We start from the raw sequence: 288,358 nt of genomic DNA on the forward strand, positions 1-288,358 counted from the left end.
GAGAGAGAGAGAGAGAGAGAGAGAGAGACAAAGAGCAAGCTGGGGAGGAACAGAGAGAGAGGGAGGCACAGAATCCAAAGCAGGATCCAGGCTCTGAGCTGTCAGCACAGAGCCCAACACAGGGCTTGAACCCACAAACTGTGAGATCATGACCTGAGTTGAAATCAGACACTTAACCGACGGAGCCACCCAGGTGTCCTATTTTTAAAATATTTTTAATATTTATTTATTTTTGAAAGAGAGAGAGACAGAGCACAAGTGGGGGAGGGGCAGAGAGAGAGAGAGACATGCAGAATCTGAAGCAGGCTCCATGCTCTGAGCTGTCAGCACAAAGCTGGACACGGGGCTCCAACTCACGAACTGTGAGATCATGACCTGAACCAAAGTCAGATGCTTAACCGACTGAGCCACCCAGGCGCCCCTAAAGTTTTAATGTGTTATTTTAATAAATATTTATTTTGGTAAACAAAGTCAATATCCTATGCTCCAACCCCATGGTTTTATGTTTTGTTTTTCTCTTAGTAAATCATGGATTAATATGCTCTGTCCACTTGCCCATCTGTTCACGTGCATGTAATCTACAACATTTGCCTCTCACTGCTTATAGGACCACAGAAAATATCAGGCCCAGGTCTCTCTTTTTGGGGAGTGTAGTAAAGAAGTATAGAAAGTAAGAGAGAGAGAGAGAGGGAGAGAGGAGAGGAAAGAAAAAGGTCTGAGAGAGAGAAGATGAGAATGAAAGATGCCTGGAAAGCTGACATCTGAGGAAACTGAGGCATGATATCTAATTGGTGGACTGTAGGAAACTTCTTTCCTTCACCCAGGGAACTCCTCTTTGTTCAAGAGAATTGTAAGAACTGGAAAGTATCTCCTTTGGCAATGTTAATATACCATATCATAAGTTAAATGAAAGAAAACTAGAAGAGACAGCTCACATTGTTAGAAGACTGTGGAGATGGTGACTTAGTGAGGATGGAATGTAAATGCTTTCATATTGTTAAAAGTTAGATCTAAAGAAAGACCCCACTGGTAAATCTAACAGTGTCGATGATTTTGCAGAGACAGCTTGTCTGGCCCTGGACCTTATATGGCATCGTGCTGTGGCTAGTTGGAGCAGGAAGCTCTTTTTCATTAGTGTCTTTACTCTCTACTCTGCTAATGTAAAGGTAAATCTATTTTTATCTTCTCAGCTATATCTATTGATATTCAATGACACACAGCTCACCTATCAGTACAACTAAAGATATTGCTGTTTTCAAGATTATTGTTTTTTTTTTTTTATCTACACTGAATAACGACATCATCACAATAATCATATGCTATTTTAATGATGGTGTGAATTTATTGGCAGTTTCCCCTTCAGGTGGGAGAACTCGAAGTGAAGCTCTCTGCCCAGAAGATAAAATAACAAGGTTTTCTCTCTATTGCTGTGTATGTAGGTGTTCTGAAGGTGACATGCTGAGAGAACCTGCTCTTTCCTAAAGCAAATGTTAGAAGTTTCAGGAAAAGCTCCCATGTCCTTAGAAATCTCAGCTTCTCTAATAAGGGAGGTGAGGGATGTAAAGAGAAGGGCATCAGCAGCCCCTTGGGAACAATGTGTTTCCTCATAGAGAGCTAGTCATTTGCACCAGGATTCTTTTCCTTCTTTTAATACTTATGACACACTCAGGTTTCCAAGAAATACAACATATGGCATACTTCATAAAAATACCCATTACTATTTCTGTACAGAGTTCTGTCTTAGGAACTCCTCTAGGAACTAGGATGACAATTTAGGAGGAAACCGAAAGGTCCTTTTTCTCCATTAATTCTAGAGCTGACCTAAGTTGTAAGGTCCTTTTAGCCTCACCAGCTTTCAAATTATTCAAAACTAGAGGTACTGCTGAATCCACTTAATCCTGTAAGAGAAAAATAATGACCTTGGAATATAGATACACCTAAGGCTAAGTTCTTCACATCTCCACAAGTTCTTCTGATGTTCAGCTTCACTAAGTGAGTATCCATGAAGGCAGAAGACAAAGGACATGTGACCCAGGAGTCAAGGGGGGTGGTTCTGCTCAAGTCTTCAGTAATATTTATTGAGTGCCTACAATGTCTCAGGCACTGTGTCAAGTATTTTATATGTACTAACTTATTTAATCCTCACCTATTCTGATATAGGTAGTATCATTATCATCACTTATGTAAGGTGAACAGAAAGACTCAGAGGGGATACACATAACTGGCCCAGAAACACACAGATAGTAAATGATAGAGCTGGGTTCAAATCCAGAGAGCCTGGCACCAGAGACTTTGTGCTCAACTGCGCATTTGAGATAAAAGTTATTAGTCCTCTAACGTGGAAAATATTTCTATCAAGTCTTATCTTTTATCTTAAAAACTAATGCAGGTTTTGCATGTAATCTTTTTGTTGTTGTTTTGATAAAAAAAAATACTTTATTTCTTACCTGACTTTTTGGTTAACAGATAAGATGCTATTGCATTTTTAAAAATCAATTTCCAAAATTTGCTAAATTGAAGAATGTGGACACTGCATATCAAACTTTCTGATTGTTGCACATAAGTACATGAAAATTAAAGGTGGAAAATGAAGATCACTGATAGAAGAACAAATGAATAAATGTTCGTATTCTGTGGTCTTTAACTCTGCATTCCTAGGAACTGGATCTGGTGTCATATAAGAAGCACAGCAAGGTCATTCTCCCCTGATTGAAATCTTTCTGTGTTTTCCTATTGCCTCAAATTTAAAGTCCCTACTATGAAAAATACAACCCTTCATAATCAACTCCTGGATAATTCTTCAGATTTATCTAACTCTAGTCATACCTCACTTCACCCCCAAACCCATACACTATGCTCTAGTTAGTTCCAATTGTTTGCTAAACTCCTGCTCATATCCAGAGAACTTTTTGTAGCTCTATGGTTTAATTACTCTTCATCGTTGAACTTCAATTTAGACACTATCTCTTTGGGGGCACCTGGATGACTCAGTTGATTAGGCATCTGACTCTTGATATTGGCTCAGGTTGTGATCTTACAGTGGTGAGATCTGCCCCAAGTCAGGCTCCATGTGGAGCCTGTTTGTGATTCTCTCTCTCTCTCTCTCTCTCTCTCTCTCTCTCTCTCTGCCCCTCCCCTGCTTGCACTCTGTCACTCTCAAAATAAATAAATAAACATAAAAAAACCACAACTTTATCTCTTTGGGACATCTTCCTTAATCCTCCAAGTCAAAAGTGAATGTCTTTCCTGTGTATTTCCATAGTATCCTATCCTTCCTTTATTAAATACAGACATTTGGTATTGAAACTTATTGATTATTGATCTGTATCCTCCATTATATTATAAGCTGTTTGAGAGAAAATACAATGTCTTATTCACCTTTATTTGATTGGCATTTAGCACGGTATCAGGCCCACATAGGATATTTCTTTTTTTAAAGTATTGAATATTGAATTAATCCCTTCACCTTTCCTGTTGATGAGGACAGGTGATACACATTAGCTCCTTTCACTAACCTAAAATTGACCACACTTGTATATTACATATTTCCAATGGCTCTCAATGAATTTATATGTTTCATCATACTTTTCTTTTTTATCCATTTTGTAAGGTCTCAACACTTTTTGTCATATTTTCTTCTGCTGAGGGTGGTCCTTGGTATAGACAAGTGCCCCTCTATAGAACCTAAGTGAGTAAGATAGTAGTGGAGAAAACCTCGGTAAGTTCAAGCAAGCCCATATTATTACTCCAAATTAATGCACTTGCACTTTATAAATTTGAAACTATATATTTGTTCCCAGCTTTAATTTAACCTAATTTCTCTAATTTCTCCTCTCATACACTTAGAATACTTAAATTTTATAAATATAGATCACTGATCTACTTATTTTGAGAATTATAAATAGTTGTTAGTTTTTTGTTTTGGGTTGGTTTTTTTGTTTGTTTTATTTTTTGTTTTTTTGTTTTGGCATTTCAGAATCATCTGGACTGTAACTTCCAACTGTCTTGATGGGAGGAGTAACATCTGTCTGCTGGTTCACTGTGATTAGTAATCCATTTTATATCTAGCATGAAACCAGTAGGGTTGGCTAAATATATTACTGGGAAAGGCAACTCTTCTCCTTTGGTATAATCTTTGCAAAAGTAATAGTGGGAGAAAATGCAGATTGTAAAGAAGAGATCAGTATCTTATCCCTTATAATTCTTGGTGTCAGAGTCACAGAAGGAGATAAATGGCATAGTCAAATTGAACAATTTGGGAAGAACTTAATAAAGGTACTGTTTACAAAACCATGTTCATAATCACAGAGTAGGGCTAGTGCAGCACTCTGGTGATATAACAGCAGGGCACCAAGAAGGAGAAAGGTGATCAGAACCTGCAGACAGACAGAGATGTGAGGAGAGATTCACATTACCACCAACAGATTCAACCTACTCATAGTGTAACCACAGAAAGTGAGTTTATTCACTCCTCTCTCTTCTAGTCCCCAGCCAGTGTTCCTGCAAGGCCACGTATGACTAGAACCCAGAGAACGAACAAGGAAGGCCATTGAGCTAATTCTTATAGACCTGCTTCCTGTGCAGAGAGTGGCAGAGAAGGCTGGAGAATAGATCTGGAAGGCCCAGCAGAAGTTCACCAACACAGTCTAGTTTCCAGCTGAGTGCCCAACCTACTACAGCTAAGTAACCTTTAAATTCATAAGAAGCCATCACAATGAGCTCTGGCTAAGCTGTCACTCACCCAGCTCTAGGACCTTTTACTGAATTCAATTTTTTTTTAGATTTGAGGTAGATGTATGGTTTCATTGGCTCCTACCATCATCTATAATTTTTATGTGGTTGCAGTTATAACTCCTCACCCTATTATGTAGTCCCATAAATATGTGATTTCCCCAAGGAAATGGGTTATTCTCTCAGTAGACCCTAACTTTAACATCTGGTCACTAGAGTGAAAGTTCCATGAGGGAAGGATTAATATTAGATATATTTTTACAGTTTAACCTCCTCTCTCAGTAAGGAGACAATAAATCTTTTTAAATGAAAATCAATATGAAATTGCTATACTCCATTTTTTCCATCTTTGACAATGAGAAGAATTCACCCTAATAAAATATCCTTGCATTTGTTCAAGTGTGGCCAAACCTCTTTCTACCTCTCTATTAAGGCCTCTGTATTAACACATATTTCTTATAAAATAGAATTGGAGATAAAGATTACATGCTGAGGACCTGTATTGGGGGGTTCAATCCCAGGGTGACAAGGGTGAGGAAAGGGAGAAGATAAATCAAATAAAGGGTATGTATTTCCAAATTACCTAAAGTTCTTCTAGAAAGCATAGCATGATGCAATCTTTTGGAACATGCATGAAATGTTGGTCAGAGCCTTGGGGCCTTTCCAACAGTTGCCTAGGGAAAGAAAGGGGAAGAAATTATCTTCAGACTTCTTGCTTTTGTCCCCTATCTTCTCAGTGACTCATGATTAACTGCAGGCATATTGACTTTTCCATAAACTTCCAGGTTGTGTCAATTAGACACTTTAGAAAACTGCTAGGGAACCAGGTCCCATGTCCTATAATATGATCCTTTATCTAAGTCCAGGGTGATGAGGAAGCCAGAGATTCCTTAGATCTGTATATGTTTGGCTTGGGCTCTTTCACTGCTAAAGGTTTCACTGTATTGGAGCCAAAGGAAGCCAACACAGAAACTGACCTTCATCCTGGGAGTAGCAAAGATGGGTGGTAGTGTTGGCAGATGAGGTAACATGGTTTTCTATTAGGCAAATGGTTCAAGGATCAGAGATGAGTTATTTATCAATTAACTGTAGAACAAACTTAATCTGGGGAACATCGTACATTATGCCATTCAGATCTACACACATACTCTCAGGATATTTGGCTGTACAGTAAAATAAAGGCACTGGTTAAATGCTTTACTTCTTCCTTGAAGGAGGAGGTACAAGTCCAATCTTTTAAAATGCTGAAGGAAGATACCAAATCTGAAAGGCATTTGTAATCACAACCTTATATCCCCTTCCTTGAAATTCTCTTCCCCTGGACAGGCTACCCTCCTAGAATCACTCGTTCTAATATCTATGTATAAATTTGGCCTATTTTGAACTGGAATAAGGATTAGTCAACAAAATCACTACCATTTTCAAGAATAAGCTCTAGAGATGAGGTATATTTTATCTTATTCTTGCAAGAGAAAAGTAACAAATGACAGCACATCTCTGTGATAGGTGCTCCAATGGCCAATACTCTAAATGGAATGGTACTACTAAAGTACTCTTTGTTCATTTCCCTACAGAATTCTTCCAAAGTTACAGGAAAACTCGACACTGAGCCCCATAACAATTATACTAACAGCTGTGTCCATGAAACAATTATCTTCTTGAACAATCACATCATAAAGGAAATAAGAAGCAATTTTGAGATTCACCTATTTCCTAAGATTCCTGACTTCATTATTTTTAAAAATTCTTTTTTTTATAAGCTCATTGAAATGTTTCATTCTTTATATTTTTGTATTTTATACATTGGTTTAATTGTTCTAGTTTTTCAGCATATGCAGTGTGCCATAAAAAATTTTCTAGGAAAAGAAGTACTCTTTTCTTTTTCTTTTCACTGTACTCTGTCTTGAAACCAATTCGATTTAATCCAAATGGAGGTAATTCCAAAACTCCATCAAAACTGTTACAATCATGACCTGTGTCTTCACTGATGGTCTCACCTCATCTTATCTGGAAATATCAGATGTAGGTAATGGGATTGATGGTTTCTTTCTTTTCAAAATATTTTTTTTTCACTTGACTCCTAGGACACAACACATTCCTGGTTTTATTTTTACTTCAAGAGCACTTATGTTCAGTATCATGGACAGTTCCTGCTCTTTGACAACTTTCTCATAGAGTGTTTCTTTTTGTCAACTCTTCTCTTTTGTCTTTCTCTTCACCCATATACTGAGGTTAACTCATTCAATCTCATTTTTAAAAAATAGGGAAGTGGGAGGAGTGCCTGAGTGGCTCAGTCAGCTATGCATCGGACTCTTGATCTCAGCTCAGGTCTTGATCTCAGGGGCATGAGTTCAGGCCCCACATTGGGCTTTGTGCTGGGTGTGAGGCCTACTTTAAAATTAAAAAAGAAAAAAAAAAAGTACTGTTCATAGTCTTACAACTTCTAAATTTATATCCCTAGTCTGGACTTTTTATCTTGAACTGCATACCCATATATACAATCGCCTTCCCACATTTCTACTTCATAAATAAAAGATGTCTCACACATTATCTGCCCTGGAAACAATTATTTTTTTTCTCCATCTAAAAGCCTTCCTTCCTCAGTTTTCCTCAATAAACTCCACTGTTCCTTCAGGTAGTCAGGCTAAAGAAATAACAACCCTCTTTAATTCTTTTTCTTCGAAACATAGTATTCAATCCATAAACAAATATGCATGTATTAAGCTTCAAACAATATCGTGGATCACCATTTCTTAACACAACACTATACTGATCCAGGGCATCACCCTGTCTTCCTTGGACTACAGCACTGAGCTTATAATCTTGCTGCAATAAAGTATATCCTCCATTCAGCAGTCAGTGATCCTTTTAAACCCAAATCAGATTTTTTGTCCTCCTGCTCTCAGCACTTCAATAGCTCCCATAATACTTAGAACAAATCCAAAGCCCCTAGCTACTCCTCAAGTCATTTCTTTCCACATCCCTCTCATGATGCTGGAGTCACACTGGCCTCTTTACTCTTTTAGTGCCTGTCTAGGAAACTCCTATACTTCAGGGCTTCACTCCTGTCAACGCTGTAAAGATCTTCCCTTACATGGCTATTTCCTCTCATAAATGAAATATCAATTTCTCAGATAGGAATTCCCTCAACACCCTATCATTATCCTCAGTCACTTTCTATTTCCTTTTCCTGCTCATTAGTCCTAATGGTTCAATATGTTCAAGAAAAATTATGATTACTTAACATTTAGTATTTTTTAGTGGTTTATTTTCTCTCCCTTTCACTGTAAGTTGTGAAAAGATAAACTGTTCCTGACACATAGAAGTGTTTGGTAAATATTTGTTAGATGGATAAATAATTTTCATTTGCTGAGTTCACTGATAGCATGGCATCCTGGGATACTGTTTGAAGAACTTGTTCATTGTCACTTTTGCTTGAGTTATGTCTTATCAAAGCAAAGTCTCACCAAAGAAATTCTAATAGTCATTGCTAGCTAGCATGGTGATCTTCCTTAACCCATTAAACCTCTTATAAAACAATAGTATGCCAAATTTCCTTTTACAAAAAAGGTAGAAACCCCTCTTTTTGTCATTGATACCATTCTTTATCAGAACAGAGAAACACGACTCATGCCACCTGCTTCTTTCCTAAGATGTTGGCAAATAAGTAAAAGTTGATTTTTTTTTCTTACTTTTCTTGTCTTACTAAATTTTCTACGTTACCTCTCTCTTCTATGGCCTTTAATTGATACAGAAGAAATTTAACTGACTACATTGTGCATTTTAAAAGTATTTCATGACAGTAAGATCAACCATGAATCAGCTTCTAACTAGAGAATTTTCTTATAGGTGTCCAAGTATTTTCTTACTGAACATTTGAAGCACATTACTAAGCACATTTTAAACCTAGTTGTTTTTGTCACACTTTATTAACACTACATGGCAGTTTCAGAAAATTTTCATTTTTGTCAAATATGTGTAAATCAATTCAAATCAATGCAGTAGAGAGATTTATTTAAAGAAATTGTACAGTGAATCTCCTTTAAAGACTTATTTTATTAAGTGAATCACCACTTCCTCAAACATCTCATTTTAAATTCCGGATTTTTATTTATTAGGTTTACTTATAATAGGTTTCCCTGCTTCTCCTATTTTAGCCAAAATAGAACATATATCATATATATATATATATATATATATATATATATACACACACACACACATATAGGACATATATATATATAGGACATATATATATATAGGGTATATATATATATATATATATATATAGGACATATATATATGTGTGTGTGTGTGTATATATATATATATATATAGAGAGAGAGAGAGAGAGAGAGAGAAGACTCAAGGCATGCATATATATACATATACATATATATGCATGCCTTGAGTCTTCTCTAAGAAACAAAGACATTTTTTACAGTTTTATTAGTGTATCATCTCAAATTGATTCCATAACTAGCACATCTCTGTGACTGAGTTCTCCTGAGAGGGTAATCCTTTGGTCATAAGTCCTCAATTATCATTATCTGACCTAATTAACCCCCTCCCACAAAATTAGGTCTTCTTAATTTTACTTTTACAATTTATTATGTTAAAGTTTAAGCATATACAAAAGCAAACTAACATTTTTATCTATAGCCCGTGGTTTCTCAGCCTTAGTGGTATTGACAATTTTTATTTAATAATACTTCATGTGTGGTTGGAAGGAGAGAAGACTATCCTGTGCATTTTAGCATGTTTAATAGGAACCATGGCTTCTATCTCTTGATGCCAGTAGTCTCTGTCCCCTATTCATGACAATTAGAAATATTTCCAGACTTTGCCAGATGTCCACTGGGGAACAGAGTGGGACAGGCAGGGGACAGGCATAGAGAACTGGAAGAGTATCCCAAGCAGTGGCAGTGCAGAACCTGAATTGGGGCTCAAACTCATGAACTGTGAGACCACGAAAACAAGAATCAGGCACTTAACTGACTGAACCACCCAGGTACCCCAATAATTTCTCTTTATCATTATATAGTCAGTCTCTTTTTCAAATCCAATTATGTCATAAATGCTATGATTTTCTTTGTGTATTCTTCGTGTTCTGTCTCCTTTCTCATATATGTGTGTGGGGGGGGGAAATGTGTGTACAAATAAAGTAAACATAATTAATTTTAAGACTTTTTAATGAATTATAATTGACATACAATATCTTATTAGTTTCAGGTGTATATCATAGTGATTCAATATTTTTATACATTGCAAATGATCCTTACAATAGGTCTAGTTACCATCTGTCACTGTACAGTTATTATAATACTCTTGACCATATTCTCTGTGCTGTAAATTATACTTTTAAGATGCTTTAAATCTTTAGATTTAACTTTCAACATTCTCTTGGTTTTCCTTGTCAGTTTTATATTGAAGAAATTGCTTAATTTGTTTTCCTGTAGAATTTCCCAAAGACTGGATTTGTTAAATGCATCACCAAAGTGTAGGTGATTCTGTTGTCCTCGGTATTTCCTGGTAGTTGGATCTAGAGGTGCGACCAAATTCAAGTTCAAAGTCGTATGATAAGATGATTTTCAGAGTTTTGTATCCCTCCAGCACAAGGTACGGGATGCTTGAGTGTATCTCTTTATGGAATGTTAGGGGTTATTGATGCTCAATGATCCTTTAGTTCATGAAGGGTGCAAAATGATGATGTTCTTTCTATTATTCCTCTATCAATATATTAGCTGGAAGAGTTCTATAAATAGAAACTTCCCTCATTTCTTATTGAACATTCAACTGCTCAGGGGCGGAGATTATACATAAAAGGCAGGATGAATAATCAATTTTTCTAGTTTATTGACTAGGTTTAAAAATAATAACTAAGTTGACTAGAATATTTCAATTGTGATATATTAGGTTTTTTATATTGTTATTTTTATGTAATCATAGATTTAAACATGTTTGATGTATTTCAATCTATTGTATTCATTACTGTCTTTTAATACTTAAAACTTTCCTTACTTTTTCCAGTAGGTTCTCTGTAAACTGACTCCAGAAATCTTTTGACATGACCCAAGAGTCTTTGAAAACTTCTTCTTTTTTTTAGAATATATGTATAAATGAGATCACATGGTAGTTGTCTTGTCTGTTTCTAATGCCTCAGTCATCTTTCCAAGAATACAAGAGCATAAATTCTTATTAAAACAAAAAGAATGGCTTGGTATGTATTCAATTTTCCTCATATCTGAAAGGCATATGATGTATAACATTTACAAGTCATTGTTTACTTTAAAAAAAAATCTCAAAATATGCTGATGAAAATTACTAGCTCTGTGAATTTACCAAACTACTTAATCTCTTCAAGCTTCTTTTCTTGTCTCCAAAATGAGCATATAATGTTGATTTTTTTTTTAAGATATCAAGATGCTTTAACTTACCAGTGGATTTTATCATTCCATGTATCAGGGTATTTTCCAGTGCATAGACGCAATAAATAATTTTAGCTAGTAGTATTATTCTCTTTTTCTAATTGATCCCCATCTGTAAGGAAAACCTATCTCTTTCCTCTCAAAACAATAAAAGGTATAATTATTTTGGTGGTAGACATTGTATTACCTGCCTGCCCCATAGTAATTTTTTTTCTGCAACACAGAAACCACAGATGTATGAGATTACTATGGAAAGGATGAAAAGCTGCAGTATACAGGAATGATATCTGATCATTCTTTTCTCTCTTGTTCCTAACATCACCTATTATCTTGTTTACTTTCCTTTTCTACTGCTGTGCACTGATAGTTTCAATGATTCTTTCATAATAACTTCCCAAACCCTCTTCCTGGTCAGTGTGCTGAATAATTCCTCCGTTTAGCACCTACTCCCTTGGCTTTATTTTCATCTCCTAGAGAAATGAAAATTTGTCTTGGACTCTAGCAGCCATCTGCCTGTCTGGATTATAAACCAGATGACTTGTCACAAGAATCTTTGGGGAGGAATAGAGTGGTTGTGATTTTTGAGTCTAAGACTATTATGCCAATTTAAATGGGTGAGACCACTTGCCCTGTATTCTTACTTATTCCATCAGTACGAGTACTCTGAATTTTTGCAGACTGCGAAAGACTCTCTGGTTGAGTGGCACCTTTAGGAAAACCAATATCTCAGTTCAGAGATTCCACTGCTGAGAAAGAACAAAAAAATAAAAAATAAAAAATAATAAAAAAAAGATTTTAAAAACCAAAACCAAAAGAAAACAAACCTAATACCTGTCTTTATGGGGACTCAGCACATGCCTTGTTCTCAGCTATGCACAAGCTAAACAGATTTAATTGCCTTTTCCTATGTCAAAAATCAGCCTGTCCAGAGGGACGCAATACGAGCAGCTTGTACAGGAACATTTTATGCTGTATCTGTTCCTGGAGCATTGGTGCTTGTGTTTCCAGGGCCGTCAGTTAAGCATATTTTTTTCCCCAGCACATATTCATTAAGACACAGTTGCCAACTTCATTGCCACTGCATTTTTTATTATATACATTAGTTCTGGTTGAAGGACAATTTAGGAATGTTTTTATGGGGAATAAAGAAGACCTCTGGCTTGAAAATTTTTCTATCATTTATTACATTATGCTAGCAAGACAAAATGACTTTGTGCTCCTAATGAACACTCTTATCTGCATGTAACTTAGTCTGATCCTTTGAATACCCTTTTTGAGTAATGTTCTATTACCACATTGTTCATACACACCTCAAATTATATTTATTGGCCTTGCATTGAAGACATATTACTAAATATTAGACAGTGGGGGTGGGAATATGCAGCAAGTGACCAAAGGGATTTTATGACAAAAGGAGATGTAGATCCACTAAAAAAGTCAGTCAAACTCTGTCCAGATGGTCATAGGGGTGGAAACAGGGAATGCTCAAGAAAGAGAAAAAGTGAAGGGGGGGGGGGGGCGGGGAGGAGAGATCATGTCTATGAATAAAACAGGTATTGTATGAGGATCCCTTTAAATATAGCTGATAGTCTTCCAGTCCTGCCTCCATGAACTCTGTCCTAATCCCAAGACAGCAGAGAAAAAGAAATACTGCTCAGTGATAGATTGTGACCTAAATTTGGTTACAGGACAGCATCCAACCTTAAAACAATGAATAATGATGCACATAAGTGATCATGTGTCAAAAATTACAGAGCACATGCACACATTTAAATTCCTTGAGTGGTGAATCACATGATATACTCAGAATTTGTTGGTTAATATATGGTAGTGACCAGGAACTTCCACAGAACTGTCACAGAAAGGTCAGAGGAAAAGGACAGCACTAGGATGTTTGGTTTTTGAGGATATATGAAAAATTCTGTAGCTCCTAGGACATTTTCTCTCATCTGAGTCATGCTATTGCAGAGCAGACTCCAAGACCGCTATAAGCATGAACGTGGCTTATTAGGGAGTGTTCTTGGCATCAATACATGTGAAAGAGAAGGAAAGGAAGCAGGAGAGGCAGAAAGAGGAATTCAGCTGTGATATAATACCAACAGACACCACAGCTGACCTTACGGTAGGTTCCAAACATAAGCTGATGCTTTATAGTTATATGGAGTTGGGTTGAGAGGTATGGCTGTTGATAATCCCCAACCAATGTGAGCAGTGAAGGGCTTGTGACCTTGGATAAGACAACTCTCTTCAGCTGAGGCATTGCCCTAAGGAGTCTGGCAGCTGTGGGGTTTAGTTCTGGACAGCACATCAAGCAGATGGGGAGATTCTGGGCACTGCATCACATCTTATGCAACAGTGGAAATGATGATAGTTTTCTCAAAGTGTTGTTATGATAATTAAATTTAATCAACCGACTTCAGGGCATATGGCATGGGCTCAGTAAATAATATTTAAATTCTTCTTTCTTAAAATATCAAGTAAAAGTTTTGAAATCTTTTGATATGTATAAAATGGGATTTTTGCTATCTTACATTTCTAGCCTCTTGGAGTAAGAACCAAATTTTCATTAATAATTTTTTCACCTAACCATTACAACAACTATAATATAGGTATTATGTGATTCCATTTTACAGGAACTTGAGACTCAGATTAGAAATATTTGCAAAAATTATTTGTACAAAATATTTGTAAAGAAATGTAGCACTAATCAGCTATAAAGAACCAAAGGTTTTATATAACAACTTTTTTTTTCTATACCAGAATGACAAGACTTGTGATCAGAAGATCTGGGTTAATCATGAACCTTCCCTTTATGAGCTTTATGATCTGGGCAAACTACACTTTTTGATTCTCATCCCTTATTTATAGGCATAACTTGCATTTTCAGGCTCTGTGAGCCATGTTAATGAAGGCTGCCTCCAACTACAGGTGAGGTATGAAGAGATACTTTAAAAACAAAGTAAAGAAACACGGGAAGTACATTCAGTGGTAAGGGAGTCTTCAAATAGTATCTGAAAATAGCTTACTATGATTAGAGCAAACAATGTCAGGACATGAGCTTCCAGAGAGAAGTAAGAATGAGTAGTAAAGAAATAGAGCCTTTTATGCCCTGATATGAAACTTAGACTTGAAGTTATAGACAATGATGACTCATTCAAGGTTGAGTAGAAGGGTAGCTATATGAATATTGAGTTTTGGGACTATCACTCTAGAAGCAGGTGGGTACTAAAAAAGAGGAGAAACACCTGGAGGTAGAAACTCTATTCAGAATACCAGGTTAGAAGTATTGAGAGATTAAGAGGGGAAAAATATGATAGTGTATATAAAGAGAAGCATTTAATTAAAGAAATATTAAAGAGATAAAATAAGTATGACTTAGTAAAACTCACCATTTATTGATTTACTTAACAAAATATTTTCTAGTACTCTCTCTGTAACAATAACTTTGTGAACACGTGAAGGTTTTTCCATGGTTGGGTAGAGGAAAATATATAAAACAATTTCTAATTGTTACTAATATTTTGAAGAAAACAAGAAGCACGAATACATTAAATTCTTATTCTGCTACTTTGCCATATTTATTGACTGCCTTAAAAAGAACCTCTGTGTATTCCCCCCTTTTTCCTCTTCTTTGACTTTCTCATTTACTTTGATATATTTTATCCAGAATTACTATGTGTATTAATTCTACTTTCAAAGTAATGCCATGGGCTAAAAGAAATTAATCCCATAATTTCTATGGCTTAATTTAATAAGATTTTAATTCTTATCCACATAATAATCCAATGTGGGTATTCCTGATTGATGAAGACATTCTACTTGGATTTTCCTCAAGATACTTCCACCCCTCTAGCTATATTCAGCTCTGGACTCTCAGAGTTCTATGCACTAGCCATAAACTGAGAAAATAATGGGAAGATTAGAATAGGGAGATTGTTATAGGGCATGATAGAAATAGCACACATCATTTCTACTTATACACCATTAGCTATAAATCAATCAGATAGCCATACCAAAATGCAGGTGGAGCTGAGAAAAGTAATTTAGACTTGTGGCAAAAGACTAAGGAGATAGGTTTGATAAAAAATTAATTTCTGGCATTTTTGCTTCTGGTCATGATAGATTAACCAGTACCTTAATTAACTAGTACCTCAAATTCACTAACTAGTACCTTAACTGTTCTTTGAGGGAGCCTAGGGAGCATGGTAAAAAGCAGGAGTTAGAATATCAAAGAAGTATCAGGATTATTTAGCTGCTGATAACTTAAGGGTGAGTCAGAGTTTGGAGTTTGAGTACAGCCAACCTGGATAAAAGAAAAATCACTCTTTAGCAGATCATAGCACAATCCATAAACTCTGTAGTTTATCTTTATGATTGCCAGATCCAATCACATTCAATAGAAAATAAATGACAAAATATAATCCAAAATCAAGAAAAAACATCATAAGCAAAATGAAAATCAAAACTAGAATGAGGTGTGTCTTCGTGGCTCTGTTGGTTAAGCTTCTGACTTTGGCTCAGGTCATGATCTCGCAGTCTGTGAGTTCAAGCCCCGCGTCAGGCTCTGTGCTGACAGCTCAGAACCTGGAGCCTGCTTCAGATTCTGTATCTCCCTCTCTCTCTGCTCCTCCTTTGCTAACTCTCTCTCCCTCTCTCTCTCAAAAACAAATAAATATTATGGCTATTATCAAAAAGACAAGAAATATATGTTCACAAGGATTTGGAGAAAAGGAAATTTTGTACACTCTTGGTGGGTGTGCAAACTGGTACAGCCATTGTGAAAAATACTATGGAGTTTGTCAAAACAATATAATTAAGAATTTTAAAATATCTTGAAGATGTGTCTTCATTAGAATGTTCATTGCAATGTTATTCACAATTGCTAAGATATGAAAACAATGTGTCTAGTGACAGAAAATGGATAAAGAAAAATGTGGTATATATAAGATGGAATATTATTCAGCCATAAGAAAGAAAGAAATCCTATCACTTGCAAAAACATGGATAAGCCTGGAGGATATTGTGCTGAATGAAATAAGCCAGACAAAGAAAGACAAATACTATATGGTCTCACTTACACGTGAAATCTAAAAAAGTTAAACTCAAAGAGGTAAAGAGTAGAATTGTGGTTGCCAAGGGCTAGAGGAAGAGGAAATAAGAACCTGATGGTCAAAGAGTACAAACTTTCAGTTTTAAGATAAATAAGTTCTGAGGAAAAATATTCAAAATTCTAGTGTCTAAAAACTTCCCCAAATTGATGACAAACAGCAAAGAAATATCCAAGAAGCTTACTACATCAGAAAGAAAACTTAATAAGTAAATTTCAAAGTGACTTTGAAGTTCTTTTGATTTTATTGATTTTGTTGATTTTTATTTGAGAGAGAGAGAGAATGAGAGCATGAGAGCAGGAGAGAGAGGCAGAAGGAGAGAGAGAGAGAGAGAGAGAGAGAGGTTCTCAAGCAGGCTCCATTCTCACCATGGAGCCCAATGCAGGGCTTGATCCTGAGACTCTGGGATCACGACCTGAGCTGAAACCAAGAGCCAGATGTTCAACCGACTGAGCCACGCAGGTGCCCCTCTTTTTGATTTTAGATTTTATATCAATAATTATATCATATTATATCAATAAGCAAAACAGTGTGTTAAAAATTTTCTTGAAAAGTTTTGTTTGATTATGTTTATTAATTTCATGTAGAGTTATGGTCTTGTGCTTGTGCTTGTACTTAATCTTAAAGTTTACTTTTATAATGTACTTTACTTAATTTTATTTTTGAATATAAAAAATACTGGAATGCTTCAAAAATTAGTCGATACCTGTACCAACTCATTCTTCTAGATTCTGTGTATCTTACAACACATGAATTTTAAAAAGTCAAGTTCTTCATACATTCAGGGAAAGAAGAGGCTAGAAATTCCATTTAAACTAAGATTTCCATTATTTTGTATTAAACAGACATTAGTAGGATAATAAATGGACATTAAAAAAGACAATAAAGGAATATCATAAGCAACTATATGCCCACATATTTTATAACCTAGATTAATGGACCAATTCTTTGAAAGACACAATCTACTAAAATTCACACCTACAGAAAACCTACAGCTAACATCATAATTAATAGTGAGAAATTGGATGTTTTCTAACTAAGGTCAGAAACAAAGCAAAGATGTCCCTTCTTACTACTCATTCAAAACTGTACAGTCAAAAATAACAAATCAATAACCGATAAACAATTAGAGTTGCAGAATACAAGATTAATATGCAAAAACCACCTGCTTTCTTATATACAACCAATAGCTGGAATTAAAATTTTTAAATACAATATCATTTACATTAATACCTCTAAGTTAAATATTTAGGTATAAATCTAACAAAATATGTACAAGATCTACATATCTCTGTAAAATTACAAAACTCTAATGTAAGAAATCAAATAACTAAATAATGGAGAGATAACCCATATGCAGTATGGGTAGAAAGACTCAGTATTTCCAAGATGTCAGTTCTACCCAACTTGATCTATAGAAAAGACCTAGAGTAATCAGCACAATATTGAAAGAGAAGAACAAAGTCAAATACTTACAATAAGGCTACAGTAATCAAGAAAGTGTAGTTTTGGTTAAAGAATAGACAAATAGACCAATAGAACAGAATAAAGAGCCCAGAAATAGGCCCACACAAATACAGTCAGTCAACTGATCTTTGGCAAAGAGCAAAGGCAATTCACTGGAGAAAAGACAATCTTTCCAGTAAATGGTGCTGGAACAATTCGTGAGCTTCAGGCAACATCATCATCATTGTTATTGTCATCATCTAGACATAGATCTTACACCTTTCACAAAAATTAACTCAAATGGATCATACACCTAAATATAAAACAGGAAAGTATAAAACCAGAAGATAACAGAGGTGACAATCTAGGGGGCCTTGAGTTTGGCATTTACTCTTTAGATACAAGACCACAAGAAAATCCATTAAAGAAAAACTTAAGAGGTTAGATAACATTAAATTTAAAAACTTATCCTTCATGAAAGATATTAAGAGGATGAAAAGACAAGCCACAGACTAGGAGAAAATATTTGCAAAATGCATATCTGATTTAAAAAAGTAAAGCTATGATCCAAAATATACAAAGTACTCAAAGCTCAACAATAAGAAAGCAAAAAGCTCAATTTCAAAGAGTGTGAAAGGTCTGAACAGACACCTCATTAAAGGGAATATGCAGGGGCGCCTGGGTGGCTCAGTCGGTTAAGCGGCCGACTTCGGCCCAGGTCATGATCTTGCGGTCCGTGAGTTCGAGCCCCGCGTCGGGCTCTCTGCTGACAGCTCAGACCCTGGAGTCTGTTTCAGATTCTGTGTCTCCCTCTCTCTGACCCTCCCCTGTTTATGCTCTGTCTCTCCCTGTCTCAAAAATAAATAAAAACGTTAAAAAAATTTAAAAATAAAATTAAAAAAATAAAAAAAAAGGGAATATGCAAATGGAAATTAAGCATATGAAAAAAATGATTAATATCATCTTATTAGGAATAACAAAACAACAATGAATTTTCATTACATACCTATTAGAAAGGACAAAATCCAAAATACAGACAGTATCAAATGCTAATGAGGATGTAGAACAATAGGAAGTTTCATTCATTGTTGGTGGGAATGTAAAATGGTACAGCCACTTTGGAAGACTGTTTGGCAGTTTCTTGCAAAACAAAAAATACCCACACTATTTGATCCAGAAGTTGTGCTCCTTGGTACTTACTCAAATGATTGAAAGTTGATTTCTACATAAATATCTATATGTGAATGTTTATAGAAACTTCATTTGTAATTACCAAAACTGGAAGCAATTAACATGTCCTTCAATAGCTGAATGGATAAAAAAAAACCTGTGGTAATGATGAAATATTACTCAGAAATAAAAAGAAATGAAAAACAATGAAAATACATAGCAGAACCTTCAATGAATAGTGCTTTTCAGAAGCCAGTCTGATCATTAAACATTTTCCAAAAATGTATAGAATGTACATAAAATGTATGACACAGATAGGGAACCCTATGTAAACTACAGACTCATGTTAATAACATATCAGTATTGCCTCATTAATTGTAACAAATGTATTATACTAACCCAAGAAGTTAAGAATAGGGGATATTGCACATGGGGAGAAGTGAGGGACTATATGGGAACTCAGTAATTTCTGCTTAGTTCTGTAAACATAAAACTGCTTGAAAATAAAGTCTATTAAATTAAAAAAAAAGAAGTTTGCATTTTTAGGAATTTTAGGTTTTTGTGTTCTGTGATGACTTTTTTAAGTTGTAAAGTGACCGTCTTCGTTAGTAAAATTAAAAACGCTGTTAGCACTATTTTACACATGTTGAAGATTATGCTTTTTTGTTTCTTGGGTTTTTTGTTTTGTTTTGTTTTAATTCTGAGTGTGTGCATGTTTAATTCAGTACTTAGGGACTAGGTCTTTAGAGACTTCTTTTCTGTAAAAGCAGGGATTCAGTACTTGTGAATATGATAATGTGACTTTCTTGAAATCAATCCACTTCTTTATTCTATGAAAAAGAAGACTATTTTACTTCTACAGTTTGGTGTATGGCTTGATGATGGTCTATCCATGTTTTTCCCCTAATGCTCTGAAAAGACACTCTTATGAGATGGCTACTGCAGGTGTATGAATGGAAACAGCCCAGAGTACAAACACAATTGGCAATTCCTTACTCATCTGCCATTGTATAGCTGATTTTTACACATGTGCCAAGATTTCTCAGGGCAGGCAGAAAGGGAGTACTTTGTCAATCACTCAGAAAATAGTACAGGATGCTTTGGGGCATTGATCTCTTTATCCTGCTGAGCTGTTGCTAACATCCCTTTTATGCTATTTTGCTAAATGCTTTGTTCCTGTCGATTCCCTCATACTAGAAATATGAACATGATTTTTTGCTTCCTAAAGACACTTGAAAAGGAAAGGAAAATAAATTACAATGTATAGAAAAAATACACACATTTTCAGAATCATAACCTACTTGAAACTGGTATGTTCCTTTGAAGAGATAAAATATGAATTTTCTTTAGCTTCTGACCTGGAAGAAAACTTGGAGGATAGATAAATAACTTCTCCTCTAGAGTAGGATACCTAATACAAAAGAAGTATAATTATATGAATTATTGAGATGAATTATTAAGATTATAATGATGATATTGTTATAATTTGTAAAACACTTATTTTATAACAAATAAGTGCTTTAGAGGACTTAGGTCACTTAAAAAATGATTCACTTACCCTTGAAATAATGCCCCATGATCATACACATCAGATAGTTGAACCTTTACGTATTTATGGAACCTGTCTGTGATCATAGGCTAATAAGGAATGAAGTCTGGATTTGAAATCAAGTTTACTTATTTTGAAGTCAAAGATAGCAAAATGGATGGCACATTAGCTAAAACAGATATATAAACAGACTGTATAACTTACCATAAAGAAATGTTTTTAATGGTCCTTCAGTACTTGCAGGCGTACCTCAGATGCTAGCATTTGACAAGGGTTAGAAATCTCTCTATTCCTAAGAATTTCCTGTCAAAATAGTCTGATCCTTTGCCTAAAAACTTCTATGTAGGCCATGGCCCACTTGGAAGATTTGTGTCATGAGACATAGTCTCCCCTCTCAGATTTCATGAGCTGATTTACACTCCTTTTGTGTATTTGCTCAAAACAAGAATAAGTTTCTTGCCACTAAACCAAAAAAGATTTCATCTGGTTTATCAAAACAGGATATGTCAAAATGAGGATATTAAATTACAACTGTAGAAAGGATTTCTCATCAGATTTTCTTATATAACCAAGAATTCCTTATCATCCATAGCTATACATTTATCCCAAGTCCAGATAGCTGATTCTCTGCAGTTGAACCAGTTAAGAAATCAGAGATTTGTTTGCTATAAAAAGAATTGAGTTGATACTCAAACTCTACATGTTTGAGAAGATGAGGAGTTTAGTACTTTGATTAGATGGTTCTAAAATAAATATGTATAATTCTTGCAAAACATTGAGCACTCAAAATAACAGCTTCCCTCATATACTCTTTAGTTTGAGCATATGACAAAAATCATTCTTCTGAAAACAAGAAAGGAAAGGGAAGTGATGTCAGGCATTGGCTAGATTGCCTAGATGTGAAGGATTAGCCTGGGACTGGTTTCTGAGTGATTAAAAGATATAACAAAGACTTCTCATGTAAGATGATGGATTGAACACACCTAGTGAAACTCTAGTGAAGTCATGATAAAGGAAAAAAATAATAACAAAAAATAAAAAGAGGATGGTACTATTTCAAAGAAATTTTATAAAATAAATCTCAAAGAAGAATATCTAAAGAAAGTTGGGGGGCACGTGGGTGGCTCAGTCAGTTAAACAACCAAATCTTTATTTTGACTCAGATCATATCTCATGGTTGTGAGACCAAGCCCCACATAGGGCTCCATGCTGAACCTAGAGCCTGCTTAAGATTCTCTCTCTCCCACTCCCTCTTCCCTTCCTCCACTTGCATGCATGCACTCTGTCTCTCTCTAAAGAAAAAAAATAACAAAAGACAAGAAAAATAAAAGGAAAAGAAAATTGAGGAAACACTATAAGAATATATAAAAAGAAAGCTTAGTCAAGGAATAAACTATGTGCTCTACAGCAGCACCCTAAAGAGGCACACAAACTAGACACTTCAAGTATTTCAGAGAAAGATAAAAGAGGTAGGGAAGCTTGGAGTAAGTAGATGGAAAAGTTATTCTCTACAATCCTTGTCAACTACTGATCACCTACAATAGAGTCATAAGCCATGTATCCACCAGCAAAAGAAATCGTTTTCTTCTCCAAAGAAAACAACACATAGAAAACTCTCTGAGAAGACAAGCATTAGCCAGCAGATGCTGACTGACCCCTAGGGCTGCAAGGTATCATGGATAGCACCCTCTGCAACAAGTCCAAGCCTTTGGGTCCACAACTGTGTTTACAGCCATGAGGAACACTAGTGGTGTTTGCCTCATTTTATGATATGGAGGTTTACCAAGGCATTTAAAAAAAGCCTGCAACTTAAATTCATTTATTCAGAAGTAACAATCAAATCCTAATATACATCAGGCACTATCCTAGGCACTGATGAAACAGTAATAAACAGAAAAGCAAAGAATTCCTCTGTCATGAAGCCCAAAGGGAGACATAGAAAATAAAGAAAAATTATGAAATGTCAGAACTTGATAAGAGTTTTGGAGGAAAACAAAGCAGAAAAGGAGAATAAAGGAAGGGAGAGGTTGCAATTTTCCATGGTGTTGTCATGAAAGTCCTCACTGAGAAGGCAATATTTGTGCAAAGACCAGCAGGAGACATGAAAGCCATCCAAGTGGAGATATTAAAAAAAGGGGGGGAGGGCAGTGAATAGTAAAGAAAAAAAGATCTGTGGTTGGAGCACACTTAAACGTTCAATGGAAAGCATGAAGGTATGTATGAGATGTCATGCATGTGGACATGAAGCATACAAGGATAAGGTGAGGCTAGATTGTGTAGGGTACACAAGTCATTGAAGAGACTGGCTTTATTAAAGTAAAGTGCACAAACCTGAAGGATACATATCAGTGAATATTGACAAATAAATGTCCTGTGCAACCATCAGTCAGCTCCAGATAAAAAACTTGCCTCTCACCTCAGAGAGTTTCCTGTGCTCCTTTCAAATCAGTTTCCCGAACAATGCAACCAATATTCTGATTCCAGTTTCTATCATTATAGATTAATTTTGTATGCTCTTGTACATTATGTAGATGCAATCCCCAAGCATGTATTTTCTATTGTCTCGCTTCTTTAGCTCAACATAAAATGAGAGGGATAATATGACTATATCAGTAGCTCCTTTCCTATTACTGCTGAGTAGTATTCCATTGTGGAAACATATTGTGGTTTGTTTATTGATGAATGTTTGGGTTGTATCTCTTTTGGGGCTAACAACATTCTGGTTCACAAATCTCTAATGCATGTCTTTCTCTTGAGTAAACACTGAGAAGTGGAATTATTGGGTCATAGTGTAGGTGTGTATTTAATTATACTGGAAATTATTCAAAACTTTGTATCAGTTTACATTCCCACAAACAATGCAGGGGTTCCAGTTGTTCCACATTCTCATCAGTGTTTAATATTGTCATTCTGCTCAATTTTAGCCATTTACCTGATAATGATGCCATACATCTCGTCATATAGTTAGCATTCAGAAATCTTTGTGAATTGTGTTTTCTGTGCTAGTTTCCTCCTATTTTAATTGAGATGTTTGAGTTTCCTTATTGATTTGTAGGGATTCTTTATGTACTTTGAGATAAGTCCCTCTTCAGATACATGTGTCGCAAATATTTTCTCCCAACCTGGGGCTTGTGTTTTCAATATCTTAGTAGACTCTTCAGACTTATTTTCATTTTGCTGAAGTTTTTGTGATAAATGGGTTTGAATCTGGTCAAGTCATTTTTTCTATTAAAATAATCAAATATTTGTTGATTTTCTAGTACTTAAAAATACTTAATTATTGTTTGATCACATTGTGGTGACAAAATATATTCTAGATTATTGCAATATTTTGACATATATTGAGATTTGTGTTTTGACCCAGATATTTTTAAGTGCAAGTAAAAATAAGAATTCTTCAGTTATTAGATGTATTATTCTATAAATGTCAATGATCTCAAATAGGTTCATAGAAGGGTTCAAACCTCCTAAGGTCAGAACAAGTCAGGAACTTTTACTCTCACCACTTCTATTCAATATTGTACTAGAATCTCTAGCCAGTATAATAAAAATTTTAAAAAAGGGTATTAAAAGTATATACAGACATACCCCAGAGATATTACAGGTTTGGTTCCATACCACTGCAATAAAATAAATACTGCAATAAAGTGAATCAAATGAACCTTTTGGTTTTCCACTGCACAAAAAAGTTATGATTACACTATACTATAGTCTATTAAGTGTGAAATAGCAATATATCTATAAAAAAGTATATAAACCTTAATTAAAAATGCTTTATTGCTAAAAAAATTTTAACCATGACTTGAACTTTCAGTGAGTCATAACCACTGATCACAAATCGCCATAACAAATATAGTAACAGTGAAAAAATTGGAATATTGCAATAATTACCAAAATGCGACACAGAGACATGAAGTCAGCAAATTTATGTTGGGAAAATGGTACCAATATACTTGCTCAATGCAGAGTAAAAAACTGCCAGAGGACAACATAGGAAGAAATCTTTGCAACTTTGGGCTAGGCAAAACTTTTTGGTGAGTCACCAAAGTCACATATCATAAAAGAAAAAGTGATAAACTGGACCTCATCAAAATTAAAAACTTCCTATCTTCCAAAGGCATTTAAAAAATAAAAATCTAGTCACAGACTGAGGGAAAATATTTGCAATATGACAAAGAATTTGTATATAAGATAGGTAAAGAACTTTCAATAATAAGATAAGAAATTCAATTTTAAAATAGGATAGTAATATGAATAAATACTTAACGAGAGAAGATATATAACTGACCAATGAGGCATGAATAAATGCTTAACATCACTAGGATTCAATGAAATGCAGATTAGATCCCCAATGAGATAGCACTATGCACGAACTAGAATGACAAAAATTAAACAACTAGCAACATAAATGATTGGTGAGCATATGGAACACTCAGAGTGCTCAGTATTTGCTGGGCTGGTAAATGTAAAACTGTACAAGCACTTTGGAAAATAAACTGTACAAGCACTTTGGAAAATCTTATAAATTTAAGAAAGCTGCTAAGTATTTACCTGACAGGAAAAAAATGTGTCCACACAAAAATATCTATGTAAATATTCATAAAACCCCAAATTGGAAACCATGAAACTCTCTCAACAGATAAATGGATACAGTAAACAAATCATGGTTTATACATACAACTGAATACAGTCAACAGTAAAAAGGAGGAACAGACTACTGGCCACCTTCAACAATATAGGATGAATCTCAAAGACATACCGGATGAAAGAAATCAGACACAAAAGAGTCCTACTGTATGATTCCAATGGTAGGAAATTAGAGATGAGCTGAGCTAATCTATAGAAATAGAAGCAGATCAGTGGTGACCTTGAGTCAGAGGTGAGGGTGATTAATTGTAGAACTTCAGGGGTGATAAAAATATACTACATCTTGATTGTGGTAGCACTTTTAAGGGTGTGTGCATTTGATTAAATTCATCAACAGTACCCTTAAATTAAAACATTTCATTACAAGTAAAATAAACTTTTAAAAAGTTGATTAAAAATAAAAGTCAAACAGTTTCCAACATTAATCACAGTCACAGACTATATAGAACATTGGAATAATCATCTGTTTTTCCACTTACGTAAATATATCAATAAGTCTGTTCCCCAGGTAGCTACTAAACTATTGAATCTGAACCACAGGTATCAGATTGATTTACAAAGGATGAGGTTGAGATCAAAATCAAATATTTACTTAGTGTTTTTCGCTAAAATCTCTGCCCTTCCAAGAAAACACATGCACCATACTTTTTCCTATATCAGAGTTTATAAAATTAGAAGAATTTTTAAAAATTTTTTGTGCAGCTGTGTTTATTTTATAATGAACTACTAAGAGAATAGCATCAAGGCCCTGGTTTGTTTCAGATACAAACGTCACTTTGAGGAAATGCCCAGTGGTAGACATAGCTGAAAATTCATGAAATTCAATGTCACTCATACTGAGTATTCTTAGAAACCCTAATTGTCTTCTTGAGACAGGATAATGTCTACATACTCTATTCTGTTTCCATCACTAGATCTTTAGTTGTGGAGAAATGTGGGTAGTATTGAGTCTCAAGGCAGATTACAAATTGCAGCTCTATTGTTACAGAGGAAGTTAGGAACAGGGATCTTGATTTTGAAAGTCTTGTACATATTTTACCATGAATTTGATTGATACATTTGTTTATTATTCATAATTAGCACTACTGACACTTATGACTGGTTTAAGAGAAAGAAGGGAATGGACAGTTTTGTGATTTATTGGTAATCGTGTTTGAAGAACAACTTTGGGTCTGAGTAAGTCATGGAAATTATATAAATGCAAGGAATGTAGCCTGTATTTCTGTGGTCTGCACCAAGGAAGAAAAGGTTCTTTGGAATCTTGTTTGGACCTGAGAATACATCCTGGGGCTGATCAGTAAAAATGCCAATGGGTAGTGTCCAATAATAGTAAACACACATAAAGCCAGAAGATTTAAATGTCGTTTATGTTTTGATTAATTAGTATCTAACCAGTGTTCTTTAAACATTTTAAGCTGCAACCCATAGAACAGAATGCATTTCACATGGCTGCCTTTTATGCACACCACATACAGACACATCTGAAGCAAACATTTCACAAAACTGGTCATTCTTAAAATGTGCAATATTTTCTATTCTATTCTAGCATATGCCCTGTTTTTATACCGATTTCCTTCTGTCCCAGTAAATAGATTTCACAGTCTGTTAAACTACAGTTTAAAAAACTGTGGGAAGAAAGAGAGAACTCTGAATCCTCTTCCTCTTCTTAGAAGGACATTAATCCAAATATAGGAGCCCCAAGCTCACGACCTCATCAAAATCTATTTACCTCTCAAAGGTGCCATCTCTAAATATATCACACGGGGGGGCTAGGGCTTTGATATATAAATTGGGGGGTGGGGCACAGACCCATTACAGTCCATAATAGCAAGTGATCTTATTTATCTTCATTCTAACAGGATAACTGAACCTCTGGGTAAATAGACTAATTATATCTACTAAAAGGAGGGTATTTACATAGGGAACGTTCTTTCTTAATCAAGCAATGTGTGGCTGTCCACTGCTTATAGTAAATAAACCTAGAATTTATGTATTCATAAGGTGTAGCTCCCTGGAAAATATCATCTAGGTTATGTCATTAAAAGACTAAACACTTTCTGCTTTCTGAGGTAATAGCAGGAGTACCTCACCTGGAGAACTTACAAATTCTGAGCCAAAGAGCATGTACTGATGTAAAAGTTCTCCATCTCTGAGATGACTCACGCTTCAAGCCTCTTGACTGCTTGTGTTTGTGAAATTATTATCAGAGTTTGATGTTCAGTAAGATCTCTGATTTTTACATTTTTGATTTGAGAATCTAATTCCTTGTAGTTCAAGACACTGTAACATATAATCTGGTATATGTATATTACATGCCAGGTTAATTCAGTGCAATGTAACCTATTCCTCACGTATTTTACTTAATAGTAAATCATCATAGTAATCATCTACTATTTATGCCTGACCAGCATTTCTTCTCCCTTTTCAGTAGTAACATTCTTGCAGTCACTGATGTTTGAAAGATACCAGGAGAATAGGCTCTATTTACTTTCCCAAGAAACCCTTTTGATGTTGCACTAGGTGTGGCCTCACCCATCAGTTTACAGAAGGTGAACTGTCTAAGCTTGCCCTGGGTTCACATTTCTCAAAAGTATCATCCTTGCAGGTCTGTTAGAAACAACAGATCTTTCTTTGGCTTTGAAAATAAACTTTAGTAACTTTTCTGGCTCTCCCTGAACTTTTGGTTACTCTTTACATGGCTTTTCCACTTCATGCCTGTCATTCTGCATTTTTATCCTCTACTTAAAGTCTTCTTGTTTCTTCTATTTGTCAGATTCAGCTGCCTCCTGGTTTCTTCTGCTGATTCAGTCCCCATGGTCCATTCTTCTGAACTTTCAGTCTCATGATCGTTCAGCTTATGTTCACTAACAGTTCCATTCTCTCTTTATTCTCTATTAAAATTCCTGAGAATGAAACTCTGGCCTAGATAGTCCCTATACACATTTGCCAGTTCATCATATATGCCGCTGGCTATCCTGGGGACAGGAAATGTGTTTGTCAAAACATGAACATCAACTCTGATGAAATAGATTTATGTACTAACTACTGCTCTACTCTGTAATACTGGGCACTTTAGAAAGGTTACTGAAACTCTCCAGTCCAAATTACTTTATCTGTAAAGTGGGTATAATAATTGACATTTTATTATAAGAATGTTGTGAGGATCAAATGAGATCGTGGACGTATATTGTGTTTGTTGACTACTGTTATTGTTGCTTTCTTTGTTATAATAGAGTAGCTAAGATGGGGCAGAGGCAAAACCGAAATATAACCAGAGTGTCCCAAGTTTGGTTGGGTGCCATGACCCTCCTAGGGTTGTCTAAGAGTTGACACTTGGAATGAGTAATGACTTATCAAATGAGGCTATGGTCTTTTCTGTCTCTATATTCAGTATACTTATAGAGTTAATAATAAACAGTATAGTGAGAAAATCTGTTTCATTATCTTCTGCAAGCATTTTACTAATTTATCATTCTAGCTATGCTGACTAGTGCACCACTACCAAAGGTATACATGTGTGTATGTGTGTGTATGCATGTATATGTATTTTAAATTTCAACTCTGCTTCTCCTCCATTTTAATTTTTTTTCCTGATTGAATGGCACAAAGTACAATAAAATATAATCTAAAAAGTAAAGTTTGCCAAAATTATACACAAGCTATTTTTCTTCTTCAAAATTATAAGAAAGATAACTTGGAACTTTACCATGTGGGAAGAATTTTTTTTTTTTTTGCATATGGGAAGAAACTTACTCTAAGAATATGATATTTCTATAGAATATAGTGAGTACATCTTTTAAGTAAATATGTTTTAGAAAACATTTATTAAATACTGCAACACTACTTAATAATCTTATCTTCTCTGGATTTTAAAAATCATGTGTATAAAAAAAGAAAAAAAAATCTGGCTATTGTATGAAATCACTAAATGGCAAAAAGACAACTTTTCTGCATAAAGAAGGATTTATTGCATCATTTATCTACTAATCTCATTTTTAGCACTTTTTATAGGAATAAATTATGGTCCTATACCAGTATCAATGTGTGATTTATTAAGTCAGTAGTGTGATCCAGGATCAAATTACTTACATGGCCCTATTTAAATATTAGTGATGGGTTAATTTCAAAAATTGATTAATGACCATAAAATGGTAGTGTTTTCTAATCATTTATCCAAGATTCACAATTATTTTTCTAAATTTGTCAGTATTTTAAGGTGATAAATCATTTGTAGTAATCAGCTCTGGTAAATATACTGTTTTAAAGAAAACTTTAAAAAATACCCTTTTTTTGTAATAATGGTTTCAGGAGTAGAATTTAGTGATTCATCACTTACATCTAACACCCACTGCTCATCCCAACAAGTGCCTTCCTTAATGCCCATCACCCATTTAGACCATCAAACACCCTTCCAGCAACCCTCAGTTTGTTCTCTGTATTTAAGACTCTCATGGTTTGCCTTCCTCCCTGTTTTTATCTCATTTTTCCTTCCCTTCCCCTATGCTCATCTGTTTTGTTTCTTAAATTCCACATATGAGTGAAACCATATGATATTTGTCTTTCTTTGACTGATTTATTTCACTTAGCATAATGCATTCTAGTTCCATCTACATTGTTACAAATGGCAAGATTTCATTCTTTCTGATCGCTGAGTAATATTCCATTGGTTATATATACCACATCTTTATCCATTCATCAGTCAATGGAAATTTGGGCCCTTTCCATCACTTAGCTATTGTTGATAGTGCTGCTATAAACATTGGGGTGCATGTGCCCCTTTGAATCAGCATTTTCGTATCCTTTGGATAAGTTCCTAGAAGTGCAGTTGTTGGGTCATAGGGTAGTTCCATTTTTAATTTTTTGAGGAACCTCCATACTGTTCTCCAGAGCAGCTGCACCAGTTTGCATTCCCACCAATAGTGCAAGACAGTCCCCGTTTCTCCACATCCTTGCCAACATCTATTGTTTCCTGAGTTGTTCATTTTAGCCAGTCTGACAGGTGTGAGATTTTCTTTGTGGTTTTGATTTGTATTTCTCTGATGATAGGTGATGTTGAGCATATTTTCACGTATCTGTTAGTCAGCTGAATGTCTTCTTTGGAAAATTGTTCATGTCTTTTGCCCATTTCTTCACTAGATTATTTGTGTTTTAGGTATTGAGTTTAATAAGTTCTTTATAGATTTTGGACACTAACCCCTTCTCAGATATGTCATTTGCAAATATCTTCTCCCATTACATCAGTTTCCTTTCACTCTTTTGATTGTTTCCTTCATGGTGTAGAAGATTTTTATCTTGATGAGGTCCCAGTTCATTTTTGTTTTTGGTTTCCTTTCCCTCGGGAAACATGTCTAGTAAGTTGGTAAAGCTGAGGTCAAAGAGGTTGCTGCCTGTTTTCTCCTGTAGGATTTTGATATTTTCCTGTCTTATATTTAGGTCTTTCATCCATTTTGAGTTTATTTTTGTTTATGGTGTAATAAAGTGATCCAAGTTCATTCTTCTGCATGCTGCTGTCCAGTTTTCCCAACAATATTTGCTGAAGAGACTATTTTTTCCATTGGATATTCTTTCCTACTTTGTTGAATATTAGTTGGTCCTATGTTTATGGGTCCATTTCTCAGTTTTCTATTCTGTTGTTTGATCTATGTGTCTGTTTTTGTGCCAGTACCATGCTGTCTTAATTACTAAAGTTTTTAATATAGCTTGACATCTGGGATTGTGATACCTCCAGCTTTGGTTTTGTTTTTCAACATTACTTTGGTTTTCCAGGGTCTTCTCTGGTTCCACACAAATTTTAGAATTGTTTGTTCTAGTTTGTGAACAATGCTGGTGTTATTCTGATAGGGATCATATTGAATGTGAAGATGCTTTGGATAGTATACATTTTAGCAATATTTGAAATATTTTAACAATATTTGTTCTTCCAATCCATGAGCATGGAATGTTTTCCATTTCTTTGTGTGTTCTTTAATTTCTCTCATAAGTGTTCTATAGTTTTCAGTGTACAGATCTTTTACCTATTTGGTTAGGTTTACTCCTAGGTGTTTTTTGGCTTTTGGTGCAATCGTAAGTGGGATCAATGTTTGATTTCTCTTTCTGCTGCTTCAATATTGGGGTATAGACATGGAACTGATTTCTGTACATTGATTTTCTATCCTGAGACTTCGCTGAATTCATGTAACAGTTCTAGCAGTTTTTTCATGGAGTCCTTTGGGTTTTCCATGTAGGGTGTCATGTCATCTGTGAAGAGTGAATGTTTGACTTCTTCCTTGATGATTTGGATGCTTCTTATTTCTTTTTGTTGTCCAGTTGTTGTGGCTGGGCCTTCTAGTACTAGTAGTGAACAACAGTGGTAAGAGTGGACTTTCCTGTCGTGTTCCTGACCTTAGGGGAAAGCTCTTAGTTTTTTCTCATTGAGAATGATATTAGCTGTGGGTCTTTCATATATGGCATTTATAATGTTGAGGTATATTCCCTCTCTTCCTACTCTCTTGAGGGTTTTTGTCAAGAAAAGATGATGTATTTTGTCAAATGCTTCTTCTGCCTTTATTGAGAGGATCATGTGGTTGTTATCCTTTCTTTTATTAATATGATGTATCACATTGATTGATTTTCAGATATTGAACTAGACCTATGGTCTAGGAATAAATCCCACTCGCTCATGGCAAATAATTGTTTTGATATATTGTTGGATTCAATTTGCTAGTATCTTGTTGAAAATTTTTGATTCTATGTTCATCAGGGAAATTGGTCTAATTCTCCTTTTTAGTGAGGTTTTTGGTTTTGGAATCAAGGTAATACTGGCTTCATAGAATAAGTTTGAAATTCTCCTTCCATTTGGAACAGTTTCAAAAGAACAAGTATTAACTCTTCTGAAATGTTTGGTAGAATTCTCCTGGAAAGCTATCCAGGCCTAGACTCTTGTTTGTTGGGAGATTTTTGATTACTGAATTGATTCCTTTACTGGTTATAGGTCTGCTCAAATTTTCTATTTCTTTCTGTTTCAGTTTTGATAGTTTATATGTTTCTAGGAATTTATCCATTTCTTCCAAATTGCCCAATTTGTTGGCATAATTGCTAACATTCTGTTATTTTTGTTTCTATCTCTGCAGTGTTGGTTGTGATCTCTCCTCTTTCATTCATGATTTTATTTATTTGTGTTTTATCCTTTTTTTCTTTTTTGATAAATCTGGATAGGAGTTTATTAATCTTGTTGATTCTTTCAAAGAACCAGCTCCTAGTTTTGTCAATATGCTGTACTATTTTTTTTTTAATATTTTTTTAAATTTCTATATCTTTGATTTCTGCTCTAATCTTTATTATTTCCATTCTCCTTCTGTTTTGGGGCTTTATTTGTTGTTCTTTATCCAGCTCCTTTAGGTGTAAGGTTATGTTCTATACTTGAGAGCTTTGTTCCTTCTTTAGGAAGGCCTGGATTGCTATATACTTTCTTCTTATGACCATCTTTGCTGTATCCCCAAATTTTTCAACTATCGTGTTTTTATTTTCATTGGCTTCCGTGTACTTTTTTATTTCCTCTTTAATTTCTTGGTTAACTCATTAATTATTTAGTAGGATGTTCATTAATCTTCAAGTATTTGTGGTCTTTCCGAATTTTTTCTTGTCACTAATTTCAAGTTTCATAACGTTGTAGTTTTAATATATGCATGACATGGTATCAATATTTTTGTACTTGTTGAGGGCTGATTTGTGACTCAGTATGTGATCTATTCTGGAGAAAGTTCCTTGTGCACTCAAGAAGAATGTTATTCTGCTGCTTCAGGATGAAATGTTCTGAATATATCTGTTAAGTCCATCCAGTCCAGTGTATCATTCAATACCATATTAGTACTACAAAGACTAGATTATTTGTTTTTGGCAACATTTTTCTTTATGTCTGATGATAAAAGAGAACATAAGTCCAAGACAGATAGTCACAAAATAAGTCCATTATGTAAAACTCCATTTGTTTAAAACAAGTTCAGAATATGTTGAAAATTATAAAGATTTACTATGTAAGAATTATTAAATTTTGTTTTATAAAGCCATTTCCAAATAAAAAGGAAATCTATGTAAAAAATGTAGAATTTTCTAAGGGTAAACTTAATATGTTTTTAATTTGTGAGCTGAAAAAATTGATAGCTATATTTCACTTTTTTCTTGTCTGCATAATCACTTTTTAAAATGTAGACCTATCTCAGTTGTCATTTTTTATTAGCATCTTACTTTTTATTAGTAACAGCTAAACACCTTGACTAATATATATGTTCTGCAATAAAAGTGAATAGCTATAAAAATATTCCACAATTTTCACTAGGTCAAAATATTTTCACACATATCTACTGAAATTGATCAGAGATGAAATCATATAATGTGAGTTATTATTAAGGTCATATATAGTGATAAAGAATATCTTAAATTTCCATCTGTAGTTATAGCTTAAAAAAAAGTTTCCTCTTACAATGTGTCTCAAACTTTCCCACAAGTACTTTCATCTCATATATCTTTATTGGTTTGGCAATATAGGCTAACCAATTCTAGCAAGGGTTTTCCCAAAGTTTGTATTTTATTTAAATGTTTATGCAACTTTTGCATTCTACTATCAATTATTCCCATGTCCATGTTATTTTATTTTATATATTTATTTATTTTGAGAGAATGAGAGAGAAAGGGACAGAGAGAATCCCAAGCAGGCTCCATGCTGTCAGCATAGAGCCCAATGTGGAGCTCCATCCCACGAACTGTGAGACCATGACCTGAGCCAAAACCAAAAGTCTGAGGCTTCACCAGCTAAGGCACCCAGGTGCTCCTCTCATGTCGATTTTAGTATGAATTTGACATACCCATCATTATAACCACTTGCTTGTATATAGCTTCAAGTCTCTTACTTCCCTTTTATTCTTTGTTCTTCCCTAGGAAATCCCAGTTCTGATAAAATCTAACTCTTGTTTCACTCCTGGCCTGCTCCTGTGCAGCTAAAAACAGCTGGAGAAGGAAGGCAGGCAGGCAGGCAGGCAGGAAGGAAGGAAGGAAGGAAGGATAAAAGGGGAGAGAAGTAAGGAAGAGGGAAAGAAGGAGGGAAGGAGAGAGAGAGATAAAGAGAGGGAAAGAAAGAAAGAAAGAAAGAAAGAAAGAAAGAAAGAACTTACTCATGATCATGCTGACTGATGGTATTTTAAATTTGTAATCCTAAATCTCAATTGGGCTACTACTGCAAACTATCCATTCATTCTTCCACTATGCTAGAAAATGATTTCACACATTCTTTTCCCTCATACTTCCAGTAAATCTCAGTGTTTGGTGTGGCCAAGAGTCCCGCAGTAAACATACCACCTGAGGCTGATTACATTGATTACTTGACCCCATTTTGCCCAGCACTGACCGTAATCCATATGGCAATGTTGTAGAAATTGGTGCTCCTTTTCCAAGACACTTTACCAGCATATGCCAGAATATTTTGAAATAGCTCTGCATATCTAGGATGAATGTGAGGTAAATGTACTTTTCAGAGTTGTGCAATGCATAATTTGCATAACCACAAGCAGCAGCTTAAACTATGCTAATATGCTAGGATCATTTCTTATGTAAGTCAAAATGTAAAAAGAAAATGGAAGGATCTCTGTAAGAAAAAATTTAACAAATCCCAAACCATAGAAGGAGAAAAACAATGCAAAGTCTCATAGGACAGGAGGAAAGAAAGGGAAGATGGAAAGATGTAAGTGGTTCTAAATTTCTTTTTTCCTGACTAAGGGCAGAGTGAAGGATTATAACATTGTAATGGGAAAACTGTGCAACTATGATTGATACCACATTTATAAACTGTAATAGAATATCATATTTGCAACTAAAAGAGTAAGGAAAGCAAGATCAGTCATTAACAAAAAGAACAACTATATTCATGGTTTTTAAAAAAATAAGTTTATTTATTTATTTTGAGAGAGAGAGAACGAGCAGGGGAAGGGCAGAGAGAGAGGGAGACAGAATAGCAAACAGGCTCTGCCCTATCAGCATGGAGCCAGACCAGGTGGGGGTGGGGGTGCGGGTTCTTGAACTCACCATTGGTGAGACCATAACCTAAGCCAAAATCAAAGTGGGTCACTTAACCAACTGAGCCACCCAGGCACCCCAGTATTAACACTTTTAAATAAGCAAGAGAAAAAAATGAAACTAATAGCAATTTGATTAAACCACAAAACATGGGAAATTGCAAAAACAGGAATCAACAATGTAAAATTAGTTTCAAAATACAGAGCTATCAATTTGGATTAAACACTAAAAGATAAACACTGTTTTGTAATAAAGACATGTGAAAAACAAGGTGATGAGTTAATATTTAATGACAGATGACTACAAAAATAACCCTGCTTCTCTAAGCATGCTATGTCCATGCCCTTTGCTGTATAACTTTGCAGCTCTTCCCGCCAAGTAGTGGAGTCTACTGTCACACCCCTTGAATCTGAACTATTTTTTTTATGTTTATTTATTCTTGATAGAGAGAGACAGGGCGTGAGTGGTGGAGGGGCAGTGAGAGAGGAAGACACAAATTCTGAGGCAGGCTCCAGGCTCTGCACTGTCAGCACAGATGCAGGGGTCGAACTCACAGACTGTGACACCTGAACGGAAGTCGGACGCTTAATGACTGAGCCACCCAGGCTCCTCAAATCTGAACTAATCTTGAGACTTGCTTTGGTCAACTGAAATTGAAAGAAGTGACAGTGTGCCAATCTTGCATGTTTCTGAACTATCTCTTGGAGCCCTGCCACCATCCTGAAAAATTCCAGGCTAGCTTGCCTGAGGTTGAGAGACCACATGGGAAGAAGTCCAGTTGTGTCATCTGAGGCCATTTTAGATGAAGCTATAACCAGCTACCTCCCAAACATTTAAGAAAGCCCATAATGCATGAGCACTTTTGTGTAGAGAAAACAAATGCACAAAAGAGATAGACTGCCTATTCTGTCTGTAGCTGACAGCAAACACCTGAGTAGCTCAGTCAATGCAGAACTACCCAGTAGTCTCACTAAAAAGAATACATATGTTATTATTTTAAGCCAGTTAGTTTTGGGTGTTTTGCCACTGTCTCTGGGTGGTTTGCATCAATAGCTAATTTATACTTACTGAAAATAAAGAAAAGTAAGAGTATAGTGTACAAATACTTTATAAAAGAGACAGGATTGGTAATATTAATATTGAATAAGGTAAAAAGTAAGTTTGAAAATAGTAAATAGGGTAAAGAATAATTTGCTGATCAAAGGCACAATTTAAGAAGATCTGTTAGTAAAAATACAGAAATGTCAAACACTACTTACTCTAATATTAAGCCAATACAAGTAGAAGTATATTTTAATTACAAAAATACCTATCAACTAATTGAAAATTAATAAACAGCTCCTAGGTAATACTTAGGTCAAACAGCAAATTAAATAAAAATCCTAAACCATCTATTAAGAAATTAAAAAAAGAGAATATTTGCAACAAATCTAAGCACTAAGCAAAAGCAATATTTAGAAGATAAAAGGATAAGAAAGATAATCTTAATTGCCATGATTACCAAAGAAGAACAAAAATTAATGTATTCAGTATCCTTCCTTTTAGAGAAGTAGAGGGAAAGAACTAAATAAGCCATAGGAAATCAGAAGGAATGAATTAACAAGATACTAAAATTAATGAAATGGAGAAAACAAAGTAAAATATCTGTATATGAGAATTTATATTGACAAAGTTAATTCAATACACTGTGAAAGCATGGCACAGTTAATAAATGGTGTCACATAGACTTTCTATCCAGAAGAAAAAACTAAATAGATCATTCTATTATCCAATACAGAAACTTCCAATTGAAATAAAGACAAAAAAAGAAAAAAAGAAAAAAAAAGGAGGGGGGTACCTTAGAAAGCTATGTATACAAGGTATGGTATGCTGCTTAGTAAGACTGAAAATATAAAATCCACAAAATGCGGACATATGATAATATAAGGATTTTAAAACTTTACATAATGAAATATATCAAAACTTCTATAGAAATGAAATGGGTTTAGAAGAATATTTGTAATTCAGATGATAAACAAAAGAGTTAATATCTTTATGCCACTAAATGATCAGAAATAAAGAAAAATAATCCAAGAGAAAAAAAATGGACAAAAGATGTGAATAGATAATTCATATCTAAGTCCAAATGGTTAACAGAAATATGACAAGATGTTCAAATTCACTAGTAGTCATGGAAATGAAAATTAAATAAACAATGAGAAATGATTTTACTCTCATTAGGCTGGCATCAAATTTGGAAAGAGCTTTAAATTTATTGCTGGCAGAGATGGGGGAAAGTTATTGTCTCATACATTGAGGGTGAAAAAATAAATTGTTTAGCCTTTTGGGGGATCAGTATTTCAACTTCCATAAAGTTAAAACTAGACTTACCATTTAATCTAGCAATTTGACTTCTGGGAATATATCCCAAGGGAACACAAACCATGTAAAGATACATATAGAAATATGCTTATTGAAACATTGATGGGGGGGATCATGAAAACCAAATAGATAACCATCAATTGTTGAATAAAATATGGCACAGTCACATCATGGACTATTATGGAGCTATTTAAAATAAGAACGAATTAAGCATATAAGAAAATTTTAAAAATGTTTCTGTTAGGGAGTTTTGAAGACAAAGGCACAAATTTTGAAAGGAGTAAATAATATAATTTGAATGGATAAATAAAATCTAATTTCAAAACACATACTAATCCATTTGAACACATAGGCTTGAATACCATTATACAGTTCTGAATGGTTTGTGTTAAGGAGAGTACAGACTGCCTAAAAAAAGACAAAAGTGTAGGAGGAGGGATGGGGAATAGACCAAGGTCAGTACAATTCCAGAGACCTTCTTGCCTATCACAAGTTAATATAAATAGCACTCTTGGAATTGTAAATGGTAGTTTACACAGTTTATATGAAATCTCTGATATACATTGACAGAAGTTCTATGTAGAGAAAAATTAATGAACCTCATATTTATGTGTGTTCAACAAACGATGCTCCCTAGGTTTGCCAATAGTTTGCTATGGTGTTATGGACTGAATGTTTATGCCCCCCCCCCCCAAATTCATATGTTGAAATCATTACGCATAATGTGATGGTATTTGGAGATGGGGACTTTTGAAGGTAATTATGGTTAAATGAGGTAATAATGGTAGGGTTATCAGTATGAGATTAATGTCTTTATGAGAAGAGATATCAAACAGCTTGATCATTCTCTCTTCACCCTGTGAGGACACAGCAAAGAGCTGACCATCTGCAAGCCAAGAAGAGAGCTCTCACCAGAATCTAACCATGTTAACATCCTGACCTCACATCGCCAGCCTCTAAAATTGTGAGAAAATAAATTTGTATAGTTTAATCCACTCAGTCTATGGCATTTTTGTTACGGTGGCTTAAGCACACTGATACACACAGACTAGAGAAGGTAGAAGGTAGTAATGAACACATTACATTTTCTTTCAAATTTCTGCTTTAAAATTTAAATATAATTTAGATATAATTAGTCATAATTCTTTGTGCAAAAATAAGTTCATAATTTTAATTTAACACTTCCTTCAAAGAGTTTATAAAGAGTTCAGGAAGAGCAACATGCAGACAAAAATTAACTGTGATATAATGTAATGAGTAATGAAATTCTAATAATCTACTATAGAAGCAGAAAATAAATATGGTTTTGAATGAGGATTTAAAAAAATTCTTCAAAGAATGTATACGTTATTAATAAACCTTAAGACATTAATATACTTCAAAAAAAAAAAAGAGAACTAAGGCATCAGAGAAAGAAGAGGATGCATAAATGTGTATAGATTGGCAGCATAAGTTCATTTTGGGAAAAGATGTATAGTTGATTGAACAAGGCTATGGATTCATGGATGGAAGTGGCCAAAAATGAAGTTGTAATGCTCACTGTGAAAGACCTCTTTCTTAGTATGTGCCCTCCAGAAGCAGAGCCAGAGACAAGGGTTTGAATGCAAGTAGTTTATTTGGAAGGGGCATCGGTAGGTAAATGAGGAAGTGACTCAGGGAAGGGAACACAGTCAATATATTTGCCTTATTAAGTTAGCTACCATACAGAGTAACAGGATACTGAGCTTAATCTCATGGGGAAACTGTGGAAAATTGCATAAAACAGCTCAGAATTATCACACCCAAAATGTGGGTAAGATTTGCAGTACTGTGTTAATTCACCAGCTCCCAAGTGGCATTATCTGAATGTTGTTCCTGGAAAGTATTGATTCTGCAGCTATACCAAACTGTTGTTATACCAGCAAAGCTGCCTTCTGTTATACCAGGGTAAGAAATTCTCAGACTCAGAGAAGCCAATATTAGGTAGTGTACTTTGAAATAGTTAAGGTCTGATGGATATGGCAAAGGATTTATAGCACCTGCTATGATTTGATGAATTCTATACTAAAGACTTGGGATGGATATCAGTGGCATCCCCTTTGGTTATACCTACAGGCTTGTAAAGTCATTAGATATGTGAGCCCAATAACATGGGATACTCCCAAGGATTAGTAAGATGTGTTATTTGAGTGACTGTTTAAATGGTGATGACATTTAACTAATGAGAGAGTTTGAAAGAAAAGACTTAGGAGTAAAGGTTTTAAGTCTGGCTTGAGATGCATTTACTGAGTTGGAAGTTCCTGTGGAATATTCTGATAAATATATCCATTAGACAATGAAAGTGTTTGGGGAACTGGATCTCAGAAAATATCTAGGAACTTCAGAAAGAAGAGATATTTATAGCCAGAGGGTTGTATGAGTAAGCGTATGCCTATTTGTCCACCTGGACGTACCTTGGATCAAAGATCTTCATTCTGGTTTCCAACAAATTAAAACTGATGTAATAGAAAGAAAACAAGACATAAAATAAAAGATCTGGATTTGAATCTACACCCTCATCAATAAACTGTAACAAGGGGTGGGGGAACTTCAAAAGAAAAACACTAGGCTTTTTGATAATAAAGGCCTACAGAGGAGAAAGAGGGAAGATGGCGGTGTAGGAGGACACTGGTCTCACCGCGCGTCCTGCTGATCACTTAGATTCCACCTACACCTGCCTAAAGAACCCAGAAAACCACAAGACTAGCAGAACGGAGTCTCCAGAGCCAAGCGCAGACGAGAGACCCATGGAAGAGGGTAGGAAGGGCGGCGAGGCAGTGCGCGCTCCACGGACTGGCAGGCAGGAGGGAGCCGGGGCAGAGGGGCGGCCGGCCGGCCAAGCAGAGCCCCCGAGTCTAGCTGGCAAAAGCGGAGGGGCTGGACGGACTGTGTTCCGACAGCAAGCGTGACTTAGCGTCTGGGAGGTCATAAGTTAACAGCTCTGCTCAGAAAGCAGGAAGGCTGGAGGACAAAGGGAGGGAGAGTTGCTGAGCCCCGGACGACAGAGCTCAGTTTGGCAGGGAACACAGGCGCTAGCCAGCACCATCTCCCTTGCCCATCCCAAAGCCAAAATCCCAAAGGGAACCAGTCCCTGCCAGGGAACTTGCTTGCTCCTCACAAACACCCAATGCGTAGCGAGCTAAGCCTGCCCCTCCTGCCCCTGTGCACCTTGCCTACCCACCCCAGCTAATACGCCAGATGCCCAGCACCACAAGCCTGGCAGTGTGCAAGTAGCCCAGATGGGCCACGCCACCCCACAGTGAATCCCGTCCCAAGGAGAGGGGAAGAGAAGGCACACAGCGGTCTGACTGTGGCCCCAGCGGAGGGCTGGGGGCAGACACCAGGTCGGACTGCCCTGCCCACCAACTCCAGTTATACACCACAGCACAGGGGAAGGGCCCTGCAGGTCCTCACCACTCCAGGGACTATCCAAAATGACCAAATGGAAGTATTCCCCTCAGAAGAATCTCCAGGAAATAACAACAGCTAATGAACTGATCAAAAAGGATTTAAATAATATAACGGAAAGGGAATTTAGAATAATAGTCATAAAATTAATCGCTGGGCTTGAAAACAGTATAGAGGACAGCAGAGAATCTCTTGCTACAGAGATCAAGGGACTAAGGAACAGTCACTAGGAGCTGAAAAGCGCTTTAAACGAAATGCAAAACAAAATGGAAACGACGATAGCTTGGATTGAAGAGGCAGAGGAGAGAATAGGTGAACTAGAAGATAAAGTTATGGAAAAAGAGTAGGCTGAGAGAAAGAGAGATAAAAAAATCCAGGAGTATGAGGGGAAAATTAGAGAACTAAGTGATACACTAAAAAGAAATAATATACGCATAATTGGTATCCCAGAGGAGGAAGAAAGAGGGAAAGGTGCTGAAGGGGTACTTGTTAAAATTATACCAGAGAACTTCCCTGATCTGGGGAAGGAAAAAGGCATTGAAATCCAAGAGGCACAGAGAACTCCCTTCAGACGTAACTTGAATTGATCTTCTGCATGACATATCATAGTGAAACTGGCAAAATACAAGGATAAAGAGAAAATTCTGAAAGCAGCAAGGGATAAACGTGCCCTCACATATAAAGGGAGACCTATAAGACTCGTGACTGATCTCTCTTTTGAAACTTGGCAGGCCAGAAAGGATTGGCACGATATCTTCAGTGGCTAAACAGAAAAAATATGCAGCCGAGAATCCTTTATCCAGCAAGTCTGTCATTTAGAATAGAAGAGAGAAAAAGGTCTTCCCAAACAAACAAAAACTGAAGGAATTTGTCACCACGAAACCAGCCCTACAAGAGATCCTAAGGGGGATCCTGTGAGACAAAGTACCAGAGACATCACTATAAGCATAAATCATACAGACATCACAATGACTCTAAACCCATATCTTTCTATAATAACACTGAATGTAAATGGATTAAATGCGCCAACCAAAAGACATAGGCTATCAGAATGGATAAAAAAACAAGACCCATCTATTTGCTGTCTACAAGAGACTCATTTTAGATCTGAGGACACCTTTAGATTGAGAGTGAGGGGATGGAGAACTATTTATCATGCTACTGGAAGCCAAAAGAAAGCTGGAGTAGCCATACTTACATCAGACAAACTAGACTTTAAATTAAAGGCTGTAACAAGAGGTGAAGAAGGGCATTATATAATAATTACAGGGTCTATCCATCAGGAAGAGCTAACAGTTATAAATGTCTATGCGCCGAATACCGGAGCCCCCAAATATATAAAACAATTACTCATAAACATAAGCAACCTTATTGATAAGAATGTGGTAATTGCAGGGGACTTTAACACCCCACTTACAGAAATGGATAGATCATCTAGACACATGGTCAATAAAGAAACAAGGGCCCTGAATGATACATTGGATCAGATGGACTTGACAGATATATTTAGAACTCTGCATCCCAAAGCAACAGAATATACTTTCTTCTCGAGTGCACATGGAACATTCTCCAAGATAGATCATATACTGGGTCACAAAACAGCCCTTCATAGTTTAGAAGAATTGAAATTATACCATGAATACTTTCAGACCACAATGCTATGAAACTTGAAATCAACGACAGGAAAAAGTCTGGAAAACCTCCAAAAGCATGGAGGTTAAAGAACACCCTACTAACGAATGAGTGGGTCAACCAGGCAATTAGAGAAGAAATTAAAAAATATATGGAAACAAACGAAAATGAAAATACAACAATCCAAATGCTTTGGGATGCAGTGAAGGCAGTCCTGAGAGGAAAATACATTGTAATCCAGGCCTATCTCAAGAAACAAGAAAAATCCCAAATACAAAATCTAACAGCACACCTAAAGGAAATAGAACCAGAACAGCAAAGGCAGCCTAAACCCAGCAGAAGAAGAGAAATAATAAAGATCAGAGCAGAAATAAACAATATAGAATCTAAAAAAACGGTAGAGCAGATCAACGAAACCAAGAGTTGGTTTTTTGAAAAAATAAACAAAATTGACAAACCTCTAGCCAGGCTTCTCAAAAAGAAAAGGGAGATGACCCAACTAGATAAAATCATGAATTAAAATGGGATTATTACAACCAATCCCTAGAGATACAAACAATTATCAGGGAATACTATGAAAAATTATATGCCAACAAATTGGACAACCTGGAAGAAATGGACAAATTCCTAAGCACCCACACTCTTCCAAAACTCAATCAGGAGGAAATAGAAAGCTTGAACAGACCCATAACCAGCGAAGAAATTGAATCGGTTATCAAAAATCTCCCAACAAATAAGAGTCCAGGACCAGATGGCTTCCCAGGGGAGTTCTACCAGATGTTTAAAGCAGAGATAATACCTATCCTTCTCAAGCTATTCCAAGAAATAGAAAGGGAAGGAAAACTTCCAGCCTCATTCTATGAAGCCAGTATTACTTTGATTCCTAAACCAGACAGAGACCCAGTAAAAAAAGAGAACTACAGGCCAATATCCCTGATGAATATGGATGCAAAAATTCTCAATAAGATACTAGCAAATCGAATTCAACGGCATATAAAAAGAATTATTCACCATGATCAAGTGGGATTCATTCCTGGGATGCAGGGCTGGTTCAACATTCGCAAATCAATCAACGTGATACATCACATTAACAAAAAAAAAGAGAAGAACCATATGATCCTGTCAATAGATGCAGAAAAGGCCTTTGACAAAATCCAGCACCCTTTCTTAATAAAAACCCTTGAGAAAGTCGGGATAGAAGGAACATACTTAAACATCATAAAAGCCATTTATGAAAAGCCCACAGCTAACATCATCCTCAATGGGCAAAAACTGAGAGCTTTTTCCCTGAGATCAGGAACACGACAGGGATGCCCACTCTCACCGCTGTTGTTTAACATAGTGCTGGAAGTGCTAGCATCAGCAATCAGACAACAAAAGGAAATCAAAGGCATCAAAATTGGCAAAGATGAAGTCAAGCTTTCACTTTTTGCAGATGACATGATATTATACATGGAAAATCCGATAGACTCCACCAAAAGTCTGCTAGAACTGATACATGAATTCAGCAAAGTTGCAGGATACAAAATCAATGTACAGAAATCAGTTGCATTCTTATACACTAACAATGAAGCAACAGAAAGACAAATAAAGAAACTGATCCCATTCATAATTTCACCAAGAAGCATAAAATACCTAGGAATAAATCTAACCAAAGATGTAAAAGATCTGTATGCTGAAAACTATAGAAAGCTTATGCAGGTAATTGAAGAAGATATAAAGAAATGGGAAGACATTCCTGCTCATGGATTGGAAGAATAAATATTGTCAAAATGTCAATACTACCCAAAGCTATCTACACATTCAATGCAATCCCAATCAAAATTGCACCAGCATTCTTTCTCGAAACTAGAACAAGCCATCCTAAAATTCATATGGAACCACAAAAGGCCCCAAATAGCCAAAGTAATTTTGAAGAAGACCAAAGCAGGAGGCATCACAATCCCAGACTTTAGCCTCTACTACAAAGCTGTCATCATCAAGACAGCATGGTATTGGCACAGAAACAGACACATAGACCAATGGAATAGAATAGAAACCCCAGAACTAGACCCACAAACGTATGGCCAACTCATCTTTGACAAAGCAGGAAAGAACATCCAATGGAAAAAAGACAGTCTCTTTAACAAATGGTGCTGGGAGAACTGGACAGCAACATGCAGAAGGTTGAAACTAGACCACTTTCTCACACCATTCACAAAAATAAACTCAAAATGGATAAAGGACCTGAATGTGAGACAGGAAACCATCAAAACCTTAGAGGAGAAAGCAGGAAAAGACCTCTCTGACCTCAACCGTAGCAATCTCTTACTCGACACATCCCCAAAAGCAAGGGAATTAAAAGCAAAAGTGAATTACTGGGACCTTATGAAGATAAAAAGCTTCTGCACAGCAAAGGAAACAATCAACAAAACTAAAAGGCAACCAACGGAATGGGAAAAAGATATTTGCAAATGACATATCGGACAAAGGGCTAGTATCCAAAATCTATAAAGAGCTCACCAAACTCCACACCCGAAAAACAAATAACCCAGTGAAGAAATGGGCAGAAAACATGAATAGACACTTCTCTAAAGAAGACATCCGGATGGCCAACAGGCACATGAAAAGATGTTCAACGTCGCTCCTTATCAGGGAAATACAAATCAAAACCACACTCAGATATCACCTCATGCCAGTCAGAGTGGCCAAAATGAACAAATCAGGAGAGTATAGATGCTGGAGAGGATGTGGAGAAACGGGAACCCTCTTGCACTGTTGGTGGGGATGCAAATTGGTGCAGCCGCTCTGGAAAGCAGTGTGGAGGTTCCTCAGAAAATTAAAAATAGACCTACCCTATGACTCAGCAATAGCACTGCTAGGAATTTACCCAAGGGATACAGGAGTACTGATGCATAGGGGCACTTGTACCCCAATGTTTATAGCAGCACTCTCAACAATAGCCAAATTATGGAAAGAGCCTAAATGTCCATCAACTGATGAATGGATAAAGAAATTGTGGTTTATATACACAATGGAATACTACGTGACAATGAGAAAGAATGAAATATGGCCTTTTGTAGCCACGTGGATGGAACTGGAGAGTGTGATGCTAAGTGAAATAAGCCATACAGAGAAAGACAGATACCATATGGTTTCACTCTTATGTGGATCCTGAGAAACTTAACAGAAACCCATCGGGGAGGGGAAGGAAAAAAAAAAAAAAAAAAAAAAAAGACGTTAGAGTGGGAGAGAGCCAAAGCATAAGAGACTGTTAAAAACTGAGAACAAACTGAGGGTTGATGGGTGGTGAGAGGGAGGGGAGGGTGGGTATTGGGTATTGAGGAGGGCACCTTTTGGGATGAGCACTGGGTGTTGTATGGAAACCAGGTTGACAATAAATTTCATATGTTAATAAAAAAAACAAAAAAACAAACAAACAAACAAAAAGTAAAAAAATAAAAAAATAAAAAATAAAGGCCTACAGAAGCAAGTTTTCTGGGTGGATGTACACGACTGTGTCACATTTTGGTAAAACAGGTCATATGGTGACATAAACAAAAAAATATGTAAAGTAATACTCTGGCAAATTTATATGGGCAGGAAAAAACAATTTTAAGTGTCAAGTTTGATGTCATGACTTGACCAAAATTGCTTAAATTTCCAGATTTACATTGCAAAAACTAATAAAAAACCAAGGAACTTTTATATTGCAGCTCCCAGACTTAGCAAATTTAGGTGATATAAAGCAACATTCTACTTTATGGTGCAGTATACATGTATTTTTGAGTGATATGGATTAGGTTTATATGTTTTACTTCTCAAAAGGAAATTATCCTTAAGAAATGTAGAGACAGTTTGCAGAGATTTGACATAGATGGAGCGCCCTGCACACCACAAATGAAAGAGTTCAGAGCTTTTAAATTGCACTATGTAAACGGAAAAGCCTGGTTAAATAACAGATCCATCCTTCTTCCTCTTTTCAAATAAATTGAATACAAATAAAATGCTGACTTAGTAAAAATGTCGAGAAAGCATGTTTCTTGGAGAAACATGGAATTTAATTATTATGTAAAACTTAAAGGGAAAATGTGACTATTAATGTTTTACATGAGTGAACAGGATGGTAATTTTGAGATAGTAATATATATTCAGAAATAAAAAAAAATAGGTAGCAATGCTATGATGGGTGACTTCCCATTGGGATGATTTGTCTATGTCTGTTTGATATGTAATAAGATAGGAACAGAAGCACCAACTCATTTACAAGAGGTTGTCCTACAACCATAGACAAAGAATTTGCTGAGGAAATGTATGCATTAAAAATGTAAGTTCAAAGATCCCCTTTTATATTAACTGGCATTCATCTCCTCTTAAATCCAATCTGCTCAACAGACTTCAACCACATTCTTACATGGCAACAATAAAGGACTGCAATTAAAAACATTTTAAATTTGACTTTGCAAACTGTTTAAAGCTTTTCCAGAGGAAATAATGTGTAGCTTTTACAACAGTCCATTCTTCATTCTCTCCTAAATTAGCTGCATAATATATGAGCAAATTTCCATGCCTAGTTAGAGCTCATTATTCAGTGAAGTCTCAGGGAATTAGGATTTTTTTAATCATTTTTCCCTTTGCCCTTTAAGCATCTTTCTAATTTAAATAGTCCCAAAGAACACTGATATCATTGTACCCATTAATTGTACTTGTTTTTGATGGAATGGCAAAGAAGCATGAATTTTTCACATTGGCCACTTATGTGTGTATACGTTTTTAAGCATATTTATTTTTGTAGAAAGATACATAGCTTGGCAATTGTAAACTTGCAAATAAAATATGTGAAGATTATGACTGAGAGAATTAAATGTAGAATAAATAGCCAACAAGATAGAAAAGAAAAGGGCTGGATAAAATGAAGCCTTAAATTGCCAATCTGTTACTTAAATATTTTAAGTTTCCTTTTCTGGGGTTATTACTTTCTTGATTTGAATGAAAGGGTTTTAAGCACTGTTTGCAGCTGCTGCTTCAATGCTGTTTGCAACCTCAATCCATGTCCGTGTCAAATCATAATGTGATACTGTCAAATTCATAAATAGAAGCCTTTTCTCTTGCTCATTTTTGTGTCCAGGGTATCCAGATGCAACCCCGCCAATTAAGGAATTCACATGAAGCATATCTGTTTGATCTAAATCTTAGTATCTGCGTATGATTTTGTGTTTCTTACTTGTTTGCAAGGTGATTTGTAGCAGGTCAAGAGCCAAAATTAAAATAATTGTGTTTAAGGTAAAACAATGGCTCTTTTAATTAGATCCAACTTGGATAATGAGGTTTTTTTTTTCTATCAGGAAAACATGATATATAGAGAGAGAGCTATTAAACTGAAGAATCTAGCATAGTAAAATAATGTAGAACTGGTTCAAATATGGGTAAAACCAAATTATTCTAAAAATATGTCTATGAATAACAATTAGTATCGAGCACAATGAGAAAAAAAATCTGAGTTTAAGATTATAATTGGCTTAGAATAACATCGAGGCTTTGGTATTTACCAATTAGGTAAATGTAGGATTTAATCTCTAGACACTTCAGTCATATTAGAAAAGTGGTAATATTACCTAACTCACCATGTTAATAAAGGATTTAAAGTAATTATATGTTAAAAGTAAAGGTTAGTGTATTTAATACCTTTCTCATACTAAAGGCTTCATTGAGAATTCAAATTAATTCATCATCTTGTTATATTGATAAAATGCAAAAAGCAGTTAACTGAATAAACCCTTTGGAGACACCATATCGTGTGAACATGTGACATTTGCTCTAGTCAGTGACCAATTTAGATTTTCAAATCCAACCTCCAAGGTACATATCAACTTAAAAAAAAATAAACTGATCATTGAGGTATACTGCAATCATATGACAATACTTTAATATCATTCCAAAATGCCAGGATCTAGCTTTAAGATTAATATGACGGGTCTCTGATTCCATCAGTTTTAAAATCATGAAAAACAAATGATGAGAAATCAGGCAGTAACATTGAAAAGAGGGTCAAAATGTGCTCTGTGTCTCTCCACCTTGCTACATACCATCTAATCTCTCTCTCTGCTACCTAATTCAAGAAACTGCCCATGGCCAGTCGTTTTCATTTCCAATTTAGGGTTTGTTCACCTATATTTCTCCTCTGAATTTTCAGAAGCATTGTTCCTCAAATTACCTTTTCTTTTCTATCACTACATTATTAGCAAGCAATGGTTGCCTTAGCAACTCTTTAATAGGTTGCAACTCTCAAAACCTATCTTTTCTGAAGAGAATCTTCTGACAGGCTTCCTAATAGAACCAATAGCTCTTCCTAATAAATATGCAAAAACATTATTTCTGATTAGAAAACTAACCATGTAACTTAAACATTTAAAGTGTTTTATTACACATTTAAGAGCTATCTATATATATTAATTGAAAAACTAAGAAACTGTTTTGCAAAATAATAATTGATCACAATAACATCTACCATTTACTAAGTATTACTTTATCATATTTTTTCAATATGCTAAGATGTATGATGTAGTACTTTTTAAGTTTCTGAGATGAGAGACTAAGTTCATAGGGGTTAGTTCAGTAGTATGGTGGTAAATATTTAACAATCAACATCCAGCTTTCTGGGGAAAAATAGATACATACACATTACATATATATATGTAATGTGTATATATATGTGTATGTGTGTGTGTATAATGTATATGCACACAATTTTATTATAAATATTACCAAAATAAAGCATATGTAGCACATAATTCAAAAAATAGTACTTTTATTTCACTATAATGTATTAAATTTTAAGTTTATGTCATTTAATTTTTAATACTGGCTGTGTTTAACAATTGGATTACAGCTCTTGGAATCTAGTACTAGTCTCCACCTTATCCCTAGTTAGTTTCTTGGATCAGGTCTGACTGCTACTAAGGAATGTGCTATTTAGATGCAATTGAGCTTTTTCAGGCAGAGATTCAAAGAAATATGGATACAGGGCTTGCCTCAGAAGTTCAAAGAAAGAATTCCCTGTTAGCACTGCCGACGCAAGTTTAAACCAACCTTCTTTGGCATATTTCTCTCTGCTTCTTACGTCCCTGGTAATTTACTGCTCAGAACCCAGCACTTATTTATTTAGTGATAAATATATCTTTAACATGTTCAATGTCAACTTGTTACCTAGTACCCATTTTCCTAGTTGGTCTGAAAGTTTGCCTCTTAGGCTTTGACCTCATAAACCACTTCCCTCTTCACTGAAACTCTGCACAGTTTGACATGATCCCTGGCCTCATTTGGGCTGTTTCCACCACCGTTCCTTGCCTCAGTTGCCAGCCTTCATGGATACCTTAGCAGAAAATGGTGCCTTCTGAAAGATCATTGATAAAAGGAAGCTAAAACATGGAACTCCTCCAACCCAAGGACTGGCACTGATAGACTGGCAGCCCACTGAGAAAAAGCTTCATGAATCAGGGCTCACTTCATGAGTCAGGGCACAGTGTGGAAGAAGTGAACTTATTTTTGACATTTCTTTATTACCTTTTCATTACTCTTCCTCCATGAATCCTCAGTTGAACTGGTTCACCCTTCCCATCTAATTTCCTCAGCTTGGACTACCCTTCCCTATTATTTGGTCCTCAGCTCACATAAACATATTCCATGAAAATTCCTCCTCTATCACCTCAATTAGTACCAACTGATTATTTATTTGCCCTCCACAGAATAATACTTATCCCTGCATTATAACAAACAATAATCCCTTTCAAGGGAAGTTTATGCCATGATTCTTATGTACAAGACATTAAAATCTGTGTTAGATAAATATAACTAGAAAATGCTTCTTGACCTGAGGATTCCTTTTGGAAATACAATGACTAGGGACATATAAACATTTAATGCAATCCCTGTCAAAAACAAGCAGCATTTTTTCACAGAGTTAGAACAAACAATCCTAAAATGTGTATACAACCACAAAAGACCCCAAATAGTCAAAGCAATCTCAAAAAAGAAAAACAAAGCTAGGGCATTACAATTTTAGACTTCAAGCTATATTACAAAGCTGTAGTCATCAAGACAGTATGGTATTGGCACAAAAACAGACACGTAGATCAATGGAACAGAATAGAAAACCCAGAAATGGACCCACAAATATATGGCCAACTAATCTTTGACGAAGCAAGAAAGAACATTCAGTGGAAAAAAGACAGTCTTTTCAACAAATATTGTTGAGAAAACTGGACAGCAACGTGACGAAGAATGAAACTGGGCCACTTTCTTACAACATAAATGAAAATAAATTCAAAATGGATGAAAGACCTAAATGTGAGACCAGAAACTACCAAAATCCTAGAGGAAAATACAGACAGCAACTTTTTGACATTGGCTGTAGCAACTTCTTACAGACACATCTTTGGAGGCAAGGGAAACAAAAGCAAAAATAAACTATTTGGACTTCATCCAAAGATAAAAACTCCTTCACAGCTAAGGAAACAATCAACAAAACTAAAAGGCAACTTACAGAATAGGAGAAGATACTTGCAAGTAACATATCTGATAAAGGGTTGGTATCTAAAATATATAAAGAACTCATCAAACTGAACATCCAAAAAACAAATAATCTAGTCAAGAAATGGGCAGAGGACATGAATAGACATTTTTACCAAAGAAGACATACAGATGGCCAACAGACACATGAAAAGATGCTCAACATCACTGATCATCAGGAAAATACAAATCAAAGCCACAATGAGATACCACTTGTCAGGATGACTAATACTAACAACACAGGAAATAATGGATATTGGTGAGGATGCAGAGAAAGAGGAACCCTCTTACATTGTTTGTGGGAATGCAAACTGGTATTGTTACTCTGGAAAACAGTATGGAGATTCCTCAAAAAATTAAAAATGGTACTACCCTGCAACCCAGCAATTGTACTACTAGGTATTTACCCAAAAAAACACAAAAATACTGATTCAAAGGAGCACACACACCCCTATATTTATAGCAACCATATCAACAATAGCCAAATTATGGAAACAGCCCAAATTTCCATTGACTGATGAATGGATGAAGAAGTAGTGCACACACACACACACACACACACACACAACTCAGCCATCAAAAAGAATGAAATCTTGCCATTTGCAACAATGTGGATGGAACAGAGTGTATTATGCTAAGTGAAATAAGTCACTCAGAGAAAGACAAATACCATATGATTTCACTCATATGTGTAACTTAAGAAACAAAATGGATTAACATACAAGAAGAAAAAAAAAAAGAGAGGGAAGCAAACTAAATGAGACTTTTAACTATAGAGAACAAACAGGGATTGTAGAGGAAAGGTAGGAGACAGATAGGCTAAATGGGTGATGGGAGTTAAGGAGGACACTTGCGATGAGCACTGGGTGTTATATGTAAGCGATGAATTACTGAATTCGCCTCCTGAAACCAATATTACACTATATGTTAACTAACACAATTTAAATAAAATTTTTTAAAATAACAAATAAATAAATATATAATTATTGGATTTTGAGTTCTTAAGGGCTCATTTCTAGCATAAACCACAGGGTTGAGAGACTATTTAGTTTTTATGACCACAGAGATAGGAGATGAAAACATTCTCTTGAAGGCAGAAGAAAGAAGAAAATTGGATACAGAAGCCTAAAGCGGCCCCACTAAATTCACTGTGGCTCCAGAAATTGAGGACAAGTTCTCAGAGTTAGCCAAGAGAGACTGTTCTAGAGAATCTATAGGTATTTCTTCATTTTAATTATAAGGCTTAACTGTAGTAGTAATTTTATCTAGAAGAAGTTAAAATTACATATTTTGCCACCAAGTAAAATGGGAAACCAAAATGAATATCAGGTTGACTAAAAGAAAATGAAAAAAATGCTCCATGTTTCACACTCCCTAAGTCTGCATAAAGCTTATTGTGCCCAACAAAATAATAAAGAAAAAAAAGTAAAATCCTGTAAAAAAAAAGCAGAACCTTAATTCTACTATCTAATTTTTTTGAAGTGATATTTTTAACCATTATATTTCTCTCATTAATGTGTCAGCAATAATACTTCCAAATGCTAGAAGCAGAAATGGGATAAGATATCTTATCTGGATTGAAATATTCCAAAGGGAATCTTGTTTGGGATTTAGCCAACATATATGGAGCAGTTACTACATGACATATACTAGGACAGATAATTTCCAAATGGCATTTAATCCTTCCTACAACCTCCTATTTTATAGATGAGAGAACAAAGTTACCTTATAAAAGAATCCTTTAACTCGTGTTGAGTCTGACCATGACAACTGGGAAAAATAACACAAATACTAGTGTCCTATTAAGGTAAGGAAGGACAGAATAAAATACCATCAATTCTTCGCTATCTTAGCCTAGTACAGAAAGTCATAATATTCACTAATAAGAACACAGCATCCACAGGGAATGATACCATTGTTGCTTCTATATGGGCAGTACATGTTTGTTGGTGGTAGTATTGTTAGTATTGTTTTCTAAAAGAGTTTGTAAATATTTTCCTTCTATTATTGTTTTGTTCATTTGTTTGTTTTGTTTTTACAGAAATAGAAGCACTGTGGGCATGGGTTGATGCAGGTGAATCTAAATAATTGCCTTGAAACTTGCGTAGCATTCCAATTCATCTCTAAATGCTCATGAAATTCAAAGCAGGAGAATCTAGCATCAGGCAACACTTAGGCTTTAGCCCTTTCTGGTTTTGTAATTGTTTGCTTTACTTTGCTTTATGAATTCTTTATGACTCAGAATATCAAGAATGCACCAACAGTTGCAGTAAATAAAAGATCCTCCACCATGTACAATCCATGGGGAGAACGCCATTGGAGACAAAGGGAGCAGTCTGACCTTTGCGGGTACATTCATTCCATGTGGGAAGTAAGGATTTCATTCGAGTGGTTCCAGTATCATCACAAAGCTCCTCATCTCTGAAATACCTGGCCCTCTCAAGGTAAAAAAAACAAAAACAAAAACAAAAACCTTTGATGTAATTATCAAGTGTCCATCTATCTAAAATATTTGTTTTTCTTTTGTATTTGGCTGATTCCATTACTTATAAAATATGAACCTTAAAATCTGGGTAATTTTATGTTCTTTGACTTTGGTCCAGTTTATCACAAGGAATGGCACACCTATAATTTCAACAAAGCTTCATCATCTGCTGTGGTCCTAAAAGCTCTAGATATATAGGAGTTTATACTCATGAGTATATATTTATACACAATAAAATAAATCTAGTATTTATGGAATATCTTCATATATTCTTGTATTATATCCTGAATATTTTTAAAGAGTTTAAAGAAATCTTAAAACCAATGAACCTACAAAACAAATCTTTATCATGTCACTAGGATGTCAAAACAAATATCTCTAGAATTGCACCTACCCAGAATAGTCTTAACAGGATTTAAATTTTTTTTAACTGTCTGCGGAGTTCTTTGGAGAATCATGAATTATAACTTAGTTTGTATTTGCAACAAGAAATGAATATATAAATGTACAACACACAGAAAATAAGTTATGCTCCTGGTATCTTAAGCCGTCAGAAAAAGACAGGGCAGATTTTTAAAGAATCCTTCATATCTTGTTTTCTTTGATTCGATAGTGTTCTTTTAAGAGATTGAAAAAGACTAGAATTCATTACAAGTCCTTAATTGCCAGTTTCTCCACAAAATAGATGTTTATGTGCAGGCTTCAGAATAGCTACCATTCATTTGAGAGAGATCTTGTACAGCCGAAGTTTAAATAAACAGCAATGTTTTACTAAGTTTGCAAAAGCGTAATTAGTCCTAGAGGCACAATATTTTTAAGCGTCAAACACTTGTTCTCCAGCTGTACTATTTGGATCTGTAGTTTCAGACACGGCTTACATCCATCTCATTGAAGTCCAAGCCTTTTCATGACTGACAAGCACTTTCACTGTGTGTGCTCACGGAAACAGAACAATACATCACCACTACTTTGATAGAGGCATCTGCTACATTTTTTTTTTAGTTCAGTAGTGCTTATAAACCACTTCAAAATGGATTCCATTAGGGACCAGTAGCATTAATTTGTGTTTGTTCTGTCATGCAATTATATTAGAGAAATGAAATAACTGATCAGGAAATTCACAGGTGGGCAGAAATGGTCGTTTAAATGTATCTTTCCTACAATACCGTGTTAGAGTCTACAGGGATCGTGGTATTCAATTCTCTTTTTTCAAACAATACCCTCGAGAAAATCACTTTGAAGTATTCGAAGATTTTTGGTTTTAAGTGGCAGATGTTTTTTTTTTTTTATTTTTTTCATGTATGTAATAAATAACACAGACAGCAATTACAAAATATGTTCACTTTAACAACTTTGTAGGTAATGCAACCTTCTTATTGTAGCTAGTTTATTCACTGCCTTGGTAGGGTTAATGAGACCCAAGTCACTGGCAATGGTACTAGATATCGATCACATCTAACTCCACAGACTCTGTTGTGTACCTTGGAATGTGTATATACTTATAACCACATTTAGTTGAAGCCATATAGACTGTGAATGCTCCCATAAATAATTAAAATATATATCATATCATTTGGTTCCAAATCCATCAGGGCTACTTAAAGAAAAAAAAACAGGGGCGCCTGGGTGGCTCAGTCGGTTGAGCATCCGACTTCGGCTCAAGTCATGATCTCGCGGTCGGTGGGTTCGAGCCCTGCGTCGGGCTCTGGGCTGATGGCTTGGAGCCTGGAGCCTGCTTCCGATTCTGTGTCTCCCTCTCTCTCTGCCCCTCCCCCATTCATGCTCTGTCTCTCTCTGTCCCAAAAATAAGTAAACGTTAAAAAAAAATTTAAAAAAAAAAAGAAAAAACATATAATAGATGATAAATAGATAAAACGATAACTATGTCCCTTTGTATATGGCAACAGACTTCTTGGGGAAGCCTTTCCTTTTGCTGTTGCTGACACTACTTCAACTCAGAATGCCCTTCACTCCTATTTCTACCATTGAAATCTTATCTATATTTAAAGCTAAACCAAGTGCTTTCCTCCATTAAGCTTTCCCTCTTTTACCTAAATGAAGGCAACTTACTTCCTCTCTTGACATTGAACTTTTGAAAACAAGGATCATGTCTTTTTACCTTTCATTCTCTTGTGACATAGTAGACTCAAAGACCATTTGTATGAGAAGTGATTTTAGCCTTACCCTCCACTAAGAAAAAAAAGGAAAGATGTTATAAAATCTCACATAGTCTTGAGTTACAGATCCCTTATCACACCTCTATTAAGACACTTTTCAAAATACTTTAGAGAACTCTGACTCTACAGAACAATCCCCTCCCTGATTCACGACAAAAATTTTAATTATAATAAAGCCCTAAAAAATATAAATACACAGCAACAAAGAGAATGGCAAAGAAAGCAAAAGTGGAGAGAAATCCAATGGACGAGTTGTGACTGAATAGGCAGTCAAAGAAGCGACATCTGGAAATACTGAAGCCTGAAATATGTGTAGTGGCAACTAGGGCCATAAAGATGGTCGTGGTTTAAAAGTATGAATCTGGGGACGCTTGTGTGGTGCAGTCAGTTAAGTGTCCAACACTTGATCTCAGATCAGATCATGATCTATCAGTTCATGGGATCGAGACCCACATTGGGTTCTGTGCCGACAGACTGGAGCCCGTTTGGGATTCTCTTTCTCTCTCCTCTCTGCTCCTTCTACACATGTGCGCTCGCTCTCTCTCTCTCTCTCTCTCTCATTAAAAAAAAGTTCTTATAAATTCATTAAAAAATTGAAAACACCAATTGAGGACTGAGCAAAAGACATAAACAACCAATTCACAAAAAAGAACTTACAAATGTCTAGTAACTATAAAAATGAAATTTTAAATATCAACAAAACATGTTTTTGTGACTTCATAATTGAATATTGTTAATGTCTATGCTATAATACTGTGAAGGCATTAAAAATTATATTGCTTAACTACATGTATTGGCATGGAAAGATGTTAGTGATCAATAGAAAACATGGGTTTCAACAGACTATGTATTGTGTAATTCCATACGTTGTAATATCTACGTATGTATGCATTCACAAAAACATATGTATATATGTGTGCATGTGTATGTGTATGTATGAGTACAGAATAAAAGGCTAGAAGATGTGATGACATCAAGTTATCTCTAGATGGGAAATCTACTTTTGAAATCAAACAATGTAAAACCTATTCTTATTTTTAAAAAAATTTAATACATATTATCACTCAGAATATCAAGCATGCTGAGCTCCATTCTATACTGAGCATTGTGACAAATGGTGTTGGTATGCAAAGTTTGACATGTTTTATGCCTTTAAGAGCAGCTACTCTAGTTAAAGGAGATGAGTAGATACATTTAAAACTACTAAACCAACGTAAACCATGCTAATAACAAGACAAGAAGTATAAATAATACATGCTCCCTGAATTCACAGGAAAGGTGACTGCTGTTGATTTTCAGTTAGAATCCTTAACATTTACTTATTCTTTTTACTGAAAAATGTTGAGTTTCCAATTTCTACCAGCTGTAGTTAAGTCCTAGAAATATGAAATGTAAGATAGACTCCCTGACCTCCAGGATCTCAAAACAAAGATGGGTACACAAAGGACAATACATCAAAATACACACAATCATACAAGTAAGCTCCAGAGTACCTTATCTGAGTGGCTATGCATTAAGAATGCTCAGTCCAGCCCTTCCCTTTAACTTTTTGAGAAGTATACTGTTCACAGTGTCTCACTACCGCTTCCTGCAAACACACACACACACACACACACACACACACACACACACCAAAGGCTGTGACTGGTACAATTTACTAATTTCTCACAGTAGCCTATGTACCCAACTTACTCTATATCAGCAAAAAGAGTGATAATTTGTTTTACATCAGTCCCATGCTTTGTTTGATTCTCAATTGGTCCAATACTCTGGAAGGGAAAATGGAGGCTATGGTATCCTATTCAAATAGCAGCCCAACATTATTGGGAAAGAAATGAAACAATCTCAAAATGTGACACTGAACTATGATTGGGCAAAAGAAGCTATTATCTTTAAACCAATGACATATCTTTATAATAATAAGTAGGGGTGACTTTACTATTCTAAGAAATGAGCTAAGACTTTTATAGCTTTATTTAATAATCTTTGCAAACATACTAAGAGATTATTCCCTTACTTTGCAAATAAGTAAATTGGAACTCATAGAGTTTAAATAAAACAACCAAAACACAATAATCAGATTAAGGTTAAAACCCACTTCTGTCTAGCATCAAAATGCATACTTAATTAAACCACATTAAGTTTTTTAGTATTTTTTTTCCAAAATGTCTTCTTTAACGATGTAAGTATTTGTAAGCACTTACTAATATTAGAAAATTAACTAGGTGTTGTGAAGATAAAGATAAATAAGTCAAAGTCTCTTTATTTAATAATTTCACCTTAACCATTTACTTTCAACATACTCTGTTATTTCCCTTCCCTATTGCTAGGCTAATATTACTAAATAAATGAGACAGAACTGTTTGTACAAAAATGAATGGAGAGATGAAGGGCACTCTGAGTTCGCCAGATAGAAGCATGGTATGAGTTTAAGATATTGTAATCATTATGAATTGATACCAAACTCCATGACTCATCTTGTTAAATACTTTTACTTTACTATTCAAATGTAATCTTCCATAATCCTTTTTTGCTCACTTTTTAAATTTGTTCATTTTTTATTCTTTATTTTTAAAATATTTATTCATTTAGAGAGAGATAAAGAGCAAGTGGGGCAGAGAGAGACGGAGACAGAGAATCCCAAGCAGGCTCCACACTGTTAGCACAGAGCCTGATGTGGGGCTGGAACTCACAAACCATGAGATCATGGCCTGAGCTGAAAGCAAGTGTTGGTTGCTTAACCAACTGAGGTACCCAGGTGCTCCAAATTTGTTCATTTTTTCAAAGAGAAATATAATACATGCATTACTAGTTCACTTACATTTAAATTAACATGAGATCATGGTTGAATGTGGAGAAACATCAGCCATACTACAGAAAGGGTTTGTACCCAAGGAGACAGAGCAGTTCAACGCAGAGCTGCACAGCCTCAATTCTAGACCCCATTTTGGCAGAAGGCATACTTTTCAAGCACACAAGGCTAAGGAGCAAGGAATCCATGTGACTCAGTTGCGATTTATTATGTTGCAACTTAATCTGTAGTTTTGGGAACTCTGGGAAAGTTTGTGAAAACCCCACATGGTAATAATGCACATAAAGATAAAAACAAAGCAAAACCACTCTAAAATAATGTTTGCATTTACTTTTTATTTGCTCTTACCTGAGAGATAGAAATATAGTAATTATGCTTTTTACACACAAGAAATCTCCAAATCTTTGCAGGCTTCCCGTTCTTCTCCATTTTACTGATGTCTAGGCATGTACTGTAAGCTTTCCTTAAATATTTTAATTTATATTTTATATGTACTTTTTATTTTGTATTACCTCAATTTTTTTAATTTTATATTTTAGTTAGTTAATATACCCTGCAATGTTTCAGGAGTAGAATTCAGAGATTCATCACTTTAAGCTTCACAACACCCAGGGCTCATCACAAGTGCCCTCCTTAGTACCCATCACCCATCTAGCCCCTTACATGTATTTTAGGTTAACATGACAAATTTTCAGTTTAGTTATAAACCTCTGATAAGGTGAAGCCATTTTATTTTGTCTAACATCACTGAATTTGGAATTAAAAAATTGGGATCAAGTAAAAATCTTAACACATTTAAAATGGGCTTATAACTGTTGGGGCGCCTGGGTGGCTCAGTCGGTTAAGCGTCCGACTTCGGCTCAGGTCACGATCTCGCGGTATGTGAGTTCGAGCCTTGCGTGGGGCTCTGTGCTGACTGCTCAGAGCCTGGAGCCTGTTTCAGATTCTGTGTCTCCCTCTCTCTCTCTGACCCTCCCCCGTTCATTCTCTGTCTCTCTCTGTCTCAAAAATAAATAAACGTTAAAAAAAAAAATTAAAATGGGCTTATAAAAAGCAAGGAGGGGGCGCCTGGGTGGCTCAGTCAGTTGAGCCTCTGACGTCAGCTCAGGTCATGATCTCGCAGTTCGTGAGTTCAAGCCCCGCATCGGGCTCTGTGCTGACAGCTCAGAGCCTGGAGACTGCTTCGGAGTCTGTCTCCCTCTCTCTCTGCCCCTCCCCCACTTGCGCTCTGTCTCTCTCTGTCTACCAAAGATGAATAAACGTTAATAAATAAATAAATAAATAAATAAAAGCAGAGAGTAGTAAAGGGCAAAGCTGTTAGATCAAATGGTTGGGAAGGGAAGGGACATCAACCAAATGCAGATAAAATGACTTAAGACCTATGGTATGAAGAAAACCCTAAGACAATGTGCAATGGAAGTATCAACAAAGAAATTCAATGATTCTGCACTGGGAGGAAAGCCCTATATGAGAAAGACCAGCCCTATATGAGAATGAACAAAACACCCAATGCAATGAAGATAACAGCGAATAGAAGGGGAGAAAACAAAACTAAACAAAACAAGCAAACACACACAAAGAAAACAGGATTGAATTTTGACTGAAAAATGGAGAAAGAGATGGGATAGAGAGTGAGACGTTTTGGGGGCTTTTTTTCTTCCAAGTTTTTATTTAAATTCCATATAGTTAACATACAGTGTAATTAAGTTTCAGGTGTAGAATTTAGTGATTCAGCACTTCCTTACAACACCAGGTGCTCATCGCAAGTGCCCTCCTTAATCCCATCACCTATTTCACCCATCCCCTCACCCACCTCCCCTCTGGTAACTGTCAGTTTGTTGTCTACAGTTAAGAGTCTGTTTCTTGGTTTGCCTCTCTTTTTTTCCCCCTTCATGTTCATTTGTTTTGTTTTTGAAATTGCACATATGAGTGAAATCATATGGTCTTTGTCTTTCTCTAACTTATTTTGCTTAGTATAATACTTTCTCCTAAGATATGTAAGTGAATCATTTTTAATTTCGGTTTAACCAAGGATGTGTTGACATGTTGAGGCTGTCATTTATGCAGTACTCAAGACGGTCCAAGTACATTCAATCTACTACAGAACACTGAAGGCTTCAGAAAGTCTTCTACTTAGGAAACTGAGTTCTGTTTGGCCCAGTGTTTTCCTCAAATTTAGATATACACAATACTTTGCTATCTATGACTCAAATAGGTAAATGCCAATCCATCATAAATGACGATGAAATATGGACGTATCCAGGTGAGACATTCTAGGATTTCAGTTAGACTAAAACACTCTGAAGGAAGTTATCAAATCCTTTTTGGTCACTAATATATATTAGTATTGCATGCATGCTTGGCATATAAAAAGGTGTTCAGTAAATTCTTATTAAATAAGTGAATTGAGGGGAGATGTAATAAATAAATGAAGGAATGAACATGGATTACTTTGGGATTTTTTTTTAAGTTTATTTATGTATTTTGAGAGACAGAGAGAGAGAGAGAATTCCATGCAAGCTCCATGCTGTCAGAATGGAGCCTGACATGGAGCTTGAATCATGAACCATGAGATCATGACCTGAGCCAAAATCAAGAGTTGGACGCTCAACTGACTTAGCCACCAAGGCACCCCTAAACATTGATTACTTTGAAATAACTATCGATAAGGACTCTGTCAATAGGTTCTTTTAGTAGGATTAAATGAGTTAATATGTGTTAAGTGTCTAGGACTATATCTAGAAATTAGTAACTGCTATAAGTGTTAGCTATAATTATTATTTATTCATAAAGATAGAAGTTAGGGACAATAGAGTTGGAAAACAGACTGGTTCTTAGAGTTGTGGAGTAGGGTTTAGAAAATAAACATTTTCTAAAGAGCAATGGAAAACTCATATGGATTCTAGAAGGCATTGGTATCCTGGTAAGAATCCACCAGAAACTGTATGCATGATAATAAGGCAGATTTCTCACAAATCTCAATTTAAGAATTGGTATCTATGATTGTAAGTGATATGTCCAATTTCAATTTTTTTAATGTTTATTTTTGAGAGAGAGAGAGAGAGAGAGAGAGAGAGAGAGAGAGAGAGAGAATGAGCAGGGGAGGGGCACAGAGAGAGGGAGACACAGAATCCGAAGCAGGCTCCAGGCCTTGAGCTGTTAACACAGAGCCTGACGTGGGGCTCGAACTCACCAACTATGAGATCATGACCTGAGCTGAGGTCAGACACCCTACTGACTGAGCCACCCAGGCACCCTGATACAACCAATTTCAATAGGCTAGGAACATACAGAATAGATCAAGTTTAAAAAGAACAGCACTGGCACAAGTATGGGGCTGTCCCTAGAGGACACAGAATTAGAATAAACTTACCTGCAAAGTCAGCATAGGAAGGATTAAAACACAACTGTATATTGTACCACTGAGACTTCCCTCTGCTCACCACTTTTGTAGCTGCCTATTTTTATGTATCCTGATGAGAATCCCTGGCCATCAAACACCTGAGGGTAGCAGAGAAGGCTTAAGTTTCTGTCCCCGTTGTCTACACATTTGTTGAAAAACTTGTGCAGCATCCAGATCTGCTGAGTTATTGAAGAAGAGGAGTGTTTTTATGCGCAAAAGTACAGTGTTTCAGTGTTGGTTTAGAGTATTCATTTGGAAGCAAGCTTACAATTTTAGTGAAATGTTCTCATAGTTCTTAGGTTTTATTGTTGTGCTGAGGTCCAGCATTTTTGTTTTCCTATCTGGTTGTCTTCGCCATTCATTTTTGGCCAACGTATTTGCTCAGAAGAGATTATTCCTGCCTTTACCACCTTTCTCTAGGCTTAAGAAAACAATGGCATTGCTGGGCATCTCTTCCAGTGATAGCCTTGGGAGTGCTATTTTTCAGCAGTAGAGGGAATGAACACAGCCTCAAAGAGTGTATTCACCATCTTTGAATTGTCCTATTCTTGCTGGTTCCCAACCATCCAATTCAGTGGAAATATCATTAATTGATTTTTAAAGCACTTTTCTGTTCTATTAAATGTTCTATTCTATTTTATTTTCTATTCTATTAAAGCACATTTTACTGTATTTTCCATTAAGAGATACATATTTCCTTTTGAGCTTATCTTTTAAAACATCCTTTTAAAAAATCATATCTATTGCCCTATTTTATGCAATGATGAGAAAGTGTCTTTTATACTTTTTGTAAACATACATTTTGTCAGTTAATTTGGTCAGGATATTTTCATGGTGACTATTTTTAAAGCTTATTTATTTTGAGAAAGAGAGAACATGAGCAGAGGAGGAAGAGAGAGAAAGAGAGAGTGAGAGAGAGATAGAATCCCAAGCAGGCTCCCTGCTGTCACTGTGGAGCCCAACATGGGGCTCAATTTCACAACCATGAGACCATGACCTGAGCCAAAATCAAGAGTCAACCTCAACTGACTGAGCCACCCAGGCACCCCTCAGGGTGACTATTTTTATTTTAATCACATAAGATAATGAACTGATACACTATTGCTGTTGCTTTTCTGCTCACTAAGTAGCAACGACAAGTATGTTGATTCCCACAAATAACAAATACCTTTTTTATCTTTACAAATAATATGTGGAAATGGTCTGATGGATGTGATAAAGCACATATAAATAAAATAATAATAAACATTTATTTCCTAATGCTATATTAAAAAATCCATAAACAAAAAGTTATCTCTTCTTAACAACCATAGCACAAAATATTTATCCATGACCCTAAAGTAAAAACAACCAAATAGAAACTAGAATATCCACTTTGGTGATTATCTTTTATTTTTGCTACTGAACTTAAAAATCTAAGTTTTTATTACATGTTAGTTTTATGTTATCATAAACAAATGACTCCAAAAATAGCACAATAATTAGAATTAAAAAGGCAAATATAATAGCACAAATTAAATGGAGAGCTGTATTGTAACTTCAGAGAGGTTGGTATGTTTCACTGGGACAGCTTTATTTTTTAACAGCACTATATTACCATTTGTTCATAAAAGATAATGCAAAGACTGCAAAGAGATATTTACACTGTAAAAAAACTTGATAAACTATTCATATCTACTATATATGAAGGATTCATAAAAAATTATAAATAATATTATTAAAGTAGAAAAAATAAATAGGTATTTGTTGTAAAAGGAAACATTAATAGACAATAAAAATCTTAAAAAGGATTCAATCTTGTAAGAAACACAAAAATAACAGTTATAACTGTGGTAAGATATCCTTCACATTTAGACTGGTAACCTATTTTGGCAAAATCAAGTATCTCTAAAACCGAAGGAAGGGGGGCACTGCTGATAAGAATATAATTCATTTAAACAACTTTTGAAAACATTTGGCATAATTTGTTACAATGGCATATGCTTTAAGCAGTGATTCCTCTTCCATTCATGTACTGTAGGAAATTTTTGAAATTTGAATTAGCAGACAATATTTAAGAGGCTTTTAATGCTGTTATTCAAAATAAAAAAATCCTACATTCAATCCAAATATCCATCAAAAGGAAATTCGATGGACAAATTGGGATAGTTTCATACAATAAAATAGTCCATGCAAATGAAAAATTAATGAACTATAGTTTTGTGCATCAGCTTGGATGAATTTTGGAAGGTGATAAGTGGAGTTCACAAAAAAAAGTCACAAAATGCTATGCTTATTGTGATATGATCTTGATGAAATTTAGAAACTTCCAATACTGAAAAATACATTAATGATATCCTACATATGAGATTAAAATCTATAAGCAAGCATATGATAAACTAAAAGTTCAGAATAAATTTATCTCTGTGAAGGAGGGAGATGCCTTAAAGAGGTATATATAGTGAGCTAAAACAATATTGGTTTGTACCTTAGGTAGAAAGTTAGAACCAAGTTGGCTTGTGTTCATTATTATGATTCATCATTTACATAAATTACATAAAGTTCATATAAGCCATATGCATGGCTATAAGTCTTATATACTTGTACCTATATATCAAGTATTACATAATAATCATTTATTGTTTTTAAAAAGGGAATATGACAGCTTGCTTTAGCAAATGGCTTGTTTATGTATGTTCTGAACATGGGAAAAAAATTAATCCCGTGTTCAAAATTCACATAACAATTAATCATCATATGAGATATTAAGAAGTGATGGACTTGCACTCACTGAAAGCTTTCAAAGATTGGAAAAGTTTTGGTTTTTTTTTGATTATTCTCCATGGACAATCAAGTCATAGAACTTGCCAAGCCCACAAATCCCTTCTATGAAGTTCCTGTAATATGTGCTTTCAGGCTGTTCCAATGTCATGTGATCTGGCCACCCTGGCACAACTCTGGACCACAGGAGGTGTCAGATTGGAGTGGGGGGGGTGGGAGGTGTCAAATTATATCTTATACAGAGGCCTATGAGGTGGTCACTAATAGCAGAATTGCCCAAATCAGTCATACCTTCTCTGTATTGGAGTCAATAAATCTCAATAATGGCCAACAAAACTATTACATTTTAGCTACTGACCAAACAACTGAGATCACCCAATTGCTAGAGTTGCTTTGGATCTGTATCAACATATCCAAAGCTATCCTTTTTCCAGTCTCTTAAGTCCCTCCTATATTACTTTTATTTTGTTTCCATAGGGGTGGCTATCCAGACAAGATTACTCTCTCCTAATATTCATACTCACATTTAGAAGAAATACTTATTATTTGAGATAGAAAGATTCTAAAAAGTGATCTTGCTATAACTGCGTCAATATTCACAATAATGCTTCATAATATATATAGAAGTATAATCCAGTTTCTTTCTCCAATATATGCATATATGTTGTCCATTTCATGTGTTTTGTGCATGTGTATTTATATATACTTTTAAATATAACACATTATTGTATTTTCTAAAAATTTTATTTAATATTTTACTTCAAAAGTAAACCTATACATGGCAAAAAGTTAAGCATTATATGTAAGATGAAAAGCAAACGTCTTTCATTCTCATCCTCATCTCTGACTCATTCTCCAAATATAACCACAGAGATTCTTATGTTTCCTTCCAAAAATAAATCTCTAAATATACGCACATTCCACAATTAGGCTTAAAATTAAAACTTCTACATGGACATTCTTACTATAACATATTGTTTTAGTAACTTTAAACTTTTCTAGGGAATCAATTAAAATGAATAATAAACCAAAATGAATATAGAAGACCTACCATAGCATAATTTAGAGTAAGTCTATACAATGAAATTAAGCATCCCCAAAAAATAAAATTGTTTTTGAAACAGCATATGGATTACTATGTTGTGATTTGATTTAAAAATAACTTAATATTATGAATTTCGGATACATAGAAAAGCTGAAACTAGGCCAGCAGAAAAATTTTTAAAGAAATATAAAATACTTTCTATGATACTACAATGGTAGATATATGTCATTATACATTTATCCACATCCATGGACTATACAATAGTGAGACCTAATATAAACTATGGGCTTTGGATGATAATATCTGTCAATGTAGGTTCATTCGGTTGTAACATATGTACCACTCCAATGGAGGAAGTTGATAATGAGGAAGTCTATGCATGTGTGCAGACAGGGGAACAGGGGACATGCAAGATCCCAGAACTTTGACATAATTCTAGAAGGAGGAGGAGGAAGTGTATGAAAGTTTTAGAATTCCATGCCAGTTCAACTGATTAGAGACTTAGAAGCAACATACAGTTGATTTGTAGGAACTGAAGACATACCATGTCTATACCTTCCTCTCAATTTTGTTGTGAACCTAAAACTGCTTTTTATTTTTTATTTTTTTTTAATTTTTTTAACGTTTATTTATTTTTGAGACAGAGAGAGACAGAGAATGAACAGGGGAGGGGCAGAGAGAGAGGGAGACACAGAATCTGAAACAGGCTCCAGGCTCTGAGCAGTCAGCACAGAGCCCGACGCGGGGCTCGAACTCACCGACCGTGAGATCATGACCTGAGCCGAAGTCGGACGCTTAATTGACCAAGCCACCCAGGTGCCCCTAAAACTGCTTTTTAGAAATCATCTTTGAAAAAATAGATCGAAAAAATAGGTAAGAATAATTTTTACTTTATATAAAGAGAATTCAGATGCTGACCTTGTAATTACATGAAAATTTCTAAAGCTTAAAAATGATATTTTACCTTCCATAGCAAGATATTTCTCCTACCATCATCTTTTTGCAACACATTACTTTTTTACTGTACAAAGGCAAATGTCTCAAATCTGAGAAAATATCCAAAAATTTAACAATAAAAATATTTAGCTAATAAAGTTTAATGTTTTTGAGAAAGGCCAAACTAATTCTAATTCTTTCATAAATATAATTGAAATGTAGGCAGACAGCTTTGGATCTAAAATATTATCAGAGAAAACAATTATGGCATTTACAGGTATCATTAAGTGGACTTACAAATTGATTTATCTGTGACATGAGTCTCATTTCAATCCTTAACGAAACCTATATTATATGTGTCTGATTTATCAGTAAATCAGTATATATCAGTATATATATACACACATACATAATTTTATTTTTTCTCTTTTGCTTTACGTTTCTGTTTCTCTTATGTTTTATGAAGCAAATGACCACTGGCCCACTCAGTTATATACTCATTCCCAGCCTAGCAGTATGGTTCATGGTGTACAAGGTTATAAAACAAGATAATACAGTCTTATCACTAAAAGTGTCAGAATGGGAGAATATAAAATCTCATTAGGTATACTGGCAAGTAGCCTCGTATTTATGAATCAAAGTTCTCAATTCCCACTAGAAGTAAGTAAAGGCATCTGTTACCACATTCTGTTCAAGTGAAGACATGTGTTCTGCACAGAATTCCAAAATCAACTGTAGTCTGTAACCCCGTGCTTTGGAAACTAATTTTTCTCTAAAATTTAAGTGTTATAGTATGCATGTTCATGTGATATCATCCATTATTTCAAACAAAGCCTAATTCAGAAGACTTATCTAATGATTTGTATGTTGACCCTCTGTGACTGTGTGCTGGGACTACTCACTTTCACTATGTCATTTATTTAATGGTAAGTATATGAGGTTTTGCTCAGTTTTATAATTTGTAAAATTAGAGAAACAGCCTATTTGATGGTACTGTTTTGTATATATGTATCAACTGCCCCCCATTCAAGCAGGCAATGGAATTGTTGCTTCATTATCTCAGGGAGGTATGTGACACAGAGGGCAGGGGAAGTATTAGCAAATAGTTCATTAGGATTTTTAAGAACCAGGACTTGAAAAACAGAAATGACAGAAAAAAAGGGACCAAGAACAACTCTAAGTAAGAGGAAAACTTTCTCTCAACTGAATAGTAAATGACTTTGCTGGGCTGCAGTTGGAGAGAGAGACCTGTGAGTCCTGGATGACTTCAAGGGGTTGGAATATCCTGAGTAAGTCTCCACACCTCATGGATAACCAGCATTACAAAAGATTTTTCTGCCCTAATTGTTGCATAAAAGTAGTAGGGAGACTCTTGTTCTGAAGAGGCCATGTGATTAGAGACAACAGATTTCTTAGCACTAACCTGTGAGACAGACAACTGATAACCAAAAGCCTGACGGTCTGTACTCTTCCAGAACTTTGACATAATTCTAGAAGGAGGAGATAGAAGTATGTGAATTCAACTGAATGAAGGCTTAGAAGCAACATACTATTGATTTGCAGGAATGGAATATTTGCCATGTTTACTGCATACTTGATACTATAGACAGTGCCTATTATATATTAGCTACTATTATTGTTAATATTAATAGTAGTATTATCCAAATTTTTAAAAATAAAATAAAAGGAGCTATGGTACTCTGAGAGGAAAACCCAAAGTTCTTAAGTTTCATGTACAGAAAAACATGGAAGAGTCACACCCCAAATCAATGAAAATTGCTTTACCATTGGAATTTCAACACTTTGTTCAACACGTAAGCTATCTATAGAAACAAAGAAGACTAATTATGACACACTGCTAACCCAACCTCCCTTCCACATTTCACAGCCTTGAAGCCATAATATTCCTGATCAGCTTGCTATGTTTACTCTGCTTAAGTGGAAATTTAAGATTCCAAATTATCCTGGATCTAACTCTGGGATAGAAAAAAGGGTATTAATGAAAGAATTGGTAAAATCCAAATAAAGTCTGAAGCTTAGTTCATAGTAATACACCAATGTTGGGTACTTAGTTTTGACAAATATACCACAGTAATGTAAAATGTGTACTGTGTTCAGGGTATACAGAAATCCTCTGTATAATCTTTGTGACTTTTCTGTGGATTAAAAATTATTGTAAAATTTAAAGTTTATTTTTTTAAATAAAAATCATTTAATTCCAACAACTCTTTTAAGGACAAAGTACAAGGTAAAGCCTGACATAGATTCCATCATTTAAAGCATTCTAATTTTCTCCTCTTTTTAAACTCCGCCTGAAAATGAATCGAGAAAATCTATAGTCAGCAAATATTTATTGAGTACCTACTCTGTACAGTGAGCTGGAGGATACATTAATGAATACATAGATCATTTACTAGCAGGAGCTATAAATACATACATAAATAATTATGATTCAGAGTTATGTTTGCCATTTTTACTAGAATTTATAGGTGAGAAAATATTTTCTCCAATATAGGATCAAGGGAAGTTTTAAGGATGAAGTATCATTTGAACTGGACCTTGAATGATCACTTGCTTTTGGATGTGTCCTGATTAGAGAAAGGATAAAAAGAAAGAATATAGTACATAAAGTCACTAGGGTATACAGAGTTTAGGGAACACAAAATATAATAGTGGCTATTTTTCCAGTTCTGCATGTCAGGAGCTTGGAAGTAGCTACCCTGTCCTAACAAGTAAAGAAATGCTCAACAGACTGAAAGATCAGCCACTCTTCTTGGATTCATAAGATAGGGAGGATGCAGTGGGAAATGCTGACCCCAAGATTAGAAAGATCTGACAGTTGAATAAAGAATCCCAGTTTACCATAACAGAAATTCACAGGCAGAAATGGCACTGGGAGGGAAAACCCGAACTTGAATTAACGAGTTGCTCAAGACTCAGTGCAGACAACTCTGAGATAAAACAAACAAACCAAAAAGCACATAAAACAACAGCAACAATAACAAAAACAGAGAGATCCAGACAGAAAGGAGTCCCACAATTTTGGGAGATTTACCTCCAAAAGCATAACCAGGTCCCCACAGTAAGTATATGAGAAAAATCCCCTCCTACTGTAGAGAGATGAAGGGGGAAAGGAACCATTTGGAAATGCACCAGAGCACTCTGTTCTCCTTAACAAAGCCTGCCCTCAGGAGAAATTAGCAACCAGAGCCTATCCTATAGGGGTATTATCAGAGTCTAACTAAGAAGAAGGCAGATACTGAACTCCAGCCAGCTCTAACTGTTCACATAGGAGAAAGGAAAAACCCAACTCCAGCCCACTCTAGCCACTTCTATCCCTATCTAAGGGTAGAAGGAAAAAAAAAAAAAAACCCTGAAAAAAAACTCTCATGAAGTTCATGTTCCAGAGGCATAGCTCACTAAAAGACAGAGACCTAATCATAGGAATATAGAACACACATGGGTGTATATAGCAGCTTTATTCACAATTGCCAATACTTAGGAGCAACCAAAATGTCTTTCACTAGGTGAATGGATAAACTCTGGTAATTCAGACAATGGAATACTACTCAGTGCTAAAAATAAATGAGCTATCAAGCTATGAAAAAAAATTGAGTAGCTTTAAATGCATATCACTAAGTGAAAGAAGCCAATCTGAAAAGGCTACATACTCACCTGGGCAGCTCAGTCGATTGAGTGTCCAACTTCGTCTCACATCATGATCTTATAGTTTGTGGGTTTGAGCCCCACATTGGGCTCTGTGCTGACAGCTTGGAGCCTGGAACCCACTTCAGGTTCTGTGTCTGCCTTTCTCTCTGCCCCATCCCTGTTTGCACTCTCTCCTTCTCGCTCTCAAAAATAAATAAATAAACATTAAAAAATTTTTTGAAAAGGCTACATATTGTACAATTCCAACTGTGTATATTCTGAAAAGGTTTATCTGTAAAGACAGTAGAGGTCGATCAATGATTGCCAGAGGATGGTGAAGGGTACATGAATACCAGTAGCACAGAGGATTTTTAGGGCTATGAAACTACTTGTATGATACCATCATAATGGATACGTGTCATTTTACATTTGCCCTGACTCATAAAATGTACAACACCAAGAGTGAACCCTAATGTAATTTATGGACTTTGAGTGGTAATGATGTATCCTGAAGGTTCATCAACTTTAACAAATGAACCACTCTGGTGTTGAATGTTGATAATAAGGATGCCGTGCATATGTGTGGGTAGAGGACATATAGGAAACCTCTGTACTTTCCCCTCAATTTTATTGTGAACCTTAAACGCTCTTAATTTTTTAAAAATATTTAATAGAATATAACTTTTTATTAGTGGAAACTAAAGGTAGGCTAGTTCTGGCATTTTGAAGAGCACACTGAAGATCAGTTTATTGTTTTGCTCAATTTTTCAGGATGTTGACTTAGGAAGTAATTTGCCAAGGAACTAATTACAAAATACTGCATTCTTCTAGAAACAGTGTCTTGTTTTAATATGAAATCAGAGAAGACTCCAATAAATTTCTCACTTAGTAGGATGAATTAGAACCTCTCAGGAGACAGCTCCCTGGGTATATAGCAAGGCAGCAGCTGGGAAATTTCAGGGTGAAAGCAGAACAGTTCATCAAAAGTAAATGTTGACATATACCAGACAGTGACATGGGAAAGTAGTTATTCCAAGGGACAGAAGGTAATAGATTTCCCTACAGGAAAACAGGGTGAGGATATGGAAATCAGGACAGGAATTGTGTGCAAAAGCATATAGTCACCATAAGGAAAACTAATAACTGAGTCCATGCTATTGTGCTCATATTTGAGACAGGACTCCAAATTTACAAAGAAAATGGATTGATGGGATAGTAATTAGCCTTTGTCTAGAGAGGATGAAGTAGAAACTGATATCATAAGTAGAAACAGACTCCAAAATCCCTTTCATATCCATAGACCACTCTATTCCCCCTGCCAGCATTAAAGCCTCTAATCCACCCTGTGACTGTTTCAGAAATCCATTGGATGGCAGGAGACACAATGCTATTGAGAAGGGCTGTTGAAGAACGAGAAACCCTCTACTGAAGACAAAGCTTTAATAGACATTACATACCAAGTACCAAGGAAAATAGAGTCTTGGACTGAGAGATGGTGGATGGTACCAAAAAGTAAAACCAACCCCAAGGATAGCCCAAAATATACATGTTAAATCTGTTTACAGACTGTTTGCAGTCTATTTACACAACAATGCCTGTGCATATCAGGAAATATACTAGATGCAGGAGAATTAGGTGTTCAGATTCCATTTTTTGTACTTCTTTTCCCACACTGGACAAGTTAAATTTTTCCCAAGGTATGTACAACCTAGGTTAAATGTATCTTCTTCTCCAATAAACTGATGGTTCAAATGGAAAGGCCATGATAAATCATTGAACTCTAGTCTGGTTCTGAGTCACATTAAATCCTATGACCCATGGGGGTGGCCACACATGCAAGAATTGCTGCCTCTGGAACAGTTAACAACATAGAGACAGGGTATTAGGAGTATCTCAGGTTGCATTTACCAACAACATGTTATAAGACAGACGCTGACAACTTAAGAGTAATGCAGAACACAAGTTTTCCAAATTGGAGAACATGGTTCTGTTTTTCAGACTTTTTCTAATATGACAAAACAATAATGCCTAGAGAATCTAACATAGAAAATAAAATATGCTATAGTTTATTTAGCATGACTGACCATATCAATGATATCTCCATGCCTTAAATCTGGCAGAATTATTCATATGCGAAAGACTTTATAGGTAATGCCTATGCTCATACAATTGTACTTCCTGTGTAAAGTTAATGGAGCTCGGATCTATTGAACCCAAAAGGAAGCTAGAAATGTTAACTGGTAATAATGTACCTAATAATATGCTTGCTGTTTTACATAAATTTATGCTCAGAAAATAGTAGCAAAATTACATATACCTTACAATAAGTTAGTGAATGCTAGCATATTTTAATTTAGATTCTCCATTAGAGATTGAGATAAATATGCTTATTGGCAAGTTATATTTATTTTCCAACAATTTCTCTAGAACTAAAGTCATACAAATAAGAAAAAGAGGAATGTTGATGAAACTATATTTTAAATGCGTATATTATAAGGATATAAAATATACAATAGTTTTCCAAGCAGGATGTGATTTAATCACCTCTTTAAAAGTCACCTTTTGTCTTCTTATAAATTGAATGTCCTCTCCTGACATTTTAATACACTCATACCTCTAGTCTCTTTGAATATTCTGCCTTCATTTCTTGGTCAGGTGTTCCCATCTTCAAAGCACTTATTCCATCATCATTAAATATGGAATTAAAAGAGGTTTTGGTTACTTTGATAATATTCAAACTGATCATTTCCAGTGAAATACACCTTAAAGTTTATAAGCGAGTCAGTAAATTAAAATAAATGACAAGACAAAGTTGAGATGATTAACATTTCTGCCTTAATTTTCCAGAAATCAACAAAATAAATTATTTTGATGAAGACATAAATAACTTGAATCACTTAGGTGTGGCCTAAAATTATATAAATAATGTGATTATTGTTTCTTAGGAAAAAAATAACTGATGTTTTTCTGCATGAACTATAATAAGGAAAAGTTGGTATTTTTCATTTGACATAGCAAAGGATACTTTAGCAGGACTGTATACATTTTTTCAGCTTGATTTTTGTGACAACCTATTAAATGGCCTGAGAATTTGTGAGGACCTTTTAACGTTATCTTCTTAGAAAAGATCTTTCTGGGAAGTAACCAAAGATAAAGCTTTCCATTTAGAGGAAATAGATTCTGTCATTACAATGCCATTCTAAATTAACTCAGTATACAATTTCAAAATAAAATATTTAAGAGGTTAAAAAGTAATACTTTACTTCATATATGTTTTACATGCTAAGAGATATATGCATTTTAAATGCTGCTATTTCAAATGAAAGTTTACATCAGATATAAAAGGAATCTCCCAAGAAGCATAAGAAATGTGAGGCAGACTATAAGGACTATGAACCAGGATACTCCCTTAAACTAGGAATAGGATCTTAGAGGTTTAGTTCAGAAAGTATCCATTCTGCATTCCTATTTCTCCATCATTTTGCAGTCTGACTTCTTCCCTCCCAAAGGAAAAAAAAATAATGATTGAATTTTAATTTTTAATTTCTTAGAGCTGATTCTCATTAGTTATGGAACTTGATGCTGTGATTTCAAATGTAAGGATAAGGGTATCTGTCCTGAAAAGACTACAGACTAATAAAGGAAGCTGAGACTTACAATTAGTTACAAGTCACTGTCATTTCTGGTGAACCAAATAAAATTTCCAAGATACTGCTTAATCTATAAGTATTACAAATTTGTATGATTCTACTTAAGATCATACCGAAATAGAATGATTAAAATGTCACAGGATAATAGAAGGAGAAGTAAAACAAACCAAACAAAACAGTTTTGGGCCCCCAAAATAATGTGAACATTTAGAGTAATAAAATTACAAATTAAACTATGAAAAATCTTAGAATTTTGAGGGATGGAAAGAAACTTAAATATGTTTCATAAGTTTAATAGAACATTTAAATAGCAACATTCTGGTAGTTTGAAATATTAATCTAGAAATTCTAGGGTATTCCTTAAATACATACACATATAAACGTGTATGTGTTTGCATGCATTAATTTGAACTCTTTTTTTCCCTTTAAAACCTTGTACCATATCCATTTAGAGATGCCAGTTTGGTGTTACTTAATCAGAATAAACTTGCTAATGACTATTAAAGATAAATTTAATAATATTTAAATTGTTTTTAAAATTTTAGTCCTTTTAAAAAAAAATGGATTCTAGCTCATTGAGGAAAATCCTCCTTAAAATATACCTCCACTACTGACATGAGAAGTGGTTACACAATTAATTAATTTTAACCAAGTTATAATGAGTAATGTTTATTGAAAAAAATTTTTTAATACTCGAAACTTTTTCTTCATCTGTCTGTCAACTCAAAAAAATGTAAGTAAAAGTAATTACTATGCAGGTCAAAGTGTATTATTTTTAATATATGAAATATAGTACTTAATTCTCAAACATATAGGAATTTTCTAGTTATCATTTTCTTATTTATTTCTGATATAGAACATATTTTGTCTGAATATAATCTTTTGAAATGTGGTAAGATTTGTTTGAAGGCCTTTCATATGGTCATTTAAAAATGACCATGTTTGCTTTAATAGATTATGTATTCCACAGATGTTGGGTAGATGCTCTATAAATATTCACTAGATCAAGTGTGTTAATTATGTTCTTCAAGTTTTCCATATCTTTGCTTTTTAATCTGTTGTTTAATCAACTACTAAAAGAGATGTTTGAAAAAAGCTCATACTATGTGGATTTGTCTATGCCATTTGAATTTGTCAGTTTTTGTCTACGTATTTTGAAATTTATTTATTTATTTTTTTAACGTTTATTTATTTTTGAGACAGAGAGAGACAGAGCGTGAACAGGGGAGGGGCAGAGAGAGAGCGAGACACAGAATTGGAAGCAGGCTCCAGGCTCTGAGCCATCAGCCTAGAGCCTGACGCGGGGCTCGAACTCACGGACCGCGAGATCGTGACCTGAGCCGAAGTCGGACGCTCAACCGACTGAGCCACCCAGGCACCCCTATGTATTTTGAAATTTAGAATAAGTATATTTTCCTGATGAATTGAACCCATTATCCTCATGATATAATCTGATTTCAATTAAATAATACCCTTTTCCTTAAAGTCTTCTTTATCTAATATAATACCCACCTTTCCCTTAGTTTTTGTATGGTGTATATTTCTTGATTCTCTACTTTCCACACCACAGAATGATTATGTTTTTAATGTGTATCTTATATTAAAAATTGTGTGTTTTAAAGGCCTGACAATCTTTTACTTCAACGGAAATAGTTTCCCCGCCTACGTGGAATGTAACAATGGTCTATTTGAGTTTAAATAAACATCTGACCATGTATTTACTCTATATCCCATCTGTTCATACTCTTTTTCTTTTTTCTACTTCCTAATTTATTAAAGAATGTTTCAATAATCATTTTCTTTTCCTCTATTAGATCTTTTTGTGATTGCTGTAGAAATTAAAACATGTCTCTTTTACCTCTAAAAAGTCAGAATTGACTGGTAGCTCTTTTTTCCTCCTCCCTGACTATGCAAGGAACATGTATCTCTTTACCTTAATTTACTTCCTTTCCAAACTATGCTCTTTCATTGTTATGTATTTTATTTCTCTACATGCATTAAACCTTGCAAGATACTGTAGCTATTGTTGCACACAGTCAATATTCATTCAGTTTAACCCACATATTTATCATTTTTATTGTTTTCCTTTTTTCTTTCTTTCTTGTTTCCTAAGCTTTCCACTGGGGTCTATTTCCTTCTGATTGAAAACACATATTGGGTGTGTATTGAGGGTGTGCTGTGATAAACTCTCAGTTTTGTTACTCAAGAACTGTCTTCATTTTACCTTCATTCTTGATGGGTATCTTTGCTGGTTGTGGACCTTTAAGTTTATATTTATTCATTTGCGGTGTGTAAAGGATAATTTTCCACTAGCTTCTGGTTTTATTGTTGATGTTCGATAATCAGTCTGTTGTTCTTTTTCTAACTGCATTTTATATTTTTGGTATTCTGAACTTTCACTATTACATGGATGGATGTGGATTTCATTGTACTTTCTCTGCTAGGAATTTCTTGGTCTTCTTATTTCTATAATCAATTCTGGGACTTTCTCAATCATACCTTTGCTTATTGCTTTTTCTTCATATTTCCTTCCTTCTTAGCTAAAACTCAAATCAGACTTATGCTTGATCTTGTTTGTCGTGAGATCCTCTCTTCTGTATATGACATCTTTATCTATGTCTGTTATTCATTGCAGATAGTTTTTTTCTGACACCAAGGCACTAGGCTCATCTTGTTTTGTTTGAGTTTCCTGCCCCAGGAATCTAGAATCGTCTTTTTCTTTAAGGATCTCCAGTTTCTCTTAATAGAGAATTGTATTTAGGGACAAGATCTGGACAGTATGTATAATTGTATCAAATAGTGATTAAGATAATTTTTATTTGAAATGGCCATATGTCATTAACAGCTACCATATTAGACAATGTAGTGCTAGATAATTATTCCTATAGTGTTCCTTAGTTAAAAAAGATTATGATTCCCAAATCCTATCACTACCAGTAACTGCAGCCCTCCATATATCAATGTTATACATCATCAACTGGCCCTCATCTCTTTTTCCCCAGGTAATTCCTTCTAGTACTATGACTTCAACTATCCTTTATCACTTTGAATATCTATTAATCTTAACAATTTTTCACTGTATTCATCTTATGTTTCACGGCCAGTGAGTGATCATAATCACTCCCTTGAGTCTTTTGTCCCTCTCTCCATTATACTATGAACACTTTATCCACCTCTCTGAAGTCGAATGTAGAAGGGGAAAAGATATTACCACAATGGCCAGTCTCACATTGAATACATGACCACAAACCGCAGTGCTGCCTGGAAAACATTACACCGATTGCTACTCCATTTACTCTATCATTCTGTTAAATAATGATTTACAACCTTTTCTCTTCTCTAATACTTCCTCTTCCATTTTCATTCCCAGGTAAGGACCTTGTTTCTAATTTCACTAAGAAATTTAAGCAATAAGAAGTTCTTCAGATACAAACTACCACATCGCCCACCTAGCGGCCTCTTCACATGTTTACTCTACCTCCTCAGCTGAGGCCAAGGACCAGACTCATATGAAAAGCCAATCCTTCTATTTTTGTCCCATCATCTGTCACTTTTCATAATTTCTCTCCTACATGCATGAGAGAGATGGTAGATAAAGGGAAATACTTAGCAAGACGGAGGCAGAGGCTGCTCATCCTTAGAGAAGAAACGATCCCCCAATACTAAAAAGAAAATGTGTTTTTTGAGGGTTAGAATAAAGTTTACCATAGTCATTCCACAGAGAACTTTGAAGATGTCATGTAACTTCAGAGAGAAATTCCTGAGTAGTGTCTATACCAGGGCTCCAGTTACTCAAGAATATCCTTATCTAAAATCGGCATGAACATTTTGAGGTTTTCTCCTTCAAATGTATTGTATGGTTTTAGAAAAAAGAACATCTCAGAAATAACAAGGAACTGAAAATTAGTAGGTTTTCTCCCATTTTCTAGTTATCTTCTAAATCTTTTGGATTCTTGCACAAACTTCAGTAGAATGAAGGACCACCCCAAATCCCAATTTGACATTCTCACCTCCTTTACAGGTAGACTTTCATGGTCAAATTTAATCTGATTTAGAAAAAAAATTAAACCAATGTGACATTTGTTGAACTCAGGTGTAGTGATTGAAAATTTATATTATACATGGTATATGGGACAATTTCCAGGATTGTTGAAAATTTTCGCACACCACATGATGACATCTCAGACAGAATAAAAACCCTAGAATCAGAGCTAACTGATTTAAAACAGCAGCTGTGACCTGACAGATATCTATTATGTAAAAAGTGAGTTGAACCCACAAAAATCACTGGTGATTTGATGAATATCAGTAGACTGTAAAGAGTGTGAGTTTGCAAAAATATGTCAAAATGCTTTAAAATCCTTGAGAAGACACAGAAAAACAACAGAAAAAAATTAAAAAGGAAAAGACTGTGAAAGCTTCCTTGTTAGAGTTTTTTTGACAATATTAATTTCTGTGCAATTCTCTATAATGCAAAGAGGGTAAAAATGATTTCCTCTCATAGTTCAGACTATAGATCTAAACAACATTAATCTTTTCCTAGCTTTACCAGGCGGCCACACAGTACTTAGTCTTGATTCATTCCAACGAAAAGATCACTGCTGTTTCCCTAATTCTGCACGTAACACCAAGTTTTGAATAAATAGTAGGGAAGGTTGTTTTGCCTATTGAAAAAAAAAGTCACTGATTACTTAAAAATAGGCATGCATTACGGTGCCTGGGTGGCTCAGTCGGTTAAGCATCCAGCTTCGACTCAGGTCATGATCTAGCAGGTCCTGAGTTTGAGCCCCGCATCGGGCTCTGTGTTGACAAGAGTGGAGCCAGGAACCTGCTTTGGATTCTGTACCTCCCTCTCTCTCTGCCCCTCCCCTGCTCAAGCTCACTGGCTCTCGTGCTCTATCTCTCTCTAAAATAAACAAACATTAAAAAACATAGGCATGTATTTTAGGAATGAAATGGCTGCCATAGCCTTAGAGTAAACTAAATGTTAATACAATGGCATTGCTGCAGCAATGGTGGCTCTCTGTGGCTAGGGAATAGTGACAACTGATGGAATATCTAATTTTCCCAGACTTTGTGGCTATTCATACTCACAGAGCTAACAACAGTAAGTACTTCATTGACTCTAGTTGAACAGCTGAGTATATTGAAATAGGTTCCAAAATTTTCTAAAAAGTATCTGTTATACTTCAAGTCACGTATTTCATTCATGGTACTGCCCCTGGAAACTTAAGCCTCAGAAAATGTATACCTCTGTTGCATTAAGACAAATATGTGATCAGGACAAGCTGAACGGCATGCTCTTCCTCTAGCTCAATCAGGCTGCACTTCCTCTTGCTCCCAACTTCTCCCACATGCTAAAACTGTTTTTTTTTTTTTAAAGTAGGAGGAGGGAGAACAAAGAAGAGGAAGAAGTGATGGTCCTAACAATGAGGTCAATCATATACACATAGATCAATTTCAGTGGAACCAGCCTAAGCCTTGCCACCTGAAGTCTTATTAAACAGTTCGAAGTCATAACCACTTGTCAAGCATTTGAGAGACCATGTGAGACCACCTTCCTATAAACCTCCTAAAACTCTGCTGCTCAAAGTGTCATCCCGTGGTCAGCAGCATTAGCATTGCTGGGATATTGCTAGAAATGCAGAATCTAGAAGAATGTTCCAGAGGTACTACATCACAATGTGAATATTAATAAGATCTTTAGTTAATTCACATGTACATTAGAGTTTGAGAAGCAATCCCCTAAAATCTGCCTTTCAGAGGAAAGAGAACCTTCATACCATCCTAAATATTGAAGTCCTTCAATCATCTATGGAACTGAGTGCTTGGTGCTCAAGTGACTTGGAATAAGAGAATAAGTTACATAGAACACCACCTAATGCAATGAGGGAATGTCAACATTTGCCAGGGTACAACTAGGCTATGCCACGGCAATAGACAAAGTCGGAAATGTCAATGGCTTAATATAATTGAAGTTCCGTTTTTGGATTTTTGTTCTTTCTCACACATGCTGCAACTCAATATATGTCTGATGGTCTTCCTGCACTTCATGGAGTTGTCATGTGGAATAGGTGGTCTCCAAGGTCACTGTGGCAGGAAAAGAGCAAGATGAAAGTAGTTCATCAACTCTTCATTGTCCTAGTCTAGAAATGACCGGTTTAGAATCCATTGCCCAGAACTGATTAAAGAGTATAGCACATGAATATTTAGTGAGTTTTGCCAATCTCTCCCTATGTGTTCTCATAATTATCATTTTTAGATTTTGGTTCACACTTTTATAATCTATTGCAGCTCAGTTTCATTAGACACCACATGTTTGTGGTGTTCTGTTTATTCTTCCTCTCAATGGCTATTGAATCCCTGTTAGAATATGTTATTGTCACTTATCTACTTATTGGATTTCAGGTCCCACTTCTGGGTACCTTAAGTAAGGGATTGCCAATGAAACATAAATGTGCAAATAGTCTCAACTCTTGTGAGCTGGCAGATATAAGGCATCAAGGCACCAGTCCTTAGTTGTTACCGGGCAGAAATATCTCAGTTCCTCTTAGGCCCTTTGCCTCAAAGGAAACCTGAATTCAGCCCATATTTCAGCCTTTCCTTAATTCTTTATGTACCACAGGAACTAGGAACACAAATACATTAATGTGAATCCCTCACCACCACTCCAGAGAATTTGAGATCTCCGTAGATGAAGCTACCTGCTGAATCTTCTAATGTTGATTCTCAGGGTTCTTGGATGCTATCCTCTCAGGCTCTTCTCCCACGGGGGAAAACCTGAGCCTGCTCTTTCTACCAGCAATGACACAGAGACTGGCCTCACTAGCACTGCCCACCCTTAATACTTGCTGCCAGCTGCCCAGCAACATAAAAGTACTCTAGAATACAGGGGATCCAGGAGTCATCTAAAAAGAATTGTCCAACATCTGTCCTTGTGGCAGACTAAGAGGCATATACAACTTTAAATTGTGTATAAAATCTCAAAAATAGTTACAATGTCATTATATTCACTCAGTGTTACATCTGAATTTTTAAAAATACATAGAAAATGAACAAAATTTGTTTATATTTCAATGACAACTATTAAATATGCTTAATTTGCATATATTATACTGTGTAAAGATCATTGAAGCTACAACCTGAAAAATGAGAGAATAGGAAAGAAATCTTGGAAGTGGCTCAAACTAACAAAAATGCCTTTGCAGAAAGCAGTGAGGCCAACAGTCAAGCATTTCATTCATTAATTGCTTCATCATAGATTATTCTTCATTCTATATTAAATAACTACTTATAAATCTCCTGCTTTTCTCCCCATGCAATCTTAATCCCTGAGAAGGTGATGATGAATATTATAATCATCTTACTATATTATACAACAGTAAGATGACTTATTCTGAGAAGAAATACAAAATGAGGTTTAAGTCAGGAAAGATAGAGCACCATTTCCGAGTTTGGTGAATGCCAGGTTGAAAGGTTTAACTATGATTTGAACTCTTAATTGGTGTTTATTAGATCATTTTCATTTGATTATCTATATGAATGACAGTGGAGAATTAAGGGGGGACATTGATAAAGAAGGGTATGAGGAGATTAAAACCAAAAAGGAAAAAATGAGTCCATTTTTTATGTGTGTAACTGCAGAGGATGTTATAAAAATGAGAGAACAAAATCCTAAACATGAAAAAATATAATGAACTCTTAATAGTGATTTCAGATAAAAATATATTCCTAAAGTTACATCTTTCTAGAACTGTTATAAACAGGCAAATAAATAAATCATCTCATGTTTAACAAATAAGTATCTTTCAAAATACAGATTTTATTTTTAACTTGGCAAAGCAGTTTTGCAGCTGTCAATGAATAACTCAGGACAAGCCTCAGCAACAAAAGAGCCATTACTCAGAAAAGAGAAATTCCAGAAGAATAATAGAAGGCTTACTATGGAAAAATAATAATTTCACTGCATTTGAATACATATTTAGATTTCTCAGCTGCATCTTTTGTCTGTATAAATGAAATGACTGGTTGGAAGATTCCCATAAAGAGTTTATATAGGCAAATAAATAAATAAATAAATAAATAAATAAGAACACCTTTACCGCTGTTCTTAATGAGAAAAGGAAGTCCACAAGATCAACTATCTTTTCTAATCATCTATTTTTATATGTTTACTTATTTTTGGGAGACAGAGAGAGACAGAGAATGAGGAGGGGCGGAATAGAGAGATGGGGGAGACACATGATCCAAAACAGGCTCCAGGCTCTGAACTGTCAGCACAGAGCCTGACACAGGGCTTGAACTCACGAACTGTGAGATCATGACCTGAGACAAAGTCAGACGCTTAACCGACTGAGCCACCCAGGCACCCCTCTTTTGTAATCATCTAAAATCTATGGCAAGTGATACTTTCCAATATTGTACTCACATCTGATCCTTATAATTTGTTAAGTTGCAAAAATCTTTGGGGAGTTTAACCATATTTTTCCCCTTTATTCTAGGAAAGACTCTACAGCAAAGTTGTTAATGTCATAGACTCTGCACCCAGGTTGCCTGGGTTCAAATTCTAGTGCCATTGTTACTACCTTTATGATCTAGTTCTCTGTGCCTCAGTTTGTCATCTATAAAATGGGGATGTTACTCATAGTCCACAGGTCTTGTTGCAAAAGAAATATAAATATACTAAGCATAGTGCCCGGCAGTGTTAGACATTACTACAACTGACCAGTTCATACATGGTCCTACTCTGAAGAGATTACTGATGATCATTAAAATGATAATAACTGAAGACAGAAATTTAAATGTAAAAGAGACAAAGAGAAGGGGAGATGGTGCAAAGACAGAAAATGTCAAAAAGAGAAGGGAATATGAAAGTGGACTTTATGTATATGTGGGTGGAATAAGGAAAACAGAGAAAGGAGATAATGTCCTTCCTAGGAAAGAAAAAAATGATGGTAACCTCAATGATATATCACACTCATCCTATTCTCCAGTTCTTTCCATGAGAATTTATACAGGCAGATCATGAGTACCTAGCGCTTTAGATACAAAACTCTAATGAAGCCAAAATTCAATACAGTTATTGAACTAAATGTATAATACAATTAATGGTGTGAGTGACAGCTAATACTCAAAGTATAAGATAAATCATTCCTTTCCCCAGCAGTCAGGTGGGCTATTTAATCATGATTACTAGACATAGGATTTGCCAACAATCAATATAAAGGAAAGCTATTGTTTCTGAGCTGTGTCACACATCTTGAAGGATTGTTCATTTATTTTCTTCGTTCATCCTATTCGAGTAGTGGTTAGAAATCAATCCATGCCATAAAAGTCCACAGGGGGAAAGTGGATCATGAGGTCTATAGCTAGAGGTCATCAGTGACAGCCAAGGCATCCAAAGAAAAATCATAGAGATACTACTGAAAGTTGGAAGAAGAAATTCAGATAAATTTGACGATTTCACTTTTAAGCTTTCAGTGTGATAAGTCTGCTCTAGATATTTTTGCTAATACTGAGATTTATCAACAATGGCAAAAAATGATTAGAAGCTTCAGTTCATGATCTCTTAATTCCTTTGACCAAGTTCAAGTATTAATCAATAATTCAGGGTAATTCTAAATTAAGTCCTGCGTGACTTTTCAATGTTTTAAGGGGAGTAATGTCTATTTACTACCTCAATCTCTGTGATTTCTAGTTCTCAAAGAAAGAAAAAGCATTCAAGTATCCATCCTTCTTAATATTAGCATAAATCTTGTTCTTCAGGGAAATCTTATCTCCTGGTTCATTGTAAAAAAAAAAAACAAATACACCTAAATACATAGCGCAGATATATGCAAACTTTCAAAACTGCAAAAAGAACAAAATTGAATAACAATAGTGTAAGTGATCTTAGAGCTATTGCTAGAATCACCAGCAGAGCCACTGACATAAAGATCAGGCTGATTTAAACCAGTGAACACTTGAAGAAGAGAACATCAACAAGGTGCTTCAAATGGTAATGCTTTGAGTTTGAAAGCATAAAAAGTGGCTCTTAGAAAAAATGATGACACTCTGGTATATTTTGTAAAATTGATCCTTTTTATGATGTTGCTGCAAAAGTCAAAGTTGCATTTAAGATATCAGGTGATGCTATCATACTATTTTGTCCAAATGTTTACAAAAATATTCAGCAATTCTATATTTAAGGATTAATTATTACCTTTAATTGTAGCCCAAATTTTGCTATATCATTAGTTTTATTTGCCAGGATAAAGCTTCAATCACAGCCCCACCGCAGCATCCCTATGAATTTTTGGCCTTATTTTAGGAGATGCAGTTCTGTCTATTATTTTACGCTAAGTGTCTTTATGTGTGTGTATGTATGTTTTGTATATATATTTAACATAAATATATATGTTTAATAACAATATATAATGTATATCTATAAAGCCGTTCTGGTGATAGTCCTGACTTCACTCCCTGATAACTTGTTACATTTAATTCTGAACACAAGAGGATTTTTCTGCAAGATGCTAAAGGGATTCAAAAATTCAGCCAACTAGAGATTATTTAGTCTTCACCTTTCCAGACAGTACAGTAATAATTTGAAATAGGAAAACAAAAAGAAAGCCCATGCATAAAATATCAGAACAAAGAACTGTCCTGTATTAAAGAAATGTGTGTTTCTAAAACATGATTTTCTTCCCTAAGTCTCCTAATGTATGATGAATGCCAAGAACGAATAAAAGTACCTTTATTACCTGATATGCCAAAGATAACATGAATTTGGGAGTTACCAGAAAAAGTAGAGCAATTCTTGAGGTCTAGAGTATTAACTTTAGAGCTTTTAAACAGTAACTATTCAAGCATATTTGTGGAAATTACATACATATGGGGGCCTAAATCCATATTACTCATGCTCAAGTGTGAGTCCAAGACTACTGAGTCTTTCTGGGTGAGCACCTATGTCTAGAATAAAGTGTTTTAATAATAGTCCACTTTCCACTTATGTTCTAGCATTTTTTTTGTATCTAGAACTTCTTGCTTTTGATCTCAAATAACAATACATACTATGAAATTTGTTTTAAAAAATCTGTTATTTTGATATTATTTAAAGTTGCTCCCCTGTGCATCAACATCTCATTTTTTTTTTTCTTAGAAGAGCCTCCTCATGTTAGTATCCCATGTTTGGACAGTGAATGCAGAGTACTGCTATATTTGTGAGCCCATGTTTCCATCTAACACTGTTGTCCAGCAGCAACAAAGATAAAATGGCCAGAAAGGTGCTCAAAACATCTAACAGCTTAAGGCCATACAGTCAATGATGCCACCTTTCTAGAGAATTTCCTTTTCGTCTTCAGGCTTGGCTTAAATGCCTTAATAATTTATTACAACTCTCAAAGAGATTGAGAGTTAATAAACGCTTAAGATGGCCTGACCAGACTGTGCTAAGCACTTTGCAAACTATGCAGCTACAGGAGAGAAACAAATAGACAATTGACCTCGGTAAGTTGTAAGGCAAGATGATTAATAGAAAATAAATTATATCCATGCTTTCTGCCCACTGTAAGAATTAGTTTCAATGCAGACCTAGTAATTTGATATAGTTTTCTTTCTAAAAATAGCAGCAGGGGCAAAAAATAAAGAATAAAAGAAAACAGAACACAGAGACAGGGACAGATAGACATAAAAATGAAAAGAGAACTCCGTTAGGTACACTTGTGGCATACACAACTGTAGGTAAATGTGGATGAACAACTACATCGTATTCTTATATCAGTCAAAACCTTTGGCAGGTAACAGAAACCAGTGCTGGCTAAAGGCTTTTAGAGGATGTATATGGCATAGAACATAGAATTAAAAGAAAGGATTTTTAAAAACCAGCTTAAATAATTTAGGAAAAGCAGCAACAGGAATCTGGAATCAAGAACTAGTAAGAAATTTCTTTAGGATACCACCGACAGGATCAATCAACGCCAACCATATTTATTCTTTTTGGTTCTCATCTTAAGGAATCAAATTTTAAAGAGAGAAAATCTAGCTGTCTTGGACTGTGGGTCTTTCGGCTAAAAAAGAGCAAGCCTCTTGATTAATGGTCCCATTGCTTTGGGGGATGTTCCTATACAATGGTTAAGTCCTCCAAAGCAAAATCACTGTCCTTTTATCAGTTGGAACAACGATAGATGTTGAAAATGTAAGTCAACAAATGTTCATAACATACATATAAATTGAAACAGGCAGAAAAAAATGAAAAACACCTTGATAATTTCAGAAATCTTGTCTGAACTAAAACAGAATAATTTTCTTGGCAGAGAAAGGGAAAGAAGGTGGAGGAAATAATTTCACTAATTCCTTAGAGTGAACAAATTAGAAAATCATTTTCAAACAAGTCCTATTAACTTAGTAAAGTCAGATGGTAAAGGACCTTCTCCAGGCATATTTATATTTTAGGACTTGGTATACATCACTGATTATTGCAAGAACAATTCTGATACCCAACACTGATAAACCAGATAAAGCAACTCACTTATAGCATCTTTCTATGGCTTAACTTCTTTCTGCCAGTCTGATCTATCTGTGGTTTGTTCAACTGTGATCATAGCAGCACTGTGACCTAAAGAAAGATGAAAGAGTTCTCCCATTATTCAACTACTATGGGCAGAACTAGGGCATGAACCCTTCTGTTTCTGTGTCCAAGTCCAATTGTTCCAGTGAAAGAAAAAGGCCTCCTCTATTACTCAGGTAGAAGAAGGTTACATGTCCATATCATAAAACTAATGGAGGAATTCTCTTGGCAATTTCCAGTGGCAAAGGAAGAGGCAATTGGAGGATGTACTTGACAACCAGGATAGGAAACCTGCATGAGAGTCCTGGCACAGCATCTCTGGGTTTTGCTTTCTGAGTACCAGCAACTGCATTCTGTTCACTGCATGTCAACTTTACAGTTTGTGAGACATCGGAGACATTACAGAGTAGAAAGTATTGTTGAGAGGGTAGTTTGATCATATTAAATTGCTTTGCAAGTATAAGGAAAACTTCAGTTTTCTATAAGACACACTATTTCCCCACTTGTATTTAAAATTTTAAGATCATTTGAATACATTAAGCAACACTATAGTGATTACCATTTCCAGAGACCAACAATTTACCCTTAGCAAAGTACTCTTAGTGCTGAACCAGATTTCTATCTTTACACTAATAAGAGAACACTGGTGCCACGCAGAGAGGGTATAAGGAAATAGCACATTATTCCCAATTGAACAGAAGCTCTAAATGTTAGAACTCAAAAGGGGCTTGTTTTATTGTTAAAAGAAATATCAAGTTTCTTGTCATCAAAGACAAGATTTTGAAAGATTTGTTAAGATTTTTGAAATAAAGACCACATTTTAAAATTAATATAGGGCACCGATTTACAGAAGGCATTGGTTTTAGTCACAGGACCCCAGCTTACTGATCATCAGGAAACAATATTCAGGAGAGATTAGTCTCTGGATGGATATGTGTAGGCTTGAAGCCCAGCTCTGCCCATTCATACTCATTGTGACTCTGAACCTGCCACTTGATTTCCCTAAGTCTCAGTTTCCTCATCTATAAAATGGGAACATAGAGGGGATATGTGTGTGACAAAACATTTTATGACTATAAAATGCTTAGCACATTGTCTGAAACATATTAAGCATTCACAAAATATTAGTTATTATTTTTTACATTGATAAAGCTGTCTTGGGGTGATCATTTTATCCATAAATCTGTCTTCATTGCTAGAACACTATCGGGGTTGAATAAAATAACATATGCAGGGGTGCCTGGGTGGCTCAGTCAGTTAAGCATCTGACTCTTGATTTTGGCTCAGGTCATGATCTCATAGGTTCTTGAGTTTGATCCCTGCGTCAGGCTCTGCCCTGACAGTGTGGGAACCTGCTTGGGATTCTCTCTCTCTCTCTCTCTGCCCCACCCCTGCATGTGTGTATTCTCTCAAGCTCTCTCTCTCTTTCAAAAATAAACATTTTAAAAACAAAACACATGCGAACTCTCTTATAAAATATGAAAGCATTAAAAGATAGCATTTTGTGATTATAATAGTGAAGTCTTAAAAGAAACAAAGAGATTGACCCTTTACCTAAATTACCTCCATCACAACAAAGACAGAAAATGTTACAGCAACAGAAAAAAACAAACAAACAAAAAAAAAAAGGAATACATACCAAAAAGGTATAAAATGGGATTCACTATATTTGTTGCCTACCAAATCTAACTCTTATCAATTGAATAGTGTGACCCATAAAATGAATCATATCCTTTTCAAAAAGAGTTGCTCAGGACAAATCTAAGGAGTACAGATCTCTCTTCAGAGTTTGGGAGCAAACTCAGATAAAAGCTCATTACCTGCAACAACCGAAATGATCAAAAATCAAATTAGACTTTTTTTCAGAAAAGCCTGAAGTCATGGGACTATACATGCACTATGCATATTACATTACAATGATCCATAGCATAATGATGTAAACAGCGTCCTTTGAATCCAAGTTAGAATGGGATTTGTCTCAAACAAAACAAGTTTGTATAATGTAATTATTTACCTTCAATAAATACAGCATCCTAACAGAAGGGCTGTCCTCTAGATGGAAGATAGAAAGTGGATGCCAAAAGATAAGGATCATTTGGTGTCAATCCAGCAATAATACATCATGACTGTGTGCCTGGTCTCTGGTCAGTTGTTGATTCAATCTTCTTAGGCCTGATGGAACAAGTTCTTTATATCATCTCATTCTTTTAACTCTGGTTCTTTCAAACTAGCTGAGTATATTTCTCCATCACAAGTGACCAGTAGAGTTTTTATTTTTCAAATATTGCTTAAGTGTTAAGTACATCTATTGGTATTCTTTAATTTTTTTAATGTTTATTTATTTTTGAGAGAGAGAGAGAGAGAGAGTGCAAGCAGGGGAGGGGCAGAGAGAGACAGGGAGACACAGAATCTGAAGCAGGCTCCAGGCTCTGAGCTGTCAGCACAGAGCCCGACGTGGGGCTCAAGCTCAAGGACCATGAGATCATGACCCGAGCCAAAGCTGATGCTTAACCAACTGAGCCACGCGGGCACTCCTATTGGCATTCTTATTTACTGATGTCATATGAATGTGTAAGTAGCTTTAGTCAGTTTGTCAGTGATAGATGGACTCTGTGAGAATCAAATCACATCCATTTTGTCATGACTAACAGATAGCTTACACCTGTAAATACTACCTGAAACAGCTGGGTTGCCACTCTGTATGTTTCTTTGCAGCAGTACCTTGGTTCCACTAACTTCCTCATTTTATAGATGAAGAAAATGAAACCAATGCATCTAAAGACAGTTAGTAGTAGTAGAGTTAGAAATCAAACAATTCTCTCAGGCTGGTTGTGTTCAACCATACCATAATATAAATAGGAAAGAAGAAAGAAAGAAAGAAAGAAAGAAAGAAAGAAAGAAAGAAAGAAAGAAAGAAAGAAAGAAAAAAGAAAGGAGAGAAAGAGAGAAAGAAGAAAGAAAGGAGAGAAAGAGAGAGAGGGAGGTAAGGTAAGGGAGGGAGTGAAGGAAGGAAGAAAGAGAGAGAGGGAGGGAGGGAAAGGGAGGAAGGGAGGGAGCAGAGGAAGGGAAGGAAGGAAGGAAGGAGAAAGATAGAAAGAAAGAACGAAAGAAAGAAAGAAAAGGAGAGGAGAGGAAAAAATAATCGGAGCTTAAACAATTGGAATAAAACTTTTCCCCATGTCTTACTAAGACAAAGAGCAAACAGCTAAAATTTCCATGGTCAGAATACTTAGAATCTTTAATCCCTCTCAGCTTTTATTTCAATGCTTTTGCATGATTCTGTGCTGGAATACCATTTACTTTTTTAATACTTTACACAAACAACTATAAACAAATGAACTTGAATACTCACTTTTTGGAAATTTTGGAAATTTTGAACATTGAGAAAGATGCAAGAACACTAACATTTATCTTTCTTTTCTTAAATGTCTGTACAAGCAGCAAGGCTTTTGAGAATATTCAGGCAAGATAGGAATAATAAGCTGTCAAAAAAAAAAAAAACACTGAAAAAGAGAAAAGGATGAAAGTATGGAAAAATATCCTAATATCTATGCTTTACTTTTATAGGCACATGTGGCAATCTAGATGGCCCTAAGGTGACCCCCCAATAGCCCATGCCTTCATATAATCCCCTCCCTGCAAGTACAGATGGATTTGCAACACATTTCCAATCCATAAAATATAGCAAATGTGACAGGAGGTCACTCTCATCATTATATATGTATATGTATATGATATACATATTTATTTATAACACATATCAGTACAAAACATAATCATAAAATATGCTATATACAAATTACATTATAAATTACAAATATTTATTAGCTGCACCACAGAAACTGTGAAATAATAATTGTCTTGTTTTAAGCTACTAACTTTGTGGTAATATTTTACACAGCAATGGAAAACTAACACAGCTTTAGTCTATTACAATTTAGCATGGTAATTCTAATAAATTTTCCCCAGGGTGTCAGGATAGAGCCCAATACTCCCAAAACAAAATCCCTAGATCTATCAATATTAACTATTCAATTTTAGGCAAGTTATTTAAACTTGCTAAAGCTCAGTATTCTCATGTATAAAAATGGCGATGGTAAGAACTACCTTTCAGGTTTGGTGTGAAGAGTAGAAATAACAAAGATAAAATGCATGGCACATAATAGACATTCCAGAAAAAGTAGCTCAAGGAATAGTGGAAACCTGGCCTGTTGCTTTGAACCATGGAAAGACAGAACGTATCTTACTCCACAGGTTTACTTCTCAAGAGGATGCCGTTGTTCTAGATCTGGTGGTGAACACTGAGATCTACCATGTATGTCCCCTCTCTCAGGTCCATGATTTTACTAATTACATGGGCAAGATTCAGCTTGAGGTGAGATGCAGGATTTGGGCTAAGAAACAGATCAAGTATCTGTAGGCTACAAAGATTTAAGCACATATTCTGAGTTTATTCATATCTTACCCTAGCCCACAAGCTAACTAGTCACTGATAGAAAAAGAAAATTGTATAGCCAGTAAATACTTTCTCCCACAAGTAAGAAAAAAATTACAATCACTTAAGGGCTTAAAGTTCTTAATTTAGTTAGGCAAAATCACTTAGCAGATCTCAGCACTAATTATAAAAACTAGGTTGTGGGAAACTTTAATCAAAGGAGAGTAAGACTGAACAAATACTTTGATTTGACTATTTGTAACTTTTCTCAGTTCTTCGTATATGTTTCCATCTGGTTTAGTTCAAGAGTTTTTAAGCACTAGAGTGGGCACTCATGACTGGCAAAAGTCAAAAGAGGATTACTCTACAATAATAAATGTCATCAAGAATATGATATTACCTGGAGAACATTTCTTCATATGGGACTAATAAAACCACAATTCTTTATCCACTGGAAATGCACAGTTATAAAACGCAGGGTGGTACAAATATCAAAATTATGATTTGGGGATAGGGGAATGAAAATAATTTTTTAATAGCCACATAAGAAAACAGAAGCAGAATCTTAGTATACTGTAATTTCATATATACATACATACACACACACACACCACCGCATATTACTGGAGGACAGACCTTACATTGTGCTGCTCTAAATGCACACTAAAACACTATCAACAAAGGAAAACAGTCTCTGGGGACAAAAGACATTATGAGCTCTATGTGCTATTCCCTTTGTGCACTCTTAGTAACTCATAAAGCTAGATAGCATCTGGGATAACCAGAAAGAACCTGATATCCATGCATTTAGTTTTACCTCAGAAAGCAAAAATATTATTGCAAAGAACTGTTCATGAGCTAACATTGATGCAGATATCCACCTCCCAGATCTTAAAGGCCTCCATCCCACTATGAGAACAATGAAAATATTCTTGGGTGCTCTTCTTGTTGAGATATTTTGAGGGTCAAGTGCTTTGTATATATTCAACAGAAAAAATTATTTTGCAACTGTCCTGAAAGTTAATGAGATTAGTGAGTATGAGGAATTCAAAATATATATCAATAGAGTCAATGGTATATTTATTTTATTGGATAACTCTGAAGTTCACATTTCTGGCTATAGTTCCATAATTTAAATGACAGAGCCACACATTTCAATGTACTTCATAATTAAAACTGGAAAAACCCACCAAACAAAAAGATGTAAGAATGGATTTTATAAGCACATTAAATATCATTACACACATGAAGAACTTTAGAATAAAATCAAGAATTACATTTATCTTTCATAGCTTAGAAAAAAAAGGATACTACAATATTAGCTGTCTTTGGGACACCTGGGTAGTTCAGTTGGTTAAGTGTCGGACTCTTGGTTTCAGCTCAGGTCATGATCTCACGGTTTATGAGTTTAAGCCCTACATCAGACTCCGCACTGTCGGTGCTTGGGATTCTCTCTCCCTCTCTTTCTGCACCTCCCCCACTCACACTCATTCTCTCTCTCTGTCTTTCAAAATAAATAAACATAAATATATTAGCTACTTTTGACAGATGCTAAACATTTCTGAAATTAATGTTTAGACATATACATTTAATTTATATACTGCTGTTCATATTTACAAAAAATAAAGCCTTCTTTGTTTCATTGTAGCAAATTCACAAGTACTTCAATGAACTTTGGAAAACAACTGTTAATGATTCCTTAAAGCTATCTGTGTTTTTAGTCAGCATCTTGGATTTCTCTCAAGTATAATTCTCACAACATTCTCCAAAACTATCAGTCAGTCAGTGAGAGGTTTAACAACAACAACAAAAAGACATTCTGCTACTGAATCACACCCATGTTTATGTCAAAACAAGGATTTCTTATGTCAGAGACTCAAAATGCCCAGAGTACATGCTCATTAAGAAAAGAACATTATCATTCCTTCAATGGTGCAAAAAAGCTTATCTTTTATGCTAGCCATATCACTCCTCTTTCAGCAACTTTTATATTAAACAATAATCTATGTCCTGGACACTGCTTTATAACCTCACTTCTCTTTCCAAAGATAACTGTGATCCAACCACAGGATCCTATTTAAGAGTTCCTGAACATAGCCTGCACTTGTTTGCCTCTGGCTTTCATCTCTGCTTTTCTTGAGCCAAGAATGATTTCTAAATACCCTCTTCTCTTGCATCCCTATCTAGCCTTCATAAATGCTGCTCATTCTTCAAAACATAGCAAAAATGGTATTTCCCTTCTGAAGACCTCAGTCACCACAAGCAGGAATTAATCACACCTTCCTTGGGGCTTCCTAGCATCGTGTTTATATGTAACTTCTGACACCTGTCACTTCATGCATTTTGTTATGGTAATTTTCAAACACATTTTTCTTCCCCACTGGATTGTAAAATCATTTAGGTCAGGGATAACACCTTAGTAAACATTGGCTGAATTTAATTTAATTCCTAATGTTCTGCATGAAATGCACACAAAAAATTAAAATACTTGGTTGGCTCTTATTATTAAAATATATTCCTCCTCAATTTCATCGTTATTCCCAGCAGTAAATGAACCCTGAGGTACTATTCATAAAAATGGGTGCTTAATAAATATTTTCTGATGAGCTTTTCTTTAATTTGAAATTGCCTACAAGGGACACAAAAGCTCTAAAATAAATTTGTTGTGTTTCTTTTTTTTTTTTCTGGAGTCCAGATAGAAAGTCACAGTAAATTGTTTCCTTTATTACCACTCAATTAAATTGTTAAGCAAATTAAACTTTTTATAACCACATCTAGGCCAGTGGTTATAAACTTTTTGGCAAATAGAGATCTTTCTTCAGTAGCAAAACTATCAAGAATCTGCACTTTATTGTTTTGCCTGCTGCTGTATCCCCACCACTTAGAATAATGCCCAGCTCATTTGTGTTCTAGTTTACTCCCACTAGTCCTCTATTCCAGCATTTCTTACACCCCAGGGAAATCTTCAGTTAAATGACACTACCATTTTGTCACTGTCCTTCACCTCCACACTCTTCATGTTCTCATTACCCTTGACACTCAGCTTAGCTTCTATGGCTTATTGTATTTGTCCCTTCCATACATCCTCAACTCACTCCATTTTACTAAGCAGGCTAAATCCCAACGATGATTAAACCCAACTCTTCATATTCTACCCCTGCCTCTGAGCAGGTGAAAGTATCTAGAGAAAATTACTCCTCTGTACCGGGTTCCTTCATCCGAAATTAGTTGTATGAGTCACTAGTGGAGCCATAAAGCCACACTGAGCCATCTTGCTGTATTATTATCAATAGATGAGCTGTTTTCATATTTCACTGTGATTTTGTATCTGCTCCCCTCAAATTTTCCAAATAACCTCATCTTTAATCTTACCCTCTGCATGCCCCTCTGTTACACTGGATGAACTGTCTGTACTCCTAACAACTGCCTATAACACATGAAAAATTAGATGAAGAAAGGCTTCGGAACTTGTCCATGTGAAGAGGCTAGCATTTAAGCTTGGGCATTCTGATGCTCATAAATTCTCCGAAGAGATGCTGGTTTGCTTGGATGGCAGAATGACCCATGGCATTAGAATAAAAAATTAGTTAGACAAGCTTGGGTTCAACCTATGAAAATACCATTTACTAGTTGCCCGACTTTTGTCATAATATGTAAGTTCTAAGGCCAACATTTTCTCATATGTAAAATGGGGCTAATAATATCTGGTTACAAATAATTATTAGGACATTATTGAACACTGACTAGGTACTCCATAAGTGTTGGTATTTTCCTTTGCCATTTATATAGAGTCTGAGTCTTACTCTCATACTGCTCTATATTTCCCACAGAGTAAAACACACTGCAGAAATTCCATAACTACAACAGAAACCCAAAAATATAGAAACATTGACTAAAACATATATTTGTGTTCATTCCATTGCACTTTGAAATTTTAAATTTTATTGGGAACTACTATCTTAACCCCAATGTGAAATATGATCATAAACTGTAAACCATTTTATATTAATTATATTAATTATATTTTGTATTAATTTTATAGGACAAGATAGGTCAGGAATAGTGCACTAAGTCCCCCATTATGGGAATCCTGAAATGTCTTCCCATCATTGCCTGTCATTGCTCCAAATGTCAACACCAGCTTATGATAGTGTGTGTGCCTGGCCTTTATTTCACTGTTCTCACTTAACTATATAGTCATACAGTTTGCAAAGCAAGCTATTCCTACCTTCCCAGCTAGTAATTACTACGAATGGCTCCTTCAAATCACGGCAAGGATAAAAGATAGGCACAAAGGCCCCCCACAGTGACACTTGAAAAGTTGGCCACTTAGATATGTTGTCAATGAGGAGATTTTGAAACCATCTTTCAAATCCTGATTCCTAGTGTTACCATATTGTGACAGGCAACTTCAAAAGAGAGAATAAATCTTCCAAGCTACTATTCTTTCTGCAAGTTGCAGATTTATTTCCTTCTCAAATTACAGCCTTCACTCTTGCTTAATTTTCATTGTCCTAATAATTCATCACAGTAGGTTTCATCTCAATGTGACAGCAAAAAATAGAACCTTTGCTGGTGCTCAACAAATTCATATTTGAGGAAAGAATTTATTCAGAATAAATGTTAATAAAATGCAAGCCCAGACTGCTAGATAATGTTAAGATACAGCTATATATAGATAATCAAAGGAGGCTGCTTCAGATAAAATCCTATATTATCTATGATTAGTATTTAATTTTTCAATTCCAGATTATTTACCATTACTAAAATGGCTATGATTGAAGCTGACCTCAGTCCCTCTTACTTCACTAAGAGCACAAATAAAAATAAAATTGAAAATGCCAAATATTCATCATCCTATTGATGCAAGTTGAACATTAATGGTTAAATAACACTCAGTGATACTGTCTGGTTTTTTTGTTGGTTTTTTTTTTTTTTTTTAATTTAGCACATCCATTCTGTACTCTAGTACATACTGGTAAGTGAGGGAGTGAAAACTAGGAGCTACAAAAGAAAATTTGAAATGCTAATTTGAATTCAGCTTTCATTGATACATTTTCCTCTACCCCAGATAAATAAGCTTCATGTCCATTGGAAAGTGAAGTAAAACAAAGTGAAAAAAGCCAAGGAAGAAAAGTAAGACCCACATTTCACTTCCTTTGGCATCTGTCAGACCTTCTAAGGACATGTCTTTCTATATACCTGCCAAGTGCAGACATGTCCCCCAAATAATCTTTGTTATATTAGAGTGAAGAGACCCTGAAAGCTGTGTATTTATTATTTTAATTGATGATCATTATACATATCACATATAAGTTGTGATTTCCATTTGTCTAATGAAGGAGTAGTAAACTCAAATAACTTCAGGTGCCAGAATCAGAACAATGGGCACCATTAGGAATAGAAGACAGCATGATCTTTGAAAAGGTATTCAAAATTTAAAAAATACATACATTAAACACTCCAATAGATAAATCTTCTTTAGTTACCAGTTTTTGATCGCCTGTCTACATTATTCTAGTTTTATTGTCTACCACGAACTTATAAACTGAGCATCACAATTTAGGAGCAATTATAAATGGCAAAGAGTGTAAATGTCAACTATAGTTGTTGGGATTTTCTAGTGGTCATTTCTTAAGATTGAATAAGCCTTAAATGCACAAACAAAGGTAGAGTTGCCAAATGGTAATGAAGACACAGCTCAGTGGGGACATAAGGTATTCCTCAACTTAAGTAGAATAATGGCATTCTCATACCAGCCCCTGAATAATAGGTGTGTCACTGAGTTCCAAACGATTACTTCTATGACCTCAGGAGTTCCTGGAGCTCAAAGCCTCATTAAGACGGATGCTCCAGGAAAACCAGTGAGTCCTCCAGAACTACTAAACAAATCCTAACTTAGCTCATTTTGGATGAACACAATATACCAGACATGGGCATTCAGATATTGAAACTTGCTTACAGAGGACACAGCAGTTCAGGCAGGCCAGCTTTAACATTTCTGGCACCAAGTAAAATTCATGATTTTCATCATTTCAGAGTGATCTCTCAGCATAATGTCAACTCATATACTTCCAAGTTCTTTTCCAAGATGTTGAAATCTGCCTAACTTGTTCACTGATTTGTGCAAGTCTCCTTACTGTGCTCGTTCATAAATTTTCAAACATCTGGGAAGAGGCTGTAGATCTTGGCACAGCAAATTATGTTCTCATAACTGGTTAGGTGAGGTTAAAGAAGTAATTTCTTCTCAAGGACTATGAGATGATAAAATGAATTTTGAAAGAATAATCCTTGTTTGAGTACCTGAATGGTTCAATCGGTTAAACATCTCACTTTTGATTTCGGCTCAGGTCGTGATCTCACAGTATGTGGGTTCAAGCCCCACTGTCAGGCTCTGTGCCGACAGTGCAAAGACTGCTGGGGATTCTCCTCCTCTCTCGCTGCCCCTTCCCCATGTGCTCTCTCTCTCTCTCTCTCTCCCTTTCTCTCTCAAAACAAACAAAAAACTTAAAAAGAAAAAAATAATCCTTGGCTAGAATTTTATTTCAATTCTCTGTGATGTTTGTTTGTTTGTTTGTTTGTTTGTTTTACCATGTAAACAGGTGCCTAATTTACCCATGTGAGTTTGTCATGTTCAGTCATGACACATAGAGCTTTTATTAATTTAGGACTGCTTCCTAGGTCTATAGAAGGGCAAATCTCACCCAAAACACCCTTTCTTAAAGTATACACCTCAAAACAACAACAACAATAACTAATCTCTGTGTTTACGATGAACATAATCAGAAATAAATATCCATGTACCTATTAGATTACTTCATCATTTTAGCCAGTTCAACTTAACAACAATGGAGTGGAATAGAATCAGTTTGTTGAAAATACATATGCCCTAAGATTTTAGATAAGAATTAATGATGCAAACCTTTCTTCCTAAAAGGAAAAAAACATCAAGAAAACATAAGATTCTAAATATGCAAACAAGACAGAAAGATAGACTTTTGAAACTATCCTAAATCATTCAGTTAAAATTCCCTAATGCCATCCATGTATCATAGGAAGATATTTGGTCTTTTCCAAATACTCTTGGAATTTCATAGTGAGAACTGTAATAGGAGTGTCTTTATTTTCTGGTATTCGGATGAGGTAACTCTTTGCAGAGGTGCTAGATAACTTCAGGATAGAACCTGGTCACCAGAGAGACCAAGCCTGATTAACAGCCTGGAACTTTCATCCTTATCCCTAACCTCTAGGTTGATAAGATGAGACTAAAAGTTGCATCTATCAAGGTGCTGGGAGGGTGGTTTACCCTAAAGGGGCATGAAAGCTCTGTGTACTGGCATGTTCCCCCCATATAGTGCTTAGGTATCTCTTTTATTTGGCTGTCCCTGGGTTGTATCCTTTAAAATAAAGCAGAAAATGTAAGTAAAGTGTTTTTCTGGGTTCCTTAGGCCATGAGTGAGGGCTGTGGGAACCCCCAATCTCTAACCCATCAGTTAGAAGCAGTGGGAGCCTAGGACTTGTAATTGGCATCTGAAGTGGGGCACTCTTCTAGCATTGAGCTCTCTAAGAATTGGGATCTAAGGCTAACTCCAGGTAGGTATTATCAGAATTGAATTGAATCATTTGACACCCAGTTGGTTCAGAGAGTTGGAGAAGTAGTGTTGGAAAAGACACCTGTATTTGGTATCAAGAGGAAAAAGAAAACCTCTCATCTTATATATCAGAAGTAGTTTGAGTAAAAAAAGGAGGTCAATGAAGTGTTTCAATTTTTAGTGCCAACTGCTTTTTACTTGCTTCCATAAAATAAACCTCTTCCTTCTCACTGAAAGCAAAGCCCATCACCACCACCCCATATCTCTCCGCCATGTTGCTCTACCAACCAACAACTATCTTGCTTCGAGATAGTTTGGCATAGTTTATTGACCGAGATAGTTTGGCATAGTTTATTACACTACTTTATTACACTACTTTTTCAGAAAAAAACATACCTGTGGAATTATATATTCTAACAGTCTTATAATAAACATGGGAAAAATAAACCAGTATGACCTCCCTTATACTATTGTATTGAAGGCTTTCTTATTTCTTAACCCTAATCTCTTTTTTAAGGGACTCTTTCATTGTCCCTTAGTTTTATTGCTATTCTTTTTCCTTTCATTGTTCATGTTCTTATTGTTTTTAATAATTAAGACCTCTAATTGTTTAGACAGTGATTGTCAAGAGTAAATGAAAAGGGTTTTAAAGAAAGTAATCAAACTGAAAGGGAAAGCCATCTAAAATTTGCCTAGTGTTGAACTGAATAAGAGATAAAGTACTTCACACACTTTGTAAAATGACATCAAAATTCTAGATGTAGACTTACAGTTTTGATGCTAAAAACCTGAAGATGATCTATTTGAACTCATTTTCCCACTCTCCACTCAAAACCTCTCGCTGGTTTCTGCATTGTGCTCTGTTCACTTCATCTCTAAAACCCCTTAAGAGTAACCATCAATTCATACAAACTTTGAGGATGCTTGCCTTCCACTCTGGTCCTCAGTAATCTAGGTCTTGGTGGTCTAAGAGTGTATATTGGAAAATATCCCATTTCCATCTACTCATACATGCACTCCTCAAATCTGTCAAAGTCATTAAAAATGAGAGAAGGCTAAGAAACTCACACCTGTGACAGCTTTAGTTAATAAACTTATACTAAGATTTGTTCATCAATTGTTACATATGTTACATACTAATGTATGTAATGTACCACATTAATGTTAGACGTTAATAATAAGTAACTAGTGGGAGGTATATGGGAACTCTGCACTATCCTAACAATTTTTCTGTAAATCTAAAGTTATTCCAAAGTAAAAAATTTTATCAACAATTTTTATACATGATATTTGCTTTCAAGAACTAATAATAAGGAATGGAGACATTGGAAGGAAATATTTTTGGGTTGCCCACAGAAAGGTAGTCCCATCATGGTTATGACTGTGGAGGACATAATATTATATAGCCAATAAGGTATTTAAAAATTTGACAAAGATGTTCATCTGATTTGGTTTCTGTCAGGCCTCTAATTATTCCTAGTGGTAGACATTGATTTAAGTTCTGAATTGTTCTTATGTCATTTGCTCAAGAATTAAAGTTTAAAAGATGAATTGTAATGCTTCCTCTTCCCAAGCTATAATTTCAATTAAGAGAATGGAAACTTCATATGCCATCATTAATTTCAGGTGTTTACATCATATCTTTAAGAATACTCTTGAGGTTTTCTGGTCATAAACACTGGGGAAAAAATGACTCTCCACCTATATCCATTCACTTGAATTGTCATAAGCAAAGAAAGTCCTCAAGTACAAAACTAGAAGAGGAAAATAATGCATTTGGGAACCTATCATTCCCCCCTCCATTCACTTCCCTAAATTGGATCTGGTATTAACAAATTCAGTGATATGATGCTTCTTATAAAAGGAATAGGAGATTTCTACAATTCAAAAAGGTTTTTTACTGCAATTTGAGTAGCTTGTAAATTATGCTACAACTTTAGTCTCTAAATTTATGTTACCGTAGCTTCTTTCTCTTTAATAGTTGCATGTTTCCTGTTTCACTTTTAGTTCCAAGCCATACTAGAATTTATTCTTGGTCTCTGTAATGGTAAATTGGATGTTAGCTGTATGAAATGCACTGATTGTGGTTATCTATTGCTATATAACAAACTACTCTAAAATTTAACAGCTTAAATCAAATAACATTTATTATCTTGCAGTTGTTGTGGGTCAGCAATTCAATAACAGTGCAGCTGGATGGCTCTGACTCAGTCAGAGTCTCTAGTGAGACTGTAATCAAATATTCAGCCAGGGCTGCATTCTATCTCAAGGTTTGACTGGGGAAGGATATACTTCCAAGCTCACTCACACTGCTATTGTCAGGGCTCAGAAGATCCTTTTCCATACTTACTTATATGTGACTCTTCATAGTGCTACTTCACAATAAGGGAGCTCGCTTCCCAAAAGTGAGTGATCAGGGGGGTGGGGGGTGGAGAGAAAATGAGACAGAGACAGAGAGTCAGAGAAAGCTCAAGACAGAATCATAATATTTTATAACATAATCTTGGAAGTGACAACCCATCATTTCTGCAATATTCTCTTTATTAGAAGTCAGTAAGTTCAGCCCATACCCAAGAGGAAGGCATTACAGAAGGATGTGAATATCAGGAGACAGGGATGATTAGGAATCATCTCAGAAGCTGTCTACCACAAGTGACAACTAGTATCTTTCCTTTTTTTCTGAAAAAGTTATAAAAGCAATAAGGAGATCACACATGAAACAGAACCAGACAAAACACTGTAGCTTCCACTTTCCATGAGACTGAAAGATATTTAATCCAACCATAAGGGCTACCAAAATCAGGGGTCATCTTCTAAAAACTACAAGACAAAATAGAAGTAAAGGAAATAGTAGGGAATGTAGAGATTGAAGCAGTAATTAGGATGACTATGTAATTTATTCCTCATGCCAGGAAAAAAAAAAGTGGTGTAATTTCACTCATTGTGAGAAATTCATATTTGAAGCATAGGAGAAACCATTACTCATTTTCTTTATTGGCAAAATTATCTAAATTTGATAACTAGCATTTTCTTTCTTTTTTTTTTCTTTAACAAACCTGGTATTTCTTTTTTTTAACCTATTTTTAATGTTTTTTTAATTAGTTTTTGAGAGAGAAGGAGAGAGAGAAGGAGGGAGGGAGGGAGAGAGAGAGAGAGAGAGAGAAAGAGAGCATGAGTGGGGAAAGGGCAGAGAAGAGGGAGACACAGAATCCAAAGCAGGCTCCAAGCTCTGGCTGTCAGCCCCTACATGGGGCTCAAACTCATGAACTATGAGATCATGAGATGAGTTGAAATTGGACACTTAAATGACTAAGCCACCCAGGTGCCCCAATAACTAGCATTTTCATTCATTACTGGTGAAGGTTCAAATTGGCACAATCTATAGAGTGGAGGATACATAGTATTTGAATATATATCAAATTATGAATCTATGTACTTTCTGATTCAGTAATTCCACTTCTGGAAATTTACTTCATGGATATCTGACACATATCACATTATTTATTGCAGCATTATTTGTAAAGCAAAAGTTTGGAAACCATATAAATATTCATTAATAGATAGCTAGTTAAATAAAGATAGGTACCAAAAATGAAATCCTATGAAGCTGTTAAATAAGAAAAATATATGTATATAAGGATGATGTTTCTGTATACTGATGTGGGAAGACCCCCAAGATATATTTTTAAGTGAGAAAAGCAAAGTCCAGATCGATATTTATAGTAAGTTATATTTGTGTAAGAAACAGGGATGCATTGGTTTTCTATTTTTACCATAAAATATTAACACAAACTGAGCAGGTTAACACAACACAGATTTATTACTTACTCATCTCAAATCTGGCATGGGTCTCTCTAGGCTAAAAATCAAAGTCAGCAGGCTCTGTTCCTCTCTGGAGGCTCACAAGGAGAGTCTGTTTTCTTGCTCATTCAGGTTGTTGGTAGAATTCAATTGCTTGCACATAAAGGACTGTTTCTTTGCCGACTGCCATCTGACAGCCATTCCCAGATTCTAGAAGCTGTTGGCTTCCTAGGCTCATGGCCCACTGACTCCATAATCAAAGCCAGCAAGGGCAGGTCAAGTCCCGGTTACGCTTTGAATCTCTGCCACCTCGTCTTCCCTGGGTGCATCCCTTTGGTAGCTCTTCAGCCTTCCTCCTCTGTTTCTGAGGGTCCATGTCATTACGCTGGGCCCACCAGAATAATCCAGGATATTCTCCCTATTTTAAAGTTTGTGGCCTTAATTCTATCTTCAAAGTCTCCTTGGCCTAGCCATGTAAGGTAATATACTCATAGAGTCCAGGAATTAGCATGTGGTCATCTTTGGTGGGAGCATAAGAAATATTCATTCAGATTTGTTTGTTATACACACAACTAAATTATGGAAAGATATTTAGGAAACTAAGAAAAATGGTAACATGGAGGGAGCAGATGGGAACTGGGCAGATGGGATAAAAAGAGAAATATGACGAGTGAATTATACTACATATCTTTTCACATATGCTTAGAACCATGTGACTATATCACCCATTTAGAATTTAAAAAAAAATGGATATCTAATAAAATGGCGAAAACTGTGTAACCATACATTTATTCAAGAGTTTTCATCTTCTCTTCCTGTCTGTGTAATTAAATTCTCATGCTGGGCCCACAATGCTGAGAATTCTGATTTATAGTTTGCTTGAGAGATACTGTCAAGAACATCAGTATGATCTGCATTGTTCCTTCCTATGATATCACAAAGGGACAGCACCCTCTTTTCACACAGTGTATCTTATTTTCCTTTTAAATTGATTTTTTTGTAGTTTATTCCACCTGGTTTTCTTTCTAAAAAATTCCACAGATCTGTTTTCTTTGGTCATCCAGAAAATATTCTGCCAGTAAACTTTGTTAGTGGATTTAATTTATCGACCTCTTAAATTCAGGTAGAATGTGAGCAGTCTTAAGGATTAATGCTCATTTTACAATTTGTGTTTGATCCAAACCTCCTTAAATTGACTTCCTTTTCAATGTTACATTGTGATTTAGATTCCTCTTGATTGCTATATCCATAACCACCTGGGTTCAAACATTTTTGTTGCCATAAAACAGATTCTGAAACTCTCTTTTCAGCCTATTGTACAGGGAAGTATTTTAAAATGCACTATCTTCTTCAAAGAGCCCAAATGCGTTTTAATTTGATTCTTACAATCTTTCTACTGACCAATTCCATCATCGTTCAGTTTGATCAATTCCAGTAATCTCTTATGTAGAAATGTGGAAATGCCTTGTGTCTGCCCTCCACTTCATCAAGTGAGTTTTCGAGACTGGAGGCTGAGATGATCTTAAGAGTCACAAAACTGAAGCATCTGCATACACGAATCACTTTACAATTTCACCATGCAAGATGAATGGATCATATTTACTGTGAATTTGGTAGTTATTTTATTACACTATTGAATTGAGTGAAAATGGAATAGTTCTATCTCACTTTTATGCTGCCATTCCCAGAACACCCTGACAAATGCTTTGCTACATCTTAAAGATCTGAACACCTAACACAATTTACAATAACTAAGTAGCAACCGAACACGCACGCGTGCGCACGCACACACACACACACACACCTTCAAGTAGAAACTGTGCCTAATAGGGCTTTTAACAAAGTTATCAGTTTTGTAGTTAAGCCACTAAAGACAAAACACAGACAACAGTATGCATAAATTGAAAGGCTGTTACACAACACACTTGAAAATGTTATATTTACATGGCAAGCAGCTTATTATATTTACATGAACATCTGGTGCAGGTTCACTAAAATCTTAAAAACAGATGGACATGGAGAAAGAACTAGTAATTAACAAAGCTATATGTTGATTAAATCAGCATGTGGTTAATTCTAATGATTGCTGATCTTTATTAAGGATGGTGAGACTTTTCAAAAATCAAATCTCTTTAACTGACATACCAATTGACCGAGGAAGCAGTGATAAGTACTCTGGTCATTAACATGCTATTTCAGTATTGTTACCACAAAACTGACTGCACATGGCACAGTCAAAGAAGTAAAACTCAAAAGCTAAGATTCAATTGCACCTGCAGCCCTCTGGTTCTTATTATATCTACAGAGGAGAGCTGAGCAGCAACATTATTATCATTTGGGAATAATCACATACAGAGACGTATATTATTCGAATATCGTTTCCACATTCTGAATCATTTCAGCCGACTCAGTGCCTCCCGCTGCCCTCCATCCATCCTGAAGTCACATTGTGTACTTCTCTGAGCTCTCCAAATAGCAGCCTCTGGTTGCCAAGCGACCACAGATTTCTACAAGTGCCTCTGCCATGTGTACTTAAACTGCGGTTGGCCTTTTTTTTTTCTTTAACTTTTCAAAGTTTAGAAAAATAAATATCTGAAAGCCAGGCAGAGCTGTGTATGTTTTGAAGGAGGGTACTGAGAAGTCAGAAACCACAAAGAACAAAACCCCTTTGGAGATGTTGTGTCCATACCTCTCTCTTTTAAAAACGCCTTTAAATATATATTATGCTAACAAATTAACTAATTCATCAAATAAGTGAAAATAAAGCTGCCTCTTTTTCCTAAGATAGTAGACATTTTATGTCTGACACCAAATGAGTGGATAGCTGTTCCTGCAGTTTTCTATCAAACATTACAGAGCTTCAGCATGGATGTATAGAATATCAGTTCTGACAGCCCATTTATAATCTACAAGCTCTAGTTATGGTCCTTTTCTCCGATGGAGTTTTTCTAGGTTGAATAGCCTTGGTGTCCAGGGACAGTTATTGAAAACTTTCTCACTAGTTGCTTTTAACACCAATTTGCAAAGAGAGGATAAATTTTAGAGAACAGATCAGTCATTGCTATGTCAGAGAATGGGTCTTGTAGAAAGCTTTAAAGAAAAGACTGAGACCTTAGACAACATTAAAAATAAACAATATATCTCACTAAAAATTAAGTTTATCTCATTTAAAATCAAACTTATACACATATTTTACCCTTTGTAAATTTTTACATTTTCAGGTCAAAATAGACCATTTTGTTGTCATTTTATTGGGTTCTTATTTTCATCCTGACAGGGTTCAGGATGTACTATCCCAAAAGATGCCCCTTGGTATATTGACTATGCTAAATGGATGGAATTTGAGGAAACAGCAGAAACAGGAAAGTCACTCGAGTGACCCTCCCTTCACCCTTCTGCCCAGAAACAGGTTAAACTCCAGAGGTTAAAGCTCCAGATATCTCATGTAAGAGATATCTTCCCTATACCCAGAGGAAAGGGGCATCCTTATCTCTGAGGACAAAGGGACATGGAGAAGAATCCAAACATGACTTCCTAAGTAACTTCCTAAGTTACTACTAACTTTCCCCAGTTTACTACACTGACCTCTTACCCCTTGATCTATCTTATTTCTTCCCTATTGTCTCCTTTTCATCAAACAGAGCATAAAACACTCAAGTTTCACCATTTCATTGGGTCTTCATTTCCTTTTGAACTCCCAAGTTATGTAAAACTTATATTAAATAAATGTGTATGTTTTTCTTCTGCTAATCTGTCTTTGTCATTTTAATTTTCAGACCCACCCAGGATCCTAAGAGAGTTGAGAAGACTTTTTTCCACCCCTATATCACTGAGTTAATTGTTTTCCTGAAGTGTGAGCAAAGACTATTGTGACTGACAGTTATCACTTAGAGATTTAGATTCTTAAATACAGTGTGTTTGTTTGTTTTTTTTTAAGAAGCTAAACCTAACTGGAACACCTGTGAATTTCAGAAGAGAAATGTATCTTTATCAGCTATGGTATGAATGGTTCTTATTGTATAACCCAAGACGAGGAGGACTCTGGAGCTGAAAGGCCTATGTCAGAGTCTTGGCTCTATCACATACCAGCTGAGTGACCTTCAACAAATCCTTTTCTTTGTTATGACTTTATTTTCTCATCTGTAAAATGGATATTAGTACCTACTTCATGGATGTCGTAAAGACTAAACGACAATAAATGTAAAGTGTTACTACCTGACATATACAAGTGATATATATATCAACAATAATTATTCAACTAGCCTCCTTTGACTCTGCCCCTGAATTTACTTAGCAGACTCAAGTATCCATTATTAATAATTTATCTCTCTTTGATCTGTCTTCCATTGGGACCCTTATAAGACATTGCCACTGCTGGAAGACCAAAATGCCAAAATGTAGAATAATTAGGAATGATTCAGGGTATAAGGTTGTTGGGAAAACGCCCAGGCTACTTAACATTGAGCTGTTAGTGATAGCATAACTGAAAATGGAGGCAATGTCACCATTTCAGGTATAAGGTGGGTCTGCTGTTTCCAACCCACTGCTTGCCTCAGGATCATGGATGAACCTTGTATAAACCACTAAGTGAAAAAATATTCCATGAGAAACAAAAGAATAATTTGCTTCATCTTGTAAAACTTCATTAAATGAGTTAAATCATGAGGATGAGAAGGTAGAAAAAAAGAAGAGATACAAATTGATGAGTAGATCTACCTCTTAGACTATTTTCAGCATGCTTCTCACAATTTTATACTTATGGTTTGATTTGCATATGTGGTGAAATGATTACTACAACACATTTAGCTAACATCCATGTTCTCATATATACAATGAAAAGAGAAGAAAGGAAAAAAGGAAAAACAAAGAAAAAAAAAGGAAAAACAAATGTTTCCTTGTGATGAAGAAGAACTCTTAGGATTTACTTTCTTAACAGCTTTCCTATATTTCGTATATTAGCGGTAACTATAGGATTTACTTTCTTTGTTATGATGATCTGTGATCAATGATTACAACTTGCTGAAGGCTCAGATGATGATTAGCATTTCTTAGCAAAAATTTTAAATTAAAAAAAATATATATATATGTATTCTTAGACAAAATACTATTGCACACTTAATAGACTAGAGTATAGTGTAAAGATAATTTTTATATTCACTAACATCCATGTTCTTAGGATTTACTTTCTTAACAGCTTTCCTATATTTTGTAGAGTAGCGGTAACTATAATGTCATCATGCTGTACATTACATCCCTAGTACTGATGTATCTTATAACTGGAAGTTTGTCCCTCTTAACCACCTTCCTCTAATTTCCCTTTCCACTCTCCACTGGTAACCACAAGTATGATCTCTTTTTCTATAGGACTGCTTTATAAGAAAGAAGAAAGAAAGAAAGAAAGAAAGAAAGAAAGAAAGAAAGAAAGAAAGAAAGAAAGAAAGAAAGAAAGAAAGAAAGAAAAAGAAAAAAGTTTAGATTCCACATATAAGTGAAATAATACAGTATTTGTCTTTGTCTCTCTGATTTTCTTCAGGTAGCATAGTGCTTTCAAGATCCATCCATGTCACCGTGTAAGGAAGGTTTTCCTTTGTGTGTGTGTGTGTGTGTGTGTGTGTGTGTGTGTGTGTGTGTGTGTGTTGTTTGTTTTTGTGGCTGAATCATATTCCATGATACAGTTATATCTTGGAGATATCACAGATTCAGCTCCATATCATTACAATAATGTAAGTCAAATGTAGATTTTGGTTTCCCAGTGAATATAAAAATTATACTATACTATAGTCTATTAAGTGTGCAATAGTATTGTGTCTAAGAATACATATATATATATTTTTTTTCTATTTAAAACTTTTGCTAAGAAATGCTAATCATCATCTGAGCTTTCAGCAAGTTGTAATCATTGATCACAGATCATCCTAACAAAGAAAAAGTTTGAAATGTGTAAGAATTACCAGAATGTGACACAGAGACATGGAGTAAATGCTATCAGACAAATGATACAATAGGCTTATTTGATGCAAGGTTGCCACAAAACAATTTGTTTTTAAAAAATGCAGCATCTGGAAAATGTAATAAAGCAAAGCACAATAAAATGAGGCATTATGGGTATATATATATATATACATGTGTATATGTATATGTGTGTATGCCTATACACACACACTTGTATATATAAATTGACATACATACACAAAACATAACACTTTATCCACTTATCCATGATGTACACTTAGGTTGCTCCATGTCTTGGATACTGTAAATAATGCTGTTATGAACATAGGGGTGCAGATATTTTTTCTAGTTAGTATTTTCATTGTCTTTGGCTATATTTCCAGAAGTGGAATTGCTGAGTCATATGGTAATTCTGTTTTTAATTTTTGAGGATACTTCATATGGTTTTCTACAGTAACCGTACCCATCTACAATCCAACAGGGCACAAGGGTTTCCTTTTTTCTGCATCTACACCGGCATTTGTTATCTCTTGTCTTTTAAGTGATGGCCATTCAGGCATGGCATGAGGTGATATCTCACTGTGTTGTTGTGCTTTTTTTGTTTTATTTTGTTTTTTGTTTTTTTTGTTTTTTGTTTTGTTTTGTTTTGTTTGTATTTCTCTAATGAGTAGTGATGTTTTGGATCTTTTCATGTACCTGTTTGGTCTTTCATATATTTTCTTTGGAGAAATGTCTGTTCAGGTCCTTTGCCCATTCAATTTTTATTTTATTTTATTTTATTTTATTTATTTATTTATTTATTTATTTTGCTATTGAGTTATATGAGTTCTTAATATATTTTGGATATTAGCCCCTTATCAGATATATGTTTTGCAAATATTTTTTCTCATTTCATAGGTTTTCTCTTCATTTTGTTGATGTTTCTTTTGCCATGGAGATGTTTTTTAGTTTCATGTAATCCCACTTGTTTATTTTTATTTTTGTGGCTTGTACTTTAGACATCATAGCTAAAAAATTATAACCAAGATTCATGTCAAGGAGGTTTTTTTTCCTTTTTTCTTCTAGGAGTTTCACGCACTCAGGTCTTACAATTAAGTCTTCAACCCATTTTTAGTTAATGTTTGTGAGTGGTGTAAAATATGGGTCTAGTTTCATTCTATGTCATGTGAGTATCCAATTATCCCAGCACCTAAATGGTGCTGAGAAAACTCTTTTCTCCACCAAGTATTCTTGGCTCCCTTGTCAAATATTATTTAGCCATGTGTGCCTGGGTTTATTTCTGGACTCCTAGTTCTGTTCCATTGGTCTATTTGTCTGTTTTTATTCCATACTGTTTTAGTAAGTATAGTTTTATAGCGTAGCTTGAAACCAGGAAATATGACACCACCTGCCCTCCTGCTTTGTTCTGCTTTCACAGGATTTCTTTGGCTATTCAGGGTCTTTTATGGTTCTGTATACATTTTAGGAGTGTTTTTTTTTTTTTCTCTACTTTTATAAAAAATTCCCCTGGAATCTTGATAGGGATTGCATTGATCTATAGCTGGCTTTGGTAGCATTGACATTTTAACAATATGACTTCTTCCAATCCATGAACACGGGACACATTTTCATTTATTTGTGTCTTCTTCAATTTCCTTTCATCAATGTGTTGTAGTTTTCAGAGCAGAGATCTTTCATCTTCTCAGTTAAATTTATTCCTAAGTATGTTAGTTTCAATATTTATATTGAATATGAAGAACAAAGGATCAAGACTAGCCACAGCACTACTAAAGAAGAACAGTGTGAGGATCTTTCTGTGTAAGGTATAAAGATTTATTATAAAGCCATTATAAACCGTGGTGTCAGCACAGTGATAACAACTACTAGATTTAAAGGGCTAATGGGGCGCCTGGGTGGCGCAGTCGGTTAAGCGTCCGACTTCAGCCAGGTCACGATCTCGCGGTCCGTGAGTTCGAGCCCTGCGTCAGGCTCTGGGCTGATGGCTCGGAGCCTGGAGCCTGTTTCCGATTCTGTGTCTCCCTCTCTCTGCCCCTCCCCCGTTCATACTCTGTCTCTCTCTGTCCCAAAAATAAATAAAAAACATTGAAAAAAAATTTAAAAATAAAAAATAAAGGGCTAACAGAAACAGACCCATGCACATATGGAAACTTGATAAATGTAGGGAAAAAGTACGAGAAAGAATGAAAGATAGTTTGTAACCAGAATTCCCAAATTTCATGTGAATGGTAAAAAATTTCATGTGAATGGTAAAAGAATGAATGTACAAATAAATAAACAAATATATGATAGTTAACATATAAGTGAAGCTGATCAAAATAAGCAAAATTAGATGATAAATTATCTTTTCTTGGCCACCTGAATATCAACTCAACAAACCAGGTAAACTAAATCTCCACTTGACTTTTTGCTGTGTAAACATAGTCTGAAAGACATTTAAAAGAAAGGAGGATGTTGTGAGTAATTGACCTTTTCTCTGGAAAGGAAGTAGTGGTATTTTCAAGCACTACAGTAACATCAAGCAGGTCACACAAAATGAAGGTCATTTTTTTATTGAAAAGGGGAAAAAACACCATGGAGAAATTCATTTTCTTGTCTAGATAATGAAAAGTCTTATATAGAAAACAAAATGCATAAAGCTTTTAAGGGGAACATTATGCTTTTTTCTTGAGCTTCGGTACTGTATCACATTATATTAGCATAGCATTTTGTAGAAAAAATGTATCTGTCATCATTGACATCTTGGGCTGTGAGCCTCTCCACCTTAACTTCAAGGTCACCTGGACTTCCAGGGGCAATTCCCTTGGATTAAGTTCAGCCACACTCTTTCAGTTTCAAGTATTATGAACCTCATCATCTGTTTTAAAAGGCAAAGCTGTATTCTGCAGCAGTCCATAGTAACACAGAATGATTTTTTTTTAAATCTCTTAAACATAGTCTTGTCAAGGAGTGAACACGCAAAACTGACCTTATCAGAGAGGCAAAATACAGCTCCAATTAAAATTGAACTGGGGAGGGGTTGTTGGAGGGTGATCTCAAACTTAAAATGTAAGCCACATAGATAAGGAAATGCTGCCACGTGCAACAGCATCTATATTCTCATTCAGTGATTACGGGGATCAACAAGACATTGTTAGAAATCATTTCAGTTAGCATGGATGCTACTGTCAAGATTAGATTAATTAAACTAATAAATGCCAAGCACGGATCAAAAACATCTAGTAACATGAAAGAAGTCAAAATATGAGAGAGGCAGTATTGCCGAGAAGTTTTTCAAAGACCCCACTGGCCTAGTAGGATTGAAAAACCTATGCTTTTGAAGAAAATAAAATAGATCAAATGCCAGATAAGTAAGTATAAGTCTGTAGGTTCAGAATTTGCCAGAAATGAGCACTGGGACCAAGAAGAACTTATCATGGCCAAAGCAGGAAGCAAAGCAGGAAGCAAAGCAGGAAGCAAAGCAGGAAGCAAAGGTGAATTCAGCAGCTTCACTCTGACATCCAATCTCACAACAAATCACATTGTGTCTCACTGGAAAGTGTTTTGTGCCTTCTTAATTGAATGCTATATGTTGGTAACTGACCATGTAATAAGAGCAATGACCTAAGGATTTGATGACAGGAAGGATTTAAATTATATCTGCATTAACAAAAGAATTTATGCTCTTTTATAGTGAAGAACGAACTATGAAAATATACCACGAAATCCCAAGGCATATTCTAATACCATGTTAATAAAAAAGAAAAACAAATAGAATTACACCTGCTGATTGGAATTAAAAAAGTGAAGAATGACAGAAGGAGGAATAGAGGCACAGAGGGAAGAGCAATAAAGAAAGAAGGGAAGGAAGAGTAAATTATTCTACAACTATTCTAACTAGTGGAATATGAGACATGTTCATTCAAGTAGAGATACAACCACAAAAGGAGCCGTCTATTTTATAAAAGTCAGTATAGGCCCAAGAAGCTGTCCAACTGTTTTTTTTTTTTTTATTTTTTAATTTTTTTTAATGTTTATTTATTTTTGAGACAGAGAGAGACAGAGCATGAATGCGGGAGGGTCAGAGAGAGAGGGAGACACAGAATCTGAAACAGGCTCCAGGCTCTGAGCTGTCAGCCCAGAGCCCGACGCGGGGCTCGAACTCACGGACCGCGAGATCATGACCTGAGCCGAAGTCGGCCGCTTAACCGACTGAGCCACCCAGGCGCCCCATCTGGTTTTAAATCCCAGTTTCTTCTGGAGGATCTTCAGGACAGCCCTACTCTCAAAAGTTTCCCTCTGAGAGATGCCTGGGGCTACTTGTGTCTTTGAGAATAAGCCATAGAATTACAGTTCTCTAGAGCCAGAAGGAAACTTCAAAACCATACATCTTTTGTCCAATGTCACAGATCATGGAAAGGCTGTTCATTTCTGGGCCAATATGTTATATATTGTTTATTTACAGAGTTATTTTAAAAGACAAGAGAACCATCACAAGCAGAACAAAATGGTCCTCATATATGATACAGCCACCTCTCCAGAAATCAGTTTTTCTTTTTATATCTATTATTGATTCCAACCTTGGGAAAACCTTCTTATTATCCTTCAAGCTTTGCTAAAAATGAGGTACTCAGGGTCAAGAAAAAAATTCCACCAGTAATGCTCAGACTTTGGGAATAAATGACCTCCAGGATGCAATTAGCACAATCCCTCACCTGGGAGATGGTAAGAACCAAGAGAAAAGAGAAAAGTACCTAGGTTCAAATGATGACTTTTAGAATAATTTTCTGTTCCGGCCACATTTTACTCTAATGACCATGCTAATCTAGTCTTGATTAGCGTGACCATGAAAATAATTATCATTTATATGCAATTTTTAATCTTAAAAGTCTTTGTTAAAATGTTCTTTCCTGCTACAGGACATGCAATATTGACTAGAGTAATGAATTCATTACGGTGTTTCTAACTTTTTTTCCCCCGAAGTCTATAAATGTATATCTTATAACATATCCAAGTGCTAATATTAGCACATAGACTTTGTATTGAATCTTTAATGTGTCTTTCTGGTAATTAATATTTTAAGAATTAAAGTTATATGGAATTTTGCTGTGATATGTGAGGAGACATTTCTGTAATGCATTTATCGTAAACTTTTTACATAGAAAATTATACTCTTCCTGTTCTTTGTTATCTCTTCACGTAGATCATTCTTTTGTGTCAAGAAAGCAAAATTTACCTAGACTTAAGTACTCACTGACTATTTTGTTTGAATATAGAAACAAAAAATGTGTTTGTCCTAACCAAACAATAACACTGAATAGACCTGCTTCTATTTCCTAAGCAAATGGACACATTTGTGTCTTTTAATGCCTTAGAATTATATTACCAATAGATGCATTTGAAATACAGAAACTATAAGCAGATTTTAATGTTACAAAATATATGCAACAACAACAAAAATGATAGTGATTCAAACAGAGCAACATGATATCATTTTAAAAGTGTTATATTCCAACAGTTCTTCTTTGTGAAAACTTAAAAATAAAACTGCCAGTCAACTGGCAGACACCTTCCAATCTAAATGAGGAAGATGCAAGGTAACTTCCACATTTGCAAACATAACATTTCTTCTCAACTATAACTATCAGAAGTTTATAAGAAACAAAGTATTACCATGATAAGAATGTGTCTAAAGGAAGTAGTCATAATTTTTATCTAAAAAGTACAGCGTTATAAAATTATATGAGAATTGGGATACAAGAAACTAAGCTTCTAGGTGTTCTAAAAATTTTTTGTCTATTATTTTTATTTTGTCAATTTATTATTTTATAACAGAAACAAAATATGACTCTTATAGAATACTAGGCTAAGGTACACAATGCTTTGAGATGCTAAGAATATCGGTTGTCTGTTCTTTTGTGTTTTTATTACTCTTAGAGCATATAGGTTAAACTGCGATTACCAAAGTGGAGCAGATTCACTATATTATAAGAAATATAGTTTCTAGTATTACATTCAGGAGATTTTGGTTTAATAGGTCTGGAGTGGCATCTGGGAAGCTATTTGAACAAGCATTCTAGGTACTTTGGTATAAGAGATCTACTGACCTGTATGTAGGATTCATAGGGTAGTTAAATAATGATGAAACTCAAAATAAGCTGACATGGGAAGTTAGCCTTTACTCTGTTATCTCTTACCTACTTTCGTCTAGGGATATCACAGTGACCCTGTAAACCTCAACTTTCTTATCTGTAGCAGGAGTGTATTTTGAGAATCAAATGAGACACAGATAATACAAAGGCAAGGTAAGTAGGAAATTATGATACAAATCCTAATTCCTAGCATACAGTAGGTTAAAATTAGTGACTATGTTGGTAGGGGAGATGCTATGTTATATATGCCAACAAAAGTATTGAGGGGTTCATTTGTTTGCGGATCTCTTATGCAAGGGGCACTATGTGCTCATTAGAAGCTCAAAATCTGGTGTCAAACACACTGTATCATACCTCAACTCTACTACTTTCTATTTTGCAGTATTGGAAGTATTGCTTAATCTCTCTATGCCTTAGTTTTTTCATCTATAAATTTAAGATGCTAATATATAACTCTATGAGATCATCGTGAAGAAAAATTAAGGCAACACATATAAAATACTTATTATGTTTTTTGAAATATATGAGAAGTAAAATATTATTACTATTTTTTAAAGAACTGTATTTTTCTATGTTTATTTATTCTTGAGAGAGAGAGACTGAGCACAAGTGTGTGCACGCAAACAGGAAGGGCAGAGAGAGAGAGAGGGAGATAGAGGATACCAAGAGGGCTGCATGCTGACAGCAGAGAGCCTGATGCAAGGCTCGAACTCACGAACCATGAGATCATGACCTGAGCCAAAGTCAGACATTTAACCAACTGAGCCACCCAGGCATCTCATAAAATATTGTTACTACCAATATTATTATTTTATTATGTATCAAATACTATAATAGATGCTGATAAGCAAAAAAAGGAATATTTTTCTGGACCTATAATCAAATGCATCCATAAAGTTACAACTTTAATAGTGTTCAAGTAGAAGGCTACAGAGAGCCAGGAGATTTCAAACAAAGGATACCTAACCTAGTCTGAGGTCTGTGAGGCAGTAATGGGGGTTTTCTTAAGTTCTGATATTTTCAAAGGATAACAAGGAGTTGCCTACAGGTAGGATATAAGCGGATCAAAAGAGTGTTGCAAGTAAGAGAAGACAGTCGATACAGGGCCATGAGCAGTGGCAAAAACTGGTGATTACGCAGTGCCAAGGCAAAGTCACATAATCAGCTACAGAAACAAAACGAAGGTTGATGTACCATAAAACTAGAAGCCAGCAGAGGAAGAAACATGCAAGCTCTTGAGGGCCTCTGAGTAGTATGCAATCATATCTCACTGATGAAAGAGGTGACTTCATCAGTTTAGAATTATAATGAATTAAATATGAAGAATAGATGTGGGAAGTAGAAATAAAATATGGAGAGACAACATGTCAAAATCACCATACATCCGAAACCATACCTATAAAACAAATGAAATTATTGGAATGAAAAGAAACATAATGGGAGACTCTAACATACCTCTCTTAACGAGCACACAAAAAAATTAGGAGCGTAGAGAAGATCTGGTATAAAGGGTAACTAGTAAATTTGATCTAATTGATACATAGAGAAAAAAAATACACTGAAAAAGAAAAAAAATGCATATTATTTCAAATATGCAAAAAAACCCAAACATTGACAAAATTTACCATATGCAAGGTACTTAAGAAAGCCTTAATAAAATTCTAAAGATTCTCTGATTCTGTGGCTGTAAGCCAGAAGTCTATAACCAAAAGATAGCTAGACAGTCCCTATTTTCAAATTAAACAATACCAAATAACATGACTCAAAGAAGTCATAAGAAAATTTAACAATATTTTGATTAAAAATAATAAAATATGGCATATAGAAATTTGACAGATATGATAAATCTATGTGTGTAAGAGTATTTATAGCCTAAAATGTACATATTTGAAAAGAAGAAAGGCTTAAAATCAGTTATCCAAGGAGCCATTGTAAGTAGAAAATAAGAGTAAATTAAGCCCAAATAAAATAGAATAAAGGGAATAAAAAGAAAATAGAGGAAATTAATAAAAAGTAAAAATACATTATGAAATAGAGATCGGTCAAAACTTGGTTGAGGGACCCTGGTTGGGTGTCCAACTCTTGATCTCGGTTCAAGTCATTATCACCAGGGTTCGTGGGATCAAGCCCCATCTTAGGCTCTGTGCTGACAATGTGGAGTCTGATTGGGATTCCGTCTCTCCCTTTCTCTGCTCCTGTTCATGCTCTTTCTCTTTCTCTCTCAAAATAAATAAACTTAAAAAAAAAAAAAGTTGGTTGACTGAAAGATAATCAACCACATATACTCAGAAAGTTTAATCAAGAGAAAAGAGAGAAGAAATAAATTACCAATTTCAAAAGTTAAAGGTCTATCACTATAGATTGTACAGTTACTAAAAGTTAATAGGATATTTTGCATAATTTTTATAAGCATAAAAATGTTAATAAAATGGACACATTTCTTAAAAAATATAACTCACAAAACTAAAATAAGATTTAAAAAGTATGAATAATCATGTATTCATTTTATCTCTCTCTCTCTCTCTCTACATATATATATATATATATATATATATATATATATATATATATGGATAGGTATTTTCTGTATGTAAAAATGGAAGAGAGAGAGAAAAGGAGAAAGGAAGAAAGAAAAGTGCTAAGATTCCCATGACTCAACAAATTAGTTACAGATACAGGGAGCTAAATTGTCATCTTTTCTCTTTGAATATATGTCCAATAGTAATCTAGACCAAGTAGATCCAGTAACAAGAGGACCTGCTGTCTTTTAATGAAAGTCCTTAATAAATGTATTAAGGCAATTAATGGGTTTTTTCATTGAAATAACTTTAGATCTTTCAAAGAGAGAATCTGTACAAAAAAACTGGTTATACAAGAGATATATGCAAGAGCTGAGAAATGAATCAAGGACAGTAAGACAACACAGAGATTAGCAATATCAGGAAAGAGCTACACCCTTAACACCAAAAGGACAAGGAAGGAGATGGTAATGTCAGAACACAGAGCCAGCCTGGGCAGCTAGTGCTGGAGGTGTGGAGGAAACAAACCAGCTTCCTGAATAAGTAAGAGAGAGGGGAATAAATATCTGGTTTCTCCCCTCATCACACACCCCTAGCCTTCTGCCACAGCTTCCCTGGAAATCAAAGGGAAATGAAATTGGTAAATGTTGGGTCTTATAATCTAAAGGAAAGCAGTGGAAGGGTGCAGCACGAATCTGAAAGCAAACAGGGAGTTTACCAGCATAGCAATCTAATTAGATCCAAATGATTAAAGACCTAACGCAACACATTCTGTAAAGTCTGGAAGCTAGATTTCTGTAAATACATATATTATTGGTAGACTTTCAGGTAGAAGGGAATAAGAAATACTTCCTTAGAATCATTAATAAATTGACAGAAAATATAATGTGCGCATAAGTTTTGGTCCCCACTCTGGGTCTGCCAAGCTATAGGCCTTGTTTGTAATTTTTGTAATTTTTTATCTATAAAATGTAGATAGTAATATTTGCCTTCAATTTTTTATCTATAAAATGTAGATAGTAATATTTGCCTTACTGAACAGAAACAAATAATAAAAGAGATATGAATAAAAGTGATTAGTACAATGTTTTAGGTGATAACACACAGTAATGGTGTCTTATTATTGGAAATTAGAAAGAAAAAAAAAACATAAAAATGGTACCTTAAAAATAGCTTTATAAAAATCTTGCTTTAACTTCTTTTTCCTATATTTATCAGTTTAATTTTATTACTATAATCTTTAAATCTAGATTCTATCTAATGTAAGATGTCATTTTTTATGCACTTGTAAGAAAAAAACTCAACTATGACACACAATATTTCACCATCTTTCTCACTGAATTGCATGTCACTAGAAGTTAAGCAGTTTTTGTTTAAAGTCAGCAGGAAGTTCCTGACAAAGTATAATAGGAGACCATATCAACATAGCCCTGTACAATGCATGAATTGATCATACCAGCCTCGTTCTGTTTTGAAATTTTTCATCTGCTCCATGGGATTGTCGATTATTCCTGCCTTCAAACTTTGCTTAATATATGGTAGATGATCTTTTTGCATGTATCCCACTAAAAAATGTAACACAGCCTCATCTATTTACGAATCAACTAAAACTGAAAAGCTTCTCTACAGCATAGGAAACCATTAATGGAAGGCAACCTACCGAATGGGGAAAATATTTATAAACCATATATCCGATAAGGGGTTAATATCCAAGACATGTAAAGAACTCATACAACTCAACACAAAAAAAATAATCCAACTAAAAATGGGCAGGTGATCTGAATAGACATGTTTCCAAGAAGACATATGACTGGCCAAAAGGATTACATAAAGAGGTGTCTAACATTAATCATCAGGGAAATGAAAATGAAACTACAGTGAGATATCACCTCATACCTATTAACAGCAACAAAAAAAAAAGCCTAAAAAAAAGAGCAAAACAATACAAAACAAACATACAAGAAATAACAAGTATTGGCAAGTATGTGGGAAAAAAGAGAACTCTTGTGCAGTGTTGGTGGGAATGTAAATTGTTATACTTACTGTGGAAACAGCATGGAGGCTCCTCAAAAATTACAAAAAGAACTCCCATATGATCCAGCCATTCCACTTCTGGGTATTTATCTGTGGGAAATGAAATCATTCTCTCAAAGATGTATCTGCCTCTCATGTTCACTGTAGCATTATTTATAATAGCCAACACATAAAGACAATCTAAGTTTCCATTCATGGGAGACTCGATAAAGAAATTGTAGTATAGATACAATGGAATATTATTCACCCATTAAAAAAAGTAAATCCTATCATTTTTGATAACACAGATGGAACTGAAGGGCATAATGCTAGGTGAAATAAGTCAGACAGTTTCACTGTCAGGTGGGTATGATCTCATTTATATGTGGAATCTGAAAAACAAATAAACACACCTATAGGTACAGAAAAGAGATCAGTAGTTGCCAGAGTCAGGGGTGGAGGGTGGACAACATGGGTAAAGGCACTTAAAAGATATAAACTTCCAAACAGAAGTCTTGAGGGTATAATGTACAAATAGTGACTATAGTTAATAATACTGTATTGTATATTCAAAAATGGTTAAGAGAGTAGAACTTAAAAGTTCTCATCACGGACAAAAGTAAATCATAACTATTTATGGTAATGAATGTTAACCAAACTTGTGGTAATCATATTGCAATATATACACATACGAAATCATTATGTTATACACCTAAAATTGATACGTTATTTCAATTTAAAAAAATTAAATTAAAAATAAAAGGAGGTGTATTGGGACACACAAAAATTTTTCCCCTAGGTATTTGAAAGCATTTATGTGTCAATTTGCAAGAAAATGTAGAACTGTGGTCATTTCTCTAAAGACAAATAGTTCTTTCAACCATACGGAATTAATGTCACATGGTTCTCTTCCCGGAACTTTCAGTATACAAAATAACCTTTGTTAAAATACTGAGCCATAGAGCAAACTTCTTAAAGCTATCTGAAATGTCAACTAAACTCCAAACAAGTTATTGTGAGAAACATACAAGCCCTACTTATGTAATGACAGTATGACAAATACCATCAAGTTAACACACCGTGCCACGGCTGTCATCTGATCAACAGCAGCTGTAAAATATCAGTGATTGTAAGATGCATCCTAATTTTAGATGTGATTCTCAGAATCTATAAAACATGATTATATTTACTCAGGTCCCAAGTCAAATCACGAGGAAGTGAAAAGGACAGAAATTAAAGGAAAGGAGAGTCAAATACAGACTTTGCTATGAAAAAAGGCAACATTTAACACATCGAAAATAATAGTACCTACTTAAGGATTTATCAAAACCCAGAACATATTTTCAACACTTAACTATTAGACGCTTATAATTTATAGGTTACCAGAGAAATAGGTCTTTTTACTTAAAAAAAATTTATAAGCATAAGTTTTATAGATTTTTTTCTAAAATCAGCAAATCATTTTTGTTAAAAGTTTGGTTGAGAAACTGATTTTACAGCATAGCTGGGATGAATAAGAGTTAAAATGTTTTATTTTAGGGGAATCATCTAAGTCATTATAAACTGAAGAAAAGGAAACACAACACATGATCACTATTTGCTCAGGAATAGTGAACAGGCGTGAAGATTCCAAAATTGAATGTAATGTGGGCGTGAAAAAAATATCATTATCAAAGCAAAGAATAGCTAAGTTGTGTGATACAAATATGATGACTCATGGAATTAGTAATATGTTGCTAACAGCACCTAATATAGCATCGAATTACATTTTTTTATATCCTTTATAGTCCTAGTTAAACCATTCAACACCCCTGAGAAATGAATCAATATGTTTATCTCTAGCTTATAGAGGAAGAAAAGTTTCAATAATTAGCTATTTTCAGGGGACCACAGAGAGAGTGGTGGAGATAAAATTAACAAAGAAGGTTGTGGCTTCTATCTGAGCTTGGTTCATCCTGACTCTAGGGTGACATTAACCAAAAGCAGTTACAGTTCCATGTTAGCCAGCTGTAGCCACAGTCTGACAGACAGTAATGGGGGAAGATCTATTAAATCAACCTGAAGGAAAGAATGAACATTCGGGCTATGATTCACAAGGCAAAGTAAAACCTCAATGGGGTTCCAGAGGGAAGGGATGTTAACAGAGGCCTTGGCCTTTGATACGGATTGTTGTATCTAAAGCCAGAATCAAAACTGTAAGGAAACACCATAGCATCTGGGAGCATAAGAATCTAATGAGGATAAAGATTTAATTCTTCCTGAATTTCCAGATGTGGCTAAGAAGCTATTAACTTTCTAATCACTAAGCAGTCAGGATTGAATAGGACTAATAAGGAAGCTTTTATAGACTATTGCTTTCACTCATATTGGAACTGATTGCACCAGAGGGAAAATGCATCTTTCCCCTCCTTAGAATATGCTAAAATATCAAGATCTGAATCCCCTCCATTTTCCAAAATCTTCCTCCGTTTGCTTCACTCTGTCCACTTCTAAACTTCTCCAGTCATACAAGAGATCACACATAAATTAGAAGTAGGCCTCCTTATGGATTAACACTTAAAATATATATGCTTATTTAACTTAGGACCATTTGCATCTCAATTTATTATGGTGATTAATAAAGCAGCCTGTTGTAACCAAAGCCTTTTGAGAAAACAAAAGTGAACACAGATAAGATGTATCTCTGGAGGACTATACAGACTAATGGAGAAATTGCATCTATAAATATGTAATCATAATAAAAGTAGAATAGGGTAAGTGCTAACTAGAATTTGACATACTGTACTGTGGCAATCAGAGAGGGAATTATTAACTGCTGTTGGAGAGATCAGTGTTAGTGACAGCTTTTCTAAGGAGATAGTATTTAAGTCTCTTTTGAAGGATTTCAATAAATAATGTAGGGGAGATAACTTCAAACTGAGAGACTGCATGAATAAAGGCAAAAAACTTGAAAATTTCATGTTGTTTTTGGAAAAGCGAGAGGAGTGAGTTTTTCAAAGGGAGTGTAGGTTACAAGGAAAAATAATATGCTTCAACTTGTTTGAGCTTCTGATGTGTTGGCTGTTGACTTCAATTGGCTGTGTTGTATATTCTGCTTACTTGTCTTTAAATGTAGACTGTGGTCGAGTTTATTTGTCATTTGCAAAAATCTATTGTTTTGTGTGGCGATGTTTTTTCTAATGTTGTTCACAATATGTTTCATTGTACATTCTCTCCTACAGTGTGACACTGCCACAATTCAAACAAGTGGTGGAGTTTTATTTCTCTCCCACTGACTGGGCTAAACTTATGACTTGCTTGTAACCAACAGAACATAGAGGAAGTGATGCCGTGTGGCCTCTCACGCTAGGTCAGAAAAGGCCATGTAGCTTCTGTCTGGTTCTCTTACAACAATTGCTCTCAGAATACTCCCTCCTGGAACCTGGCTGGTATGCCATGAGAGGCCCAAGTGATACAGACACGTCGCATGTGCGTACTTCAGTGGACAGTACCACGTGATCCCAGCCTGGGTCCTCCTAGCCCAGGTGCCGCACATGGGACTGAAAAGCCATGTTGGAAATAGATCTTCTAGCCTCAGCTGTCTCAGTCTCCCTCTCAAGTGACCCCCAGATATGTCAGTCTACCCTGCTGAATTCTCATACATTGTGGGCCATAGCATAGCTTTTCCTGTAGCTTATCCTTTCTGCTTTAATGATCTGCAGAATTTGTGAGCATAATAAAAGGCTGTTTGGTGCCATGAAGTTTACAGTGCTTTATTATGAAGCAATAGTAACTGGAATACCTTCTTTCCTGAGTAAGGGAGTATTGCTAGCACATGGTTGTCCAGCTAGCCTCTATGTCACAGACTTACCTGCAACTTAATGGGGGCACATTATTATGTTCTAGATAATGACATATGAACAGAAATGGTGTGTACATTTCCAGGCCTATCTCATAACACCCTGCAGTGAACTGTTGCATACTCATGGGCAGTCCTAGGACTCAACATAAGCCTTCAAATGAGAATCATGCCCTTCAGGGGCACCTGGGTGGCTCAGCCAGCTAAGCATCTGACTCTCAATTTTGGCTCAGGTGATGTTCTAATGGTTCGTGAGTTCAAGCCCCATATGGGACTCTGCACTGTCAGCAGATTCTCTATCTCCTCTCCCTCTGCCCCTCCCCTGCTTGTGCTTGCGATCTTTCTCTCCCTCTCTCTCTCTCTCCCTCTCTCAGAAATAAACTTAAAAAGAATAATGCCCTTCAATACAGCAAAGAAATAAGATAGTAGGAATGAACCTACAATTTTGAATAGCCCTCTATGTAAACTATTACGAGAGTGAAATAATTATTATTTGTTATAGCAATGAAATATTACACTAACTGTGACACATGCAATAAAAGATTCCTTCATTTTCTTCTCTAAAATAGACAGTGAAAGGCAATGCAAGCTAGAACACTGAATTGTGAGATAATTTGTTTCAGGCAGCTTGTTTTGAATACTGCTTCTTATATACAAAGATGGCAACATGAGAAAAGGGATTGGACTTTAAATTTAAACTCCCAAGGAAAGGCTTGATTTGCCCTCAAACACTTTTGAAAATAGATGCAATAAAAAGATGGAGTAAGGACTTATTATTTTCAGTCGTATTAAGAACTTGCCGCCCACTTTCAATTTGAAGGTAATAAAGATGATTCTCATTGCTTTGTCAACCTAAGGGAAAGAAACAGAAGCAAAACCTCTAATTTTAATGAAACAAAGAGGCATTTATAAATCTGAAAACTATATATAAAAATTGAAAAAAGAGGACCATTAAATAGCAAAGAAAAGGAAAATCAATCCTGTGTTCAACTGGGCTTTAGTGCAGATGGAGTGGAAAGGATTTGTTTCAACGAGAAGCAATGCAGCTTAAAATCATAAAAGGAATCCCAAGAAACAGTATAGATGGATTCTATAGTATACTGCTTACTGGCTTCCATTTTGTGAAGTTCGTTAAGAGTTGGCACCTACTCCCCACCCCTGAAACTTGAACTAACCTTACAACTTAGTCTGGTCAATCAAATGTAGAGGAAGCAATGTGATGTGACACCCAGGAGTCAACAGGTTTAAGCACTTCTCCTCTTGCTGTTGGGACTCTGTCTTCCAGACTAGCCTGTGGAATAATGAGGGAGGACACAAGCATTGAGACGGTCTCAACTAAGCTGTCTGAATCCAGCCAGCCACCTGACTGCTGAAGCAACTGACTCCAGACACATGAATAAGCCCAGTCAATATCAGCTAAGCCTACCACAGATAATGAGAACTGTGTTCTGCTGACTCTAATCTTGAAATAAATAAATGGTTGTTTTAAGCCATCTAGTTTTGGGGTAGCTTGTTACACATAAAATAGTGAGAAATCTCAAAAAAGCTGACAAACCCTTGATATAATATAAATAAAAGACATGGCACCAAAAATGGAGTTCCCCTAGGAAGATACTGAAATAACCTGAAATTACTGGTAAATGGAACTGAAAGGGAGAACGGGCTGTAGTTAGTTCTTTGAAATACAAAATAACTAAAGGACAATAGAATGTGTCATAGTCAGCGCAGGCTACTAAAACAAAATACCATAGAATGTATGGCTTAAACAACACACATTTATTTCTCATAGTTCTGGAGGCTATAAAGTCCAAGATCAAGATACTGTCATGTCCAACGTCTGGCAGGAGTGCTCCTCCTGGTTTACAGATGGTCACCTCTTGCTCACATGGTAGAGCAAAAGAGGTCTCTAGTGTCTTCCTCTTCTTCTAAGAGCACAAATACCACCATGGAGAATCCATCCTCTTGGTCTCATATAAACCTAATTACCTACCAAGGGACCCATCTCCAAATACCATCACACCAGGGGTTAGGGATTAAAATTATGAAGACACAAACATTTAGTCTAGAATTGAATGATGGTATTAGCCCCAAGATGTTAGTGTTACTAACATTTATATCTGCCTTCAAAATAGAGTTCAATGAACAACCCATGAAATATCTACCAAAGTAGTCATCAGACCATACAAGGCAGTGGAGTATAAGTTTGCACAGTGGTTTTGGAGGCCAATTTTATCAATTTTACTTTTAAAATATATCCAGCAGGGGCACCTGGGTGGCTCCGTCAGTTGAGTGATCACCTTTGGTTCAGGTCATGATCTCGAGTTTCATGAGTTCAAGCCCCAGGTCAGGCTCTGGACTGACAGCTCAGAGCCTGGAGCCTGTTTTGGATTATGTGTCTCCCTCTCTCTGCCCCTCCCCCTCTCATGTTCTCTTTCTCACAAATAAACGTTAAAGAAAATATTATTAAAATATATCCAGCAGATATATACACACATGTTCATAAGAATATATCTATAAGATAGGCCCAGAAATTTATTAATAATAGCAAGAAGAAAGAGAAGGAGGAGGAAGAGGAGGAGGAAAAGGAGGAAGAAGAAGAGGAGGAGGAGGGAGAAGAAGAGGAAGGAGAGGAGGGGAAGGAAGGGAAGGGAAGGAAAGGTCAATTAAAAAATGTGTTAAGAAAGATGCGTAGAACATAAAAAGATGTCTGTATTTCTGCATTTCCAAAAGTTTACAAAATTAATAATATACAGAATAGAATATATTCTGTAATAATGCAATCCAATAAAAAATAGCTTTAAATTTTATGTGCATATAATTTCTGAATTTCCTGAAGAATTTCAAGGACTGTTGATTTAATAATAATTGAAAAGAGGAGAGGGGGGAAAAAAGGAAAACATATCACATTAGAAGTACAGAAATATTTTACTAATTGAAACAGTATCAATTTAACCATACAATTAAGCATCATTTTCTTTTTCAATATTATGACAAAAATGAGTCAATGAACCCAATCCAGGTTCCATGGATTGCTCTGAATCACCTTGGGCCATCAGAAATTACACATGGAGGCATGTATATTTTTCATAAACTCTGCTCAAAAAATTAACTTTTTTGTAAATTTGGAATTAATATTTTAATTTCAAGGTCTGTAAAGAAAAATAGGGCTTATGTAAAACAACATTTCGCTAATCTTATAGTTGTAGGTTTTAAAATTATGTTTAATGTGGTAGAAATTTAAACCTTTTCTCTTAAAATTTAACATTTATGGGGCACCTGGGTGGTTCAGTCAGTTGAGCGTCCAACTTCAGCTCAGGTCATGATCTCATGGTTTATGAGTTTGGGCCCTGCATCAGGCTCTGTGCTGACAGTTCAGAGCCTGGAGCCTGCTTCAGATTCTGTGTCTCCCTCTCTCTCTGCCCCTCCCCGACTTGTGCTCTGTCTTTCTCTGCCTCTCAAAAATAAAGAAAAATAAAAAAAAAATTTTAACACTTATGTATATATAGATAGAAAACAGTTGGAAGTCTATATGCCCAACTATTAACAGTGGCTACTCTGGAAGAGTAAGAGTGGGAGGGGAAAAAAGCTAGGTATTCATTAAATTCACTTTTTAAATATACTTTTAAAATTTATACTATGATATATATTTAATAAGTAGTATGTTTTCTATTGTTTAAGTATGCTTTTACAATATACTTGGAATATTTTATATATAATTTTTATGTAAGCTTAAACAATTGATAGAAGAGAATTATTCTTTATATATGGAAGGGAGAAAGGATAATGCAGTTTGGAACACAGGATGAGGTCAGAGATAATGGCAAGCATAAACATTCCTAAAAACCTAAAATGGGAATTAAAAAATGACAAAATGATTGTGATATGGAAACTTTTTTTTTTTTTGACATGGAAACTCTTAAGACCTTTACCAAATCAAATGATTCCTCATTTATGTCTTAAAAAACTTTTAAAAATAAAACAAAATCAGCTATCTAGAGATGCATTGTAAGAAACTTGAGGAATAACATATATGGAGAAAAAAAAACAACACAAAGAACAGGCAATGTCTCTCTGCCCTCATAGGATCATGTAATGGTGGAGTCAAAAAGTTTGTAAATTTCCCATATCCAAGAAGAATATTTTTACAATTATTTTACCCTCCTCTAATTCCTCTGGCTAGGAAAACTAAAGCAAATGAGTATTTCTCCTAAAGTCTCCTTCCTCTCTATAGTTTTGCCCTTTCCTCACCCCCAAGGTCCTCAGAATCCTCTCCGTTGCGTCACTATGGCAAAAAAAAAAAAAAAAAAAAAGAAAAAACAGGAAGGATGCACTATGAGTTATATGTGGAAATGATTCATATCTAATTGACCATGCCTCAGTTACAAGCCCACACCTGCTATAAGAGGGTGGGAAAATACAGTCTAGTTACAAGTCTAAGAAGAGAACACAGCCATCAGCGAGCAATGAGAGGTTCCATCACAATGGCCAAGTAGAATATGAACCAAGAATTCTGATATAGGGGCTAGAGCCAGAATTTCCCTTCCTAAATTTCTAAATCCTGTAAGATGACTAGGATGGAAATGAGAGAAAATGTCAAATTGTATGATACCCTCTCTATTAATTTTACCTTCTAGAGAATCATCTGCCATAATTTTTTTAATGTCTTGGATTTGCAAATTACAAGTAACATAGAAATATAGTCATAAGACTTTTCTATAAACAGTTTCTTAAAGGATGGATATAATTATGTTGTAGATCACAGATGATCTGCATATATAGTGATTCATAAAGTGCTACTCTCATTGCAAAGAACAACAGAGCTTAGAAATTCTCATCCCTAGGTACTAGCATTTTAAAAGTCTCTCACAGTGAATAGACACAGGCACTTTACTAATAATACCATTACTAGTACAATAGTAGGCACTATACTAATAATAAAGGACTAGGAATAAAACTTCTAGAATTTAGCATATAATATATTGATCAAAAGCATTTTGGCTTAAAATTAGGTTGTAAAATAAGAATAAAAGGAGGGCAATAATTATAGGAAGGGTTATTCTTTACTGGGGCTAGGATAAGTAGCTATTCCTCTCCTATAAGCTTTTAAGTGTTGTTTTTCCCAAACATTGCAGCAAAAGAAAAATAAAAGCTGAGAATTAGTGTGTCTTCTTTTACCTGGAATGTGGACACGGGAGATCTACTGTTCAGGCCAGCAAAAGTATTTTAAAACACATGGAACAATGACTAACAAGGAAGAAATGTAAGAGTTGAGTCTTATTCTAACTAGAAAATAAGAGTAAACAATAGGCTTCAAAACCAGTCTTTGTTGAAAAAGAAAGTTTTCTAAGTTAATTTGTGGTTTAGTCTGGGCTACTACAACAAAATACCATAGACTAGGTGGCTTAAACACAACAGAAATTTATTCCTACAGTTCTAGAGACTGGGAAGTCCAAGACCAAGTTACCAGCAGATTTCATGTCCAATGAGAGCCTATTTCTTGTTTTATAAATGGCCATCTTTTCACTGTGTTTTGATATGGTGAAAAGGGTGAAGGAGCTCTCTTCCGTCTCTTTTATAAGGACACTAATCCCGCCTTCAAGTTACTTCTTTTAACTTCTAAAGCAGTTACTTCAATTAACTTCTAAAGTCTGCCTCTCCAAATACCATCACGTTAGGAGAATAGGTTTCAACATATGAATTTTGGGGGGACATAAATATTCAGTTGATGATATTTTGACACCCTTTTTAGTATGTCAAGATGAGCACCAAATTGATGATAGAATTTTACATAAGGGTGATTGCACTACCCAGATCGAATTGAAAGATTAGAGATAAAGGCAGAGAGAGGGAAGTAGATGGTCAGGCTATTGCCCCAACCTATGTGTCTGAGAGGTTTCAGCAGGAAATGCTAATGTTGGATTATGGTTGTGTTTCTCATTGGGAACTCTGGCCTCCTACCCAAACCTGGAAGAGGGTATATCTAAGTAAACAGAGCAGTGCATCACAGTTAGGCAGACCAAGGGTGTGAGCTCAGTTCTGAGCTCTGCACAACACAGACTTTAGCACACATCCCCAAAGTTCAGCATAAGAATTTATAGAATAACTGGTTGGGAAGTTCACAGAAGTAATGACCATTCCAAGGGCAAAGTTAAGGTCATGTCAGACAATGTTTCACTGCACATATGAGTCACAAACAGAATTTTAGGAGTATCTAAATACCAAACACTAGTCAAAGCTGCAGGAGGGTACTGGGCTTTTAAATCTCCCCAGGAGATTCTAATGTGTAGTCAAGTTGAGAACCACTGTCTTTGGGAAAATTTGCTAACAGACATGAGAGTCTGCTACTTCAAGAAAGCATTGTGTAATGTACTTTCATATATAATATTCTTAATTTCATGCTATTCCTGAGAGTAGAAAGAATTAACCTCACTTTCCTCATGGTAATCTTGAACCTTAAAATAAATGACTTGCCCAGTGAGCTGGGAAGTAGGGATGGGATTCAAATGGACTCTTTAATCAAAACTGAACTTTTTTCTCATTTAACATAGCCTTTAACACATATTGTTTTCTGTGCTTTCTATCCTTGGATAGGCTACATAATTTATAAAACACTTCTTTGGATATTCTCTCTGGAAAGAGAGAATGCCTTCTATCCATTCTATCCTTCTATCCATTCTGGTAATATCTCTTCCTTCAGAATTATAGGAGGATATGCAGTTGAGGACATCATATGGGTTCTTAAGACCACCATCGCCCTGAAATAGGATCATTAAGCCTCCTACTTTGGTATTACTCTTTAAAGATCTTCTAAGCTAAAGAATTTCCATAAATTACAAGGAGATTCTTCCTCTGACAGATTAGTTGAAGCAATAAAATATTTTACCACCATTCTTACCTAAAAGATCCTGAGATCTATAAGAGCTGAGACATAATTAAGCCAAGATTTATAGAGATACTACTGTATGTGAGGTGCCATTCCTGACATAGAGAAGTGTATAGCCTTACAGAAGAGCCAAACACAACAATGATTACAAATCACCACGTGCAGATACTACGCCAGAGATTTTACACGCAAAGTTCAATTAACCCTCAGAGCAAAGTTGTGAGTTAGGGGGTCATTATTTCTATTTTACAAATAAGGAAACCGAGGAAAGAGAAGTTAAATTACTTGTCCATCACCACACAGCTAATAAGATATAAAGCCTGAATACAATGTGATTTATGTCAAAATAGTAGAAATAGAGTTGTATTTGTTCATCCCTTATTTAAAACAAGGCAAGGAAAGTTTCAGCAAAAAGGTGATACCTGAGAAGGTGTCATTTAAAGTTTAAATGAGAGTGTGACAGACAAATCAAAGACCACACACAAAATGTAACATAAGATGTAATATATCTTGCATATTAGACATATTTTTTCCTGTTGTATCCATCTTAGGGATCCATCTTCAAGATCAGTTGGTTAACCACTAAGATGCCAAGTAAAATCAAGTATACACTTAAAACATAACTATAACTTCTTTAAAAAGGCACATTTTTATTTTGATGAGTGGGGAAAGGTAGGATAATGTACAGATTAGGCACTATCATATCCTTTGATAAACTTTCCCTAGTAAGAGACCTGGATGTCCATGATGAGTTTGAGAGGTGCTGCAAGCCCACAGAGGGCCCCGAGTTGTGTTAGCAGTCCAGATCCCCAGCCTCCTTCCCTGAAGTAGCCCAGAGTCCAACCTAGGAGCTGCCCTGGTTTTCAGACACACACTTCTTCCAGCTCACACTCTCTACCTGGCTCATAGATAGCGTTTGCCACCTGATATCGCAGTTATTCATTTGCATAACAGTTTTCCCCACTCCACTACAAACTTCTACAGGGCAACAACTGCATTCCACAGCACCTATATACAGTTTCTGGAACCCACTATTTGCTGTTGAATTTAATGGAAAGAATATCACTTTGTGATAGTAAACATCATCCAAAACTAAAATGACAGCCTATTAACCTAGCTTGAAACACCAAATCACTCCCTAACTCCAGAGGATCCATTGTTATTTCCATAGTGACTCCAACCAGAATGTGGTGGTAGATGCCAAAAGGGCCAGATGTACTTCACTATCCATTTTCCTTAGGCTTTTTAGGCCATATGGCTCTTACCATTCCTATAATGAGACTTCGGGTTTAAGATTCAGAAGTCCATCATTTCCAGAATACACAGCCCAGACATGGAGAGCAGGCTATTTTTTTTTCCCAAGTTGACTTGGCTATGGATCATGGTGTGATGAATTTATTATGTATAGCATCAGGCATGGTGCTTTTTAAAAGAAAAGTGCCAGAAACAGAAGCCCATTGATAAAAAAAAAAAAAAAAAGTCAAAACTTTGCCAATTTTCTCCAAATACCATCAAAGTAAACTATCATCAAATACAAGTCGTTTTCCCCATAAATAACAGCATGGAACAAATTTATTGCATTCTCAACTCCTTTGAAAAGAATAAAAATAACCTCAGAAAGCTTATCTAATTATTCTGCATATATACAGCAACATGTGAACATTAGAGTATGGCATTGACTAACTGAACGGCTAGGACTACTGAGAACTTTAAACAGAAGAATCTGAACACACGAGCTAATAATGATAGCATTAAAAGGATGCGCTGATCTTTGCAGTATAGTTTGAAGCCTATAAAGAATCACAAATGACAACAATTACATTTGGATGCAGATAAAGGTCTAACAAAGGGGAACTTTGCCTTCAAGCCTTTTATAATAATGTACCATAAACTCAAGGGATCCTCTTCCATTTTTCTACAGAAACACAGACTTGCTTAATTTCCTGACACTGCACCTTTGATTAATACAGAAATGTCTCCACTCCTATCACACTCTACTAAACTTAATTATACTACTACCATCTTCCAATTTATGTTGGAAACACTACCATTAAAAGTCTGGTTTTAGTGATAGCTCTTCTCTGCATAAAAATATAGGCATTAAATATGTATAATACCATCAAAGGTGAATGCTAGCAAAGAATGGGTAACTAACCAAAGATTTCCTTTAAAAGTTGCTATTAAATTTAAATGATTAAAGCACTAAATACCAAAATTGATGAAGTTGGGACAATAGCCATTACTGTCCAGGAAATTAAGTATCAAAACCAAAGCAGTAGCTTGAATGTAGACCATTGAGAACAGAATCTGTATCATGGTATGAAATCCAGACTTCTGACACATCATTGAATTTTTGCTGTTAGATTTTTCCATTTCTTCAGCTAGAAACAAAAACATTTAATTTTTTTCTTTAATGGGAAGTATTATTTATTTTGTGGTATGGAAAGGAAGCAAAGCCACAAATGCTTACATTTCACTACACTTCACCTGTACTTTTCTCTGCTCAACTTCTTTAAAACATTACAATTATAATAAAAACAAAAACCACTTTCCCTAACAATGTCTCAAATACTGCAGTTAAGAGCTGGCATTTAATTCTACTAGCAAAGAAGTATAATGAAATTTCACGGACAACATAGGATTGATGTGAAAAGGAAGGCTCGTCTGGAAGTAAAACAAAGCATCCATGGGATGGACAAAATCTTAAAGAGGTAAGATTGAATAAAAACCTAGTACAAAATGATAGTAATACATTAGACTACCTTGTAATTATAGTAGGTAAGGATTTGAAAACTTGAATTGAATTGGCTAAAACAGAAATTTTTGGACAAAAAACGGTTTCAAACCATAGGACTTGTAGAAATGTATAGGATGTGTAGAAAGGGAAACTCTCTTACACTGTTGGTGGGAATGCAAACCGGTGCAGCCCCTCTGGAAAATAACATGGCGATTCCTAGAAAGTTAAAAATAGAACTACCCTATGATTCAGCAATTGCACTACTAGGTATTTACCCAAAGGACACAAATATATTGATTCAAATAGATACATGTACCTTGATATTCATAGCAGCATTATCAACAATAGCCAAATTATGTAAAGAGCCAAATGCCCAACATCTGATGAATGGATAAAGAAGATGTGGTATACATAAAGTGGAAATTTATATGTATATGTCAGCCATAAAAAAGAATGAAACCTTGCCATTTGTAATGATGTGCATGGAGCTAGAGAGCATTATACTAAACAAAATAAGTCAGTCAGAGAAAGACAAATGCCATATGATTTCACTCACGTGTGGAATTTAAGAAACAAAGTAGATGAATGTAGGGGGGAATAAAAGAGAAAAGGGCAAACCATAAAACAGACTCTTAACTATAGAGAACAAATGGAGGGTTGCTGGAGGAGAGGTGGGAGGGGGCATGGTTTAAATGGGTGATGGGTATAAGGAGAGCATTTGCTGTGATGAGCACTGGGTGTTGTATATAAGGGATGAATCACTAAATTCTATACTTGAAACTAATATTACACTATATGTTAACTAATTAGAATTTAAATAAAACTTAAAACCAAAAAAACATTTTTAAGATTATTTAATAATGTGAAAATGCATAAATAATGTTAAGAGGAAAAAAGGTATGATCTCATTTAAAATATATAAAGATTGTTAAGAAATATCTCAAGTTAACAGAGATTGAAAAATGAGAATACAATTTTCATTTTGTTCTTTGTACTTTTCATACTTTCTAAATACTTTAAAATTATTTTTATAATAAAAGATGCAGTTTAAAAGTTTTAAAATCTTTAAAAGTCTAAAAGAATTCCTATAGAAATTGCTTTTTTTTTTTCCATACAGAGGCTCCATTTTATCTAATCTTCTCTAATTTGGGTATATTCTTACCATTCCTTAGGTATCCTTCTCTACCGAAAGGAATTTCAGATTTTCTATGTTTGTGAATTCTTTCTAAAATAATCATTTCACCTTTCTTGTTACTAAGAAACATAAATTTATCTGGGGAGAGTGTGGGATTAAGAATATCACCCTAGTTTCTAGGGGTGAAATACCAACTCCAAGAAGATGAGGGACAGGAGAAATAACTAGGATGTTCTTTATTCGTTAGAAGTTTACTCTTTTGAGAAACACATCAGCTACAGAATGAGAGCCAAAAGTCAAAGAGCCTCAGTATGATTTAGAAATAATGATTTCTGAGTCTTTTTATGTGACAGAACCTGTTCCAGGCTCTATCTAGTTAAAAGAAGGACCATAAGAAGGATTACACTTACATCCTTATATAAGTCAAGATATATCTACTGAGCCCCAATTATGTGCTTGGCACAGGCATTGGGGAACAACAACATTCACTTGCTTAAAATTATCAGAAATAACTATGTTGTAATTGTAATTATGTAAATGCAACTGTGAGAGTTAAGGGCCAAGGGAACAATTCTCAAAATTAAACATGAATAAACAATTTTCTGAATCCCCTTTAGTCTGACAATGAATATCCCAGTGGAATATAAACTGTGGATATCATCTTGTCCCCAGGGTGGTTTTCTGTCATACTCAAAAGACCCAAAGCCTTATGAATCTGCTTTGGTTCTATCCAGTTTTAACTCAGCCAGCTTAGAGCTGTTACTAATCCAATTGGGTGTGTGTGACCTGGCTAAAGTGGATGGCATAATAGAGCTGTAGATGTTTTGACAATGTCATTTCTTTGCTAGGTTCCAGTTATACAGCTTCATCTATGATTTAGAGGCCAGGTTCTCCATGGTTTAGTAATAATTCACCTGTTTTTATGATGCCGGGGGAATAAAGGATACCCTGGGATCCTTTCAGTCCCCCTAGCTCTGCTTTAGATATTTTTTATCACTCTCACAAACACTATATTGCACTTCAGACAAGTACTGACCAAGAATGTTTCTTGAAGAATAGCAGAAGCTCAATTCAAATAAAAGTAAAGGGTGACCCAAAGGAGATTTTTTTTTTAAATGTATTGTCCTCTAACTCTTCTCATAACTGAGGCACAATGCCACTTTTCTGTTTAATTGAGACTCCTAAGCCTGACATAAATTGCCTTCCTGCTCTAGCCCTTTTAAAATATATAGTCAAATATCTTGTTACATTTCACCCTTCAGCTTCTGCTCCAGCCATACTGAGTTTCTTGCAATCCTTCAAGTCCATATGCTCTCTTAGACACTGTTCCTCCCTCTGCTTTCTCTCTGGAGAGTCATGATCTTTTGTTCCTCCCCATCTTCCCCAGGAAACCCCAAGCTTCCTCTGAATAATTCTTACCCATCAACATTCAACTTAGGTTGTAGAACGAATAAATGAATGAATGCCCCTATTCAAAAAGAAAATTTGAATGTGCTCTGAGATCCATCAGTCTTATAGTCTCTTTGACAATTAGCTGATTAAACTAATCTGTGTCTGTTAGTAATATGGTAAAGTTGTCACCCGGTGTTGACTGAAGGCAAACCGTCCTGACATGGTCACTGATATACAGCCAGAATAGATAGGCAGTTTGGCACATGCTAAAATTATAGAAGCACATGTACCAAAGACAGAACTTTTTAACATTTTTATTTTCTAGTGCTATCTGGTTGAGCATAAATTTTGGGGGGAAATTTAAAATCATTGTTATTGATCACTTCCAGATTGGTAATACAAGCTTTTCCACGAACCAGCTCTCCAGACAAACAACAAAAATTGATGAAAATTTATATATATATATATATATATATATATATATATATATATATATATATATATATATATTATTAAGGTCTTCAAAAGTTGTCCCAAGGGCACAGAGAAAATTAAGAAACATATAATCAAGAAAATATACTACATCTGAGTAAGAAAAGTAAGAATCTATTACACTTGAGTCATTACCTACTCCCTCCTTCCCTGGTCCCAGGTAGCCTGATGAAAGCTTCAGTCTTGGCAGGTATAACCAAGAATATGCTCCTTCTCTCCAAAGCCCACAGTGGATGGGCAGACTACTAACATTTCTCATAATCCCAAGTTTCATGTTCCTAAGTCTAAATTCCAGACAAGTGCAGCCAAGGGATTTGGGGCTCCAATTTCTCCACCCAGTTGCTGATCATAAGGCAGAGGTTGTACTTCATGTGTGACAGACAGAGGCCCCAGTCACCCTTTAATAGACCAGAGGCTCAATGCCAGCATGCTGCCACCTTTTCCCAGTGTGCTAATCAGGAGTAATGTCATTTTGGGAAAAGTAGGATGTTGTCTCACATCCAGGTATGGAATAGTGGCTCAGAGGTTTTTGCTGAGGAGGAAAGAGGTAAGTCATGAGAAAAGAGAGCTCTGAAGCTTACCTCAAACAAACTGACTTTATTTGGAACAGAATATGGGAAAATTAAAGCCCAAGAGTGCTCTCAGTAACAACAGAGATTTGGGTGGTGAGCAATTAAGAGGAGGCTAGTAGCCCTTGATAAATCAGAGGCCAGTTAGTTTACCAGAAAGAACCAGAAAAAGAGACAATTAAGAAGAGTATTTCAAGAGTCATAATCAATCTCAGAAACTGGCCTTAAAAACTAAATCTGCAAAGGAGTTTGAATTTAATTGGATCAGACTGTGGAGCAATTTATACCTCAGGGTATTGTTGAAACAATACTGCAATCAGATAACAATTAGTAGAGCCTAAAAGCCAAGTATGATACCAATAGAGGCAGCTGACTTAATAGCGTGATCAGAGCAAGAAACAGTCAAAGAGTGCCCTGATAAAGAACCATAACCCCAGAGTGACTGTGCATAGGCAAGATTTCCCCCACTGAGGAGTAATGGCAGAGGCTTCCCACTGTGGGGAAATAGACTTCGTGAAAACCGCCAAAGCCTTAAAACAAATAAGCAAACAATATCAACAATTTCAGGAGTAGAAGAGAGAACACATAAAATTTATTATTCCAGCATTCCATTAAAATTATGAATTATATAAGAAACAAGAACAGGTGACCCATACAGAAGGGAGAAACAGCAGACAACACAAATTGCCTGTAAAAGGGCGCAGATCTTGGACATAAAGACATCAAATCAGCCATTAAAAATTTATTCAAAAGACTAAAGGAAACCATGCTTAACAAAGTAAGCAAAAGCATCATGTTTAACAAAGTAAGCAAAAGCATCATAATGTCTCACTAAAAAAGAGAGAGTGAGAATATCAATAGATATTTTAAAATTAATAAAAACTAAAAAATAAAATTATAAAAATATAAAATTCTAAAAAGAACCCAATGGAAATTTTGAAGTTGAAAAGTACAATAATCACAATAAAAATTTCACTAGAGGGTTTCAACAGCATATTCAAGCTGACAGAAGGAAAAGAATCAGCAAATTTAAAAACAGATCAACTGAGATTTTGCATTCTGAAGAATAGAAAGAAAATAAATGAAGAAAAATGAACAGACCCATAGAGAAATGTGGGACACTGCTAAGTGCACCAACATATGCATAATGAGAGTGAGAAAAGAGCAGAAAATATTTAAAGAAATAATGAGTGACAGCTTCTCAAATTTGAGGAAAATCTTTAATCTATACATCAGAGAAGCTAAATGAATTCCAAAGAGAGTAAATACAAAGTGATTTATACCAGATACATCATTATTAAAAACATAGAGGGGCGCCTGGGTGGCTCAGTAGATTAAGCATCTGACTCTTGATTTTGGCTCAGGTCAAGATCTCAGGGTCTGGGATGGAGCCCCATGTTGAGCTCGGCACTCAATCTGCTTGGCACTGGAATCTGCTTGAGATTCTCTCCCCCCCCCCTCTCTCTCTCAAAATAAATAAATAAACATTTAAAAGAAAATAGAAAACCAAAAACAAACAGAAAATCTTCAAAGCAGCAAGATAAAAAGGACTTGTCATTACAAGACAACTCCAATAAGGTTAATACCTAATTTTTCAACAGAAACAGTGGAGGCCAGCATGCAGTGGGATGGCATATTCAAAGTGCTTCAGAGAAAACAAAATAAAATATCATATTCAGCAAAGATATGACTCAGATGAAAGCAAAATAGACTTTCCAAAATAAACAAAAACCAAGAGAAATCATTTCTAGAAGATATGTCTTACAGTAAGCACTAAAGGAAGTTTTTAAGACTGAAGGCAAGAGAATCAGATAGTAATTAGAATACACACACATACTCAGCCATGGGTAAAGATAAATGTGGAATTATCAAATACATCAGCACATATCTCTTCATCTTTCTTAAGTAAATTAAAAAGTAGTTCTATAAAACAATATGAATATAATTGTAGGGATTACAGTACATAAAAATATATTTGATAATAATAATGCAAAGGTGGAAAAGAGCACAGCTGTATTGAGTATAAAAATGACATTAGATAATAAACTGAATCCAAGAGGACAAATAAAGAGAACAAGAAATGGCAAATTTTTTAATTTGCCATTAATAGAACAAACTCTATAAATACATACTTGCTCTCATTTTTCTCTCAACTTTTTAAAAAATGTAAAAGTATGTAAAACAATTATTACAACAATAGATTGTTATTTTTGCCACATGTATAGATGTAAAACGTACAATGATAATAGCACAAATATGGGGAAAAATAAGTAAAGCTACATAGAAAATTTTCTCGGGGGTGCCTGGGTGGCTCAGTCGGTTGAGCGTCTGACTTCGCCTAAGGTCATCATCTCGCGGTCTGTGAGATCGAGCCCCACATCGGGCTCTGTGCTGGCAGCTCAGAGCCTGGAGCCTGCTTCAGATTCTGTGTCTCGCTCTCTCTCTGTCCCTCCCCCACTCATGCTCTGTCTCTCTGTCTCAGAAATAAACATAAAAAAAAAAAAAAGAAAATTTTATCTGTCTCACCAGAATTAGAATAAGTCAAAGGTATATGCTGGTAAGGAAACTGCATATGTTAAGTCCTAGAGGAGTCACTAACAAAATAACTTAAAAGTACAAATGAAAACACATCAAAGAAATTAAAATGTTATATAAAAATAATGTAAGTATTCACTTAATACAAATCAAGTATAGAAGAATTAAAAAAGAATGGAGAAATGAAATAGACATGAGATTTATTGAAAGCAAAAATTAAAATTGCAGGGGTACCCAGGTAGCCCAGTTGGTTAAGCATCAGACTCTTGGTTTCAGCTCAGGTCATGATCTGATGGTTTGTAGGTTTGAGACCCACATTGGGCTCTGCACTGACAGCATGGAGCCTACTGGGGAGTCTCTCCCTCTCTCTGCCCCTCTCCCATGAGTGCACGTGCACATGCTCTCTCTCAAACTAAACAAATAAACTTAACAAAAAGTAAAATTGCAGCCATAAATCCAACCATATCAATAATAGTATTAAATTTGAGTGGATTCAAAACCCAATCAAAAGACAGACATTATCAGACTGGATTAAAAACAAGACCCATGTATATGCTGTCCATTGGAGATACACTTTAGATTCAAAGATAAAAATAAGTTGAAAGTTAGGAGATGGAAAAGGATATATTATGCAAACACAACCATAAGAATGCTGGTATGGCTATACTAAGATGAAATCAATTTAAAACATTACTAGGCAATGTAACTGCCTTAACATTAAACTACATGCATTCTTATACTGAAAATAAATAAATAAATAAACAAATAAATAAACAAACAAACAAACAAGTAAATAAAGTTACCAGAGATAAAGAGGAACATATTAAAATGATAATGTGACAATCCATAAAGAAGACATTATAATTATAAACATATATGCCCCTAACATCGAAGCCCCAAAAGATATGAAGAAAAGCTGTTAGAATCAAAAAGAAAATAGATAATTAAAATAATAATTAGAGAATACCATAGTAACTTTCAATAAAGGAGAGAAGAACTAGGTGGGAGATCAACATGAAAATAAAAGACTTGAACATTATAAACCATCTAGACCTGACTAACATCCAAAGACAATAGAATACAAATTATTCTCAAGTGAGGGGCACCTGGGTGGCTCAGTTGGTTAAACGTCTAATTTCAGCTCAGGTCATGATCTCACGGTTCGTGAGTTCAAGCCCCAAGTTAGGCTCTGCGCTGACAGCTCTGAGCCTGGAGCCTGCTCTGGATTCTGTCTCCTCTCTCTCTCTCTCTCTCTCTCTCTCTGCCTCTCCCCTGCTCGTTCTCTCTCTCTCTCTCTCTCTCTTTCAAAAATAAACATTAAAAAAGTTTTTTGCTCAAATTATTCTCAACTGCACATAGGATATTCTCCAGTAGAAACTATATGCTGGTCATAAAGGATTCCTCAATACTTTTAAAAGGATTAAAATCATACAAAGTATAATCTCTGACTACAATGGAATAATGACATTAGAAATAAGTAACAGAAGGAAATTTTGGAAATTCACAAAATGTAGAAATTGCAATGCCCTTTTAAATAACTAATGGATTAGAGAATAAATCACAGGATAAATTATAAAATAATTTGAAAAGAATTAAAATGAAGACAAAACATATAAAAAATTATGAGATGCAGCAAAACTCAAGCATAGAAGGGAAAATTACAGCTATAAATGCTTATATTTTTAAAAAAGAAGAAATATATCAAATTAATAACCAGCCTTCCACCTTAAAACAGTAAGGGGAAAAAAAAAGAGCAAACTAAACCTTATAGCAAGCAGAAGATGTAATAAAATTATGGCAGAAATTACTGGAAAGAAATTATTAGTTTTTTAAATAGAGAAAACAAACAAATCCAAATGTTGATCCAAAAATCAACAACATTGGAAAGTTTTAGGCTAAAAAAGAAAAAGAAAGAAAGAAAGGACTCCAATCTATATAATCAGGAATGAAAGTGAGATATCACCAATGACAATTGTATGACAACAAATTTGGTAACTTAGATTAAATGGCTAATTTCCTAGAAAGACACAAAGTACAAAAGCAAGAATAAAAAGAAAATCTGAATATTCTAATAACAAGTAAAGGCATTGAATTAGTGACTTCAAAACTTCTCACAAAGAAAATCCCAGGCCCAGATAACCTCATTGGTAAATTCTACCAAACATTTAAAGAAGAATTAATACAAATTCTTCAGAAACTCCTACAAAAAATAAAAGATTAAGACAGACTTCCCAACTCATTCCATGCAGCCAGTATTACCCTGATACCAAAATCAGACATAGACAACACACAAAAAAAGAAAACCAAAGAGCAACATCTGTCATGAATGAAGACAAAGAAATTCTCAACAAAACATTAACAAATAGAATCCAGCCATACGTAAAAATGAATATACACCATGGCCAAGTGTGATCTATCCCAAGGATATAATGTTGATTTAACATCCAAATTCAATTAATATAACACACCACATCAATCTAAAAAGGGGGCAAAAAAACATATAATCATCTCAATCGTCACAAAAAGCTTTTGACAAATTTGATACCCTATCATGAAAATTAAAAAAAAAAACAAACACGCAACACACTAATAATTAAAAAAAAAAAAAATTCCCAATCTGAAAAATGGCATGTGTAGAAATTCCACAGCCAGTATCATATTTAGTGGAAAAAGACTAAAGACTGAATGTATCCCTTCTAATATTAGGAACAAGACAGGGATATCCACTCCTACCACATCTACTCAACTCACACTTGGTGATTTTAAAGTTTACTACAAAGCTATAGTAATCAAGACAGTATGGAACTGGAATAAGGGTAAATATAAATATAAACATCAAGGTAATAGAATTAAGAGTTCAGATAAAAACCTTTGCTTTGATCCTCAAAGTAGATCAAAGGCTAAATAGAAGAGTGAACACTGTAAAACTCTAAGAACAAATCATAGATGTGAAATTTGGTGTCCTTGGATTTGGCACAGTTGTAGTTATGACACCAAAAGAACAAGTCAGCAAAGAAAAAAATAGACTTCATCAATTGGATTTCATCAAAATTATTATTATTATTATTATTATTATTATTATTATTATTTGATTGAAAGATACTATCCCCAAAGCTAAAAGACAATCCACATAATGGGAAAAAATATTCACAAAGTATATATATGATAAAGAACTATATATACAATATATAAAGATTATGTCAATCATAAAAAATTAAAAATTGTCAAATCTGAATCTGAATAGCTTCTTCTTCAGAGAACATAAATAAATGCCCAATAAGTACACACTAAAATCACAACATAATTAGACACTGGAGAAATGCAAATCAAACCACAATGAAATGCCACTTTACACCTACTAGGATGAGTATAATAAAAAAGACAATAAGAAATGTTAGTGAGGATGTGGAGAAATTAGAACCCTCATTCTTTGCCTGTGAGGATGTAAAATGGTGCCGCTTTCCTGGAAAACAGTCTGGCAGCTCCTGAAGATTTAATCACAGAGTAAATATATGGTCCAATTCCACTCCAAAGTATCTACCCAAAAGAAATGAAACTTTTATCTACACAAAAACTGTTACACTAATATTCATAGCAGCATTATTCATAACATATGAAATGTGGAAACAATCCAAATTTCCATCAACTGATGAACAAATTAAATGTGTTATATCCGTACAATGAAATATTATTCAGCAATAAAAAATAATCAAGTACTAATACATACTACAGAATGGATGGTCCTTGAAAACATTAAGCAAAGTAAAAGAACCCAGTCATGAAGGTCCACATATTTTTGATTCATAAACTGGCCCCATATAAAAAGTGAAAGGAGAGACCAAAGAAACAGGCAAACTACTCCAAATTGGTAGGTGGCAAGTTTAATGAACAAACTTATGAGGCTTATCTTGGACAGATGCAAGATGAGTAGATCTCCACACAAGCCCACAAGAATCTTTAAAGTTTGTTTAGAGGCCTTACCTGGATTCAGTCACACCTACAAACCAGACATCTCAACAACAATTTACTTTCAAGGTTGTGTCCTTAGAACAGCTCTCACTGCAGAAATGGTAGGCAAAACATACATTCCAAGTAGAGGGGAGGGGGTGAGGAGTCTGATTGCTTGGGTCTAGCTCATGGGTCGACTGGTGGTAATGTACTCTGATTACCTCCTCTAACAATATGGTATAATTATATTTGCATGAAATCTCAAGAACAGGCAAATCTTTGTAGACAAAAGGTAGATTAGTGTTTACTTAGGGATGGAAGTAGGGAATTGGGGGAAATGGTGAATGAGTGTTAAAGGGTACTGGGTTTCTTTTGGGGATGATGGAAATATCCAAAATGTTGGGTTTTTAAAAAAAATTTTTTTAATGTTTATTTTTGAGAGAGACAGAGTGCAAGTGAGGAAGGGGCAGAGAGAGAGGGAAACATAGAATCTGAAGCAGGCTTGAGGCTTCGAGCTGTCAGCACAGAGCCTGATGCGAACCCATGAACCATGAGATCATGACCTGAGCCAAAGTCAAACGTTTAACTGACTGAGCCACCCAGGCACCCCAGATGATGGAAATATTCTAAATTAGACTGTGGTGATGGTTACACAATATGTATTTGCTAAAACCACTGAATTGTACACTTTAAATGGAAGAGTTGTGGATATGTGAATTACATCTCAATAAAGCTGTTATATTTTTTTAATCATTATTATTTCCTCATGGACATATATACAATGGTAAGATTACCTTCCAGCACCTTAACAGTCAATACTACAAAAATAACTGATATCACTAAGGAAGAGTCTTACAATCTGGGATTTGACATTGTTTTCAGTGTGTGCAGAACAGTATCACCGCAGGGAACTTTTCCAACAAGCAGTTTGGTCTGTTTGAAATTTACACTGGAAATTTGACAAAATATCTAAGAATCAGTCATTGAATTACAGAACACCGTATGGAGAGAGTGCTTTCGCTTTTGAGCATATCTTCATTACTAGTTATAAGCTAGAAGTCTGGGAGATTACCTCCAAGAGCTTCCACAGATGTTCTTCCATAATACAATGTTCTGTAGTTGCTGAATTGCATTTGTTTACTTACGGATTGTCCTAGCAGAAAACGTATTCATGAAATTAGTTGTAGAGTGTTTGGAGAGAAAAAGAGAGGCATAAAAAGTTTTAGAAAAACATAACCTCAACGGAAATTACTTAGTCAGAAGTATAGTTTCTGAATGTAAACTCAATGCCTTTAATTAACCATTGGAAAGAGTTTATTTTTTGTGAATATAACAAAATCACGTTCAGAAATTTTAAAAAATAATGAAAATAACCTATGTGAAGATTGACAGTATTTTTAAAGGTATGTAAGAAAAAGTCTTTTTACATAAAGAGTTTAATTACATAAATATTCAAATTAAATAATATCCCTTTCAAACAACAAAAACCAATGGAAAAAATTGTTCTTTTGCTAGATACCTTCTTGTAATTTAACTGACCCTTAAAGGAAAAAAAAGTATCAAAATGAGGGGTTTTGGTGTCTTTGAGTGTAACTTTTGTATAAGGAAAATATTATTCCATATTTATATAATTAATATTTAATAAATTCTAAAATTTTACAATTCTAATCCTTCCCTATACTTTTAATTTAAATATGTGAATCTTATTCTATTCACAACTCTAGAAAATTTTAACAATTACTTTTTTTTTAGTTTTTTTTAACGTTTATTTATTATTGAGAGACAGAGCGAGACAGAGCATGAGCATGAGAGGGGCAGAGAGAGGGGGGAGACACAGAATCCAAAGCAGGCTCCAGGCTCTGAGCTGTCAGCACAGAGCCCAGCAAGGGGCTCTAACTCACAAACCGAGAGGTCAGGACCTGAGCTGAAGTCAGGCGCTTAACTGACTGAGCCACCCAGGTGCCCCAACAATTACTTTTAAAAGGCAACTTACTTATTTAAATGTCCTTAAATGTTTTATCCTGAATTTATAAATTTAGCATATTGCATTTTACCTTTAAGTACATTAATTGTCTAATAAACCTTCCCAAATTACTTACAGATTTCTTATAAATATAAAAAATTAAACTTATATTCGATATTAATTTATCATTAAAATAGCAATACTTTTTACAAATTTAGGAAAATCCTGTTATCCTGCTATAAAAAATTCAAAATTACTAGGTGACAAATTTTTAATTGGAATCACAAGTCTTATCTGTTAGGAACTTTAAATTGCCAAATTATACTCTCAAAATGCCAAATTATTTTAAATGTGACAAGTACTCAAAGTACCAAACATGCACAGATTATTTCCAAATATAACATAAAACTATGAATACTATGGATTTATTTCCTCATCTTCTCAAAATTTAATGTTCAATCTTCCCAAGATCAAGTATGATCATTTGCAAAAGACAATTCTGTGTTTTCAACAATGGGTTTATCGTGCAATGTAGTTTGGGATTTTCTTCCCTAAAAAGTAGGAGGTTCACTTCTCAGCTAGCTGAGGCTGCCTGTCAGCCATAGATTTGGATCGGATATAACCGTACAGCCATGCAGAGCTTTTTTTTTTTTTTTTTTTTTTTTTTTTTACCTCCGTAAGAGACAAGTAGGTCTGTCTTTTTGTCCCACTAAATCATTATGCCCTTTAAATGGAGTAGTCCTGACACGTCTAGGTGGTTCAGTCAGTTAAGCGTGGACTTGGGCTCAAGTCATGATCATAAGGCGTGGGAATTCAAGCCCCGCGTTGGGCTCTGTGCTGACAGCTCAGAGCCTGGAGCCTGCTTCAGATTCTGTGACTCCCTCTCTCTGCCCCTCCGCTCTTCATCTCATGTGCTCTCTCTCTCTCTCTCTCTCTCTCTTAAAAATAAATAAACATTAAAAAAATTTAAATGGAGTCATCATATAATCCACATTCCTGGAACAAAATATACATATTATCTAATTCTTAAGCATAATTATATTCTTGACATACTACAGTTTCCATTCTTTGACTGGATCCAACTAATCTAGTTACTGCTAGATCCATGTCTAAATTATTTTTATAAACTTCTTTCCTAGGAAAGCCAAAGTCTTTGTAGATATTTATAGATATTTAAATAACATACACTATGATTCTGAATGTCTCTCATGGCTTTGTCTATCTCTAACAGTTATAGCACTAAAATCATAATAATAAAATTAATTATTAATAACATTAATTATTAATCATGATTAATAACAATGAGGGCTTTCCCCCTCTTCTTTCCCCACAGCATTATAAACTCATTCATTCATTTAATAAATCCTTAAAAAGCATCTACTAAGCAGTAAGCAATTATCATATCATGCTGTAAGTATTTACATGCTACTTTCTAGCATAGCTACCAATTTTAGTCAATGTACAAGCAACACAATGTCTGGTAGGCAGTAGGCCCTAAACACATGGAGGAATTAAGAATTGCATGGTATATATGGCAGGCACTTGACTTCTCTTACTCCTTCACTCTCTTCTATCAACATCAAACAAACAACAACCTCAATAACAGAAGACTTTAATCATTTTAATATGGCCAGGTCATTTTGATGCACCAAATTTTGAGCATTAAAAGTCTAAGGTACTTGGGTGGCCCAGTCCAGTAAATGCCTGACTCTTGATTTCAGCTCTGGTCATGACTCATGGTTGGTAAGATCAAGCCTCCTATCAGGCTGTTTGCTGATAGTGCAAAGTCAGGTTGGGATTCTCTCTCTCTTCTCTCTGCCCCCTCCCTTTTTGCACAGGCATACGCACATGCACTCTCTCAAAATAAATAAATAAACTTAAAAATAAAAAAAGTAACAGTTCTTATAGGGTCCTACCTATAAAGTGCTTATTACAGTGCTTGGCACATAGGATGTAGTTAAAAAGTGTTAGCTATTTTGACAATACAAAGAACAATCAGATCAAAGACAAATCAGATCATTCAGGAATCATTCCAAAAGATAAAAAATAGTAAACATTGTGGATGATTTTCCAGTTCAGATCTCAGTTTTAATTAAAGTGGAACCATCATTTTCAAGTCTACTGCATTTGACACAATACACTAATAAATGACAACTATATGGTTGTGGAAAGCAAATATTTTTGCTGGAGTCATTGTTGGTTTGCCCAACGCTGGCTCATGAATATCTCTTCCTTTGTTATCCCAATCAAAATAAATTTCACCAAAGTAATGAACAAAGAGGAATAAGGCACTGAACATAGTCTAATTTACCAGCACACACACACACACACACACACACACACAGCCAGTAGAAAATACAGTTAGAGGCTGCATTATACTCTAAAATATAAAATGCTCATGTCTTGTTCCACAAAACACATAAATGGTGCAGCACGTGTACTGCGACAATAGCAGAAAAAGGAAAGCACTTAGTCTACTTTCTTTTCTTCAGTGGCATGGTTTCTCTAACTCCTCTCTGCAGTTCCTTCAGAAATATTTGCTGCCTTGAAGAACACTGTGTGCTCATTTGGTGATTATAGAATATTGATAAATGACAACTTTGAGATGAAGGAAGTGCTAAGACTATGTACAGAGAAGAGGACGCAAAAAAATGTTAACACCTAGGTAGAATGCATTGTTGTAGAGCAAATAATGCACAGTTAGGGCTCAAAAAACCTCTGAAATCAACCCTTTTCCTCAGTACTCCAAGCACCAGGATCCAGGAATGTAGTAGTAAGCATCCCTCAGACACTGCTTGGCATTCCAAGGACAAAATGGTTTTCTGAGTTTTCACCTGGGGGCTACTGGACACCTCTTGATGCAAAAAAGCAGAATGCTAACTAAAACGTGAAGTGAGAAGTATTTGAATTTTGATGGGTGCAATGTCTCTCTTTCTTCAAACTTCAGACTTACTCCAGAAATCCCTTAGTACTCAGTGTGTTTTAAATGCAATAGAGTCTAAACAAGCAGCTGTTAGATATTGCTCAATCTATGACTCAAACTTTCTGTGTTTTTCAGTAAGACAGCTGCTATTCTCTAATTCCTTCAAAAGTTCTAAAATATATTAAAGAAAAAGAAAGGCCCAGATGATCATCATGTGGAATGAACATGTGAAGCAATAAAGCTATTAAAGGAAGTATGTAGAATGGAGAAAGCATACTCAAAATGTCAGGGGAAGAAGAAGAAAAGAACATCTAACACAGCAACAATATGCAATAAACGTGGTTTTGTTATGTGTATGTCTATTAGGGCATGTCTACTTTGTTCATTGTCTTTATCCAGCTCTTAGCTAGATGCCTGGGATATACTGGGTATTCAGTAAAGATTTTTTTTTTTACGAAATTTATTGAATTTAGTGAGTGTTCCACAATTGAGAATTCTGAGCATTAATTTTGGGCTGTTACTCAATTTTGATACCTCAAGTTATAGAAATACAATGCAAGCCTATATATTTTTATGCCTTTCAGGTGAAATTTTTTGAGCATAACCTATTTGAAATCTTTGTGATAAGAGAATTACAGTTGAAAAGATTTTCTTACTTTATGGACTGATCCAAAAGCAATATTTCTTTCAAATGTCTGTTTCTAAATGGAGGGAAACGTAAAGATAACTTATTCTGTACCATGCATTATTTCATTAAAACATACAATCTTTCTCAGTGAGGTATTATTATTATCCTTTCATAGAGGAGGAAACTGAGGCTTAGAGAAGTTAAATAACTTGCCCAAGGGGGAAAAAAAAACTAGTAAACCTGATTATCTGAGTTTTAAAACTCAGCATGTATGGCTCCAAACTTCATGCTCTTTAACCATTAATTACACCAGAGACCATAGAGATGGCATCTGATAAGACAAAACAAAGCTTTTTTTTTTGTAACATTTATTCACTTTTGAGAGTGAAACAGAGCATGAGCAGGGGAGGGGCAGAGAGAGAGGGAGACACAGAATATGAAGTAGGCTCCAGGCTCTGAGCACAGAGCCTGATGCGGGAGCTCGAACTCACTGACGGCAATATCATGACCTGAGTGAGCTGAAGTTGGATGCTTAACTGACTGAGTCACCAGGTGCCCCAAAACAAAGCTATTTTAAATCAAGAGGAGATGCCATACAGTAGACAAGTCTTAACAAAAGCTTAATTTTCCTTGATATCTTCACTATTTTAAGACATCGACATTTTTAGAGTATTTATAAAGTGTTACTAAAATTGGTGAGTATTAAGAAATTTACATTGCATTCTCCAGAAAGTATAATGTTATCCAGTTTTCCAGTTGTTTTTCATTTGAGGATATAAAGCAGAATGTATTTTCCAAAGGCAGACATACAAAGAGAGATAATTAGATGATAGATGTCTAGATAGATAGATGATAGAGAGAGAGGGAACGAGATACTATCCAACTTGCTCTTCCTACCATGTAATGTAGATACATTTTTTTCCCCTCTTAAGACTTAAACGGGGTTTGAGTTTTGTAACTTCCTTGACCAATAAAATGAGGCAGAAATAATGTTATGCATCTTTGGAAAGTAGATAAAAAATGGCAATATGGCTTCCATCTCACTGTCTCAGGAGGCTTGCCCTGGAAACTAGCCACCTATTTCTGGTAAGGAAACCCAGACCACATGGAGAAGCCCCATGTTGGTGTACTGGGAACACTTTCACCCAACCCAACAGGCAACATCGGCGTTTAGACCTGCGAGAGCTATGTCCCTTCACATCATCCCAGTCCTCAGTCCTTGATTCTTCTAGTTGATACTCTAGGTATCATAGATGACAGACAGTCTCCATACTGTGTGCTGCCTGAATCTCTGACCCACTGAATCCATAAGATATAATGAGTAATATTAGTTGTTTCCAGTCACTATGATTTGGGGGTAATTTGTTCCATATAGAAGAGAAGCCAGGCTTCTCATCAAGTATAATTTTCTACAGATAAAATCTAATCACAGAAATACTAGGTATTCAGATGCTCCTAATAAACATCTCTAAACATTAACCAAACCTACCTTTGAACCAGGAAGCACTAAGCTTATTATATAACAAAACTACACTATGGGGATAGGATAACATATTATAGTGGAAAATATATAGGCTGTTTGGTCAGACTATCTAGATTCAGATCCTAACTTTACCACTAACTGTCTGTGTGACCTTGAGAAATTTACCTCACTTCTATGCACCTCATTTCCTCATCAATATAGTGGCAACAACAGTAGTAACTATAATCAATACTCTATCACAGCCATAAATTACTTCCATATGATAAATACGAATTTTTAAAGTGCCACACAGCTTTGGAAGGTGAAATAAATAATATGAGAAAACTTCATAATTTGGGAATTCTTCTGTATTTAAAAAAGTATATATCATATATGATTTACATATATATATTCTTGTGTATTAGAATTCATGTCTATATACATATATACATATATCCTGGTATATATGTATGCATATATATACATATATACACTATCTTGTGATAATATTTACATAAATATTTACATAATATTTACATATTTATATAAACCACAAGAATAGAGAGGGTGGGAGAGTAGCAGTGTAGTGGAAATGAAAATATACCTCTCAGATCTCCTACTGTGCAAAGCATAAATGACCAAGAGCTCAGCTGCTGCACTCCAAAATGCATTCCTGCATTCACCCTGAGGCTGCATTTCCCATAAGGTGCTCTCAGCCAAGGGGAGAGCTTTAGAGAAATACTAATGCAGGTCAAGTCCTAGGAGACATGGGACTTCTCTGATAGGTGACTTTGGCTTGATCAATTCCATCAACTTTACTGAACTTTCTAAGGACAGAATTGCTGTTTAAGACCCTTCCACTCAACGTTCCTTCCTTCCTCTCTTTTTCACAAGTACGCAACCTGCAAAATGGTCTCACAGCTTCTCCAGCCTTCCTCAGGCCTCCTCACCATTCTTCCTCACAGGTATTTCCTATCAGGAACAATATATCTCTGATACATCTAAATCAACCTAGCGTCTGCTGCTTACAGCAAACCTCAAACTAACGCAAGCAATAGGAAAATTCAGAAAACTTTCGAAAAAGGAAAGAATACAGAGTCTTAACTCAGCAGTTAAGAAGCCTGCACAAGAATGACAAAAAGATACAAGCCAGTTCAAGTCCCACAACCATTGAAATGTACACAAATTAGAGCCATAAAGCATCAGGGAAGATGGTATTTGGGATGTGACTGAAGCAAGACCAGTGGTTGAAAATGAAAACCTAAATAAGAGACTTTGTAAAACCAGGTCCCATCCTCACTACTTATAACCAGAAGAGAGGAGAGCATATGTGTGAGGCACTGAACTAAGAATGAAAGGGAGAAGATGATTTAGAAATGATCTTTTTTTCATCTACCTAAAATGAATAACAGGATATTCTACATAGCTGAGAGAGAGAGATTAAAGAGGGGCAGAGTGGAGGAGGGAAGAAAGGAAGGAAAGAAAAAAGGAAGGATGGAAGGGAGGGAGGGAGGCAAGAAAGAAGTAAGATAAATTATTATTTTGAGGTACTAGGTTTGGCAGATTCAGCAAATAAAAATACATGGTGTTTATTAAAATTTAAATTTCAAATAAACTAATCTTTTAACATAATATGTTACATGCAATATTTAAGAATACTTCTATAATAAAGTATTTATTATTTATCTGAAATTCAAATTTAATTGGGTGTTCTGTATGTTATCTGCAGCCTTACGAGGTACACCACTAAAAATTTTCAAAATACCAAAAATAAAAGGAAAACCTTAAAATCTTCCAGAAAGTAATGTATCATAATTAGGAATAAGAAAGACACGTAAAAGCAACCACAAAAGATAATCAAAAATTGAGTCATATCTTTAAAATTCCGTGGGAAAAATTATTTTCATACTAGAATTCTATGCCCAGACAAATTGAGTTAGGATAGATATTCACAGACATGTGAAATCTCAAAATTTTACTTCCCATAGCCATAAAGATCTAAATTTAGCATTGATGCAAATAAGATTGTAATATAACCATATTGGATGGACTGAGGTAAGAGAAATTGGGAGTGGCTAGAGATACAGAGAGACAGTGTTGCAAACTGTGAGGGCGTAGGCAGCCTCTTAGCAGGGCTCCCGTGGCCCTGCCTCCTGATGTTCATTTCCTTGTGTGACTCCCTCCTGCATTACGCTGAAGTTCATCTGTGCAGAAATGATATTATGCCATGCCCAAGATTAGGTTATAAAAATGTACCCTATCTTTTGTAACCCAAGAACACCTGTGCCTGTGCTGGGAGTAGTCAGCTGTTGTGCCTTAAGAACACTCAGTGTCCTGTGGAGTAGCCCGTGTGGCAAAGAACTAAAGCTTCTTTCCAGCAACCCCAGGAGTGAGCCTTTTTGGAGTCAGACCCTTCAAACCTCCCCCACCATCAAAGCTTCAAATGATGCAGCCCCAGTGAATAGCTCAACGGCAACTTCTTGTGAGACCCTGAGCCAAAACCCCCCAGCTAAGTAGCTCCAAGATGCCTGGCCCTCAAAATCTGTGAGATAATAAATATTTCTGGTACTAAGCTATTAGATTTGGGGGTAGTTTGTTATGAAGTAATAAACAACTAATATAAAGGTAACTGCAAATCTTAGTCTTCCACAATAGAAAGTAAAATAGAATAGTATTGTTTATTTTTTAATTTCATTGTTGGTATAAATGCCTAAAGAAATACCTAAAAGATTACAAAATCATTTTATCTGTGGAGCGGGACTCTAGATTTGTGGAAGGACGTGAATTACTATGATTTTTTTTTCTTATAATTATTTTTATAACCCATTATAAGATTTTAACATTATTTGATTTTTTAAAAATAAGTACTGTGTATGTAGTAAATGGATAAGTTCATTTATTACTGAAAATGTAGTTGTCCAACGGAATGATTGTGTTTAACCTGTCAATGTAAGCAAATTTTGTTAGCTTTTACTCTAGAAAGAAATCCACATATACACATATTGAAGAAATGAAGTAGAAATAATCAAATCTTTTTTACCCACATATCTGACACAAAACAGGTTATTTAACAGATGCTAAATATTATATGCGTTTTTGCCATTAGCATTACTATTTTACATTATACAAAGTGATGCTTAACTCCCCCATCCAATTGGCTTAGGCGGAAAACAGTTGAATTCAGAAAGAACTGAGTAATTTTTAAATTTTCCTTTAAAAAGATTGTCTCCGTATTTTCACAGCAATCCACTGTTGTTTTTCTTTTTTTCCCCCTAGTTTTCGATCACTTAGGTCACTTTTCCCCTCCATCGGCATAGATAATTGAGCTGACTTCATGTTTGGTTGAACCAGCAGTAGGGATCTAACAGAATGAATTATTATCTTTCTCTCTGGATCCTTGCCAGAACAATGTGCTGAGTCCCTACCTTCCTGTTGAACAGTGCAGCTCTGAGGCTGGTTTGGATAATAAAATAAAAATTCCACACTTCATTTTAGAAGTAACACCCCTAACACTATTTTAGTACAAATAGCACCAATATGACTTTTAAGTACCACAGCTGGAACATCATATTTGAAGCCCGTTTATAGGCTGACCTCAGATATAAACAGAGTACATATACATCCACATGTAGTATAATTTAATGATACTGGGTAGGTAATTCTATTCAAACTAGCTCCTCTTTTGCCACCAATATCTGGCATTTCATTATCAAAAGGTGTATTGAACAGGGTCATTGTTCAAAGTTTCTTAGTAAAATGCACATATCCCTGGGAAGCATAATAATTTGTAGAGAAATCCCCATGCCTCAAAATTATATAAACCCTGCTGAAGAAAGAAGCTAATGGGAAAATCATTGACTGGTACAGTGGAAGAAGGACTGCACTAGCTGTAATAGGAAATATGTCGAGAGCAGAGAGCTTTCCCCAAATTGCAAGTAACCTAGCACTACCCCACCTTGGGTTCTAATCAGGTAGATTTTTAATATGGCTAGATTTTTTTTTTCCCCACAAATTTCCCCAATTGATATAGTGAAAAAAAATCACTCAATATCAGCTGGAATATCAGGATCAACTGTTTGAAGACCTGGGATATAATGCAAATACACACAAGTTAAATCATGTTGTTGTTAAAAGGCCTCTCCCAACACGATACAATTGTAGTTCACTCCTTCTATCACAGCCATACATCAGTTTCACTCAACAAATCCTAAGTTTTCAAGTACCACACAGCTTTGAAAGGTGAGGAAACAATCTGAGAAAATTTCATAATGTGGAATGCCTATGCTTCCCTTTTTGCCACAGTGGATTTTCTCAACTGGAAGTTAACAGGTAGTCTGAGACCCTCTAAGCTCCTTCCAGAATGCTGCGTGCTGTCCTTATGCTGCAATATGGTAAATAGACTATGCTTGTTTCTCTTCTCTCTGCAAAGGCACAATTAAAATGACCAGTCAGACTCAGGGGTCTCACTCTGTTAACTCTCATGGATCTTTTTTCTTTGCCTTTGCTGAGTGGAGTTTCAAAGTCATGCTGCAAAGGGCATAAATATATAGAGAAAGAATTGAGGACATTTTTACAATTAATCTATTATAGTTGATTATTTTCTAAAAAGATGAAATAAATACCTGGGACTCCACCACCCAAAAGCATAATCACTACTCTGGCAACAACCTATGTCTAACAATATGGTTTCCTAATCACCCCACTGCCCTTCTCCTCAACCCAAAGTAACCATCATCCTGAATCCCATGTTCGTCCCTCTCTGGCATCTATTTTTGTATTATTTTTTTATTGCATATACAAAGTTAGTTTCAATTGTTTTACATTTTTTTCAAGATTTTATTTTTAAGTAATCTCTACACCCAATGTGGTACTCGAACTCACAACCCCCAAATCAAGAGTCACACGCTCTACCAACTAAGCCAGCTGGGCACCCTCATTGTTTTTAATTTTTAAGCTTTTTCAGGCAGTATTTAATCTTTCAGAACTTTTTTATTTACTATTATGTTGCTAATATTCAGCCATATAGTTGCCTTCACTGGAACTTATTCCTTTCAACTGCTATATCATATTCCAGTGTGTGACTTCATTTCACTTTCCTATTTGTTTTTTGACATATTACCCCTAAAGTTATTAAATCCTGTAAACCACCTTTAGTAATTTCACTATTCCAGTGTGCAACACATTCTGGGATAAGGTCTTTCAACTAAATATTTCCTGACTCTCAATAGTTACATGGGCAAGACTAATTTATGCACTTTCCACAAAAACACTCCCACAAAAGCTCAGGTGAAAAGAATATTGTTCATCGTATCTCCCTTTCATTAACAACAACAATAAAAAGCAGAGGCAAAATAAATCAATTTTTAAAAATTTTTTTTTAACGTTTATTTATTTTTGAGACAGAGAGAGACAGAGCATGAACAGGGGAGGGGCAGAGAGAGAGGGAGACACAGAATCTGAAACAGGCTCCAGGCTCTGAGCGGTCAGCACAGAGCCCCATGCGGGGCTCGAACTCACGGACGGTGAGATCATGACCTGAGCCGAAGTCGGACACTTAACTGACCGAGCCACCCAGGTGCCCTTAAAATAAATCAATTTTTAAGCAATCCAGTGATTTTAATATTATGTTGTCTTTTGTTAGGAAAAAAAAAAAAAAAAGAGGTTACTTTTCCAATTTTCACTTCCTGAAACGTGGCTTCAGGCTTAAATAGCTGGATTTTATTTTTTTAACGGATCCCACTTTATAGAGGCTTTATAGTCTGTAGACACTGTATTTATGAGCATACAACTATGAGCTGCTGTTTCTGAAATGAAAGGCATTAAAAAGCTGCACGAACCTCTTGCCAGTACAGGACCAGTTCCAGAACATTTTATGTGCCAGTGGGCAATGTGATTTAGTGGCTTGAATACACAGGATCCCAGCTCTCTACTATTGGAGAGCTAATCTTTCTAATCTTGGATACAAAACAAGGTCCCACCAGGCTCTTTGATAAAATTGATTAGCATCTCTCTCTGTCTCATCTTGTTAATTGAGATTTTACAAGCTATCATATTGGCCATCATTATAAAAAGCAGGATAGAGACTTAGCTTTTAGTCCCTTTATCCTCCCCCACAATTACTGTATTTACAGAAAGCTAACATGCTGCAGTAAGAAAGACACTTCCCTCTTCACATGCTTCTTACAGAGACAAGTGTGTTTCACATTCCTTGGGGCAGTTACTATTTCTTTAATTATAATTTTACACTGATGATATTCTGTGCATGGTGAGAGGAGAGGGAAGAAAAGAAAGTGGGGAAATTCAAGGAGCAGTTCTGGGTAGATTGTATAGAAAAGGGCAAGTACCTAGGCTGGGAGTTGATAATCCTGGTCTGTGGCCTTATCAGGTCAGGTCTAACTGCTTCCCGGGGAAGCAGATATCACTAGATCCCACTTTTCTTTAACAGAAAGTCTGCAATGAATAGCATTGGGTTCAGTGGGATACTTTTTTTTTTTCTTTTTTTCTTTCTTTGAGAGAAAGAGAGAGAGAGCTCACACACATGCAGGAGGCTGGGAGACGGAGAGAGGAGAGGGAGATAGGCGGAGAAGAGGAAAGGGGGAGAGCGGGAGAGAAAATCCCAAGCAGCTTCCATGCTCAGCATAGAGCCTGATGTTGGGCTTGATCCCATGATCCTGGGATCATGACCTGAGCCAAATCAAGAGTCAGATGCTCAACAGACTGAGCCACCCAGGCACCCCTCTTTTCTTTTTTCCTAAGAGACACTGTACCTACACCTAACTGGCCTTCCTTCAGACCCTTGAACATGAAATATTCCTTCTCAGACCTTTCAGAGATGCTGTTGCATCTAATTTACTATCGCCTACCTCAGACCCTATCAACTCTTCCCTTCCCCTATTCCCTCACACAGCCCTTCCTGTCGTTAACCCTCAAGCATTCATCAGAACTCAGATCCAATGGCACTTCCTAAGGAAGGATTTCCCCACTTGCCTTTAGCTGCATGTTCCCACAGCACTCATCCCTCACCTTCATTACGCTTTTTATGCTTAAATCACTCCTTGTAGTTAGGTAATCATGTGTTTCATATTGACTTCCTCAGCTAGAAATTAATCTGAGGGCAATGGCTACATCTGTCTACATTTACTCTTGTGCTTTGCCTGTAATATTCATGGCTGTTTACCGAATTAGCACATGTACATACACTAAATATTTTGTTTAAAATTTCAGGAGATTTACAGAATTTCTAGTATCTAAATCTTTTCAGTAAGAATCTCTGTTGATCATTAAACTCCTTTCTGGCTGACAAAAAAATACCATGTTTTGTACTGGAAATAAACAAACACACCCAGAGATTTAAGAAAAGATCAGAGAGCAGGAAAACATAAAAAAGAAAGGGAAATATTTTTTAAAATAATTGAAAGCAGGCCCTTGGAGAGTTGTTGAAAGTTGCATACTTATGCCAACATAGATTTCAATTGCTTTCAGCAAAGAGAAGATACTAATTAGTAGAATAATCTTTGTTTCCCAGTTTGAAAGATTACTGTGATTGCTTTCCTCCAGTGCCATGCCAGGCCTTAATGGTTTTAAGGATTAATTGACAGCATGTGAAAGCCAACTAGCCAATTAATGGCTGCATGGCACCTAAGCGCACTGAAGAATGATCATTCACATTGCTTAGGTAGTTAGGTCTGATGCATTAGTTTATGCTTGTTGCCATTGCCATGTGGGTGTCCTGCATACCTTTTCCTTTCAGGTAAACTGCTTACCATGGATCATTTGCTCCTCATAGCAAATTTGTAAATTAAATTTATTTTTTTTTTTTAGTAGTGAAAGGTCTACCTATCCCAAACAAAATTCCTAGTACTTCATAAACTATTCTATCATTCTCCTAGATACAGCATTCATTCTATATGTAAATTTTGTGTCTTAATTTTATTTTATGGTGAATGTAAAAATAGTAATAAATTAATTACATTAAACTTGTTTATTCAGAGAGTTGTACAACCAAGGATAAGACACTTGATCTCAAAGTGCCTCTCATAGAAAAAACATCAGAATATTCTAGCCACAAAATCACGAAAAGCTGTTTTGATTTTAGAGCATCTTTTTTTGCTAAGACACCATAAATCCTCTTATTGATTATATAGTAATTTTTTCTTGGTTACAAGGAGCTGGAAGACACATTTATATGTCAGTTTTATTAAATATACAATATGTTATAATTAACATTTTGAGGATTGCCCCATCCCTGCTTTATTTTGCCACCTTCATTTTTCTTTATGACCCCAATTCCTTAATTATTTTATTATCTTCTATTAAATGTATTCCTGGAAATTGCCTAAAATCCTATGGAGAAAAACTATGAAATAAAAATAAATGAGTTAATGAATGAATAAATGAATGAATAAGGACTAAAAGCAAAACCATTTTCTGTAAATAAATTCTCTTGTTCTATAGTAATAAAAACATGAAAGTACAGAAGTAAATGCATCCATGTCCCAAATTCCATTTCCTCAGGTTTCTAATTTTCCTCAGGAAATATTTTGAGCTTTTAAAAAGGTCCCAGGACACGAAACAGTCATATGCAAATAATCAGTGAATAACCATTGTAGCTATTAATTTCAACATGTCAAAATATTAGATTTACATCTCTCTATGGATATCAGCATTTAAAAAAGGGGGATGACATCCCTGATTTCATTCTATTAAGGCATTTGAAGCAAGCAATCCCACACTGCCTGCTAATCATTCTGGAAGAAGGGGTTTTAGCTATGCAGGTTCAGACTGGAATCCCTTGTTCTCTCACGGAAATAACCAATCACCAATGCAGACCTCTTTGAGAGATTTGCTATTTCTTCACCCAGTGAAGGGAGCTCTGTATTGAATTCCATATCCAAGGTGGTTTTACCTGGCTACAACCCTTGCTTGCCTTAAATCTCTCTGTTGCAGACTCTTTGCACTTCCTATTCATTCCCTCTGGAGCAAATCATCTCAGCTGATTGGAGCACCAAAATCCTTTCTCCTGTTTCAAAGAATTAAGTTGTCTCTTTAGTGTCATCCCAGTCCTACCCTGTACAGTGACTTCCAACACAGGCCCACGGAACACAACAGAGGTGAAGTTCAGAGCCATTAGAATGTTCATGGCTGTAAAAGAAAAAAGACAACTGGACCCTAGATGAGTTGACTGGTCCTTCGGGCTGTGGTTTAACTTCTCTAGGTCTCAATCTCCTTACCTGTAAAGTAAGAGGGTTTGGTCTATAGTAGGAGTTGTCAAAATTTAGTGTGTATATAAGTCCTGTAGGGATCTTATTAGGATGCTCTTCTGTTTCAACTGATCTGGGATATGGCCCAAAATTCTGCATTTCTAACAGTCTTCTGGCCAGAGTCTGCTGTTGCTGATCTGGGAAGTACATCTGAAGAGCTAAGGAGAGAATCACAAAAGTTCCTCAACTTCTTCAGACAATCTTATTTAAGGATGACCTATGTAAATAAATAAAAGAACTTTACCCACTATTACTATTGAAATTCACTTCGTTTTATTTATTGTTTTTGTTAGATTTAATTGAACTTAGTATTATTTTTTTTAATGTTTATCTTTGAGAGGGAGACAGAGCGTGAGTGGGGGAGGAGCAGAGAGGGAGACACAGAATGCAAAGCAGGCTCCAGGCTCTGAGCTGTCAGCACAGAGCCCGATGCAGAGCTCAAACCCATGAACCGTGAGATCATGACCTGAGCTGAAGTCAGATGCCCAACTGACAGAGCCACCCAGGTGTCCCAAATTGAACTTAGTTTTAAACTATTCCTCCAACTCCTTTGCCCTCAAGAAATAAACATCATGTATATTGAACATCATGTACCATGCGCTTGCTTACAGTATATTCTATGAATTATGAAACTGTCAGCAGACCAGTCACAATGACAAAGCTGAATTCAAACCTAAGTCCTTTTTTTCTTTTTTCATTTTTTTAAAGCTTATTTATTTGTTTTGAGAGAAAGGGAAAAAGAGAGAGAGCATGCACAAGTGGCAGAGGGGAAAAGAGAGAGGGAGAGAAAGAGAATCCTAAGCAGGCTCCACACTGTCAGTTTGGAGCCCCATGCGGGGCTCAAACTCACAAACCATGAGATCATGACCTGAGCTGAAATCAAGAGTCCAACACTTAAACTGACTGAGCCACCCAGGGACCCCTTCTTTTCTCAAATTTTTATTTAAATTCCAATTAGTTAACATATAGTGTAATATTGGCTTCAGGAGTAGAATTTAGTGATTCATCAGTTATTACAACACTCAGTGCTCATCATAACAAGTTCACTCCTTAACACCTATCACCCATTTAGCCCATCACCCACCCACGTCCCTCCACAAACACTCAGTTTGTTCTCTATGGTTAAGAGTCTCTTGGGGAGCCTGGGTGGCTCAGTCTGTTACACTTCTGACTTCAGCTCAGGTCATGATCTCACAATCGGTGGGTTCGAGTTATATGTCAGGCTCTGTGCTGATGGCTCAGAGACTGGAGCCTACTTCAGATTCTGTCTCCCTCTCTCTCTGTCCCACCCCCACTCACACTCTGTCTCTCTCTCAAAAATAAGTAAACACTGAAAAAAAATTTAAAAAAAAAAGTATCTTACTGGGGCGTCTTGTTGGCTCAGTCAGTTAAGCATCCAACTCTTGATTTCAGGTCGGGTCATAATCTCATGGTTCATGAGATTGAGTCCCATATCAGGCTCCATGCTGATACATGCTTAGGATGCTCTCTCCTCTCTCTCTGCCCTTCCCCCTGCTCACACACACACACTCTCTCTCTCTCTCTCTCAAAATAAAAAAATAAACAATAAAAAGTCTCCTATGTTTGCTTCCCTCTCTCTTTTTTTCCTTCCCGTATGTTCATCTGTCTTGTTTTTTAAATTCCACATGAGGGAAATCATATGGCATTTGTCTTTCTCTGAGTGACTTATTTCATTTAGCATATTACATTCTAGCTCCATCCATGTTGTTGCAAACAGCAAGATTTCATTCTTTTTGATGGCTGAGTAATATCCCATTGTATCAAACCCAAGTCTTATAACAGGACCTCTGCCTCTCCCCGCCACAAAAAGAAAGGAACCAAGGGATTCCAACAAAGCTGCTTTTATCCAAACTCTAGTTGTGTCATTACTGTGTTCTGAAAAACTAGAATAGCCATCTTATTAGAAACAAAGAGTTCAAAAACACATCTAGAGAAAAACACAGGAAGCTGAAATGCTTTGGGGGTCTATGGACATTTAGGATGCAGAACACTTGCCCTCCTTGGGCGAAATGCTGGTAATTACAGATGCAGGCCCTCCCAGAGCACAGACTCTCAGGAGCACTAGAAGATATTTTAGAGGTGATTCCAAGAGCAGATTCAGGGCCAAGTCTCAACAGCACCTACACGTTTAGCTCTGACTCATTTTAAGTGGTCACACAACCACTTCTTCTATGTGCCAACAACTTATTTCCATGAACATTATTTGGAAAAAAAAATGAAATTCTTTACATAGTTCTCTTGATAAATTAACAGACCCCAATGTAAAATTCTATAAATGTGTAAGTAGTCCTCAATTTCTTTTAGTTAAACATGTGGAACAACTATAAAAGCATGCAATGGATTTAGAAAAGTGTTTCAGTGGTAAAACCTACATCCTACCCCTAACTCCAGGACTATTCCTGCACTATTCCAGCACTATTCCTGAAGCATCCTCCTCAAATTCTCCATCTCCCAGTTGCTACCAGCCTTACTCCTTAAACTGATGTCTCACAAACTTGCTGAGGCCACAGTGATCTCTATGTATTTATGGAAAAGCACAGGGGGGAATTACTCCTCTGGCTTCTGTCCTTTGTTCTGTTCATTTATTTAACAAACATTTAAAAAACGCTGGTTTTGCCCCAGGCAATGTACGAGATACTGGAAAAAGGTATATGTCTTGCTTATTATCATTCACCAAATACTATGGCATAAGCCTCATTTAATCCTCATATGTCCTCATGAAATGATGCTAATACCTGATGAGGGAGCATAAGGCAGGCTGAGGGGCAAAGCAACCCCATCTCGGGTAGGACTTGCAGAATATTCCTTGGACACTCCTAGCTACCCAAAAACAGGAAAGGACAAAAAAAAAAAAATTGTTAAACTGATAAGAGTCTCCACCAGTTTACCAGAAAAAGGCAATCCCATCAATGGCCTAAAGTCCAGGAACTCTCTACTGTCTTAATGTTAATGCTTTGCTAGAGGGAAAAACAACCTTAGCTTGACAATGACTAGGCCTCCAGTAAGTCTTTAGCATGTGAAGTCTCTTTGGAAACTCCCTCTTCACTTTACCTCCTCCCACTCCATAAAAAAACAGTCACCTCCCACACTTACAGTGCAGCTCCTTCTGCCCACAGGTCCTGCCCCGTGCTTTAATAAAATCACCTTTCTGCACCAAAGATGTCTTCAAGAATTCTTTCTTGGCTGTTGACTCTGGACCCCATGAACCCCCCATCACTCCAAAACTTCATCAATATCCTCATTTGCAGGTTTATCAAGGAAAGTGACTTTCTCAAGATCAATTTCTCCATAGTAGCAGAATGTGAACTCCTATATCTTCTAAATGAGACATTTGTTCTTAAACCTTATATATTTCCTAGTTCACACACTACTTCCTGATTTAGGAGAATTGTGACATCCATGACAACTTTTGCAAAAACATTTGTCACTGTTACTTCTAGCGGTACACTGAAAAGTATACCCCAAAGTGAGAATCCCAAGCAGCATGTGCTACTAGAAGTCTGAAGCAATCCACTTTTTCTAGGAGCTGTGTAGCCAAAGGCAAGTCCAGCCACTCTGCCTTCTCTCTCTCTTTCATGAAACCTACAGGAATACTTGCAGATAAGATAGCATCTAGTGTTGGAGCATATCAGTATCTTTGCTAGTGAATCCTACTCACGCCCACGATTCTCTATCTTCTCTCCCATGAGTGTTCTGTACCAAACACTGCAGAGTAGAGCAAACCAATTCGAGTTGCCTAGCCCATTTATGAGAATTTTCTGAAAATATTATGCAGATTTCGGATAAATAATTTTTAAAAATTGGTGCTAGCTTTATCAAGTTCTCCTCCTTTTGCTCATCACACAAGAGCGGAACACAGAAAGATATGCATTCACCTGAGCCCAGCGACCTCAGTTGTTTGCCTTATCCTGACAGCTGAAAAGCTTACAGAACGCACTCTCTTCAAGTGAATAAGCTTTTCCCCATTGAGTATAAAGCATCAATGAAGCCAATTTAATATCGTAGAATACAAAGTCAATATTTAACTGAATTTCCTCTTCTTTAAGACATGGCACACTACCTGTTCTAACTCTCAGCAATTAAAAATTCCAGTAAATAGGGGCGCCTGGGTGGCTCAGTCAGTTAGGCGGTCAACTTGGGCTCAGGTCATGATCTCAGGGTCCATGAGTTTGAGCCCCGCATCAGGCTCTGTGCTGACAGCTCAGAGCCAGGAGCCTGTTTCGGATTCTGTGTCTCCCTCTCTCTGACCCTCCCCCGTTCATACTCTGTCTCTCTCTGTCTCAAAAATAAATAAACATTAAAAAAAAAAATTCAAAAAAAAATTCCAGTAAATACTGTTGAATGTCCACTGTGTGTCATGAAATTTGGTAGACTCAATAAGAACAAAGGAGACAAACCATAAAGGAAGATTTATAAAAATGACTAAATGAGATAGAGTACTGAAAACACTTTGTAAGTGAGAAAGATGTGGAAACATAAGTTATTTCTGCAGAAGGTTTATTTTCTTGAGCTTGAGAGGAAATATAATTTTGGGCACATTAATATATGCCTTATTCAAGGGGGAAAAAATGTTTCCAGTCTATGAACCAAAGGCATGTCTCCTACACTTGTGACCTACCTCGTGTCTGTATTAATTATTGTTTTGAAGAAAAACTAAATATTTTGTAGAATCTAATCTCTTGCCTACAGAGAGAAATGGTCTTTGAATGTAAGGTAGTCTTTAGCAGCAGCACTGAATATGACAAAGCAAATGCAAACTGGGTCTAATAGCTAAAGACTTTTTGACTTTTTAAGATGTTCAATTGAACATTTAAAAGGTTTAGTCTCATATCAGTTCTAGAAAGCCCTCCTGGGGCAGGCTTAAGTAACTATGCCATTAGGCACTCAGCTGCAAATTGCCTATTAAGTCTGACTGAAACTGTAAAATTGCTTTTCACAATGCAAATTAATGTAAATAAGAACAATTGGTTACACATATCACAGGCTATCAAATTGTCGACAGATGATGCATACTTTTTCCCCCTCTCTGAATTAACATTACTTTAAAGTTATATTTAGTAGGTCTTAACAGGCTTGGGTGTCCCTGTGATAAGTTCCACAAATTTATTATAAGCAGTACATGTGTCCTATGTATGTTATCTATTATATGAAATATAAACCTCTTTTTATCAATGTCTGAGGGCACTTATGTTCAGGTTCAGTGGATATATCACAAAATAATCCATTTAGCCTTAGCTCTCAGGTTACAGTAGCATCATTCAGTTACTAAACATTATTAAAAGCATTTATCTTTTTTTTTTAACAAATGCATTGTAAGAAAAAAGTACAAGATTATAAAAATGGCATAAGTGTTCTTTGAATAGCAATGTGCACAGAAGAAGCTTTCTGTTATCACATTTATAATTATTATTTTGGAAATTTGCAAGTTATTTAACCTTTTAAACCTTCAGTTTCCATATCTGTCAAATGAAAGTAATAGCATACAACTAATAGAAAAAAAAAAAAGATTTCATACTATAATTGCAAGATCGACTGAGTGAGATTTGTAGGCTGTCACCAGAAAAGGCATATTTTTAATTCTACTTCCATTCAAATGCAATCTGTGGCACCATAGGCATTTTGACCATCTTCTGATGCAAGTTCTGAAAAGATAGTCTTGAACCTCACAAAAGAATATAAAAATACTCACTACTATCATTTGTCTTCAACTTTGAAGGTTTTAGCTAAAAAATGAGAAAATAATTAATTTTAATAACCTAATACAATGCCTATAAATTTGTCAATCAATCAACTGTTATTGTAAGTACCTCCTATTATTTCTACTCCATCTTCAGAGCTAATCCTATTTGCAGTTTTTTTTTTTTTTTAATGTTTATTTTTGAGAGAGAGAGATAGAGTGTGAGCAGGGGAGGGGCAGAGAGAGGGAGACAAAGAATCCTAAGCAGGCTCCAAGCTCTGAGCTATCACCACAGAGCCTGACTTGGGGCTTGAACTCACAGACAGTGAGATCATGACCTGAGCTGAAGTTGGATGCTTAATCAACTGAGCCACCCAGGTGGCCCTCCTATTTGCAGTTTCTTAAAAATAAGCAACCTAAAATGATCAATATGCCAAAGGGCATATCTTGGGGTGGCAAAATTTGCTCCCCTACATCCCTTATCTGGTCTTCCATGTATTTTTCAGAGGATTTTGCTAAATTGACTTTGAAAGAAAAATAGATAAAATTTGAAGTTGGTAATATTTAAAAACCTGAAGAAATTATTTGACAACATGAAACCAGGTAAAGGTAAAATGTATCTATTGGTAGAACAGAAGAAAAGCTATATTTTGAGGTTTCATACATGAGAATCATCCTTCTATCTTTCATTGTTTGGTGAAGAGGATATTCTCTGAGGACAAGAGATCCTTGTTAAGAATCTATAGTAGGGTCAATTCCCTTAATCTTAATAATCTCTTAAAACATAAATCTTTAATATTTTTGCCCTTTATTAATTGTGACCCTTCTTCTAGTCTAGTCTTAATGCTCCTTATTTAGAGGAGCATTAAGCTTGTTTTAAAAGGAATGAAAAAAAAGGTCTTTTTTTTTTTTTTAAGCTTCCAACTAAAGCTACGGGCAACCAATAGGGAAGGCCTAGTGGGAAGTCAAGAATGGGATTTGTTTCATAGCAAAAGGAAAGATTAGACTGGGAATGAAACTAAATTTCATACCGAAATTTTATAAATTTCAAGCCCTCACACCACTCTAGTATTTAGTCAAAGGATTGTCCTTGCTTTTATCTGGGAGAACAACCATCAACACCTGCCTGGTTTCTACAAATCATCCAGGAGAAAGAACACACCGTGCACAAAGATTTACTATGCACCAACTGATAAACTGAGCCCCGAGAATGATCCAAAACAACCCCTGGGACCCCCAAATTGAGAATGGAAAATTAAGGCAGGGTGAGACAGAGAAAACCCCTGTGTCCTTGGGTGAGACCAGTCAGTGGTATTTCACTTGCCACCATTTTCACCCGTAACCGTATTGTATTTCTACTATTGTGATTTTCAAGGTAACGCAGTAGCCCAAATACTGATTTGGATTTACCTTTTGCACACTAGTCCAAAGACAGAACTGCACTGTTCAAATCTTCACTCAAAAGCTGTCCTCAATGCTAAATAACTCATTTGAATATGCTTTCCATTTTTAAGCCAAATATTTTATCATATGCCATATTGACAGTGCCTTTAAATGTTTCTGATTATTTTTTTTAATTTATTTTTTAATATATGAAATTTACTGTCAAATTGGTTTCCATACAACACCCAGTGCTCATCCCAAAAGGTGCCCTCCTCAATACCCATCACCCACCCTGCCCTCCCTCCCACCCCCCATCAACCCTCAGTTTGTTCTCAGTTTTTAACAGTCTCTTATGCATTGGCTGTCTCCCATTCTAACCTCTTTTTTTTTTTTCCTTCCCCTCCCCCATGTGTTTCTGTTACATTTCTCAGGATCCACATAAGAGTGAAACCATATGGTATCTGTCTTTCTCTGTATGGCTTATTTCACTTAGCATCACACTCTCCAGTTCCATCCACGTTGCTACAAAAGGCCATATTTCATTTTTTCTCATTGCCACGTAGTATTCCATTGTGTATATAAACCACAATTTCTTTATCCATTCATCAGTTGATGGACATTTAGGCTCTTTCCATAATTTGGCTATTGTTGAGAGTGCTGCTATAAACATTGGGGTACAGGTGCCCCTATGCATCAGTACTCCTGTATCCCTTGGATAAATTCCTAGCAGTGCTATTGCTGGGTCATAGGGTAGGTCTATTTTTAATTTTCTGAGGAACCTCCACACTGCTTTCCAGAGCGGCTGCACCAATTTGCATTCCCACCAACAGTGCAAGAGGGTTCCCGTTTCTCCACATCCTCTCCAGCATCTATAGTCTCCTGATTTGTTCATTTTGGCCACTCTGATTGGCGTGAGGTGGTATCTGAGTGTGGTTTTGATTTGTATTTCCCTGATAAGGAGCGACTTTGAACATAAGCAACCTAAAATGATCATGTGCCTGTTGGCCATCCAGATGTCTTCTTTAGAGAAGTGTCTATTCATGTTTTCTGCCCATTTCTTCACTGGGTTATTTGTTTTTTGGGTGTGGAGTTTGATGAGCTCTTTATAGATTTTGGATACTAGCCCTTTGTCCGATATGTCATTTGCAAATATCTTTTCACATTCCGTTGGTTGCCTTTTAGTTTTGTTGATTGTTTCCTTTGCTGTGCAGAAGCTTTTTATCTTCATAAGGTCCCAGTAATTCACTTTTGCTTTTAATTCCCTTGCCTTTGGGGATGTGCCGAGTAAGAGATTGCTACCGCTGAGGTCAGAGAGGTCTTTTCCTACTTTCTCCTCTAAGGTTTTGATGGTTTCCTGTCTCACATTCAGGTCCTTTATCCATTTTGAGTTTATTTTTGTGAATGGTGTGAGAAAGTGGTCTAGTTTCAACCTTCTGCATGTTGCTGTCCAGTTCTCCCAGCACCATTTGTTAAAGAGACTGTCTTTTTTCCATTGGATGTTCTTTCCTGCTTTGTCAAAGATGAGTTGGCCATACGTTTGTGGGTCTAGTTCTGGGGTTTCTATTCTATTCCATTGGTCTATGTGTCTGTTTCTGTGCCAATACCATGCTGTCTTGATGATGACAGCTTTGTAGTAGAGGCTAAAGTCTGGGATTGTGATGCCTCCTGCTTTGGTCTTCTTCTTCAAAATTACTTTGGCTATTCGGGGCCTTTTGTGGTTCCATATGAATTTTAGGATTGCTTGTTCTAGTTTCGAGAAGAATGCTGGTGCAATTTTGATTGGGATTGCATTGAATGTGTAGATAGCTTTGGGTAGTATTGACATTTTGACAATATTTATTCTTCCAGTCCATGAGCAGGGAATGTCTTTCCATTTCTTTATATCTTCTTCAATTACCTGCATAAGCTTTCTATAGTTTTCAGCATACAGATCTTTTACATCTTTGGTTAGATTTATTCCTAGGTATTTTATGCTTCTTGGTGCAATTGTGAATGGGATCAGTTTCTTTATTTGTCTTTCTGTTGCTTCATTGTTAGTGTATAAGAATGCAACTGATTTCTGTACATTGATTTTGTATCCTGCAACTTTGCTGAATTCATGTATCAGTTCTAGCAGACTTTTGGTGTAGTCTATCGGATTTTCCATGTATAATATCATGTCATCTGCAAAAAGCGAAAGCTTGACTTCATCTTTGCCAATTTTGATGCCTTTGATTTCCTTTTGTTGTCTGATTGCTGATGCTAGAACTTCCAGCACTATGTTAAACAATAGCGGTGAGAGTGGGCATCCCTGTCGTGTTCCTGATCTCAAGGAAAAAGCTCTCAGTTTTTCCCCATTGAGGATGATGTTAGCTGTGGGCTTTTCATAAATGGCTTTTATGATGTTTAAATATGTTCCTTCTATCCCGACTTTCTCAAGGGTTTTTATTAAGAAAGGTGCTGGATTTTGTCAAAGGCCTTTTCTGCATCGATTGACAGGATCATATGGTTCTTCTCTTTTTTTTTGTTAATGTGATGTATCACGTTGATTGATTTGCGAATGTTGAACCAGCCCTGCATCCCAGGAATGAATCCCACTTGATCATGGTGAATAATTCTTTTTATATGCTGTTGAATTCGATTTGCTAGTATCTTATTGAGAATTTTTGCATCCATATTCATCAGGGATATTGGCCTGTAGTTCTCTTTTTTTACTGGGTCTCTGTCTGGTTTAGGAATCAAAGTAATACTGGCTTCATAGAATGAGTCTGGAAGTTTTCCTTCCCTTTCTATTTCTTGGAATAGCTTGAGAAGGATAGGTATTATCTCTGCTTTAAACGTCTGGTAGAACTCCCCTGGGAAGCCATCTGGTCCTGGACTCTTATTTGTTGGGAGATTTTTGATAACCGATTCAATTTCTTCGCTGGTTATGGGTCTGTTCAAGCTTTCTATTTCCTCCTAATTGAGTTTTGGAAGAGTGTGGGTGTTTAGGAATTTGTCCATTTCTTCCAGGTTGTCCTGTTTGTTAGCATATAATTTTTCATAGTATTCCCTGATAATTGTTTGTATCTCTGAGGGATTGGTTGTAATAATTCCATTTTCATTCATGATTTTATCTATTTGGGTCATCTCCCTTTTCTTTTTGAGAAGCCTGGCTAGAGGTTTGTCAATTTTGTTTATTTTTTCAAAAAACCAACTCTTGGTTTCGTTGATCTGCTCTACAGTTTTTTAAGATTCTATATTGTTTATTTCTGCTCTGATCTTTATTATTTCTCTTCTTCTGCTGGGTTTAGGCTGCCTTTGCTGTTCTGCTTCTATTTCCTTTAGGTGTGCTGTTAGATTTTGTATTTGGGATTTTTCTTATTTCTTGAGATAGGCCTGGATTGCAATGTATTTTCCTCTCAGGACTGCCTTCGCTGCGTCCCAAAGCATTTGGATTGTTGTATTTTCATTTTCGTTTGTTTCCATATATTTTTTAATTTCTTCTCTAATTGCCTGGTTGACCCACTCATTCGTTAGTAGGGTATTCTTTAACCTCCATGCTTTTGGAGGTTTTCCAGACTTTTTCCTGTGGTTGATTTCAAGCTTCATAGCGTTGTGGTCTGAAAGTATGCATGGTATAATCTCAATTCTTGTATACTTATGAAAGGCTGTTTTGTGACCCAGTATGTGATCTATCTTGGAGAATGTTGCATGTGCACTCGAGAAGAAAGTATATTCTGTTGCTTTGGGATGCAGAGTTCTAAATTTATCTGTCAAGTCCATCTGATCCAATGTATCATTCAGGGCCCTTGTTTCTTTATTGACCGTGTGTCTAGATGATCTATCCATTTCTGTAAGTGGAGTGTTAAAGTCCCCTGCAATTACCACATTCTTATCAAGGTTGCTTATGTTTATGAGTAATTGTTTTATATATTTGGGGGCTCCCGTATTTGGCGCATAGACATTTATAACTGTTAGCTCTTCCTGATGGATAGACGCTGTAATTATTATATAATGCCCTTCTTCATCTCTTGTTACAGCCTTTAATTTAAAGTCTAGTTTGTCTGATATAAGTATGGCTACTCCAGCTTTCTTTTGGCTTCCAGTAGCATGATAAATAGTTCTCCATCCCCTCACTCTCAATCTAAAGGTGTTCTCAGGTCTAAAATGAGTCTCTTGTAGACAGCAAATAGATGGGTCTTATTTTTTTATCCATTCTGATAGCCTATGTCTTTTGGTTGGTGCATTTAATCCATTACATTCAGTGTTATTATAGAAAGATACGGGTTTAGAGTCATTGTGATGTCTGTATGTTTTATGCTTGTAGCGATGTCTCTGGTACTTTGTCTCACAGGATCCCCCTTAGGATCTCTTGCAGGGCTGGTTTAGTGGTGTCGAATTCCTTCAGTTGTTGTTTGTTTGGGAAGACCTTTATCTCTCCTTCTATTCTAAATGACAGACTTGCTGGATAAAGGATTCTCAGCTGCATATTTTTTCTGTTTAGCACACTGAAGATCTTGTGCCAATCCTTTCTGGCCTGCCAAGTTTCAAAAGAGAGATCAGTCACGAGTCTTATAGGTCTCCTTTTATAAGTTAGGGCACGTTTATCCCTTGCTGCTTTCAGAATTTTCGCTTTATCTTTGTATTTTGCCAGTTTGACTACGATATGTCGGGCAGAAGATCAATTCAAGTTACGTCTAAAGGGAGTTCTCTGTGCCTCTTGGATTTCAATGCCTTTTTCCTTCCCCAGATCAGGGAAGTTCTCAGCTATTATTTCTTCAAGTACCCCTTCAGCACCTTTCCCTCTCTCTTCCTCCTCTGGGATACCAATTATGCGTATATTATTTCTCTTTAGTGTATCACCTAGTTCTCTAATTTTCCCCTCATACTCCTGGATTTTTTTTATCTCTCTTTTTCTCAGCTTCCTCTTTTTCCATAACTTTATCTTCTAGTTCACCTATTCTCTCCTCTGCCTCTTCAATCCGAGCTGTCGTCGTTTCCATTTTATTTTGCATTTCGTTTAAAGCGTTTTTCAGTTCCTCCTGACTGTTCCTTAGTCCCTTGATCTCTGTAGCAAGAGATTCTCTGCTGTCCTCTATACTGTTTTCAAGCCCAGCGATTAATTTTGACTATTATTCTAAATTCACTTTCTGTTATATTATTTAAATCCTTTTTGATCAGTTCATTGGCTGTTGTTATTTCCTGGAGATTCTTTTGAGGGGAATTCTTCCGTTTGGTCATTTTGGATAGTCCCTGGAGTGGTGCGGACCTGCAGGGCACTTCCCCTGTGCTGTGGTGTATAACTGGAGTTGGTGGGCAGAGTCGCAGTCAGACCTGAGGTCTGCCCCCAGCCCACCACTGGGGCCACAGTCAGACCGCTGTGTGCCTTCTCTTCCCCTCTCCTTGGGACGGGATTCACTGTGGGGTGGCGTGGCCCATCTGGGCTACTTGCACACTGCCAGGCTTGTGGTGCTGGGCATCTGGCGTATTAGCTGGGGTGGGTAGGCAAGTTGCACGGGGGCAAGAGGGGCAGGCTTAGCTCGCTTCGCGTTGGGTGTTTGTGAGGAGCAAGCAAGTTCCCTGACAGGGACTGGTTCCCTTTGGGGTTTTGGCTGTGGGATGGGCAAGGGAGATGGTGCTGGCTAGCGCCTGTGTTCCCTGCCAAACTGAGCTCTGTCGTCCGGGGCTCAGCAACTCTCCCTCCCTTTGTCCTCCAGCCTTCCCGCTTTACGAGCAGAGCTGTTAACTTATGACCTCCCAGATGCTAAGTCATGCTTGCTGTTGGAACACACTCCGTCTGGCTCCTCCGCTTTTGCAAGCCAGACTGAGGGGCTCTGCTTGGCTGTTGGGCCACCCCTCCACCCCGGCTCCCTTCCGCCAGTCCGTGGAGCGCGCACTGCCTCTCCGCCCTTCCTACCCTCTTCCGTGGGCCTCTCATCTGCGCTTGGCTCTGGAGACTCTGTTCTGCTAGTCTTGTGGTTTTCTGGGTTATTTAGGTAGGTGTAGGTGGAATCTAAGTGATCAGCAGGAAGCACAGTGAGCCTAGCGTCCTCCTATACCACCATCTTCTGCCAGTCCCCCCCAAAAGATAAGTATCACTTTAAAAATAAAAAGTAAGCTCTAAAACATAATTTGTATCCATTTTTAATACACGAATTGAAAATAATACTATCTTTTAATATTTTTATTTTAGGAAATGTAGCAAATTCCCCATAGCTGTCTCTTATTCTGAAAATTAACTAAATGCCATTCTCACCCATTACTCACTAACAGTCCAAAGGATTTAACACGTGGCTGTATCTTATTTTTCAAGAGTGGATCTATTTTGCTTTGTTCTTATGGTCTTCATGTGATTCCTCAGGTTTAGCTAATTGCCATTATTAATGAGACATATTTTCCTCTGGGCATTTAATTATTCCTCTCATGTAAACTTTATTTTTATATAACTAATACATTTTTGTAGAAAATATGATGGTACAAAAATAGAAAAATATAAATCATTGATAATACTAACATCCAGAGAAAAACTACTGTTAATTAATATTATATGTACCATGTATTTATAATATAAATATATTCCATTTATATCTATAAATGTGTATGTATACGTATCTTAATATACATCAATACATATATGGATACATGGTAAATTGAGATTAAATTCTACCTGCTGTTATTTTCTTTCCTCTTAAAAACTTCATTTTGGGGGCACCTGGGTGGTTCAGTCAGTTAAGCATCCAACTCTTGATTTGGACTTAGGTCATAATCTCATGGTTTAAGAGCCTGCTTGGGATTCTCTGTCTCCCTCTCTCTTTGTCCCTCCCTCGCTCATGATCTCTCTCTCTGTCTCTCTCTCTCAAAATAAATAAACTTAACAACAACAACAACAAAAAACTTCATTTCTGTAAGCTCCAATGAGAGAATTAAGCAAATGTATGGCTTACAATATGTATGAAATCCCTAAAAATTTAATCCATTCATCCAACTACTACTATACAACAACAGAACATTGTGCTTCATTTAAACATTTTCATCCAATATAAGTGAATAGCAATAATAGTTTCGAAAAATACAAATATATTAATCAGATATTTTGAGATATTTTACTTTATTTTTAAGGAAAGATTATTGAGAAATTTTGTGTTTCAATATATTGGTGTGTCTTGTCTAATAGAGACTTCATTGATATCCTCATCCTCCTTCCTTGGAAAACACAATTAGGAACTACCTCCAATTGTTGATCTTTACCAAACTTTTAATTCTTTCAAGTTTTCTTCTATATCTGGAGACAACCCTCCAAACTAACTTTTCCGATTTTTCTCTCCCCCACTTGACTAGATGTCACAGATAACTAAAACCTGACTACACAGATTCCATTGGGACTCTGTGTTGCCTTTCAGTTGGACTTTTTCTTAGGATCTCAAGAAGGTTTGCAAGCTGAAGCCCAATCATCCTGAAGATCTCACTACTGTAGCAGACCTTAGAGGGACTGGTGTTCTCTCTGGACCAGTCACTATCTGGGGCACAAAGAAAATTTGGTGAAATGCTCAGATATGCATGCCCTTATATGAAAGGTAACATATAAGCTCTTATATGAAAGACTGTGGATGACTTAACAAAAGCATGAACATCCTAGCTTGACAGCTTGAAGGAACTCAGTAATTCATGCTGCATAACCAAAAGATTTTCCTCTACAGATTGACATTTTAGATTTCACTGGACTGGTTATCCTCAGGATTCAATTCCTGGATCCTTAATATAATATTTAATGTTAATGTTTCTCTTCTTAATTTTAGGTTTCTTCTTTAGGCATCCTCTTCTAGGATGTCTGGACTCTAAAACAACTGATTTTTGTCACCACTTGTTAAAAAATGGTTCAACTGGTTTTATAGGAACAACTCCAACAAGGGTCCTTTCAGACGCTTTTTTTAGACCCTGTTTTGACCCACTCAGGTGGTTTCTGATCATCTTTGAACTGATCAGCAACAAATGATATTTGCCTTGAATAAATGAGGAAACTTACAAGTTGAAATTTACGGGAGACCCGTACTCCAAGAAATTAGGACTACTGAGAATTCTCCCACTGTCCTATATGCACACCTCTTTTGTGTTCTAGGAAATGCTAGCAGACTCATCAGCTAACCACCTGACAGAAAGGATTGCCCTGCCCTGAAACAGTCCCAGATAAGCTCTACTTCCATCTTCTTGCTCCATAACTCAGACAAAACCTTTCTCCACCTTTCCTCAAGATTTCTTTGTTTATTTTACTCTATAAAACCTCAGCGCCCCCCTTCCTTTTTATGAAATGTTCTGTTCGTTATGAATTAATGTTATTGTGGCAACCTGAATAAAATCATCTCCTAATTGCCTACTTAACCGTGTATGATTTATGGTCAGAAGGCCCAAGTCAATACCCAGTTCTATATATTATTAACATAATCCTGAGGTTAGTTAAACCAAAAGAGACTCTTAAATAGAGAGCAAACTGAGGGTTGCTGGAGGGGGTGTTAGGTGGGGGGACGGGCTAAGTGGGTGATGGGTATTAAGGAGGGCACTTGTTGGGATGAGCACTGGGTGTTATATGTAAGTTATGAATCACTAAATTCTATTCCTGAAGTTATTATTACACTTTATGTTAGCTAACTGGGATTTAAATTTTAAAAAAACAAACAAAAAACAAATACTAATAAATAAACAACAAGAAAAAAATATAATCCTGAGGATACATCATGTACCAGATGTAAAAATGTCACTTGAAATGAACTGTTTTGTTCTAGCATTTACTTGTCATGTAATCCTACCATGAACATGTCATCTTCTTCAAGTCTAACATTTGATAAGTGACAAAGGAATGTCCATTTGTCTGATGTAACCAGCCAATTATCAATCCTTTTTAGCAGTTTAGTCCTTAATACTAGTAGTCACCATTTATTAAATACACACTAAACTTTAAATATGCACTGGACTCCAAATATTTTTCAAGTATTTTCTGCTTTATCTTTATATTTCAAAGAAATAGACATGAATCGTTTTATATAAAATTGAAAGAACTAAGGATTTTTTTCTGTTCCCACCCTTTTCAAAACCTGACATGAACACATGCCCTGTTACTAAGATGTTGTTTATAACAAAGGCAAGATTAACAAGGAGGCAATAGACGCTAAGACTCAAGGTAGGGGAAGAAACCAAGTCACTTTTGGTATAATAACCACAGACTTTTTAGTATAATAGTACACAGGCAACTTGGCAGGACTAAAAGTCAAACTATCTTGCAAATGAGCTAGCCATAAAAACTAAAACTATTCTCAATAGGTTCATCTTTTTCCTAAATTTAAGACCCAAATAGACTGGAAGTAGCAGGAAATTAACTGGTGCTAGAAGCTGAGGCAAAGAACAAAGGCACTCTAGAAGAGCACAGTAGAGGCCTTAAAGGAAAGAACGAGAGAAAGCTAAGTGCATTGAGCTGCTTTGTGAGTAACAAGGGTGCACTGATTTTGGAGACTGAGGCACTCAAGAAGAGCTGAGATAAAAATGTAAATAAAATAGAAAAGTCATTTCAGAAGCCCAAGTTCCCTGAAGACCCCTTGTGAATAGAAAGATGCACCCCAAACCAAAGAAAGGCTATTCTGTTTCTTCTAGATTCCTGTGTGTTTTGACAGCTAACAATGAGTATTTAATAGTAAATAGTATCATTACTCTCTTCCACTAAGAAGAGTATTAGTAGGAGATTTTCAGTCCATTCCTGCCTGCCTCTAAAATATCATTCATTCATTCATTCATCTTTCTTCCTTCTTTCCTTTCTCTCTCTTTTCTTCTTTCATGCACATGCTCTCTTCTTTCTTCTTTCTTAATTTCTACTCTTCTTTTTCTCTTTACCATTGGTCACTCCACCTTTTGTTTCAAGAAGTCAGCAGTTACTGAGTAAGCTGGTTTTAATAAAGAATAAGTGAGTCCAGAGTTCACACAAGCAAAACCAGCAGAATAAATTCTATTAGTTCCCTTATGAAAAGTGCCCTGCAGTCCTTGAGATGCACATTTCACAGAGCAGTTTTCTGCACAAAGCTTGTGATGTGTCAGCATAGGGTTATTTATTTACAATCGTATTTCCTTGCTAAGGTGAAAGGTAAGCAAGGGATGAAAGCAATTATCACAGTTTTTTCCCACTAGGGCTGTCAATGTAAAGTGCCCCTGTGACACAGCCTGACACTTTTAATGAATTCCCAGGGTTATTCGACAATGCTACTAACACCCACATCTGTCACTCAGAGATAGGGAGTTTCCTTCTGCTCTTGAGCTCGGATGCTAACACTCTTTGTCCTGGTTAATGAGGACCTGACTTTATATTCTAGAACAGGGCACTTTAATAATGTGTCTCCACAGATCACAATGAACAAACTCTTAAAGTGTGATTCAGTCACAGCTGATTCCAAACACAACATTTAATAACACTTCGGTGGAACGTGCTCAGAGGCTTTTTTGTTTGTAGACACAGTTGCATATTTTGAGAACTGGAAAGGCCCATAGTTTAATTTACCACTTTCTCTTTACAACTGCAGGGCTTTTCCATAAAGTCCATTTCTATTTGTGTGTTTGTTCACCTCCTTATTGACAGGGATTTCTGAAAAATTGTTTTGTTGAACTCTGGCAGAAATGCATGCCTGCCTAACATTATTTCACAACCTGTACTGGGAGAGGAAAGGAGATAGCCTCTAGGAGCCATAGGCTCTTGGCTCCCTACTCAAATCTGATTTTAAAGAGTCTCCACACAACCTATTTTGTTATGAGAGATCAAAAAAAGGGATAGGCAGGATACAAGGTACGAGCAAACACAGGAAAAAAGGGGTCTCAGGGACTAAGCACATATTATGAGCACTGGATATGGGCTCCAGCATGAGTTATAATAGAGCTTCAACATCTTAAGAGGCACATGAGGAAGGGAACTGCCTACAAGCCAGTCTCTGGAGGGTAATTAGAAGCCTAAGGTACTAGGTGTGGTCATAAAAGAGGTGGTAAATGCAGTCTTAGTTTGGAAAGGTCTGATTCAGAAGATCCATTGCAATAGGTGAGCTAGGTCAGGGAAAGTCTAATATTAACAGAGATGTGTAGCCCTGGCCAGATTTTACGTTCTCAATCCATTCAGGGCAGAACAGCAGCCAAGAGTTGGAGGGATCACAGCAGGTAGGATCCTGCTAGAAAAAGCTATGGAGAGTGTCTAACCCCAGAAAGTGGACTGAGGGCAAGAAAGGAGTAGTAAAGTGGAAAACTTCAATACTACATTCCAGAACCAAGTTAGAAGCCCCATGATAATGCGTTGTTAAAGAAGAGGAATGAGACAGGAAAGGGCAAGAGAGATTTGGCAAAGTGGGTAAATTTTAAATAAAATGTTCATTAAACAAATTGATCAGTAAGCAAACAGGTGTGAGGTTAAATGACTTTGGCAAAGTGGACTTTTCCCAGGTGCAGAGAGAGGAAAGGGGCAGGCTGTAATTTGCAGAGCCCACAGGTGCCTGGAATCAAACCAGATCAAAGGCAACAAAATGAGTTCCATGTCCCACAGGTTGAGGTGCCCACGATCTTAGTAGGTAGCTTGCTATCATCATTGTTGGTCAGAAACTGAATGAAGCTCAATGTACATGTGGAGGGCATTAGTAACACCAGAAGAGAGTAGCTGAAAGAAGACAGGATCTGACTCACAAGTGAAGTTATCATATGATGCTTATAAACAAACTCTGGTAAATCAGGTAACCTAAAACAAGCATTGTAAAGATCTGCTGCCACTATCTTGAAGCCAACAAGGACATGGCACTTAACATCCCCTGATACACACACACAGACACACACTCTTAATCTTCCTGTACTCACACTATGTTTATTACCTGTATTTTACACTTGAGAAAATCAACGGACAGAATGTCTTTCTGATGATCCCACAGCAGAACCATGATCTAACATCAGGTACTCTAATTTCTGGAAGGCAACATTAAAATAAACCAGTTAACAAATCAGAGAATAGGAAAGATAACGTGAAGGCTACAAATTCAACATAGTGAAGGAAGCTACAATTTTGGTTTCCATGACAATTCAAGACAAGTTTCTACATCCCCCAAGTTGCTGGCCTATATAACTAGAATGTTCTGTAGACTCCACCATTTTGTGAGTCATGATTAAAAACCCTTTCCCCCAAGGGGTACTTAGGAATGATATTGGTGATGAATGAAGGCAGGAAAACACTTGCCTATATTAGTCAATGCAAGATTTGGATATCATCAAAAAGGTAATAATTTGTACTTTCTAGATGGTGAAGCATGGGTATATAATATTTGTATAGATAGAACTATTCCCTCAGCCTTCTTACACCAACACCGTGATAAGAATTTGAAAGTGATGATGGAATTTTGTTGTTGAAAGTCTCTAGCCTTGGAACAGACCATCCTGAGTTTATATCCCAGGTCTATGACTTACTACTGGGAACATCACTTGTACTCTCAAGCCTTAATTTCCTCAATTTATAACATGTGCAGTTTAGTCTAACTCAAAATTTTTGTGTGAAGATTAAATGAGACATTATAAAGGGTCTAGTTATCTCTAGTAGGTAGTAAGTAGGTTAGCATTAAATAAATGTGAGTTCCTTTTCCTTACCTCATCTCCCTTCCATGAAAATTACTTGAAGTCTGTACAAAGCTGGGAAGTTCTAAGAGACTTGAAGCTTGGTACAGACTTCTAGGTTAGGAACCCTTTCAACAGGGACACAGTCAATTCCTTGAGAATGTATTCTCCCACTCAGGGCTACCCTACATGGTTGCAGTTTATGCCCTGCAGACATCACATCTGAAAGGGAATCACTCAGCTGATAAACCTCCTCCATTTGTTTGTTTATGACAATTTACTGGCAGACTTAATGTCAGTGTCTTGTTCCAGCAAAATATATCACAACAGTTTTCCAACAGATGGAAGTAAAATGTCTTTAGAAATGGGTGTTTCAGGAGTGCCTGGGTGGCTTAGTCAGTTAAGCATTGGACTCTTGATTTCATCATGACTCAAGTCATGATCTCACAAGTTCGAGCCTCACAGCAGGCTCTGTGCTGACAGCACAGAGTCTATTTGATATTCCCTCTCTCCCTGTCTCTGCCCCTCCCCTGCTCTCTCTCTCTCTCTCTCTCTCTCAAAATAAATAAATAAACTTAAAACAAAACAACAACAACAAAAAAGAAATGGGTGTTTCAGATGTCCAAAGGTTCTTTATGTGCTAGCAGAAGCCTCGAATCCTGCTTTGCCTGAATGCTTTACATGTCCTTTTCCACACAGACTAAAATTCCATCAAGTAGATTCATTTGGTTTAATATATATATTTTTAAATGCATGTGTATTGAAAAGTATTAATTCTAAGTCATCCATACATGCTGTATTTAGGCTTTGTGTTTACTACCCTAGGATATCTTTGGAGAGACATATCTCTAAAACTCTGTGGAGGGATATATTATCTCTAGCTTCCAGGGCTGCTTGCTATTAAAACAGATCAGAAGGCCCAGACTATGAAGAAATATGAGAAAGTCATGGAGAATTGTCTTTTAGCACATCCACCATGAAGTCATGCAGTATAGTGATGCTATTACAGGAGAGTAAAGAATTGTGACCAATAATTCAATATTGTGCACTTTGCCTAATGTTCCTGTTAAGTTTAAATCAGTATGATTAAGCCATGATGTAAAAATGTATTACAGATTCTAGGCCATGATAACTTTAGAGCACAAGTACCAAATGTGTTCTAATTTACCAATTGTCAAAGCCATTAATATAAGTTACTTGTAACTACTCATGAAGAAGTAGAGTGTTATTTTAAAGCCATTATTATTTTAATGACTCATTGTAGATGTATATGGCAAACTTTAGGGAAACCATTAAAAGTATTTTTTTTAAAGAATTGAAATGGATAGACTAAGAGAAAAGAGAAGATAGATTTATATAAAATGTACAATTAAAACCAGAGAAGACAGAAAAATAACGGAAGAGAAAGAAAGAAAGAAAGAAAGAAAGAGAGAAAGAGGTAGCAAAAAATTTTTACAAATAAGATTGATATTGTATCAACTGTATGAATAATGAATTTAAATGTGAATTGTTGAAATACATTAATAAAAGGCAGAGACTATCAAAATGGGTTGAAAAAAGCACAACCCAACTATGTGTTGTCTATAAAAAACTCATTTTTCAAACATATATTGGATAAAAGACTTGTATCCAAACTATACAAAGTACTCTTAAAACTTAACAATGAGAAAATAAACAACCTAATAAAAAATGGACAAGAGATATGAACCAAAGACAATACATGATGACAAATAAGATATAAAAAGATGCTCAGTGTCACATGTCATTAGGAAATTGCAAATAAAACAATGAGCTACCGCTACACACTCATTAGAATGGCCAAAATCCAGAACACTGACAATAACAAATGTTGATAAAGATACAGAGAAACAGGAATTTTAATTTACTGCTGGTGAGAATGCAAAATGACTCAGCCACTTGGGAAGATGGTTTGGAAGTTTCTTACAAAGCTAAACATACATTTACCATATAATCTACCAATAGTGCTCATAAGTATATGTCCAAATGAATTAAAATTTATGACCACGTGAAAACCTGCACATGAATATTTATAACTTTATTAATGATTTTTCAAAATTGAAAGCAACAAACATGTCCTTTACTAGGTGAATGTATAAACAAATTGTGGTACATCCATAAAATGGAACACTTTCTAGTGATTAAAAAAAATGAGATCTTAAAATACAAAATGATGTGGTGGAACATTAAATCCATATTACTAAGTGAAAGAAGCCAGCCTGAAAAGGCGATATACTATATGATTCCAGCTACATGACATTCTGAAAAAGGAAAAACTGTAGAGAAAATTAAAAGATCAGTGGTTGCAATAGGTTTTGAGATGGACAGAAGTGATAAACAGATGAATCACAGGGTATGTTTAGGACAATGAAATTATTACACATGACACCATAGTGTTGAAAATATGACATACATTTGTCAAAAGCCATAGAACTGTACAACACAAAGAGTGAACTCTAAGTATGGATTTTAGTTAGTGATAATGTATCTGTATTGGTTCATTAGTTGTAACAAATGCACCATATTAATGCAAGATGTTAATAAGGGCAACTCTGTTGGGGAGAAAAGGGGACATATGAGAACTCTATGCTTCCTACACAAGTTTTCTTGTGTAAAAACTGAAGTTTCTTGTGTAAAACTGAAATTATTCTAAAAATTAAAAGCTATTTAAAATTATATTTAATACATATTTTAAAATTATTTCTTTAATGTCTCTCTCCCCTTCTAGACTATAAGCTAAATAAGGATCAGAACTCAATAGTTGATAAATATATGTTGAATAAATAAATAAAAATCCAACATGTAACTTAAATATCATTTACATTATCCAGGAAAACCCAAGTAAGAGTTCAAAAAATGTTATTTGACTGCTCACCCTTTACCATTTTTTAGTCCTTTTGGGAATATCTGACACACAGAAAGATATATTTTGCCAAACTACTTGCTTAATCTTGCCTGAAGGTGATCAGTAGAAATGCTTAACAGAAAATTACATGTAATGACTAATAAGTCAGTGTATAGCATATTGAAAGTGGAAATTTCATAAATTACTAAGCCCCATTTTTGTTCATCTTAATTTTGATGGCTGAAAAGATGAGAGCCTTCTTTTTTTTTTAAGGTTTATTTATTTATTTTGAGAGAGAGAGAGAAAGAATATGCTTGTGCAAGCAGGGAAGGGACAGAGAGAGAGGGAGAGAGAGAATCCCAAGCAGACTCCACACTCCCAATGTGGGGCTCAATCCCACAAGCCTGGGATCATGACCTGAGCCAAAATCAAGAGTCAGATGCTCAACTGATTAAACCACCCAGTTGTCCCAATGGGGAGCCTTCTTAATCTAGTTTCTCTGCTGGGCTCTGCTGATCCCTTTTAACATTGTTCTTTCACTGACCCCAGAACTATAACAAAATTTCTTCTAAATCTGTTGCATACCATCTTGATCCAATCATTAGCTCTGTGATCAGTTATGAATAATATATATCCCAACACTCCCATTCACACACACATAGCCTTAAACAAAGAAAAATTGAAAAACCAGATTCTACTTCACTGTTACTCTCTTTTCACCTCCATGAATATCTTTCCCTTAATAGTTTTATTTTTTTTAATTATTTGGACTTGTTTTACTTCTACTTTTGTTGTTGTTGTTGTTCTCTTGGAGGACTTTCTACCTTATTAATCAAGACTTTGCCCCTCCCCTACCTCCATGACAACCTGTATCTCATAGAAACATTCTGCCCTCAACATGTTCAGTCAAGCCACCAGAATAATCTCCAGTTGTTTTATATCTACTTCCATATTGTTACATCTATGTGTTTTATGTGCATGAATTTGTGTATCTACATGAAAATGAGAAAAATCCTGATTTTGTACTACAGTGGACTTCAGATATTAACTGGTACAACCTTTTCCAAAACTAAAGTCCTGACTAAAGTCATATGAACAGATAATGAGAGATCCTGAATTGTAATCATGGATTTCTGTTTACCAGCCCAACACTCTTTATACAAACCAGTCTGAAATTAGACTCTACATTTCTATGTAGTGTAAGCATTACCTACTCTGGATGGAAATAAAGATTATTTTCATTGCCATTTTGCCTGTGGGATTTCAAGAGGAAGTAGGAGTCCCTTGAATCTTCCAATTTCTTACACTCAAGCTTAGTAACAATTGGAAATTGTGCTCTGGCACAATGCCATTTCATGGGCAGGGGGATGCTAAGTCCCACTCTGGTGCAGTTTGCATTTTAGTGTATTTTGTAAATAAATTCTTAACAGATGGACAGAGCAGCAGGAAGCCAACACCAGGGAGTCAGCAGGTGGACAGGAAAGCCAGAAATGGACTGGCACTGATCAGATTAACAAAACTAAAATATCTTGGGATTCACACATGCTGCCCACAGAATAAGTTGGCACTGACCAGATAGGCAAACTCAAATCAACCCTGAGCATGGAAAATTTCCATTACTCTGTTCCTATGGGGTACCAAAATCCCTCCCAGATGGTGACGACAAAGCTATAAATCCTTCAGAAAATAAGTCTGTCTTCTCTTTCTTCCCATGAAGCTGACATACAGCAGGAAGGTGAGCTATAAATTATAATTATTAATAGTATCAAATTGCTCTTTAACTGTACTTGCCACAAAATTAAGCAGGGAGAGAGGAAGATATTATCACCGGGCCCTGTAAATCATTGGTATAATATCCCAAAGGACTTGAAAGATTTCATTGCTGCGATAAGCACATCCCCTTCTATTCTCCAACCCATTGCATTTCCCCCCATAATGTACAACTCTAATAGCTTTGTTTTAAGGTCTGCTTCCCTGCTCACGCAAAGATATGACTCTTTTATTAAAAGCCTCCTTCCCATCACTAAAATGTGTCTCCTCAAGCATCCCTGCCCTTTGCCCTGCACCATAGGTGTTATCTGGTGAGATAATGGCTGGCAATACAGATCTAATGCTGGCAGAACATCCAGGATCAGGGTGCTGGGCACTTTTCCTGGTCAGGCCCAGGGGTTTCTATGTAAGTGTCAAGGTTTCCCAAATCTCCATTAACTCGTAGTCTTCATTTGGAAATTCTGAAATGCTTAATCACATCACTTAAATTTTTATGAGTTTCATAATAGGTGTAGCAAATCTTTAGAGTCAAGAGACTAAAGAATTTAATTCTGACTTTGCCATTAATTAGCTGCTTAATCATGGAAAAGTTGCCTAAGATCACTGAACCTAACTTTCCTCACGTCTGAAGTCAGGATTGTGAGAATTAATTGAGAACATGCATATAAAGAACTAAGCAAAGCAACTGGTACATAACAATAAATTATAGTATCTTTCATCATCATCATCATCATCATCATCATCATCATTTTCATTATTATTAGAAATTTAAGTAGGGTTGATATGAAGACTCTGACTTTAAAATCATTCTTAGGGATGATTGATAATACATGGAATAGGAGATTTCAAAACCAGTCATAATGTACGGTGAGGATTTAGAAGCATATGAACATGCAGGGATAAGGGCTGGAGAAAATTCAGTTCAAAGGCTCAATCTTCCTGGAAAAGAATTATGAAATTCACAAGGCTATAGGAAATGTGGTGAACTCAAGTTTAGTTTAAACTGCTAATAATAACAATAATAAACTAAACTAATCTTCCAGGTTTAGTCCAAGTTGAGTGGATTTGAAATCAAAAGCTCTCTAAATAACAAGGATAATCCTATTCAGAACCCTATTCAGAACACCTAACTGGCCCCCAACCCCCAGATAAAAAGCTATCCTACTGTATTGTAAGGTCAAAAATTTCATGTGCTGCCTTGACATCTTTGAACCTCATGGGGCTTCAAAGACTCGACTGTGAGGCTTAATCCTGCTTTCACCAGATATGCCCCTCACAGAGTTGGAAAACTCTCACCCTGCTAGTCCCCCTATTAGCCAGACTAGCTCTACTCCTCCTGGCACTCAACCTAACAGGTTTCACTTCCCTGCCAGCCCATGAAATTATTCAAACAAACTAATATCATCCTCCTACAGGAACTAGGGTTCACCACACCCTCCTATTATTACAAAAGCCCAGTCAGTGTCCTCTCCAAGGCTGTGAGTGTGTGTGACTAATAAAATTCTGTCAGTTTCATATTTCCAATATTGGGTCTTGTGTATTTGGCCATTGCCATCATCTCAGAATGGTAAACCCTCCTTCACCAAGGGGGTGAAGAGGAAGTAGATAAAATATCTATCACAGTCAGGCAGATTGAATAAAGAATAGGTTTCCTTTCCAACGGGAGGAGAACATAATCAGAAAACTAAGTTTAGTTGACTTGTAATTCACAGTGAGGGTTTGAAAGGAAGTCTGGATTATTCAATAGGTTTAAGACAAGGACAAGAAGGGGAATGCCAAATCCAGTTCTCTAGAGACTATAAGCCTCCTCATGTCCTGATTAGAAATGGACTATAGACTATAGCCTTCAAAGGCTTGCTTTGTTCTTATCTGAATAAAATTGGGCTGTCAGAGCTAAAGGCAACCTCTCAAACCAGTGGTATACCAAAATATATTCTTACCACTAAAAAAAAAAAACCTTAAAAACATAAAAAAGGGAAAAAAGGAAATTAAATTTTAATTTTATTGTCCATTTACTATTCCCATAAAGATTTTAGTTTTATTGTTCGTATATGACTGCTCCCAAAACATCACCCTTCTGCTCTCAGGAAGTTGGTGAATGAATATTATTTATGGTTACCCACTAGATAAACTCCATTTAGCTTTTAACCTTTTCTATATAACCTTGGAGTACAGGGTGGACAGTGAGTAGAGACATAGTATGCGTGGCCCCCAACTACGTTAAGTATTCAACATATTCTATTTCTAAGTGACATTTTGAGCTATCAACAGCATTCAATCTATGTTAACTCTGATCAACTAAGCTAAAATCCTGACTTTTTAGACCTCTCTACACATTACTTAAAATATAGCTATAACAGATTTAGCTGAGATGATTTTTTCCAACCCATATTTATCTACATCTGTGAAAAATATGAATAGGATAAGACTCCCAACTCTTGACAGATATACTAAAATGTTCCCTTAAAAGCTTTTTAACATCCCAGAAATATTACAAAGATTGGGTTCCAGCTATTCCTGGATGAAATGGCTGCATTGTATATAATAGTTAAAATGTGTAATTATTGATTTGGATACCTCTATTAGCATTATAAAAGTTAAAAAAATAAGCAGATCTGGATTTGGAAACAGCATAATAAGTAACACAAAAAGATTATTTTATGTGAAGAATGCTTTGGCACCTGGTTTTTAGTAACAATATACAAATCATGACATTCTGTGTGGGTTAACATTAATATAATCAATCTAATGTTTTCTTTATGACTTCTGTCCTCACTAAGGGCTATAATCAGCTTGTCTTAACTGAGTTCCCCTAAAGTGGATGCTGAGATGAAGATATGAGTGCAAGTAGTTTATCTGGGAGTTGATGCCAGGACACCAAGAGGGGAGTGGAGAATGAGACAGGGAAGAGAAGAAATCCAATAAAATGTGCACAATCAAGTGAGTTACTACTCTGGGTAACTGGAGCTTGGAGACTGTGAAGGCTTTGCTTTAAAAATGTCAAAGAAAAGAGTGGAGAATTACTTTCCCTTATGATTTCAGTGCAACCCAAACTGGGATGGGAAGGTGAATCATATGCCCTCACAAGGTCTCTTCCAATCTTATGATTATATGATTGCTCATTATCAAAAATTGGCTGGTAATTGGTTTGACTCAGAGAGGTCAGGATGTGAAGGGGACTGCACAACCTTTTGATTTTATAGTAAAGAACAATGTAGTTGCCCCAGTCATGTTTAAGAAGGATTTTTTTTTAATTTCATAAATGTGCCATGATAATCTTCATGGCTGCTAATTACGAAAGATCACCTAGGAATTGGCTACAATTTTGACGGGTAGAGATGGGAGTTTGTCAGTGATGGAAATGAGAGGGATCCATGATAGACTCTAAGTACTGTACATCATGTATAGCATTGCTTTTGTTGTCCATTTGCTTTAAAGTTACCTACATTGCTGACATTTAAACAGATACTGGTTTTAGAAATGGTTTAAGTGAGAAGAAAAAAAAAACCTTATGCTTCACATCGCTTGCTTTTAATTGGAAAAAAAATCACCCTTTTACAAACAAATGAGAATCTGATTATAATTATGTGATTTTTTGTATATAATTTTATGTAAAATTAGTCACCCAGAATGCATATTTTAAATGCACTGGCTCTAGCTAATTGGCCAACAGTGAATTTTCAAAGTGATCAGTCCAATTACTGACTGCCAAAATGCAGAGATCAAACGTAGTTTTCTCTCTCTCTCTCTTTTTTTTTTCGAGTCCTAAGGTTTATAGGAAAGGAACATTTATACTCAGAATTTTCATTAATGCAGCAAAGTTAATGAAGATCTCATTTTAACTAGGAAGAGGGAAAGAACATAAAAGAAACTATCTGAATAAATAAAATTATCTTTATTTTAATTAATTAATCAATTAATTTTGTTTGTAGGACCCCTTAAATCAAACCTGTTGTAATATAAAATTTTGGAGCTAAAAAAGATCCTACTAACTACACTAGTCCAATCTTTTCATTTTGTAGATAAGACGGTTGAGAGAGATTTCATGCCATCAGCAATTTGATGGAGCTAAGGATTTTTTATTAGAGGTGTCTCATTTTTTTTTAAGTTAATGTTCTTTCTACTACACTAATCAGGGAAACACAACTATTTGTTAGACTATTTCAGGAATATGTCCTAAACCTACCTTAATTTGAAAAACAAGATTGTGTAGTAAGATATGGTGAAATAACATTTTCATATTATGTCCAACTCATGTCCTTCACCTGGAAACATCATTCTGTGAATCTACTGTAGATAAGCTTCAAGGAGGCAAATATCAAGTTTAGGCTGCTCATTGTTAAATAGAATGGCTGTCCTTTGAGGTAGACACAAAAGGAACATTTTCTGGCAATCTAAATCAAGATTACCTTAGAAATAGATTAAAATAAATTACTCATTTCTACCAAAAGAAGTAAAAATATTTACAACACCAAAAACGTTAATAGGTTTTAAATCATCTGGGATTTTCTTTTGGCATTCTTTCTGGATGAAGAGAGGCCTATATCTATTAACATTTGCTTCAAGAAAGAGATGACTAAAGAAAGGGGAAAATAAAGAGCTTTCTAGTATTTCAAAGAAATCTGGAGGACAAACAAGAAAAAGCACTAGCTTGTCCGAAGACAAAAATTATTTCCTGTCACTATCTCTAAGAAGGCATAAAGAGCTGAAAGCTATGATTTTGTTTTTATTTACATTGTTGTAATTACTTAAGTACTTCAAGTACACTTTTATTAGGCTCTGAGCTTCTTGAAAGCATAAGCTGTATCTTATTAATCTTTATATCTTTAATGTCTAGCCTAATGTCTACTATGTTATAGACAATAAATGTCTCATAAGTAAATGAGTGAGAATCTGGTGTTGCTAGCAGTTATAATAAAACCTATAACCATACAAATAACAGTAAAAAGATAAGTCCAGGTGCTAAAGGAGAGGGAAGAGAAAAACTATATCAGAAGCAAAGGCTAAGAGAAGATACTGTAAATGAACATAAACCAACTCAGAATTTCCTGAGAACCAAAGTTAAAACAGAAGTTTGAGAGATCATATGATCTCAACATTTAAATAAAGAGAGAAATAATATCTATTAGAATAATATTTTAGGATATTGTTGTCATAAGAAACCTTAAAAAATAAAAGTCAATAAATATCCATTAAGCACCTACTACTTTAAACCACTCCATTAGGCAATGTGGGGCTATGTAAAGATTAAGAAAAAAGAGTCATCAGCTTTAAAGAGGTTAATTAATGGATGACACAGAACAACACACATAGCAACATAATTTAGGATAAGATGTAATACACTGTAGAGGATTATAATATGATTCATGGGAGGAAGGAATTCCACATGATTGCAGGGATCACAGAAGCTTTCTTGAAGTTTTGTTTGGGATGGGCCTTGATATTTAGGTAGGTTTTTCAAAGTCAGATGCATGAAAGCTAAGAAAGTTTTTTTCCAGACATAAGGACAGCATGTGCTAAAGCACTGAGTTGAGAAAGTATGTTTCATGCTCCTGGGGAAGTGAACAGTCCTTGTAATACAAGTTTAGCTCTCATAAAGGCTTTATGTCAGGAAGTAATAAGAGATAAAGCTGAATTAGTACTTGTAATACCAGTAGAAATCCAGTACCTCCTGAAGAGAAGTAATTTTGCACGAATCAAATTCAGCATCCTTATCTTGATTCAAAGCCCATCTTTAATTTCCACTCAGGTTTGAATCCTTTGGCATATCTAATTTTAATAATTAAAGGACTCTTTGGACTACACAGCATCTAGCATTCTTTTATAATTCATGAACTTGGAAAAGTTTTAATATTGTATGGATATGAATGAGCTTACTAAAACAGGCTAACAAGCCATCTGCTTCATGACACACACTTCCATAAATGTCATGAAACTTTATGTTACCATAAAATGTGGCAACAAGGAAGCACCTTTCTGTGGAAGAGAAGTTCTCTAACAGGCATTTGCAGGATACTATGGTCTTTGCTTGATCTGGCACATTGCAGCTATAACAATAAATGCCCCTAATAGAAACAGAAGAAAAATTGGCTGTAAACTTTCAAAGGAGAAACCCTGATGTTTTGACCATGGTTTCTATATTCCTGTTCCAACAAAAAAGGCCATTACTATCCAAGTACCTATGCTATTTAGAAGATCCCACAGGTCTTAAATCCTCTTTTTTAGAAGACTAAGATACTAAGCCCCAGAGAAGAGGATTCATCTATTTTCTTAGTAATATATAAACACACCATATTTACCACTCCCCTATTTGGGGCAAAAGTGATTTTCTAATGCCTTTCCATAAACCCTGCTGCTATGCTTACTGGATTAACTGAAAGAAGTAATCTAGTTCCTAAGGATAAAGTATTTTATTTCTTGCTTATAGGAAGGAACACCCAATGAACTCTCTGTTACAAATATCCAGGTTTTTATCAAAACCATTAAGTGAGGCTACATTCTGCATTAGTTCTTGGTATCAACCATGTCTTTTGAATAAATTACAATTCTATACATAGTTACCAAGGGGTTGACACAGCCACTTCCCCGTTACATGCGGCATACACACTCTTCAACAAACTTGCAAACACCACAAGTCTATGGACTTGTTGCCATGTGGTTTCAATGTCTTCCCTGCTTACACATGCACACAAGAGAGAAGCAACCAGTAAACAACAAATATGCCATAGAAAAGCAATTCTGCAATGGTTCAGGTTTTATGTTCTAATAATGCTCAAATCCCAGTTTCCAGGATTCAGTGTACTATGTCAGCAATAATGAGTAAAACTACTGAAACTCATTAAAGAACTTACTAATCAGTACGTTAAATTGAGGCTATCTGCTTCCCATTATATAGAGACAAATTAAGCAGGTTACAATGGTTTCCAGAAAACATCTGTGGAAACATGTCAAAATTAATGATAAATAAAATTGAGCTCCCTTTGTGGTTGATTTTTCACCCAGCTGCATCTAAAAAAGTGCTATCAAAGAAAACAATTCATTGTTTGTCAAATCAGAATAAAATCCCAAAACCACTAACAGCATTTTTTCTTATAATCTTTTAATTAGAGGTGAACAAACCTTAAAATAGCCACCTACTTGTATCCCATAGTATGAGTTTGAAAAAAAAAAATGGTTCTGTGGAAACAAATGCGCCAAATATATGTGAAATATACAAAGGTAGATAATAATTTATGAATAATACATTTTAGGGATACCTGGGTGGCACAGTTGGTTAAGCATCTAACTCTTGATTTTGCCTCAGGTCATGATCTCACAGTTCTTGGGTTCAAGCCCTGTATTGGGCTCTACGCTGACAGTGTGGAGCCTGCTTGGGATACTCTCTCTCTGCCTCTTTCTGCCCCTCCCTTGCTCATGCTCTATCAAAATAAATAAATAAACATTAAAAAAGAATAATATTTTATAACATCAATCAAAATTATCTTTCCAAGACATAACTGACTGGGTTATTAGGAACATTTCTTCATCAAAGTTCTACCCTATAGTGAAGCAGGCAAGCTATTTAGGGCAACAGGGTAAAACATATAGGAACACTAGGAGAATGAAGCAAAAGTAAATTCAAGTTGTTAAATTCTGTGCCTGTGTATGTGTGTGTGTGTGTGTGTGTGTGTGTGTGTGTGTGTGTAGAAATCATATTATGAAATAAAACCACTCCCCATTGTACATATACTAAATGAAATATTACCAAGTTATGTCACCTTCCTGCTTACAACTCACCAATAGCTTTCCTTTGCTCTTAAAATAAAATTTAAAATTACTGATAGAAGACATAAATTAGCCTTGACTTTCCATAATACCTACACCTTCCCTCATTCTGACCTTGATGCAGATACTTTATATGTGCTTATTTCTGGACTCTAACTGTGCTTCAATTCCAAGTTCTTTTTCTATGCTATTCCCTCCTCCTATAGGAGGCCTTCTAGAGGAGTGCTGTTCTCACTTCCCATACCTGGAAGTACCAGTCATTCTTTAGTTATCAACTTAGATGTCATTTCTCTCTTTGAACTCTAACATGTAAATTAGATTTCACTATAATACACTCCTATTGCACCCCATCTCTTCTATAAACGTTTTACAAGCTACAGATGGATTTAAGGGATGACTGTGTAGTAGTAAAATTGGTAGGGTTAACAGTTCACTCTGTGTGGGGAATGATGAGAACAAGGTGTTCAAGTTTCCAGACCAGGTAACTGGATGAAGAATGGTGCCATTCATAGGGATAGAGAAGAGAAGAACAAGAACAGAATTAAGGAAAAGGGAGGTAATGAGTTTAATATGGGGCATGTTTAGACTTACAAGGCTCAAGGACCTCCAAATGGAGATGTCTAGCTCACAGTGGTATGTGAGGTGTATGTAGAGTGAATGCATAAGATATAGAGTAAATACAGATTTGGAAGTTTTCACCCTACCAATGAGAAATAAATAATGAGAATAATTGTGTAGAGAAATAAGATAAGAAAGTACAAAGTATAACACTAAGTTAGGGGCTAGTCTAGAAAAATAAGCAGCAGCCATAATAGTAAAAAAGTGTCAGAAAAGCAAGAGAAATATTCTGCTTCAAGAACAAGGAGGTCAGCAGTGACAAATATGGCTAAAAGGTTCAGGAGGATATGGATTGAACATTTTGATATTCATTAACAATATTAACCTTGGCGACAGGAGCAAGAGAAAAGAGCTGGAAGAAGAATGAATGACAAGTAAAAAAAGTACCATCATCTATGCCAAGAACTTTGTGAATGAGAGAAGAAACTACAGCATCTAGAAAGGCTATGTATGGAGAAGTTGTGTTTCGTTTTGGTTTGGTTTTTGGTGTGGGTATTTTATTTACTAGTGTAGTGACAAAAACATGCTCAACTGTTTATGGAAAGGAATCAGCAGGGAAGCAGAGGTGAGACTATGTGAGGGAGGAAAAAGTAGTAAATCAGGTTTTCTGAGAAGTGTAAAATGAGAGAGAGATGGTTAGAAACATAGAAAGACTAAGAAGCAGTTTTAAATGTACAGTGGAAGCTGAGGACGTGCCTTTATATTGAACTAACTGCACTATTCTATGAATTCTTCAGCTGTGCAAAGTACCTAAGATATAAAGGCAAGATTATTAATCAAGATGTTTATCCTGTGCAGGTTCAACAGCATAAAAAAGTAACAGAATTGAAAATATTGCTAAAAAGAGTCAGGAAGATAATGGTAACTTGAAGTCCAATATGAATAAGAAATGAAATAAAGATAGGGGTGAGGTGAGGAGGCTAATAGAGAAAAAGTAGATGGAACAAAGGATTGAATAAATGAGGAGGAAGATTAGCAGTAACTAATTTAAGCTACTTGAAGGTTAGGAAATTAAATCAGGATGTTTGAATTTACACTTTTAAAACTATAGTACTTCCAGATGACAAATAGGCTCTGAGTTTCATTGTGTGAATGAGGGGATAAAATGACAAGGAAATAATGATGCCTAAAGATGAGTAAGTCAGGGGCCTGAGAGACCAGAGTGTTCAAATGCTGGTTTCTCAGCCTATTTATTGACATCACCCAAAGTTCATAGGGGTTTTGGAGCAGGGAGTCAACATATGAAATGGCTTTGAAACTCTTTCATGAATGAAGAGGAATAATCCAGTTGTCAGGATATGACATTGAAACAGACAGGTAAATTGTGGAAGGGCCAAATGCCATGGGCTTCAAAGTTATGTGGAAGTAATAGTCTAAATTTACTATTAGCACAGAAAAGAATGAAACCTCTAACCCTGAAGTAAAAAAACTAAGAAGCCAGAGTGTCCATCTCATCCATCTTTCTCTATGCCAAAGCCAAACACAACTTACTGAATCTATGAAAGGGGTAAATAAGCCGCCAAGGAGTGTTGAGATAACTGGATGAAAACTAGGATCCTGTAGTCCAAACGTGGCTCTAAAATGCATTTTGTTTGAATAGTTTCTAAAAAATATAATTTCATAATCTTTAGTCAGAGAATACACTTTTTGTGTTACCATAGCACTGACCACTCCCCATTTTCTTACAATTGACAAAATTCTCATGTGCATTACATGTTTTTCCCCCAACAGACACTTGAACATTCAACATCTTCTCTAGATTCTTTTATATTTTTTTCAGGAAGAAGGAAGGGGAAATATTCCTGTTTTCATTCATCTTTAGTGCTCTAGGAAGTCCCAAATATGGTCTTCAGTGGCCAAAAAAGCTTAAGCATAAAGGCAGATGGGCAGTGACTTCTAACTATGTTAGTGACTAATGAAACTAAGGTCAACAGTACTCTGAATTTAAGGCAAATTAGATATCAACTGATACAGAATCTCTAAGCTTGGAGTCAATTAGAAGCTAACTAAGGAAAAGGTTAAATAATTGTGACATTAAACATAGGACTTCAGGCTTAAAAGGCAGAGGCATAGCTTTCCTGTGTAAAGCAACTTGCAACTATTAGACCCAGGATATATTATATAATAGGAAGGATGGGGAAAAAGTACCATGATGCATAGACATTCTTAGAAAAAAACAGAAACACTAAGTTTACATTGCCTAATCATTTACCAAACCAGATATGGATATTGACCAATGGTTTGTAATGTAAGATGGCATACAGGAGAGCCGGGATGGAGTTAGGGTTAGCACCTGCAAAAATATCAGGACATATCATGTCTTTTTCGAACACATTCACATTACCCATGAGTTGTAAGTATAAAAAGTAAGTCTGGGGGCGCCTGGGTGGCTCAGTCGGTTAAGCGTCTCACTTCGGCTCAGGTCACGATCTTGTGGTCCCTGAGTTTGAGCCCCACGTTGGGCTCTGGGCTGATGGCTCAGAGCCTGGAGCCTGCTTCCGATTCTGTCTCCCTCTCTCTCTGCCCCTCCCCCATTCATGCTCTGTCTCTCTCTGTCTCAAAAATAAATTAAAAAAAGTAAAATAAAATTAAAAAAAAAAGTAAGTCTGTTTATAGGTAGAAAATATATAAAGGTAAAAAAAATATTAAAAAGTAAAATAATAGGGTGGCTCAGCCAGTTAAGTGTTTGACTTTTGATTTTGGCTCAGGACGTGATCCCACAGTTTGTGGGTTCGAGCCCTGCATTGGACTCTGCTGACAGTGTGGAGCCTGCTTGGGAGTCTCTGTCTCCCGATCTCTCTGTCCCTCCCCTGTGCAGTCTCTCTCTCACTCTGTCTCTCATAAATAAATAAGTAAACTTTTTTAAAAAGGCAGAAGAAGAGCAGGCAACATAGAAAATTCTTGTAATTGATTACAAGGCAGAGAAGTTCTATAGAATTCATTTATTTATTCATTCAACAAATATTTATTGAACACTGTGCTAAACTTAGTAGTGTGCTAAGCACTGAGGCCTGACGAGCAAAAATAGAAGCTCTTGTTCTCATGGAACTTATAGTCTATCCAGGTACTTGATGTAATGTTTCCAGCAATCTAATTCTTTCATCATCCAAAAGTGAGATAATAGCAATCATTAAATAAGGGAAAACAATAAAGTGAGCCCAAACATACCCCAAAACATGCAGACTAGTAATATTAACATGCCCTATGGTTCATGTTCCTTCAAACACCTAAGCTGAAAAGCAAAACCAAAGCTGTGCTTTCTGTAAAAAAAAAAAAAAAAAAGTGATATAACTTTGAAAGAGATACAGAAAGAAGCTAGAAAACAGAATTGAACTTTATAATATAAAATATTTAAACATTTTGAGGGGAGGAGGTAAGACAGCGGCATAGTGGAAGGACCCTAGGCTTTCCTCTTCCCTCAAACACAGCTAGATAACTATCAAATCATTCTGAATACTCAAGAAATTGACCTGAGGACCAATAGAACAAACTTCACAACTACAGGGAGAGAAGAGCTCACTTTGAGGAAGGCAGGAAGTACAGAGAAATGTTTTAGGGAAGAAATGGATTGCAGGTGCTGTGGAGGGGAGGGAGCTCTTATCATGGAGAAAGATGAGAGAGAATAGAGAACACAGGGATAAGCACTAGGAGAACACTTCCCCAAAGACATTGTCTGGGAAAATGAGAAGGGCTAAATTTTGTGAATTTTTGCAATCAGGTGCAGTTCAAAGATTGGAGTTTCAGATGTCCCCAGGATTGGCTGTGATAGACTGGATGCTGCCTTCCTCCACCAGTGGAGGCAGGCAAACAACATCAGGGCAGTCTGCATAAGCTCAGGTTTGTCTAAGTGGCACAGGGAGAGACTTTTCCTGCTTTTTTGGAGGGCATCTGGGAGATATGGCATTGCCTCTCTGGGGACAAAGGAGCCAGCAGGTGCCATTTCCCTCCCTTGCCCATCAGCAAAGCACAAAGACAACTGCTGAGGGTGGCTAACTGAGACACTGGCTGTTTAGTCAGTGTTTAGCTTGCTCCAAATCCCATGCTCCTTTGCCCTGGCACAACTGCACTTCTGGGTCAAACCTGCAATAATCTCAGTGTGGTGAGACCCTTTCCCAAAAGATAAGCACAGATTCCTACCACACCAGGTCCCTCAAGTTTGGAATTTTAAAAGGCAGGAGACCTGGCTAGTGTAGAGCCCAAGGTAAACTCTGCTGTTCCAGGCAGGCAAGCAATCCAGAGACAGACAGTATAAATTCAATGATCTGAAAATGCTTGTGATGCACCAGGGGAAATTATTCACTCCTCTGAAAGTGCTTCCGTGAGACCCACAAGCAGGGACTCCCCTCTCCAGACACAAAGGAGCAGGCTAGTGCCACTTCCCTTCCCTGCCCCTCAGCATAAACCAACTTCAGTAAACAGAATAGCACCAACAAAGGTGGCCTAACCTGCTTACACCAAGTCCCACCCCACTGTGCTCTCCTAGGACTGCTTTTCTAGGGCAAGTGTGCCTAACAACCAATGCAGAAGGCTCCTCCCCAAGAAGACCAGCACAAACTCCAGAATCCACCAGGTCTACTGACCATAGAATTCTACAAAGATTCAGCTCCAGTAAAAATAGCATCATGTGTCTTCTAGCAAATAGACCAGAGCCCACCTAGCTAAAAATCCGCATACTCTCACCAAGGTTCAAATAGTCCCCACTGCAGGCAAGGAGAAACTGACTGACCTGAGGGATATAGCAGCCACAAAACAGCAGGAGAGTGGATGTAGCACACACCAGAGACACTTCCTAAAGCACCAAGCCATGGACATTATACATCTTCTTCATAAAGGCATTACTCTCAGGATCAGGAAATATAACATGCTTTACTAACTCAGAGAAGAAGATAGAAACCTGGACAAAATGCCAAGATGGAGGAATTCATCCCCAAAGAAAGAACAAGCAAAGGCCACAGCCAGGGATCTAATCAAAACAGATATAAGTAATATGCCTGAGCCAGAATTTAAAGGAATAATCATAAGAATACTAGCTGGGCTTGAAAAAAGCATAGAAGACACTAGGGAATCTTTAACATAGAGATAAAAGAGCTAAATACGAATCAGGCTGAAATGAAAATGCAATAACTGAAATTTAAATCTGAATGGAGGTAATGACCACAAGGATAGAGGAATCAAAGGAAATAATAAGTGATATATAAGACAGAATTATGGAAAATAATAAGCTGAACAAAAGATGGAAAGAAAAACCTTGGATCACAAAGTAGACTTAGGAAACTCAGTGATTCTGTCAAATGTAATAACATTTGTGTCATAGGAATCCCAGAAGAGGGAAATGGGACAGAAGGCTTACTCGAGAAAATTAGAGCTGAAAACTTCCCTAATCTATGAAAGGAAAAAGACATCCAAGTCCAGGAGGCACAAAGAACTCCCATCAAGGGGCACGTTAAGCGTCAGACTTTGACCCAGGTTATGATCTTGCAGTTCGTGAGTTCAAGCCCCAAGTTGAGCTCTGTGCTGACAGCTCAGAGCTTGGAGCCTGCTTTGGATTCTGTGTCTCCCTCTCTCTCTCTGCCCCTCCCCGACTAGTGCTCTGTGTCTCTCTTTCTCAAAAATAAATATACATACATACATATATAGAACTCCCATCAAAATTAACAAAAGAAAGTCAACACCAAGACATATCATAGGTAAATTTCCAAGACATAGAGATAAAGAAACAATCCTGAAAGCAGAAAGACAAAAGAAATTCCTCTTACAAGGGAAGACCAATAAGGTTAGCAGCAGACCTCTTTGCAGAAACTTGGCAGGCAGAAGGGGGTGGCATGATATATTCAATGTGCTGAATGGGAAAAATATGCAGCCAAGAATATTTTATCCAGCAAAGCTATCATTCAGAACAGAAGAAAAGATAATTTCCCAGACAAACAAAAACTAAAGGAGTTCATGAACATTGAAGCAGCCCTGCAAGAAATATTAAATGGAATTGTTTGAGTGGGAAAGAAAGACAAAAGTGACAAAGGCTAGAAAGAAACAGAGAAAATCTCCAACAACAACAAAACAAGTAATAAAATGGCACCAAGTTCATATCTATTAATAATCACTCTGAATATAAAGGGACTAAATGTTCCAATCAAAAGACATATGGTATCAGAATGGATAAAAAAAAAAACAAGACCCATTTATATGCTGCCTATAAGAGACTCATTTTAGATCTAAAGACGCCTGCAGATTGAAAGTGATGGGATGGAGAAACGTGTATCATGCAAATGGATGTCAAAAGAAAGCTGCAGTAGCAAGACTTCTATCAGACAAACTAGATTTTAAACCAGACTGTAACAACAAATGAAAAAGGGCACTATACCATAATAAAGGGGTCTATCTAACAAGAAGATCTAACAATTATAAATATTTGTGCCTCTAACTTGAAAGCACCCAAATATAAAAAACAATTAATAGCAAACATAAAGAACTAATTGATAATATTATAATAACAGTAGGGGACTTTAACACCCACTTACAACAATGGACTGATCATCTAATAAGAAAATCCATAAGGAAACAATGGCTTTGAATGAAACACTGGACTAGAAGAACTTCACAGGTATATTCAGAACATTCCATTCTAAAGCAGCGGAATACATATTCTTTTCAAATGCACATGGAACATTCTCCAGAATAGATCACATACTAAGTCACAAATCAGCCCTCAACAAATACAAAAGGATTGAGATGATACCATGCATAGTTCTGACACTTTGAAACCTGAAATCAACCACAAGAAAAAAGTTGGAAAGACCACAACTACATGGAGGCTAAAGAACATGGTAGTAAAGAATGAATGGGCCAAACGGGAGATCAAAGAAGAAATTTTTAAAAATACATGAAAACAAGTGAAAATGAAAATATGACAGCTCAAAAGTTTTGGGATGCAGCAAAAGCAGACATGAGAGGCAAATACATAGGAATATAGGCCTACCATAAGAAACAAGAAAAATCTCAAATAACAACATAACCTTACACCTAAAGGAGCTAGAAAGAGAACAAATGAAGCCAAAAGCCAGCACAAGAAGGGAAATAATAAAGATTAGAACAGAATTAAATGATACAAAAACAACAACAACAACAACAACAACAACAATAAAATAGCAGAACAGAACAACAAAACCAGGAGATGGTTCTTTGAAAAAATTAATAAAGACTTAACAGAAAGGAAAGAGAAAGACCCAAACACATAAAATCACCAATGAGAGAGGAGAAATAATGACCAGCACCACAGAAATACAATACATGTAGTATTATATTATAAAAATTATATGCCAACAAATTGTAAAAAATGGATAAAGTCCTAGAAACATATAAACTACCAAAAGTGAAATAGGAAGAAATAGAAAACTTGAACAGACCAATAACCAGCAAAGAAATTGAATCATTAATCAAAAATATCCCAAAAAACAACAGATGGCTTCCTAGGGGAATGCTACCAAACATTTAAAGAAGAGTTAATACCTATTTTTCACAAACTGTTCCAAAAAATAGAAAAGCAAGGAAAACTTCCAAACTCATTCTATGAGGCCAGCATTTCCCTGATTCCAATACCAAAGACACCACTAAAAATGAGAACTACAGGCCAAAATCCCTGATGCACATGGATGCAAAACTTCACAACAAAATACTAGCAAACTGAATCCATAATACATTAAAAAAAGGTCATTCACCATGATCAAGTAGGATTCATTTCTGGGCTACAAGTGTGGTTTAATATTTGTAAATCAATCAACATAATACACCACATTAATAAGAATAAAATGATCCTCTCAATAGATGCAGAAAAGGCATTTGACTAAAAACAGCATCCATTCTGGATAAAAACCCTCAACAAAGTAGGGATAGGGATAACATATGTCAATGTTATAAAAGGCCATAAACAAATGACCCACAGCTAATATCATCCTCAATGGAGAAAAACTGAGTGCTTTTCCTCTATGGTCAGGAACAAGATAGGGCTGTCCATTTTCACCACTTTTATTTAGTATAGTACTGGAACTCCTAGATATAGCTATCAGACAACAAAAAGAAATAAAGGCATCCAAATTGGCAAGGAAGAAGTCAAACTTTCACTATTTGGAAATGACATGATACTCTATGTAGAAAACCAGAAAGATTCCACCAAAAATTGCTAGAAATGATGTATGAATTCAGTAAACTCGCAGTATACAAAATCAATGTACAGAAATCTGTTGCATTTCTATACACTAATAATGAAGCAACAGAAAGAGATATCAAGGAATCAGTCCCATTTACAACTGCACCAAAAACCATAAGATATCTAGGAATAAATCTAACCAAAGAAGTGAAAGATCTGTACTCTGAAAACTAGAACACCGATGAAAGAATTGAAGAAGACAAAAATAAATGGAAAAACATTCCTTGCTCATGGATTAGAAGAACAAACATTGTTAAAATGTCTATACTACCCAAAGCAATCTACACTTGAGATGTAATCCCTATCAAAATACAACCAGCATTTTTTGCAGAACTAGAACAAACAATCCCAAAATTTGTGTGGAACCACAAAAGACCTTGACTAGCCAAAGCAACCCTGCGAAAGAAAAACAAAGCTGCAGGCATCACAATTCTGGACTTCATGTTATATTACAAAGCTGTAGTGAGCAAGATATTATAATACTGGCACAAAAACAGACACATAGATCACTGGAACACAATAGAAACCCAGAAATGGACCCATAACTGTATGGTCAACTCATCTTCAACAAAGCAGGAAAGAATCTCCAATGGAAAAAAGTCTCTTCAACAAATGGTGTTGGGAAAATTGGGCAGCAACATGCAAAAGAATGAAACTGAACCACTTTCTTACATCATACACAAGAATAAATTCAAAATGGGTGAAAGATCTAAATGTGAGACAGGAAACTACCGAAATCCTAGAGGGGAACACGGGCAGTGATCTCTTTGACCTTGGCCATAACAAATCCTTACTAGATATTTTCCTGAGGCAAGGGAAACAAAAGCAAAAATGAACCATTTGGACTTCATCAAAATAAAAAGCTTCTGCACAGTAAAGGAAACAATCAACAAAACTAAAAGACAACCTTTGGAATGGGAAAAGGTATTGCAAATGACATATATGAAGGGTTGGTATCTAAAATCTATAAAGTACTTATAAAACTGAACATCCAAAAAGCAAATAATCCAGTTAAGAAATGGGCAGAAGACATAAATAGACATTTTTCCAAAGATATCCAGATGGCTAACAGACACATGAAAAGATGCTCAACATCACTCATCATCAAATACAAATAAAAACCACAATGAGATAACACCTCACACCTGTCAGAATGGTTAAAATGAACAATTCAGGAAACAACAGATGTTGGCAAGGATGTGGAGAAAAGGGAACACTTCTGCAGTGCTGGTGAGAATGCAAACTGGTGCAGCCACTCTGGAAAACAGTAACGGAGGTTCCTTAAAAAATTGAAAATAGAACTACCCTATGATGCAGCAATTGTACTACCATGTATTTATCCAAAGGATAAAAATGCTGATTCGAAGGGGCACATGCACCCCAATGTTTATAGCAGCATTATCAACAATAGTCAAATTATGGAAAGAGTCCAAATGTCCATTGACTGATGAATGGATAAAGAAGTGCTATATGTATGTACAATAGAATATTATTCAGCCATAATAAGAATGAAATCTTGCTATTTGCAAGGACATGGATGGAGCTACAGAGTACTATGCTAAGTGAAATAAGTCAGTTTAAGAAAGACAGATACTACTGTGGAATTTAAGAAACAAGACAGATGAACATAGGGAGAATAAAAGAGAGACGGAAACCATAAAATAGACTCTTTAAAAAAAACACTTATTTTGATAAAGCAGGAGTAGGGCACGGGCAGAGAGACAGGAAGAGAGAGAATCTCAAGGAGGCTCTGTACAGTAAGCACAGAACCTGACATGGGGCTTGATCCCATGAATTGTGAGATCATGACCTGAGCCTAAATCAAGAATTGGATGTTTAACCCACTGAGCTACCCAGGCCCCCTATAAAAGAAACTCTTAACTATAGAAAACAACAGAGGATTGCTAGAGGAGAGGTGGGTGGGGGGTGGGTTAAGTCGGTGATGGGGATTAAGGATGGCACTTGTGATGAGCAGTGGGTGTTATGTGTAAGTGATGAATAGCTAAATTCTACACATCAAACTAATATTACATTGTATGTTAACTAACTGGAATTTAAATAAAAACTTGAAAAAAAAAAGGAAACAAAATTTATAACCATTGCCCAATTAGGATAACAGCAAAATGTGTAATCAAGTCTCATTATAAGCAGGTAAACCTAATGTTAAAAATGGGGATTAGAATGGACTTGCAGAATTAAAATGGGATGAGATTACACATCTAATATGAGATGATACATTTCATTGAGAAGGTTTTAGTGTAACTTGTAGTGAACACTACAGTGGGGTCCAGGGAAATAATCCCTTTAGACTCCCTGTGGAGTCCCTAGCAGGTTCTTAGATACAGAAAAATGACCTTGTGTCAGACATGGTGATGAGCAGCTTTTGAGCAAACAAAAGGGTCCCTCTGACTTAGTGTGCCATTGTCCCCCATGCCCATCCTCTGATCCTGCTGCAGTGTTTTCCCACCTAGATAGATGGTACATGGCAAAAGGCCCAGTCTATTCATGTGCTTGATGGACTACTAAATTGTTCACTAATATTTTTGACACTGGCTCTATAAGGCTGTCATGGCAGCCATTTCTGTTACAGATTCTCTCTTTGCACAGCATCCCCTTTGACAGCGAGTAGCATAAAAGGGCATTGAAATCAAGACTCACAAACCCCTTCTGCAAAATAAAGGAACTTCCTGGGGGCACTTCAAGCACTCTGTTACACAGCTGAATGAGATGAAAGGAAGCAAATCTTGTTGGTGGTCACTCAGAAGCAGGCAGATTGCTCTGCTGTGTGCCTTCCCCATAGATAGCCAATTTAGCACCATTGTTTAATTTTCACAGACAGCACCAAATGTAGTGCACAAGGGCCCTCTGAGCAGTCATTGTCAAGAGCCAATATGCGAGAGAGATATGTGAGAGAACCCCTTCCTAGGAGGTATGTTTGTATTTGCCTAACCACTTGTTTTGTTTGTTAGCTGGTTTTATGTTATTCATAAAGAAATGTGAGGAAAGCAATTATTCCCACTGAGGACCACCAGCAGCCCAGAAGCATGACTCACTCATCACTAAAGGAGAGGGCCTAATGTAGACAAGACGTACAAATAAAGCTTGATGACTAGAGTCAGTGTTTCTTTCAATCAACTGCTTAAATATTGATTAGGTATAATAAAGAGTGTGACCCCATTTTTGCTACTTGATTACTGATAGATTTCAAACCCCACCGTTCTCTCTTCCCCTTCTGCCCCATGAATGTGAGCAAGCTGATAAGAAGTCAGGTGTTCCAACCTTTGGTAGTTGTGGGAAGGTGAAACCATGCAAACCTCAGCCTATGTGTGGGGACCTTCATCCCATGTCCACCTCCTAGCCACCATAAAACCTAAGCCTCTCTCTCTCTCAAAAATAAATAAACATTTGGGGCACCTGGGTGGCTCAGTAGGTTAAGCAGCCGTCAGCTCAGGTCATGATCTCATGGTTCGTGAGTTCGAGCCTCACGTCAGGCTCTGTGCTGACAGCTTGGAGCCTGGAGCCTGCTTCAGATTCTGTGTCTCCCTCTCCCTCTGTTCCTCCCCTGCTCACACACTCTCTCTCAAAAATAAATAAAGGTTTTTAAAAAATTAAAAAAAATAAACATTAGAAAATTATCAGGAGAATTACATTAATTTTAACATAGTGACTAACAACCATAACTAGCCTCTCAGCTCCCTATTTTCCAAAGCTAAGTACTGTCTTATCCTAGACATATTTAGACTGAAGAGAAAGAGGGGGTTGGAATAGGACCCAGATTATTCCACATGGCTAGGGGAAGATGGAAGCCTTGTTTTTAATTGTAAGTAGAGTTTTCTCTGGGAGACTATTGCCTCAGTTTATCCTTTGAATTTTCACAGAGTGGGCAAAAACATGTCAATAATTAAAGCAAATACACCTTAACCTCAAAGAGATTTCCATAAATGTATTAAGAAACAGAATTCAAATAGAGGCAAAATTTAATTGAAATTGGGTTCAGCTTAGCTGGCTGACTCTCATTGGACCTTCCCATATTAGGATAAAATGTAGTTGATCTAGTGAGAATTCAAACATCATGATACTTCAGATCCTCTAAATACTGACCACAGCAGCTAGGAATGAAAGAAACAACAGATGTTGAATAAGACAGGTTTCAGTTTCAACTCTGCCAATGACGATCTACCTGACTCACTTTGGGCAATTCATTTAACTAAGCCTCAGTTTTCCCTCCTGTAAAATGGGAATAATATTCCTGTCCTGGATAATTCAGAGATATTTTGAGTTGAGTATCAAAATAGCACAACAGACACAGAAGTTCTTGGTAAAGTGGCACATAGCACACAAATGTGACCTATTTTAAAACCTATGCCCCATACTCCTGAGAGAATTCAGGACTCTGTAGGTATTATGGAGATACTATTAATTTTAATTTACAAGCAATTACAGCAAACTTGCTAATCTGATTCTTAAGTCGTTAGCAGTTTAAAGGTAGAAAATTGGAATAAGGCAGAGCTACTTGATTTTCCATAACACAATAACTATCATGTATTCAGTCTTACTGTATACTTCAATTGTAGCATAATTTTACATAAGCACAGGGCCAGTAAGACAAAGGGACAGCTGATAGCCTAACAGGAAAGGAGGAAACAAGCTGTACTCATCAGCTACAAGATTTAAAAAGTCCAGAAGACTGACAAATGAGCTATATGTACCCTGATTGGTTTTGTTTAATCGCAGCAAGATATAGATGATCCTGGAGAAAAGATAAGTTTTATAAATGTTTAGTGTATTTATTTAAGAAGGTAGAAAGCATTATAACACTGATTTAGGGAAGTCTCCGTTAAAAAATGGCAAATAAATCCTTTGGTGCTTAAAGTGATTAAAAATAAAACCATCCTGCCATTAATATCAGGAAAAGATAAGCCTACTTTATTCAGATGTGCTTGATAACATAAAATGCCTGATTGCCAGGATTGCTTTGTACTTCTTTCAGTGCTTACTTTATTCAGTTTATAGAGTGACTCCATCTCTAGTAATTTCAGTCAGCAATCCACTAATCTTATGTTCCTTACATACATATTTGTGACAACCTTCCTACATGTATTAATCTTTATGACAAAACAGTATAAAATTTTTTTTTAAATTGTGTATTGAGAATAGCACTGCTATAAAATGATGGCATAATATTTCAAAAAGCCACCCATGGGGCGCCTGGGTGGCTCAGTCGGTTGGGCGTCCGACTTCGGCTCAGGTCACGATCTCGCAGTCAGTGAGTTCGAGCCCCGCGTTGGGCTCTGGGCTGATGGCTCAGAGCCTGGAGCCTGCTTCCGATTCTGTGTCTCCTTCTCTCTCTGCCCCTCCCCCGTTCATGCTCTGTCTCTCTCTGTCTCAAAAATAAATAAATGTTAAAAAAAAAAATTAAAAAAAAAACAAAAAAAAAAAACCCAAAAAAAAAAGCCACCCATAATTTTGTTCATATCTTCCACCCTTCATTATTCTATCTCTATATAGTGCCACCATGTCCATGATTCCGTTTCAACTCCTCTAGAACAAAAGAGCAAATGACCTCAAATCTTCCCTCCTCTCTCTTTCTCCACAAACTCGCAGGGTTAAGAATAGTCTATTCTTCCTGCAGAAGGAAGGGTCAGGAACTGAATCTTGTTAAGGATACCCTTTGAGACAGATTTATACAGATGAATATGAGCTAGCCAGGTTGAAGAGAAGGGAAATGATATGACTTTGATTCTTAATAATCCCTAGATATCTACTCACACATGTGTTATGAGCATTTTATGAATTGCCTGCTGGAGACTGACTGGTCAAGCAGGACAACCTTGGTCTTGGCTACTTGAAGTTGTAATACCAGCTTGCCTGAGAGTGGGTGTGACACAGAGCAGGGTGGATGGAAGGAAGAATACATAGCTTTTGTTTATCTGCCACTAAGATACAACACTGATTCATATACGAATATATTATATATATGCATATATACACACATATACATATATATTATATTACTATTAAGAATCGGGACCATTACCTAGTTACAAAGACAGAGTGGTATGTCATCTACACTGATACTGAGAATCCCCTCCTATGAGAACAGCCCCCTGATTTTCCTCTGAGAATTCTCCTTTGCTCTCTTTGCCCACATGTTTTTGAGGGCACTAACCCTTGAGGCATATAAGTATGTGGCCCAAGGCTTCCTACTGACAGCATTTCATACTCCAGGACAGTAAAATATTTTCTGGAATGGAGCTGTGTGGAAAGGAGCTCTCTTTTTCCTATTATCTGTAGCTTCTTGTGGCCATCTTTCTCTACGAAGCTGGAATCTGTCTGAATCAGATAAGCAAGACAGATCAGAGGCAGCTGAAGCCAAGATTTGAAGAAAGATAGATTTGACTACATAATTGAAGCATCTGTCTTCCCTGAAAATGGACATGGACTATTAGTTATTTGAGCCAAATCATTTCCTTTGATTCATAAGCCTATTTGAAAAAAAAAAATTAATGTTTATTTATTTTGAAGGACAGAGAGACAGAGCGTGAGTAGGGGAGGGGCAAAGAGAGAAGGAGACAGAATCTGAAGTGGACTCCAGGCTCTGAGCTGTCAGCACAGAGACCAATGTGGGGCTTGAACTCATGAGCCATGAGATCACAACCTGAGCCAAAGTAGGATGCTTAACTGACTGAGCCACCCAAGCCTATTTGAATTGGGCTGTGGTCACTTGACATCAAACATTCATCTTTAATGCCTTTGTTTCCATGTCGTTTTCTCCTTTGAGCTGTGAACACTTCAAAGTCAAGGATTATATCTTAAAAAACTTTCTGTATTTATTAAAAATGTATTAGTCTATATTAATCTCCAGTCTAATAGTCAACAAATGTTTTTAAATGGAAGATTAGAGAAAAAATATGTAGACACATACACACAGAAACTGGATGTTGTTGAAAGACCCATATGGCAGCAATACAGATTTGACACTATCTTGACTTTTCAAAACTTGAAGTAAAAATTTTAAGAAATATAAGTATATTAGGGGCGCCTGGGTGGCTCAGTCGGTTGAGCGTCCGACTTCAGCTCAGGTCATGATCTCGCGGTCCATGAGTTCGAGCCCCGCGTCGGGCTCTGTGCTGACCTCTCAGAGCCTGGAGCCTGTTTCAGATTCTGTATCTCCCTCTCTCTCTGACCCTCCCCCGTTCATGCTCTGTCTCTCTCTGTCTCAAAAAAAATAAACGTTAAAAAAAAATAAAAAATAAATAAAAAAAATAAAAAAAAGAAATATAAGTATATTCTTATGGAATTCAACAAACATCATTTGTGATTCCTGGGATATGAAGCTTTCAAAATTTCTCTTTTCCTTTTCTTCTTCTCTTTATTCATCAATTATTAATTAATTAACTTATGTGGAGGTGTTAGAAAGTATACAAAAGTGTTTTAATTATTATTACATATCTGACATAGAAAACTTAATGGCAAATCAATTGATAAGGAAAAGGTGCAGGTTAATTAAGTGTCACTTTTGGTAGTTATTGGCCCATTTACTTAGATAATATAGATTATGCACAATAAGTCATATATAAGATTCGAAACTAAAGAAACAGATTGTTCAACTCCATTTACTGAAATTTTATTACCAGAGTGTACTTGTTTGCAGGTTTTTTTTCTCTTCAAAACCAACCATATTGTAGTAAAGGGATAGTTTATCATGCCATTTTGAACCTCTTCCAGAGCCAAACATCCAGAATGATGTCAACTTTAATAGATGTCAACCACTAGTTCAACAAAACAACTACAAGTAGGGGTGCCTGGGTGGCTCAGTCGGTTGAGCGTCCGACTTCGGCTCAGGTCACTATCTCGCGGTCCGTGAGTTCGAGCCCCACGTCAGGCTCTGGGCTGATGGCTCAGAGCCTGGAGCCTGCTTCCGATTCTGTGTCTCCCTCTCTCTCTGCCCCTCCCCTGTTCATGCTCTGTCTCTCTCTGTCTCAAAAATAAATAAATGTTAAAAAAAAAAATTTTTAAAACAACTACAAGTAAATTGACAAAATATGAAAGTAAATTGAATAATAAAATACATTTACTTGAATCTATGTTTATACTTTCCTGTAAACATATAGAAATATTTTTATTTGGCCACTTTTTTACATCAATACATAAGTCCCTTTTAGTTTTTGTGGGTCTGTCATGAGGCTAGATCATTTCAGAGATGATAGTACTGAGAATTTCTAGTGAACATGAAGAAGAAGGTACTTGTTTAAGATGTTTCTTGCCCAATGAATTATGTAACTAAACCATAACTCCACTATATTATTCTTTTCTATATTTTCTGAGTCTAGGGAATGAGAAAAGATGATTGTTGTTAAATCTTTAGTTTGTCACATCTCCCTACAAAACATGACCACGGACACGCTATGGCATCGCTCCATAGCCTCTCAGTAGAGAGAGAAACACATACATTAAGATAAGAATGAGATTAAGGAGTTTCTTGTGGGAAATAATTTTCTAATTTATTTTATGAGGGAGTACAGTTATCGTGTTAGGAAATTCAGTAGATTATGAAGTGTGAACTCTTGTAACTAAACACTAAAAATGTTTATTCATTGAAATACCAGTAATTTATATAATTTTCTGAAATTTTAATACATTAAATTCACGAGTATAAAATTAAAATATGGTATAAGGGAGTGATTTGTGTGACTTTTATTTCTTGTTCTTTTCAAAAAGGACAGTATTCAAAATTGCTATCTTCTGCTTCATTGAAAGTTGTCTTAGGGAATTCTTTCATGCAAAGTCTCATATATAGTCTCAGCTTTCTAAGTCTACATGTGTTGAGGAAATTAGGAAATAAACAGAATATCACAGCACAAATAAAAAATCTGACTATTTTCTGTCAAAATTGTGAAATCACACAAAACTGTATAAAACAATGGAATATATTAGACAATATCCTTTTTCTCATGTCCCTGAGATTTTTCCAGTAAGAAAGCTAACTGAACCCTGTCAGACCCCAGGTGCTATGAGAGACATTTTCACACATGTTTAGGTACTGACCCTGCTTAGCAAACCCAAGAGAGAGCATTTTCTTCTCTTTACATGAAAAGAGAATGAGACTCAACCAAAGAATAAATAAACAGCTTTTTACAAGATCACAAATATATTAAGCAACTGCAGAGGGACTTAAACCCAGTTCTGCTAACTTTAAAACCTATTACTTAAGGATTTGCCTTTGGTTGACTAGTTTTTCAAGTAAAAATACTACCTCTACATGCCAGAAACCAGAACTCTGCTGTCAGAAGTCTCTTACAAATGAAAAATGCCATCATTCTTTCCCTTCCTCTTTTAATAGGTCATGTAATTTACCTACTGATATATACTAATCAGATATTTATATATATATCAGTATATAAATATATAAAATAAAATGCTTCTATGCATCTTTTATTCTTTTAACTATATCTCTATGTGTTCCAATAATAATAATAATAATAATAATAATAGATGTTTATGTTTCAACCAGACAAATAATAAACAGAGTTTAGGTCAAAAATCATCAAGCATTAATTACTTAAGTACATATTGAGGGCCCAGGAAAAAGTCCCAGTGCTCTGGGTCATTAGAATGTATCCTCTGGTCCAGTCCCTGTTTTGAGTATTACTGCATAAACAACTGAAACATGCAGTGTATAATTAAGTGATGAAATATATGGTATGAGTTATAAAAGCTTTAGGGATTTAGAGAGATCAAGCAGTGAACTTTCCCAGTATAAAGGTAAGGAAGTGAAGCATCTCTTAGATTTGGTGGTCTTAATACTGTATTATGGAAAATTATTCTTCTCTAGGGTGTACTAGAATTTCTTATTTTAAGAAAAGCAAAATTTTCAGTAGGGGGAAAATTCAATAGGAGACAATATCATTGTGATGACTGTTAAAATAAGCATGAAGTCATAAACTGAAGTACAGAAACCACCAGTTTCCTTTATTAAAATTAAGGAAGAATAAAGAAAGGCAATATCTCTGTTGGTCTCCTGTGCTTGCACTGGATCAAATCTAGCAAGGGCACCATATGAAAAATGGCCACAGCATACCTAATTACCTTTCGTAATTACTTGGAGATCTGCAGCAACAAGAGAATCTCGCATGGGTCCATTTGATTTCTGCTCCACAATTAGCTGTGCAATCAAGATTTCCCTTAGAAAACAAGCAAGCAGAACTGTAAACAAGTAACTAACAGACAACAAAGGTAGTCACTTCTATGGCCCAAAGCCTTGCATCCAGAAAGACTATTCGTTAAGGAAACTAGTTCCAGACTTTCGTGTCCACAAGAAGTTCTCCTCAGAGTCCCCCAGTTTAAGCACATGTGTGGTCTAGGAGAAAGGATGCCTCTGTTCCTCTAACTCTAATCAACAAGATCAAGGATATAGCCACACACCATGTGACTTCCCAGGCTGTCGCTAGTTGGTACCAGGAAAAAGTTAATTACAATCAGTGAAACAATGTGGCATTTCATTTTGCAACCATGAATCATTCTCTGTCTGGTCTAGACTCCTGAGATTCATTTTCATAGTAAACTAATCTTTAGAGTGTCAGACTGTGATTAGTGATAGTGACACATTTTACAGATTGGGTCCTCAGAGCTGTGCCTACCCTGTTGCTATGGAAAGTTTGGTAGAGATCTTGGTGATAATAATCTTGACATTAGAAAAACTGGCATAAAAATTAAATATGTACCTCCTTATAAAAAAAATTTGACCAAGATTTCAATCTAGAATAGCTAAATGTTTCTTAGCAACCTATATAATTAAATTATAATAGATTATATATAGATGGGACCTACAGGTTTGTGAATTTATATTTGTGTGTTTGTGAGTTAATTACATTTACAGTTTACAGTAATATTTGAAAGGTCACACTCTAAAAAATAGTTATTGACTTGTTAGGTGTACATACCAAATACTCTGAATATTCCTAATGTGTTCTTACCTGTAAAAATGCAACATACTTAGAATTTTTTTTAATGTTTATTAATTTTTGAGACAGAGAGAGACAGAGTGAGTGCAGGGAAGGGGCAGAGAGAGAGAGAGAGACACAGAATCCGAAGCAGGCTCCAGGCTCTGAGCTGTCAGCACAAAGCCCAATGCAGGACTCAAACCCACAGACAGTGAGATCATGACCTGAGCCGAAGTAGGGCATTTAACCAACTGAGCCACCCAGGTGCCCCACTGCAACATATTTTTACAGAAAAGCATTATAGGTAAAAGGAGATTGTGAGGAAGAATTTGTAAGATTTACGATACTGTGGAGAATGCCATGGGTGAACCAAGGCAAGTGCCATTATAATAAATCCCTTTGCATCTCTTAAGAATGTTCATGGTTTCTGTGTTTGACAGGGTATTCATAGTCTTCCTGTAACTTATTAGAAGGATATTTAAATTCCACTCTGCTACTACGAAGAACAAGCTATTGAAGATGAACTCCTGCTGGTCTTCTTTTAGACATCAAGTTTTGTTCATCACACAAGAAAGAAAACTCACATTGCAGGGGGAAGAAAGAAATGAGTCCTTCAAGTCGTAAGGAGAAACACACTTGAAGGAAGTCGTTCTTACCTCCTCTTTCCTCAAACATATAAACACAGTTATGGGACCAGGGCATTTGCTCTCCAGTGTATGGTTAGAAAATGGGATTTAATGTGTGGGGGAAGGTTGGGGGAGGAATGCAGTTATATTAACTTCTATTTGCAAATGTGTATTCTTAGGAAGAAGCCTGTAGATCAGAATTGTGTGCAAATTTTTTCTATCAAGAATGAAAAGCTCCTAAAGAGTTTTCCTATGTACCTTTGTGCATAGCACTTAGGATAAGAGTTGCTGTCCACGACGAAGACTCAGACTTGGAGACTTCAAGTCTCATGCCAGACATTAACGTTCAAAATATAAAACATAGGAATTTTAGCACATGACCATTGAAAGAAAACGGTGCATGCTATTTGAAGATAGCCGAGGCTTTATGTAGCACCAAGTTACATGCAAAAATAAGTCAGTCTTATGGTGCTGACACCAATCCTCTGGAAAACCTGAAGATGTAAACGTTGAGGAGTAAATTACAGCACTAGTAAAGTTAACCTGGTAGAGTCCAGAATGGCATATGCAGCAGAGAAAAAAGCAAACAGAAACAGTCCATGCTGTTATAATTGCTACAATTTCATTGGCAATTTAAATAAAATAATTCAAATTGCTGCAATTAACACACACATAGAATTTAAAAGATGGTGGGTGACCTCGCACAAAACATACTGTGGAATCAGCCCTCCTCCAAAGAATTAACCTTCATAAATCATTTGCATCCAAAGGACACCTGGCTTTATGCTCTGCAAAATTTATCAGCACAGGAAAAGCAAGGCTCCTAAATGAGAATGCCATCAACAGCAAGCACTGTCTCCTGGTTTATTTCATCCATATGAATACACAGAGACTGGATGTGTTACATTCACACACTCCCCAGCTGAAAGTGGGATTTTGCTTTTCTGCATGAGTGCCCCGCACAGCTGAGAAGAAACCGTTAGCTGTATTGCTGAGAAGTGAGTCTGATTCACGTTGACAGAGATTCCACTTTTACATGACTTCAGGGGCACAATACCATCTTGTCTGTGGTTTAGGTCTGGATAAAGGGCTCTTTCCATCAACACATTAGAGCATAGTAGCCACAAATTGTTATTTGAGATATGGAGGATATGAGTTCAATGTTTCTCCAGTCACCTGAAACTACATTTAAGACATACTATCTGGGACACATTGGAAGCCTTTTCTCTTATTAGGTCAGATTTATGCAAGCACAGAATGGGCAGTCCAAAGAATGATGATTTATGATCAAAAATTTAAAAAAATTAAAAGCTGGTTGAGTCTAATATGAGTGAATGATGACCTCTACTACCCTTGGCTCTGAGGTGTAGGTCTAGGAAATAAGGTAAGCCAGGTCTAGGAAATAATGTAAGCCATTTGAACTACTGCCTAATGTACAGGGCTTAAAAGCAGTTTTAACATCTAAAATGTGTACTTTTTTTACCCCTTTAAAAATAATCTCCACTCTGGAAGGTACTATTTCAAGATCATAAAACTCTTCTGACATTTTTTTCAAATACCAATTCTTTATACTACAAAGACAAAGGGAGTTCCACTCACCATTCACATTTTCCTTCAAAATTATCACACTAATTCTATGCTTATGGCTTGTAATATTTATATTGGTACCTGTTTAGTCAAAATAATATTTAAACAGGAATGTCATGCTACATCCCATTTATGTGATTGTTATCATACCATTGCAATAGGAGAGCAAAAGCATAGCTAATAAAAGGACATAATTCAAGTCAGTTTGAAGGCAAAAGTAAAATTGTACCAGCTGTGGAAACAATAACTGAACTGGGAGGAAATTGTACCTCTATGCAAGTTTTTCACTAAGTGATACTCTCAAATGGGGACAGCAATAAACGAAAGCATTACTTAAATTAGCATCCCCTCTCCAAAGAGAATGGGAACCAGCCTATCACGGACATTCTGTGAATGACCACAACTGGATCCAGAAGTCTCTGGCAGAACAAAATGGGAGGAGATATAAAATAAAGCCAGAGGAGCTGCCAGAGGCAGGTACCTTGCTTATAAAAAGTTCAAGTCCAACTGGGGGGGGGGGGGGGGGGGGAGGAAGGGTGTTGGCAAACTGAAAGAAAATAGAATGCAAAACTAGAAACAATATCAGAATTATTGAATACCAAAACTTCATATGCAAATAAGTAGAAATTAAAGCATGTTCGTTTTGAAATAAGTACTCCTTAAAAGGCTGCCAAAGTCAGATTCTTAAATGGCTATCTGAATGTTAGTTGAAACTGCTTAAATGGTGAATGCTCAGGAATAAAAAAAAAATTAGTAATTTATTCCCAAAGTGACCTTTTCCAGGCCATAATAAATCATCCATATATACTGTCTTTTTTCATGAACCTTCCGTTTAAAGAAGGCAAAAATGGAAGTACTGCTGAGAGCACAAGGCAGTCACGGACTCCAATAGGAAGCACATAAGCACTAATCTAACTTCTTGGCTGAAATTCATCATCGAAAGAAGTGCATGTCTTGTGATTACCTGCCCCAACTCATTCCTTCCTCATGCCTCACATTTCTGTTACCTTTAAGGAATGGTGGGGGAGGGGGATAGAAGAGTCACTGTTCTTGACATTTGCATTTGAATCTTGAGTAAGAAAAGAGGTTTTAAATAAATAAACAAAATGATGATTGAAAACTGCATTTGTCCCATTGAAACAGAAGCCAAGGAATTAACTTTTGAATTGGAGTTTTGAGACTCAAAATATTCAATATTACTCTTACTGGAAAGTGAACTGCTTAAAGCACAGTTATTCTGGCAGTAATAGTAATGAAGACTTTTCATCTTTTATCACCTTGCTCCTTTAACTAAAGTGTGAACCTAAGATCCCCAGGCTCCTCTAAATTCAAGGTTTAAATTTTAAAGAAAAACATCTTTGGGAATATCTACAACTCCATTATAGCATTTCATGCAATTCAATCCAACACACTCTGCATTGTTGTTCACAAATTATGTGATCTTCAGCTACATTTATAAGACTGAATAGTCAGCCTTTAAATCAAAAAGCACAGACATGAGAGTAGGATTATATAAGTATATTAATACACTTAATATATATTTTTTTGTTTTACAAATTAGGCCAGTTACAGCCAAAACACAGCAATGTAACTATTCTCATACTCAATAGAGAGTTTAAACAAAAGATAAAACCACATTTCACATTTTTTATGAATGACTGAATTTTAAATTTTAAGTGAATGGTACTTAAAATTCCCAGAATGGAAATGGGTTACCCACAAGCCACTGTCTACCATCATTCTATAATTACAAAACAAAATACTACAAAGTAAATGAGGTTGATAATTTGTTATAGTATTATAGCATCATAAGTATATTGACAATTTGATGTTATACTCTGTGTTATAATATGTAGATATAGTAGAGTCTAAACACAATTTAAACAAACTTATATGTAATATTCAGCTTTAAAGAGTGTTTTTGCTAAAGGAATATAGATCAGCAAATAAGCAACAAAAATAGTAAAAAGTCTGAAACTAAAATATAGATTTGAGTCATCTTCAGAATGCATTGTTAATTTCACACTATCCCATGAGAAGAAGTACCCAGATCACAACAGATCTCATAACCCTGTGCAGCCACTAATGGACAATTTATTGACATGAATTTCTGTGACAGCATGCAGTGTTGGAAAGGGAAGAATGAGCTGAGGTCCATGACTCTCACTGGAAGTGAGTCTTTGCCTTGATCGAGCATATTGTACGCAGTCAACCAAAGCAGCAAAATATTTCTCGAAATGCATTTATGACAAACTGAATACAGAGGAAATGGGGAAAAAAATCCAAGAATCTATATGAACTAGCGGTACTAGCAGAAATAGACGGTGAGGAGGAAATTTTTCAATTTGACCAGAAAAACTACTGCCCAGAGAGAACGGTTAAGAAAACTAGAAGAACAAAGGTGTCAAAGTGGAAAAAGTAACCTTTAAATAGCGCTGGAGAGAAATATCAGAGGACTTAGAATAAAAGTATTCAGTAACCCACTATATTTCTTGTTAATATTTTATTTTCTTTAAGGAATATACTTCAGAAATCCCTTACATGAAATGACAAAAGTTATGTCTGCTCTTTTTGAACAATGTGTCTCTCAAAGCATTACTTATGAATTATTTAACTTTTCTTATGTGTTCATATAGTGAATAATGATTAGGCAATAACTTAAAAGGAAGAGTTGAAGTCCAAAAAATTGTTCCGTCCTTCACATATTAATATACATCTTAGGAACAAATAGCTCGCTTCAGTTCAAAAACTGTTGTAAGGTGTGGGTCCAATACCTGCACACTGCAAGGACTTTGTTCTCCCTTAAGGAGTATATTTGCAGTGGTAGCTTACCTTTATTTTAACCACTTTAATCTGATTCCTTCTACCACAGGGCAACAAGCAGAAGCCTTTTTATGCAAATGATTGGGAGAAAGCTGTGATGAAAAGTCTGCATGTAGGAGTAAAATTGTAGATTTTTACCGACTGGATTTTTGTGCCTGGTGAAACCACTGCAGTTCTATTCATCACTTTCTCTGCATGCACCAGGATGGCAAGCTGCACCAGATCTTTGGGATCTGTCGTGATCACGGATTGTGATCAGGGGGCGTTTCCATAGCACTTGTACACATCTCGCTTTAAAAAAAACTCTGTGATGTTGATCACTGTACAATGTAAATGATGAAAGGAGTAAAAACTGAGTCAAAGAGCAGTGAAATGAGTCATTCCAGTTAAAGCAGAATACAAAGTTTGATTCCCAGACACCTGCTGAGGCAACTCTGACTCAAAGGTAACAACTTTTCAAATGAAATTTCACTAGCTATTCATTATATATGGTGAACAGGGGTAATTGATTAAACAGACTCTTTGGTGTCAAGCAGTGGGAAGCGAGATGTTTGTGACTAAGGAAGAAAATGCAGAAGGAGAGAAGAGTCAGGTCATATGCATTTTTTTAAACATGTATTTTATTTTTGAGAGAGAGCACGGGTGGGGGAGGGGCATAGAGGGAGGGAGACAGAGGATCCGAAGTGGGCTCCATGCTGACAGCAGCAAGCCTGATGTGGGGCTAGAACTCACAAAGCCTGAGATCATGACCTGAGCCATAGTGAGACACTTAACTGACCCAGGTGCCCCTGCATTTTTAACTGTTGTAAGTCACACAGCAAAAAATGTCTATTTGTGTATAATCATACTGGGGATATAGGGACCACACTGCATCTACCAACAAGAAACTAGTTTGCTTAATATAGCCTAACAAGTCCTAATTGGAACAGGCAGAAGAAATATGTGCGTACAATACTGTTATCCTAATGATAGAAATGCAACTGGCTATTAGCCAGATTGTTACTGTTTCCTTTACTGAAGCTTGTAATCCCCTGAAAGAAAATGGATTTAGCACTTAGTATTACACCAGGCATTATTTCCCAAGAACACAATCTTCACTAGCTTGCCTCTAAACTTAGAACTCCCACTTCTCACCATCCCCACTGGCACCACCACAGGCCAGTATCCTCTCAATGCTCACCAAAACTTTTTCAATAGACTAGTAACTAGGCCCCTGGAAGAGGTTCTACAGCATTTGGATCCAGTCTTCACACTACAACCAGATTTAGCTTTTTTTTTTTTTAATATTTATTTATTTAAATAATCTCTACCCCCAATGTGGGGCTTGAACTCATGACAACGAGGTCGAGATTTACATGTTCTACTGACTGAGACAGCCAGGTACTCCCAGTTAACTTTTTCAAATATCAATCTGATAGCCTCCAACAAACCCCACTATTAACCTTCGGTAGCTACTTTGCTCATAAGATTAACCTGGCCTGTAAACCTCTTGATAGCCTGGTCAACCATGCATACCTCAATATGCATAGCTCTTGCACTTCTCCATGCTCCAGGCACACTGGGCTTATTCAATTCTGTGAATGTCCATGCTGTCTCCCACTACTGGGACTTTTTCCACACGCTTTTCCTCAGACTGGGATATTATCCATTATATCCACTTTCCAGCCTTACTTATGTTGTATTCTCCCTTCCAAGCTTACGTTCAAGGTTTACTTCCTTTAGTTGTTAAGTTTTATCATAGTATGATATTGCTTTCCTCCAAAGCACCAATCTTAGAAGATACTTATATGTGCTTTTGTCTGAGTAGATCTTTGGAAAATGTTTTTCTCGTGAAATATGAAACAACACAGAAATGCACACAAAGCAGAAACGGGCAGTTTATCACTCATGTACCCACCACATAAGACGTAGAATTTTGCATGCAGAAACTCATGCCTTTATCCAATTAGTGTATACTCTTACCACTCCTCCAAAGGAAAGCACTGATATGACTTATATAATGAATACTGTGAAAATTTTCACTACCTAAGCATGCATCTTTAAACAGTGAGTGTAAATTTGCCTATTTTTTGAGCATTCTAGAAATAATCACATGATAATTATTCTTTGTGTCTTCATGGCTGATAATGCAAGCCTTAGCTTTCCTATTCTTACTCAAAGTTGACTTTATAATTTGTGGTTGCTTGTATTTCAGTGTAAACTTTCACCACATTTGCAACTTTCAACAACAAGAAAACACTTCATTGGAATGCCATTAAATCTGTTGATAAATTTGGGGAGAATTGACATTTTGACAATATTGAAGTTTCCAATCCATTAATATGGTATATTCCTCCATTTACTAAGCTTTTCTTTAATTTATCATGTTAATGTCTTATAGTTTTCAGTACAGAAAACTTTGACTTTTTTTGTTAGATTTATTCTTACGTTGGTTTTTTTAATGCTATTGTAAATTGTATCTGTTTTAAAATTTCAGTTTCTATTAATCTGTATAGAAATATAGTTAATTTGGGGTATTTACTTGTATCTAGGACCTTAATAAATTCAGTTATTGGTTTTAGTAGTTTTTTGTAGAATCTTTTGGATTTTCCACATAAACAATGTTGCCTGTAAATAATGACAAAATTAATTACTTCCTTTCAATAACTATAATTCTATTTTTATTTTCCTTATTTATTGGTACAGCTAGGACACCAAATACAACGTTGTATGGATAAGAAAATAACAGACATCTACATTTTTTTCCAATCTCAAAGAAAAAGCTTTCAATAATTCAAAATTAGGTATAATGTTTACTGTAGGGTTCTAGTGATACCTTTTATCTAATTAACAGTTTCCTTCTGTGTCTAGTATGTTAATCATAGACAAGTATTAAATTTTATTTTTTCAACTATTAGACTGATTACATTAGTTGTATCCATTATCTTGTTAATATTTTGTATAGTATTGATATATATTCAAATGTTAAATCAATTTGCTTTTCTATCCTTCTTTTGGCACTGACAGTATTATCCTTTGTATATAATAACCACATTTGGTTTGCCACTAATTTATTTAGATTCCTTAAAAATCTATGTTTATTAATAATATTGTTCTATAATTTTTCTTTGTTGTAGTGTCACTGTATCATTATTGTTACTGTGGTTATTCTGATCTCATGAAATCATTGGGAGTCTTTTTCTCTATTTCCATTTTCTGAAAGTATTTAGTTTCATCTGTCAGCGGATTAATCTGGGACTTAAGTTTTCCTTGTGATAGTTTTCTAGTGCTTTAATTATAAATTTAATTTCTTAAATCTTCCATTTCTTACCATAGCAGTTGTCTTTTAGGAATTTTTCAATTTTATCTAAAAATTTAAACATACATCATAAGTGTTCTTGTTATTTATCATTTTAATATTAGAATCTATAATAATGTTACATGTTTTAATCCTTATATTGTGTATGTATGTGTGTATTTTTAATTTTTAAAAAATGTTGATTTATTTATTTATTTTGAGAGATAGAGAGAGCATGAGCTGGGGAGGGGCAGAGAGGCAGGGAGAGAGAGAATCTCAAGGAGACTCCATGCAGAGACTGATGCGGGGCTCAATCCCACAAACCACAGGATCTTGACCTGAGCCATAATCAAGAGTTGGACACTGAACCAACTGAGCCACCCAAGTACACCATGTGTTTGTATTTATTGCTTTTTATTAGCCTCATCAGAGTTTGTCAGTGTTATTAGTCCTTTCACAAAAAGCTCTGGGATTTGTTGATCCCTTTACATGTTTATTTTCTAAGTTGTTAATTTCTATGCTCAGCTTTATTATTTTCTTTTTTCTATATTCTGAAATATATTTTTTCTAAAATATTTGTATTATTAGATCATTGATTTTGAATGATCTCAATTAGTCTAATTTCATAAGTTTTAATGTACATTAATTTTATTATTTTGCTAAAAATATTTCATTACTTCCTTGACTATAGGCATATTTCTTATATTAATTTTTTATTGATTTCTAGATTAATTGAATTTTGAACAAAGTATACACTCAGATTAATTTTTGAAATTTATGGATATTTGTTACTTTTTGTAAAGGTTTCATATACATTTGAACAGAATGTATATTCTTCAGTTCTCAAGTACTTTATGCTTTGTACATTAGGTCAAGTTTATTAATTATGTTGTGAAAATCTTCTATATCCACACTGTTTATTCTATTAGTTACAAATAAAGAGTGTTAAAATATCCCATCACAATTGTAGATTTACCTAATTTTTCCATGTTTTCATGAATCATTGTCACATATTTTATCCATTTTTTGTTATCCATTTATACTTTTTATTTTATACAGTTTTCTTTATCCATTAATCAGTTGATGGACATTAGGGCTCTTTCCATAGTTTGACTATTGTTGATAGTGATGCTATAAACACTGGGGTGCATATATCCCTTCATATCAGTATTTTTGTATCCTTTGGATAAATACCTAATAGTGAAGTTACTGGGTCATAGGGTAGCTCTATTTTTAATTTTTTGAGGAACCTCCATACTGCTTTCCAGAGTGGCTGCACCAGTTTGGATTCCCACCAGCAATGAAAAAGGGTTCACTTTTCTTTGCATCCTTGCCAACATCTGTTATTTCCTGAGTTGTTCATTTTAGCCATTCTGGCAGGTGTGGGGCCATATCTTGTTGTGATTTTGATTTGTTTTTCCCTGATGTTGAGTGATGTTGAGCATCTTTTCATGTGTCTGTTAGCCATTTGGATATATTCTTTGGAAAAGTGTCTTTTGCCCATTTCTTCATTGGATTACTTGTTGTTTGGGTGTTGAGTTTGATAAGTTCTTTATAGATTTTGGATACTAACCCTTTACCTGATATCCTTTGTAAATATCTCCTCTCATTCCATTGTTTGCCTTTTAGTTTCGTTGATCATTTCCTTTGCAGTGCATAAGGTTTTTATCTTGATGAGGTCCCAATAGTTCATTTTTGCTTTTGTTTCCCTTGACTCTGGAGACCTGTTTAGTAAGAAGTTGCTGCAGCTGAGGTTAAAGAGGTTTTTACCTGTTTTCTCTTCTAGGATTTTGATTTGGTCCTGTCTTACATTTAGGTCTTTCATCCATTTTGAGTTTATTTTTGTGTATGGTATAATAAATTGGTCCAGGTTCATTCTTCTGCATGTTGCTGTCTAGTTTTTCCAACACCATTTGCTGAAGAGAGTTTTTTCCATTGGATATTCTTTCTTCGATACATTTTTTTCTGTATTTTACTTTGATCTTTTAGAACCTCCTGCAAACAGGATTTAAAAAAATTTTTGTCTGCCAATCTTTGCATTTTAAGTGAAATTAATCAATTTACATTTAACATAATTACTATGAGTATTTAAATCTATCATCTTACTGTTTCTATTTATGTGTTCTATATTTTTTGTCTCCTCTCAAGTTTTTGCTTGAGTTAGCATTACTTATTATTGTACTTCCTCCATCTATTTCTTGAAAGTTATATATTTCTTTACTATTCTCTTAATGATTAATCTGGAAAATAAAACAAATTTTGAATTATCAAAGCCCAACATTGTCATTCATACCTTTTTTCTAGACAATTCAAAGACCTTTGAACACTATAATTTCATTTATTTCTTACTGGACTTTTATGCCATTGGTATCATGTATTTTAATTCTACACATATTGTAGAACACTGAAACCACAGTTATTCTTTTTTTTTTTAAGATTTTATTTTGTAATGTTTATTTGGGGGGGGGGGAAGGAGCATGAGCAGGGGAGGGACAGAGAGAGAGGGAGACACAGAATCTGAAGCAGGCTCCAGTCTCCAAGCTATCAGCACAGAGCCTGACGCGAGGCTTGAATTCACAAACCGTGAGATTGTGACCTGAGCTGACGTTGGAAGGTTAACCAACTGAGCCACCTAGGTACCCTCGTTGTTATTCTTTTATAAGATCAATAACTATATATTTAAACTTTTCATAATTCTTCATTTTGCCCACATTTTTATCTTCCATCTTATTATAGATTGAATGTTTATGTCCCCCCCCCCCCCCCCCCCCCAGGATTCACCTGTTGAAGTCCTAATCTCCAATTTGATGATATTTGGAGTTGGGGCCTTTGGGAGGTACCTAGAGTTAGATGAGGTCATGAGGGTGGAGCCCTCATGAGGGGATTAGTGTCCTAAGAGACACCAGAGAGCTCTCCCTCTCTCCACACACACTCACTGAAGAAAGGCTATGTGAATATACAGGGAGATAGCACTGGGTACAAGCCAGGAAGAAAACTCTCACCAGAAACTGAATTGGCCAGCACTTTGACCTTAGACTTCTTAAGGCTGCAGAATTGTGAAAAATAAATTTCTGCTTTTTAAGCCACCCTGTCTAAGGTATTTTGTTTTGGCAGTGTAAGCTGACTAATACATGTTTGGACTAATTTCCTGTCTGAAGCACATTTTCTATTATTTCCTTAAATGTGAGTCTGTTAGTAATTAATTTTCTCAGCTTTTGTTTTCCTGTAATGTCTTTTTTTCATCCTCATTCTTAGAAGGTATTTCTATTTTAAAAGTTTTGGTTAGCAGCCATTATCCTTCAGATATTTATAATTGATATTCCTTTGTGTTCTACTTTCTTTTTTTCCTACTGCTAAATCAGCTCTTAGTATAATTGCTGTTTCTATAAAAACATGTCTTTTTTTTTTTTCTTCTGGCTGTTTTAAAGTTTTATCTTTGTTTTTGTTTTGAAACTAATTTACTATCTTTTTCACCCAGGTGAGAATTTATTTTTATTCCTTGGAGTTCATAGGGTTTCTTCAATTAATGACTTGATGTCTTTCATCAACTTGAGAAAATTCTTAGCCATTATCTCTTGTTTCCCATAACATATTATAAACTTCATGAAAGCAAGATCTATGTCTGCTTTTTTAGTCACTATTATATCATAGGACCAAAAGTGTTTCATAAGTGTTGATTTATCAAAAATTCTTCTGGGACTACATCTCAATACATTCTTCCCTAATTCTTTCTATTCTAATTTCAATATTTCTCTGTGCCTGTCAGTATATTGTCCTTAAATACATTATACTTATTACACTGAGACCACAGTGTTTCTCAATCAAGGCACACATCTGTGGGTATATTCAGTTATACCTTGGGGGTAAACAAAGCTATGAAATAAATGTGGCTCAACTTTCAAAGCTATTTGGGGTAGATATATTTTTTAAATAGTTAAGCAATCACCTAGGTAATTTGAAATATTTTTTATACATAACACAGATGGGATGGAATCAGGATGGTGCTAAGGAGTTTCTGTCTGCAACAGAGAACTTCTCTGGAGGGAATGACTGGGCATATTCTCATGCATCTTATGTTTTACCTATTGACTTTGGATTGGATTTTCTTTTGAAAAAGGACTAGAATGCAAACTATGCATTCTTTTTAAAATTAAGGGGCACTTGGGTGGCTCAGTTAAGCATCCAACTCTTGATTTTGACTCAGGTCATGGTCTCATGGATTCATGAGAATGAACCCCATGTAGTGCCTTGCACTGACAACACAGAGTCTACTTGGGATTCTCACTCTCTCCTCTCTCTCTCTCTCTCTCTCTCTCTCTGCCCCTCCCCCACTTGTCACACACTCTCTCTCACTCAAACAAATAAATAAACCTAAATTTTTTAAAAAATAGTATAAATGTCAAAGTATTCATGCCATGTTCCCAGGTCATCATTCTCTCTTCATTAGAGATATTTCAGAAACACTGTATATTCTCTATCCAGAGTTTATTTGTAAATCTCTGCAAGACATGAGGTATTGTAATGGCATAACTTTTTCTCTTAATCATCTTTACATGCCTAGAGCCTAGCACAATTTAAAAGAAAAAAAAAGTGTAAGCAATGAACGATACTGTGTATTGCAGTCACTTCATGTCTCTCAGAATAACTTCTTTGGGAAAAAGTAGTGGGTAGCAATGACAAACCCTGGAAAAGTCTTAAGAAAAGCCATTAAAAAAATTACTCAATAAAAGGATATAAAACCTTTACTCATAAAAGGTGAGCACATCTGACACAATCTGTTTCAGCAATATTAGTAAAGCTAAACTGGAATAACTGACATTCTATATAATCATGTGAGTTAATATATTCACTCTAACACATTTTGCATCTATTTGTTTATCTCTGTATAAACAGCAGTGAAAGATCTACTGTTTGCTAGCTGCTTAACTTTTGTGAGTGTAGCATAATTATAAGTGAGTTGATAAGTAATGAAAACATTAAGTGTTGTGTAAAGATTATGACTCCAGTGCCTAGTAGGCCAATTAAATTTGATGTTTGTTACTCTGTCTCAAAGTAAATAATGATATGTTTTCCCTTGTGCCTATGTAAATAGCTGATTGATAACAATACAGAAGTGGTTATGAAGGCCAATTCTACTCATTAGATATGTGACTAAGCAACTCATTTTACAGTTAAGGTGACTGGTAGTGCACACTGTGATACCATATAGATGAAATCAATGTTGGACCTTAATGAGTGCAACATAGTAAAGAGTTATATGTTTGTTTGTTTTTTTTAATTTATTGAACTGTGTAGGAACAAGAAACCAATGTCATGAAGAATTAGTATTTGTAAGCCATGACTTGATTGCTAACGCATTTGCCTGAAACTAAAAAATAACAACATGAAGTATAACAAAACTTATAGAAAGTGAAATTATATGAGGCCCAGGACATTACACACTATATAGATTCAGTGAATATATGTTAACTTTAAGTTGTTATTTTTCTTCTTGTTTTTTTTTTTTGTTCTTAACTTTCCTTGTAGCAATAAATAGTATGACAGATGAATAGTCCCTTTAAAATAAATTTTGTCAAACATTTTAAAGTTTAAGGTCTGCTATTATTTTTACATTTGACTCCAGAGTGGCAAAGTGACAATCATTAGTAGATATAAAAATAAAGCCATTGAATAATGGCAAACTTTCTGAAAGCTAAAAGCAAAAAACAACAAGAAATTTTTAAAAACAGAGGGAAAAAAGACCTATTTTCATAGAAGCAATAATTAGACCACAGAACCTTTGGATTGTATCTGAACTTTTTAATAGGCAGATCAGAAATCTAAGGGAATGAGCAAAGTAGGTTTCCAAAATTATTTCTTCGAAAGATTTTATATCTTGTAAAAGGCATAGACTAGTTATGACAAGAAATATCAAGATTGTGTTGGATGGTCTTAAACTTATTTGATAATTTTGTATTGATGTTTTAATTTTTTAATTACACCAGACTGAGTGAGGGCTGGGAGGTAACATAAACTAGTTGGTAATATAGAAGTCTCAATAAAGCCCTACACTTTGGTAAAAATAAAGAGCTGCCTTGGATTCTGAAGAATAAGATAAAATTCCACACATTAAAATGATGAAATTGTACCTGGATTACATATTATGAACACGAATTCCAATTTCACAAGGTTGATAGAAGTGTTTATTGGGGTTTGGACACCTACCACCTTTGTTTCAGAGCCAGAGGCTTTGATAGAAGTAAAGAATAGGAGACAAATTTGGAAGATGTCTGATGGGTCATATTAAATCATCCTGATCCTTGAAACAAAATTTGGCCCACCATTGTAAAGAAAACCAAACTGTTTAAAATTACATTGCACTGGTTATTTTATTGGAGCCTAGCCTTTTTGAATCATCCTCTCTCTATATTTTTATAATAACTTCATTAAAGTCAGAAATAGGTTTCTAAAGTTACAAGGTGAAAATTATCATTTAAAAGATAAATTAGTAATTCTGGAAAATGTTTTACTATCAAAAGACAATATTTACAATAACTGCAAATCTTCTTTGCTTGCCACAATTAACCATCTGGCAAATGGGATATAATTAGGTCATCATTTGGCAATGTGATTTCAATAGACAGGCAGAATACTAATAACACAATGAGCCAAGTTCCATAATCTAATCTAATTCATTATCATTTCTCCAGCACTTCATTTTTGTTTTAAATGACTCTATTTGTTAATCATTCAACATCTCTTTGCTGAAGATAAATAATACAGCACATTCCCAATTGATAGACATGAAAACTGAAAATAAACAGAGTAATTTATCCTTGGTCATACTGCCAATTTTTAAAAAGGCCACATTATTAATTCAGCCTCTGATACCTTCTGATACATTTCACTCAAGAAATATTTACTAAGACACCTACCATGTGTTAGCACCGTATAGGCCACTACAAAATCAAAGACCATATGAGCCCTGGCATAAATGAGCTTAGAGAAACAAGTAAGAAAAAATTGCACATGCAAGTTTTAAAGTAAAGCGATAATACACAGTTCAGAATGACCAGATTTTCTGGAGATTAGGAGTAACCAGGAAATTCTTCATGAAATGGGTCATGAGCATGTGTTTCAATAAGTTTGACAGATGAAGAGATGGCTATGGGAGTTGAAGAAAATAGAAGCCTAGAATGATCTTCTCTCTCTTCTCTCTTTTCTTCATTATTCTCTCTTCTCTCTCTCTTCTTTCTTCTTCCTCTCTCTCCTCTTCTTTCTCTTATCTTTCTAATCTCTCTTCTCTTTTTTTCTTTCTGCTCTCTCTCTTTCTCTCCTCTTTCTTTCTTCTCTTATTCTCTCTTTCTTTCTTATTGAACTGACAGTATAGGTGGTAGCCTCAACCAGTTTGGGTGATTAATGTGGAGTAGCAGCAGATTGAGGAGATAAAGTAATGAGCTCAATTTTTACATGACTGATGTTGAGGCTTGATGTATAAAATCTAAGAATTTTTTGGTCTACTTCTGGAGCTATTGATAAAGACACAATTAATATAGTTGAAATGCTGGGAATAAAAAAGGGTGGCCAACAAGAATTTACTGAGTAAAAATAGACAAGGGCTGAGAATAGAGTTCTGGGACAACATTTTTATTTAAGCGATGAGTCGAGAGGTCACCAAAATATTTTAAGTAGGAACTGTCAGGAATAGAAAGAGAAGCAGAATATAGTGTCATAGAAACAACAAACAAAAAATCAGAAGGGTGAACCAGTCAGTTTTTTTCTTTCTGTGTTGATGCTGTATAAAAAAAAAAACTTACAAAATATTAGCACTTATAACAAAACATCTGTTTTTCTTGCATATGGATCTATGGGTCAGCACAAGCAGTTCGGTTTCATGTTTTCACCTGGTTTCAGGTACAAGTTCAGTTCAGGGTCCCCCCATGTGACCTAAGTTGTACATTTTGCTGATCAGACCATCCATTAAGTGAGCATGTTCTTCTCATAGCATATGGAAAAAGCATGAGAAGTCAAGCATATTTGAAATCCTTGATCGCCTCATGTCTATCATTCTATTGTCCAAAGAAAGACATATATCAAAGAATCAGAGATACATATTCCACTTGCTCTGGTAATAGAGGCTTTTCAAAGTCCTCTAGAAAAGGGTATCATGAATTTATAATTCTGTAACATGAACCAAGTAAAGAATTGAAAACTATAATTTAACCCAGTCTAATCTATGACTAAAGATCATGATCAATTATCAGAGACCAAATAGGAAAAGAACTAGCCTGAGAAGAGTTTGTTGTGATATGCACTTACAGACTCACTTCCAAGTACACGGAGTAGAAGAAAATGAGAATATTCTATAGCACTGATTCTTTATTTTGTAGAGTAGTAGAAATGTCTGGTGAGTTTTTTTTTTTTTTGAAACATTTCTATATGAAACCAGATCAAATAAAAAATTTCTGAGGCTGAAATGTGGATTCATTTTACTTTTTTTTAATTTTTTTTACAGTTCCTAGGGTGATTCTAATATACAGGAGAATTTTACAGTAAACATTCTCCACTTTGCAAAGGAAATTAAAGAAACATATAAATAAGCCTAATGTCACTTTACAATACAGTTCAAATTTTATGTATATGGCACAGAATGTGTGTAGGTGTGTATGCAAAAAAAAAAAGGAGGAAGGACACAAACATCATGGTCATTTCTGGATTGGCAGATTGTAAATCTTTCTTATTTTACTCTTTGTTATTTTTTTCTCTTCAATTTATTTAAATTCAAGTTAGTTAACATACAGTGTAGCATTGGTTTCCAACTCCTTGTATTTTTTTGTATTTTCTAAGTTTCCTTCAGTGAAATGTACTGGTAAAATCTGAGACAATAAATAAACGTTGGTAAATAGAAATTCAGACTAAAGTAGATGCCCAGAGAAGAAACTGCAGCATATTAGAATTCATGAAAACAGAGAATAATCTTTTAGAAAGAAGGTAAAATTGGTGTGTTTTGGGAACCTGAAGGAAAAGAAGAAAAAGAGCCAACTATTTTCGATATGTGGTCAGCATGTTGTAGAAAAGATGATAAGGAGGGCTAAAATGTAGTGATATACCTTCTTTTGCATATAAACGATTTCAAGATCTCAACCCAGAACTTTGTCATAAGGGTCTGACTATACTCTGAAATATCAGGTGAAAATAAGATTGAGAATAAGTTAGTGACAGTTCAGTATCCAAGACGCATTTTTCTCCTCTGCCTTTCATGAAACTTGATATGTTAAAATTGATCTTTTCATACTATGAAATGGGATAATTTTTCATCTCAGTTTGATCTGATCAGGCATCCTGTACCTCTCCACTTGATGACAAAAATAAAACATACCACTCCAATAGAAAAATAATGAAGAAAACTGGAATAAAATGGAGATGAGAGAAAAGTAGCAATTGCCAAAAGTTTGGATATATAAATATGCAAATGTAACACATCCCAGGCTTTAACTCAGTTGATTTGTTGAGCCTTCACAAAAGATATGGGCAAATTTATGGCCCATTTTCTCCCGTCTTTCTAAAAAATTATTTTGTTTCTGAGCACTGAAAGGGGAAGACTGCCTGCATTTTTGTAAATAAATGTTCCTGTGGTTTGTGAGATCTAGGCACATATGTTTCAAGCATAAATGTTTTCTACTGGGAACTCTATAGAAAACCTATTATCGAGAATTAGATGATTTCATGCCTCATAAGTTTAATACTAACTGGCAGAAGTCAAAAGGAATTAACTTTTTTGCAACTGTGTCACAACTCCAAATATTGTGCCGAACATCCTGGGTTTTCAAAATTGACTGGATGGGATAGTTCATTTATAGTTAATATTTGTACTGAATTCCCAACTAATCACGACTGTTACTTTTATTATTGCTGTTGCTGTTGTTCTTTTTATTATTGTGAACCAAACGCATGTCCTTTGACTGCAAAAGATAATCCACACCTCCAAAATTACTCTCATGGCTTTACATAAAATTAGTGTTGCAACAATAACTTTTTAAACTCTATCCTATACTATTCCCATATTAATACTACATTACTGAAGAAAATACAAAGGTTGTGACTACAAAGCCATGATCACAAAATAATATTTTAAATAATATATATTTTCTTTCATTAAAAAAAAACTCTGAATATTTACAGTCTAATTAAGCAAAGTTCAGTAAACGGCCTAAGCATGGTAAAGACAGAAGTGAAGTGTTGAACTCCCAACACCACATCCCAACCATTTAACTGTACTCTACATCTTTCCTTTATCCAGAGGCAACATTCAGGGAACAACAGAGCCACACAAATTTCCCTTTGACACCACAAATGACTGTTGCTCAGTAGAGGAACAACTCTTCCCTTATACAAAACCCATCAACCTGAAGAAGACAAAACACTCCCATACCCAAAATGGGCTTTAAGTTCTGCCCTAAGATCCCTCCAACCACTATTCACCTGAAGCGGGGAGAGCCACAGCAAATGTGCTCACCATGCAGTACTCCAGCATGGGTCATGTAGCAGAAGAAACAACCCTCCTCCCAGTTAAAAACTCGAAAGCCAGGTTCTTGTTACATTACAACAGTGAAAGCAATAGTATAGGTAGGGTAGCACCACTTGCGGAAAAGAGGAGAGAAAGGTTCCCAGAAACATAAGAACTAGGTTCATTCTCACTCCTAAGAAACTATTAACATGTTAAGAGTTGTTCCCTTTAGCACAGGGGTATGCATTTACCATTATTTTAGATTAGTACCACCTACCGAGGCAGGCTATATTTACCCAAAGTACAAGATTACAGTTAGATTTTATCTATAAAAAGAACAAACAATAAAGGTCGGTAACCAGATTCAGAATAAAATAGTGTCATGAGCTTTGTTAAGTATGAAGAAAACCAGAAAATATCAAGCATCCAAACATTATTTCAAACAGCAGAATTGCTTCTCCTCTCATGGTGCCCATGGGAACTGCTTTTGCTTATTAACCACACTGGAAAAGATCAATTGCAACCTGTCACCTTGATAGAAAAAATAACTGTTCATTTTACTAAAGCAAGTTTCTTCTTTTTAAAAAATTCTGAATAGAAATACCACACACCAGCATGGCATTTGAAACACTGTATTTATTTTTAGTACATTGATTTTGAGAATAGCTATTTAATGATATCTAATGAATTGTAATCATTACTATAGATATAATCTTATAAAATAGCATCTGTTTTGGGCTCCAGAATAGAAGGAAGTGTTTGTACAAATATTTTTTTTTCTTATAATAGAAATGTTATTTACCTCTTCCTAATAGAGTGAGCTGTCCTTATAGAATGATATTTAAAGGTACTGCTGGATTTTCATTTGCTCTATTCTGGCTGTGAATATCTCTTGATGCTCCCCCCTTCTTTTTTTTTTTTTAGATGTCATGAAAGGACAAACTCAAATATTCAGTGTTTTCATATGAAATGCCACTCATCACATGGCTCTACCCATCCATTTACTGTAAATCATTATTGAGAGAGGTCTAACAAGAAAAACCTTGAGAATACTTCATATGTGACATTGAGTCTAAAAGAAATCCAACATGCAACGTGCATAAAGTCAGAGACACTACTTACACTAAGCATAATTTACAATACATCATTCATTTTTTCTTTCTCTACATCTGTGCTTAGATTCTCAAATAAGTTAGAACATTTACTTAAAAAAAATCTATTCCTTTAAATTTCCATGGTGAAGACCAATTGACAGCTTTCCAGGAGGCAATAGATCACATTTGGACAGACCAATTTGATGCTAGCCATTTGATCTCTGAGTGGCATATATTCCAGAAGGAGATTTAATTATACATCTGACTCCCACTCACCCATTTGGCAGAGTTTCATTTGATGTTTATTAAACATAAGACTTGAAAACATGATATATAGCTTTATCTTTCATTCTTTTTTATCCAACAAGAAAGTAGTTTGGAAACTGAAGTTCAAGTTCTTATAGATATAATTTCTTGTTCCTTCTTGTTTTAGAATGGATAATTTCATTCCAAAAAGGGAAAACAGACTTTTCTTCTGAGATTTCAGATTAGGTAACTTTACTAGGACTCTATCCCACTTCATCCCTCAGGTCATAGAGGGACAAGAGACTCTCTCATTACTAAGAACCTTCCCAACATTCCCCATTAAATGCACAACTTAATACACTCTTGGGAAGTGGTAATTTTAGGTGTAAGGATATATGGAAATGAGATCTATAGTGCATGGACTCCAGCTCTTTCTGACACTCAGAGTTGAATTATTCATTAAATAATAATTTGAATATGTCAAAGTGGTTGAGAATATCCTAAGACTTTCTGAAAGATTTGAAATCTAGTGCTTATTTTGTTGCTCTCTATGTGTGTGACATTGGGCAAATCACTCATGCTCTTTCAGCCTCAGGTGTCTTATCTTTAAAATGGATATAATAGCAATTTCTTTCCAAGTTTATTGTGAGAATCAAATGAATTAATGCACATGAAATACTTGGTTGGCCCAGTGCCAGACACACAGTAAGAAGAGGATAAGTATTCACTCTACAAACGATCCAGATGCTATACTCCTCTCTGGGAATTTGACAATGAACAAGTTGGTGCTTCAAAAGGTTCACAGTCTGGGGCACCTAGGTGGCTCAGCTGGTCAAGTGTCTGACTTTTGGTTTCAGCTCAGGTCATGATCTTACAGTTTCACGAGTTCAAGCCCCATGTTGGGCTCTCTGCCCCACCCCCACCCATGCTGTCTCTCTCTAAAAATAAATAAACTTAAAAAAAAAAGTTCATAGTCTGGTATGGTACAAGCAAGAAAATGGAGTGTGAAAAGTGATGGAGAGTAAGGAGATTTCTGCAGGAACACAGACAAGGGAAAAAAACTCCAGTCTAGAAAAAAGGAAGAAGAGGTTAATATATGATATCTAAATAGAGGCATGAAATGTGGGGAGGATTTAGACTATTTAAATGAAGAGGATTATTAAAAATAATAGAGCGAAAAGGACTCCTATAATCCAATGTGTCCCAAGGATCCTTCTTGATTCATAAGTCCCTGATAAACTAAGGCCTACGCATTAGCAGGTTTCCTTGCATATTTTATCCCTTCAAGAACAGAGGGAGACATTGCCTTCCCTCCTGAACCAAACACAATAATTCCATGGAAACCATACAGGTTAGAGCTTTGTGCTTCCTTCTGAGTCCCACCAAATTTCCTGTCCCCTTTAAAGAGTGTCAGGGGAAAGGAGTAGCTCTTTATTATCCTTATAGAATACAATAAGAAAAAAATACAAATTTACTAACAATACTCTAAGGTAACAGCTACAAAAAATAACCTTAAACATTCATTGTATCCTAAGTATAACTTATTACCATGAAGTTCTTATGATACCCACTGTCCTGTTAAGAGGCTGTACATTTATTTTTCATCTTTTTTTTAAACGTTTTTATTTATTTTTGAGACAGAGAGAGACAGAGCATGAACGGGGGAGGGTCACAGAGAGAGGGAGACACAGAATCTGAAACAGGCTCCAGGCTCTGAGCTGTCAGCACAGAGGCCGACGCGGGGCTCGAACTCACGGACTGTGAGATCATGACCTGAGCCGAAGTCAGACACTCAACCGACCAAGCCACCCAGGCGCCCCAAGAGGCTGTACATTTAATCTGCTCCTTAGATTCTTGATTCCAATAAGCCCCATTCCTCATTTAGGTAAACTTTTGGATGTTTTTGGAATGTATTAACTTTGCTGTCATGTCTAAATGTGCTTTGTCTCTCTTCCTTCCATCAATGACAAACCCTTTATTATTAGTTATTTATTCTTGATTCAAATTTTATATTAGCTTAGATAATATTGAACAAATTCATCTCTTGTTTTATGAAATGCATCTATTTTCTTAAAAGTCATGTGGATCTAGTCTGGTAGTACATTTTCTTCTAAATCACTATTCAGACACTAGAAGTTTAGCCTTCAACTATCACTCTTACTTCTAAAAAATATACCTTTATAAAAAATGACCCCTCACCTTTCATCCTTTCCACACCCACATATACATATGCATACACTAGAATAAAACACTAAAGTTGTAATTATTTTTTCATTTAAATGTTAATTTGTGTGATTTAAGTGCATTTAAAATTTTTACATAGGCTTTATAATCATAGATCATATACACACAAATCAAAATTCAATTGCATGCCAAAGTTTCTCAGGACAGTCTTAGAAAGGTTGTGATGAGAACAGACCCATGAACCTCTCCCAGATATGTCCTGTGGCCATTCATACTTCCAGTTATAAAGGGTCTTGGAGAGGCACCCGGGCGGCTCAGTCAGTTAAATGTCCAACTCTTGGTTTTGGCTCAGGTCATGATCACATGGTTCTGGAATTTGAGCCCTACTTTGGGCTCTGTGCTAACAGTGTGGACCCAGCTTGGGATTCTCTCTCTCCTCTCTCTGTCCCTCCCCTCCTTGCATTCAATCTCTCTCTCAAAAATAAAATAAACATTTTTTTAAAAAGAATCTTTGAATGTTTTTCCCTATTGACTCCCACAGAAACTTTCAATTTTTTTTCAAATCCCTCCACTCTGAACTCCCCAGATAATAAAATTAATAATAATATTTAGTAATGTTAATGCCTTAGCAACTATACAGTTTCCTTCACCCTGACAAATCCAAAGCTCCTCTCTAAATCTAAAACAAGTTTATCTCAGTATAGAAGGGCTATAAGTAATTCTCCAGTCTACCTTGAATCAAAGCCATTAAGAATAAAACCTCACTAAGAACCTCAAGAGTAATCTTATTTAGGCTCTGATCTCTGGTTTGTATATGCCCATTTGTTTATTTGATCATCAAACATTTATAGAAGTGCTGAGAATACATCTGTGAGAAAACAAATACCCCCAGCTTCTTAATCCTTATGTTCTAGTGGAAGAAAAATATTACAATAAATAATACAAATTGGTAAACTATGTAGTCTGTTATATAGGAAGAGGAATAAGAAGTGTTGAGGAAATTGCCTCAATGCAGAGGTAACATTTTAGTAAAGAGCTGAAGGAGGTAAAAAATGGAGAACTATATGGGGACCTGGTAGAAGATCTTTCCAGGAAGAGGAAGAGCAAATGCAAAGAATGAAAGAGGAGTAGAGGAGATTGAGCTGAGAATTAGATAAGTAATGGGAATGCAAAGGCCTTTGCAAGGACATTTACTTTATGTGAGAAGGGAAGCTAACTGGAATGTTTAGAGATAATACAATCTTACAGTTCAATAGGACTTCTAGGGTTGCTCCAAATATGATGAATCGGGAAAAGAACTTAAAATGCTTTATGATACCAATACGGTATATCATCAGCATATAATGGACACCTAGAGCCATGATACCACTGAAAGGCTGAGTAGAGACAGAAAAAATATTAAAGGACTGAGAATCCTAATGTGAAGAGGACAAAGAGATGAAAGGAAACAGCAAAGAAGACTAAGAAGAAACAACCAATGAAATAAAAGGAAAGTTAGTAGCTCGGTGATTCTAGAAGCCAAAGTATTTACTGAAAGAGGGAGTGATCAGTTGCGCCAAATACTGTTAATGAATTAAGTTGGATGAGGACTAACCACCAGGTTTAGAAATATGGATACCGTTGATGATCTTGACTACTTTCAGTGGAGGGACAGAAGTAAAAGCCTTATTGAAGTGGGGTCAATTCACAAAGGCTGGGAAGTAATTGGAGAGAGTGAGTACATACAACTCGTATGAATGATTCTGCTATAAAAGAAAATAGAGAGCTGGAGAAGTAGCTGGAAATTAAGAGGTTAAAGAAGAAAGTTTGGAAAAATAACAGACTATTTGTCAATATAAGAACTAATCTGGTAAAGCTGGGGTGGGAGGAGGTGAGGTGATATGAATATTCAGAAGAGAGGGAAAATACTGAAGCAATATCCTGGAGATAATTTACCCTATAGGTAGAGGGGTTGGCCTTTCCTCAGAGCACAGGCACTTCAACCAAGTAATAGAAAGTTGATACAGATGGATAGTTAGATGTGGTGGTAGGAGTTTGTTGAATATCTGTTAAAGAACGGATATTAAGGATGAAAGAGTGTGTGTTGTATTAATGGTTTCAGAAGAGACTATATGAGAATTGAAGGGTGAGTAAACTAGAAAAATCTAGTATAATTGTTAGATGGCGTTAAGAGTGTACTTTACGTTAGGGATCCTGAATTTAAAGTAATACCATTTCAGCATGGTTGTATTTTTCTCCAGCAACATTCAGTTACAGGATAGCAATTTGCAATTAATATAATTTTGATAAGTGAATATGATGAAGCTAGAAAGGGGCAAGAGATTTAGAAGTATATACAAGAGAATGATGATGGTAATTGTTCATGGTATTTAAACTCAAAAAAGAGGCCCGTCGAGACATAAGGGAATACAGGGCAGAGAAAAGATAATAAAATCAACTAATTGAATGTTTCTGTAGTATAAAACTGCTGCTGTAGTTGGGGTACTAGAAGGAATTGGTTGAAAAGAGGAGATAATGGACAGAGAATCAAATGATTGAAACTGAGGTCATGTTAGGTCAAGGTCTAGGTTCTGGCCCATGGGAGTGAGTAGCTAAGGTAAGTGAAAATTAAGATAATTAGAGAAGAAAAGTTTAAGGAAATGAAAGTTCAAAGTACTGAAAGGATAATCTACATGGATGATGATGATATCCTCCAAAATTCTGGTAATAGTGTTATTGAAGAAAGTAATTGTGACTCTAATGTCTTCGAGGATTAGAAGATATCCACAAGAAGGTGTTTGGGTTGGCATAGTTTTATGACACGAGATTTTGAAAGCTGGAGGGCTAAGGTAAGAGAGTAGGGTAATAAACTAAAAGCAGCTAGGAGCAAAAGGAGGACAACCATACTCTTTGCCCTCCTCCAGCCCGATCAGTAAATGAGAGTGGAAAAGAAAACAGCCACCACCTGAAATGGCTTCAAGGGAAGTAGTGCCCCAAGGTAAAAGGTAATTTTCTGATAGAGCAAAAGGGTGAAGCAGAAGATATTTCTCTAAAGATCACTGTGAGTTACAGATGGCAGATCATGAAGGTTTCAGGAGTTGGAAAAGAATGTCCTCAAAAATGGAAATGTACAGTCTTTAGGAGATTAGAATCTAGAGGAAGATGGAAAATGACAGATTTGACCTTCTTGTGCTAACTAAAACAAAGAGGCCATCTAAATTGGATAGGTGTCAAACATATTCTTAAAGGGCAGGGATCAACTGAGTCCAGGCATTAGACACCATTAAAGTGAACCTGGCTCTTGGGGTTTTTATGTTTCATAAGTGGGGATAACCAGTTCCTCTTTTGTCATGATCAGGAGCTGGAATCCAAACCTTATAGGGCAGAATATATATGAAAGGGCAGAATTTGATTTTCTACTCCACCCTGCTACATACATTAATTGTTAGATGAGGACCAGCCTTTCCCCTAACATTAACAAGGGATTTAAGAGGATTCCCCTTCAGCAACAGAAAAATTGTACGGCATACCAGTGGCTTCCATCTCTACTCACCACCTCCACCAAGAAAGAATTGATTATTTTATCATTTGGTTTTGCAGAAGGCCATCTTCCTCTGTAGGAGGCCCGATTAAGGAAGATTGGACTTGCACAAAATTACCCTTATGTTTCAGGTTATACTCATGTATTATACATCATTCTCTCAGCCACTGATACAATTTTGTCAACTGGGTCTGTGATGCTAGCTCCTGACTAGCATGCTTACAAGATTTCTGAAGTCAGTCAAGCCAAAGAACAAGAAAAGCAATAATGTGAATAATACCTATGGCTCTGTACTAATCCAGAAGCCAAGGGAGACTAGACTAAGACAATAGAAGAGATCCCAGGTGCTTACTTGGGCACCCAATCATTCCACCATATATGGGAAAGTGATGGATCTTACTTCTCACTGGTATTGATCTATTTATACGGTGACTATATAATTTATTGTCCAAACCATGTCCCATTTAAGAGTCAAAGAAAGTGCTTATTCAGAATTATACTCCTGTCCAACAGGTATAAACCATACTGTTCTAGGAAAACAAGAATGAATTTTTACTCTATTTATGTGTTTAGTCAAGGAGCAGACCACCTGTTGGTGGGCCAACAAGTATTCAAAAAGCAATTTAATTATCTAAAATTATGCTGGCCAACGAGTCAATGCTAATAATCTGTTGCCTCTAAACCTCAGGTCTCTGGCTATTTGGCCTGTCATAGCTGACAGATTCTTTATTGCATTTACTTCCTTACACCCTACCTAGCGATTACCCACAAACAGTGTTGTGGAGTTCTGTTACACCTATACATCCTCTGCTGGCCAGAGATTAGCCATGGGCCCTGGAAGGGAGCCCTAGAAAACTTTGAAAGGTTAGGATAATAGTTTCCAGATCTCAGCTCTCATGGATCCAAGGCTGCCAGGATAAAGATACCTGTACACATAGGAAAAACAGACTGAGAGAGTCTTAGTATAGAAGGGATAGTGAGTTGTTAAACGGGTCAACCAATTAGAGGCTGTTCTTCCCATAATGGACACAAGCATTGCACGTAGTTAAACAAGGCTGGTATTCATGGCTGCACGAATCATAGTAATGCTGAGTAAGAGTGGAATACATAAGAAAATGTGGTGGGCCAAAGGAGAAACTGATCAATTCCAATGAAGTAAAGGTGCTTTAGATAGTTCTTAAAGGACAAGTTGAAAATTCATAAATATGGGAGATAGACAAGTAGAGAAGGGCATTGTAGGCAAAAGGGAAAAAATGTGGAAAAGTATATAGGAAGCAACATCAAATTTCAGGAAACTGCACACAATTCAATGTCTATCAATAATAACGATTACTACCATTTATCAAGTGCCTGCTTTATGCCAGGAATTGTATTAAATTCTCTTCAACAATTCAACGTGGTCCAGACTCTATACCACATCCATTTCTAAGAAATAACAGTCTGACTCCAGAAGTTTTGGAGAATGATGTAGATCTTTCCTGAAAGTATCTTTAAAGGAGAGACATGAGAGTTTTACATAGCACCTTATAGAGGGAACTTTTTCATTAAATCCTTTTAAATGGTTCTCTTATTCCACAGATCTCCAAACTAGGAAGCTACTAAATTCTCCTCATTCCCTCTCTGCTGCTGTCTCCCTACTATGCTGTCCTGGCCTCCATTTCCTGTCTCCCTGTGTCATTCTGGACACAGGCTGTCTCTGGTGAGTGTAGCGACCTGGACTCCTGCCATCTCCTGTCTGCTGATCCAGATACCCCCAGAAGCACTGCAGGATCTCATGATTCCACATTCCCTGTGGACAATGGCTTTTTCTTGCTGAGAAAACAAGCTGAACCCTCACTCAGTTCTTCTGAGGGGAATCAGTCTATCACCCAGAATCTGCACAGCAAGAATGAGCTCCAGAGTTTCCACAATATGCAGAAGACTTATTCCTTTGAAGGTATAGTGGGTGTAGGTTCAGAGAAGAGAGGTTGTGATAATTTAAAAATATTTATTTAATATATTATTTAAAAATAATATATTTATTTCTATTATGTTACAATAGAGGTAATGATAGATTACATCTATCACCTATTGAATGTTATATGCTGAGCATCCGTCTCAGTATCTCATCTCCATGAATTCAGTTCTAACAAAAGTCCCGTGAGGTAGGTTCTATCCCCTTCTACATATGAGGAACCTGAGGCATAGCAAAGTTAAGTAATTTTCCCAAGGTCATACAACTCATGAGTGGCAAAGCTAGAATACAACCAAGCCAGCCTTGGTTCAGATTCTTTCCTCTTAGATATTCTGGTACCTCATTTAATCCTCACAGGAAACCCTGGAGGTTAGTACTATTATCCCCATTTTCATTTTACAAATAAGAAAACTGAGGCTTCTTGAGATTCATCAACAGGGCCCACAATTAGTGAATGGCTAGGATTCAAGGTCATATTTTTCCCTTTGCAAAGCCCACACATCTCTGATCAGTTTGAGGGCATATGATGCTAACCTGAGAACCATCCTGAGTTTAGGCTCAATGAGGAGTGGTATTACATATTATTAACGTCTTCCAGGCATGGCAGAAGAAGAACAAGAATTATGATGCATAGACTAGGTAAAGTATGATGAGGGAAGAGTGTGAAGAAATGGGCAAGCTACAGATTTTAATTATCTTATCCATCATATTAAGGAGTTTTTGTTTGATTTAAATGCAATGTTGAAGTCATTAAAAGGGTTTTATCTGGGGATTAAAGGTGTAGGTTATGTTTTAGAAAAGTCCCGCAGGAGTAGGTTGATGTACTGACTTAGGTGTGTGCTGACTTGTTACATTTGTGGATGAGCAAGCCCAATAGTTCCTAGACCTGAAATAACTTGGAATTTTGCTGAGGTATGAACTGAAATCCAATACCATATGAAACTGAAATGGAAGTAACCAATAAGAAAGCCTGGAGTATATGAGTGCTGATTTACTGATCCTACCCACTATACTCACCTCAAGGATCTACATCCCCAGTCTTAGTACACACCCAAATCGTGTCATACCTGTAATAATGCAGTACTTTTGCTGATGTTTTTCCTAGTTCCAATAGCTCTTTGAGCCCACCCTACATTCCACAGTCATATTAGTCTTCCTGTAACTGTATTTAACTTAGAATAATAAGGCCGTAATTTTCATTGCAGCTCACAATTTTCAAATAATTCATACTTTCATTGTATGATTTTTGCCATATAACAATCCTGAGACACTCAGAAATAGTACACAGTTTAGTAACAGTTTAGAAATGTTATGTGACAAATGGATCAAATAGCTAAGTTGTGATGGAGTCAAATAGAATCTATAGTTTATCTTGTAGGCATGGCATAATGATGGAAATATTCCATATCTTTATTGGTGTGCTACTTCCTCAAGCATGTAGATCTGTTGAAAGTCATTGCATTGTATTCTTTAAACAGATGTACTCTATCGAACATAAATTTGAATATCTCAATGAATTTCATTTTCAAAAGCATGTTTTTTTAACCTTAACCTGAAACTGTTTGGATTAAAATCTATTCTATCTTGGAATTTACTTACCAAAAATGAAACAAAATTAAAACACTTGCAAAGTTCTGCATTTTCCATAGCATTAAATTTAAAATTAAATGTTCTTCATATCTAGTCCCATATTACTTTTTCAGTCTAACTCCAACCTGTCCATCCTCTTCCACTCCCTATTTCTACCCCCATTACTCTCCTGCATAAACATTCTGCTGTATATAGCCAAGCTACTCCACTAGTCATTCTCCAAATCAAAATGAGTTCTCTGTGCTTTGGTCAGGTCAGGCTCTGCCTAGAGGAACTCCGCTCTCCCCTTCTTACACACTCAGATTGTTTATATACTATTTTCTTATTCCTATCCCTCATGATTCTTCTGATAGCCTTGCTTTAGTGATTATTCTTTCCATGAATCCATATAGTATTTATTGCCTTTTGCTAATTTGGCACTTAGCTCATTTCTTTGGCCATACATTTATCGAAAGCCTCCTATATATCAAGAAGTTTGTAAACATATACGTTTGCCCTTCCTTTTCCTGTCAATATAATTAGATCATAAGTTCTTCAGTCATATGAACAATGATATTCTTGGTATCCCCAATATATGTTAAACAATGGGTACCTACTTAACAGTGTATAAAATGGTGTGGAGAACATTGGACAGGGAACCAGAAAACCTATATTCTGGGCTCCAGTGGACTAGATGTGTGACTTGAGATATTTGTCAAACTTTCAAAAGTTGAATTTCCACATTTGTAAATGGGAAAAATATATTAACTATGCTACTCAGTTCTGAGAATCTAACGAAGTAATATATATGTAAGTGTGCTATAAATCATTGTGGACTTTATGAGTTAATGCAATTTTTAAATGATTCTTGGATATATTGTTGATGCTTTCTTTTTTAATAGTGGAATAGCTCATCCTCCATCTGGCTGTGTGTTCATTTGTGCAGTCTGTGGTGTAATCCTGTGTCAATCCTTTCTTCAACTTTTACTGCTTCTTTAGATGTTCAATAGATCAGTCATATGTTAAAGATAATTCACACATATTTATACACTGACTCATACATAATTTATCCCACAAAGCTGATATCCTATTATGCTCAATAACTTAATTTATGCAGTACATTTATGAATCCCCTTACCTCACCGATTCTAATTGATAGGAACGATCCTCCTAAGAATATTGAAAGGAATAGGGCAAAATTTAGATAACTGAGCACTTCTGCTTCCCAGTGGTAAAACTGCAATCTTCAAAGAAATTCAAAGAAGTTACCTAGGCTTACCTAGCTCTGACCAAAGCTTCAGCAATACCACTATATATAGATATATATATATATATATAGATATATAGATATAGATATATATATAGATATATATAGATATATATATATATTTTTTTTAATGAAAATGTTGACAGAATGGATGGGGTCCTCTTACGATTCTTTCTAATATGCATTTGTTTAATATAGATAATGGAATAAATATAATATAGTAGTTTGTGAGTTTTGCTGAAAATAATTTTAACTTTTTTAGATTAAATATATTCTCATTTCATTTTAAAGCCTAAAGTTATTGTATTCTACTCCTGAAACCAGTATTGCACTATGTTAATGAACTAGAATTTAAATAAAATTTTAAAAATAAAAAAAAATTAAAATAAGTATAAAGTTATTATAGACTTTACTAATGTGTACTAATTTTCAGGATACTCCAGGACGTGTTATTTTCTTAGCTAAATTTCTGCTCTCAATCTATTTCTATTAACTTTCTCTTTTAAAAACACAGCATACATATTTGAATTTACAGAGTTCAGTTAGCTGTGCCACTCTTCTCCAATAGTGGTATGCAATAGTATGTGATACTACTACACATAGTACTCCAAGCTTAGCAGGTTATTCAACAACTTCATTCATTTGGTCCAGGTGAGTCAAACAAGTGGTCATTTGCTTGAAAAGATTCAAGTGACGGTGGGATGAAACAAAATTGTTTCACTGATGTGAACTGTTGACCAAGTAAAACCATCAAAGTGGTAGTCCTATGAATTGCCACATAAGACCAAGCAACACAGCCATACTTGCTAAAGAAACATGCTTCCCAAGAAGAACAGTAAGAAAATCCTCTCTATGCAGCCACAGGTCAGATACGGGACAATTCACTCTGCTCAATAAATCTGTGTGGGCTATAGAGAGGGCTTTCCTAGATAGGGAACACACTGGACCTGCAAAGAATACTTGTAGGGGGATGAAGTGTAACAGAGAAAAGAGAAAATACAGTACTCCACCAGTCAGGAGACCAGAACTGGATACTGACATGGCTGTTGACCAGTGGTGAGAATATGAGCAGTCCAATTGTCTCAGTTTTCTGATCCCCCCACTTAAGAGTAATCACACTTGCCCTTCCCATCTCAGGGGCTGCTCTGACCATCAAACGTGGTCATACACGTGAGAGAATGTTGAAAAATATAAAATACTATAAAGGTACAAAAAACATAATTTTCTGTTTCTGTTCCCTCACATAAATAGTGGATGGCATTGAGAACAAAGGATGCGCAAGAGCTGCTGAGCTCCTGGCACTTCAGATAAAAGATTTTTTGAGGGAGAAGAGACTTAAAATTTAGTTATAAGTCCTCTTAAATTTAAACGTGTATTGAACAACTATATGTACGTGTAGAACATTATGAAGACTCTTACAAGGAATAGAGGATGTAAAGGTGATTAGGTAGACCTCCTGTATTCAAACAAGCTTACAAACTAAGTGAAAGAAACACTGTGGATCTGGAGAGTTGCAAGTAAATTCTCTGAGACATTAGCACATGTATGGGAAAGAAGACTTTTTGAGCAGTCTGAAGGATGAATAAGAGTTGGAGAAGTGGAAAAGGAACAAAGGAAATGATCATACTAAATAAAGGAACAGCATAAGCACAGGGATAGAAAGGTGAGTGGAAAGTTCACTGGAAGGATGACAAAGACAATGCTGAGACCTCAGATGCAAAGAGGAACTGTACAGAGAAATTCAGGACATTGGAGTGAGATTGGAGGCTCCTAAATACTTTCTTGTGTGCACTTGCCAATCAGACAAGCAAAACACCAATACTTTGGTCCAGATATTCTAATTCTAGAGTCCAGTCTTTCCACATTAAATCCTGCTGATGGAGCTACATATCTGACAGCTCTGGGGATGTCTGGCACCTCCCCACTTCCTAGGAAATGTTCAGAGCCAATGCATCCAAATTAGATATTACTTTCATCAAACTGCCATTAAGCTCAATAAAAGGTTGCCTTCAAGCTCTGTCATCCAACAAAACAAGTATCAAGCCAAAAATTACTTGTGAAGAGAATGTGAAAGACCTGGACTTGAACACAATTTCCAAAAGCTTATTGCCTAAAAGCATTGAAGAAGTCCTTGGAAATTTTCTGAGAAGGCATTGTTTCCATACACATGTGATTGAATATCATGTGCATGCTGAAATTATGCAATAGAGACATGCTGCTGAAACGTAAAATTGAGATGCTTATTATCACTGCCAAATGGTTGCTGAGAATGTTCCACTTTACATTTACATTGAGAAGCAACTTCAGATTTTTCTTCATAAACTTGGTTTAGTCCAAGTCTCTAAAACTAAAAATGGGTGAATCTCATTATATTTAAAATCAGTGTCACTTTTATTAAAGATATATGATGACCAGACCTCCATACATAGATCACTTCAACTTACTCAAAACTACTCATTTCCACCAAAAAACCTGCCTCTGCAACGTTCTTGCAGTATCAGTCATTTCTTCTCCAAACTGTATTTGTGAAAATTGTAAGACTATATTTATTCTTGAAAAGTTTTCTTTTTTTAATTTTTTTTAACGTTTATTTATTTTTCAGACAGAGAGAGACACAGCATGAACGGGGGAGGGGCAGAGAGAGAGGGAAACACAGAATCGGAAGCAGGCTCCAGGCTCTGAGCCATCAGCCCAGCGCCCGATGCAGGGCTCGAACCCGCGGACCGCGAGATCGTGACTTGAGCCGAAGTCGGACGCTTAACCGACTGAGCCACCCAGGCGCCCCGAAAAGTTGTTTTTTTGCACCAGTAGTGTTACCCTACCAAACATGTTATCTATCATATGAACTAATATATTTCCAGCTTTGACCTATGTTCTTAAGTGTATTCATTTGTATACAAGGATTATATTTCTTAAAACTTGATAGAAAGGAAATGATCCTCCTGAATCAAATCTATTGAAATTTCTTCAAAGAATAAAAGCCAATACTTCAACCACTTTTGACCTCAGTTCTAAGCTGCAAAACTATCTTCCTCATAAGTCTCAAAATGTCAGGATTTTCTAAAAATGCTAAGTGTATAAACATCTAAACTTGAATTTTTCTTCACATATTAAATTTAGATACAGCTGACTCTTGAACAATATGGGGATTAGGGGAGCCAAACCTCCATGGAGTCTAACTTTTGACTCCCCCCAAATTTAACTACTAATAGCTTACTGTTGAGAGGAAGCCTTACCAGTAATAATTAACATATATTTTGCATGTTATATTTATTATATCCTGTATTCTTACAATAAAGTAAGCTAGAGAAAAGAAAACATTATTAAGAGAATCATTTAAAATATTGTAAAAAATCTGTGAATACACTACACCCAGCAGTACCCAATCTGTCTTTTGCTTCAAAAATGGACAGAATGGACCCAGGGGCACCACTTCTTCCAAATTCTAACCACTGTCCAACCTATTTTGTGGTGGCAAACTTTGGAACCATCTTATCAGCAATCCTCTGCCTCCAGGACCAGCCAACACCATTTTATAAGTTTCGCTCCTTATTGCTGATCAACCATGAGTTGCAGATTGGTCACAATTATTCCACCAAAGTGGAGGTGCCAGTCAACCACCTGATCTGTGGGCCTCCTACACCTACCTCTCTTTGGGCTCCTATTTTCACCATGGGGGTATGGCTCTGGAGGCGTGGGCTGCTTCTTTCGTGAGTCAGCCAAAGAGAAGCAGGAGGGCACCAAATGCTTCTTGAAGATGCAAAACCAGCCGGGCAGTCATGCCCTCTCTCAGGATGTGCAGAAGCTGTCCCTGGAGAAGAACCTGAACCAAGCCCTTTGTATCTGCAGGCCCTGGGTTATGACTGCGCAGACCTCCCCTTCTCTGTGACATCCGGGAAAGCCACTTCCTAGATGAGCAAGTGAAACTCATCAAGAATATAAGCAATCGCTTGACTAACCTCCACAGGCTGGCTGGCCACCTGTGTCAGGCTGGGCGAGGATCTCTTCAAAGCCTCACTCTTAAGCACAGCTGGAGCCTGCAGAAACCAGAGGCCCTTAAGCGGACCTTCTTTTTCCCCCTGGTGTCCGGACTTCTGCCTGAGCCTTTTCCTGCTGTCAGTAGGCAGCTCTGTCACCCCCCAAGAGCCTTCTCCCAAGTGGTAGACCAAACGGAAACAATAAAGTGTTTTATAGAAAAAAAAAAATCTGTGGGTAAGTGGACATGAACAGATCCAGCGGTGTTGTTCAAACATCATCTGTAATTAAGAGATTTGATGTAGATTCTTATTCTTATCAGACCAAAAGGAGCATAGACATAGAACAAAGACAAATGGAAAAACAATGGTAAAATCAGAAATTTATACTGGTTCGCTGAGTTAAGGTCAACTGGGGTGTGATTGATAGGTAGTGAAAGGTCAGTTTAATCTGAAAATATTTTTGAGTGTTTTTCTAACACACTCAAAAATTTATTTCTCAAAATTTATTAAGTGCCTTCTTTTTTATCAGACTCTCAAGATAGAGAATATCAGAGATGGTCACTGCTTCAAGGAAAATAGTCCCGGGAGTGGAAAGAGTAGCAGCCATATTAATACATATGCTCACAGAGTATCAGAGATGATGAGGTGGAAGAATGGCTAGCAATGGAATAGTCAATTCTACCTGAGCAGTCAGAAAAAGCTTCATTGAAAGGCAACATAAAAGCATTCTTGGGACACCTGGGTGGCTCAGTCAGTTGAGCATCCGACTTTGGCTCAGGTCATAATCTCACAGCTCGTGAGTTCAAGCCCTGCGTGGGGCTCTGTGCTGACAGCTCAGAGCCTGGAGCCTGCTTCGGATTCTGTGTCTCCTTCTCTCTGCCCCTAACCCACTAGCATTCTGTCTCCTTCTCTCTCAAAAATAAATAAACATTAAAAAAAAATTTTAAACATTCTTAAAGGATTAATAGGTGTTCATACTTTGAAAACTTTGAACTCTAGGGGAAATAGGACTATTAATTGTCCTGTTGCATAGAGCTAATTGTGTGCATTTGGCTTGTATAATTAAAATGGAATTTAATAAAAATCTCTATTTTTAGATATTTCACTATGCCACATTTCAAGTTCAAATTACTTTGTTGTATTCAAAAAGAAGCTTAAGTTTAAACATTGATTCATAATTTAAACGGGTTTGGCTATGTAGGAAAAAGACTGGAAACATGATGTCAAGATTTCAGACCATAAACCATAAAATTTAGTTATTGATCCTTTACTACCAACTGAAATATTCCCCCAGTTCTTCTTACCTGCAAAGAACCACTGTGGGTCCCTTTATTGGACTGGACAAGCAGACTGAGGCCAGAGTTTACATTCTAGAGGGTTAAAGCTGGACTCATTGATCCTGAGGGAGATGGCCAAGCATGGAGAGAATCACAGCCAGGGAGTCTTAACTAAAGTGTACACATACCATGAAGCCTAAGCCAGAAAACCAGGATCTGTCAACAAGTTAAAAAGGACAGGCTCAGGGTCAAAAGCAGTATGCTAAGATAGTGGTAAATCGCCAGTTGTTTTGGACTGCCTTAAATGGAGCTGAAATGTCATCAACATTGTGCTTATTGTTAGAGTGTGTTGAACTAGTTTAAGATTAGAGAATTTGGTTGAACAGTTTTCTATAACATCTGTTTATCTAGTAAGGATTTTTTTTATTTCAATAACAATAACAACAACAACAACCTGTGGTATATAAGGCAAACAAAAATAGAATTTATTGAAAGAATGCTAGAGTAGCTAATTTTTTTTTCCTGTTTTGTGTTTTTATTGTGGTTATAGGCTTTGATCAGCAAAACAGATATCTATAGTCACCATATTCTTGTTTGGTGACTTACACTAGGCTCTCTATGCATTTGCTTGTTGTTGTTTTTCTTGTTGCTTTTAATAAAGAATTAGCACTGAGACTCATTTACTTATCACAGTATCACAGTAAGCACTTAGTAAGATCAGTTATGACTATGATTATGATTTGAAAGTTTTCGCACACAAAGAAAGCCAAACATTGAGGTTTTGAATAGTATGCGGAATTCTAGAGAGAGAACCAAAATTAGGTACTATTTCAGGTTTTCAGTGCTGAGATCAACAAGCTTTGTAATATACCTACTATATGTCAAGCATTGTGCTGATATTTTTCTATGCCATTAATATCCATATTTTAATAATTAATTTACTCCTTACATGAAAATAACATAGGGATGATTAACAACTCAGTAAGTTGAAAAGAAAACACCTGGGAGAGGGGATAAAGTATTGATCATCATTTCTTGAATGACCAACTAACTGAATAAACATAGGACTGTGTATAGCTGTGCTCATTTACTTACATAACACACATTTAAAAAGCACCAATAATGCACTTTCCTAACCATGCTGCATAAATAAACCCTATCTCTCTCTCCCTTATCCTACTTTACTTTTTCTTCTTAGCACTCATTATCACCTGCCATACTGCATACTTATTTCTTATTGTGTCTTCCCTCACAAGACTGTAAGTTCCATGAGAGCCCAATCACCATTGGTTGTTTCCCCTGCACCAGGTACATAGTAAATGCTCAGTAAATTTTTTTTAATTTATTTTTATTCAATTTATTTAAACTTGAAAAAAAACAGTTTACCCATTTTTCCCGTCCCCCATCCCCCTTTTCTTGCATCCACTGATCTGTTTTCTGTATCTATGAGCTGGGGTTTTTGTTTTCTGTTTTTTCTTTTCTCTTCTTCTTTTTTTTTTTTTTTTTTAATCTCACATATACGTGAAATCATACAATATTTGTCTATCGGACTTATTTCATTTGGCATGATGTTTTTGAGGTCCATCCATGTTGTTGTTCATTCTTGTTTATGACTGAATAATATTCCACTGTGCATGTATATCACAATTTCTTTATCTATTTATCCACCAATGGACACCTAGGTTGTTTCCATATCTTGACTGTTGTAAATAATGCTGCAATACAAAGTACAGATATCTTTTCAAATTAGTGTTTTTGGGTTTTGTTTTAAATTTACATCCAAAATAGTTAGCATATAGTGCAACAATGATTTCAGGAGTAGATTTCTTAGTGCCCCTTACCCATTTAGCCCATCCCCCCTCCCACACTCCCTCCAGGAACCCTCTGTTTGTTCTCCATATTTATGAGTATCTTCTGTTTTGTCCCCTCCCTGTTTTTATATTACTTTTGTTTCCCTTCCCTTATGTTCATTTGTTTTGTCTCTTAAAGTCCTCATATGAGTGAAGTCATGTGATATTTGTCTTTCTCTGACTAATTTCACTTAGCATAATACCCTCCAGTTCCATCCACATAGTTGCAAATGGCAAGATTCCATTCTTTTTGATTGCCAAGTCATACTCTGTTGTATATATATATATATATATATATATATATATATATATATATATATACACATCTTTAACCATTCATCCGTTGGTGGACATTGGGGTTCTTTCCATACTTTGGCTATTGTTGATAGAGTTGCTATAAACATTGGGGTGTGTGTGTCCCTTCAACACAGCATACCTGAATCCCTTGGATAAATACCTAGTAGTGCAATTGCTGGTCATAGGTTTAGTTTTTTGAGGAACCTCCATACTGTTTTCCAGAGTGGCTGCACCAGCTTGCATTCCCTTTTGGGTTTTTTTGATAAACATTTAGAAGTGGAACTGCTGGATCATAAGGTAATTCTATTTTTAAGTTTTTGAAGAACCTCCATACTGTTTTCTACCATAGTGGCTACACCAATTTACATTCCCACCAACGACGTTCACATCCTCACCAACACTTGTTATTTCTTGTCTTTTTGATACTAGTCATTCTAACAAGTATAAGGTGATATCTCATTATGGATTTGGGATTTTCATTTCCCTGATGATTAATGATACTGAGCACTTTTTAAGGTATCTGTTGGCTATCTGTGTGTCTGTTTTGGAAAAATGTCTATTCAGATATTCAGCCTATTTTTCAATCAATTGTTTGATTTTTTGTTAAGTTATATGAGATCTTTATGTATTTTAGATATTAGCCCTTATCAGACATGTGATTTTCAAATATTTTCTCCCATTTAGTAGGTTGCCTTTTCATTTTGTTGATGGTGTCCTTTGCTATATAGAATCTGTCTAGCTTAATATAGTCCCACTTGTTTATTTTTGCCTTTAGTGCTTTTGGTGTCAGATTCAAAAACATCATTGCCAAGACCTGTGTCAAGAAGCTTACTGCCTATGTTTTCTTCTAGGAGCTTATGGTTTCAGAGCTTGTATTCAAGTCTTTAATCAATTTTGAGTTAATGTTTGTGTACAGTATAAGATAGTGGTTTAGTTTTGTTCTTCTGTATGTGGTTGTCCAATTTTCCCAGCAGCATTTATTGAAGAGACTGTCCTTTTTCCATTGTATATTCTTGACTCTTTTGTCATAAATTAATTGACCATGTATATGTGGGCTTATATTTGGGCTCTCTATTCTGTTTCACTGATCTATGTGCCAATACCATACTGTTTAATTACTAGAGCTTTGTAATATACTTTTAAAATCAGGGAGTGTGATGTTCCCAGCTTTGTTCTTTCTCAAGACAGTTTTGCTTATTTTGGGTATTTTATGGTTCCATAAATGTTTTAGGAGTTTATTTTGTTTTTGTGAAAAATGCCAGTGGTACTTAGAAGAGATTGCGTCAAATCTATATATTGCTTTGGGTAGTATGGACACATTAACAATATTAAGTCTTCTAATCCATGAACACGGTATATCTTTCCATTTATTTGTGCCTTCTTCAATTTTTTTTATTAATGTCTTGTAGTTTTCAATATATATTCAATATATACTATTAATAATATAACATTTTAATAATGTTACAATAAAAGGAAGAGCTGAATAACTAACATTCATTATAAAGAGGCAACACATAGGTCTAGGCATCATGATAGAAAGGATTCATGAACTTGTGTTCTAGAGTCTAAAGCACTCCTATCACCTTGATACAGTTCCACAGGTCAAGTGTCTTCTGCATCAGTAAACTGTGGCCAGTAGGTCAGAGTCATGTATCCAAAAGGAGAATGGATATGGGCTAAATAACCCTAAAAGGTGGCTACCATGTTTTCTCATAGCTAGTGATTGAATACAGATGTGAAGGTAACATTTTGTTGTAGAGAAAAAGCCACATCCAAGCTCAAAATCAAGCAAATGAAGTAACTACTGTATAACTCAGAACCTCTCAGATGATGAAGTTAAGCCAGTAGATTTCCCTTATCACTCTGCTTTTTTGAGGTCAGTATGTGCTTTAATGACTCCCTAAAACAAGCCAGTCTATAGCATTAGTTTAAGCTATGTATGCAGTACCATTATGAAGTCAGAAAATGGCATTGAGAGATACCTGGTTTTTCTGGATTCAAGTGCCCAGAACAGTGCCTGCACAGAGAGGCACTTAGTATTTGTTGGATAACTTCAAAAAATAAACAAACACTTTCTCTGGCAATTTATAACTTTCAGAGATTCCTAGAACACAACAGCCTTTTGATTGGACATTATTAGTAGTGAATACAACTATCTCAAGACAACCTTGCAATGGCTGGCACAAAATCAAATAAAGCTTATGATTGTCTACAGGAGTCTAAGTGTTCCTGGATGAGAAGCATATCAACTAAGAGGAAGCCAGGATATCTTCCAAGATCCAATAGAACCCCTAAGTCATAGGTTAAGATACTGCTCTATAGAGCAAGGAATCACTATAAAGTCAATTGCATGACAGTTTTATCCCTTATTATTATATTTCCCTTTGCCTAGGGCTTTATTCTAAAGGCATTCTTTTAGAAAATCCAATAAAATTATTAGTTCTATTTACTTCCCTTACTTGGCTGTAATACATATTTGGCTTTGTTCCCGTACTTTACCAGCAACTGGCCCTCGGGCACAAGAACTTGTATAGCATAACACAATAAATAGTGACCAGAATAAGCCAGGGCCTATAGGGCACAGCCAGTAAAAACTTAATAAACATCGAATTTTTGCTTCTGGACAGCCTCTCTTACAATGCCACAATTTAACTCTTAATATATCCTAAATAGAGAAAAATCCTCACTATTCTACAGAAAATTTGTTAGGGATACAAAAGAAGCTAAAGAAATTAAGCCACTTTTCTGCTATAAAAGAATAACAGCATCAAAATCAAAGGGAGCTATAGTAAGAGCTCAAAGCTTGAGCATTTACCAATATAAGCTTGAGCACATAAACCTTTTTTTCACCCAAGGTCAAATTTTTCCATTTGGAGAATCTCTTCTAGTTAAACTACTTTCAAAAATTGACTTAAGTAAAATAATGTACCTCTAGGGAAAAACTCTTTCATTTTGAACCCATGGTGTCTACCCAGAGGGAAGACAGTAATCAATTAGTCAATTTGTTAAGTTGCTTCCATATCCTCACTACTGCTCTTTTGAGTGCCCTCAAAGTTATTCTCCCAAAAGGCATAGGTGACTAGATAACTATGGAACAGCATCGAATAGAACATTTTCCCCATGAGATATTTCTTAAAGGGGTTTTATGGTCCTCTTCTTTATAATATGGGAATTCTAAAAACTCAAAAATGGAAGAAATGCTTTGACTATTAAAAGCCTTAATAAGTTATACAGTAAATAAACTCATTTGACCCAGCATTTTCCAAAGACATTGACTATGGAATTGTTTCTTATAGAGCATGTCCTGAGGAACATGGTGCATCCTTTGGAAAATGCCACTGTGGAGGACTGGGAGTACCTATTGGATGGCATACAGGTGGTGCTCTCCCTTAAATACATTGAGTGACAGTTTATCAACGAGTTACTTTTTAAAGCTATTGTCATGAATATGACTTCCTCTATCCCCATCCCACCAGGTCTGTTAGCATATCATGACTTAGAAATCAGCAAAATTTCAATTGGACAGTTGTAGTTTCCAGTGAAACTAAAACAGTTTTAATAGCATGTCCCCTCCTGAGAGATGCAGAATGCATATGGAGCTAGAAATCCCTTGTGATAACAGAAATATATGATTTGCTTCTTAGGAAAGTAAAAGAGACCAAGAGGATGTACAATCAATTTAATCAACTATACCCCACAGTTGGGGCCTATCAAGCACATTAGCAAAAAGCGTAATTTAGAAAATGAACAAAGAGGAGGAAGGGACGGAGGAGGAAAGGGAGAAGGGAAATGAGAAGGAGATTTTAAAAAAGAAGTTGAAGAGAAAAGAAAAAGATCATTCCAAAGAAACCCATTGAGAAAACTTTTATTGGCTTGAATTTAGAAGAGTACATGTTTTGGCAATTGAGCATTTGGGACATTAAAAAGAGAGAGAGAGAGAGAAAGGTTTCATTCCCCAGGATTGAGAGAGTTATGGGTCCTTTCACCCTGGGAGACCTCAGTCCTGAAGTTCATTAACATTATGGAGGCTTTGGAACACTATTGAGGCTGAAGGAAACATTTCTACCCTGCAGTGATAATTACCCAATAAGGAGGTTAATTTACAGGAGGGATCAGACTAACAATGATAGCTTGAAGAAGGCTTTTAGTCAGAGTTATACATTTCTAACAAGTTCTGTACAGACTTTTGTGGGTTGCCCATCTGCAGAGTTTCATGTCCCATATACATCTGAGTAACACCAAAACATTACACAACTATCCTAAATCACTTAGAGTCAAATAGAATCTTGCCCACTCCCATAACCCACATTCTATGTGGTAATCAGAAATAAAAGGGTATTTTTGGAGCATGCAGTCTGAGAAATGATTTTGGTTGTGACTTGCATTCTGCTCCTTTCATTCAAGATCCTGAGCCTTGACTTTAGGCACTTAGGGATGATTTCATGGGAATTCCCCAGACACAAGGCCACTAGGAGTTAGATTCCTGTATGCTCACTCTGACAGCATCTACAAAAATGTGTTTTTTATAACAATATACTTTATTATACCCATAATGACTTTTAATTCATGATCCAATCCATCAGCAATTTCTATTAGTTTTACCTTTAAAATATATTGTGTATCTAAATGCCTCCTACCATTCTAGTCTATATCACTATCATCTGTCCAGCAGACCTCTACAATAACTTTCACTGATTTCTCTCATTACGTTTTCCCACCATTCTTAGCCCACAGTCTATTTGTTGAATCATAAACTGGCCCCCATACATGGAGGACAAGGAGAGATAAAGAAAGAGTAGACCACTCGGGATTGGTAGGTAGCAGGCTTAATGAATAGGTTGTTAAAAATAAAACAACAGGAATGTGAGGGTGCTCTGGCTGTGACATCTGTCACCCCATTGATCGCCAGGGTTGATTTTCAGCTGATCTGGCTGGCTGAGCAGGTATTGCCTTCCTCCCTAACAGCTCCATGTCTGTCCCTCCAGAAGCTGCATGCTCCCTTAAAGATGATGACCTTATAGAGGAGGACCCATTCTTCCATCAAGTGTATGTGAGTAGCTGTACTCCCCTATTAGAATCTCCAAACAAGCTCTCAAGGTCCATTTGTAGGAGAATATAGGGTAGTCAAACTTCCAAGATTCCAGACATATCCAAATGAGGTGCTGCATGTGGCAGTCTGCATTTGTTAAATAACAACAACAACAACAACGGAAACCAAAAAAAGAAAGAAAGAAAAGAAAGAAAGAAAGAAAGAAAGAAAGAAAGAAAGAAAGAAAGAAAGGGAAGAGGAAGAGAAAAGAAAAGAAAAGAAAAGAAAAGAAAAGAAAAGAAAAATAAACAAGCCCAAAATGGAGTCATTTGCTCTGCCATGACAGCAAACCAATACTTAATCACAGTTTCAACCTCTCCTAGATGTGAACAGGAATATGAACTTTTAACAGTCAATCTGAAATTTCCCAATCAACACTAGCAAGGTAATTTGTGTGATAAAAGCCCTACCTTTCCCAGAAACAGATGCTCTGGTCTGAAACAATCCTTTCTTTTCTTGTGCTAATAACTTCCTTGGCCCACCCTCCTTCCCATAAAACCTTCCATTTCAGTACAATGCCTTGGAACATCTCTCTACTTGCTGGATAGGATGCTACCAGGTTAATGAATTGTTTGAAAAAACCCATTAGATATTTAAATTTACTCAGTTGAATTTTGCTTTTAACAAAGGGAATTTAGGAGGCTTGCTTGGATAGCCTCAAGATGAGTAGATATCTATACGCACCCACCAAAATTTTTAAAGGTTTTATAGAAGTTTTAACTGGGTTCAGTCACATATGCCATCCAGATATTCTCAATAACACATTGTTCTCTCAAGGCTGTGTTTTGAAAATGGCTCTGACTGTGGGAATGGTGGCCGGAAAGTACATTCCAAAGACAAGTCTTCACAAACACTGAATTAGCAAATACTGAACCACTGTTCCTAGAGGAAAACAGGGTTAGGGTCTTGTGAGGACATGTGGACAAATGGTGGCCAAAAGTACATTCCAAAGACAAGTACATTCCGGGAAGCCTCTCACTGTCCAGATCCAGCTCAAGGTCAACCAGTGGTCATGTCCTCTAGATGACCTCCTCCAACACCATTCTCCAGGAAACAAACCAAATGGAGTTTTTATGTCCTATCTTCACTTTCTTTCAATGGTTTCCTATTACAATTAGAGTTAAATAAAACTGGAGTTTTTATGTCCTATCTCTTCACTTTCTTTCAATGCCTTCCTATTGCAATTAGAGTAAAACAAAATGCATGTTCATAGCCTGGAATATCCTAGTTCCTGCCTATTTCTTTGAATTAAACTCCTACACTGTCTCCCTTGCTCATTTCACTCTAGCTACACTGGCCTTCACCTTATCTCTGTAGTACACCAAATTGATTCTCCTCCAAGATGTTTGCCCCTATTGATCCCTCTGCCTGAATTGCTCTTGTGTGCAGGTCTCCTTATAACTGCCTTCTTCTCATTTTTCATGTTCAAGTTCAAACTCATTTTCTCAGAGAGGCCTTCCCTGATTGTCACCACATCCACCCCTAGTCATCACTCTTATTTATCTTGTTACATGTGTATTTTCAGACTGCTCAATTGGAATGTAAGCTCCATGCATACAGGAATCTGGTCAGCTTATGCACTGATGTATTTTCAGTGTTTTCAACAGTGATTGACCCAAAGTAGGTCCTTTAAAAAAAAGTTTTCTTATATAGATGAATGAATGAAAAGATGCAATCTCTCTCCTTGCCCCCTCCTTATACGTGATTGACAGGGTTCTCAGCAATAATGAAGACTTCATGGAAGCCTATGAGTCAATAATGTGGTCTTGGGTATCAAAGTGAAGGGACTGTTCTGGGGAAAAAGGAGTAGTCACTGAAGGCAAACACAGAATGGATCCCAAGGATACTTTAGGTTATATATGTATTTAGTCTCTATAAGGTTTGCTCTATCGTGCTGGATTCTGTTCCATCCTCTTCTCTGCCGGTGGCATAATACATCACAACCACAACCAATCCTCTCTCCTTACATATTTGTGCAAATAGCACTACTTCTATTGTCATTATTTACTGAGTCATATGATTTTATGTGGTGGAAACCATGCAAGGGGCATCAGGTACAAGCTTTATTCAATGCTCATAACCCTATAAGATAATACTAGTGTTGTCCACATTTTACAGATGAGGAAACTGAGACTCTGAGACTTAAGTAATCTGTCTGAGGTCACATAATTTAAGATTCAAATCCAGGTCTTCCTGACTCTAGAACCTGAGCTCTTAATTGCTACACTTATTCCCTTCACAGCAATAAATATTCTTAAGTGATTACTTGAATAATAATTTGATACAAAAAAGAAAAAAAATAAAGTTTTATTTAACTGAGTTCCTTCTTTATGTTCACCAGTGGACTAGGTGGTGGAAATAAAAAGATGAATTGTCATGGTTCTTGCCATAAGTTATTTATGGTTTAAATAAAGAATCAGGCATATACACAAGAAGTATTTTACAGCATAGTACATGTCATAATAGTGGTAAGATGCCTACAACCAAATTATAGTAGTCCAGATTTAAAAGTTGCTTGGCATGATTAATGCTTGTGCAAAGTTTTTAAGCTGAATCTATCTTAAAACATGAACAAGTTTCATAGTGGTTAAGAGTCCAGACATAGGGAAAAGACAGATTGGTGTTGCTACAAATGTCAGCCAAGTAACATCTAATGACATATATTTCAAACCCCCATTAGACATCTTGCAGAAGACCACAGGCTTTTCAAAATATCTGTGAACTTCTGGGAGCTTTACATGGTCAACCTCCAGCTCAGAATTTCTGCTCCTCTTAATTCTCTGTCTTCTTTCTTGAGCCTATTCCTTTATCTTAGTTTGGACACCTGCCCAAATCTAAAACTCTGCCTTGTCCCACCCTCCTTTTCTACCCATCAGAACAAAATAAACCATGAAAACAATTTTATAGTTAAATGTTTGCTGAAGTTTTGTGAATCATGGTGAAGAAGTTATACCATCACATTATACTGCAAACAAATTTAAATCATATAGAGTTGATTCTCATTGTTTGCAGTATATACTACAAAGTCTCCACAAACAATAAATTAGCAAGTACTGAACCACTGCTTCTATGGGAAAACAGGGTTAGGCCCTATGTTTGAGTCTTTGATTATAACATTTTCATCAACCAATCAATACTTACTCTGTTTTATGTGTGTTCTGTTGAAAGTCACCTTATTTAATATTATATTGCTGATTCATTAACATTGAACTCACAACTAACAACTCTATAACTCCTGCCTGAAAGCTTATCTAGCACATGTATTTTTTTCCATAAGGCATTATCACAGCCTTTTTGCACTTAGAAACACCAGATAGCACTTCAGCACTGGTGCTTGGGGCCCATTTTATTTTTATTTTTTAATTTTTTTTTAACGTTTATTTATTTTTGAGACAGAGAGAAACAGAGCATGAACAGGGGAGGGGCAGAGAGACAGGGAGACACAGAATCTGAAACAGGCTCCAGGCTCTGAGCGGTCAGCACAGAGCCCGACATGGGGCTCGAACTCACGGACCATGAGATCATGACCTGAGCCGAAGTCGGACGCTTAACCAACCGAGCCACCCAGGCACTTGGGGCCCATTTTAAAGAGCAGAATTACAAACAAAAATGTAAAGAACATGACGCTAAAAATACTGCACAAAAAACACTTGTTTACCGTATGAGAGCTAAAACAAGGCAGCTGAGTAGCTCCTTGTTCATTGACCTCAGCTGGGAATATGCTAGTTCAATGATTCCATTTTTTTTGCTACCCTGGAATGTATGGGAATTACTGAAAAAGCACCACAAGTATTGATTTGGGGCTTACAAATAAATTTTACCAAGTAGGCAAGTTCACAAACACAGAATCTGCAAATAATTAATATCAACTGTATGAGACACTTCCTTACTAAAATGGCCACTAGCACTCTGTTGCTGGCTTTCTCCCCACACCTATCCCTGACTGCCTCCACCTCTTACCATCTTCCTGATTGATTTCACTCCCTTCAATTTCCCATCTTATTTTCTCATCCAGTTCCCCCACATTACCACTTTGGATCTAAATTCTTGTCATTCGACTATGAGAAGTGGTATGTCCAAAGCTATCTTTGAAGACATACATCTAACAAATGATTACACGGAGCCAGCAATGACTCTGAGATTATAGTCTTTCCAATAATGTATCGTATCAGTTTGCTAGGGCTGCCGTAACAAAGTACCACACACTAGGTGGCTTAGAAAAACATATATTTGTGTCTCACAGTTCTGGAGTCTAGAAGCCCACAATCAAAGTGCTGGCAGGGCCAGGCTCCCTCTGAAACCTGGGAGAAAGAATCTTTCCTTGCATCTTTCTAGCTCCTGGCGATTTGCCAGCAATTCTTGTCATTCTTTGGCTGGCAGTTTCAGCACATCAACCTCTGCCTCCATCATCAACTGGCATTTTCCCCACATGTGTATCTCTGGCAACTTTCCTTTGGAGTGGTTTTTGACTGAGTGAAGGGAGGCCAGTGAGACTAGTAGACTTTTGCAAGCTGGGGAATATTTTATCAAATTTCTGTAGTGACTGTGTATAGACAGTCAGGAGGCATTATACATGCCCCATACATTTTCAAGTATTATACATTCAGGATTAGTTTACTACTTTCTGCTCCATTGTCCCACTTGAGAATTGTTTTTCTATCCGACGGTGGCCCCTCATCAGAAGGTGAACAGGAGTAGAAAATATTTGTTAGAATCTCTCTTCAGCATGTGACCTATCCACTTCACTAAGAGCTCTACTTCTCTCCAAAGGAGGGAGACTTGACAGACAAATTTACAGTAACTGACACTCCTTGACCATATTTTATTGGACGAGGTGTGCACTAAGCAGGACCATTAACATTATCTTTCCCAGAAATTTGTTTCAATGAGATATAGATTCTGGTTTCTGCTAGTTAGTTAAATTAAGAACAGCTAAATTTGGCAGCTGTAAGGAAATTATATCCCCAGAGGACCAGAAATTGAAAAATCAAACAGACTTGAAAGGAGAAGCCAAGATGAGAGACCATGAATTCAACAAAAAGAAAGGTCAAGGCAGTGGCTACCCCTAATATAATACTGCATGTTAACTAACTGGAATTAAAATAAAAACTTTAAAAAAATATATAATGGCTATCTTGGAAGCTGCCAATTCATATTTCCATCCTATTGGAGTCTAAAGTGCACTCTCTACCACATATTCCATGGAACACAACTATGTACAAGTAACAAGCATTTCCTCCTGCTTTTTTGCACTAGTTTGTCAACTAGTGCAAAAACTATTTTTTGAAATTAAGTAGCTTTCATTAAAATGAAATTCAGTTAGACTTTTCCATCACTTGTTGGGCTCCTGGAAAAGACAGTCGAGCTAACATGAGGGTGGCAGGAGAGAATTTTTAAATCTCAAGAAAAGTTATCTGGCCAGCAATGGTGATACATAAATGACTGAACTGCAATATTTTAAACATGTGAGAAATGAGATTATTCCTAACCATACATGATCAAACTGGCATAGGTGCCTATCCATTTTAGTGAAATATACACTCCTTGTTCAATAGCATTAATAAATTCAGGGTCAACTCTACATTTTAGTACACTGCAGATGGAGGAGTTAAGATGGCAGAGGAATAGGGAGACCCGAGGCTCGCCTGGAAAGAGCTGAAGAAAAAACCACCATATCGTGGAAGTTAGGGACAGCAGGGAGTTGATTTAGGGTGCTGCTGATTGTGGAGAAAATGAGAAAGAGTGAAAGTGCAGGAATTGTAGTACTCTGCAATTAAAACTGATTCCTATGTGCCTGTGATACATTTCTATGTTTTTTCCCACAGTCTACCAACTTTTTACCTCCTACCAGAGGCTAGAATACCTTAAAACTCTTAACACAGAACCAGTTTAATAGTTCCATCCCAAGTTCTATAATTTCACACCGGCATTACGCTTAATCTGTTTCACTTGTCATCACGTTTTGTTAAAACACAAACTTTGTGTTCTATTTATCATTGCCTTTTTTTTTATATAGTGACATTTTTAAGGTTTTCTAAAATTTTATGACAGATACGACACAGTTGCTATGGAGCATTTTACCTTCATAACACTCAGGTGCTGACAACTAAAATGCTGTAATCATGTTCCACAACAAAGATATTCATTTGTTCATTTACACTCCAAATGTTGTTGAACATTTGCCAAAGGCAAAGTCTTTGTGAGACCATTGGTTCTGCTTCAAGAATCTTACAAATTAGGGGGTGCCTGGGTGTCTCAGTTAAGTGTCTGACCCTTGTTTTAGGCTCAGGTCATGATGTTCAGGTTTGTGAGATCCAACCCCATGTTGGGCTCTGCACTGACAGCATGGAGCCTGCTTGGGATTCTCTCTCCCTCTCTCTCTGCCCCTCCCCCACTTGTGCTGGCTCACTCTCTCTCAAAATAAATAAATAAACATGAAAAAAATTAAAAAAGAATCTTACAACTTAGTAGGAAAGTTAAGACATAAACACAAATTAATATAATTGAGCTAGAATATATAAGTAACTTAAGAGAGAACATTTAGAAATAAAGACAGTATTACTTCTGGATAAGTAGAAGTTCTTTTGTGAAAGAATACAATTGGAAATATGAGAAATTGAGGAAAGATAAAACTGGAAACAAGGTAAACACTGGGGGAAAAAGTAGTAGAGATTTATTTTCTTGACATTTTAAAAATTAAAATAAATATTTTCTTTTAAACACAGTTAAATATATATATATTATATATTTATGGATCGCTTCAGTACTTTTAGTAATCCATCATTAAACAGCAAATTCCATGTTATTTTCACCTGAACTCAAGGTCTTCTCTAATGTAATCAAAAGTCTTCCCATCATCATAAGGCAATGTAGCTTCTTCAGAGTCAACATATCCCTTTATTAGGGTTTGATGAACCTTTTGCTAGGCCTTGCAATTCCGTGACAATTTTGCAAAGCAAACAGCTACCTATCCTTTGTATGTCCTAGTCATGAATGAACCCCAGTGAATAGAACCCAGCATGAATCAAAATGTATTTATCAAAAGAAAGTCTCATGGAAGAGAGGTAGGCATTTCAATGAAAGACATTTGTTTTTACCCAAAGTATTGGGGGAAAATCATTTAAGCTCAGGTAAGAATTCAATCAACATATTGTTTCATGTGTATGTTATTTTCACATGACAAAGAATGATCTCACTTAATATTTTATAAGTCTGAACTGAATACTAGCAGAAAATCCAAGAAAGAGGATGGCTGAAGCCCCAAATTTAAGATATATGAAATTAAACATTTTTTGCCTCACAAAATCTGCAATATTTGAGGGACCAAAAGAATGGTGTTCTCTGCATACTGAAACAAAGTCTGCCTTGACTTATAGGTAGACTCATGCAATAGATAAGCTATCCAATTATCTATCCAAGTAGGAGAAATGTAAAAAACTGATATTTAATCCACATTTTTCTTTTTTTCTGTTATCCTGTTTGAAGGAGAATCATCATGCATTGTGGATGCACTTTTTTGGTAGCTGGAGTCTTCCCTCATGAACACTCAATCCCCAACATTTTCATTCAAGGCAGAAATATAAAAGAGCCTCCTTCACTACTGTGAACTTTCAGTAAATATACTGATGGAAATATACAAACTAGTTATACAGATATCAAAGGAGAAGAATAAATCTGATCACCTGAAGGGAGCAAAGGTTTCTCTTTGTGGCACTAGAGAAGGCCAGATCACCCTTACCTTGGCAGTTCAGCTCACAAAACCTGAGATGCTCTGGAACTTGAACACCTTTGTTTCAGCAAGACTGGGGCTGTGATCCAGACCTGCAATGTAGGATTTTGCCATTGTTAACTGCACAAAGGCATCCAACTAAGAGGACAAGAGGGGGCTAACATTCAGCCTACAGGTCAGGTTCCTGACATGCTTCTGCAAAAAGCAACATGTTTTTCTAATTCACACAAAAGCATTCTCCTCTTATAAACCATGGCCCTAAAGGACTTCAGCCACTCTGATGTAATGTTTTCCTAATTCCCATAGAGGCATGATATGGCCTCATATTAGCTTGGAAACAAATACCAGAGTAAAGTTATTTAAGGGATAATTTATTCCTACTAAGGGATAAAATATACTAAATATGAAGTGCTAATAATATAATGTCTAAAACATTTACTATGCACCTGGTACTCTACTAGTTGTTTTTATGCAATCTCATTAAACCCTTTCATAAATTTCATAAGGTAGATGTTATTCAAAGAACCCTCTTAAACATCTTTCACCTAAAGGACTCCCTACATTAATAGACATTCTCCACCCTCTCAAGAAAACATAATGAGCAATGTTCATCCTATGCTGAAGACTTATATTTACCAGGCTATTCTTTAATACTAAAGATTACTGAAGAGTGTTCATTTCTTCATCCAAAGTTTGAGTTCTATGCTATGAAGAATCAATTGAGTTGGATCCTGAAACTTTTAAGGTCAGTTGTCATTATTTTGAAATTACGTTATTTAAATAATTTGTAAACCAAAAAGTTAGAAGTTCCTAAAGAAATAAAGTTGTTCTCTATATTAATATTTGGGGAGCCAAATAAAATGAATTAGTAAAAAGAACTGCTGTTGAACTGTGTTTACACAGTCACTGTTAAGTGCTAGGAACAATAAAAATTGAGAAAGACTGTGCTTCAAGTATCTAAGTTCTCACTAATTTTAAAGAAACTAAGACTAAGAGTCATAGAAGAAACATAATGGTGTGGTTTATGTAAGACCATACCAGTCTGATCAACAGATTTATACTAAAAGAATTTTTTTTTATTCTTCAACAAACTATTGGCAAATGAGTATTTGTTTAAGTTATAATTAAAAGTTTAAGATTCGTATATATTACTTTTTATGATTAGCTTTTTAAGAGAGTTTCTACTGTATTATTAGCAGTTCAGAGATGATGGCAATGAGTCAGCTTGTTATATAAGTTGCAAAAAATAAAAATAAGAAATCACAACCAAAAGATGGACTGAAATCTTAGTCTCTACTTTTACTGAGTCTATATCCAGCCCTGAGACATATCTTAAGCTCTTGATGACTTGACCTCTGCTCAGATCTGCAGACTCATCTTTGCTAGCACCCCACTCATGTTCTAAACTGTAGCCTTGATAAATTGCCTTGTGTTTCCCAAATGCCCTGTGTTCTATTATTCACTCTGACTTCTAAGCCTTTTACTTATCCTCCTATCTTAACTAGAGCATATGTTCTTTAAGCTCAAGTTCTCAAGTTCATCCTTGATATATAGTACCAAAACTAGTGCCTGGCATGTAATTGATGATCAGTATATATTTTCAGAAGGAAATCAGATACTCTGAGGGGATTTTAATTAATCTTTTCAAAAGATAGGAAAATCAGAGTGTCACCCATCAGATTATGAACTACAAGAATGCCAGGCTGGTAGCAAAACATAGTGCTAGATATCCATGATCTTATCTTGAAGATTTGCTGTATTTCAAGATCAATTGATATTCACATTTTAAAAATCTTTTTTTTTATCATTCTATGATTAATACATTTAAAATTTTAAAAGAAACATGCTGAGAAATGAGCTAAGACACTCAGAGAACAGCTTTTATATACTAAGCATTTTAAGATTTCAGTTTTACTACATGAGTCACATTATTTCAGACTCTACTAATTTAAAATGTATAATTATTCAGTCATAGACTAGGGTAAAATTTACCTTATAAATTTCAAGGATAAAAAAAATCAAGTTTCAAAACCAAAGAAGAGTATGGAAAAGAATAGCAGGGGAAATATTTATCTAATTTAAAAGAATTACTTAAAGCTCATTAGAAGCATTTATCTGCATAAAAGTAAATCAATAGTATAATTGCAATTCATTGTCTTCTGTTCTTTAAAGCTGTTTCTTTAGCAGGTTTTTTATGCAATTCTTTTTTAACCTAGATTAGGTACCTAAAAGTAATGAAGTTCATTTTTAAAAGCATAATTTTATCTTTTGATCAATTCAAACTATCCTTCTATCTATTTCAACCAGTTCTCAATCTTTTTTTTCTAAAATAAATATAAGAGACAATCATTTATCTAATTATTTATTTATTCAATGAGCATTTATTAAGAGGATACTATTCTCCAAGTTCTTTCCTAAACACTGTGAATATAGCAAAGGATAAACAGATATGATTCATCTTCTCATGGTACTTATATGACCCTGGAGACACAGAAAGTAAACAAATATTTGAAGAAGAGACAAGTGCTCTATGATGAAAATAAAAGAGTGTGATGTGACATGCAGTTATTTCAAATTGAATAATCAGAAAACATTTTTCAGAGGAGATATTTAAACTAAGACTGAGTATTGAGGAGAAATCAACCATTCAAAAAATCTATGAAAAGCATTATAGGCAGAGAAAATAGCTAGTCCAAGGTCCTGGACAGTGAGTAGAAAGGAGCTAAGATGAGATAAGATCAGAGAGTTAGCAGGGATTGGATCACGTAGGGCTTTATAAGCTAAGAGTGTAGATTTTATTATAAGAGTAATTGTGTATCACTGGATATTTTTAAGGAGATAAGAGATAGAATGTGATCCTGAAGGTTTTGTACATACTATATAGAGATTGGTTTAGCAGAAGCACAGGTTGGATGGAGGGGAACAGAGTGGAAACAATGAAATTAGTTAAGAATCTATTCCAGTTGTCAACATGAGACAAAATAATAGCATTAGAGACCGAAAAGGGTAGGCGATTTTTGGACATTCTTAACGAAGAATCTATAGAACTTAAATATATTCATCAGAATTGAGGGAAAGAGAGGAACAAAGTTTGATTCTTATGTTTTTGGGTTGAGATAATGAATGGTAATGGCATTCAGCCAGGTGGGAAAGATGGAGAACAAATAAGCTGGGATGGAAGATCAAGACCTTTGTTTTAAACACTTAATAAGTGAGATAGTTTATTAAATATCCAAATGGATAAGGTACAGAGAGTTGGTCCATGAGCCTAGATTTTAGAGAAGAGATGGAGGTGAAAATAATTGAGTTAGGATTCACCAGCAGAGAGAAGGAATTTAAAGCCATAAAACTGGATGATATTACCAAAGAAAAGAGTAAAGATTAAAAAACAAAAAACAAAAGAAGGAACAAAGCAAGCTTAAACAACAAGATATATAGCATGCCAGTATTTAAAGATTGTGCAAAGGCATTGAAAACAGCAAAAGAGATGCACAAGTAGTTAGGGAAAATGAAAGGCAACAAGATTTAGTACCACAGAAGTCAGAAGAAAAAAAAGTTTCAAGAGGAAGAAGTCATCTGCTCTATCAAATTTTTTTTGAAATCTAGTACAATAAAGTGAGAAGGGTGGACTGGACCACTGACTTTGGTAAAATTTTGGTTGTGAGAGACCATATGAAGAACTGTTTGAGTAGAGGGGTAGCCATGGAAATCTGATTATCCTAATTTGAGGGAAGGATGAAACTGGAGAAATACAGAGTATATAAATGGATAACTTTGGAAATTTTTATATAGAAATAAAAACAACAAGATGAGAATACAGTTGAAATGTGATATGACCTCAAAAAAAGCATTAAAATTGGTAATATTAAGGCATGTTTGGATACCAATGGTAATGTTCCAGTTAAAGACAGGTATCAACAACACAGAGAAGAATTAATTTAAAGACTATAATTCCAGAAAATATCTGAGACTACCCAGAGCACATGTAAAAGAGGTAGCTTTAGATTACAGCAGGGGTACTTCATACATTGTTACAGAAGGGAAGGAGAGGGTATGAATCAGACACAGATAAGTTGGTAAGACTGGTACTGAGGATAAAAGAGTTCCTTCCTAATTGTTTTTAATGCTGTTTTTCTTTTTTTTTTTCATGAAGTATGAGGCAGAATCATTTCTTAAGACTGGAGGAAGGACGTGGGGTATTTGAGGAAATGAGCTAAAGCTACAGAATGGTCACCTGAAGAGATGAAAATAGATTGCATTAGGGATACCAAGCAATATCAGGTGTCTACTTGGTTTTTGTGAACATGAATTTAAACTTAAATATTGTGACACCTAGGCCACTCAGTTCGGCTAGACATCCAACTCTTGATTTCGGCTCAGGCGATGATCTCACAGTTCGTGGGATCGAACCTCGTGTCAGGTTCTGCAGACAGTGAGGGACATGCTTGGGATTATCTCTCTCCCTCTATCTCTCTGCCCCTCCTCCACTCATATGCCGTCTCTTTCTCTCTCTCTCTCTCAAAATAAATAAACATTTTTAAATGAATAAAATGAAATGTTTACAATCAATGCCATAGAAATTTAAAAAAGATCATAAGTGACTATTATGAACCATTATATGCCAACAAATTGGAAAATCTGGAGGGAACAGATAAATTTCTAGACATATACAATTTACCAAGACAGTATCCAGAAGAAATAGAAAGCCTGAACAGACCAGTAACAAATAAGAAGATTGAATCGGTGACCAAAAGCCCTTCCCCCAAATCAGAATTGGATGATGTCACAGGTGAATTATAAAAAAAAACATTTAAACAATATCAATCCTGAGGCAGATGGTGGCGTAGGAGGACCCTGGACTCACCGCGTCCTGCTGATCACTTAGATTCCACCCACATCTGCCTAAATAACCCAGAAAACCGCCAGAAGACTAGCAGAACGACTCTCCAGAGCCAAGCATAGACAAGAGGCCCACGGAAGAGGGTAGGAAGGGCAGAGAGGCAGTGCGTGCTACACGGACTGGCGGGAGGCAGCAGGGCGGTGGAGGGGCAGCCCGCCCGACAAGGCAGAGCCCCAAGTCTGCCTCACAAAAGCAGAGGGGCCGGACTGTGTGAGTTCTGACAGCCAGCAGGACTTAACATCTGGAATGTTAAAAGTCAACAGCTCTGCTCTTGGAGAGTGGGGAGGGTGAGAGGACACCAGGAGGGAGAGTTGTTGAGCCCGGGAAGACAGAGCTCAGCTCAGCAAGGGAACAAAAGTGTTGACAAGCACCATCACCTTCTCCCATCCCCCAGCCAAAATTCCAAAGGAAACCAGTTCCCATCACCGAACTTGCTTTCACCGTGCAAACGCCCAACACTGTGCTTCTGTGGATCTATCCCTCTGATGGGTCTGCCTCTCTCCTGGTGCTGCACGGCCCCTCCCGCAGGGGACCACTGATGGCAAAGTGAGCTAACCCTGCCCCACCACCCCTGTGCACCTTGCAGATCCACTCCGGTTAATATGCCAGATCCCATCGAAGCAGCACCACAAGCCTGGCAATGTGCAAGTAGCTTGGACAGGGGCTACACCAGTACACTGTGAGTCCTGCCCCTGGGAGAGGGGAAGATAAGGTACACACCAGTCTGACTGTGGACCCAGCGGTGGGCTGGGGACAGACATGGGGTCTGGCTGTGGCCCCGCCCACCAATTCAAGTTACTCCAGACAGCACAGGGGAAATGCCCTGCAGTTCCGCGCCACTCCAGAGACTATCCAAAATGACGAACGGAAGAATTCTCCTCAAAAGAAACTCCAGGAAGTAGCGACAGCTAACGAATTGATCAAAAACGATTTAAGCAATATAACGGACGATGAATTTAGAATAATAGTCACAAAATTAATCACTGGGCTTGAAAAAAGTATAGGGGACAGCAGAGAATCTATTGCTACAGAGATTAAGGGACTAAGACACAGTCATGAGGAGCTAAAAAGTGCTATAAATGAGGTGCAAAATAAAATGGAGGCAACCACAGCTCGGATTGAAGAGGCAGAGGAGAGAATAGGTGAATTAGAAGATAAAATTATGGAAAAAGGGGAAGCTGAGAAAAAAGAGAGATAAAAAATCCAGGAGTATGAGGGGAGAATTAGAGAACTAAGTGATGCAATCAAGCACAACAATATCTGTATAATAGGAATTCAAGAAGAGGAAGAGAGAGAAAGGGGCTGAAGGTGTACTTGAACAAATCATAGCTGAGAACTTCCCTGATCTGGGGAAGGAAAAAGGCATTGAAATCCAAGAGGCACAGAGAACTCCCTTCAGATGTAACTTGGATCGACCTTCTGCGTGACATATCATAGTGAAACTGGCAAAATACAAGAATAAAGAGAAAATTCTGAACACAGCTAGGAATAAATAAGCTCTACCATATAAAGTGAGACCGATAAGACTAGTGACGGATCTATCTACTGAAACTTGGCAGGCCAGAAAGGAATGGCAGGAAATCTTCAAAGTGATGAACAGAAAAACTATGCAGCCAAGAATCCTTTATCCATCAAGTCTGTCATTCAGAATAGAAGGAGAGATAAAGGTCTTCCCAAACAAACAAAAACTGAAGGAATTTGTCACCACTAAACCAGCCCTACAAGAGATCCTAAGGGGGATTCTGTGAGTGAAATGTTGCAAGGACCACAAAGTACCAGAGACATCACTACAAGCAGGAAACCTACAGACATCACAATGACTCTAAACCCATATGTTTCTATAACACTGAATGTAAATGGACTAAATGCTCCAACCAAAAGACATAGGGTATCAGAATGGATAAAAAAACAAGACCCATATATTTGCTGTCTACAAGAGACTCATTTTAGACCCGAGGACACCTTCAGATTGAAAGTGAAGGGATGGAGAACTATCTATCATGCTACTGGAAGTCAAAAGAAAGCTGAAGTAGCCATACTTATATCAGACAAACTAGACTGTAAATTAAAGGCTGTAACAAGAGATGAAGAAGGGCATTATATAATAACTACAGGGTCTATCCATCAGGAAGAGCTAATTATAAATGTCTATGCACTGAATACAGAAACCCCAAAATATATAAAACAATTAATCACAAACATAAGCAACCTTATTGATAAGAATGTGGTAATTGCAGGGGACTTTTATACCCCACTTACAACAATGGATAGATCATCTAGACACAGGATCAATAAAGAAACAAGGGCCTTGACTGATACATTGGACCAGATGGAATTGACATATATATTTAGAACTTTGCATCCCAAAGCAACAGAATATACTTTCTTCTCAAGTGCACATGGAACATTCTCCAAGATAGATCACATACTGGGTCACAAAACAGCCCTTCCTAAGTATACAAGAATTGAGATCATACCATGCATACTTTCAGACCACAATGCTATGAAGCTTGAAATTAACCACAGAAAAAGTCTGGAAAACCTCCAAAAGCATGGAGGTTGAAGAATACCCTACTAAAGAATGAATGGGTCAACCAGGCAATTAGAAAAGAAATTAAAAAATATATGGAAACAAATGAAAATGAAAATACAACAATCCAAATGCTTTGGGATGTAGCGAAGGCAGTCCTGAAAGGAAAATACATTGTAATCCAGGCCTATCTCAAGAAACAAGAAAAATCCCAAATACCAAATCTAACAGCACACCTAAAGAAAATAGAAGCAGAACAGCAAAGACACCCCAAACCCAGCAGAAGAAGAGAAATAATAAAGATCAGAGCAGAAATAAACAATGTAGAATCTAAAAAAACTGTAGAGCAGATCAACGAAACCAAGAGTTAGTTTTTTGAAAAAATAAACAAAATTGATAAACCTCTAGCCAGGCTTCTCAAAAAGAAAAGGGAGATGACTCAATAGATAAAATCATGAATGAAAATGGAATTATTACAACCAATCCCTCAGAAATACAAGCAACTATCAGGAAATACTATGAAAATTTATATGCCAACAAACAGGACAACCTGGAAGAAATGGACAAATTCCTAAGCACCCACACACTTACAAAACTCAAACAGGAAGAAATAGAAAACTTGAACAGACCCATAACCAGTGAAGAAATGGAATCAGTTATCAAAAATCTCCCAACAAATAAGAGTCCAGGACCAGATGGCTTCCCTGGGGAATTCTACCAGACATTTAAAGCAGAGATAATACCTATCCTTTTCTAGCTGTTCCAAAAAACAGAAAGGGAAGGAAAACTTCCAGATTCATTCTATGAAGCCAGCATTCCTTTGATTCCCAAACCAGACAGAGACCCAGCAAAAAAAGAGAACTACAGGCCAATATCACTGATGAATATGGATGCAAAAATTCTGAGAGCTTTCCCCTTAGATCTGAAACATGACAGGGATGTCCACTCTCACCACTCTTTTTTAACATAGTGTTGGAAGTGCTAGCATCAGCAATCAGACAACACAAGGAAATCAAAGGCATCAAAATTGGCAATGATGATGTCAAGCTTTCACTTTTTGCAGATGACATGATATTATACGTGGAAAATCCGATAGACTCCACCAAAGGTCTACTAGAACTGATACATGAATTCAGCAAAGTCGCAGAATACAAAATCAGTGTACAGAAATCAGTTGCATTCTTATACACTAACAATGAAGCAACAGAAAGACAAATAAAGAAACTGATCCCATTCACAATTGCACCAAGAAGCATAAAATACCTAGGAATAAATCTAACCAAAGATGTAAAAGATCTGTATGCTGAAAACTATAGAAAGCTTATGAATGAAATTGAAGAAGATATAAAGAAATGGAGAGACATTCCATGCTCATGGATTAGAAGAATAAATATTGTTAAAATGTCAATAGTACCCAAAGCTATCTACACATTCAATGCAATCCCAATCAAAATTGCACCAGCATTCTTCTTGAAGCTAGAACAAGCAATCCTAAAATTTGTATGGAACCACGAAAGACCCTGAATAGCCAAAGTAATTTTGAAGAAGAAGACCAAAGCAGGAGGCATTACAATCTCAGACTTTAGCCTCTACTACAAAGCTGTAATCATCAAGACGGCATGGTATTGCCACAAAAACAGATACATAGACCAATGGAATAGAATAGAAACTCCAGAATTAGACCCACAAAAGTATGGCCAACTAATCTTTGACAAAGCAGGAAAGAATAACCAATGGAAAAAAGACAGTCTCTTTAACAAATGGTTTTGGGAGAGCTGGACAGCAACATGCAGAAGAATGAAACTAGACCACTTTCTTACACCATTCACAAAAATAAACTCAAAATGGATAAAAGACCTGAATGTGAGACAGAAAACCATCAAAATCCTAGAGGAGAAAGCAGGGAAAAACCTCTCTGACCTCAGCCGCAGCAATTTCTTACTTGACACATCCCCAAAGGCAAGGGAATTAAAAGCAAAAATGAACTATTGGGACCTCATCAAGATAAAAAGCTTCTGCACTTCCAAGCAAACAATCAACAAAACTAAAAGGCAACCAACGGAATGGGAAAAGATATTTGCAAATGACATATCGGACAAAGGGCTAGTATCCAAAATCTATAAAGAGCTCACCAAACTCCACACCCGAAAAACAAATAATCCAGTGAAGAAATGGGCAGAAAACATGAATAGACACTTCTCTAAAGAAGACATCCAGATGGCCAACAGCCACATGAAAAGATGCTCAACGTTGCTCCTCATCAGGGAAATACAAATCAAAACCACACTCAGATATCACCTCACACCAGTCAGAGTGGCTAAAATGAACAAATCAGAAGACCATAGATGCTGGAGAGCATGTGGAGAATCGGAACCCTCTTGCACTGTGGGTGGGAATGCAAACTGGTGCAGCAACTCTGGAAAACAGTGTGGAGGTTCCTCAGAAAATTAGAAATAGATCTACCCTATGACCCAGCAATAGCCCTGCTAGGAATTTACCCAAGGGATACAGGAGTGCTGATGCATAGGGGAACTTGTACCCCAATGTTTATAGCAGCAATTTCAACAATAGCCAAATTATGGAGAGACCTAAATGCCCATCAACTGATGAATGGATAAAGAAATTGTGGTTTATATACACAATGGAATACTACGTGGCAATGAGAAAGAATGAAATATGGCCTTTTGTAGCAACGTGGTTGGAACTGGAGAGTGTTATGCTAAGTGAAATAAGCCATACAGAGAAAGACAGATACCATGTTTTCACTCTTATGTGCACCCTGAGAAACTTAACAGAAGACCATGGGGGAGGGGAAGGGGAAAAAAACGTTAGAGTGGGAGGGAGGCAAACCATAAGAGACTCTTAAAAACTGAGAATAAACTGAAGGTTGACGGGGGGTGGGAGGGAGGGGAGTGTGGGTGATGGGTGTTGAGGAGGGCACCTGTTGGGATGAGCACTGGGTATTGTATGGAAACCAATTTGACAATAAATTTCATATTAAAAATAACTAACTAACTAACTAAATAAATAAATAAATAAATATTGAAAAAAATAAAAATAAAGAACACCAATCCTTTTCAAACTCTTCCAAAAAATAGAAGAGAACACTCCAAACTCAGTTTGATGCCAACATTACCTTGATAACAAAATTAGGCGAAGACACCACAAGAAAAGAAAACTATAAGCCAATAAACCAGATGAGTATAGATCCAAAACTTTAGCAAAGTACTAGCAAACCAAATTCAACAGCACATTAAAAAGATAATACATCATGACCAAGTGGGATTTATCCCTCAGATGCAAGAATGGTTCTACATGCATAAATCAATCATTGTGCTATATAATATACTAACAGAATAAAGGATAAAAAGCACATGATCATCACAGTAAGTGCAGAAAAGGCACTTCATGAAATTCACATGTTTTCATGATAAACACTCTTAACCAATTAAGTATAGAAGGAAATTACCTCAACACAATAAAGGCCATATATGAAAAGTCCACAGCTAATATTGAATAAATGAAAGCTTTTCCTCTAAGAACTGGAATAAGATAAGGATGCTCACTCTTGTCACTTCTATTCAACATAATACTGGAAGTCCTACACAGAGCAATTAGGGAAGAAAAGGAAATAAAAGGAATTTAAGGACGAAGTAAAATTATCTCTGCAGAGATCTTATGTGTAAAATCATCTTATGTGTAAAACCCCCAAATAATTCACCAAAAAACTGTTAAAACTAATAAATGAATTCAGTAAAGTTGCAGTGATTTCTTGAATGTAACACTAAAAGCACAGGAAACAAAGCAAAAATCAACAAGTAGAATAATGTCAAACTAAAAAGTTTCTGCACAGCAAAGGAAACAATCAACAAAATAAAAATGATACCTACAATATGGGATAAATGTTTCTAAATCATATATTCAACAAAGGGTTAATATCCAAAATATATAAGGAACTCTTACAAACAATAGTCAAGAAAAAAAAAAGAAAAAAAAAACACTAAATAATTGCATTTAAAAATGGGCAAAGGAACTTAATACACTCTTCTCCAAAGAAGAGATACAAGTAGTCACCAGATATATAAAAAGGTGCTCAACATCACTAACCATCAGGGAAATTCAAATCAAAATTACAATAATATATCACCTCAACCATGTTAGGATGCCTTTTACAAAAAATACAAAACACAACAACACTAACAAATGTTGGCAAGAGTGTGGAGAAGAGGAACCCTTGAGCACCACTGGTAGAAATGTAAATTGGCACAGCCACTATGGAAAACAGTATGCAGGTTCCTCAAAATATTAAAAATAAAACTATCATATGACCCAGCAATCCCACTTCTGGGTATAGATCCTAAGTAATTTAATCAGGATCTCTAAGACATACCTTTACATCCACTGAAGCATTATTCACAATAGCCAAGACATTGAAGCAATCTAAATGTCCATCTATGGATGAATTTATATATGTGTAGATAGATAGAAAGATAGATAGATAGATAGATAGATAGATAGATAGATAGATAGATAGAAAGATAGATATAGCATAGTGCTTATAGTTAACAATATTGTATTGCATAGTTAAAAATATGCTGAAGATAGATCTTATGTCAAAGTTCTTATCACACGTAGTAGTAGTAGTAGTAATAATAATAATAATAATAATAATAATAAGTGGGAAGAAACATTTGGAGATAAAGGATAGGTTTATGGCATAGATTACAGTGATGGTTTCATGGGTATATACTTATGTCCAAACTCATCAAGTTGTATACATTAATTATGTAAAGTTTTTGTATATCAAAAAATGAATTAATACAAAACACAGTGAAATGCTTATCTTTTTTTTTCCAGAAAAGTTTGGCTCCTCTGGAGCAGGCACCAAGTAGACAATAATTTAAATGGGACTAGGTTTTTCTGGGAAAGTGAGAGCTGGCCAAATAGGAGCACTAAAATGTTTGTAAGGGAGTCATTTTTGGAGAGTCAATGTAAGATATAACCAATGTTCATTAACAAGAGAGGATATAGAACTTTAATTTTCAGATATTTGGATTTTAAAGACTTTTTCTCACGCTAGAAACTTGCAAAATGTTGTATTTTCCCTTTCCAAGTAAATATACTTAAAAAAATAAACAAAATTCTCCATTTATTATCACCATCATTTCATTACATCAAAATAAAGACCAAAAGGTAGGAAGGATACAACCTTGAATGAAGGACAGCACTTCAAATTAAATTAAATTAATTTTCTGGAAAATTCACAATGTTGTTCTTATTTTCTGATTTTATCTCAGTGAAAATGTGCTCATGGACCACCACAGTGTCACTGACCTATATTGGCAATCATGGTGTACAGCATCGACATAGAGTAAAGAAGACCTGACCCTGGACCCTAGTTCTGACGACTATCAACAATATGATTTTGGGAAACTTGCAGCCTTTTTGTGACTCTCTGCAAAATGAGATATCTCATCTGTACATTGCAGGAATAAGCACTACTCACAGAGTTTTTATGAATATCACATTTGATCACATATGTAAATTGCCTTCTATAATTAAGCAGTCTTTTATGATAGTTGTTGTTAATATTTTCCTCTTTTCCTCCTATGGAACTGCTATTAAAGATTTTTTTCTTCCTCATCTTCAGAGTCTCTTATTAAAGAAATCAGGCAAAAAATTCTAACTGATGTCAATTCTAGTTAAAGCAGCAAAGGTCTTTTATTATTAAGACAAAAGAGACTTAGGTAACATAGTATGGTAGCTATTTTATATTTGCTTCCAAAATGGTAAGAACTCAATGTAATATTCAGTTAGCATTATATAATCCTAAATTTGGGTTATATCTCTATTTTTTCAATAGACTTTATTTTGTAGCTTATTTTTAAAAACAAAATAGTGCATAGTTTTGTTTTAGTGTGTTAATTATAATTTATAATTTTAAATTTGTAATTTATCCAAAGATAATAATTAGAAAATCTAAGAGCTGGTCTTTCACATATCAGTAAGAAGTCTAGTTGGTCCTAAGATAGATTTTGACATTCTCTTGAATAAAAGTCTTCAAAAGGTTTTCACAAAGTTAGAGTCAACCCAATATATACAAGAAATTTAAATATTAATTTGTTCGTTTGAGGAAGGAGATTAGAATATTTTATGTTGCCTTAGAATTGCAGCCAAATTCTGAAAGCTCACTCAAAAGTAAGTCACCAAACACATGCTACCAGGACCTACCCAACCATCACCCCTATGCAACCCCCTGTTTACCTACTCAACCAGAAGCCTAGGGAGTCTGATAAATTTCTCCAAGTAGTAGTTATCCACCAAGAGAAAGAATGCATTGGGAAGGAGATGCTTTCACAGGTGATTGAGGAGATGCTTTGAGAGAAACCATTCACAGAGACTCAGGTTGACTGCATGTATGGCTTTTTCTAATATCAAAATAGTGTGTCTTTTGTAACACAAACCAACTCTCTAATTCTCCAACAGCAACTGGGTGTTCAACAATTCAACTCAATTCATGCAGTAACTGCCCAGTGCTAGCACAATTCCCCCTCACCCCCACTCCCAGGTTAAGCTTAGTCTCATAAAACTGGCTTCACTTCAGATGCCAGCCCAAAATGGGAGTACCTCGGCTACTCACACTTCTGCCCAGCTGACTACAAATTTCAGGGTTGTCACAACTCCATCTTCAGGTTTGATAATTCAGTAGAATGACTTATAGAACTCAGGTAAGCACTTTACTTACAATTACTAGTCTATTATAAAAGATAACTTAGAAAAAGACAAATGGAAGAGATGCATAAGGCAAAGTTTGGGGCGGGGAGGTGGGGCGAGCTTCCATGCCGACTCTGGGAGTACCACTTTCCCAGCACAGTGATGTATTCACCAACCTGGAAAGTTCCCTGACCCCATTATTAATAGTAAATGGAGGTTTCATTATATGGACACAATTAATTAAATCACTGGCAATTGATGATTGAACTCATTCTCTAGCGTCTTTCTGATCCACAGAAGTTAGGGAGTAGGTCTGACAGTTCTAACCCTCTAAACATGTGGTTGATTTTTGGGGGACAAAACTTCACCCCAAAGCTACATAGGGGTATACCAAAGCCATTAGCATATGAAGACAGTAGACTTCAAGGGGCTGTGTGCCAGGAACTGGGGAGAAAGACCAAATATTTATTATTTACTATACCACACTTATTATTTACTATACCAAGTAAAGGCAACTTGGCACCTTATCCCCCTTGGATGTTGGCTAGGCTGTATGATGTGATGACTGCCCTCATGTCACTTCCAGATAGAGGCAGAGAGAACAATAACAACAACAAAACAAAAAAAGCAGAGAGAACAAAGCTTGTGTTCTTTTAATATTTGTCAGATACTTTCTTTGAGGGTGGGGGAAGCAAGAATTAACATAACTCATTTAAGGACAATGAATAGAATTTATTCTTCAATGAATTGGTTATTTATTCATTCAATATGTATATTTTTGAGTGCCCTTAAACCAAACACTGTTCTAGTTGTGCCAGACAGAGCTGCAAACAGGACAAAGACCCTGCTCTGTTTACGGAATGTATGTTGTGATGGAGGAGACACACAGGAGACAACTAAGCTCATATATGTAATAGTTTCAAAGTAAGTGGTATATAGAAAAAGAGCAGGGGCACCTGGGTGGCTCAGCTAGTTAAGAGTCCAACTTTTGGTTCTGGCTCAGGTCATGATTTCACAGTTTTGTGAGTTCAAACCCCACATTGGGCTCTGCACTGACAGCATGGAGCCTACTTAGGATTCTCTCTCAATATCTCTCTTGTCTCTCTCTGCATGTCCACCACTTGCTGTCTCTGTATCTCTCAAAATAAATGCATAAACTTAAAAAAAAAAAAAAAGAGGGATGCCTGGGTGGCTCTGTCTGTTAGGTGTACGACTTTGGCTCAGGTCGTGATCTCACAGCTGGTGGGTTTGAGCCCTGTGCTGGGCTCCAGGCTGACAGCTCAGAACCTAGAGCCTGGTTCAGATGCTGGGACTCCCCTCTCTCTGCTGCTTCCCTGCTCACACACACACACTCTCTCTCTCAAAAATAAATAAACATTAAAAAATATTTTTTAAAGAAAAAGAGCAGGTAAGGGTACAGGGAGTTGGGGTAGTGGTGTGGGGTTATTTTAGAGAAGCCCTCATTGTGAAGATTATATCTGAGTAGAGATTTGAAGGAAATGTGGAAGCAAGACACAGGAAAATCCAGTGGACTTATTTTGCTATTTCTCAAAATGGAATGAATACAGATAGTTTAAAATAACTAAAGAAGAAATTCAGGTTATAATAATAATAGTCCAAAGTAGAAAAGGAGAATTTATATCATGTAATTATCTGATAAGCATGTCTTGTTTATATTTTACCAACAACCTTTCTTTGTGTAGCAATCTTCACAAAAATGAAGAAAACTCATATCCAGTCTTCTGACTCTCACACAGACTAATGCTTTACAATAAAGTATTCTTTTTAAATCATGAAAACTGTATATTGCCTTCTAATCAATATGTGGAAATCAATGATCCAATGATACCTAATGAGATTTTAGGAATGTAATGCTTCTTCTAGTGTTTTAAATGTGAAAGTTTGAATTGTACAGATCAATAGACAATGATCTAAATGGCCCTATCTGGCAGGCAGGCAGGTATCGCCAAGGAAAAAAAAAATAGGCCTTGCAGGCACTTGGTACAATCACTTCTTTCTTTAAAACCACAAAACAAATGCTCATCTTTCTGTAATATTTCTCTTATTTGAATTATATTCAGTTTGGGATTTGGTTTCTGATCCCTACCATACTTTCTGCACTTTAGAACAGGAACAGTGCTTTAATCATTGTTCCAATGATGAAACAATAAGTTCATGGTTGGGCTTCTGACTATAAACCTTTATTTCCACCAATTCTTACATAAAGATAAACACAACCTTATACTGTTTTTCTTCTAACATTTTTTTTCTAATTTAATAATGTGCCTTCCTATATCAGAAAGTCTTTATACTTTTTGTTGTACTTGCATAGTATTTCATTGTGTGGCTGTACTTCCACTGCCATTAATAACTTTGTGCTTTGTGGTAGGCAGAATTCTAAGATGACCACCCATGACCCCCACTCTTATATAATCCCCCAGCCTTTGACTGTGGGAGGTACCTGTAAATATGATGGAAGGTCATTCCCATGATAAGGTTACGTTATATGGCACAGTTGGCCTTAAGAAAGAGATTATCCTAGGTAGGCCTGATCTAATTAGTCCTTAAAAGGGACCAGGCTCTTTCTGAAGAAAGGTATTCAGAGTAAGAGAAGATTCTCCAAGGTTGATTTTCAGGATGGGGGAAGAAACATGACAAGCAATGTGGGCAATTCTCAGTTGCTGAGAGCAACCCGCAGCCCACAACCAGTAAGAAAATGGAGGCCTCAGTGCTTAAACTGCAAGAAACTGAATCCCATCAACAACCTGAAGGAGCTTGGTAGAAACCTCCAAGCTCCAGATGACAAGACAGTTTTGATTTCAACCTATGATGCCCTGAGAGGAGAATCCAGTTATGCCTTTGGCTGGCTTCTGACCTATAGAAACTGTGAGATAATAAATTGGTGGTGTTTTAAGCCTTTAAATTTGTAGTGATTTGTTACATGGCTCTTCTTTATCAGGTTTCCCCTGGTTATAATTACTAGATTACTTCTTTTCCATATAAACTTTTTAACATCAGTTTCACAGTTCCAGAAAAATAAAACCAATGGTACTCTGTTGAATTAATTTAGGGACAACTGACATCTTACTTTAAGCATTTTTTTTAAATCTTAAACATTTATGTTTTAAGATCATCTTAATTCTTTCCATTTTTTATGACTACTTTTATTAAACAGAGGAAAATATTCACTGAGGTAAGTTGGATTTCCTGTTATTTAGCATAGGTTTCTTCCCAAAACAATTAGGCTTGGGCTTTCTAGCAGTTTCCCAGGGATGCCATAGAGGCACAAATTGGATGGCTTAAAAAAAGTAGACATTTATTGCTGCACATTTATTGCTGCACAGTTATGGAGGCTAGAAAGCCAAAATCAAAGTATCAGCGAAGTTGATTTCTTCTGAGGCTGTGAGGGTGAATTTGTTCCATACCCTTCTCCAAGCTTCTGATGGCTTCAGGCATTCCTTTGTTTCTAGATGGCATTTTCCCTGTGTCTTCCCTGTATTTATGCCTATTGCTGGATTCAAATTTCCCCTTTTTATAAGGGCATAGCCATATTGGATAGCCCCACACTAGACATCATTTTAACTTGATCATCTGCAAAGACCTTATTTCCCAGTAAGGCCACATTCACAGTCACTGGGAGTTAGGACTTCCACATCTTTTAGAGGCACAGCTTTCAACCCACAGTCGGCCTCTTCAGTGGTCCTTTTTTTTTTATGTTTATTTATTTTTGAAAGAGAGACAGAGAGTGGGGGGTGGGGTGCAGAGAGTGAGGGACACAGAATCTGAAGCAGCCTGCAGGCTAGACCTGTCAGCTGTCAGTACAGACCCCAGTGCTGGGCTAGAATTCAGGAACCATAAGAACATGACCTGAGCTGAAGTCTGACACTCAACTGAGCCCCCCAGACACCCCTTCTTCAGCGGCTCTTACGAACAATAAGAACTCTAATAAAAAATATGGAGAGTGATTTTTAAAAAATCTTTTCTAGCTCTGCAACCTTATAACTAAGTAACTTGTGATTTTTGTAAAGCAAAGATAGTAAAAATAATAAAATGTTAAGCTTTCCTAAGCCTGAGACTTCACAATTCTTAAATGACAAGTTCAGCTTAAAACTAAAAGGGTCATTCTTTTTAAAGAAATTTCTGATTCATCAGATTCTTAAGGAGAAAAAACAAACCAACTAAACTCAAAATCTGTCAACTACGAAGATATTTGAAATAAAAAAACTTAATTTTACTTTATGGCATTACTTGAAATTTAGTTCGCATTTCAGAGGGAAGGTACACTTGAATTTTTATGAGTCCTCTCAGAGTTTAATGAGTTTTATTTCTTAAGTAAACCTTTATTGGAGGAAATTAAGATCTTACAAGATCTTAAATGGAGCAAAAGCTAAATCAAAAGCCAGTGGTGGGGAAGGTCGTAACCTTAGACACAATCGCTTAATCATTTGTTACCATATGTTGGAAATCCATTATACCTCAGCTTGCAGCCTTTGAGAGCACACTTAACCTGGGTCTGAAAGTAAGGAAAGACTTGTGTGCCTGGAAGTCAAATATTAGTCTGGATCAGATCTAATGTGACATTTACCATATAGATCTTCCTTGACTTAAAACGGGGTTACAATTGGAAAAACCCATCATAAGTTGAAAATATCCTAAGTCAAAAATTCATTTAGTGCACCTAACCTACTGACCATCAGAGCTTAGCCTCACCTATGTTAAATGTGCTCTGAACACTTACATTAGCCTACAGGGGGGAAAAATTATCTATCATAAAGCCTATGCTATACTAAAGTGTTGAACATCTTTTGTAACTTATTAAATATTGGACTGAAAATGAAAAAAAAATGGTTGTATGGGTACACAATGTTCTTAAGTGTATCTGTTGTTTACCCTTGTGGTCGTGTGGCTGACTGGGGGTCATGAGGCTCACTGCCAGTGCCTAGCATCAAAGATCGCGAGCCCAGGAAAAGATGACAATTCAAAATTCAAAGGCTAGGTTTTGCCAAATACATATGGCTTTCACACCATTGTAAAGTCAAAAAATCATAAGTTGAATCATCATAGATCATTGTCTCTACTCTGTTATTTTCACCTCCTTATGTGTGTGTATGTGTGTGTGCACACACGCACACATTTGATAGTGACGAACATGGTAGTCAAGGTTTGAGGGAGGAGTGGAAAGAAGGAACGAAGTTGATCCAAATTCCATTTTTCCTCTTGTTAACTGTAATTCTACTCTTCTCTGTATGCATGCATAATATCTTTGCTTTTTTTTTTTTTTGTATTTGTGAGAACAATTGGCTAAATGCCATTGAAAATAGCCTTTTCTCTTTCTCCTTCCTTTCTTGCTTCTCACTCCAGCTTTGCCACTGTCTTCCACTATTGTATCAGGTGGCCTTGCCACTGGAGCTAGCAATCAGCAATGGAGACTATGCGTACTGGAATCACCTCTATATTTAGAATATCACCCTGAATTCTACCCTTCATCTTTGGAAACGTAGCACCCTTAAAGCCATAAAAATTTAACCAACTCACTCAGCTCAGGAAAATCATCTATTGTTTGTTATAGTTGATGTTGATGTTCTTATTTTTATCTTTGCTTAGCTTTTATCTTTTCTTTTTCCTTTTCACATGAGTGGATTTGTAGAGTGTTGAGACAAAAAGAGGAGGAGAATCAAGCTAGCCAGGGTGAGCAGGCTTCTTGATGGACAAACAGAAGGAGAGATGAGTGCTCAGATATCCTATCAAGGTCAGTCGACATAGAAGGATAGACTTTACTATATTCTTAGTGTAATTATAATATCATATCACAGCAAAGGAACCACAAGACCTCTGGTTAGGTCAAACCTCCACAGATAAGTAACCTGAGGACACAATCTTGCAAACAGTGGCTGTTGAAGAGTTCACTGATTACTCCCAATACACATTCTTTCCTCCTTCCTTTTAGCAGTACATTTTGGTTTCATAGCTAGAGACTATATTTTGAAACTTCCTGAATTAGTTTTCTATTGCTGCCACAACAAATTTTCAAAATTTACCAGCTGAAAATAACACCCCTTAATATCGCACAGTTCTGTAGACAAGAAATGCCAGAGGATCCAGCTGAGTTATCAACTCAGGGCTGCACAAGGCTAAAATCAAGATGGTGGCTGGGCTGGGCTCTTACCTGGAGATTTCGAGAAAGAATCTGCTTCTAATCTGAGTAAAATTATTGGCAGAATTCAGTTCCTTCCTATTTTTAAAGTTGAGGTCTCTGTTTGCTTAATTATATAGACTTTCATATTCAAATGAATAATGGCTCATTGAAGCCGTCACACTAAATCTCTGACTTCTCTTAACACCAGAGAAAGATCTCTGCTCCTGGAGTTATAGTAGGCCCAACCAGATAATGTAGGATAATCTACCTATCTTAAAGTTAGCTCATTAGTAATCTTAGTTACATCCCTTGTGGTATATAATACAACATGTTCACTGGAGGAGGGCAAAAGTCATGGATGGCCAAATTCTGCCTACTATACTTCTCCTACAGTAGATGGCCATTACAGAGCCACCACTCTGCATAATACCAAGGGGCATCATACACATAAAATTCACTGCAAATGATGCCCCTTGGAGGTACACAACATGGGAGAAATACACTATATAACTAGGTTTTAGATAGTGGGATGTAAATGGAAATAATGTGTCTGACTTCCAATTATTTTAAATTTTATATTGAGAAAGAAAGAGAGTGAGTGAGCAGAGGAGAAGGGAAGTGGGAGAGCCCAGCATGAGGCTCAATCCCACGACCCTGAGATCATGAATTGAACTGAACTGAAATCAAGAGTTGGAAATTCAACAGACTGAGCCACCCAGGCAAACCCTGATTCTTTTAAACACAAAATATCTTGCCCTGTTCTTTTTCCTTCTTTTTTTCTAACTTGAAAATGGCAATGTGAGCAATGTGGGAAGCTGTATATTAAAAATGACAAAGCCATCTTGTCATTCCTGAACATTCATCTATGACACATTAAGTAAAAAAGGAAAACAATTCTATGTTGTTTAAGTCACTGTATTTTATAGGTTTTTTTTTTTGTTTTGTTTTGTTATAGTAGTTTAGCTTGCTAAGAGGTCGCAGAATTAGGATTAAAATCCAGGCCATTTAATTCCTAGTCAGAACTTTTTATTGCCATATTGTCTCTCTTTATTCACATATGTGTTTAGTTCTAAATACTGCCACTAATCATGGAACTTATTGTTTCAGGTTGCTTCTCATTTGGTAGGTCTTTCATCCTTTGGCCTCAAATTCATTATTATCCTCTTATGTTCTCTAAAACTTCTGTAAGAGTCTGATATTGGGGAGAGATGGCAGGTCTGGATGGAGTTGGAAAAGGCATGGTTAGGGTTGGTAATAATGAGGGTGAGTGACAAAGTTGGGTGAATCTGGCTTATGGAACACCTCAAGTCCTTTTATAAGAAGTTTTGGAGTAAAAAATGAGTTTCATTATTTATACAAATTCCTGAAAAGTGGTGGATGATTCCAGCACATAATAAAATGTATCATAATAAAGGGAAAGCAATAGATGTCATAGTAAATAGAAAAAAGTCAGCATGTCCATTTTTAATACAACATCAATATGAAGAGTAACTAAATAATTTATAGAAAAAAGCAGGTATCTAAAATTATGCATTCATAAAATAAAAAAAAAAACCTTACTGACAATGCCTAATCAAGCATTAGATAGCATTTGTCTATATCCAATAGATCTATTTTTCTCCACCTTCTTCATTAAATGGCATTCAAAGTCTTTGTCATATTCCAGATTTAGCAATTTCATTCATTTTGGCAGCAGTGTGAGTATTGTTCTGGATGAAGCCTTCTCTAAGGAGAGAATGCAGCCAATGTCTGTGATCCCTTAGTCCTTTTCATTCTGGCTGATAACTTTCATCTTGACTCCAATTGCTTCAATGGCTCTGAGCCTCCCTGAAATATTACTGATGATTTTAGGCATTATTTCTATTTTTTTAAAAATTAACCCGCAGAAAACACATAAGTTCACAGAATACAGTCTAAGACAACTTGCAGAGTACAATACCAAAAGCAACTGGGATTTTCCCAGCAGATGTTGGCTGGGAAATCACTTTGCATTGTATTAAGTACTTGTATATCAGGATTTACCTTGACACTTAGAAGCACTTTTGAACCAACTAATGGATGACCGATAGTATAATCTCCACCCTGAAGAAAATTTCTTAGACATTTTAAACTGTATAATTGTATACAATTTATTCCTATTTATTAACAAAGGTGCTATTTTTTCACTCTATTCTCAAAAAGTATAAAATAATTATGTATAAACTGGGTTGCCAGTTGATCTGCCACAGATATTTGTTATTTGCTCTAGTGACAGCTGAGGAATGAAAGGTGGATGCTTAGGGAAGGTAAACGTGACATTACAAGCAGAGAGGAGACAATAAAAGTCAGCAGGGCCCCTGGAGATGGGCTCTTGATAACCTACATTGTCTTTTCCAAAATTACTAAGTATCTCTGCATCTGTTTCCTTGTATAAGACATCGGGAGCCAGTACCTCCCTCTCCATGTATATTTGAAGATAATATGAGGACACAGTAGAAAGCCTCTAAACATAATTCTTGCAATTTAGTTGGCCTCCAAGCATGGTTCCCTCTCACTACTCCCACATACTCTTAGCCCTGATAGAGGAGACTCTAGCAAGGAACAGATTTAAAGAGTGAGATATTCTCTGGGTACAAATTCATTAAAAGCCTCTACTATCTGAAATTGCAGAGGTAGATAGGATCAGTATCCTCGGCCAAGCCACTCCCAGTTAATAGTTCCCTTTCTTAAAGGAGAAAGTTATACCTAAGTTTACCCCATGTATTAATTTCCTCTGGCTCTGTAAAAATGAACCAGAGATTTAGTGGTTTAAAACAACACAAACTTGTTATTTCACAGTTTCCATGTGTCAGGTCGTCAGAGTATGGTTGGATGGGTAAGGAAGACCTTAGGGTCTTCCCAGGTTATAAGCAAAGAATCCTCTGGGGCTGTGTTCTCATCTGTAGTTTGCGGTCCTCTTCCAGGTTGTTGGAAGAATTCAGTTTCCTGAAGTTTTTGGACTGAGACCTCTTTCTTCATGGCTGTTGGTGGTGGGCCACTCTCTAACTAGAGGCCACTGTCAGGTCCTAGTAAAGCTGCCACAACATTGATACTTACTTCTTCAAAACAAGCAGAACCTTCTATAGTATGACCTAACCAAGAAAATAATTGCCCTATTAGATTCTCACGTCCCACCTACACTCAAGGGGACAGAATGAAGTAGGAAATTTAGGCCAGTTGGTGGAAATCTTGGACACCATCGCAGAATTCTGTCTGCCATACTCAACCCATTTTGAAACAAGATAATCTGATTCTTAGAGTCAGGTAATACTGTCCCACTGAAAATACATAATCTAAACTACATCCATGCATGATTTCTTTCCTTTCTGTATTCTGTTTACCCTGCCCCTCACAGGTTTCTCCTGAGACATTCCCTTAATAAGTCACTCGTACATGAATACTCATCATAGGCTCTGTCCCTAGAGATCCCAAATAAAGACACCTTACATTCTTGTCTAGTTACATACTTTATAATGATTCTAATGTAAGTTCCGCATTTTTCTTTTGTCTTATTTATTTCTGAGAACTGTTCCACAAGAATTTTTAGATAATTTCATCAAGTTAAATTCTAATTGGAAATTGATTTTAATTACATTAAACCTACAATATAAGGTTAGACAAGCTGACATTTTGACAACATTCAGACTTACTAGAAATATGGCATATTGCTTCATTTACTCAAGAATTCTTTCATGCCTCTCAGTAAAATATCACATGAATTTCTTATTAAAGTTAGTGTATATGTTTTACATTAGTTGGTACTGTGAATGGAAATTTTTTACCATGATTATTTTACTTTGTTTGTTGTTACTGTAGAAGTGAGGGGGTGCCTGGGTGGCTCAGTCGGTTAAGCATCTGACTCGATTTCGGCTCAGGTTATGATTTCACAATTCATGAGTTTGAGCCCTGCACCAGGCTCTTCACTGTCAGCACAGAGCCTGCTTGGGATTCTCTGTCTCTCTCTCCCTGCACCTCCCCTGCTTGCACTTTCTCTCTCGGTCAATAATAAACAGTTAAAAAAAAAAAAAAAAGAAGCAGTGAACATTTTATCTTTATAAATGCTTTCAAAGACATATTTAAGAATAAAACCAATGCATTTTCAGATGATGCCAAGTAGAATTGCTAATATCTTAGGAATAGGTAAAGAATTGTAAGTTAACAAAAAGCAGATGGAAAGAAAATTAGGATCAAAACACAAGTGTGCACTGGGGCGCTTGGGTGGCCCAGTCAGTTAAGTGTCTGACTCTTGATTTCAGCTCAGGTCACGATCTCATGATCATGAAATAGAGCTCTGCATCAGGCTCTGTGCTGACAGCATGGAGCCTGCTTGGGATTCTCTTTCTCTCTCTCCCTCTGCCCCTCCCCAGCTGGTGCAGGAACTCTCTCTTTCTCTCTCTCCCTCTGCCCCTCCCCACCTGGTGCAGGAACTCTCTCTCTCTCTCAAAAAGAAACAAACAAAACACACAAGTGTGCACTGAATGATTTTTTTTTTTTTATAAAAAAGACTATAAGGAAAGACATTACAGGATAAAACAAAAGAAGAACAAAATGGGCTGAGATCATAGTAGCTCATAAGTTAAGCAGAAGCAGAAGCTGTATAATGCTCTCTGAAAACAAACAAACACTAGACAAGACACTAGAATGTTAAAAAAGAAAAGGTCAAGCAAGGGCCTACAAATAGTCATCTTTCTTTATTCAGCACTAACTGGGCCCCTGTTATAATACTGCATTGTTGAAAGCCAATATTTCTACCCATAATATATTCTGTCATAGCAATTTACTTTCTTTTACTAATTGTTTTGGAATCATCAAATCATAAACTGTTGGATCTACCTGACAACTTAGAGACTTCCTACTTTATCTTCCTTATTTAAAAAATAAGGAAGTTAAGCTCCAATTAGGTAAAGTTAAGCTCTAATTAGACAAAATTATTTTCCCTATGATTTCTCTTTTTAGTTAGAGGCATCAGAATTCATCCAAACCAGAAATCTAGGTCATCTTAAAATTCCTCTTCTTTTCATCCTATATCCAATCAGTGATCCAAGTGCCTTGTATTTTTGTATCCTGAGCATCTCACTAGCTCATAGCCACTGAGGTAGTTCAAGTCCGCATCATTGCCTTCACTCTTTCATGCCACAAATATTTCTGTGCACCTTCTGCAGACACACACTGCTCCAGATGCTACAAATGCAGTAGCAAAATTTTGTTTGTTTCTGTATTAGGTTCTCCTGTATTCCTGATTTTGATCCACTTTCAGTATGTTTACTGGAGATTGCTTTACAAAACACAAATCTTACTATGATTTCCCTTGCACGAAATTCTCAGTAGCTCACCACTACCATGTGGGATGAACATGAACCCCATTAGCTTTCCTCGGTGTAATTCTTCCTCATGTTTCAGCTCCCTTTCCTGCTTTATGTATGTGTTTGTGGTCTGCCACCCCCCACAGATCCTGGGCTATTGCCACACAGAAATATTAGCTTTTAACACAAACATGACAGGTAGTTCCATATTATGAAGTTAGAATGTGAGCCCCTATTTGTCTAGTATATTTGGGGAAAAGTGAAAATGCCTTGTCCTAATTCTGAGTCATCCCATTGGCTGTTGCTACTTTATGAGATATGGCTTCCTGCCTACACTCAGCTCTAACTCTGTCATTCACTCTGTGGCTGGGTACCACCTGATACTATAGGATGCTGTGTTCCTCTATGTAATGTTGCCACTGCAGTAATAACTGCACTGAAAATGATATGGGGACAGCCATTCCTTCCTTTATGCACCCATCCCTTAATTCTCCATAACAGTCACTACAAAAAGTCTTGTGTATGTAACAAACTTTATTGCAGTGTCCATAACTGGAATAGTTAAAATAAAGAGATAACAGGTTTAGAAGCTATGTATAATGGTTCCTAGTGTCTGAGGAAAAGGAATCCTTGATGCCTTTGTTCCTAGCCTTGCTTCCCATCCTGAAAGATTTTTCTCTTCTCTCCCTCTGAAAGAATTGGATTCTTCACTGTGCCCCGGGTAAGTATTCACCCCACCGTACCCCAGCCCTAGAGACACTGGCCCATCTGTAGTCATTGAAGTTGCTCCAGCTTTCAAACCATGAGGCCTTAGCTGTAGGGAGTACATCAGAAAAGCTCCAAGAAATGTGTTGGCCCATCATATGTATTCTTCTGTACAATCTGCATGGCAGTGTGAGATACCAGTATACCTCCTAAATCTTCCTGTAGGTTTGGGGTGAGTAACTGCTGAAACACACCCACCCACACACACACATATATATATACATACATTTATACACACAGAGATACTTATATACCTACACACCCAGAAGCCTTTTATAAGGGCATTGGAAATAATAGAATAAAACCACTTTAAGGAAAATTTTTTTTCTATATGCAATGTATAAAGCCTGCTTTATATTCCCCGGCTACGATGTATATAGAGCTGAATGTTTTAATAAAAAAAATTTACCTTCTTTTTACCTTCTTTTTCTAAGTCCCAGATAATGCCCAAAGGATTCTTGGATTTTTAAGAAGTGAACCATAATGATACCTTGACAAACACCAGAAGTAGCACTGTATGCCCCTGTCCAGAAGAGAAAATAAAAAATAAGTAAAAATAAAAAGAGAAGAGAAG

The sequence above is a fragment of the Panthera leo genome, chromosome C1, assembly GCF_018350215.1.
Source record: "Panthera leo isolate Ple1 chromosome C1, P.leo_Ple1_pat1.1, whole genome shotgun sequence".
NCBI classification, from domain to species: domain Eukaryota; kingdom Metazoa; phylum Chordata; class Mammalia; order Carnivora; family Felidae; genus Panthera; species Panthera leo.